General features: G+C 40.3%; 24 protein-coding genes, 1 long non-coding RNA gene and 1 other non-coding gene across 44 annotated transcripts; 8 read left to right on the top strand and 18 right to left on the bottom strand.

Moving 5' to 3' along the window:
• Positions 1-4,505: 4,505 nt before the first annotated feature.
• Positions 4,506-8,272, bottom strand: sf3b4 (splicing factor 3b, subunit 4). Of its 2 annotated transcripts, none has more exons than XM_029514505.1 (6): positions 8,193-8,272; positions 7,300-7,428; positions 6,666-7,208; positions 6,135-6,305; positions 5,745-5,906; positions 4,506-4,839 (listed from the first exon to the last, which is right to left on the bottom strand). In XM_029514505.1, the coding sequence occupies exons 1-6, from the start codon at positions 8,224-8,226 to the stop codon at positions 4,667-4,669; spliced, it is 1,212 nt and encodes a 403-aa protein (XP_029370365.1). In that variant the 5' UTR covers positions 8,227-8,272; the 3' UTR covers positions 4,506-4,666. The 2 variants fall into 2 exon arrangements, with proteins under 2 accessions (XP_029370365.1, XP_029370366.1); XM_029514506.1 differs by having other exon boundaries at positions 5,733-5,906.
• A 1,253-nt stretch (positions 8,273-9,525) lies between these two features.
• On the bottom strand, positions 9,526-17,455 carry lix1l (limb and CNS expressed 1 like). The gene is made up of 6 exons (XM_029513916.1): positions 16,918-17,455; positions 14,819-14,982; positions 14,394-14,534; positions 13,426-13,521; positions 12,964-13,041; positions 9,526-12,410 (listed from the first exon to the last, which is right to left on the bottom strand). Exons 1-6 carry the CDS (start codon positions 17,255-17,257, stop codon positions 12,159-12,161), a joined length of 1,071 nt encoding a protein of 356 aa, XP_029369776.1. The 5' UTR covers positions 17,258-17,455; the 3' UTR covers positions 9,526-12,158.
• Positions 17,456-22,379: 4,924 nt separating this feature from the next.
• LOC115051023 (type-4 ice-structuring protein-like) lies at positions 22,380-23,278 on the top strand. Its single transcript, XM_029514265.1, has 3 exons — positions 22,380-22,428; positions 22,542-22,662; positions 23,065-23,278. The coding sequence occupies exons 1-3, from the start codon at positions 22,380-22,382 to the stop codon at positions 23,276-23,278; spliced, it is 384 nt and encodes a 127-aa protein (XP_029370125.1).
• Positions 23,279-23,655: 377 nt separating this feature from the next.
• On the bottom strand, positions 23,656-30,002 carry LOC115051022 (polyadenylate-binding protein 1). Of its 3 annotated transcripts, XM_029514261.1 has the most exons (14): positions 29,201-30,002; positions 27,948-28,141; positions 27,427-27,542; positions 27,041-27,189; positions 26,835-26,929; positions 26,609-26,746; positions 26,154-26,249; positions 25,608-25,974; positions 25,382-25,492; positions 25,133-25,275; positions 24,935-25,019; positions 24,586-24,716; positions 24,294-24,393; positions 23,656-24,079 (listed from the first exon to the last, which is right to left on the bottom strand). In XM_029514261.1, the coding sequence occupies exons 1-13, from the start codon at positions 29,391-29,393 to the stop codon at positions 24,301-24,303; spliced, it is 1,911 nt and encodes a 636-aa protein (XP_029370121.1). In that variant the 5' UTR covers positions 29,394-30,002; the 3' UTR covers positions 23,656-24,079; positions 24,294-24,300. The 3 variants fall into 3 exon arrangements, with proteins under 3 accessions (XP_029370121.1, XP_029370122.1, XP_029370123.1); XM_029514262.1 differs by lacking the exon at positions 23,656-24,079 and having other exon boundaries at positions 24,301-24,393; positions 27,050-27,189; positions 29,201-29,393; XM_029514263.1 differs by lacking the exon at positions 23,656-24,079 and having other exon boundaries at positions 24,301-24,393; positions 26,835-26,944; positions 27,050-27,189; positions 29,201-29,393.
• LOC115051544 (small nucleolar RNA SNORA5) lies at positions 26,321-26,456 on the bottom strand. The gene has a single exon (XR_003841278.1). It is a non-coding gene; the product is annotated as a small nucleolar RNA SNORA5 (small nucleolar RNA).
• A 2,919-nt stretch (positions 30,003-32,921) lies between the features above and the next one.
• On the bottom strand, positions 32,922-40,274 carry LOC115050521 (14-3-3 protein beta/alpha-B-like). Its single transcript, XM_029513355.1, has 6 exons — positions 40,174-40,274; positions 37,658-37,965; positions 35,349-35,472; positions 33,872-34,035; positions 33,242-33,337; positions 32,922-33,070 (listed from the first exon to the last, which is right to left on the bottom strand). Exons 2-6 carry the CDS (start codon positions 37,949-37,951, stop codon positions 32,996-32,998), a joined length of 753 nt encoding a protein of 250 aa, XP_029369215.1. The 5' UTR covers positions 37,952-37,965; positions 40,174-40,274; the 3' UTR covers positions 32,922-32,995.
• A 2,159-nt stretch (positions 40,275-42,433) lies between these two features.
• LOC115051033 (zinc finger protein 706-like) lies at positions 42,434-45,259 on the bottom strand. 3 transcript variants are annotated; one of them, XM_029514284.1, is made up of 3 exons: positions 45,139-45,259; positions 43,451-43,598; positions 42,434-43,379 (listed from the first exon to the last, which is right to left on the bottom strand). In XM_029514284.1, the coding sequence occupies exons 2-3, from the start codon at positions 43,583-43,585 to the stop codon at positions 43,284-43,286; spliced, it is 231 nt and encodes a 76-aa protein (XP_029370144.1). In that variant the 5' UTR covers positions 43,586-43,598; positions 45,139-45,259; the 3' UTR covers positions 42,434-43,283. The 3 variants fall into 3 exon arrangements, with proteins under 3 accessions (XP_029370144.1, XP_029370145.1, XP_029370146.1); XM_029514285.1 differs by having other exon boundaries at positions 43,451-43,596; positions 45,136-45,259; XM_029514286.1 differs by having other exon boundaries at positions 43,451-43,596; positions 45,171-45,233.
• A 5,999-nt stretch (positions 45,260-51,258) lies between these two features.
• On the top strand, positions 51,259-65,372 carry grhl2b (grainyhead-like transcription factor 2b). 6 transcript variants are annotated; one of them, XM_029514891.1, is made up of 18 exons: positions 51,584-51,603; positions 53,141-53,143; positions 53,446-53,635; positions 54,018-54,085; positions 54,616-54,979; positions 55,417-55,425; positions 55,620-55,678; positions 55,840-55,996; positions 56,942-57,053; positions 59,893-59,987; positions 61,757-61,915; positions 62,622-62,715; positions 62,775-62,914; positions 63,168-63,205; positions 63,366-63,457; positions 64,091-64,176; positions 64,280-64,344; positions 64,450-64,564. In XM_029514891.1, the coding sequence occupies exons 1-18, from the start codon at positions 51,584-51,586 to the stop codon at positions 64,562-64,564; spliced, it is 1,866 nt and encodes a 621-aa protein (XP_029370751.1). The 6 variants fall into 6 exon arrangements, with proteins under 6 accessions (XP_029370748.1, XP_029370751.1, XP_029370750.1 ...); XM_029514890.1 differs by lacking the exon at positions 55,417-55,425 and having other exon boundaries at positions 55,617-55,678; positions 64,450-65,372; XM_029514888.1 differs by lacking the exons at positions 53,141-53,143; positions 55,417-55,425 and having other exon boundaries at positions 51,259-51,603; positions 55,617-55,678.
• A 650-nt stretch (positions 65,373-66,022) lies between these two features.
• Positions 66,023-79,436, bottom strand: ncaldb (neurocalcin delta b). Of its 2 annotated transcripts, none has more exons than XM_029514894.1 (4): positions 79,239-79,436; positions 69,657-70,087; positions 68,293-68,398; positions 66,023-68,128 (listed from the first exon to the last, which is right to left on the bottom strand). In XM_029514894.1, exons 2-4 carry the CDS (start codon positions 70,032-70,034, stop codon positions 68,034-68,036), a joined length of 579 nt encoding a protein of 192 aa, XP_029370754.1. In that variant the 5' UTR covers positions 70,035-70,087; positions 79,239-79,436; the 3' UTR covers positions 66,023-68,033. The 2 variants fall into 2 exon arrangements, with proteins under 2 accessions (XP_029370754.1, XP_029370753.1); XM_029514893.1 differs by having other exon boundaries at positions 69,657-70,090; positions 79,239-79,435.
• Positions 79,437-85,094: 5,658 nt separating this feature from the next.
• On the bottom strand, positions 85,095-88,311 carry LOC115050929 (uncharacterized). Of its 2 annotated transcripts, XR_003841246.1 has the most exons (3): positions 88,221-88,311; positions 86,842-86,972; positions 85,095-86,638 (listed from the first exon to the last, which is right to left on the bottom strand). It is a non-coding gene; the product is annotated as an uncharacterized LOC115050929 (long non-coding RNA). The 2 variants fall into 2 exon arrangements; XR_003841245.1 differs by having other exon boundaries at positions 85,095-86,972.
• LOC115050928 (probable 2-ketogluconate reductase) lies at positions 85,650-88,087 on the top strand. Its single transcript, XM_029514085.1, has 6 exons — positions 85,650-85,670; positions 86,236-86,614; positions 86,822-86,993; positions 87,181-87,359; positions 87,451-87,547; positions 87,691-88,087. The coding sequence occupies exons 2-6, from the start codon at positions 86,239-86,241 to the stop codon at positions 87,845-87,847; spliced, it is 981 nt and encodes a 326-aa protein (XP_029369945.1). The 5' UTR covers positions 85,650-85,670; positions 86,236-86,238; the 3' UTR covers positions 87,848-88,087.
• Positions 88,312-88,553: 242 nt separating the features above from the next.
• On the top strand, positions 88,554-91,497 carry psmg2 (proteasome (prosome, macropain) assembly chaperone 2). The gene is made up of 7 exons (XM_029514546.1): positions 88,554-88,721; positions 89,129-89,300; positions 89,555-89,613; positions 89,811-89,929; positions 90,025-90,204; positions 90,535-90,655; positions 90,841-91,497. The coding sequence occupies exons 1-7, from the start codon at positions 88,665-88,667 to the stop codon at positions 90,919-90,921; spliced, it is 789 nt and encodes a 262-aa protein (XP_029370406.1). The 5' UTR covers positions 88,554-88,664; the 3' UTR covers positions 90,922-91,497.
• Positions 91,498-92,202: 705 nt separating this feature from the next.
• On the bottom strand, positions 92,203-101,178 carry ptpn2b (protein tyrosine phosphatase non-receptor type 2b). Of its 2 annotated transcripts, none has more exons than XM_029513838.1 (10): positions 100,966-101,178; positions 100,361-100,451; positions 100,154-100,254; positions 98,821-98,919; positions 97,709-97,846; positions 97,014-97,223; positions 96,623-96,784; positions 95,892-96,100; positions 95,333-95,428; positions 92,203-93,095 (listed from the first exon to the last, which is right to left on the bottom strand). In XM_029513838.1, exons 1-10 carry the CDS (start codon positions 101,020-101,022, stop codon positions 93,074-93,076), a joined length of 1,185 nt encoding a protein of 394 aa, XP_029369698.1. In that variant the 5' UTR covers positions 101,023-101,178; the 3' UTR covers positions 92,203-93,073. The 2 variants fall into 2 exon arrangements, with proteins under 2 accessions (XP_029369698.1, XP_029369697.1); XM_029513837.1 differs by lacking the exon at positions 92,203-93,095 and adding an exon at positions 93,104-94,820.
• Positions 101,179-102,421: 1,243 nt separating this feature from the next.
• On the top strand, positions 102,422-121,958 carry LOC115051169 (E3 ubiquitin-protein ligase RNF19A-like). Of its 2 annotated transcripts, none has more exons than XM_029514498.1 (10): positions 102,422-102,567; positions 111,624-112,472; positions 115,475-115,683; positions 115,879-116,023; positions 116,407-116,569; positions 116,744-116,858; positions 117,104-117,262; positions 118,050-118,269; positions 118,437-118,580; positions 118,748-121,958. In XM_029514498.1, the coding sequence occupies exons 2-10, from the start codon at positions 111,865-111,867 to the stop codon at positions 119,559-119,561; spliced, it is 2,577 nt and encodes an 858-aa protein (XP_029370358.1). In that variant the 5' UTR covers positions 102,422-102,567; positions 111,624-111,864; the 3' UTR covers positions 119,562-121,958. The 2 variants fall into 2 exon arrangements, with proteins under 2 accessions (XP_029370358.1, XP_029370357.1); XM_029514497.1 differs by having other exon boundaries at positions 102,422-102,563.
• Positions 121,959-122,571: 613 nt separating this feature from the next.
• Positions 122,572-132,003, bottom strand: spag1a (sperm associated antigen 1a). The gene is made up of 8 exons (XM_029513690.1): positions 130,542-132,003; positions 128,938-129,037; positions 128,100-128,252; positions 127,630-127,787; positions 125,186-125,327; positions 124,375-124,501; positions 124,093-124,230; positions 122,572-123,899 (listed from the first exon to the last, which is right to left on the bottom strand). Exons 1-8 carry the CDS (start codon positions 130,897-130,899, stop codon positions 123,894-123,896), a joined length of 1,182 nt encoding a protein of 393 aa, XP_029369550.1. The 5' UTR covers positions 130,900-132,003; the 3' UTR covers positions 122,572-123,893.
• Positions 132,004-132,130: 127 nt separating this feature from the next.
• Positions 132,131-133,462, bottom strand: polr2k (RNA polymerase II, I and III subunit K). Its single transcript, XM_029513691.1, has 4 exons — positions 133,378-133,462; positions 133,079-133,145; positions 132,503-132,595; positions 132,131-132,358 (listed from the first exon to the last, which is right to left on the bottom strand). Exons 2-4 carry the CDS (start codon positions 133,137-133,139, stop codon positions 132,336-132,338), a joined length of 177 nt encoding a protein of 58 aa, XP_029369551.1. The 5' UTR covers positions 133,140-133,145; positions 133,378-133,462; the 3' UTR covers positions 132,131-132,335.
• Positions 133,463-133,505: 43 nt separating this feature from the next.
• On the top strand, positions 133,506-140,603 carry stk3 (serine/threonine kinase 3 (STE20 homolog, yeast)). Of its 2 annotated transcripts, none has more exons than XM_029513688.1 (11): positions 133,506-133,855; positions 134,792-134,872; positions 135,064-135,192; positions 135,401-135,515; positions 135,764-135,928; positions 136,067-136,234; positions 136,323-136,460; positions 136,688-136,813; positions 136,893-137,094; positions 137,774-137,967; positions 138,128-140,603. In XM_029513688.1, the coding sequence occupies exons 1-11, from the start codon at positions 133,833-133,835 to the stop codon at positions 138,284-138,286; spliced, it is 1,500 nt and encodes a 499-aa protein (XP_029369548.1). In that variant the 5' UTR covers positions 133,506-133,832; the 3' UTR covers positions 138,287-140,603. The 2 variants fall into 2 exon arrangements, with proteins under 2 accessions (XP_029369548.1, XP_029369549.1); XM_029513689.1 differs by having other exon boundaries at positions 136,896-137,094.
• A 548-nt stretch (positions 140,604-141,151) lies between these two features.
• On the top strand, positions 141,152-144,888 carry rida (reactive intermediate imine deaminase A). Of its 2 annotated transcripts, none has more exons than XM_029514076.1 (6): positions 141,152-141,322; positions 142,225-142,330; positions 142,602-142,656; positions 142,759-142,827; positions 144,098-144,153; positions 144,383-144,884. In XM_029514076.1, exons 1-6 carry the CDS (start codon positions 141,258-141,260, stop codon positions 144,437-144,439), a joined length of 408 nt encoding a protein of 135 aa, XP_029369936.1. In that variant the 5' UTR covers positions 141,152-141,257; the 3' UTR covers positions 144,440-144,884. The 2 variants fall into 2 exon arrangements, with proteins under 2 accessions (XP_029369936.1, XP_029369937.1); XM_029514077.1 differs by lacking the exon at positions 141,152-141,322 and adding an exon at positions 141,575-141,654 and having other exon boundaries at positions 144,383-144,888.
• Positions 144,745-150,235, bottom strand: LOC115050924 (cytochrome c1). The gene is made up of 4 exons (XM_029514078.1): positions 149,909-150,235; positions 147,610-147,858; positions 145,563-145,613; positions 144,745-145,482 (listed from the first exon to the last, which is right to left on the bottom strand). Exons 1-4 carry the CDS (start codon positions 149,997-149,999, stop codon positions 145,469-145,471), a joined length of 405 nt encoding a protein of 134 aa, XP_029369938.1. The 5' UTR covers positions 150,000-150,235; the 3' UTR covers positions 144,745-145,468.
• Positions 150,236-151,022: 787 nt separating this feature from the next.
• On the top strand, positions 151,023-153,337 carry rpl30 (ribosomal protein L30). The gene is made up of 5 exons (XM_029514301.1): positions 151,023-151,050; positions 151,166-151,214; positions 151,647-151,792; positions 152,436-152,566; positions 153,235-153,337. The coding sequence occupies exons 2-5, from the start codon at positions 151,194-151,196 to the stop codon at positions 153,285-153,287; spliced, it is 351 nt and encodes a 116-aa protein (XP_029370161.1). The 5' UTR covers positions 151,023-151,050; positions 151,166-151,193; the 3' UTR covers positions 153,288-153,337.
• Positions 153,338-156,806: 3,469 nt separating this feature from the next.
• Positions 156,807-167,274, bottom strand: laptm4b (lysosomal protein transmembrane 4 beta). Its single transcript, XM_029514417.1, has 7 exons — positions 166,991-167,274; positions 165,657-165,774; positions 164,217-164,290; positions 163,965-164,087; positions 163,501-163,599; positions 161,367-161,462; positions 156,807-157,742 (listed from the first exon to the last, which is right to left on the bottom strand). The coding sequence occupies exons 1-7, from the start codon at positions 167,081-167,083 to the stop codon at positions 157,668-157,670; spliced, it is 678 nt and encodes a 225-aa protein (XP_029370277.1). The 5' UTR covers positions 167,084-167,274; the 3' UTR covers positions 156,807-157,667.
• A 2,045-nt stretch (positions 167,275-169,319) lies between these two features.
• On the bottom strand, positions 169,320-176,827 carry mtdha (metadherin a). Of its 2 annotated transcripts, none has more exons than XM_029514007.1 (11): positions 176,419-176,827; positions 175,155-175,250; positions 174,319-174,433; positions 173,992-174,159; positions 173,626-173,799; positions 172,810-172,893; positions 172,657-172,725; positions 172,404-172,531; positions 172,134-172,247; positions 171,902-172,001; positions 169,320-171,729 (listed from the first exon to the last, which is right to left on the bottom strand). In XM_029514007.1, the coding sequence occupies exons 1-11, from the start codon at positions 176,761-176,763 to the stop codon at positions 171,662-171,664; spliced, it is 1,461 nt and encodes a 486-aa protein (XP_029369867.1). In that variant the 5' UTR covers positions 176,764-176,827; the 3' UTR covers positions 169,320-171,661. The 2 variants fall into 2 exon arrangements, with proteins under 2 accessions (XP_029369867.1, XP_029369866.1); XM_029514006.1 differs by having other exon boundaries at positions 175,155-175,253.
• Positions 176,828-177,081: 254 nt separating this feature from the next.
• Positions 177,082-181,380, bottom strand: rrm2b (ribonucleotide reductase M2 b). Its single transcript, XM_029514086.1, has 9 exons — positions 181,223-181,380; positions 180,448-180,612; positions 180,096-180,212; positions 179,647-179,780; positions 178,909-179,003; positions 178,650-178,783; positions 178,162-178,266; positions 177,861-177,974; positions 177,082-177,638 (listed from the first exon to the last, which is right to left on the bottom strand). The coding sequence occupies exons 1-9, from the start codon at positions 181,265-181,267 to the stop codon at positions 177,486-177,488; spliced, it is 1,062 nt and encodes a 353-aa protein (XP_029369946.1). The 5' UTR covers positions 181,268-181,380; the 3' UTR covers positions 177,082-177,485.
• A 198-nt stretch (positions 181,381-181,578) lies between these two features.
• LOC115051078 (nuclear transport factor 2-like) lies at positions 181,579-184,502 on the bottom strand. The gene is made up of 5 exons (XM_029514357.1): positions 184,387-184,502; positions 183,232-183,352; positions 182,986-183,057; positions 182,809-182,907; positions 181,579-181,842 (listed from the first exon to the last, which is right to left on the bottom strand). The coding sequence occupies exons 2-5, from the start codon at positions 183,334-183,336 to the stop codon at positions 181,726-181,728; spliced, it is 393 nt and encodes a 130-aa protein (XP_029370217.1). The 5' UTR covers positions 183,337-183,352; positions 184,387-184,502; the 3' UTR covers positions 181,579-181,725.
• A 314-nt stretch (positions 184,503-184,816) lies between these two features.
• bloc1s4 (biogenesis of lysosomal organelles complex-1, subunit 4, cappuccino) lies at positions 184,817-188,629 on the bottom strand. Its single transcript, XM_029514507.1, has 5 exons — positions 188,267-188,629; positions 187,019-187,090; positions 186,782-186,883; positions 186,085-186,213; positions 184,817-185,866 (listed from the first exon to the last, which is right to left on the bottom strand). The coding sequence occupies exons 1-5, from the start codon at positions 188,582-188,584 to the stop codon at positions 185,768-185,770; spliced, it is 720 nt and encodes a 239-aa protein (XP_029370367.1). The 5' UTR covers positions 188,585-188,629; the 3' UTR covers positions 184,817-185,767.
• Positions 188,630-190,520: 1,891 nt separating this feature from the next.
• pard6gb (par-6 family cell polarity regulator gamma b) lies at positions 190,521-219,488 on the bottom strand. Of its 2 annotated transcripts, XM_029514021.1 has the most exons (4): positions 219,312-219,488; positions 219,135-219,219; positions 214,803-215,025; positions 190,521-192,192 (listed from the first exon to the last, which is right to left on the bottom strand). In XM_029514021.1, exons 2-4 carry the CDS (start codon positions 219,204-219,206, stop codon positions 191,078-191,080), a joined length of 1,410 nt encoding a protein of 469 aa, XP_029369881.1. In that variant the 5' UTR covers positions 219,207-219,219; positions 219,312-219,488; the 3' UTR covers positions 190,521-191,077. The 2 variants fall into 2 exon arrangements, with proteins under 2 accessions (XP_029369881.1, XP_029369880.1); XM_029514020.1 differs by having other exon boundaries at positions 219,135-219,488.
• Between the last annotated feature and the right edge of the window lie 22,619 nt (positions 219,489-242,107).

Here is a 242,107-nt window from a genome sequence, read left to right on the forward strand (position 1 = left end):
CGTACCGGTGAGCCCATTACAGTCCAAACATCTTTTTCTCTGATCAGCCTGTTTCCTTACTATACTTGTTGCACATCGACATAGCCCAGCCTGTGATCCGTACTGAGTCACAGATCAACCCGACCAGTAACATCAAAGATGGCACAGTGAGGTTTGTGTTTTAATAGGTGTCTCTTAACCACACACATACCTTAAATGCCTCAGTTCTGAGTGAAACAACAGTATCATCATGGCTCTGATCTAATATGACTGAGATAATGATGCAGAGAATCATACACGGGTTTGGAAAAAAAAGAGCATCGCTGCAGGGTCTTTGCTGTTTATGTGTGATCGGCCATGTCAGCTTCTCTTCATTATGTTGCTCCCAAAATCCTCCATTAAAATCACTTCAATCTTCTGCGCCATGAAATGTCAATGTGAAAAAAAAATAAATAAAAAATAAAAAATACATGGACAACAAGGAAGAAATTCTAAATTTTACATATACAAATTGATGGATTAATCAAATAAAGCTGTTGTCAAACTTTAATTGGAAAACTGAATTGTGCAGCAAAACAAATGAGGCTTGAAATTAGGAGGCTAGAGATTGATGCTCATTTTACCTCTGAGCTGTGCATTTCTTTTTGAAAAATAATTATCCTAAGGAACATTTATAAGGACCTGACTCGTCTAGTTGATTGGTGGATACCCAGATCCATATGTCACTGCTGTAGGTCACTTGGCCTCAAGTCAACCATCTAATGAAACAACACGTCACTTTGAATTTGTGGAGCAGTGAAACAACAAATACAGTTTGAGAGACATCTCTGCATGACTCACTTTGACCACTGCTTCAAAAACAGTGTCTCAGTTAATGAAAGGTCTGACAACAGCTTTAAGTGTTGCCAGGGATACAGTATATCTTCATGAGGCCAAAGCCATTATTTGGGTTATAGCGAAACACATAGAAATATATAATATAAATATAAATTATAAATTATATATATATGTGTGTGTGTGTATGTATGTAGTGGCCACAAATATTATAATAAGGACCCACCATGCACAGTTACTGAAGAACAAAGCTGCTCTTTCAGTTTGAAAAATGCCTAAATTGAAACGAATGCTGAGCATATCAGAATATAAGCAGCATAAATTCTCAGGAGTTCTATTTATCTGCTCCTTATAGTAAAATAAGATATAAATTACTCAGATCTTTGTTCTGCACTGCATGCACTGGGACTTTTGTGTTCCGGGCAAAGAAAAGGGGGAATCATATCAAAGATATCCAACACCAACACTTTATAAGACACAGTGCTTAATGGAAGGAATAATAGCATCTGTTAAACACGGTCAATCAACCACAAGCTGCATTTGTGTTTGAATAATCAATACTACACATGATTTACTCAACTTATGCCAGAGTCATCTCATCTATAAAATATAAAATGCTCATGGAGTAATCACAGCATTAGGAGAATAATTGGCCTCTCTGTTGAAAAAAAGAAAAAGAAAAAAGAATGTTTAGTTGAGATAGTTTCTGTAAATCCACAAATTTCCACCACAGGATTGGAAGATGCTACCATCCATGTCCCGCCCGGTGCAAACATGTGATTCGTTTGTCTGGTAAATTTCACTTGAAATCATGCCTACACTGTAGTCATAAGGCCGCAGATCCACCAACAGATTCACTGGCACAGGTCTAAGGAGCCCCACCAGGCCTGGCTGACCAGGCTAAACTGTGGGATCTTAACCTGGTAATGTCTCAGACTGAAGCACTTACGCACCTGTAATCACGATGTCTTGAAAAACACAAACCTGCCTGAAATAAGATCAGCATATGGGGCCAAGTGCAAATAAGAAAACAGCTGAACTCTTGTATTTTCAATCCCTTGAACAAATGTGTCCTACCTACACAGGTGTTATTCTTGCCTGATGGTGAAATGGTAGGAGGTGTTACAAATATCATTAATAATCAGCAAGAACCAACAGTGTGGGCCAACATCAACAAGACTAGGAAAATGAAACCGACGCAGCTCACTGAAATTCAGCCATCATTGATTTTTTAGAATTGTGATCTTTCAGCTCTGACATGTCCTCGACCTCGACGTATGCCAAAGCCAGAGCCAGAATAACTGAAATAACATACGTGATTGTGCTTTCACAGAATAGCAAGAAAGTACATATTAACTTCAGAGGGTTAAAGTGAAATAATTGATCTTGAACTGATAATTCGATTTGTAATATCAACCACAGCAAGTCAATAAAGTATTTTTAGCCATCAATGCACGTAGATACCATATATAACATTTCAGATGGATTGATTGAGAAATAAACACCAGAAAATCACATTTTCTTGAAGAAGGGAACAGCTCTTTCAGCTGTGCAATACTAAACAATGCAACAATTACTGAGAATGTGTAGGCTGAAGCTACAGCTCTTTGCACCTCCTACTTCTTTTTTTTTTCCCAAAAACATCCCCTGACAGTGATTTTTGTCCTCGTCCATCCTGTGAAATGAAGCTACAGACAGACCAGCCTCAGACAAAAGCTTGAATCTCTCCCCCCTCCTTGTCAAGTTGATGGTACTTCCAGAGCTCCTGCAGCCCTGTGAGGAAGAGGAAGGCCTGAGGAGCTGGGAATGGAAATGATTGCTCTCTGGTCACAGCCACAAACCCCTTTGATTTATTTATATATATATTTTTTCCTCCACCCTCTTTAAAAAAAAAAAATAATGATTGAAAATCAATCAGCACGACTTCACCCACAGCACACGGTTATTCAAGCAACGGAGGATTTCTATCAATCAAGTGTGGAGATGAATAATCTGAATCTGGACACCTGAAGATAACATCACATCAAAAGACTGACACAGCCCCCCCCCCCCCCTTATTTAACACGGGTTTAATGGTTTAATATCCATGCTGTGTTGATTTTGCAGTTTCTCTTTTTGTAGGGTTGTTCTTTTCCAAAGCGATGGCTGTAAAATGAATGAGTCTGCTTAGAAATGAGCGGATTGAAGCCTCCAGTCCAGCCACTAACGATAATAATAAAAATTTCAATAATAATAATAATAAAATAAGCAAGTGATGCAATGCAATTTGCGTCGCCTTACATCTGCAGGCCAGATTAAAATGGAAATGTGACACTGGCACCAGCCGATCTTGTGCTCATTCTTAGAAAACCGGGCCAGCATCTTGTCACGACCCGGATTAAATTAATAGGCCCGAAACCTCATTCACAAAATCGATCTTAATTGCTTTGAAGCAAAAATCATCAGAACACGTCCATCGAGTCTCCTGGCTGATGTCTTAATCATACAGACACACAAACACGCACCTCTGTAAAACGCCATCATCTCCTAACAGATAATTGTTGAATTAAATCTCACCTTAATTCCAGCGATGAGTGAGATCTCCCCCTTCAGACCAGGAGATGGGGAGGATGACGATGAGGAGGAGGAGGATGAAGATGGTGATGCGTACGAGGCTGTCGCTGTGAACCGAGTGATGCTGTGCGGTTTGGAGAAGCCCACACACACACACACACACACACACACACACAGACACACACAGTGATGTGCAGGGGTCCCCTCCCCCCCCACATGAAACCCTCACGAGCACGTTTTTTTTTTTTTTTTTGGTGCATATTTGCACCGGATCTGCTGCAGCAGTAAATTTGAACATTTTTCACATTAAGGGACATTTTCTTTCCCCACATTGAGCATCAACTGGTGAAAATGCATCAATCATTTTTTGTTTAGTTAACCCATCACACGCATGCGCACAGACATAATTACCTTCCTGCACCTGATCGGTGATCCATACTGGAGGAACATCAGCGTGTGAACAGGCAGCAGACACGTGCATGCACACCTGACTCCGGTTGCCATGACAACCACTTGCCATTTTCTTGATCCATATTTGCATGAACTTTTCTTTGGGGGGGGGGAACTACAAAAAAAATCTTTCCTGACGGTGGCGTCAACACCCGCATCTTTCAAATAAAATTTCTGCATTTAGAAATCAAATGGAGTTGTCTCTTTGATATACACACAGAAACGTGTTGATGGCTCTTGATGAAGCATGGTAATAATAAAAAAAAAAAAACAGAAAATGCTAGTGTGTGATTACCATTCCACAAACTATAAAAACATTTTAAATGTATAGCAGGGAGCAACTCAACCACAACTCAATTTAACACAAGCTCACCAATAAACCAAAAATGAATAAATAATAAAAAGCTACTATCAATGTTTCTCACATTTACTTTTCCCTGTGCAATATGTCAGAGTATTTGATGTGGAGGCCGGGAACCTTATTTTTCCCACATATTACTGATATGTTTAAGGATTGGCTGAAGGAAATTCCATCTTTGCTCTAAGTGTCTGCTAAATAGCTGGTCCATCATCCCTTTTTCCCTGATTCAAATTCTTACATTTCTATTCAAAACCCTTTATGGCTGCTCTACTGAAATAAAAATTACTATAAAATTATTTTTAATGGGTGAGAAAAGTACATTCAAAACTTCTACTAAAAACTTTATTCATCAAAAGGTCCTTCAACTGTACAAACACCAAACAAAAACAGGTTAAATTATTCCCACGATTGCAAATTTGACTATAGCTAACAATGTCTAAAAGAAAAAAAAGAAAAGAATGAGAGCCTGTTTCTGTAATCTGAGATAGATTATGGTGGCATTGGTGCTCTCATTGGGACACGCGGTGGGGCACCAGGGGGGCGTGGAGGCATTGGAGGACCTCTCTGGAAGCCAAAAGGAGGTGGACGAGGAGGACCAGCACCATAGCCAGGTGGGGGCATGGGAGGAGGTGGCCCTCTCATACCAGGAGGCACAGGTGGACCTGGGGGAAAACAAAGAGGCCATGATGCAAGAAAACATTCACCTCTGAATAAGTGCCATCTCCACAGACAAACATGTGCACAACATACAGTCTCAGCATTCAGACATAAAAACACAATATACAAGACTGAAACCTTCAATTTTATGCAATTCACACTTTAGCATGGTTGATCATAACTATGAAATTCCAATATTTAAAACACATTATATCCAATAATTCTGTGCCCATCTCTTAAGCAGTATCCAATACAGATACTGTAGTCTCACTGCATGATAACATTCTTACAAATATGCCGAATGTTTAACTGTGAGAGCTCAAATAAACCAAACGCGAGGCATGCAATGATGTGAATTTCTCTTGGAGATCAATAAAGTATCTATCTTTCCAATCTGAGTGAATGGTGAAGTATAGCACTATGATATGAAAAAGATGAAAGCATAGAGATGATATGAAGTTGCATCTTTCATCTGGACCAAACTTTTTCAACCCTGCTAGCACCAAATGGGATATAGAGAGACTGGTTGTGCCAGCCAGGAAAGGACAACATTAGTTTTTGTCTTAAAACAGAAACATGGACAAACAGTCACAGTTTTCAACTGTTTACTCTTTCAAGCAGTTCTTGGTCATTTCTTAAACTAGGAAGGCCTAACAATGAAACTTGGTTTGATTCGGTGCAAGGCTCGCTCAGAGAAGCTGGTTTGTTATGGATAACATTGGAATGTGGGTATAAGTCAATAGCACAAATTGTTAAATCTATTTTGTGGCATAAAGCAGGTACGTAAAAAATAAATAAGTTGACAGTTTTAGTGTCAAACAAAGGTGCGGTCGGTTATAACATGTATATTTGATACATGTGTTTGTGAGCAGAGAAGATGTGTATGACAACAAAGAACCAAAATGCTCACCCATGGGAGGTCCATATGGTGCTCTGGGTGGCATGCCCATAGGTGGAGGTGGGGGCATGCCAGGAGGCGGCGGTGCCCGAGGTTGATTTGATCCCGGAGGAGCAGGAGGTGGAGGCACCATTCCAGGCGGAGCAGGAGGGGGCATGGGCATCTGAGGCATGCCTGTGTGCCGAAAACAATAATGTGTGTAGAAGTTACATTTTATTTGCCAAAAAAGTTGCAATGAAATTATAAGTATAAATAAAACAGAACACAACTAATTGATTGATTTCCAGTCTTAAATGCTTTAAAATCTTATAATTGTGCATTCATAATTTTTTTGGTAATTTCATACAGCTACGCTTTCACTCAGCTAGTGGAACAACATTTTAGGTATTAACAAGCCATTACCTGGATGCATGTTGGCAGGAGGGAAGGGTGGTGGTCCGGGTGGAGGTCCGCCACCAGCACCTTGGGGGCCTGGTGTCCCTGCTGTTGGAGGCATGGCCATTGAGGGGGGCATTGCTGGAGGCATCGATCCCGGAGGGGGAACAGGGGGGAAAGCCCCAGGAGGCGGCATACCTATCCAGAAACAAGTTTTATGTACAATTTAAGTTTCATTATAATATTTTTTTCTTTGCAGGAGTTATATGTGAGAGTTTTTCTCAGCAGATTGTTTGATAGTGCAGTTCTAAGTTATACATTTCATGTGAAAAAAAAAACAGACAAAATGGTAGCCCACCTACCTATAGATTTTAAGTATACAATAACATATATACGTATAATGTTAGCATACTGAAAATAATATATGCCATTAACCAAGGACTCAATACATGACTTGCTCATCAATGGGATCCAGTATTACATTAAAAAGTACAACTGAAAAGCCAAAGGGCATCTTAGACATCTGCCACATATCACCACTTTCTATCTCAGTCCTACCTGGCATGGGCATTCCAGCCCCCAATGTAGTCAGTACAGGTGTTGGAGCAGTTGGTGGGGGCGGAGCATCTGCAAACAACTGATGAGGTCTGTCTGCCTGGGAAAGAGGGTTTTGTGCTGCCAGTAGTCGCTCTGCAGCCGAGCCGTGTCGTTCCCCCTTAGAATCCTTCTTAAAGGCATACGACACTGTGATGGGCCTGTTGCAGAGGTATTGGCCATTCATGGCTTCAATTGCAGCATCTGATGCATCAAAGCTGGCAAAATTGATGAAGGCATAGCCCTTGGAGTTGCCAGTGTCAGGGTCTCGCATGATCTTTGGCGTTTGAAGGATCACGCCAAAGGCACTGAATGTGTCATAGAGCAATTTCTCATCAATCTCTGGGTCCAAGTTACCAATGAAGATATTTGCACCCACATCCAAATTTTTGTTGTGCGCAGAGGCCTTATTAACTCGAATCGGTTTGCCATACAGCTTTATCATATTCATAATTTTTATGGCATAGTCAGCATCCTCTTCACTAAGGAATTCCACAAAGCCATATCCTGCAAGAGAAGAGAAGAAAAGAAAATAGATCAGGAATGCCTTTCCTGCCCTGAGTGAGCACCGCTTTCTGGCATATGAAGTGATACTCACCCTGATGTTGCCCAGTGACTCTGTCTTTGGGCATATGTGTGTTGACCACAGGACCAGCCTGAAGGAAAAGTTCCCATAATAACGGCTCAGAAACCTTCTCGTCCAAGCCGCCAACATACACAGTGGCGTCTGAAAGAAAAATTAAATATAAAACCCTGTTAGATATATCTTAATGTCCAAAACAGCCTAGATTTTACATGGACTGGGGTTAAGTCAAAATTCAAAGCAACAGAGATTCTCAGGGTCTGATTGCTTCTAATTTTAATTACAGGCAAAAGACCACACGTCTGATTACTACAGCTTATAAAATGTTTCTGCAAAGTAAAATAGTAAAACATTGTTTAAATCTAGAGCTTCTGATTGTACACATCAAAAGGACAACACAGCATTCTTACTAATTTTAAAGTTGCTTATCAGCCATAATAATACTGATGAGACTGTATTTCTAGTTTTGACAAATCATATAAAACCAATGAAAAACAGTGTCATCGGAGTTGTTTGTCAACATTTTTCAACAGACACACAACTCGTATGAGCTCGTTCACTACGTCAGCCTGGCAAGCTAACTGCTAGCCATCATAGCATAACTTTGCCTCCAACATGTTAAAGCAACCCCTACATTCAGGACATCATCTACAGACCACTAACGAGTTTAACATATTCATGCTTTGATGAAAGTGGAGTATTTTAAATCAAAGAAAGAAAGTCGATTTGTTATTTTTCCGAAAGCTAATGTAACGACAACGGGACGCTTCCATGTGACTTAGCTAACAAGTTAGCTAGGGGCGACCAACCACCCAAAAAACAGCGTCAGATTTGGAAGTATAAATCACATGCACATATATACATTTGCATAAAAAAGACAGAAAATTCTACTTTAACAGGACACTTACCTTGGTTTCTTTCTGAAATTGGTCCCGCTGCCATGTTGAATGAACAACGAAAGGCGAGCGTCCTGAACCGAAGCCCCGCCTCTTCCGGTGGTCGGCGGAAGTGACTATTGTATTTACGTAATACATATCCAACATAGTTCCCCATTACTGGGCCTATTTTGTGTTTGTAAACCGACAAAAACGAGCTGTGTGTCTGTCATGTTGGAAAGTAAAGCACATTGCAGTGTAAAGCTGAAGCAGTGTGTCTTATTGTGTGAATGATGCATGTAAATGAATTTCCCTCAGGATAAATAAAGTGTATATCTATCATATTTACATCGAATATAATATAAAGAAGTTCGTGGTTTTGGTTCCCGGCCTGGGCGGTCGAACATGGACAGGGTAATTAGTGACTCAATGTAAATGTAGTGGTTGCCCCACCATACGAAGGTCTTGGGTTCGATTCCCGAACGGGCTGTCCGATGTTAATTGGTTAGTGAGTGGCCTACAGCACGGAGCGGAAAATCGGTAGATGGTATGCAAATGGGATATCAGTCAGGTTAGGACTAGACTGGACCCTCCCAGAGACCAAAGAGCAGAGGCTAGACCAGACCCCTCCAGACACCCGAGACTGGACCCCTCTCCAGACCGCAGAGATCAGACACTAGACCGGTCCCCTCCCCAGACCGCACTGAGCCACCAGACTGGACCCCGAAGCCCCAGGAGACCCAACAAGACTAGAACCAGAGACTCCAGTGACCAGAACTACCCTCCCCCTCCAAAGACTGGACTAGAGATTAGATTGTACAAGGTTCTTGTTGATATTATCAAAAAATACGACACATGTTTTGTGATATTTTGTCACATCACATTAACTTGAGAATATTTTTTCTTTCCTTTTTCCCTTAAAATCCATCCATCTTCATCTGCCTATCTGGGGTCGGGTCGCAGGGTACCTTAAAATCAGGAAATGTAATCAGTGCTTCATTTGTTAACTATATCAGATTTGTAATGCCCATAATTATCAGCCAATGTAACTTCACTTGGCTAATGTAATGTTAACAAACTGTAGAATCCTGCCTACTATATGTCATGCAAATCTTTGAATGCAAGAATGAATCCATGCAGTTTTACAAAGACTGAGTGACAGAAACCCAAGCAGCAGATCAGCTGCAAATGTATCTCATAAAATAAAATGTTTGTAAATCTAAAATGTAGGATAAAATAACCAACTATAATTACTGAGAATTTACTTAAAAAATTACCAGTCACGATCTACTTCATCTTAGTCTTCATGCTTTTTTCATGCTTCTTTTACCATGTAGTGTAACACGTGACATGACAAATTTTTGTATTGGCCAATTTATTAGGTCATATAAATCTACTAAATGTATAAACAAGGAATACAAAATGTTCTTAGAAAATACATACAATAACAGCCTTCAGAAACACTTCAAAACAATACTGTATAGAATACGAAAACTTTAAAAACAGAACTTAATCAACACATCATGCATCAAAGCCAAAAGATGAAGAGCCAGTTTTCTTTTCTATAAAATGGATAGCAAAAAATATACTGTTTTTAAAAAGCCTTAATTGATACTGATCACAAAGAAAGGTCAAAGGCATTTGTAACAAGAGCTTTCTGGCATTAATGGCCTGTGGTCAAAAATCACACAAATTATAAGCATCAAAAATTAGAAGAAAAATGCAAAAACATAATTCAAGGGCTCCAGCCTCATTCCTATCACCGGCTCATTTCAACACTTGTTGGAGGGTTCTTTTACTCCTTCATTACATCTCAGTTTTACAATGAGCGCTTCATACCAGTTCATGGGATGACACAGAATCTGTAAAAAAAAAAAGTGTCTTTTGATGAGGTTGTTGGAGCTATTTTGTTTAAAATGTAAAGAGAAAATATCAGGTTAGCGAGCCTGAATTGAAGCTGCGAGCTACTGTGAGGTCAAAGTGTGCATTACATCAGTTTAATAGTCTATTTTAACATTTCAGTATTCACTGAAGTCCGATGCAGAGCCTTCGCCAAGGGGACAAAATTCCTTGCTGCTGCACATAGAATTTATGAGCTGAGTACCAAACCAAAAGTATATAATGGCTATAAACGAATAACAAAGGTAGTAAGAGTTAATAAATCCTTCATAACAACATATTTAGGTATTGTAGCAGTAATATAGGATGTAATCTATAAAATCCCCTTTACGTGAAAGACAAAGGATTTAATAAAGCGTAGCACCACCTATTAAAGAGCCCGTTAAATGGAAGTTAAGGGGTCTAATCATTGCATGCTAACATTTTCATAAAGGCACAATGTTCCCAGAGAAAAGACAGATAGCGCAATAGAGTATTTAAATACGACAAGCTTTTATCATACTTGACTCCTGCTTGTTCATTTTTTACTAGATTTCTCCTTAAATTTTGTGTAACTACTTTCTTCTGTGGAGAATCCAATGCTCAGCAGTGGCAAAAGCTCTCCTGCTGTTTAACTTGAATAACTCACCGCTCACATTACCCGCTAAGCACACATTATCAATTTAACTCTCACTTCAATTCCATGGGGTCTTTAAAAGGCTACTCATTGAAACGCTTTCATTCTTATAATGTAATAAAATACATTTTAGATGCACAGGGGATTATAAGTATCACATTTACAGTTTAAAACAAATCAGGTCCTTCAGCATAAAATATCCGAAATGGTGATAAGAGGGAGTGTCAGAAACAGTTTTTAGCTCATGAAAGAACACCAGAGCTACAGACAACCAAATCCTGTTTCCAATATCTTAAACAGAAACCACAAGGGCTGGCTCTGTTTGGTACTGACAATTACTAACACATGACTCAGACATGATGAATAAGCCTGTTTAAAAGCCAAACTTAAAAGAAAAATGAAAAAAAGAAACTTCCTGTGGCTCATTAGGCCTTTACGGAGTGACTATTTGCTGTTTATGCTGAGACCCTCACCAACATTTTAGTCCACAAAGCACCGACTCTTTTGCTGCTCTCTAGATGAGGCACATGACACAAACACAACCTGTATGGAGAGTAATTCTAAAGTCCGAACAGCGTCGTTCTGCAGCTCCTTTAGCTAAAACATACTGAAAATATACATTCAGCTAGTGTCATACAAATAGCTGTTAAAATCCTTCACAAACAAAGATAAAACAGAGTAATGGTTCACTATTGGGCATTTTCAAAAACCTGAGCTGCTGTCAGAGCAATCAGTCCCCTGCTGACATTTCTGCAAAGTACCCTCAACTTTTTTACATCAGCCAATGAGGATTTTTTTCAATTCTTCCTGGAATTGTCACACATTGACGTGATATTCTCCTGATAAGTGTTTTATGTCTATTATGTAGAACCACGGTGATGTGCTGACCTTATATAGGGGCGTTTATCGCCTCCCTTGCTGCTTTTGCTGTTTATTTGTGAGCACAAGATACTTGATACCGTGAATTTCACTTTCTGTGTGTACTTTTAACTACTATGACTAGCCTGGGTCCACAATACCTTAAGTGCTGGAAATAACTACATCCACAATATTAAAGAAGCACACCGATAAAACATAAAAATGATCTTTACCTCACGTGTGTGGGGATTTTTTGGGGTCATATTGCTTAATGACCTTTACATTCACTGATGAAAGGCAGGTTTTGTTTGTTGAAATAATGAAAAAATCCAAAACATATGCACCTCAGTAAGCTGGTATACCAAGAAAGTTTACGGGTTGTTTTTTTAAAAGCACCGTTATCCTGTAATCTCTAGGCACAAAGAGGTAACGGCTATAGCGGCAAATGTTTTCTTTTTTAACTGATGTGCATACTGTAAAAAAATAAAGGCCTGGGGTCATTGGGTCATTGGTAAAACGCCCAAGATACAAAACCAAAAAAAAAAAAAAAAATCTGATTCCTCATCTTCTCAATGAAATGTTCGATACTGTTACCAGGAATGTGAAGGCTTGTTTCCGAGTTAGGTTTAGTGTGATGGCAGGGTGGCAGTGTTGGCCACACTGAGCTGACCCACAGCCAACATCAGGATATCTTTCTTCTCTTTGTAAAAACGTAGTTCTCTGCCCGCCAGCCTGGCGTCCTCCAGTTCTCGCTCTGTGGAGGCCAGCTCCTGCGCAATTGTGCCCGCTACACTCTGTTCACGGTTCACCCAGTCGGCGGCCATCTGAGTGCGCATGTCATCATCCAGAGCCCGGTGGGAGTAGTGAGCCAGCACCTCCTGCAAGGTTAACATTAATCAAGGGTTAGGGGTTAGGCGTTATCAGGCGAATACAGATTCGAACTGATGTATAACACACACTAAATTTCACATTGTATATATTAGGATTTTTGTTTTATGTTTATATTTTGTATTTGTTTACATTTGTATTGTACATATTTTATGTTACATGTGACATGACGTCATTTTTATTATAGCTGTGGTTTTTATTAAACACTGAAGAAAATTCTTTGAATGCGATAACATGCCTGATTCTGATCGAATATCTCTGAAGGAACTTGATGCAATATGAATTTGTTTTCATGTCTGGATGCCAGTGAGATTTAGTAAAAACATAAATCACTTAACTATCTGAACCACATCCTCCGAGTATGTTAAAAACTATAAAGCAATTGTTCTCAATTTTCACAGCACAAACCTTTCTCCCACTCATGGGGCAAAAGGAAAAATGTCAGATTTATTTATCCATCTGGAACAACACCGTTGCATAGAAAAATAAATATGACTTCAAAAGAAACTGCTGTGAAGTGTGAAAGCCCAAATCCATCAGTACCTGTCGGGAACACTGTCGCTCTCTCATGGCTTTAAGGCTTCCATTCCAGTGCAGCAGCTGAAACACAGTCATCAGCTCCTGAACACACCAACATAGACAAACCAGCAAGAAGATGAGACCAAATTTACTTCAGAACACACGATATTGAGGAACACAGTAGTGCAAACCATGCCTGCCCTCAGACGTCTAATTTCAAGCTTATTATACATTATAATTGGCTTGCAGCTCAAAACCACAGCACGTAACCACTATGGGCTCGTGAGCTGCATCCACACGAAATGTGGAGGCCAACAAGCAAGAAATGTCTTTGAAGCACTGCAGGATTCATTCTCTAGACATTCAAGATTTCCACGACACATGAAAAACATTTATAGATATATATCTTATTTATATTATATTCACATGTTCTGCTGTGTCAAATCCTATTTAAAGCAACACAGATATTCCTGTTTTTTTATGTACCTGAAACTCCAGCATGGATTTTCCTTTGTTGGACTCAAGCATGAAGCGAAATGCCCCAATTCCTGTGTTCGGATTGTCAGCTTCTTCTCTGTTTCCCTGTAGACATCAAGAGGCAGTTAATGAGTTGTATGCTGCATATAATGAGTTACAGCACACGGATTTTGAGGTGAGGAGGGTAATTAAAATATTGGATCCATGTTCTCTGTCACTTTGATATCTTTAAGGTATCCTGTGATGTTTTTTGACCACTAGTGGCACCAGAGAGCAGTTATTTATGGGTGTGGGCCCCTGTTTTATTTGTTCTGGTACGCACACATGCTGCCCTGATTCACACTCCTGACAGCAGTTTCACATTATCCCCTTAGATCAGCATGAGCTAAAGGTGATGGTAGAAAATGCAGCAGGATGGCGGCAAGTAACTTTTAAAAATATCAGCTTCCAAAATTTTTCAAAAAGTAGACATATGTGGAACATGGATAAAAATGTAAAATACATCCCAGGTTCATAAAGAAAACACTGAATGTGCACTAAAAAGTCTGTCTTGTTTTTTTCCCCCCTCAGTACTTTGGCTTCAGAAATTCTGTTTTCTGTAAATAAGTTTTCATCCTTTAGCAATTTATTGCATCTGTTTTCAATAAAATTTAACAGGCAAAAAATGAGTGAGTACGGGAGCCCATCCAAGTCACTAATATTTGACTTAATTTGGACTGCATTGTTCATACTTGCTAAGCAACTGCTGGTTTTCAGCAGTTCAGTTTTCTAGGCGCTTCAAACATAACAGGCTTATGGCGTACTGTGGAACCACATTTCTAACATTACGCTCATGTGTCATTTGCACCACTTTAAATATATTTACACGTTTCCCCTTACTGTGCTATCAGAGTGGAGATCCGGATACTTCACATTCTACTGGCTAGCAGCTGCACGCATACTTAACACACAATTTACAGCAATTTGTCACGACTTACGTTGAAGGAGGCGAGGGCCTCACTCACACTCTTCTCAATGAAGTCATCTGTGATGCGACGAGAGGGATGCTCGTTGAAAACAGAGTTCATGAGGGCAATCTTGGCAGCACTGCGCCTCGCCTCTGCTTTGGTGGGGCAGAACTGCCAAACAGTGAAGATTACGTGCATTAGCGGCAGTTAGATAAAAATCTGAGATGTACTGAGCACTCAAAAGACTGAGTGACTATACGGAGTTAAGTTAGCAACAGTTGTGCAAAGATCTTAAGTTGCGGTTTTCTGGTGTTGTGATTTAATCCATATTTGGTATGTTGTGGTTGCAAGTCTGTTGGAGTTTACTAAACTTGTGACATGGTGTTTAAGTGACCATTTACACACTATGAAAGAAATTCACATTAAAAAAAAAAAAAACAGAAGCGATTTTATACCTGGAAACTTCCGAAGCAGCTGCCTCCTGGAAGACTAACATAGCAAACATATGGTGGGCTGTTGGATGGGACCATTTCATAAACAACTAAAGCTCCATTGCGCAGATCGGCCCCTCTGCTCAGCTTCATCTGCCAAAACTCCTGTAAAGCTTCCACCACGTTCACTTGATAGAACAGATACAAGTAAACTGTCATGTTATGATATATGGACTTTGTGCTTTACCAATGACCCCATTTACATAAAAAATATATATCACAGTGCTGAGACATCCAATGTTTTCTTTTTTTTCTCCATTGGTTTGGATGTGAAACAGAATTAGTTCTTGGCTGTGTTCTGCAACATTCTCTCTAAACACAAAGATGGAAATGGTGGTGGTGGGGGGGGGGGGGGGGGGTGATTTCAAGGATGCCAAGGGGACTTTCCTGAAAAGATTTAGGTGGCTGCCCAGAGGAAATTCTACATCACCTCAGAAGAACAGCTCAGAGAAACACAACCCTCTTCTCTGTGTTTTCATGAGAGAAAGTTACATTCCTGTCGGCCAAGAAGAAGTAACATAAAAAAAAAAAAAAACTGCAGTCAAATTTGCAGCTCAATCATAAGTAATTATTTGCGTGTCGGCCCAGAAGGAGAAGTGCATGCAGCCAATATTATCCAGGTCTTTTTCACGTCTGTTGCCTCTCAGCTCGGTCTTGCTGAGCTCTCACAGTTTGATCCCAACTCAGACTGACTGCTTCTCCGTCTCACAGAGCGTGGAGTCTGATCAGTACGTTTTAGGTCTGCAGCTCTGCCTGACATTGACATCAAGGCCTCTGACAAAAGCATTTCCTGACATCAGATATATAAATCACTAAACTGCAATCCAACAAATTTTATTATTGCTCTTACAGCGTGAAGGACAACACTCACTATAAAAAAGTCCTCTTGTTGAAGCCAACTATAATAATAATAAAAAAGTTCAGTGATTTTATTTTCAAAACAGATGACTTCAATCCATAATGCTCTTTTTAGGAAATTAGCAAATATATTGTTTATAGTATTTAGGGTTAGGGCCACTAAAGTGAACCCAACAAGCGCAATTCTGACCTTGACAAAGAGCGATTTTTGAGCATCTTTAGAGGTCAAGACAGTGATAAGACAAGGCATTTCCTTAAATATAAAAGACAAAGAGACAGGAAATATTGGACAGCAGTTACATGGCACGTGACTTCGACCAGTGAGCCACCACTAACATCCTGCTTCTACACTTTTGAGAACAAGTCAAACACAAAAAGATGGTTTTGTAGCCAAGAGAGTTGGCTCGAATTGACTTTTTACCTACAAAAGTCACACTACGCAGCTTTTAGATGTAAACTGTGGAGGTCGTTCTCAAAATGTACTACATGTGGGTAAAAGGGACTGCCACATTAAAAAATGATAATGATCAAATAAGAGCCTTTTAACACATGGCCTTATCTTCCAAACACTAAATCCCTAAATGGGAGCAAGATTCAGACAAAACTAGTCTATAATCTTTATGGTGCTGTCAGTGTTGTTGGAGTTAAGTAGCCTAAATGGGATCGAGGAGCAAAGAAGCTGTTAGTCGGAGCACAGGGGGACAATCTTTGGGAAATAAATCCTCTTAGGACAGGACAGGAACATTTGCAGGAGTGCTGCAGTGACAATTAACAAAAGAAAAAGATGAACAAAATATGACCAGCATGAGATCGCCATCACACAAATGAGCACAGATCAAATAGTTTCAGAAACTTTATACTTCGTAGTTTTTCTGTTTCAGGATATTTAATACTTTAGTACTTTGTAGTGTAATGTCTGAGTTGGATTTTAAATAAAATATTCTGGACATAGCTGGAAAGACAGATAAACTGCTCCCTTTCCACAGTAAAGTACCAGCAGCTTTAAAACTAAGTGAATGTAGTTAATAATGATAATTAATGGTGAAATAGATGAATGTTCCTGTAATGACATGATTTCAGTCACGGACTTTATGTTTTTTGTTTCAAACAAATGGCGCAGCTGAGAGTGTGCTGCCCCCCCCACTAACCCAAACAATATGAAACATGGACATCATTATTTCCACATGTATCCGTCCGGACATTACCTCTTCCGTAGCCCTGCGTGTGTTTGGCGAAGCTGCGGACCACCGCCTCCACCGCCTCCTTCAGCACCGCCGGGTTCCCCGGGTTGCAGTGGCCGGCCGCCCCCGGCCCCAGCCCGGCTCCCACACCGCCGTACAGGCTGTGGAGCTGCAGCGGAGGCGGCGGCGGGGGAGGCCCGGAGGAGACGGCCAGAGAGGCCGGGGAAGGCAGCAGAGGCGCGATGGGCACCGTCACCCCGGGCCGGAGAGAGGAGCGGAGCGTCCCGGTCGGTCCGGATCCGAATCCGATCCCCGGCTGCAGCCGCTGAGGGCGGACTCCGTCCGGGATCACGTTAGATTCCATTGTCCCGACGTCACGTCTGCGGGGTCCGGATCTGGGGGGCTAATCCGCTCCGATCGGCCGGACGGGTTCGGGCTGGAGCTCAGAGCGGCCTCCGGGAGCTGGACAGACAAAGTGTTAGCACGGCTTTCCCAATCAGAGCCAGACTCCGGACTCAGCCGCGGTCCCCCCGACACACACTGCTGCTATGCATCCTCCGGCCCTGGATTAGGCTGCAGGGCTGTCAGTCACAGGAGGCCTTCACTGCCCCTGGGAATTTACAGCTCTGCTGTAAAGGACCGGCATCATCATCTGTCTGTCTGTCTGTCTGTCTGTCTGTCTGTCTGTCTGTTTGTCTGTCTGTCTGTCTGTCTGTCTGTTTGTCTGTCTGTCTGTCTGTCTGTTTGTCTGTCTGTCTGTCTGTCTGTCTGTCTGTCTGTCTGTCTGTCTGTCTGCCTGTCTGCCTGTCTGCCTGTCTGCCTGTCTGTTTGTCTGTCTGTCTGTCTGTCTGTTTGTCTGTCTGTCTGTCTGTCTGTCTGTCTGTCTGTCTGTCTGTCTGTTTGTCTGTCTGTCTGTTTGTCTGTCTGTCTGTCTGTCTGCCTGCCTGTCTGCCTGTCTGGCTGTCTGCCTGCCTGTCTGTCTGTCTGTCTGTCTGTCTGTCTGTCTGTCTGCCTGTCTGTTTGTCTGCCTGTCTGCCTGTCTGCCTGTCTGTCTGTCTGCCTGTCTGCCTGTCTGTCTGTTTGTTTGTCTGTCTGTCTGTCTGTCTGTCCTTTTGTCTGTCTATCTGTCTGTCTGTCTGCCTGTCTGTCTGTCTGTCTGTCTGTCTTTCTGCCTATCTATCTGTCTGTCTCTCTGCCTGCCTGCCTGTCTGTCTGTCTGTCTGCCTGTCTGTCTGTTTGCCTGTCTGCCTGTCTGTCTGTCTGTCTGCCTGTCTGTCTGTCCTTTTGTCTGTCTGTCTGTCTGTCTGTCTGTCTGTCTGTCTGTCTGTCTGCCGATCTATCTATCTGTCTGTCTGTCTGTCTATCTACCTAACTTGCACATCTACAGTTCCATGAACTGTAAATCTCTTTGAGGGAAACTTGACATATAAAGAAAACTTTTTTTGCAGCAGTAATCTTCATGCTTTGATATATCAGTCATTTTAAAGTTGTCTTTAAAATCTGATGTTCAGTTTTTTTGGTACATTTTTATTCAATTGTTTTTATGGACTGGAATAACCTGTAAAACATAATCCTGAAATGAGGATGACCACCAATCAGCAACTGGCCTGTTTGTGATGGAACATTATTCCTCTACAGGAAATAAAGAAGACAATGACTGCAGTCTGCAGCATTTACTTGTAAAGTAGTGAACTGACACAGAGGCCTGCCAGCCGCAAAAAAAATGAACAGTAGCCTATAATATAGTATATTATAGGAGTAGTGGAAGTATATAATAGTTTACTCAAGTAACAAAAAGAATCACATTTCACAGACCAAAAACTGTGACAGCCAAATTAAAGGGGCAAATGTTTTGTAACAACCACTTTTTAAATATAATAAATCCATAAAGTTCACATTTCTACAAATTCAGAAAGAAATAAACAGTGCAAATCTGTGATGTGTATAGTTTTAGGCATGTTTTCGTATTTCCGAGTTTTTCTGCAGGGCCTGAAGGCAGCAGTGGAAAGTCGGAGAAATATCAGGCCAAGAAATTTGACCCCTCTCTGTTCTCCTCTGGCAGCAGCAGGGAAAAACTACAGTGAAGGCTTACAGCTCCAGCTCTGCCTGAAGCATGTGATTTAAACCTGCAAGCAAAATAACCCTGTTTACTCAACAGAAGACAAAAAAATTATCTTTCCTTCTCTGAGAAATAGAGAAATAAGATGTGTCTTACTTTAACTGTGACTTAGTGGACCACCAAGTTTGTCCAAAAACAAATAGTTGGAAGAGGAAATGGGACCTCCTCTTGTGCTTCCTAAGTGTTCTTTATGACTGTAGGGGCTTTGTGTAGCTTTTCATTCTTTCTGTGGTCTGGGATGAGGCCAGTGTAACTCAAAGGAGGAACCATGAGGAGCATTTGATCAAAGTCCTTTTAAGCTGAATCTGTGTAATAATGAAGATTTAGCTGTTCTGGATCCACTAAAAAACGCATTTAAAATCAATTGCAGCAAAATATGCATGTCCCTGAAAATCTGGGAGGCCTTGGCCTGTTGATGTTTTCGACAAAGTGCAGAAAAAGGACAAAATCAGCACTCATATATCCCCATTGGAGTGAAAATTTGACTCAGTGGAGCGCACGCTCAAGTTACATTAAATCATGTCATGACCTCGACCGTGCAGCGTCACTGGCTTTCATTTCCTCTGTCCTGTGGACCATCATGCTGCACTTCTGTCTAATCATCGTTTCTATGAGCTGCAGTGAGTTTTCTGCTGCAAATTAGGGGATTATTTGATCCACCAATACGCAGAAATTTTCTTCTTGTCATGTTTGCTTGCCGTCATCATTGATAAAATTATTATTAGCTACTTTCCATAAAAAAAAAGACAAACAGTTTTTTGTTCAGATTGATTTTGCGTCTTTGAGGGTCTTCTTGTCTTTGTTGGGAACTCAACTACCCAATGGTACATCAGTAAAATCTTCCTTCCACATTTCTGCACATTTCTGAACACCTGTAACGAAGCAAACCTCCCCTCGGGATTAATAAAGTACTCTTATTCTGATTTCATAATTTAGTAAAAGTTTTGGTGAGATTGAGTCAGAAAATAGTGCAAACTAAGCACTTTTCGATGCTTTTAGTTTTAGTAAAGTTTAGTTTTTGTTAGTTGAACTTTTAGTTCAGTTAAAGTTATTTATATGAAGACCTTTAAATTATTTCAACATTGAACTAAGACGAATCAATCATATTTGAAGGTCAACGAAACATGTAGGACAAAACCTTTGGAGTCATACAGAGGTACGGTCCCTTCTCACAGTAAACTACACACATTGTTTACATTTCTCTGATTTCACACAGTTTATACTTAGACCTAATATTCACAGCTCTGTCACCCTCACTGTCTTGCATACCAGAGCTTTTTCTTTCTGCTTTAGTGGGTCAGTTTGAGGGATGTAAACAGCCTAAGCTGTTTCTACCGGGGTAGTGGCAAACAGACTCTGGAGTGAGAGAATAATCTCTGGTTGAAAACAGTCCCACATCTGGCTTTGATCAAAGTTTTACAGTCAAAATCTGTCTTTTGAAACTCCAATCCGGGAATTTCCTCCCATGAATAAAGACCCTCTGCACTTTCATTCACATTTTAATGAACAGTGTGTTGTTTATGTACTCTGCTCTGCTCATGTAGTCATATCCAAATGTCCAAATGCCCCCCCCCCCCATATCAAACTTCTGATTAGTTACCTGAAGCAAGTGGAGTTGACAATTAATGACTTTACAACAACCGTAAAGATAGCCATAGCAATTATATGTCATTGGAAGTGAACCAAAGGTGGAAGGTTTACATCCACATGGCTGAGTGTCAGTTCGTGAAACTACTGTTCAAAGGACAACTAAATGAAAATGTTTTTGGGTTTGTTTTTTAATTGATTTTTCAATTCAACTTATGATTGCATGTTGATTTAAAATGTCATTCTTTTTGTATTTATGTGTTACAACTAACGTGGATATTCATAGTCATACTGGAACGTTTTTGTAAAAATATAATCTTTTTTCATGTTTTCATGCTGTGAATATCTGATGATGATTAGTTAGGGCTGATCGTAGCATTTCATAACATAAAGAAACATACATTTTATATTCATGCCCTTTATCTGGGCAAAAAAATACCAAAAAGAGAAAAAAAAAAAAAATCTACAAAGTGAACTCAAAAAGGGGACCTGATGATTCATCCCTTCTTCAGGAGTTGAAAACAAGTAATCCATATGAAGATTCTGTGGTAATAGAAATGTCAAAGTTTATTTAAAGTTTATTCTATATAAAGTTTAATTATTTTCCTTTTAAACAAAAGTCTGCTTCATATTATAGATATATAAATAACATCAGATATACTGACAATAAAATGATAGGAGGCTCTCTTTAAAACCTCAATTTAATGAATACTTAATGATATGAACAGAAGTAAACAAAAATATGTTGCCCGCTTATCTGTTGTTGTATTTGTTGAGACTGATGTGGCAATGGCAAACATACCTGTCAGAACTGTGACGCTGTTACTTTGTGTAATCAATATGGCAAGATGCACACTATTGGATGTTGGACAGTCAGCAGAGGGACTGTTGGACTTTGGTTTAAGTTTGCCCAGCTGGCAGACCGAGCAGCAAGGGTCAGAGCTGTGATTCCCTGACTCGAGCAAACATCCGATAACTTGTCTTGCGTCTTCATCTTGTCCAATCAGATCCACGCTAGGGCAGAGCTGCATCACTGTGCTGCAGTATAAGAGGAGCGTGAGTCCAGCAGGAAGGCACCATCCTCCCGGTCCAAAGCCTCCTGCAGCACAGGTAAGTCTGCTTCCTTTCCTTATGGGCTCAAACTGCATGTGACACACTGAGACATAAAACACACACATTCAAAACGTCATATTGAAATGCAACAATTGTAAAGTGAAAACTCCCATTTGTCACTTTGACATTTAATGTGAAAACCAATTCTAAAGAAAAAAATAGATTATTGTGGGATTTTCTATTACACCTTCACATAAAGTTACTGCAGTCATCACACTTCCTGTCCTGTGCTTAATAAAGTGTAATTTCTTTACTGATGTTCAGGTAATGTGGCTAATGGCCTTGAAAGTGTATCAAAGTAAATTATTCACAACTCAAGCTGAATAAAGTTTACAAGATAGTGTGTGGGTTCAGGATACACAGGAACAAAATGTTTATCTTTCAACACGGGACCAAATAAATCGGCGGCGATTCCATGAAAGTGTGATAGCTTTTATCAGTGAGCCATCTGGTTGAGCAACAGGACGCCACAGAAGAACAAACAGCCATCTCTTTAAATGCAGGAGAAAGTGCGCTCAGTCAGAACACATATTGTGACACTGATGTAGATCACAGATTGAGACAGGGCATTAACATCAGCATATGAACGTCCAGTCTTGTCATCTCTGACTGTGCATTAACGGAAAAACATTTTTTTCTTCCTGTAGGTCTTCTCCAGTCAGCAGCCATGAAATTCGCCCTCATTGCCACCGTTGTCCTGCTTGCCCTGGCACAGGGTACGACCAAGTGTTTTCCTTTTTTTTTTTTCTAGGTTCTTCAAGTGTTTGTGGTGCTTTGCTTTATTAAAGTGCTCTCACTCTCCTTTTTCTTCTTCTTTGGAAACTTGCAGGAAGCTTCGCACAAAATGGTGGTGATTTCGAAAGGCTCAGTCAGTACTTCGAGGAGCTGAAGAGCAAAATGACTCAGCAGCTGACCGACATCATGAACCAGAACTTGCCTGGCCAGGCCCAGTGAGTACTGTGATATCATGGATATGACATGAAGTCAAAGTCGCATCGGATCGTGACTGAGGTTCAGGGTGATTCACATCTGCTTTCTGCTCTGTCTTGTAACTCAGCAGCTGTGGTTTTGATTTTTATCATGTAAGAAACATGGGTGGTGTGCAAAATACAATTCGTCGCTGTAGATCAAACTACCCCAAAAAATTATTCTTTAAAAATAATACAGTAACAGTGCTTTTTCCCCATGATGCACAGCTTTTGCTTACAAAGTAAGAGTTTCATACATCTTGTATTGCTACTTTTATTTTGGGGAATTATTAAGATAGTTTTTTGAGCCCCTGTTAAAGCCTCTTAAAAACTGCTGTTTGCCTGATTTTTGTATCTAGTGGTTAACCAATTTTCATCCCACAGGACCTTCCTGGAGGAGAGGAAATCCCAGCTGGAGCCTCTGGCCACTCAGTTCCAGGATCAGCTGAGGAGCGCTGCATCCAGCATGGAGGAGCACGTGAAGCCCATGGCTGAGAACGTGCAGGCCCAGATTCAGCCCATGGTTGACAACTTGAAGGCACAGATGGAGGCCTTCATCCAGAGCTTGACAGAAAACAACCAACCCATCAGCAACTAAACCAGCTGTCCTTCAAAAAGGAAAAAAAAAAAATAATAATGCAATAGTGCCACCATTTCCCCATCTGCTCTGTCAAGGACTGAGTTAATGGAGCAGCTTGCATTTTGGACTGGGCTGACGACGCAGGCACTAGTGCCACAGCCCAACATGTGCTTCAGTGCTTGTTAACAATTGGATTTTTTTTATCTCTGTCCCAAAGCACAAATAAAAATTTGGAACAATTTAATCATATTGATCTAATTTCATTTGCTTGTGTGTGTGTTTGACCTAATTTTAGCAGCACAAAGTTGAGGAATATTTCTGATGTTAAACTTCCCACATTGTAAGTGGTTTGACAAATACACCAGCAATTTCTCAAACAGCCAACCACAGTAATATACTGATTACTTTATAGTTTTTATTCAAGCAAGCAAAGGGCAACAGAAATTTCACAATAGCAGGCTTGTATAGCCCAAACATTCAAACATTTAAAAGGGATAAAATGGCAGAAAGGAATGCTTTCAATCTTATTTAATCACAGATTTCTCCTCTAAAAACCCTCATTGATCATTTTTTATTTTAAACGAACTTTTTCTCTTTTTTTTGTATATTTTCTCTTTTAACGCCGCAAACCAGACTTGATGCTTCTGTTCATTATAAGCCTGGCCGGAGACTCGTTTCTATTGTTTGTTTGTTGTTTTTTTTTATATGTTATTTGACTTCTTTTTACTTTGTTTTGCGTATTTTTTTACTTTTTCACTGTTAAATTCTTTTTTATTTTTTTCCCCTCATCGGTGAAGCTAGTCTCAAGGTTCCCCACTCCTGTGAAAACAACACAAAAATATGATATTAATTACCAACAAATCACTGCAATAGTTAACAAGTGATTGTAAAATGCACAGCTGTGGCAGGATTAACAGATTTCTGGCATTGTCATCATGAGGAGCTGTAATCTCTTGGCAACACTGTCCACGCCTTGTTAAAAAAAAAAAAAAAAAACAACAACAAAAAAAAAAACCAAAACAAAACAACATACCTTGGTTTCAGACACTTGGGACACCAGATGAATTTGTCACAGTCTTCTGAGCGGCCTCCTTGGCCTGGTGAGCCTGAAGCACAGCCACTGCCTCATCCACCTGGAAACATTAAATTATCTATAAGACACTTTCACCAAACTTCAGGTTTGCTATTCACAAGGTTTTCCCAGTGTTGCTGGTTGACATTTATATTGAGACCAAAAAGCACTCTCCAAACTCCCTTTTCTTTTATTCTGAAGTCTTGGCAAACTCTTTAGAGGATCAGCAAGGGAGGGTGTCAATAATAATGACCTTTGAACGGAGAGACTCAGGGGACTCCAACATGTGGAGCAGCTCTGAGTTATCAATCTCCAGCAGCATGCCAGTGATCTTCCCTGCCAAGCTGGGATGCATGTTCTGGATCAGGGGAAACAGACGCTCACCTAGGAATGACAGATAAAAAGAATTGACAATCAATTGATGTAATCAATACTTGCCAAGTGCTAAATACTACAATTCAGTCTTTGATGGATAAATCAGTTCCAGACATCCTAAATTACTGTGAGAATATCACAGATACACATACGTAAACACGATATGTAAGGTGCATTTCTTAGCTGGAGATAGATGTATGCTACATCAAGCTGTTGCTGAAGCTTACCCAGCATCTGTTTCTGTTCCTGTGGTGGAGCTGCAGCCAGCATAGAGGCAGTCAGAGGCTCCTGTCCCTGAACGTGGACTGCAGGCTGAGGACACAGAAATAAAAATCAGAGAATTTTGAAAGCACATCCAAACTCTTGTTTGCAGATATAAGAATAAATGTAAAGGTGTTTCATCACCAAGAAACATAAATTCATACCTGCTGCATGGTGACTTGTGGCTGAGCATTCATGTGCTGCTGAGGATTGCGGACTCCTGCGGCATACTTGTACTGAGGGACTCCACGCACCGGAGCGGCTGCTGCAGCAGCTGCAGTTGCAGGTCGAGGCCCCATGGTCTGTGCTGTTCCACGAACAGCCAATAGGATAAGAAACACAAAAGGCCCAGTTGATGTGTGTAATGTTTTGAGAGTGTAATTAGAGAGACTATATAAGTATATGTGACTGACCAACACGCTGGGTAGACATCATGCGAGGCACCTGGGAGGCAGGTCGCATGGTGCTGAAGGTCTGAGGGCGTGGTGCTGATGGACGCATGGCACCTGACATGTTCTGGAAGTCTATGGGCAACAGAAACATGAAAGCCTCATGTACAAGTAGGAGTACAGGACCAACTATGTCTTAAGCTGCTTTTCAAATGACAGCAAATGTACGCAGTGATAGGGGAATACTCACGTTGTGGCCGGACACCCTGCGTGGTCCAGCGTGGACTAGGGCGCAGCTGGGCCATCTGGCCAGCAGCTGGATAGTAAGCAGGACGGTTCTGGGCCTGAGGAATGGCTGCCATGAAGTAACCCGAGGGTGGAGCCTGCTGATAGGGATTGATGACTGGGTTTGGCACAGCACGCACACTAGCCATGCGCTGCATGTACTGATTGGTCAGGTGTGCTTGGCGTTCCTCTTTACGCTGGGCCAGGGCCACATACAATGGCTTGGTGGCAACAATTCGCCCATTCATTTCAGTCACAGCTTTAGTGGCCTCCTCTGGAGATGAAAAGCAGACAAAGCCAAAGCCTTTGCTGCGTCCGCCTTCCATCATCACCTGAGAGAAAAGTTCAAATAAATTAATGCTACAAGTTTGTTTGTTTGTTTTTTTTTTTTTTTTTTTTAAATGGTATGCACAATACTAAATAGTGTCTATACAGGTAAAAAGTTTCATTGTTGGTAACTGAAAGCTTTCTCTCTCAGTCGATAATTAAATAAGCAGAGCTCAGGTTTTACCTTGGCACTGGTTATGGTGCCAAATGGTGAGAACTCCTTTCGCAGGCGTTCATCGTCAATTCCATCATCGAGGTTCTTCACATACAAATTGACACCCTAAAACAAAAAAAACTGTTTATAAAAATACTACATATTGGGCAAGATTATGCCCCTTTAAATTATAATATTTTTGTCTGTAGTGCATATTTATCCCCAGAGTCTATGGTGAAGAATGCAGGGCCCATGAACTACAGAGTCACTGTAGCAGCCATTTTGGCCAGTGCAACCTACTAAAGAGGAAGCACTGAATTTGACATAGCTGCGGCCTTTTCAAGTGCTTGACAAGACAGTACGTAAATCTTAGAACTTGATAAGAGATTGAAAAAGATAACCAGCACAACGAACAAGATTGTATTGCATTTCACTTTTGTACCATTTGGTTTTGTTTTGATTTTGTAGCAGTAGTATAAATGTACCTGGTAGCGAGTCATCCGATCTTGTTTCATTTGTTCAAACTTGCGCTTGAGCTCTGTCTGTCGCTCCACCTTCTTCTGGGCACGGCCAACATAGATCAGCTTGCCATTCAACTCTTTCCCATTCATCTCATCCACTGCCTGGAGAAACAGAGAGGGCCAAGTCAATTTCGTGGCCAGAAATAGCAGACATTTGCAGGTTGTCAGAAAACTACTGATAATCTCTTACTTTCTGGGCATCCTCGTGCCTCTCAAAGCTGACGAACCCAAAGCCTCGAGACTTTCCGCTGTCGTCTGTCATGACGCGGATACTCATGGCATTTCCTAACCAACAGAGATATAACCTTTAGGACTATATTTTACTAGATATTGTTTTGCTGCCTGTACAGGAGCAGACCAAGTGATTTCAAAAATTAAGTTTGAAAGATGGACAACCTCGCTGACCATATTTACTAAACAGTTCCCTCAGCTTCTCATCATCCATGTCTTCACCAAAGTTTTTTATGTAGACGTTAGTAAACTCTTTGGCTCGGGCACCCAGTTCAGCCTCGCGTTCCTTGCGAGACTTGAAGCGACCCACAAATCTGTAATGAAGTGGAGATTAAGCTCAATGTAAATGCACAATATACACAAATTGTAGGACTAAAATGCTTTCTCATCACAATTTAAATGCGATTGTGTATCGATAGTGCTACAGAACCCAGAACAAATGGGTAATGCGGAAATCTATTTTTTCTATTTTACTTCAAACAGAAGACACAAATAAACACACACAAAATTTTGCATTAACCCATTTAAAAATTGTTAAAATGTTAACTTACACTTTTCGGTCATTGAGCAGCATGCCATTCATTTTCTCAATGGCTCGTTCGGCTGCCTCCTGAGTCTCAAAATGCACAAAGCCGTAGCCTTTAGAGCCATTCTCGTCACAAACAACCTTCAAGAAACAGGACACATGCTGCTATCAAGACACACACATGCAGTAATAGTGTATTAACTCTGAACGATTATAAATAACACCAATCAAGTATCTGTCAATTTTTTAAATTTGAAACTGGTTTCATGTGCTCTTTGTCAAAATCCCAGCTACAATTTCTCTACAGAAGCAAATCCAGATTCATTATTGACTTTATCATATGTGAGAACTGGGCATTCTGGTATCACCTGCTGACAGTTGGTGGGTAGGGCTTTTAAGTTTGGTGCTAACAACAGAAGGGCATTTACAAAGTAAACACATGCAAATTATGCACACAATCACAATGCTAAACCACTGCAATGACAAGTGACCATTCCCTGAACCAGGCTACACAGAGCAACCCACCGAGGGCCACTGGTCTTTTACCTTGCATGACAGGATGTTGCCAAAAGCAGAGAAGGTGTCATATAGAGCCTTGTTGTCAATAGATTTGTCAAGATTCTTGATGAAGATGTTGCCCACACCACTCTTTCTCAGTGACGGATCACGCTGTGACCACATGATGCGTACAGGCCGCCCCTTGATAACATCAAAGTTCATTGTGTCCAATGCACGCTCAGCTGTGAGGAAGAACATGAAGGAAGCGGTTAGGGTTGATTTCCTAAACACTGGCTATGACAGCATAAGTTTAAGGTTTATTTATGAATCCAGAACTGTAGGGAAACTGAATATCAGAAAACTGGATCCTCTTGTTTCTCCCACGGCCAATCCTAAATAAGAAAGTCTTCACACTCTCTCGTCATGGTGGTTACACGTATTTGCATCTTTCTAGTAGGTGTCACCGTGTCAGCTTCATTTCAGACCCTTGCTCCAGGGCAGCGTGACAGCTGGAGTTGCTGCATTAACCTAATTAACCTGTTTTGATCCCAAGTACATGAGTGAGACTGCTTTAGTTATCTGTAGTAGTTTACTAACTCTGACCAGTTGACTTTTTCTGAAAGTTTTGGAATAATAATGAGTGAGTAGCAAAACTATATTGTAGCTGTATGTCACACCCAGATTATTTACAAATGAAAAGGCTGCTAGTGCAAAAGCCTCAGGAGAATATATCTTGGTGACAACACAGAAACACACCCCAAAAAAAAAAACGCTGGTGAAGATCTATGCTTTTATCAATAGAGCAGCAGACAAAGTTTAGAGGGTGGAAGTTATCGGGGTATTAGTGCACACAGGACTGACTTGTGTTCAACATCTTATAAGATCTTATAAAGATACATTATTTATACCAAATGATAAATATAAACATTCACAACACAACAACAGTGACTGGCAATCATTGTAGCAGACATAATTAAAGTGTGTCAGCACTTTTAGCTGTCCAGTTAGGGTGTTGCCCTGACTCAGTGATAAAAAAAAAAAAAAAGGGGGGGGGGGGGGGGAGTATTGAGTTGGCAGCTAGCAGTCCTCTGCTACATTGCTGGGGTGGGCCGATGTGCAGCTTCGCTACTACGCCACTGCTGGGAGGTTCACACGAGGAGACCCTACCAACAACATGTCGGCCGCAGTCACGTGTAGTGAGGGAGGGAGAGAGAGGCTAGCTCTCACTTGTCACCGGCTGACATTTGAAGCACACATCCATTTTTACACTTTTAGACAGATATTTTCTGACAGCCACATACCGTCCGCCGGCTGTTGGAAGTTGACATAGGCGTATCCAAGGGAACGCCGGGTGATCATGTCCCTGCACACCCGGATCGACAGGATGGCTCCGGCGGGGCTGAATTTCTCGTACAGCATGGCCTCTGTCACATCTTGATGCAGATCCCCAACGTACAGGGAGGCCATGGGGTAACTGGGAGCACTGGGGTTCATGTTCGCTCGCTGTGGAGACCGGCAAAAGTACTCGGACGAAGCTGTTTTTTTTTTCTTTGTTTCTTTTCTTTCTTTTTTGCTAAACGGGAAAAAAAAGTTTTCAGCGACGGAACGAAGACTTAAGTTTCCAACGTTCAGTGACGTAACGTCAGTTCGGGGCAGAACGCTGATGGTGAACGTTAGCAACCGTTGGCTTGTCAGTTGCGATGTTATTTAAGGCAAAATCTCCAAGATGGCATGAAAATAAAACAACGTCGACTTCTAGTGGGGTTAAAACTGTCATTCAAATCTGGCACACAACGATTTAAAAGGCAAAATCTAGCGTTACTTGGCCTCTCTTCTGAAACACGTCGACTGGAAAAAAAAAATTGTCGTTCGAGTTAACGTTAAGCAGCCTCTTGTACGTTACCGTCCTGTCCACGAATGTCCCTAAGTCCAGCTTCACCGACTTGTTACAAAAAGAAAAAAAAAATAAAATTAAATGATTTTTTGGCTTTTTTATATATTTTGAAATTTTTTTGTATTTTTATTTTTTTTTTAAAGAATGTGTGCCGAGCGAGCTCAGGAGCACACGCGCACTCACACAGCACTAACAGCCGGGGTTAAGGGGGAAGACACCACGAGGAAGTTGTGGATATATACCAGTCTGCGCGTCATCAGAGGTGAGCCAATCATCTTCTAGTATGGTTGGAAAAAAAAAGTCAACAAAGGGGCGTAGACCTACGCTGGACGCATGATGATGAAATCATGTAAAAACGTATTGCTAAAGGCTGAAACTGACTAATTGCGACCACAACAAAGCCTGTTTAGTCATCGGGACTGTATGCGGATGACTTGAATTCGTTCAGCATCGCAGGGGCATTACACAAAGGCCACAATCTTAACATGTAGCACCTCAGTTGATAAACAATCTACAGTACTAGAGATGCCATGGACTGCTGGTGTGTTGTGACATTTTACAGGAACACCATTCCTGTTATTCAAGAAGGACTACATAACAAGCTTGCACCCTAGATTGATCTTTTTTTAATAGGTGTAATCAGCCTCATTTCCATTGTGAGAGTCTCACTGGCTGCTGTCATGTTGAGAATACAGGACAGTGGCCCTTAATTTGATCCACCAGATTTGTTTCTGTCTTGAAAGGTAGGTAAAATTGCTAAATTGCTCACATATGTCAGTGTAATGGGTGTACTGAAGACTGGTTCATCGATGTTGTATAATGTGATAGGCTTACTATCACAGCAGTGGGGTTGTGATCTACCTAGCTGTGAGGAAGAATAGAGTTTGACATTTATGAAAAAATTAAATCAAGAAACTAAGTGCTCTGTCATCTCTCGTGTGGTGTAGACTTGATTTTCAGTCTGATTTTCCCTCAGCGAGATTGGACAAATCGTGTCTATGCTTGCGTAGAGGTTTTTGTCTTCCCAGTTTTGGTGACAAATGTGAGGCACAGTGCAATCTACTTTGATCCAGTTAGGTACTGCAGCAAGTCATGTCATGTTCTTTCTTCATTTCACACAGCACAGTTAAGCCTGCAATGACTGATCATTGTTGAGATTCCTATCAAAAGGGTGTCATCACAGGTAAACGAAATGCCGTCTTAATCCCGGTGCAAAATTGCAGCAGAATGTCCACATGCAACGTGGTCCTTAAACCTTCAGCAGAGGGCAGTGTTGTTAAGAAAAGATTCCCATTTGAACGGTAACAGCAACTCTGCAGCACTTTTCAAGCTGCCATTCTACTCACAATCTAAATTATCCAGTAAGGAGATTTTTTTGTTTTTATATCATAAGGCTGCGCGTCATCAGGATAAATTTAAGATATAATCATACATATATACATCATAAAGACTTGTAGTTTTAAATAAATCAATGCTGTGGCATGTGAAGGTCATCTGTGTGGTTGAAGCCTTCAGAGTACCTAGTTACTGACTTACTATGGCAGTGTTGATTACTTGCTCAGGGTATTTCTTAATATGGGCAGCTGACACATTTCCCAGCTGGCATGGTTATTAGTGGCAGATTGAACTGATGAACTGACAATGACCCAGCACAGATTCTCATAAGCATCAACATAAAAAAAAAAAGTAATTCTACTTGTACATGAAACAGAGCATAGCACACTTGATTTTAATGTTTTAATTCCACTTACATGAAAGCACATAACCAAATAACGTACTCAAGAGTGTAACTTGCAAATTCTGATTCCTGCATCCAATCTTTTTAAAACCAATTTACTGTAATTGGAAGAAACTGGCACTACTTTGTGACAACTGGATGGTCATTATGGAGCTTTCTACCAAGTTAACTTTTATAATTGATTTCTATTTAGAATTGTTTTAGTTTTTTTTCCCCCCACAATGTAATTTCAGGGTAGATAGGTTACTGTAAACCACCTGATTCAAGCTAAATCCTAAGCAAAACTGCCAGCTTCAAAGCACGCCTAACCCTCACCCCATACTACTTGGAACCACATACATTCCAGGAGTCAAATCAAGAGTCAAAGGGAATAAAATACACAAAAAGAAAATACAAAACACCTGAATAGAAAAGAGTAGAAAGCCACATAAAAGCACATGGCAAAAGTATCTTCTGCACTGCTGAAAAGATAAAATATCAAAAGTTACAGTATTGAGCCATTTTATCAAGTTCACTTTATCTTAGGCTGTCTATACCTTGTTATGTGGTATGGAAAATAGTGGGAAATCAAAGTCAACGCACTTTCACTTAGAGTGAGAAGAGGTCAGTAAAATGGAATGCAATCCTCTCAACAAAACTATTAACCAAAGTTTAACTAGTTTTCACAAGTGGCCATTAATACAGAAAAACTTTTCCTACACCCAAATGTACATAGAACCCACTGAGCCATGTCACATGTACCATCCATAAAACCACTACCTGCTACAATGGACACTGACAGGGTGGGATGAATACACTCAAAATGGTAAAAGATCTTTACCTAGATAAATCCTGTCATCTATACAATCTCTGCTGAAATCCGATGAGACTGTAAGTTTAGTGAAATCAGACCCCTATGACCACTTTACTGTTGGCACGTTTGATAGGAGTTTTGAAGACCCAAGCGTCACAAAGATTGAAAATGTTCAGTTCAAGTAAAAACATACAATTTATCAAAATTACAGTTAGAGGTTTTTTGTTTGTGTTTTCCTGCAACAGCAGTAGTTTGCTACAGAGAATAAGGTTTAAGAGAATGGGGCTGATTTGGATCTAAAGGAAGGATTTCATCTGGACGAAACCACGGACAATTAGGAGAGAAAAAAAAAAGAAATAAAAATAAACATCCACTGGTTCACATGATGAGTAATGTCCCAAAAAAAAAACAAAAACAAAAAAAAAAACAAAATCAAACAAACAGGTCTATTCCATTCTTTTCTCTGTGGAGGTGCTCATACAATTAACACACACACTTCAATGTATCTGCACACACATACTGTACTTTACACATTGTGAGTGGAGTGTAAGCATACATATCTGTTCATGTATGTGCACACACAACCACACACACAACTTAGGCTGGTGAGAGGTAAAAAACGTGTGTTTTTGTTGTTTGTTTTTGTGTTTTTTTTTTTTTTCCTCTGAAGTTCAGTTCTTCTCAGCTGCCTGCTCCGTCTCCTCTCCCTCGCCCTCACCTTCACCCTGGGCATCTGACATCCAAAGCTGCAATAAAAGCACAGGATATTGGAATTGATGCATGCTCAGATAACCTTACACCTCAAATATTGAGTGCAGTTTGACAAGTAATGTACAAGACTTTAAGAAATATAGAGATGACAGAATAAATTGAGAGAGGACACTGCTGACGTGAAGAAATAAAGTCAAGACACTCACTGTCAGATTATCACGGAGCAGCTGCATGATCAAGGTGCTGTCTTTGTAAGAGTCACTGTTGAGGGAGTCCAGCATGGCAATGGCCTCATCAAAAGCCTGGAGAAGACAGACAGTCGTCAGTACTTCCAAAGACAATATGCAGTTTCCCAAAAGTATACGTAAATTCACCACATACTGTTTTAGGCAATGATGAAAAGATACTGAATTAAAAAACCAGCAAGTAAACAAAATAAGTCAAATGTGGCAGATGTACATTTTTTTAGTAACTGAAGGGAGAGAATGCGTTTTTCTTTTTTTTTGGTGAAATGTCAGGAATATTACATTGAAACATTAATGATAATGTTTTCAAATGCACCTGCCAATAACTGCAAATCGAAAGTCCTAGTGTTTAGCAAAAAAAACAATACATGTCCACCGTGTGGTGTCTCCAGGTGTAATTTTGACATATTGATTTTTTTCAGAAACTGTACTTTTAAGAACCATGAGTTAGATGAGAGCTAACAATAAAAAAATCCTAACCCTGAGGCAAGAAGTTGGTAAGTTAAATAAACAAACAAATAAATAAATAAATAAACAAACAAACAAACAAACAAACAAACAAACAAACCAACACTGGACAATAGTTCTTACCTTTTTGGCCAGTTGACAAGCCTTTTCAGGTGAGTTGACGATTTCGTAGTAAAAGACAGAGAAGTTAAGAGCGAGGCCTAGGCGGATGGGATGTGTCGGCTGCATTTCTTTGTAGCTGATATCCAAGGCCTTTTGGTAGGCTTCTTGTGAGTTATTGATGATGGCTACAAACAGAAAGAAAGAGCAGTGAGAAGGTAAATATTTACTGCTCAATGGAAAAAAAACTAAACTTTCTTGGGGTTTGTCAGATTACTTTGTAACTGCCCTAAATGGGTCTACACTTGACCATGCACCATCTGTCTGAGCATAAGAGTACATGTTATTGCTTTCCAGATTTATTTCTGGCAATGACAACGAACCTAGCAAATATTTACATAAAAAGATGCAAAAACCAAATTTCACACCCTCCTGTCTCTGCCCAGCTGTCTGGTAACACTATTTTGATCATCACTTAGTGGGCTGAATATTTTCTTGAATAATTGTTTAATGCCAGAATTAAAACCAGCTGCCATTACAATTTCTCTCAAGACCCAAGATTATCAACAAAATTTGCAGCCCAATGATATATTATTGTCACATTAGCCAAAGAAACTGGAACCTGTGGAAGTTCTAAATATTAACAAAAAAAATCCCTTCAAGTTGCTGACAACTTGTCTGTGGATAGCCAATGAATGTATTATTTTCTCTCTACTATCTAGTACAGTTAGTCTGAAGCAATTGTTTGCCTAGGCCCTTTTGGCCTGAGGCCAAAACTGCAAGGACCAAATAAATATCAAGCATTAGTTTAGATCATACACTGTACATGATATGGATGCCTTCATACAGATAACCTGGCTGATGATGTAGAACATTTTCCAGTCAAATGGCATAGGTGACACATGACCCAGAGCTGTTATTTCTTTTCTGTGAAGATCCATCAATCCTCTAAATTATATGAGTTACTCTTTGCAAATATGGTACTGAAGAAAACAATATGACTCACAGAATAACCCAAAATTAAGGAGGAAAACACTGGCACTCCAACTTGCCACAGCCATCAAAGAAACCCTGAAAAAGCCTCTGGGCAAGCAGCAGCAGCCAACACCCTGAAACTGCTGTGCTGCCATGGTAACGCAGCAGTACCTCCTTACCCGTATTTTACATGACAGTTATGGGTCAAGGACAGAGAGGGCGTCAGTGATCCGGTCACATCTTAAGGGGCAAGTTTTAAGGACCATTAGTCAGCATCCCACCTCCAACATTTGTAACAGACCATTACCATGAGAAACAACAGCCTAATCACACAGCGACATGTGTTTTTAGCAGTAGGCGGCACCATTTAATTTTTTTGTTGCCTTGCACACTGCTCATGAGCCTAAAGCATAATGATCTCCTTGATACTGCTGTCTGTTTCCTAGAGTGATGGCATGAGAATCAGAGGAAGAGGCTATTAACGACTGCAGCTGTTGCAGGAGACCAGGAAATCTGCTTTACTCACCCTCCTTATCCTCTCCGGTCGCCACTTCGGCCAGGTAGCGGTAGTAGTCTCCCTTCATCTTCAGGTAGAAGACCTTGCTGTCAGGAGGTGTAGCATTGGGGATCAGATGTTGGTCAAGCAAGTCCTACAAGTTAAAGTGAAACATTAGCATTTAAATGTGCTGAAGAGTTTATCAGCTCATGAGCTGACAACAGTATTTGGATAGGTGTGGTAAATGTACACCTACACTTTAGATTAAATGGTCTGTATACCTCTTTTAAAAGCACACATTCTTTTCTTACTTTGTGTACCCCTGTTTTACATTAACATAACCACAGTTCACTGCATTAAAAAAAAAATAAAATAAATAAAAATAAACAACAGTTTTAAGAATGATGACTTAGGACATATAAACAGTCACAGGCAACGCATTAAAAGCAGTCTATAAAATAAATAAATAAATAGAAAAAAACAACCCAACCAATAGCATCAATATCTTGTCTAGTGAGAATATAGCTTTGTTTCTCTATTTCTGCTTAACAAACACAGCCTCTGTTTGAAAATGCAAGTTGTCCTGGAAGAATCATGTCTATGAAATAAAGTGGGGCTGAATGAGTGGGACCTATTTATAAAGAATGGAAATTTTAAAAAGCACCAGCAAACACTTAAGAGTTCTCCTTTTAAATTCACTGGTCTGTATCCTCCTGTGGCAGCAAAGTAAATTCAAAATGCCTAAATTATCCATGTCTATCTGTAGGATATTCAAACGTCTGGTGGATGAGAGAGCCTTCATTTGCTTAAAGGCTGATTCCTCTACATGGTAATATGAAGCATGAAGCTTTAGCTTCCCTGAGACATTGCGAATTAACTATCACTACCACACTATCAAACTGTATCTGTGTGGGCAACACTTCTTCTTGCAACATTGTCCTTCAAAATAGAGTTGTCCTGTACCTCATATACAACATTTTTTGCATTTGCTAAAGGTTTATATTGCCTCATCCACATTAACACAAAACCAGTATGATGGAAGCCATCGTCCCTCACTGGCTTCCCATTACCAATTGATTTTTAAAGGGCATTATTCAGCCAGCGGCAGCACAACAGGACACAAGTTTGCGGTTTTAGTCCCTAGCCTGGGGCCTATCTGTGCCGAGTTTGCATGTTTTCCCCATGCTTGCATGGGTTTCCTCCGGGTACTCTGGTTTCCTCCCACCAAGACATGCATGTTTAGGTGAATTGGTGACTCTAAATTGCCCATATATCTGAGTGAAGATGAATAAATGCTCAGCCAGCACATTGTAAAGTATTTTCCACATTGGGATGGTGCCATACAAATTGAGTCTCTGGGAAAGTTTAGCAAAGCAGTCATTGATTAAAATGTGCAGTTTCTGTTTCAGTCATTCTACCCACTTGAAAAAAAAGGCCACTGGGTCAAACTGGCAGCAAAGTTATCTGGTAACAACAAATCCAAGTCACTCAAGTCCAACTACAATCACTGTAGTGGTGTTAGCACACAGAGAACAAACCTGACCTGCTGCTTGTATATCATGAGCCGGCAGACTTCTGGTAGTTGTAACTGAAGTCAAAAGGACCACACCAGTATCAACACAGAATGATGTTTTCATGAAGTTTATGAGCAGTCATTTACCTATCAAACATGCTTCTGTTACAATGGTCACATCTTGCTTTACACACCCATATGATATTCTGCCAAACTAATGAGCCCAAAAACCAATGAGTACCATCGAGAAAACAAAACATTCCAAAGGTATATTTTTCTATATGGATCCAAATTTAAAATGAGTGCAAATACAAGGCAAGCTCACAGAGCAGATATGCATAACTTAGCAAATAAAAATACTTTTGATTTCCGTTGAACTGTAATAAGAGTAGTCATTATACCTCCAGTGGAGTGCTTATTGTTGGGGATCCTAATAAATAAATACGTTCATGTTCAGGGAATTAACTGCAAATGCTGCAATTGTAATTTTTTCTTGTTAAGCAGTGAAACACCAAGGGCACAAAGGTACTGGAGGTTGTTTGAAACTTCTTGTTTCTACAATATCACTATAAATAGCTGGCTCTATAACCAACATATCTGCGTGGCTTTCCAAAGAAACATTTGATAATTTATTAACTAAGTGGAGAACTTCTTTTCCATTGCCTTCTGTTCCTCCCACATATAGACATGAATTCAGGTTTGAATCGTGCAGTTCTCACTTGCCAAATGCTATGTCATCTACACTGCTCTCAGTCTTCCCATCCACCTCAACTTAAGCATTTAGTCAGTTCACTATCCTCCCCCATCTCTTTCATCTGCTTCTTACCAGGACTTCCTTGCAGATGTCATTCAGCTCCTTCTCAATCTTCTCTCTGTACCCCTTGGCCAGTGCAGTCTTTCCGCTGTCATCAGACTTCTGCTCTATACTGGACACCACCCTCCAAGAGGACCTCCTAGCGCCCACCACATTCTTGTAGGCAACAGAAAGCAAGTTGCGCTCCTCATTGCTGAGCTCCGATCCCTCCTCCGTTACAGCCTTCATAGCTGCCGCCATGTCGTCATAACGCTCAGCCTGCTCAGCCAATTTGGCTTTCTGTACCTGCTCCTCCTTGTCTGCCATGGCTCCTGTGTGCGCTGAGGAAGGAAAGGCAGAGGAGGGGAATCGGGAAGGACAAAACAAAGGGGACAGGAGACGGATTAGGAAGAAAGGAGAGTATTGGGGGAGGGCAGGAATGAGAACAGAAAGAGGGGAGCAGCATGAATGGGAGGGGGGGAGATATTTGACCACTTGACTTGAATGAAGGACTGCAATGCATGTGAATGCATTAGACCTGTGTGTTATGATTTCTCAGGTATAGTTTCAAATATATGTGCAAGACGATATGTTTGGCCACTCTTTAATAGAGTAGCAGAATATGTACAAAACTCTTGAGGTCATTTAAAACATTTGGCACATTGGTCAGAATCACTAGCATTAATCTGTCCTCAGTCCTCACAGTGCTTGGGAAAATTTTGGAAGGCGTCTCTTGGGTGTGTGCACAGCAGTGTTTTTCTGGATTTCAACCAGCTTGGCTCATCTGCACTTGGTCTGGCATTGACCTGATTTTTACTGGTAACTGCAATCAACTGGCATCTTTGCAATTAAAAGATAAAATTTAAAAGATAGCAGTTATTAATGTTTTTACATCCAATTGCCTCTCTAGTGCATTTATTTTATACATTAAGAAAGTATTGTGATTGTTTTTGCCCCATGACAGTCACAGCCTTGAAAGTAGCAGGTTGCATTAGAAATGCAACTATAGAGCTTTTCCATTATCGATCCCATTTTTTTTAACTGGCTGATATTTTTTTAGTCTTCATTTGGGCAAAACAATGTGACATGTAATTTTAAATGCTGTGAAATACTGAACATGCAGATCTCAGTTTTCCAGAGGTCGAAGTGACCTGTTTGACCTCAACTAAAAATTCATGTTATATTCCTCTGCAGAACACTACAACTCCATGAGGCATTACTAAATAGTGAAAAAGAACCCCCCCCCCCCCCCCCCCCCCCCCAAAAAAAAACAAAAAACAAATTACCAAAACACAAATAGCTGGAGATAAAACAAGGGAATATTTTCCCCCATATAAAGTGCAAATGATTAATCACTTAAAGAAAGGTAATTACTTAAATTAATCACCCCATATTACTGTGTTAATAGTTTTTTTTAATGCACGACTGGCATATCGGATAAATGCAGGAAGGTTGGCACATAAAACAAAACAAATTAAAGAAAACACCCACACACTTTGATACAATACGGATGAAGCGAAACAACATTTAAATCCATCTGGCCTTTACTGACTGGCTTCCTCTCAGCTGAATTTCTTTGCTTGTTCTCAGTTTCACTGCAGGACGGCGGCAGTGCATAAACAATAATATGACATACTATGCCTGATTTACATATAGTTTATTTTCACAAACCTATGATGGATTTTTGAAAAAAAAACAAACAAAAAAAAACCACACACACACAAAAAATAAATAAATTAATTAAAAAAAAAAAATAAAAAAAAAAAACCACACACACACAAAAAAAATATATATATATAAAAAAAAAAATAAAAAAAAAAAAAATCACACGGTGTGTGAGTCAGATTTGCCAACAACCAGACACCTGCACCCTTCTGAGGAATGTTGGCCACCCAGTTTCAAGTCTCCCTCTCTCGACCTGTCTGTCTGTCGCGCGCGCGCGCGCGCGCGCACACACACACACACACACACACACACACACACACACACACACCTGCCCAACGAGCTCAGGCTTTGGGCGACAAGAACACAAGCCTACACAAAGATATTCTTCCTATAAGGTGTCCGGTGTGTCCTGCGGGAGAAGCCCCGGTCAGTGTCACCGACTGTGGGAGGCCGGAATGAAAGGAGCCCGCTTTGGTTCAGTCCACAGTGAACGCCCTTTTTCGCTTCCCGGAAAACACACCGCGGCTATCGGTTTGGGGAGCATGAAGCACTGTGTTTTTGGGGTTGCTTCATTCCCCAAATCTAACCTTGTGCAACGAGAAAGCTGCACTAAAAAAAAACGTCGAGTAAATAAAAAGAACAACAAAAACTAAAAAAGCCAAACAGACACACACAAAAACAACAACAATAGATGGGTTAAAGTGCAGCGGCGCTTCTCATTCAGCAAGAGCCAAACAATGACTGAGCGGCGGAGCATCAGTGGCGTCCACTTACAGTCAAGCAGCAGCGATTCGTGCTGGACTTAAAAGCGCCCAGCCAAAGCACACGGGACAAATTTAACGATTTTCCGTCGAACATAGCACCGATAAATGAGAAGAACCAACCTGAGAGTGAGGTTAAAGGATGCTGTTCCTGATTCCCGACCGCACAGCTGATGATCTCTCCCGCTCATCCACGGGGTTTCCCTCCAATCAAAGACTCAGCGGCAGGGTCGCACCGGGACGGATGACGTCAGAATCGTGTTGCTGGGGCAACGGAATTTGGGGGCAGATTTTTTTTTTTTAAAGGCCATTTTACCGGAGATTTTTCCGCATATGTTTAAGAGGCAAACAAATATTATAGGCGTTTTTATTTCACAACGATAAATACGTATGTTGTGCCTGGAATGTGCACATTTTACTCTTTCTTTCTTTACGACAGACAAAAAGCAAAAAAAACCCCAAAAAAAAAAACACATACATCTCATCTCCTTAGCGTTTGCCCAGCAACACCCGCAAAGGATCTTGGAAGATGTAGTTGGTGAATTCCATCTCTCGCTCTCTCTGTATACATACTGTATATGTATATATATATATACACATATATATATATTGTGTTGACTCTAATAAAACCTGGAGATAAATAAACTAATAATATCAGTTATTGCCAGATAACATTTTAATTAATGCCAACTAATATATTTGTAATTAAATAAAAGAAAAAATATGATGATAACAATTATAACAAAAATGCTTTGGTTTACTAAATGCAAATTTGGAAATTAAGAAATTTCTAGAACTGCGCACACTAATCTATAAATGTACCTAATTCAAGATGAAAACTATCAGTCTTGAGTCTTGACTGCTTTACAAGGCTTTACATTAAATCAACAAATATCTGTTTGAGCTGAAGTAGACCCCAAAATCTACAGTGGTAAATTCTCCATATTCCGTGGCCTGTTTATTTTGTTCCACTACTTCATAGTCATTTATTGTGCCCCCAGTATGTCATATACTATATATAGGCATGTTTTTACAAGAGGCATTAATATCAGCAATTATGCCTGACATCTTCACCAGGGTGAGCCTTAGTCCCTTCCCTTTGAATGGGCTTTTGAATTATTTTTGAGTGGCCCAGTAGATGTTCATAGGGCTTTGTGCTGATGTTGAAACACAAGTTTGTTTTGGGTCAGGCAGTGATACTACTGATATGTTGCCAAGGTGGTGACCAGCATTAGACTGTCTAAATGATATAAAGCCAACAGCCTGCATGTCAAAATTATCACCCGTACAATGAGAGCAGATCATGGTTTGCAGCTGTTTTTATCCCTTCAAACTGCTATATGTGCCTGGAAATAGATTATCTACAGCCAATGGGAATATAATTAATTCCTTCACCTAATTAAGACAACTAATTTCCTTGGACACAAGTGTTCCTCTTTCTCCTGTCAATCCTAGGCCTGGATTTTGAACAAACAGGCCAAATCACAAAGGATATTTCACAGGTGTATGTGAATGTGTGTGACCATTGGTATGAATAAATATGACTTGTTTATATGACACGTTTTTTCATTCACAGTTACAGATGGGAAGGAAGGAGGTGAATTAAATGTGTGAGCAAAAGGGAACAATGTGCACTATGATTCATTCAATTGCATCATTAAAGCATTCAAAAAACACACAACCAATTTGTTTCTTTCTGAATACACTGAATTAGGGACACTGAGCTTAATTTTTTTCCTCAAATGATTTTAACGTCATAAAGAAGCTAAAATTTGTGACTGTTAAAAGATTGGGTGACCATAAGGCTATCTACTACTAGAACTAAGAAATACAAAAAATAATCATGCAAATTGTTATTTGGTGTCTGTATGTTTACACATCTCATCAGTTACTGATGCATCTCTAGACTGGAGGAAAGATAACACTGGGGATTGATGAGAACACTCCTGTCCTGCTGGTCAAGTGACCAATTGGTTCAGCAAAGACTAATTTTTACTGAGAGACACTGCTGAGGTTTTAACTCATTACCTGATGTCTGTTAGGAGTTCAGGCCATGTGTGGTACACGGTACATGGGTGTGGTGACAGTTGGTATCAGATGACTGTTTCAATTTGAGTACCGGTTGTCTTATTTTCTCACATTTTCCACACAAAGCTTTCATTCTATTCAGTTTCTCATAGCTTTGCTATGCAAAACTCTCAAACTAAAAGCGTACATTTCCAATTCAGAACTTGTTACTGGTAGTATATTCAAGGTCTGCCTTGAATTGTTCATTTTCTTTATTAATTATTCCACATGCATGGGTGACAGCTAAGGCTCTGTAAATAATTAGTTATCACATTATGTGATTGCAAAAGGGGCACATGAAAGAAAAACACAGAAATACAACAAAGTAAAATTTAATAAAATGCTATAATACATCATTGGAGCATAAATTCATTTTCCAAGCATACAAATGTTGGCAAGCTCCTGTAAAATTTTATTAATTTGCAATTCATGTAGCAGCTTGGAAATAGCTGGCAAATATTCAGATTTTTATGACCCCACATAAAATCATGATAAACTAGATGAAAGACTGCAGTACAATAGGGCAGACAGCGCTCAAGAGGAACTGATATTAGGGGAAAAAAAAAAAAACTCACTGTCTCTGTTTTATTTATTACTACACATTCAAAGCCAAATTAAACTGACTTGCTAATAAAACAAGATCATATTTGTGACAAACTTTGAATTAATACATTTGTCTAGTTCCCATCCAATCCAGTCTGTGCTTTAACAGGAAACTGCATGTGCTTACCTCATGTGGCATGCTGGCTGTGAAGGTTGAAATCAGACACTCAATCCAGTAAAGTGTCAGATGAAGAGGTACAATAGCTAGCAGCAAGAAATACCCATATGTGCACAACAAGTTGTGGGCAGTGAGGAGTTTGTTCTGAAAACTGTGAGAGTGAAGAAAGACATTTTCATTCACCACCTGGATCATAAAAGTGATCAGTGACCCTGAAACTAAAACCACCATTTGGGTTTAGTCCTTTGTGTATTTGTTAAAAAAAGCAAAAACCGGACTGGATGGGAGGAAAGACTGCATCAAAGGCAACCTGGCCTGTTAAAGTCTAAATGAAGAGGACCGCTTCATGATGTTTACATCAAATCATCCATTGCTGTCAGACTGAGACAAGTGCAGAGTAGGTGCAGGGCCTTGAAGAGCTCAGTTTGGTGTCCAGAGTGGCTGCTTATGCTTCCACTCCCTCTAGCTCAGGGGGCAGAGGAGATTTCGGGTGCTTGCTCTCAAAGTGCTGCTTGAATGTTTTAGGGTCTGGCATCTGAGACTACGGAAGAGAATGAAAGTTGACCATTTGATCAAACTTCTGGGTTGTGAGACCTGAGGTTACATACTCACCCTGCATACAGAGCAGGTGAACACTAGTGCTGCCTTGGCTGCTGTCTTTTGATCATGGCCCTTGGCCTTCTTCATTTCTGCCTGTTTCTTGGCATTTTTCTGCTGCGACTGAATCTTCTGATGCCCACGTGCCATGCTGGCAGAGTCTACAGAGCAGACAAGAAAAAACCTATTAACTGATATGTTTAAGTGTTGTAAACATTCTGAACTTTAGAATTGTTAATATAGATCTACTATAAACAATTATGTTAGCAAAAGCCTACCAGTAGCTATTGCCAAGTCTTTCTCTACAGGCTAATGCGAGGCCTCTCATAGAGAGCTAACAGTTTAATGGTTATCAGATTTTCACAGAGCCAAGAACTGCCAGTCAGCCAGGGTCATGCAAATTAAACAAGATAAGGTTTCTGAAAGCATTTCTCAGCTGAAATGCAGGTGTTTCTGGTGGAAAAAAAGTCAGCAAGCACACTAATAATGCTGAACATAGTGGCAGGACATTGGCTTGTCCTACTGCAAGAAAATACTTGGGTTATCTGCATAATTTTGTTGAATAAACCTGAAAACAAAGTAAATCTCACACATGGAATTTGTTTAAATAAAAATAGGTTAGAGGTTTTAATCAACATAGATAACCAACCCCTTTCTTGGAGTAGGTCCAGGTTTGGCAGGTTGTGCACCGGTTTTATGGGCAATTTGCACTTTTGGGAGGGTGCTGTTAGGAAATCAAGTTCCTTTGATCCTTAACAGGAATTTAAATTCAGATTTCCATTGCAATACTGGTTTCTCCCATGGAGAAACGATTGAAACTCAATGCAGTCCTCCTTTGATAAAAGGCTCAGGTAGATACAGGTGAAGGTTTGAGCGTGTAACTAGAACTTGAGGCGCCATCTACAACTTTAGTGGAAACACATAAATTGAGTAGCAATATTAAACAGTAATTCAGCCTCCATTATTAAGTGCCTTAGCATTGCATTTGAAGTGTGGCAGTTGAATTGGTGCAGTCACCAACAAAAGTTCAGTTCATCATGATCAGACACTCTGGCCCCTCTGGGTGCCCCCTCAGGCCCTTGTCGGGCCTGGGACATGTTGAAGCCATGTTAGCAATCCAGCCTCTCTTACTAGCTACTTCTATAAATAATCATCTGTCAGTCAGCAATAGGCTTTGTGTTAACTAGTGTCTGTTATATTCTGAGGGTTGATGTAACCGCTTCATATGCAATCTGTATGTTAAACACTACACTATGTCAGACACTACAGAGTGTCTGATTAAAAACAGGACGTATTAGCCGTCGGTCGATTTAATGTGGTAACTTGGATCACACAAACCTTCAGATGCAGAACAGAAAACAGACGAGCTAGCACGTTAGCATTCATCGTTTTGATCTTAAATGTTGCCTCTTCTTGAACTGTTGACTTCCTGCTCGGACAGGTTTATCTTTAGTCGATTTCTGGCCAAACCATCACAGATCTGCCTCACTATCATCGAGGTGACACCCGTTTGATGAGCCCCTCACTGATCCAGCTGTTAGCCTGGGCTGAACCTCGGTGTCTATCAGCTGTAACGTGGGTTAGCTCGCATGCTAACCTCGGCTCCCTCTAGATATCTCGTTACTTTGCCCGCAAACTAACTCGATAATTATTTCCTTAAACTTATCCTTAACCGACAATATGTCGAGTATACATTTTACCTTTTTTTTTTAATCCAAAGGACAGCAAATCGTACCGCTTAAAGTAGGAGTAAGTGTTGTTAGCTTGGTGCCCACACACAAGTGTGACAGCTGCCCAGTTCACAGATAACCGAGGGCTAATGCTGCGTTCAAAAACACTAGCAAGATTAGCCTTTCACGTGCATTGTATCGTTTGGTGTTAAAACAACAACCGGACCTTCATATTTTTTTCTTCCCCATACATCGTATCCGTAAATAAAAGCTACGTTGGCGATAGTTAATTTTAGGTCACTTGGGCTTTCTCGAATGGTAAAATAAAACGGATTTTCTACTAGTGCGACTGATTTTTTCCTTTTTCCCGGTATTTGGGGAAGTCATTGAATACACCGGAAAAGGCAGGTTGATTACAGCCGCCAGGCTTCAGATACATGATATTGACAATGTTGCCCCCAAGCGGTATAGTTTGGTTAGTACCTGCCCGTTTAAAATAAAATACACCTTTTAACCATAAAATAAATTATAATAAACGCATCAAATCTGCTCAAGCCAACAATATGGTTAAAACCACCAATTTTTTCAGATGTACACTACCAGTCAGAAGTTTGGACACACTTTCTCATTCAAATGAATAGGAAACTGCGTCCAAACTTTTGACTGGTAGTGTATGATAGCTGCAAACACAAGTCTGCTGGTGTCGTTATACATCACTTTGAATGGTGACATGTAATTTTGTGTTGGCTTAGTTTTGTTCTGACGAGCTGCACGTGAAATTTTTTTACCAACATAAAAATTCACAGGTCTCACTTTTTCCTCTTACAGTCACGGATGCTTTAATGCCAAATGCAGTGCCGCATATCATCAAATCAATATGATTTGCAGGGAAATAAAATGAGGGCAAAAACTTAATTGTTACTTTGAAAACTGTAAATTTCTCATGGTATATCCTGACTGAGAATTTTCAGATTGTCAAACCTTTTCCCACCTCACCAGGTATGGTATGCAGTGCACAGGAACAAAACTATAGTAAATTATAAAAGACATCCTCAGAGTTAACACTGGGTGGCAGGTGGCGGAAGAATACCGGACGATTCCCAGTTAAATCCTGCTGTGAGTGTCTCCGTGCTGCCAGCATCCACAGTTTTTCCACTGTCAGGTTTCACAGTGTGAATATGAAACTTGTAAGACACAGACACAAACTAGTGCTATCAACAGTAATGTATGTGAATAATGCTCTTCAACACTCACTCAGTTATTTTTAATCCAAGCTATAGAAACACTGCAGCAACATGACCTGAGCAGACCATAATGTGGACCATGTTCGATATTCATCTTTACTGTGACAGTGGCTTAGCCGAAGGGTAGGAACAGTGGAACTGTCCACCTCCGCGACAGGATTTGACTAAATTCAAGCTAATATGTAAATAAACTGCAGCTCCATTTCTCACATGATGGAACCAAAGGCCCATATCCTATCAGGAAGGAGTCTAAAATAATAATCAGCATATATGGGGAAATCAAAGTTTTTCTTCAGTCGTGAGATACCCTAGTTTGGTGTCATGAGTTTATTTGAGAGAAATCTTATCATTGTGAGAAAAGTCTCTAGTGAGCTATTGTAGAAACCCCTCCTTCTCCCCCCTTTTTCTCTCTCCAGCTGTTTTTTTTTTTTCTCTCATCATAAGAAAAGAGAGGCAATCCTTTCGGTCTTTTGTTAAAGGGGGAAATATCTCTCAAGAGAGAAGGATGTGATTATGCTTTCAGAAAAGGGGGCAAAAAGTAAAAGAAAGACGGGGGGAGAAAGAAAATGACAAAAGCCACACATTGCTCAAGTTCCTCAACCCTGGAGGTTGTTGTGCAGAGACTTGCTGGCTTAGGTTTGGGGTGGGGTTGTCCAGCCTTAGGGCCCGTGTGAAAGCAAATCTTCCAAGTGTCAGCTTTTCAATAGGAGAGGAGAATATTATCTGGTTGTTCATTGTATGTATGAATAAGCTGGGGTTTGCCACAGACAGCCTGAGATTTCTTCCCATTTGGGTCTTTTCCTCACACTGCAAGGACTTTCAGGTCTCCTTTCAGCTAAGCCAAGTTTTTAAATATATATTAACTCTAACTCCACAGTTTCTGGTTTGTTTCCCACCACATCGCAACAAAAGTGATCTGGTTGACTTTTAAATATGTTAATCTAGTTTCAAGGGTAAAGTCAGTTACTTGTCTGTTGAAAACTTGTAAGACAATAAACCTTCACGTACAGAGAGAGAAATTGTGTCTTTCAGGGGTCAGTGTGACCTCACACTTTGTCTGGAGGCTGTTGAAGGAAGAGGAAGCTTGATTTCATCTTCCCCATTTGCCACTTCCTCCCTCAGTTATCCCTCCTCATGCTTTCCCTTTTTTTTCAAACCAACAGGTTTAGCCACAGTCCAGTGTTGCTACTCCACCATCGTGACATGCCACAATGTTGCCAGACCAGTTGAGCTGTACACAAGCCACAACGCAGTCACAACACATCCACATGCTGGTGAAAACTTTCACTGGGGCCATGTGACTTGATTAACATAGGTACCACACACAGGGATTGCTGAAACATTTCACAGTAGGGATCTTGGGGAAATATAAATTAAACAAAATTAAAAATTAAACCATTAAAGCCACACACATCTCAGTGCTTGAGCTCTCATCCAAGGGCCAAAAAGTTAAACACAAACCTACCGGTACTGAATGAATGTTTTTTGCTGGTGTGCAATGATGCAAATATATTTGTTCATTGTTTCGATTAAAGTGACCCTTGGAAGCCCAGAGAACACACGTTAAGAGGGCAATCATCCCCTTAGGCACGTACATTTCTTACCTCTACACACACACACTGGGGTTGGGCAGAAATAAGCTGGTCACACAGAGGCTGATTGTGAAGGTGGTGACAGCATCAACTAACCTCAGTAACAAAAATGGCTCTCTGATAGTTCAGGTAACCGAGTCACCAACATTGGACACAACTGTCAAAGAATTAATAAATTAACATTTACGTTATCATTCAATTGAGTTTAAATTGTGCAGCCATTGTTATGCAGGTTAGAGCATTAAAAGTTGTAAAGCATGAGAAAAAACATAAATTCATTACTTTTGCAACATGAAAAAAGTTACTTTTAACTGTACTAACTTGGATGTGTATCTAGATAAAATACACCCAAGATGAAATAAAGTTCACTAGCTTTTACGGTAACTTACTTTTTTTTAGCCATGGAGCTATTTCCATGACAACTAGACTGATGAAGACCACAAATTGTGGTTGAAAGCTCAAGAAAAAAAAGAAAGTATCAACACAGAAACACATACATTAATGTTAATTTTTAAACCAAAGCAAAATGCATTTTTTATTTGCACTGGTTTTGAAGAAAACCCTATTCTCTGCCATTTTTTACTGATCCCAATAATAATGCAAGTATAGATCTGCATTGGTCCTTTAACCGTGACGTCTACAGTGTTGCTCTTATCAGCCGTTACAATGGAATAATATCTATCTTTGGCTCATCATCTTGTGTTGCTAAAGAACCAGCCAAAGGGGAGCGCGACAGTTTGGGAGGAAATTCTTTATTCTATCATTTAATTTAAACGCACACAGAGATGACAAGTTTGAAGAAAATGAACGGGCCTTTCCTCAAATCGGTAGACTCAGATACCTAATCCTGGCCAAGTCCAGACAAGCTGCTTCTCCCTGCTAAAAAACTCCAGGTATGTAGGATACACCTTTCACCTCTCTCACACAGTGGGACACATACACCTACTCTCTCCCACTCACAAACAAACAGATGAAGGTATTCTGTGGCTCTGGCTCCCTGAATTTCCAGTCTTGTCCATGCCTGCTTGCAGCAGCCTGTGCAGTAGCCCTCCCATCATTTCAGCTGTCGCAGCGGCACATGGTCGACATTCCAGCGGGCAGAAGTCATGCAGATAAGAAAATAGCTTATGCTTAAGCCATACTTCCATTGAGGGAAACAAACATACGTCTCATTGCTGTTTGAACAGAGTAAATTATGCATGAGCCAGGACAGATTGTGACACAGCAGGGCCCTGGACACATACAGCAGTATTTTGTCTCTTTGCCTTAGTTTGAATATCTTTGAGGTTGTCTTGCATTTCTGTGATATTTTTGCACCTCTTGAGTTATTTTAAGTGTTTGCTATAGTTTACTTTGTTTATGACAGTTGACACTCAACTCACCTTTAAGCAATAAATGTTTGCAATTAATTCAAAGGTTCTTGGAAGAAATAAAGCTCCATTCAGAAATCCAGCCGTACTCATTTAAAAAGGGGCTATAAAGTTGATCAGAAATATAGCAGGTATTTACCTTTCATTAAGTGCTCAATATTTTTTTCTCTCCAACTTAAATTAAGTTTCCTTCTGTACTCCCTGTCCTTTGTCTCTCCTACTCATCTCTGTGCTTTGTTAGAAGAAAAGGACCCCACCTGTATTTATCTAGCAGTTCCATTTAAACACAGTCAGACATGGAACAAGCGCAGCAAAGGCCCAGGTGCTCTGTAAAACAAATTAGACAAGGGAGGATGATAGTGATCATCCACAGGGCAGGCAAACACTCACTTGCTTCTCATAAACACACACATGCACACACTCACACACACACACTGACGGTTAAACCGAATCTGAAACATCACTTTTAGATTTCAATAAAGGGGCGCCTGAAGGCATTCTTAGGCAAAAGGCCCGCATTTTGCCATGCAAACAGCTTCATGACACATCAAACCAGTTTGGAGACAAACCGTTTCTCTAAATCCAGATAAAATCCTGTTGATAGGAAGTTTACCTTGTTTAAAAGTACACAGAAAATCGATGGTGATATGTTTGTCATGTACTACATTTGTATATTATTAATGATGTAACAAAATGTAACATGATTTTGCTGTAATTTAATCTCGTGGGCCAAAAGGGGTTAAAACAATAACACTTTCTGAGTTTGTATAAACAAATTCACTTTCTCTTCTGCACTTTTTTTTTGGAAAAAAAATTGGATAAGTTATCTCTGGAGGCCTCAAACACTTCATTCATTCATCTTCTACCAATGATGCATTTCTGGGTCCCAGGGGTTGCTGGAGCCAATCCCCACTCACACTGGGGGGGAGGGCGGGGTACACTCTGAAAGGTCACCAGTCCATCACAGGGCCAACAACACTCAGAGGTCACATTCAGACCCACAGACAATCAATTAATGCATGCATGCATTTAGATGGAGGGAGGAAACCCACACAGGCACGGGGAGAACATGCGAACTCCACACAGAAAGGCCCCAGGCCGGGAACCGAACCTGCGACCTTCTTGTGGTGGGGCAACAGCACTATCCACTATGCCGCTGTGTTGCTCGCCTCAAACTTATTTAAATGAAACCATACAAGAGTGGAAATCACGCTTTGGGCCCAAGACAACTAAAACCAGACACATTTTTTTAGAGGGTACACGTGCCTAAAATGTGGAGCAGGATGGTTTCATCTCTTACAGTCTCTGTGATAAAAATTAAAACAGACAGAAAATGAGGAGCCTTCAAGGTGCAAATTGTTACACACAGTGCCCCAACCACTATACACACACACACACACACACACACACACACACACACACATTGTTTACTCTGGCAAGGTAATCCCAAACACTGGGATCCCCACTTACAATGGCTTCATTAAATGGACAATAGCTTGTGTCAACTAATGACAAGGCCCCTCCCTTCCTTCTGTCTGCTCTGAGATTACATGAACGCGGGCGCGCACACACACACACACAGTCATTGTTAGGGATGAGCTTGAGGATGTTTGCCAGACTGAGAAAATCTATGAGGTTGTACAGTCATGCCTCATTGATGGCCTTCCTGTGAGCCAATAACATTTTACTCCTCGCTGTGGTTTTGACAAAATATCTTATTTAAATCACTTAACACCCAAACCAAGAGCTCAGAAGTACAATTACTGTAATACAACCCCAACATGTAGTGTTTTCCCGTCTCCAGTGTTTTCATTACCGTCCTTCAGTTCGCTAACAGGTGAGGTGGGCCTCTACCTGCATCGCTGACTCAACAGCCAATCAGAGCCCAGCTACGCTCCGCCACAGCCAATCAGCGCCGGGCTCGCCTTCACCTCCGCAATTCTTCCAGAGTGAAAGAATTTCAGCGCAAATTTGAGCCGCTGCCATTAAAAGCTGAGATAATAAGGCCCATAATTTAATGCACCGCGGCGGGACATGTTTATATCTGTGGCCCTATTTTGGCTTAAAGTGACCGAAGGCGAAGCGGAGGCAGCACAGCGGGCTCACCTGCCAGGTGGAGCCGGGGGAGAGGCACCGAGGGGCCGGGAAAAAAGAAGCGGGGCAAGAAAAGTCGACTTACCTGTAGACCAACTTCTGGCAGCTCATTCACTCTATTACCTGCTCCGACTTGAAAGTCCAGTTTCACAAGGAAGAATCGTAGAGGAAGAGAAATATGTCACAGGAGACAGACAAGTAAGTGATCGTGCCGGCAGAGAGGATCTCTGATCATGAAGGGGGCCAAAAAAAAAAAAAAAAAAGCAACTTTCAACTATTTTAATTTTGGGTTTAATCATAAGACGGAAAAAAAGCTTCTTTAAAGTCGGACTGACTTCGTTCTGTGGATCAATAAGGGCCTCACTTTGTCTTTGACGTTGCTTTTGGACAATTCAGGACAAATATGTGACCATCACAGACAGGCCTGGAGGAAAAAGTTGTCAGGCAGAACTTGGCGCCGTGTTTTGTGGATTTCGTTAGAGCTCAATTCGCCATTTTTGACTGATTGGGGGGGGGGGGGGGGGGGGAGTGAAAGCTTCAAAGTGCAAAGAGTGGATTAAAAAAGCACTTTCAGTCATTTTAATTCAAACCCTCTCCGTTCTGCTGTTTTCATTGCATTGCATTTCATCTCCACTGAGGCCTTTGCATTGAGCGATGGATGTGTTTGTGCAGCCTGTTGTCTTATATAATTGTGCTGTTTTGTAACGTTAGAAACGGCTTTATTTACCAACTTTACTCAAAGTGACAAGAACAATAACGGTCGTTATTTAATAGCAATCAATACGTTTTATCATAGTATCAAATATCAGAAATAGCGGATTTTTGAAGTTATGTTACTTTTTTTTGTAATAATCTCACTTTTTAAAATTTACTTTCATTTTTCTTTTACAAAATAATTGTAAAAAATAATGACAGAAATAATAACTGCAGTTAGCTGGATTAGTCTTGAAATCGGCCAGCGGTTTCTACTCTTATATTTTTATTGCTATTACTAGTAATAGTAAACAACTGAATAGCCTTACTAAGTGTGTAAGTACATGCTGCTCATTTCTCACTGTTGCTGAAGTGGAAATAACAGGTTTCTGCCACTATTATGACACACAGCTGTAAAATTTTGTCAGATTAGAGTCGAGTTAGTTACATAAGCATCATCGCCTCTATGTCTTTTTTTTTTTTTTTTTGGCTGTGGCCTTTTTATACCTGCTGTTCGACTGCCAGGGAGAAGGTGACAGCTATCTGCAACAAATGCAAGATCAATATAAAAGAAAAGCAGCTTGATTTACAGCTAGTGGAAGGCATGACGGATAGAAAACCAACCGTGGACTTAAATGTGTGATGGGACTTTGAATGAGTAAAGTAAAGTATACAAAGTTGTTTCATGCTCGGTGTTGTTTGTTCCATGTTTTTCCATAAAGGTTTGTATCAGTATGACATCAGAGATGGGGGACGGGACACATGGGTTTTGTTTGGCAGATATAGCTGGTGAGAAACAATCAATGTCACTTAAAGAAAGCACACTTTTCACGTCAGGTATTTTCAGGTCTTTATCATTTTAATGTAATTTCCAAGCTGGAAATTTCTCCTGATAAATAAATAACCTTTTTTTTTTCTGTCAGCGTTCAACAATACTGAAGAAGTTGAACTTTTAACACATTTAAGTAATCACTGACTACTTTTACTGATTATTTGTTCTTAGAAAGGTGTGATATCTATAGTCGTATCGTTTATTGTACAGCAAGTTGACACATTCGGAGCCTCAGCTCTGATAGGCTCAGTTCCAGGAGATGTTGTGGCAACACTGTGTGTTTAACTGGTCTGTGATCTTGACTTAAGTGGGCCTACAGACTAAAGAGAACAGCTCATGCACATGCACCACACAGCCATGGTGCATGCTCCAGCTGCAACTTTTTATCATGAGTCTTTCATTTCATTGCTTATTTAATAAAAACTGCATGTTTTCATAAGCAGAAAACAGGGAAGCGATCACGTTTTCTTTTCAGTTAAATAATCTGTTGACACCTTTTGAATTGTGTCTGTCAGTAAACGTCTGGTGGTGGTGGTCCCCAATGAGAGCTCCTTCCCCTCAGTGCGGCGTGCCTACACCAGTGAGGACGAGGCATGGAGGTCGTACCTGGAGAACCCGCTGACAGCTGCCACCAAAGCCATGATGAGCATCAACGGAGACGAGGACAGTGCCAATGCCCTGGGCCTCCTCTACGACTACTACAAGGTTCACATGGCCAAATCTTTTTTGTTGATGCACGAAAAGGAAACAGATTTGCACATCAAACGTTCAGGGTTTAACTTTGTAGAAGATGAAGTGAAGTGTGTTCAGAGATTTTCTTGGTGTAAAAGTAACAGCTGTAGTAGTTTAATTGATCACCACAGAGATATTTGCATTTACAGGTATAATTGCATGGCCAAGAATTTCCAGAGGGAACAGACAAAAATGCGAAATTAAGAAATTCTAAATGTTTCCTCAAACATTATATGTGATGAACATATAAATGACGAATCAAATGCATTCTGTCTTTATGAAACATTGTCACAAACATTGTTGTTTGAAAATTTTAGCTTTCAATGGACACGTGGCACCTTTTTTCTTATTTCAGGTGCCTAAAGAAAAAAGGCTCCTGCCGGTTTCCAAAGTCGTTGAAATTACAGAGGAACAGGAGAAGAGGTCTGGATCTGTCAATTCATGGGATTGAAAACAAATGCATTTATTATGAAACGCTTTCAGTTTTTCTGAATTGTCACTATGCACAAGCGAGTAATTATAGCAACAAGTCATGTCATGTCAGGATCATGTTAGCAAGTGCACACAAATGACTCACTTGTGTGTTTTTAATTGTTTTTTTTGTTTTGTTTTTTTTTTGACAGCAATAGATATCCCTGACTCACATTCATCATACCGGCCGTGCAACTAATTTCTGCTTTTTGTTTAGTTTTTTCATGGAATTTATAGAAAATAAGGAAATTGCAAAGTGAATCCTCTAAGTGTTAAAATAGGATTTTAGAAGGTTGGTACAACACATCCAAAGTGAAATACTGTAAAATAGTTAAACATTACTGCTTTGAATCCTGTTTTGCGGTGAAGTATTTCTGATCAGAATTTCTTCCTCTAGGTTTTTCACTGCTTACTTGCTAAGTTGAACTGCAGCAAATGCATTTAGTAAAAGAAATTAAAAACACATTGATTTGCATGTTCAGGTCGATGTTGCCCAGCAACCACAACAGCCAAAGCGAGGTAGAGACTGTGGACAATCGGGTTCAAGTCCTCAAATCTGTCCCCGTCAACCTGTCTCTGAACCCGGAGCACCAGGAGACCAAACGGGAGCAGTTCAGCAGCTCAACGGGAACTGTGGCAGGGTCCGGGGCCGTGGTGAAGGCCGAGGTGTACACGTCCGTTTTCACAACGGGACCAGGACTTCACTACAGGGTGGACGGAGAAGAGACAGCGAGGGTGATCCACGAACAGAATCCTTTTGAGGTCACAGCCGTCAGCCACAGCTCATATGTTAAAGAAGACCAGCAGAGCCCACCTGACAGCCCGTATGAGGAGGAGAGAGATGGGGTGAGGAGAGATGCAGAGATACTGACTAGTACACCAACTCAAATAGTTTCTTTGTTTAGGAGGGAAGCAAGCCATAAAGCCGTCAAGAGATCTAATCAGTGGTGCTATTTGTATTTTTAAGTGCTTGTTGTTTTATTGTTGCAGAAACTGTCACGCTATTTATACTATATCTCACTGACAAATAGCTTCAAAATTTATCCACTAATTATCTTTTCCTTCTACGTGTCCAGACACCAATGAATGTATCAGTCAGTGTTAAAAAACACCGTGGGAAAATCTAGGATGCCAGAGCAAAGAAGGCAGATTAATGACCAAACAAAGGCGTTATTTCACTGTGAGACTGGATGTCTGATGATCTAACAGTACAGTATATGCTGGGTGGAGTTGTTATTTCATGGTACCCTGAAGAAAGATAGATGTTTAAATATGATTCACAGAGTCCAGAGGTTCATTACCTGAGCAAGAATCTACAAGTGCTTTTTGATTTTGTTTTCCTTTAGCTTGAGAACGGGAATACCACTGTTGTTTTTCTTTTTTTGTCATTCACAACATTGTTTAACCGGTTCCCCTAAACCAACTCCGAAATAATTTCCCCTTTGTGTGTTGTTGTTTTGTTTTGTTTTTTTGGCCATCTTAGCAGAAGTACCACACATCTTCCTCTCTGCCTACAGATGACTTCATATATCATCAGGAGAGAGTGTAAGCCTTTTGTTATTACTGCACAATTATCAATATAAGTCACAATATCAATACTCAGATGTGTGCCATTTTGAAGCGATCCGTAAAGGAAAGCAAAATTGCGTGTTGTGCCCCCATCCTTCCATGTTATTTCTAATCACACTACATCTCTGTGTCAACAGCGACAGCTTCCAGTACACACTTGATGCTACTCGCTCGTTGCGTCAGAAGCAAGGTGAGGGACCGATGACCTACCTAAACAAAGGCCAGTTCTACGCTGTGACACTTAATGAGCTCAGTGCCAACAATCGTCTACGTCACCCTATCAGCAAAGTCCGGGTGAGCGAGTCATTCAGGGCTCACTTATTTTCCTTATATCATGGATTTATTTACTTTATTTATTTATTTTTTATTTTATATGTAATATATAGCTACCTATAAGCAAATCCCATATGTATGTGAAAAAGGTTCACTGATAGAAATTCTGCCACCCATATTCGTTCTATGAAGCGATTTAGCATTTTTGCTCAGAGTTTAACTTTACAATGCACATATTTACTTTGAAGGGTTTTATTGTCATAGTTCCCAGAGGTAACAGGCGAATTTACTCAGAAATAAGATGTGGTTGACCTACTTTATCCACTTTAACCTGTTCAACACCAAACAGGAGACAAAGTTAGTGACCAGCTGGGTTAGTAGAACTAACATACAGGTTTTAGTAGCTGAAGGGTAAATGAGAATGATTATTGAACTTATATTAGGAAGAGACGAATCCAGCTGCAATGAAATGATCTCTTTATCTTCTTAATAAAATCTGTAAGTTGCAATATTATTATCATTATTTATTATTACTAGGATAATTCATACTATTAAGTGGGTCCTATTTCCTTTTTATTCCTGGAACTTTATTCCACCATTCACAGACATGCATGTTTGGGTTCATTGGTGACTAAACTGTCAGTAGGTCTGAGTGTGAGTGTGAGTGGTTGTTGGTCTCTGTCTGTCTCTGTGTGTTGGCCCTGTGATGGACTGGCGACCTGTCCAGGTTGTACCCTGGGACTGGCTCCAGCACCCCCCGCGACCTGGAAATGGATAAGCGGTAGAAGATAAATGAATGAATGAGGTGGTGATGATTCAAAATGTGACTTGACGCCTAATCAGGCTTTTATTTATGAATATCACTGTATTTCCAGAGTGAAGTTATTTAATGTTATTATTATTACTCACAGGAAACCTGAGTTGAGATGGATTTTAACTTTCTTCTTGTATTGTGTATGTTTTCAGAGTGTGATCATGGTGGTGTTCAGTGAGGACAAGAACCGGGACGAGCAGCTTAAATACTGGAAGTACTGGCATTCACGGCAGCACACAGCCAAACAGAGAGTGCTTGACATTGGTAAGCCTTTTTTGTCTTTGCTCCACTCCTTTTTTTTTTTTTTTTTTTTTTCAAAACATCCAAGTTAACAACAGGAACAACACATTAGTCAAAAGACAGTTATAGATTTCTGTGATTGCAACAGCTGGAGTGCACTGAGCTAATAAACAAGGCATGACCGAGCTGAGAGCAAATAAGCCCCCACCCAACTGTCTGCCTCGGGCTGCTCAGATGCCCACCAGCCTCCGCTGTCAGACAGCACATACAGTTACACACACCCGAATGTCTTAATGTCTAGGTGTTGCTGAAACACACAACATAAATCCTCTAATCTGCTCTACATCTCCTGGACGATTGTGCAAAACACTGATTTGTGAAAAACGTGATATCCAAACCGATGTGGCGAACTTTCTCACTCGGAGCATTTCCCACGGGTGCTCGCTGCAGCCTCATAACTGTATCTGAACACTTTTGACCTTTCGTCTTGTGGGTGTTTTTTCGGTCGCTGGATTTGAATGTGAACTGATGTCTTTACCGGCTTGTGAAATAAATGTGTGTGAGAAGCTTGTAGGCGGTTTGTGTTTGACAAGCTTGGGCCTGCTAACTGAGGCCAGGATGGCAGAGGTATGTGGGAGACTTGCACACACACACACACACACACACACACACAGCTTGTTGGGACAAGGAGAAGAATGCTAGACACACTGCTACCTTGGCTGGTCGTGGTCTGCTTAAAGTAATTCTTGCTCAATTTAGATTCCCATCTTTCTTTTTTAGATCTTATGAAATCCCTATTGGCCTCCAATTCCCACACATCTTCATATTTGCAGCATGCAACAGTTGTTACCAACTCAAAAGTTTCATTTAAGATTGTGAGATAGTTACTGAGGTAGGAAAACAGAAAAGGGGTTTTAAAGGGTTTACAAATCAAAAGATGTTGGCAAACAAGTCAAAAGCCTCTCCTATAGATTCATAATATAAAAAAAATGCTTGGGAACTTTTCATATAACTGGACAGTCCATCTTGTACAGTATGGTTACTTTCCCTATTTGGCATTTGCTAGTGTAATGAGTCTGTGTTTGCAAATGTGTGTGTCTGTTGTGTGTGCCGTAAACAAGTTGCAGCAGTGTGCATCTACAGACCGAACTCTGAGATATTTCCCCCTCATGCACGTCTAAACATAAATATCCATCTGAGTTTGCATTTTTTGCATGTACATACATGGCCAAGGTGAAAGGTGGGATGGAAGAGGCAAATATTCTCCTTAATGGCTGTGTTTCAGTGTTTTGTGTTCATAATAGGGGCTGCAACATCTCATCATTAATCATGTCCTCCAACGATTCAATAATTGAATTGAAAAACATCTACTAATGTTTCCTCAGAGCCCAAGCTGATTTATTTAGTGTATTTTTTCTTTAAAAATGACTTCAGTGATCGATTGAGTACAGCTGATGTGTGTGCACCTATAAGATGGGGGATGTCCATTTAAACAGCTCTGTAGTTCAAATGACGGCCCGCCCTCCACCCTGCTCCTCAGAGCCAGATTGGCCTGTAACCTGACACTGTGCGCTGGGCTGATTTGAATAGCGGTGGAGGGTTTATCAGGTGGGGATGGATGGAGAGGAGGGTTTTGGGGAGGGTCATGAATGGATCATTTGAATGGGGTTATTCATTGGAGGATAGGCATGTCGCTGCTTGTCTCGCTGCTTTGTGCACCTGCCAAAGATCCAGGAAGCATCCGTGCTGCAGCAGTGAGGATGATGGAGGAGGTCGGAGATGTCAGTGTCAGCGACGAGCAGACCTCTTACTGCCACATCGTCCTCCCAGCCGCTTGAAGTTTTTACTTTCAATGAAAACTATAAGCTACTACAGATTTCATGTATCACTTCACCTGCAGTCATCAGTCAGAGAATGGACACGGCTGGTTTAAAATTGTACTTTTCTTATTGTCAAACACCACTAAAGAGCAGAGTAGGGCTTTCCTGTGTGTCTGCCCTGTTCGGGTCATCTGCTCCCTTTCTATGGATCACAGTTTCGTTTTTTAAAAAGACTGAGGTGGTTCCCAAAATTGCTCTCCGCTGTAGTTTTCTCCTCAGCCAGGAATAAAACATGCATTTTGTGGGGCCTATTTCTATCTGCGGATGAATATACGTTTGGAGCTCTAGTAAATGTGGAACACAAAATATCACCTTCACCACATCGCCGCCTTTTCTTTACATCAGCTTAAAAACTTTTAGAGCCTTTGACGTTATTATTCAGAGACCGCTGATGTAAATCACCTCTGCAAGGCTTCTTTGAATTAACAAATATTACTGTTGCTTTAAAAAGACAAATTCAAGAGTTTGCAAATAAATGCTCTTCACTTTTTCCCAAAATGCAGATTATATAGGAAAGCCTATTTCCTCAGAACCCTTTTACTTTGGTGTTGGGTGTTTTGTTTTGTTTTCTTTTATTTTCCTCCGAGCCAATCGACTTTAGACTGCACGTTGGGCACGCTTTTTCCACACAGAGACCAGTTTACTTGAACCATAATTTTAACAATTAACAATACCCAACCAGTGCACTCATCTGATTGGCTTTTAATGCGGCCCTCTGAGCCGTAATGCCTCCCGTGCTTCCTGTCTTTGCCTTTGAAGCCCCAGAGTTCGTTTGCTGAAGCAGATAAGGTTTTATCTTATAAAACTGAAGCGTGCCATCTGATTGCTTATCTCAACAAACAATAGCTACCTAATCTTTCATTAACCACAATAGGCTGTAGATAATAAATGCATTTTCAGATGTTTTTGAGAATCTTCTATGAAAAAAAAAAAGGTTTATTTGTGATTGCAGAAATAAAACATGTTTCTGTTTGTGTTCACAGCTGATTACAAGGAGAGCTTCAACACAATTGGCAACATTGAGGAGATCGCCTACAACGCCATCTCCTTCACCTGGGATGTGAATGAAGAGGCCAAGGTACAAAAACACTCAAAACACATTATTCACATATGAAATAAATAAATGAATGTCATTGTAATCTCGCCACAAACCGGTTAAGTCTTTTTGAAGGTGTGTGTGGGAGAAATGAAAAAAAGCAGCGGGACAGGTTTTGTGCTGATTCAGATGTTGGCAATAGATAGACAGATACGTTTATTAATTCAGATGGAAATCGAGGAATTAACTTTTAATTGCTGACACTTTAGAGCTCACTCAGTAATATATATCAGACTAACAATAGAAGAACTGAAAGCCAAACGCACTCCCTTTGCTTTGAATCTTGTGTTTTCGACTGCCCATCATATAACTAATTGGGAGTGTTGTGTACTCGCTCTGTTTGCCTTCTTTGTCTTTGTGTAGCCCACTCCTTTGTGGCCACTCCTTAAATGGAGCCCCGTCACTGTTTGAACTCCAGAGGCCCCCAAGGGCCAACACACACCAAGCCCAGTCCCCACCCTCTGCTGTTTGTTTTGCCCTCATTTCTGTGTGAATGCGAGTGACTGTGTGTGTGTGTGTGTGTGTGTGGCTCTTTCATTGTAATAGCAGCCCAGGGACAAAGACGTTGCTGGAGGAAATCCAAGCACACTTCTCTCGGCCAATATTGACTCTTTCTCTCTAATTCTTTCCCTCTCTTTCTCTTAATCCGTGTAACTATTGAGCTTGAATATAGCTGAAGCAGGAACAGGTGTAACAGCCTGGTAGTTCAGTCTTCACACTGCTGTTGGAAGAAAGGGTGGAGGAATTATTTCAAATGCAAAAAAAGAAAAGAAGGAAAATGAAAATATAGGTAAAGCGTCAAAATCAAAAAGACATCTGAGTTTGACTTTGTGTTGGGAGGATAATGAACAGGAGAGGGACATGAAGGTCAGGATTTCAGCACAGGTTGTGTATTTAGTGTTTGTATCTATTTTGAGGTATTAGTTGAGAGGTTTGGGATTTTACCTTTATTTCACAATGGACAGTTAAAGAGGTCACACATTTATTTTGGGGGGCATTTAATATCTCTGACAGGAAATGTGTGGACAGATTTTATGATTGTTACATCAGTGCCACGTCAGGTAATGGATGAGCTTTGGTTGAGGTTTCAAGTTTCAAGATGGCGAAAAGTCATGTTTTCCGTCACTGGCCCTTCATCTGTGTTGATCTTTGCAGAAAGGTGATCCTGGAGATCAGGGTCATCAAATGCACCACACCTGTGCTTGATAAAGAGCAAATACTTCCAGATTATCAAAGAGCTTCACACAAATCACACCAAATCATATTTTCTTTTCCCCTGGAGCTGTGTGTCCATGCAGTTTCATCTAATTTTCCTTTCTACATACAAATGATTTTGAGGTATCCAAAAAGAAAGGACTAATGGAGCAAAGTAAAAAACTTTTTATGTGCCGTATAAATAAAATTTTTCTCAATGGACTCTGGCCTATGTGATAGTATACATTAAATATTAAGGTGCTTCAACTTTTAAAAATGAAAATGCAACCTCAAATAAACCGAGAAACATCCAAACAGATCCAGCATTTATATTTAGTCAGAGCCACTTTGTTCAAGGACCAGCCTCTGTTCCCAGCTGGCATTGAGTTTTTATGGAATAAATCTGGAGCTGTAGCATGAAAATATTTTCCTAAATCAATTTTATTTCATTCGGGCCATGTTAGAACCCTTTACCCCACCCACATTAAATGTATTTTTGCAGTTTGAACTGAGCTGTGTAAGCCTCCTCCAACCTCCCGTCTCTGTGTTTCTGGCAGATTTTCATCACAGTCAACTGTCTGAGCACAGACTTCTCCTCTCAGAAGGGGGTGAAGGGTCTTCCTCTGATGATCCAGATTGACACGTACAGCTACAACAACCGCAGCAACAAGCCGCTGCACAGGGCGTACTCACAGATCAAGGTCTTCTGTGACAAGGTGAGGAATTGCTTACATGAGTTATAATTATCATGTATCTTCATTTGAAAATGAAGATAAGAGATAAGATGTTCATCTTAAGTGTGATGGGATTCATTTTACTCAGTTAATCCATGAATATTATTATATGATTCATTGATGGGTGGATAAAAATGTCCATTATACTTAATGCTAGAACCAAATGTGATGCTTGTTTGCTGTATTTTTTTTTTACCTCCCTGTCCACTCTGATGTAAAAATGTAATTTAGATGCAAAAAAGAAGCTGGGGACAGCTGGAGTCATTGTGTGTTGTGTTTTTTTTTCGTGGGGGAGGGGCTAGGTGAGATTTTGTTGAAAGTGGCAATTGTGTGTAGTTTCGCAAAACTCTCCTGTGTGTCAGTGAAACATTTAGGTTCTGCTTCAGTACAAGTGTTTGTTGTATTATCTGTGAGGAGCTTTTGAGCTCCTCGCTGTGAAATGGCATATTCACGTTTGCAGAGTTTACAGAGCGGTGGGAGGAGTGAGGGCGCTGATTAACGACATCAGTCCTCCCTCTAGTGGTCTCACCTGCACAGTGACCCTGAAGGCTCACATGAAAATATGCTATATGAACCGGTCGTTTTCCGTCGCCCACTTATTTTTTTAAGGGGAGCTGCGTGTGTAAAGGAAGCTCAGACAATTTGCAGACACCATTGACTTCAGTATTTTCTCTGGTATTTTTCTCAGGGAGCTGAGAGGAAAATAAGGGATGAAGAGAGAAAACTGTTTCGCAAGAAGTCAAAAGGTTTGAGTTGCATGAATTTTCAAAATCAGAGGTCTGGTGAGGGAGAAAAATCTATGTATGCATCCTTTTGAATCATCTTTTACCCTCAACACCAGGGAAGGATGGAAGTGTGGGTGTCATTACAGCTCCCAAAAAGTCTGATACCACATATTTCAAGACCTTGAGCGACCTGGAGGCCCAGCCTGTCCTGTTCATCCCTGACGTTCACTTCGGCAACCTGCAGAGGGCGGGACAGGTGCGTCACCGCCTCGCTCTCTGAAACTGGCGATGCCGTAAAATCAGAGTGGGCTGATAGCTGCATTTCAGCACCACATCAAAACAACAAACACGTTTTTCTGCTTTTGGATTCTTCTATAGAGTCGATTCTTGTTTTTCCTCTTGACTTGAGCTAAACCACGAACCAGTGTCATTAATTAGATAACATTGAAATAATACTAATAATTTGCAGGTAAAATGAAGTATTTTCTGTTGTTTTGATCACTTTCCAGGTGTTTACATTCAATACAGAAGATATTGAGAGAGAAGGGTGAGTGCCGCAGGAAATACACATTTTCATTTACACCAGGTCATAAAATATAATGTATGTAAATAAGCATAGGTACAGATACCAAGCTCATACGAAGGAACCACATATGCAAAGAAAGCACCCAGCTTTCGTTTGTTTTGTGTTTGTTATGTGTTTTCAGGGGTGTGCTGGTGAAGAGGATGTTCAGGCCATCAGACGATGATCTCTGCCCATCCCCTCACAAACAGATCAAAGAGGAGACGCACAAGAGAGGTACAAGATGGCCACTTCCTCTATATTTATGTTTTTCATGAAGCCTTCAGTCCATGAAAAGCTAAACTGAGAGCTGAGAAATGTTCGCCAATATCTGAAATTAGAGAAGGCAAAAGAAATATCTCCCATTTTGACAGATTTGAAATGAAATGATTTCCAACACTTATGTAGAACGAATCAAGCTTGCAAAATGGTGATTATTATTCTGGTGAAGAGTAAACACAGTCTGGTTAAAGATGGGAGGGTTAGTCTCTATTTAAGATTTAATATTATTATTAATGTATTATTATAGAGTAGGGCTAAAAAACATTTTTTTATCCAATAATCAACTGTCTCTTACTGGGCAGAGTTAGTAGCTGCAGCCTCTGTGACTCATGCAGTCCGAAATTAATCAATATTTTAGTTTTATTTGTGTTTTTTCAGCGCAAAACTACAAATCACCAAATTTGAGAAGCAAGAAATGGGAGATTTTTGACAGTTCTTAACATTTATTATTCAGTGATTGACTGATTCTTATTAGTAACATCAGTCTAATATTCATGTTTGTCTTCAAAAATACACAATGTATGCTCCACATATAAACTGACATTATAGTTACAGTTAAAGGCTTATTCATATGGCCTTTCTCTGCAGTGCTGCTGTATGTGAGAAAGGAGACTGACGAGGTGTTTGACGCCCTGATGCTTAAGTCTCCCACGCTCAGAGGCCTAATGGACGCCGTAAGTGATGCCTTTCCATTTACATGAGAGTGAGCACCATTTTGATTGCAGCTGAGCAACCAAATAGTGCTCTTGACAGACTGTTTTCCTTTTTCATTCATAGATAACTGAGAAGTACGGCGTGCCCACAGAGAGAATAGCCAAAGTGTACAAGAAAAGTAAAAAAGGGTGAGTGCTTTGAAAAGTAAATGCAGAACTTTTATTCCCCCGTTTGATGCAGCAGATTTCTTTCAGCTGAACGTTCAGCTTAAAGTCTTTTGTGTGTTACCTCAGGATCTTGGTGAACATGGACGACAACATCATCGAGCATTACTCCAACGAAGACACCTTCATCCTCAGCATCGAGACCCACGCAGACGCTTACAAGGTCACGCTGACGGAGATCTGATAAGACTGCAGGATGGGACCGAAGGAGATGCTGTGACTGCTGGTTGGCTGAAATCTACGAGGCTGCTATTTACTGGCTGATAAGCTGACTGATGTTAGAGACAGTCCACTGCTGGTGTTGCTCTGAGACACACCTGATCTCTCACACTGTTACACAATGAAGCAAGTTGTATTTTCCATTCAGGAGGACGGAGGCATTAATCAGAAGAGGACATTATAGATTTTCTCACAAACTGGTCACATTTACATCCTCATTATACTCACCCTCCGAAATGATGGCGCACAAATCCTTGCCATCAAATTTTTCAGATTTTTTTTTGTATAAAAGAATTTGTATGTTTATCTTCATTCTGTACAGTCTGTGTTTTTTCTTTTTGCCAGATAGGAGTAGCCAATGAATGCCTTGTATGTAGTTACAGCTTTAGTTAGTTGGTCCTCGTAAACCTAGCAGCTTTGCATGCCAGCCTTTTCTTTTGTTAAATGTATTGTTATTTATTAATGACTTTTTTTTTTTTTGTATTTCTAAAAAGTACTTTACATTTCAGTGATTTTGTTAGTTATCCTCTTTAAGATTGCTTAAGGAGTTTTTAAATGGCTTATCTCTGTTTTTCAGACCCATTTTAATCCCTCCGTGGCAGCAAATAGTGAACATTTTTATTGTACCAGTTTAAATTACATTATGACTAAAAAACAACAAAAAAAAGAAAACTGTAAACAACTTCTGAGAGGTGACGAATGGCACTTGGTTGTTCTCTACTTCTTTTGCTTGACTGGTGTAAAACGAATAAACATGACTAAGTAAAACAGGAGTACGAGTCTGCTGCGAAGAGCTGCATGAGTTGGTAGCGAGGGTCAGATTTATGGGAACTAAATGCTAATGCCACAATTCTGAGCAGGTGTTCTGCCACAAAGCAAAAAATAAACAAATATATAACTGAATTACAACATTTTTGGGCAAGCTAATTAACTAGAAATGATTAAGTTTGTAATACCTTCATTAATTACCCAAACTGGTTCAGGTGTCTGTGTTTTTCCTCCTAGATTTTTAGACCGATAGAAATTTTGCTATGGGTCATCAAACTAAAGCACCAACATGCCTATATTGATTGATTCACTCGCAATTTGCAGTATTTTTTGCATATAGTTAAATATTCTATTCTAATATTGTACTTTTAATTTACAGGAAAAACTGCTTCAGTTAGTCCACTTTGCATTACATTTGATTTTTGGAGACAACATCTGAAAGAAATCAAGTCTTGGACAAATTAAAAGTTATATATATATATATATATATATATAAAAAGTGCAAAAGCTGCATTCGTTATGCCATTTATTTTTTGGAGAAAGTGAACGTGTGTAGCCAATTTGATGCCATTTTCATCAAACCGTGGTCATGACGGCATAAGAGTTGCCACATCAGCTGTCAGTTAGACACTATATAATAATAATAAAATAACTATTTCCCCATTTTGCCTTTATTTGAATGACAAAATGAACATCCTACACAGAACATAGAATGCAAGTTAACAATACAAAATCTACAAAATGATACAAGTTTTTTGTTCGACAGGTAACAACTGTACAGTATAAATGGACACAATACTGTGTTTTTCTCTTTTATTTATTCACCTATATTTGGCACTTGACCACAAATTGCTATTGAAGTTAAATGTGGGGCTGAAGTACCATCGCCTATTTGAAATGTGCAGAAGCCCGGAGAACTTACCAAAACACTTTGTCTTAACCTTGAAATCCTCGTTGAGTACTGGACCTCATGTTTGCTTAGGACCAGGGATGGGCAGGTGTAAATCAAACAGGAAGTGAAGTGCTAGGAGTACATCCTCAGAACAGACAGTGAGGTTTGGTAAAGGTGGCTCTAAGTTTATCTTATCTGCATCAGTGCTTTGTTCTGCCAGTAAAGTGGCTGTTACTGTGTGTAATAGTTGTAAAAACTATTATCTCCATTGTCACAGAATCGGCAAATTGGTTACACACTTACAATTGTGTGTTATTTGAAATTTGCTGCGGGTGAGGAAACAGAGTGCACAACCAGAACAGGAGATGTCAAATTTGCACAAAAACCATGTTTTCAGCCATTATTGTTTATCTTGTGAGTATTTAAACACATAATATGAAAAACTTAATGACTGCCAACATTTACTGGCTTCCTGGAAGATATGAAACCAGCAGTGGGAAATGGGGGCGGGGTTTCTGTATCAAACTGTGAAATCTGAAGCTATTCTCTCTGTCAAAAGGGGAAAATAAGCTACATAAACTAAATGTAGGAGTTAATGTTCAAAGCTGTATGCAAAGCAATATGTGGTCCTCTCCTTTTTTTTTGGAACATCTCTAGCATAAATATGAGTGAATATACTGTACAACTTTCTTTCATATCATAATTGTCAAGTAAAAGAAAAATAAAATGTCAATCATCACATTCCAATAATTTATACGTCAAAGTTTTTAAAGTGAATCTCTTCCATCGTGGCAAATCGCCATAATGTTATCACAGAGTAAAGGAATATATAAGTACATACTATATATTCATACAACTAACTTTTTGTCTCCTTTTTGCTTCTATACTTTTTGAGTCGTAGTTTAAGAAAGAGAATCACAGCTCAGTTTCATATGCATCTCTCAAGTTCGTGTGTTTTTCAGTGAATGTGTGACGATGTGTTTATATTATTTGTGGACACAAAACTTGGCATAAAAAGTCACTTTTCAAAGAACAGATGATGTGCTCTGTAGTCAGAATATTCCCCTTCATCATAATCTGAGTCAGTTTTGGTTTGATGTAACATTCCTCCAAAATATACATTAAAAACATATCTTTTCATCCCTTCTGAACTTCTTCTATGATTAAAAACATTTCCCAGATCTCCTGTCTACGGAGCCACACTTAAAGTTGCCAACACTTGTAGTCCCAGACTCGTACTTCATTTCGTCCAGTGTCACCATGGAGACAGATTGTAATACTTCAAGATCTGTCCATTGTCACAACCCAAATCGGTTAGTGAGAACAACATGAGCACGATTCCTTCAAATCAGGAATAATGCTTTCGAAAATAACAAACAAAAATAAAAAGAAACAGCAAACTTGGATTCAGTTCAACGTACCTCATGCATCTGTTGGATTATCCTCACTGGCTGTCCTCTCAGAGATAGCACAGCTTTGATTCAGTGTTTAACAAGTCCTTGAGGGGGTTTTAGTCCCTGGGGTTCTATTTGTACCATATAAGAGACCCATGCTGTCTGCAGCTTTTGACCAGCCATAGAGGCACATGTAATGCATGTACATGTGAGTGTGTCAAATATTATATATTGGTATTTGTAGTATGTACAGCTGTGTTATGAGTGTGTGTGCACATGTGCCCCTATAGCTTATATGTCGATAATCTCAGGAGGGTCAACTGGGAGAGACTTTGAAAATGAAAATAATAATTAAAATGTGAAGGGAAAAGTCCAGTTTTCTACTGCCCAGCACTGCTGGGATCACATTGAAGCAGTCGGACAATGGACGGGTCGTTCTTAGCTCCCTCAACAAACTCCTCAAGAGACAGTTTACCTGGGAGAGAGGGAGAGTAGAGTTCATGCACTGAAACAAATCTAAAGCAGCAGAGCATCATGTGACAGCTTTTCTCTCAAAAAAAAAAAAAAAATCCCTGATCTTCAAATTACATTCAGTTGCAGGCTTTACAGACAGAATTAAAGACAGTGAGGAAGTCTTACCATCTCGATTTGTGTCCATCTGCCTGAAGATCTTGTCTGTGCGTTTCTCAGGTGTAGACTCGTCCTCAGGCATCTTCATCACAGAGGAAACCATCTTGTAAATGGCCTGAACACAGAGAAATCAGAAAAAAGGGACTCTTACAAGAAGCAAAAAACACAATTCTGGACTATTTCCATTAAGTGTTTTTTTCCCCCCATTGTGTGTGTTTTCATATTTTATAGCAGTGATTCTCAGCAGAGGCATAACTGTTGATTTGATGTGAGATGTTGCACAGTGCAAGGAGAAAAAAAAAATGTCAAAGTGAAATTTGTATGTACAACCCATGAATCCATTTGTGTCTTCTGGCAGGAAGCGAGATAAACGATCACTTTCGTTTATGATGGGCTCGGTTGCCTGATTTGACTGCAGATGAGCAGACAGTAGCAAGGCTTAAATGGCTTAAAAAGAAGTAATAACATTTTGCTATGCCTCGTTGTTTAGGATTTCTGACATCACATTTAAAGCAGCAGCATCTTTGTTTGTTAATATTCGTGGTCTAATGAACGGGCCACACCAACACCAAACTCGTTATTAATTTTCAACGCTTTCGCTTCTACATTATCAATCCTCATCGTCTTCACTGTTTAACCACAGAACTGATGCAGTTTTCACACTTCCAATGCAGGAAACATGCACCAGATGGATGGAACCAACAGATGGATACAGCTGCATCCATCACACAGATAAAAACCCAACCAACAACAGTGATCAAGGCTGCAGGCATTAACCACTTTCATCATTAGCCAATTGGTTAGTCGGCTGTATTGATCTTTAACACTAATATCAATGGAATTATGTACAGCACTCCTGTAACACACTTAAACACACTTACTAACTTTAGACATGCACATTCTTTTGTTCCACGATGTGTGATGCAACAACATTGTGAGGCTTTGCAGAATGGTGTGTGTGCGTATGTGAATCTGACAGTCGGACAGAAGCCGGCAGCTCAGAGGAACACCGTTCCCTTCTAGAAATATACCACAGCCAAGTCTTATTTTGGTTCGTCTCAGGAACTGAGGGAACTGCTGGTTTCTAAAATTACACAGCTGCTGGTTTCCCTGCAGTGGGCAGTCAAATGGTGCACAACACAGAAGCAGATGGATATATGATGTAGCAGCTGGCCTGAATGGCTGAGCAAAATGTTGCTTCAGAACAGGAGAAGTTTAAATACCAGACAGTATGGTGTTACCGTGATGGCATGCAATGACCACTGAAAGTCTGACGGCTATAAAAAGCTGAAGAGGCACACAGTATGAATGGAATGAGGGAATAGAGGATAAAGACAGAGGAATGCAAGACTAAAGCACCCCAGCACACCCACCGTTACAATCTCCAGCATCTCTGCCTTGCTTATGTATCCATTCCCATCCAGGTCGTACATGCTGAATGCCCACTTCAGCTTCTGGTCCAGTCGACCACGTGAGGTCACACTCAGGGCGATGATGAACTCCCTGAAGTCTATGGTCCCGTCTCCGTTGGCGTCAAACGTGCGGAAGACATGTTCGGCGAACTTGGAGGCGTCTCCATATGGGAAGAAGTTGGCGTAGATCTTCTTGAACTCCTCCATGGAGAGCGCACCACTGGGACAATCCCGCAAGAAGCCCTTGTACCACTCAGTTATCTCGTGCTCAGTGAAGTCTGTGTTCTCCACCAAGTCCTGCATGACATCAGGACGGAGCTTGCTGTTCTGTTTACCCATGGTGGTTGCTTCTGCTGAGGCTGTGGTTGGTGTGAGGGCGGCGGCGCTTTAGACTGCTGAGGAAGAAAGCAAGAGACAGAGAGAGGATGTTAGAAGTCATCCAAAAACAGGCTTGAGCCTTTTTGATACAGAGTGGGAAGGGGGGGTGGAGAGGAAGGACGGTAATCTAATTATACAGTTCAGTCCCTGTCGGAAATAAGCAGAAGAGTCCCCTCAAGGAATGTAACCAAACATTTTAAATCATAAAACACATATCAAGGAAAAACGGGTGCCATCTCATACAGTAAATGCCATATTTCATGAGCAGGGTTGTTGCTGTTTACCATCTAAAAAAAATGAGACAAAATATTCAGGCTGTACTTACCACAGCACTCCTGCCTAAAAATGACCAGTGAGAAAACCTATCAGAGGATGTCAGAATCTTCATATGACACTGTTTATTTCATCCTGACTTATAAAATAATAAAAACAAAAACCTGACAGCCGGTTGATTACCCCTAATCAGGGAGGTGAAAGTTTGACATATGCTCTTGTGCAGACACAGCGACAAACTGATGCATGTGTAGTGCGACACCACCAAATGCTCTCAAGGTACAAAACTACCACAGATGCACAACCGTACTTGTACTTTAACCAGTGTGCACAAGCACATTTGATAACACAAACCAATGTCAGTTGGGCTGTGCATGCTCTTCTGCAGATGCAGCTTCCATTTCCTGCAGGAGCTTTGATATACACATCCTCTATATTAATAGTCAAGTTTGTTTATTGACCTCATAGGCTTTTGTTGATGTATTTCAAAGATAATCTGCAGAAACAGAGAGGCTGGATTGTAGTGCATCTGTCTTCCAATTTGACCTAACTGAAGCTGACGAGCTGTGACAAGAAATCACATTTCTCTGTAACCAAAGTATACAGAGAGCCTTAGCACTTAACAGAGGATGCTCTTCATCATCTACCCCTGCGGCTACTGTGCTTTGCATTTCTCCCCTGTCAGACTGCTTGTTGCTGCTGAGCTGTCCAGGCTGAAGACAAGAGGGAAGCTGTTCCAAGCTTAGCCGAGGATAATGACAGATAAAAATCACCAGTCAGGTCGGGCCAAAGCAAATTACAGTAGAGGTAGCTTGTTCCAGGAAAGGATGTAATGATCTTTCGCCTCTATTTCCAGCCAAGTCAAGCTATAAAAATGTAAATGAGTAGTAGATAAGATGTAAAAAAAAAAAAAGCAAACAGCACATCAAATTATTGACTAAACTTTGCCCTTCAGTAAAATATTTTAGAACCAACTGTGGGTTTTTCTGACCCTTATTAAGTCATGCAAGTAAACATTTACATGTTTCTTTTAAAACTACACTGTATCCACCTGTAGACAGTGATTCATCTGATTCATTCATTAACCTGATCCAAGGCCAATTATGAAAAGAACCAGTGTGTTCTTCCCTGTTAACTGGGAGATTCAGTGGTGATATAGTAAATCAAAATGTAATTGGTACTAATTAAAAGAGTAGCTACAGCAGCAAACACAATAAAATGCCTGTGCACAAGGTGTTAGAAACAAGACAGTTACACACCAATCTATCTGGTAATTTTGACAGTTTTTGCAAAATTACCAGATACATTGTTAAGAAAAATCTTGTTTGGTTGTGCCTGTGTTATAATGTGGCAGCCACCTCCCTGCTGTTAGCTGCAGGTCACTTTAGTGCCAGTGTGAAAGCAAGGGAAAGGATGGAAGGGAGATTAACACCTGTTTAAATATCCTGAAACAAAACACATCCAGTGCCGAATCATTATTACCCTTTTCCAATTCCATTCCATCTTTTTTCCTTTGTTTCTTTCAATTATCTTAATTGTTTTCTTCTGTTTTGTTTTGTTCTAAAGTGTATTATTTCCTGTGCACTTCTGAAGCATGCTTTGACTCTTGGAAGTTACAGGAGATTCAATGGATTTTCGCAGCTTTCCTTGTCATTTGGAAACTATCTAGACATTTTCAGCTTTCCGCCTTCAGGGAGGTGTATGCTTTTTTTATACAGTCCATTGATTAGCCATGTGACTTCACCAGTATGCGCCAACACACTCAGGCTAATCAACATCATCCTGGTTGTCTCCACTCTAATTCATAACCTCAGCTCTGGTCTCGTGTGGTGACTGGTTTGTCACATACTCTTCAGTCTTCCCCTGAAGTTCCTAATGGATTGTGGAGCATTTCCGTAATTACTGAGGTCACGTTCTCATGACAACTGACCATACTTGCTCTTGTTTTTGGCATGTAGTACTCAAGTAAACACAGCACTTCACGTTGCATTTCGGAGCCCAACAGAATTTAAAAACACTTTCTGCATAGACGGTCTGCTTGTTAAAGTATTTGCTCTTAGCTACGGGCCTAATCACAGACTCTTTTCATCCAGACTGTTTACACAGGAACACAGCCAACTAAAACGTGTCTCTCTATCCATTACTCTAAAGAGGGGGGAAATTAATTTGGGTTGCTCTCAACAACACGGCATGAGCTACACAATGTATTGAGCCAGCTGTTAGACATTTGAAAGGTGTTTTGTTTTTTTTTGTTTTTTTTAAACCAGAGCTGAAAGGAAATGTTTCATGTGGATCAGATCATTATTTGCTCCCAGTTAAATAAAATAAAATGTCAAAATAGGGTGGGGAGGGGGGGAAGAAAAAAAAAAAAAAAATCGCCATTATGATTTTCAAGAGTGGAAAATCTAATCTACTCACTGCTTCTTCTTTATTGTTAAAGAAGAACTGTGTTACTGTTGTAGATGTGTGTGTATATATATATATATAATTTTTTTTAATTGAGGAAAGTAGTCATTGTTTACCATCTTTGTCGCTAATTGTACAAAACCCCCATACTGAGCATTTATAAGCAAAAAAAAAAGTCCTCATGGGAGAAGTTATAACCACATAACCCTGCGTAAAGGCAAATTACAGTGTGTTCATCGATTTTTTTTTTTTTTTTTTTTAACAAACCATTGCAGCTGTTTTTACTATACGGAGGTGGTTATATTAAAGTTTTAGCTCAGGTTATTTATTTATTTATACATAGTCTAAGGATGTTTGGTCTTTTTCCCCAGTTAAAATGCTTTCCTGATGAGCCGGTTCAGAGAAGTGCCTCACACAGTTCAGTGACAGTACTACAAACTAACTGAGACGGCACTGATCTGAATCCACAGCAGGTCCGTCCACTGCAACTATAATGACTTCAGACAAACTCAAGCAAAATTAGTAGAATTGTACCTTTAAAGTTTAGTTAATTACTTTTTTTTCTATATGTATGTGTTTTAATTATTTGCACCCAACTAAATCACATTTAAATTCACCTGTAGGCTAAAGTTCACTTCAAATAGGAATCTTGTATCACAGTATCTGCGAAAGTAATGTGAACTTTAATGAACAGCCAAAATGGGACCCGCTCTCACTCCTGACTGGAGTTCTGTGTGGATTTTAAGACGCGACGTCCACTGAACATCCCTTCAAACAAGTGATCCTAAGCACTTGACTATTTCTGGCTCTCCTTAGATCACCGCCTACAATTAACCACTAATACTCTTACCTGCAGCTGCTAGCAGACCTGTGATGGCCTCATTACATAACCGACAGGTCACATGGTGGAGACAAATTACTACCTTGACCATCTTATAAGGTCCTGGCAAGCAAGCGAGTGCTGGTTTAACCTGCTGAGTGTGTCTCAGATGGAGACAGTGACCTCGGCTTGGTTGGGTTTTAACCAGCAGAACAAAAGGCAGTTTGAGACCTTTCAAAGAGCACAGGATCAACCTTCTAGGCTCTCAAACAGATTTAACTCTTGAAACCCTGAACCAACAACAACAAGACCTCCTGCACTGCACAGAAAAAAATAAAACAAATAAATAATCATATCATCATCATCAAACTCAAAGATAGAAGCTTTAAGTTTGTGTAAAAGCATGTTTCAACAAAATATCCCAAATAATTAAGTATTATTATTTAGCATTTTCCCCTAAATATATATCAGACTGAAACATTCCCAAACATACAGAGACTATTAGTCAATATATAAATTGGCACAAAATTACTTACTATGCGAGTATGTATTTATTTATTTATTTCATATTCTATAATAGTAAAAATGAAAGTCTTTGGTTCCTGAGCACTGGAATGGATCTATTTTGCCAATTATTAATGGACAATATAGCACTATAGATTAACAGTTTGTCCTATTTAAATAAGGCTTACCATTAGTTAAAAATAAATAAATAAATCTTACAGAAGCATAAATACCAGTACTCATGGAGTATATATACTTTTTTTGTTTGGAGAAGATAAAATATGCATTTAAGCATTTTGTATCACTGAGGAACACAAAATGAAATAAAATTCTTGCATTTCAACTTCAGGTGACCCATCCTCGCTGCTTGAAGCAGAGGCCGTCCACATGACACAGAACATCTTGTTGCTTGCTTACATAACAGGCAGAAGTCTCCATTTATATCCTGAAGGTAAATCTTAACCTAAGAGTCCCACAGCTAATCCAAGAACAGTGACCAGGAGATGCCTGGAGGCCGGCAGAGTCACAATGCCTGAAAAGAAACTTCATCAGAGACAGTTAACTTATCAATGATATTCATAATGCTCCATCTGTGACCACGCTGCAAAGTCAAGGACACTTATTCTCAACATAACAGGCTAAAGCTTACCAGACCTGGAGGATCTTAAATCTGATATTCACTTGGTGGTGAACATCACCTGGAGATATTTAAAATGACCACTTTAACTGGCTCAGACTTGACAGGTTCAGAAAAGGACTAATCTGAAGTTCAAACATGAATGTGATCTTGATTTCAGGCTGCACCACAAGGAGACAAATGGTGCTGAGGATTCAAACAGCTCCTATAAATGTTACCTGGCAGGTCAAGGATGTCGTCAATCTGCTGGAGCCATTAAAAGACAACAATTTCGTATGGTTACGTCAAAGGCCCGATTCTTGACAACTTTTTCCTGTAACTCAAACATCTTTTCAAGTAGCGCTCATCACAGACGTACAAAATGTCAGATTTCAGCTATAAACGACACTGAGTAACGAGTGGTATATTTTGAATGGAAACCTATTTTAGGTTTTGTGACGCACTTTCTGACCACATCTTGTGAATGTCAGAAGGATGGAACAGTTATACTCCAAAAACAGAAGGAAACGCTGGACCAGGCTCAAGCAGCTGGGACACCAGCAATGCTGATGCAAACTCATTTCCTGTCTTTTATCCACTCACATTATTTGGTTGTAGATGACAAATTGGACGGACATGAAAATGCATAACCACACCAAAGCAGTGTAGCGTTGTAAGATAACTTTAAACATTTTAATCAACAGACCAACATCAGTGTCATTCAAGTGCATTGAAGTTCAGACGCTGTTGAAAATAAACGGGCTGGCAAACCTTCAACAAACACCAGTGAGCTCTTACAGCTTTCTGAAGACTCTCAGCTCTTGACAGCTGTTTTTACCTCAGACTTTAGATTTCATTTAGCGCTGCATGTGTGCAACTGAAAACAGCACCTACACTGATGACGAACAAAAACACATCAAAGACACAACAGAGAAACTACACTTTAGATTTGTTAGGAGCACAGAAAGCTCAAAAAATATGTTCCACAAGACACAACTGTTAAAGCACGTTAAAACAGAAGCAGAAACAGTCATACAAAAATTGCAATAACCTATACACAGTAATTCTGACAGATATGTAAAGGGACATTTTCTGGTTTCTCACTTGAATTTTGACTCATATGGCTACAGCTTCTTTGCAATCACATGTCTGATTGGCAGACATGTGATCGCCACCATCGAACTGCTGTTGCAGCATGGCATAGCTTCAGGAACACCCATGCTCACATTACAAGTACCGTGACCAGAGCTGTTCAGCATGTTTAAGTACCTCTTTGAATATCTGGCTGCAACTTTATCTCCTGTGTTATTTGGTCTAAGGTCAGAACTGGTCCACTGCTGGTCCAACCTGTACCAGAATCGAAGGAAACATCTCCAGCAGAAGAATTTAGGCTGTTGCTGTCAGGCTAACACTCTTACAGTGCCATCAGTAAAGGGTTAAACCAAGTTACAAGTAAGCCAATGAAAATCTCTTGGTGAAAAAGCTTTCCAAACTGAGATTAAAAATAAGAATAATGCTGATAGTCTCAGGACACAAATATAATCCAGTTTAGCCCCACAAAAATAAATACCCTCATAATTAACGACAATCTACAACTGGTTGATAATTTTAGAGCAATTTTAGAGCAATTTTAGAGTTTCTATTATTGGTTGGAGAAAATAAGCAAACAATTCCATTCCCCTAATTGTTTAACATTTCATAAGCAAATTAATTAATTGAAAGATTTATTTGCAGGCTAAACTATGCTGTAATGGAGTTGTGCAGCTGCCTTAATTATGAATACTTCAGATCAAACCAAAGCTGAAAGAAGTGACTAACAAAATGTCCATTGCAACGGTGCTAAAAATAGTCTTCAACTTCCTCCAACACTCCTAAATTTAGTTTTTATTGCAATACTATCTTTATTACTCTGCCTGTCATTTAAGTGAAACATAAATATTGGTGAATGTTCCGACTGAACTGATATTCAATTTAGATACTGGCACAAGTGACAGGATTGCTTTTCTGAATGTTGAACTGTTTAGTTAGATTGGGGTTTTTTGGGGGTCATTTTCCAGCAATGGAAAATAAAGTGTGGGCTTCAAACAATTTTTGAAAATTATTTCAGAGCTTGATGATGTCTGAGATCATGTCTTCCTTTTTCTAAATGTTACTACAAATTCCGTCTTTAGGAGACCTGAAGCAGCAAGTTCATCATAATTCAGCACAGACGAGCTTCCATTGTCAGCCAGAGAGCCTTGTGCGTCAAGGGGCTGTAGATACCGCAATCATGACAGAGAGGCCATTATGAGGGAATGAATGGGAACAAGATAAAAAAAAGTGTCACTGACAACAACTGCAAGAAGGCAGCCAGAGCTGCAAACCAGTCAGGATTGGACACACACACACGCACTCTCGCAGCAAATTGTCACTGATTGCATGAAGGGAGTGCTGTTTGCTTTGCAGTGACCATCTAAAAGTGCCTCTCACTGAAACAGTCTAGTGTAAAGACAAAGCCTGCAGAGATGGAAATGTCAATCTGTCTGATGACTAAACAACTCCCACCCGTCTCTGTGTGTAATACATATCTGCTACGCAGCATGTAAAAAAAAAACAAACAAACAAAAAAACAATGCCTTCTGTTGAAAATATTATCTACACAACAGTCAGTTTTTTCTTGTCTTTTAAACTCCCTCTTTTGCTTTCCTTCCTTGGTGGAGTCTTCATCTCATCTTTGCTTTCTCCAAATCACTTTTCTCGTCTGCTTCCTCTAAGAGAGATCTAATTCTATTCAAAAGAGCACTAACTGCTGCCCAGACAAGCTTAACTATAGAGGATGCTGCCATTGTGGTTAGTCTGGCCCAGAACAAACCCACAAGACACCCACATCAACAAAAATAGATCATCTGTTCAAATTTAGAGAACATTTGTAAGCATTCAGCATCTTGAAATGTTTGGTGGGATGGTTCTAACACCAAAGGGGCTATTATCTCAACTCCACCCTTTCGTCAGGTCTACATAGGTCTTCAGATTTCTCTTGCTCTGTTGATTTGGCTCCTTGATGTGAGAGGAGGAGCTGGACAGCCTACTTCACCTCAGAAGATTCAAAGGCAGCAAAACATTATTTTGTGTGTCTTTGTGTCATTAACAGTTTTCTGTTCCCTCTCCTTTCCTGCATCTAAACTTTTCACTTGGGCTTGTGAAGTAAAGCTTCACCTGTCACTGTAGTATTTCTTTTTCTGCCTCTGTGTCCACTCATATCATCCTCTCACATCACCTCCTCAAACTTCAGTACAACTGCCCAAGAAAATTCACAATGAAGGGTTCCTGTTTACTTCTCACATCAAACCACAACAGGAATATTCAACAATAGGCCACTGGCCAAAAAAAAGTACATTTGCAAAGGGACAAGCAAACTCTTAAAGCAACTTTAAGAAGCAGCGATCATGACTTGTGTGTTTTTAATCCCCAGTCCTACTTGAGCACCTTGTTTGGTGGAAACCTGAAACCAAAATGGTCAACTGACAAAGCTATTTGCTGAAGGGTTGCAAAGTGACTATATTCCATGCAGTTTGTCTGGTTAATTATTTGGCCTGCTGTATATACCACAATATACATACAGGTGAGTTGGATTAATTAGTGTTATCTTTTCATTTTTGATAAAATGGAACATCTTCAGAGCCAAGAAACGTTAAACTCTCACCTCTGGATCAGAGAAACTACAGTAGATCTTTGATTTAAACAACCACTGTATAAAGAACAGAGTGAAGTGTACAGTTATATAAACAGATATATATAAGCAGAGTTGTGTTATTTTAAGTTGCTGCAACACGACAATCAAGTAGAGGCTGCAATTTTGATTATTGCTTGACAGATAACTAATGATGACTGGTAAATTGTTCCAGCACTGATCTGATCTGATGACTCTAATCAAGTTCTGATGCTTCTACTTCTTTTAAATTGCAATCATAGCTGTGTACTGCCAGCGTGCACAATGGAGACGGAACATGGACCGAAGACATCCATTTCCAGAAAAACAAACATTTCCTTTCACTTGTCACACAGTCCGTCTTCCTCCTCTCTCCGGCTCTAATCCTCTGACTGACTGATGTGTATTTGCTGAAATGAGATATCCTACCTCAGGACTCCTCTTTCGCTTCCCGTTCTCATTCATGCTACTTTTAAAAATGTGCAGAGTGAAGACAACAAGCTCGTCAGAGGGTTCATTCAGGACGAGAAGAAGAAGAAGAAGAAGAAGAAGAAGAAGAAGAAGGAGGAGGAGAAGAAGAAGAAGAAGCAGCTTGATCCGAATTAGGAATGTGGGTAAAGCTTTATCCGCTGCTAGCATCTTATCATGCTACTGCACGGAAAACTTATGGAGAATATGGTGTAAGCACAACTGGTTCAGTTATCTAACTGAGTGTCGGTGATTGTTTGCACACCTTTAGTGTGTAAACTCGACTCACCTGAACTGCGAGACAATAAAAAAGAAAAGAAAGGAAAAAAAAGAGTAACAGGAAGCGGACAAACTGCGAAGGAGGGAAGAGGCTCGTTAACGACAACTTACCTCGCTTTTAACTCGCTGTAGAAGGGCCTGTTGAAAGTCTCTTTAATAGTCCATCACCTTGCGTCCCCCGGGGAGCGAATGAGAAGAAGTTGGAGAGACGGGGCAACAGGTTGTCAGGAGCGGGACTTCCTCCGGCTGCTCTCAGCTCCAACTCCGGCAGCTTCTCGCCGAACTGCAGCCCACACTCCGCTTAGCCCCGCAGGCTGCCGGCGTGACGTCAGGCCCGCGCGTCACGTGGTCGGCCGGCGACCAATGAGGAGCGCCGTTGTCCTGGCAACAAGAACTCGGTGTCTGAATGGCGATTAAGTGTGTAAAAATGAAGACAGGAGTTTGTTTTCCAGCAAATAAAGTCACCAAAAAACACGGACGGTAACACGAACCTGAGCACTGAGCTTTATCCACCTGATAATTAATATTCAGATGTTGCCAAAGCACAGTGAATATTTATATTAATTTACAATTGTAATTGCCATGCTATTAATACAACCACCATTACTACAACAACATGAATTATAATAATAATGATGCAGTACATTTTATGCAGCTATATTGTTTCTTTCTCTTTGTTTCCTCTATCCACTATACTTGTCTATCTTCCTATGGTTTTAATAGTCTGCACCTGATTTCTCTTTTTTCTTTGCTCCTTCGTATCCTTTTGTGTCAGGGCAGGTTAAATAAAATGGTATTTGCATCATATTTTACATTTTGAAAAGGATAAACTAAGGTTATTTTCCAGCATCTCAGTGTTTCTCAGAAGATGGATTTTATTTCTGTGGCCTATTAAGAATTTATCAGCTAGAAGTTGAAATGTGTTGCTGATAAGAACAATAAAGCAAAAACAAACAAAAGCCTTTGAAAAAAGCATTTCATATCTTTCATTAGACATTATTCATTATTTGTTTGTGCAGCCCTGCACTGCGTGTGATCTGACCTTACTCTCTCACATCTTAAATAATGTGAATTATGCAAATGTTTTTTCATGCGAATGCATTTTCCAGCCCTAGTTTTCTATCCATTCTGTATGCTTTATCTGCTTTGCTGTTTTGTCCTTAATAAGGTGCATCAGAAAAGCCCTCTGATGCACTTAAAAAAAATGTATTTGCTTTGTTCTCATTTCCATTGTCAACAATTGATATATTGCTGGAGTGACACTGTAAGAAGCTTAGTAAATTCTGAGTATTGTATGAATACAATGAGAAAGATTATGATTATGATAACCAGCATGTCTTTGCTGTGGCCCAGTACAGGTGTTCCAGTGCAGGCACATTGGGAGCCATGCTTTACCTAAGATGATTAGTGGAAGTCAAAGCCATGGGGCTTATTCAGACAGTGTTCCAAGGAGCATTTTCTTAATGGCCTTATAAAGTACACCGAGAAGCCCTCCATCCTGGTGAGTCAGCAAAATCCTGACCACGCCGATGGATCATGAAACTCAGTGATTCATCACATCCAAGAAGCAAATGTAAAAGATTTTTATTTTTTCAGATAAAATTTCATGTTGCACTTCTTTTCCCAGTGGTGCAAATGTGAAATCAATTGGTTCCCCATGTTGGAATAGTTAAAGAATTTATATTAAGGCTGGATCTGGATAAATTGGATGGATAAATTGTCTGCATGATGAACATAATGTGTAAATAGAAGAATGTACCAAAAACATTTCATAACATTTAAATTGATTTTTGTTAGGCTTATGTAAAATAAACACATTGGCAATGAGCAAACACCAAACAAAGGCAAACAGTGCAGTGTGATGGTGAGTAAATCATTGGCATGTTGTGAGAACATGTAAAGCTATGTCACTGACCTTGAACCCACAGACAACTTTATTATTCACTCTTAACAGATGTGAGAGCTCATCAGTGAATTTGACCCTAAGGGAAAGTCCCCAAGCACTGTGTGGAGCTAACACTCCAAAGTAACCTCTGACTAATAGGTTTGCATAACATTGATCTGACTGGCGGTCCACTGAAGAGCCATCGCTAATTCCACACCCATCCATCTATGCACACACTCCAGTGAGGCCTGGCCTGCCACAGCTCAAATGCCAAGAGGCTTTGAATTGAAGAGCCACCTTCTAAATCAGCCAGCCCATGGCGCTACACGGGCTCTGTCATTAGGTAACAGCGGCTTTAGGGCCACAGAGCTGCACCACACTGGACCGACAGCCTCTTCTCTCTGATTATCTATTACCTAATCAGGCAGGGCTAACCTTCTGCTGCCCTGAACCTGCTGCAGAGTGTGGCCAAAAATTCTGAGGTGACTTAAACTCACTGGCACCCACTCCCAGGCTGAAGGTTGGGATTTAGTTGAGGAAAAGCTCCTAAAGGTTACAGCGATATTACTCACAATGTACGATATGAACCTGTGAGAATGCATTATAGCATAGTTCACTGCTCAACAACTTCTTTATTTTACTCATTTAAGTTTTCTCATGATTTTGGCCAGTCCACTCATCAATATGTCAAGGCAGATGTTAGTGGACACCATTGAGGAGCAGGTGATCCTGTCACAGTCACAGAAAATGTCCAGCTCCACTGAGTCGACCTGTGACCTAACTGTACAGAGCTGTGCGTCATTAGCAACCGACTAATGCTCTGATTGGATTACCGAGCAGGTGAATTTATTCTCAACCAGAACATGCTGAGAGTTGCGTGTTGACCCTCTTCAGAACCATTCGACTGAAGCAGGTGTCAACTGTGTGCATGTGCAAGACATCAGCACCTGCAGGAGGGGAAATCCTCTGAACCTGCCTGGGACCAACACAGGAGCAAAAGCACTTAGGGGAAGCTGAGTCACTGAGGACATATGTCATACTTATTACAGAATCTATGATATGATAAATAAAACATAGTTCAACTTCACATAATAAATAAAACATAAATAATGTACGTTATTTATTCTTTCTGTGCGGCCCGGAGGTTGGAGACAGCTGTTCTGCAGTATTGCAGTGTTGTGATAACTATGAATAAGAAAAATTCAGTAGAACAGGAAATGAAAATAAGACCAAACGGTCACTCAATTTCAATATCAAGCACATCTAATTGTGTGCTCTACTTCAGTACAATTTTGTGGTACTTTTTAATTTCAATGTACTTTATACTTTTGCTCCATTACATTTCAGCACCACCGCCCATTATTTTTCTTGACATTGCAGTTACAATCGTTTTCACACATTAAGATTTTGCATTCAAAGTAAATAAAGATCAATTCTTAAACTATTAACTGAAATTTCCAAGATTATACTATAGAACAACAAACAGAACAATTAACCACTATATTTGAGTGAATTTTAATATTGACCCAATAATACAAAAACACAAAGAATGATAAACCTTTCCACTTGTTCATAGATGTAGCAGCTGTGGCGCTTACCTGCATTATTCAGATTCTCTACACATTATATTATATTATTTGCATTGGTCTATCTCTTAAACTAAAAGACTTAATTTCTTTTTTTTTTTTTTACGAGAGTAGACAGGAGACGGCACAAACACCATTTATAAATGGTTGGGCCAACTCATCAGCACTGTTTTGGAATTTTATTTTTAGAGGAGGCAACATTAAAAGCCTATATGCCTCGACTTCAGAGAGCTCTGTGGTGCTGATAAGCTGAGTCAGGACGGGTCCGTGGACTCACGTCACTAATGAATTAGAGTCGGAGCCAGAGTTTACTTAAGTACTTTTCAGACAGTGTCTCCTCTCTGCTGTTGTGACACCGAGGGTCAGGTATAAGTCCTCACCTGTTTGCAATCATGGGACTGTGACATGCAACACAACAGCGCCTGTCATATTGAGGAACTATGTAAAGTGATAATATCAGGGATGCTGTCAAAAATTGGCCTAATGATCATTTTATATACCAGAAGAGTAACAAAAACAAGGATACAAAATGCTGTGTAATGAAGCACAGATATAATCACTGTGTCTAGCAAGAGCGTCAGCAGTTTGTTAAAAGGCCACCTGCTGTGGCAGTAGATGGAACTGGAGCTTGGCTGGAAATCTGAACTGGCTTAATGGAAACTTGAAAGACTCCTGGCCAGCACAGAGAGAGTGAGAGAGACATACAGTGAACAAGAGAGTTGAAGCCTCACAGCAGGAGGATGTATATTCGGATGGGAGGAGCTGAAGCTTTGCGAGGAATAGAGGATGAAGGCTAAGAGATTTGAAGGAGCATGCAGTTGAGAGAGGGATGGGAGGAGGAGAGAGAGATGGCAGATGCAGGTGGAGAGGAGGAGTCATGTTGGAGGGAGGGAGAATGACAGGAGCAGGTACCTGAGATGGAAGTGGAGAGATTGTGCAACAGTGAAAAGCAGGTAAGCTGCAGATCTGCAGCAGCCTCTGCACACATGGCAGACCCTGATGCTTCGGGCTTGCTGCAGACACACATACATGCACAAACACAAACACACAACTACCCATATCAAACATTATTTTTGCCAAAGTGCACCAAGCTGTTGCATTGCATAGGTTAAAGAGGTGGCCTTTTAGTTTCAGAGTCACACAATGCTTGTATTTATCGATTATTTAAGAGCAAAAGTCACACAGAATGAATGAAAAATTGCATTCATTTAAAATATAAACAGTTTGCAACATCAACTAAGTCGCAAACAAATATGAGACTCTTTCTGCAATTCATACAACATGAACATAAAAATTAGAATCCATTTTAACCCCTACATTGTAAATGTAAGATCAGTTTTTAGAATGACCATCAAAGCAATTGTGATAACTTTGACTGATTAATGAGTGAGTGAGTTAACGAGGTGGTCAGTGAAGGTAGTCAGTGAGGATTATTTAATCCTGTAATGGCTTCACTTTTGTATTAATTTCAATGTGTCTTGTCAGTTTGTTACTGACACCTAGTGGTTCTATATTCACATGACATCGTGTCTCAATGCAGACTAATCCCACAGAAGCCTGCTGGTAATCAGTTTGAGGCCTGTTCTGAAGTCCCCACTGCCCAGAGACCAGACCAGAGCCCCCCCAAGACTAGAGGCTAGACCATACTAGACCAAAGATTAGGACAGACCCCTCCACAGAAACAAGACCCCCCTCCCCACCCATAGACTGGAGCCCTCCACAGACTAGAGATGAGACCAGACCCCCTCCACAAACCGGACTAGAGACAGCAATTGCCATGCTACTGCTGTGAATAATGAATGAAGACCTGCAGTTAAGAGTTGTGAACAAATCAGCCATTCCTTAAGATGAGATGAGATGGGACCTCTAGAAACAGAGACCGGACCCTTCCAGAGGGTAGACCAGACCCTGCCACATAGACCAGACCCCAGGCACCCCCAGACACATCATTAGAAGGAACACTAACACACTCATTGCCTTCAATCAGGTGATATTTCCAGGCATTAACAGGTGGCTTTTAGAAGAGCTTAAGTGCTATACCTGCACATTCATACGTTTCCATAAGTTACTATCATCCATTATTTCTTCAACACCAAATGTTTTTCCTGTTTTACGAGTCACATACATATATTTATAAAACCAAGTGTAACTTGACACAGACAGAGAGACATTGCCTGTAAAATGCAGTAATTGTTTCTAACCCTTGATCCCAGGCCTAGATAGCCTAACTGGGTCACTGCAATTCTCTTACAGATTATAAACTACTCTCTTTTTTATCTTGGTTTACTTTGTTTAATCTTCAACTAAGTCCAATGTTGTTTTCCTCTGTCCTAACCATCATTTTTCTATCCCAGGGTGAAGGAGCACAAGAGTGACAAGGTGAGGATTTCATTCTGATAGACTGATTTAAAAAAAAAAAAGAAATATTAATATCAATCAAATATATTTTGGTCATTTGACAGATTTTTCTTAGTGACTACATATTTTATCATTTGACCAATGTTTTAACACGGTGATTTGGCCTTTAGGCTCCCTGCATCTAATTTTTTTTTTTTTTTTTTTACAATTATTAAATATATGTATAATCTGTCTTTTTTCATTTTTGCTGTGTTATGTTCAGTCTGGTCTTGATTTTTTGTACATCAGATCAGCAGTTGGTGTTTCAGAAATCTTAAATAACAATGACACCAATAAGGAGACTCTGGTTTGGCACAGGCATCTCGGCTTCTTAAAGTGACAAAACTGCACAGATCTGATTGTCACCTGCACCATGAAAAGGTATTGTGCATTTTTCAAGTCACACACTACAAACTGGATTCCTTTGAAGGTACAAGCTCTTTCTTTATTTATTTATTTTTTAATCTTTCATTAACTTAATATAATGTGCAGTTTTCTCCATTGCAGCACAGTTGAACACATTTGAAGCTATTTAGTAGATTGGCTATTTTTAGCATGATTATAAGATTATCTGTAGTAATATTACTATACCAGTTTTAAGAGAACTCTTATTTTGAAATCCTCCAAAGTAGTTCTTCCTGAGTCAAGGTCAGAAGGAAATCACAAGGAGCATTCGTGAGTATTTGGTCCTTAAATTATTTCTGTGAGTCTTCATGCTCCAGCTGACGTCTTATGACTTGTACCTGACCTTTACATATATCACTTATAGTATAGTTTGTTAGTTTCTTCATGTCTGTGTGTAATTAATAAAAAATTATTTGAGAAACTGTAGATATGGAATTTAATCTTGGAAACTCATATGACAGGTCTTGATGGTGACTGTTGTGTTAATCATCAAGGATATTTTTTAATTTTAAGCACTTACAAGAGCCTCTCCACATCCACAGCCAGAATGACCCACTAGAGAAAATTTAAATAGAGTCCCATGTCATCCTGCCCTTTACTATTAATAATAATAATAATAATTAATACTAAAATAATTGAGGCCACAGAAACAGATTTTAACTCAATCCCATTTCAGATAGATTTCTACATAATAATACACGTTGCCAGTTATTTGAATATTTGTTTTGGTTATGAAGTCAATTGTCTGTGTTTTCTTTGCCTGTAAAGCACATTCTAATTTCTGTTTTAAAAAAAGTGCTCAGTAAAGAAAAGTTGATTTGCTTGCTTGTTACAGGTTATGGAGGGGGAAAAACCATGGGCTTTGATATCAGTGGTGGGAGAGCAGGGTTACCCTGAAAAAGTCACTGATATAATAAAAGAACACTTCCAAATCATCAGCTACAAAGACTTTTGTAAAAACCCTGCGCTGCATGGTCCTAAAATCCAGGCCATGATGGTGTGGTACAACATTCCTGAAGCTAAGCCCTCACTGCTCAGTTTACTCCCATCGCTGAAGGTGGTTGCCAATGGGGGAGTGGGCATCGACCACCTTGATGTGCCATACATCACCAGTCTTGGGGTGAAAGTGAGCAACACACCAGGTGTGGTGAGCGATGCCACTGCAGATATGGGAATGGCTCTTCTCCTGGCATCAGCAAGGATGATTGTTGAAGGTGAAGTTGAAAGTCGACTTGATCCTGAACACATGTGAAACTGTTACAGTGCAATAACAAAATCAAAATAAGTGTGTCACAAAACTGGGACAAAATACATCACTGAATATTTTTTAGGAGAAAGACCAAGAAGAGGCTGTTTGTTTAAGGGCAGCACAACCTATATATGATTTAATGATTAAAGTGTTTTGTTTCTTCCCTTCATAGGTCAACAAGCAGCCACTGACCCGAACACCACTGAGAATCCTCACTGGATAATGGGAGTTGAAGTCACAGGATCGACTCTAGGGATCATTGGAATGGGACACATTGGATACAAAATCGCTCAGAGAGGCAAAGGATTTGACATGAAGATCCTCTATCACAACAGGAACAGAAGGTGAAAGCGTGTCATATATACAGTAGTTCATTTGGTTAAGTCATAATAATAATAAATCTTGTGTAACACAAATAGTCCCAGACATTTCTGAATTGATTCTAGAAATGCTAAAAAAAAGTCAAAGACACTTAAATAGTAACAGAGGTCATTTTAACCACAAGCTAAATATGCTGTCTGTGTTTTTCAGAAAAGTTGAGGACGAACAGGCAGTGGGAGCAAGTTTCTGCCAGAATATGGATGACCTGCTGAAAGCGTCCGACTTTGTGATGTTGGCAGTCAGCCTGACCTCTGAAACCAATGGTCTCATTAGCCGCAGAGAGCTGTCTCTCATGAAACCCACAGCAACGTTAGTCAACATCAGCAGAGGTGGGGATAATGTAAACAAACGATAGCAGTAGTTCAGGTTACTCTAAAAACAGCTGCCCTTTATTCAGTTTTCGTTCTTTTTGTGTGTCAGGTCTGGTCATAGACCAGGATGCTCTAGTCGAAGCTCTGCGGAGTGGAACAATTCGAGCAGCTGCATTAGATGTGACTCACCCTGAACCTTTACCAAGGTACCAATAACAAGATGAACTCCTACTACAGTGCCTGTATAGGAAAATTATAATTTTTGCTACTGCATTTGATATTTCAGCTAACAAACAACTAAACAAAAACAATTCTTTTGCTGACTTCCCATAACCCTTCTTCTGTGCAGGGATCATCCTTTACTTGGGCTTTCTAATGTGCTGATCACTCCCCACATTGGCACAAACACCTTCCCAACAACCAGAAAGATGGTACAGATGATGGTGGACAATGCTGTGGCTGCAGTGAAGGGCCAACCTGTTCCCAATGAGGTCAAGCCAAATTGACTGAAGCTGAAAGTACACAATCTGTTTTCCACTGATTGGTGGTTTTTTGAATATGTGGCTCCCTCTGATACTTGCCTCTGATACTGCTTTGTGCATAATTTGAATAACTGTATAATCAACCAGAACTTGTAATTTCTGCTAGCTAACTGATGTGTGGAAGTATGAAGGCACAGTACATCGTATTTGACTTTATTCATTATTGCAAGTGATTTGGATGTTTTGGAATTATTCTGTCTAATAAACCGGGACGATCACTGTGACAACTGATGTCCGATTTGAAATCTCTGTACCGTGGAAACAAGATAACAATTATTATTATTGTTGTTTCCTTTCCCTTTTCTTGTTATTTTGTTTGGCGTTTAGCTTTACTTACCATTATTTCGTTATCTCTGCTTGTGGACGGGGAAAACACAAAGAAACGTGTGAGCTGAAAATCTCTACAACACAAAAAATCTTTGCAAACCTGCGCATTGACCGCAGATATCCCTGATTAAAATCTCTCTTAAAACACAATTTAGAATACACAACACAGCTAAAACATACATAAAAAATATATCTAGTAGTTACCAGTATATATCTATACTATTCCCACTTTTTTTTTGTCTTTTTAAAGTAGTATTATTATATTTACTTCAGGCGTTTATAAGGGCTACTAAACCTGGTGTATCATCAGTAATCGACGGCGTGTGTGTCCAAAAGGTCCTCAGCATCGGGCATGATAATAGAAGTGAAACGCACCTGGAGAATAAAGTTTTAGTTCGTATAAAAGTTTTGAAGTCTTTCTTTGGCTACGTGTGCCAGCTACCTGAACAGCACCATGTTTATCCCCTCGGATAACTCGCCGCCATCTTTCAAAGATTTCACCCTCGTCATGGTGAGAGACGCGTCAGGAAGTAAATACTGTGCAACCTTTAGTGTTTTAGTTTGTATCAGTATTAGTAAGCCTGACAAATGTTGTATCAGTGCCGGCTTGTTAAACCCTAAACCCAGTAGTTGGATGGCTGAGGGGCATGTTTTGACATTTGGTACCAAAAACATTTTGTGGGGTTGCTGAAAATGACATCATGTTGTAACTGCATTGTCCCTCCTGCAGTGGTTTGTCAGGAGCAGTTTTATGATCTTTGATTTTATTTTAATTGAGGCTAAAACTATTTGATCAGTTACAGTAATTATTTGGTTTGTATGAATAAAATAATAGCAAGCAAGTCTTCAGTTAACTTGTTGTGTTGCCAATGGTCCAAAAGTAAATAACATGCTGCTGTGTTTGTTCTCTTCCTCCAGCCAGCTGTGGCTGTCGGTAATGTGGGCCAGCTGGCGGTGGACCTCATCGTTTCAACTTTAAACATGAAACGAGTGGGCTACATACACACAGACTGTCTGATCCCGATGGCTGGCAACAACCCCTACGCCACCTGCAAAGAAGATGCTAAGGCGCTGCACACCCCTGCAGAAGGTACTGTCTTTATATCTTCACTATTTAGCTGCTGTACATTCATCTCTCTCTCTCTCTCTCTCTCTCTCTCTCTCTCTCTCTCTGTCTCTCTCTCTCTCTCTCTCTCTCTATATATATATATATATATATATATATATATATAGAGTATAACTTTTGATTCTTGTCATTTGCCTTGTAGCCACTGTTAGGTGAAATGGAATCCAGCATATTTCCAGAATCTGATTCTTGTTTTCTTTAATGTCTCTCACCCACAGTTTATACAGCGCCAGAATTGAAGTTGGCAGTTTTTCAGATCAGAGCACCGATTATTCAGGTGAAACTACTGTTGCATCAACATGAGCTTGTTCTGTGACGCTTTCTTTTTCACTTTTTCACATTTTTGCTGTGGTCCAAAGAGTGTTGAGATGAAAGAAAGAATTGCCATTTTAATTTTACAATCTTGAACTATAGTTGTTAAGTAAATCTTTGTCCTCTGTTATGTTTAAATTTATAACCTTTTTTTAATTGCAGGCTAAATCAAAAAAGTTTCGTCAGATGGTTGTGTCTTGGATCAAAGCCAGCAAATTCTCCAGGACAATAATTCTGTCCAGCAGTCATGCCTACCAGAGAGATGACCGACAGCTTGAAGGGTAATAACAAAATACTTCAGATCATCTGTGCATTTTATTGCCCTTGGCAGAATACAGGCCAATGCCAATATCAAAAGTGTGTCTTTGCACTGCAGCACTACTTTACGTTTCCTGGTCACTCCGTCCCTGCTGAAGACGAGTGCAGATGCTTTGAAGGAATTGGGCTGGAAGGAGATGGAGCGAGTGTCAGCTTTCCCAGGGCTGACAGATGCCAACACAGAGCCACGTCTCTGCATCCCTGGAGGAGGCATCACCAAAGGACTCTACCAAGACAGGTAGGAACACATAGCTCCATCAGACTGCCGGTAGCTTCATCCACAACTCAAATTGTGACCTTTTTGGATGTAATGTAAATGATGATGCTGCTTTTAATTTTTTTTTTTTTTATGGACTTGTAACTTGATGATGCATTACCACGCAATATCAATTACAAGATCAGGAGAATCGCTTGCCTTTTATATCCTGTTGACAAAACAAAAACAACCTGCTAAAATGTGTTTTCAATTCAGCACACAGAAATACCACTGCAACAAAACAAAAATACATTTTGATGGCAGGTTGTTATGTTGGTGTATCTGACAATGTGTGTTTGATGTTGTGTTTAGTTGTTTGGAGGGTCTTTCTCTGGCTGTGCTGCTGCTCTTCTGTTCAGAAGGCGACAACATCCCAGACGCCTTCACTCTGGTCAACCACCTCAATGACTGGCTCCATCTGTTGGACAACCCTGTAAGTTAGCAGAGCAAACAGAATGCACAACACAGTTCTTCTTCCAATAGTTCTCAGTACAAAATGAAAAGTACCTCTAGTGACTTAAGATTTAATTTGAGGAACGCTGTTTCTAAACTTTCTGTCTACTGTTTACAATTTAAGATTCCAAGTATCTAATCAGTAGTGTCTTAATACCATTTCAGGGCCAAGAGTCAAGCAAATGGAAGATCCCGACCTCTTGGAGTCTTCTTTTTGGCAGTGGTATCCCTCCAGCACTATTCTGAAAAATATTTAGTTTTTGTTATATTTAGCTTTTAATAAACAAATGGCAAGGACACAAGTTCACATTTTCACATTTCTTAACTTACTGAGCTTTTGGCTGGAGTCCCTTCTATTGAATGAACTACAATGATGCTTTTGTTGTTTGATAATACTGGGTGGGACTCAGCCTTGTCTGGATCCCTAAAAAACCTTCCTATTAACAGCACATAACCCAAACTTGTGCTTCAATGCTGTTTCACTCTGCAGAATTTCAGTGTTGTTTTTTTCCCCCCAATAAAAGCTTGTTCCAGTGTTAATATATCTCTTAATAAGTTTTGTTTGTGTTACACTGGACTTTGCCACCACCCACTTAACTGAAAGTGGATGGCCCAGTGCCATATTGTATTCCTGGTAGCCCCACCTCTTTGTACAGTAATCTGATTCTTCTCTACAACTTGTTATAACAACTTCCCTATTGACACTGAGACCACAATCATCTTTCGACCTTGCTAGAATGTGGTGTTTCCTTGCAACCAAATGATTGTTTTTCAAATAAATGTGGTGACTTTTTATAAATGAAATAAAAACTTGAAACTGAAAATCAGATCAATGATGAGCAATATCAATACCTCGAGTTCCATTCTTCCATTGATTCTGTATTGCAGTGTAACAGCAGCATTACACATAGGGAATAAAATATATAACATGAATGCATCTGGGTGTTCAGTCAGTAGTTTGGCAGCGGTGGAGCTGATGACTTCACAGGCTACCGCTGCATCAGCTGACAGGGGGATGTAAACAGTGATAACAATGGTGTACGTGAACTTCCTTGGTAAACAACACGGGCGCATTCCTACAGCCAGCAGGTCGATGTCTGGGTTATAGAGACATTCCTTCATGACATTTGGAAAAGTCTCTGTCTCCCCGTACCTAAACTGTAACCTGGGACCTCAACGCTGCTGTCTGGGATGTGCGAGTGCAGCCATGTTTCACTGAAGCAAAATATGCTACAGTCACGGTATTTCCTTTCGGTCTTCACAAGCGCTGCTTGTGAACCAATACAACTGATAAGACCCCAAAAAAAATTGTGTAATGAAAAGTAACTTCCCCTGTGCTGTCTTTGTGCTTGTTGCAGACTGTACCCTTGTTTCTTTGGTCTAATACACTCTTCTCAGTCAGCTCTAAAACAGTATGCTCCCACAAATCTAAAATTATTACATTTTCCTGTGTTCCTGTGACTTGCTGCATATGCGAGTTGCAGATTTGAGGTAAAGTAAATAGTAAGGGACACACACAGGTTTTTATGTAAACTAGATAACACCAGTTTTATTTGTTGATTACACTCAGAGAGAAAAACTTAAGACAAATTATTCCAAAAGAACTCATCAAATCAGCTCTCCACTGTATTCAAATCTGTAACATTTTTTTACTTACAAGCAAAAAATACGTCTTTTTACACACCTTTTAAAAAGAACACTATATACATCATGAAAACATCACATGCCACTGAATTTCTCCTGGGCAATGGCAGAGTTTTTCATTAAGCCAGCGCCCTATCACTGTGAAAAACTTCAAGTATTCTTTTATAAAAAATAGAACATTTTCATTTTTGTCTCTGGAAAAAGGTTTTCTAAAAATACACATATGAACACCATTACAAAATGGCAATGCATAGCCTCTACTGTCAGTCCTACTTTCATAAATGGAAAGGAGCATAACAGCAAGACAAAGCTGTAAGTAATATTAGCGCAAAAATAACAACTAATGTTCTGACTCCAGAAGCAGCGCAGGTGGTGGTTGGGCTATGACCACGGGGGGGAGGGGTGAAGTGCTGGTGTTGCCTTTTTTTAATGTGCACGCTTCAAAGAATGTCAAAGTGTCTCCTGTTAAGGGTTTAAAGAGGAAGATGAGATACAAAAAAGCTGTGAGAGAGGAGGACAGAAGAGAATGAGGGACTGAGTTAAAGGAGGATGGTGCGCAGAGGCTGAATAATGCTTTTGGGTTGCAACACACACAAAAATAAAACATATTAAAAGAAAAGAATAGCTGGCTATTGAGGTGGAAGTGATGAAGACTGCTTTGGAGTTAAGAAGGTGAGGAGGAGAGAGCTGGAGTTCCCTGCCGATGTAGGCTTCGCTGCCAGGGCTGTACTCATGTGGCCTTGGCTGGAGCTGGTTAGCTGTCATTCGGTTTCATCCTGTCATTAAACAAACAAAAGCAAACAAAAAATTATTTCAAGAGAGTAAACTACAGACTTTTATCTAGCAGAGTGTCAGTGAAGCTTAAAAGTGATCAAAGGAACTTGTACCACTAAAACAAATGAATGTCAAATAACAGGTTGCTCACCTGTTAGCAAGGTGCTGTGGCACAATTCATTGTCTCGGATCACTTTGATCAACTCAAAATCTGATTAATTATTAATGAAGCCAAAACAGCAATCATGTTTAATAAGCAAGATTTCACACTGTGTTCAGATGGTCTCAGTAGTAAATGTGAAATTTCCGTTTAGTTAGTGCAAAGAATTAGATTGGGTTAAGTCTAATTAACTGAAATTTAGGATGACATGGAAAGGTTTTAAAGATTACAGTTAGTCAGCTAATGGTCAATATGTTTAGGTGAAATAGCAAACAAAAATGTTGTCTATCCTGTGTCTGTCACTGAATGAGGGCTAACTGTAGATCTGAATTGTGGGTAAACCAGCTCTTTGGCTTTATTTTATCTTTATATTTATATTGTCTGCTAAAACCTGCTCACATCAACACAAATGTATGTAAAATGATGATGGGATGATTATCAGAATAAAGTGTCCAGCACTTCTTTAGTTTACAGATATTCCCTTATTTCAGCCAATAAATAAGGGAGTACTCTTAAACTAAATTGACTCTGGCAAAAAAACAAACAAACAAACAAAAAGAAAACCTGCATGCAAGCCCACCATGATAATAATAATTGCAGCTTTAAATGTCTAGGTCGATAGACTAAAGGTAGCGACAAAATGCTTCAGCCTAGTTAAATTAAAAAAATAATGAATAATGAAACACTCAAGCATTTCATTCAAACTTAGAGAAGGGCAAAACACAATTGATGCAGTTCATTCCCCACAAGACAGCTGGAAACATCACCATGCTAAAGTTTTCAAGAAAAATAAGGACTGAAAAATACAATTCTGCAAGAAGCATAAGGAAAAACAGTGACATGCCACAAAAAGTAATGTAGTCCAATTTATTTGGTGTGATGTAATCACATCTTCAACCAGGACAAGAGTTTACTCCTAACTGCTGAAGTAATTCAGGAATTACTTTGTGTGTTCTGTCAAAGGTCCATCGTGGATTCTATATTTCTATTGTGGCCAACTTCACTAGCCGACAAAATAATTCTACCTCTGCAGTGGTTGTGCAGTGCATGTAACTGTGTTTTTTTCAAGCTTACTCAATGACATTTGGCAGGATTGAGCAGACAAGTTACAAAACTGCGACCAAATTTGAATATATGATAATAAATTAGCACTTTGCAATATTCCAAGTCAACCTGACATTTCAGAGTTTCAACAGCCATTACCACAACTATAAACACACACGCACCACAAACACACATCATGCTCAAGTGCAGCCAAGAAGAACACACCTCCAAACCACAGGAGCCAAGCGAATTATCAAGAGAAAAACAAAAATCCAAAAAGAAACAAGACACAACAGACAGCAAGTACACTCTGACTGGCACACTGACTGACTGACACACACACACACACACACACACACCTCAATATACAAGAGAGGATGTTCTTTTTTTAAAAACTGTGGAAAAACTTCCTCCTCTAAATGAGCTCTTCACGGTTGTTGTTGCTGTCTCAGGAGGGGGTAAAGATACACTGCCCCCCACTGGACAGGCCAGCTCGTGTCATGTGCAGCAAATGCAGCCCAAACTGTCCGAGAAGAACCACAACAGCAGAGTAAGATCTTGTCAGAGTTGAGGCACTTTTCACCTTATAACTAGAACAACATTGATATGTCACAGAACGCAGTGAAGGCTTCTCTGAAATGATTTAGTGTGCCAATTTTGAAAGGGCACAGTTATCAGAAATAAATGCTTCCTCAGGCCAAACAATTCAGCCTTTATAAAAAGATGCAGTAAATGTCAGCTCTCTAGAAGAGTGTTTAATCACGAAGTGAATACGAATGTTGAAAGAGAAAATAAGAAACAGAAAGAAAATGAAGTGAAAATGAAGGAGGTTTGTGTCATACTCTGGTAAAGCCTGTATTTCCTGAAAATGGTCCCATTTAATCATTAACCAAAATCTCTTTTACATAAAGAGTTGTAGAAGGCACCTATGACAATAGATTACAGCAATTACCAAATGCTTAAAAAATAAAAATAAAACAAAAAAGAGTGATGATGCATTTTATGTAGGCTATTTCAGCAAAGCTGTATGATCACCTTTTTCTCTTCTTCTCTGGGTCATTTGTCCTGGGCTTGCTTTGGGGTGTCTTGACTGTGCTTGATTTGGAGATGCTGTCTTCTCTGCGTCGCTTGCTGCAAAAACACAGAGAAAATGAGTATCAGCTCTGTCTATCAAGACTATGCCACTGGTAGATGTTAAAAGCTCAAATGGCATTATGAGTTATTGTATTAAGTAATTTATTTTTCCACCCATTCCAGAAACATTAACACAAGTCACAAAAAAACCCTCTGGAAAATGAACATGCAACTTTTCACTACATTTTCTGTAAATGTTTTTGAGTGAAAACTGTAAAAATGAAAGTATTAACATTTTTGAAAATGTGAATTGTGTTGAAGCCTGTAAAAATTCACCATGATTACATCTTTCATATAAATATAACTTGTAGATCAATCTAGTAACAAATTACGTTCTTTTATTGTACAACCTCAGACTCTGCTGTGTGTCTAATTTATGATCAGAGGAAAAATTTAACTGAGATTCTACCAAAGATTGCTTTTGGTTGATTATAAGTAGTGCGTCAGACAATATACTGACTGTGTTGTGCTGCTGTCTAGCTCCTGATCCTTGCAGGGGGACTGTGCAGGTACTTTGCCGTCTTGTCTGTAGTCACCCCCTTCCTCCAGCTGACCTTCCCGTTGGCTGCCATTGTAACGCTCTGTCGGAAATCTGGCTGGCTGCTGGGTTGAGGGGCGAGACTCTGATGACGGCTCCTGATCTTCCCTGGACAACTCCCGCCACCGGTTCTAAAGGGATGTAAACAGGAAACAGAGAGGAAAGTTGTGAAAAGATAGATGTTTTCCTACCGATGCAATGAATTAATAGAATAGAAATTTTAAAGGCAAATGTTTAAAATGTGAGTCACGCTTTGACTGTAAAAGTTTCCACCTTACTGGTGAGAACATTGGCTGTGGTGAGATCAAAAAGAAGAACCTCAGAATATATGAAAGAAAATTCTTATAAAGACACAAGGGTGATACAGAGAGGGGGTAGAATAATTTTGTTGTTTTATACGCAGTATCTGGTGTCCACACTGTGTTTTAAGCACATAGAAACGTACAAATTTGAAGGGAAATTATTCTTTTCTTGATTCCGTTATAGTTGAACATTTAAGAAGTTGCTTTTGGCACTGACAAAATTTTTGTGCTATGAATCCAAAACCTGTTTCTAGTGTCTTCAATTATTACAAACAAGAAATACAGAAATAAAACAGACAGTAAAAAGTACAGATTTGTGGTGTGGTCTGGTGTTGTGTCTGGTGTAGGTACCTGTACAGAGGAGTCTCCCATAATATACTTGGCTCCTTCGTGGACAACCATGTAAGAGAAGCGTAGCTGGTCAGGGGTCTGAATCAGGCCCATGCGGTACTTCCTCATGTCTAACAGGATGCTTTTTATGTCCACTGATGATGGGTTTTTCCTCTTGTCCATCTGTAGAGGACAGTAATAAAATAATCTTGGCTAATCAGGATGAACACTCCGAATATCTGGTGACGACTTTGTTTCATCGATAACATTATGAGTAAGACAACAGTTAGTTGCAAAGTATACTATATTCTATATTCTTTCCAATTGAAAGTTTAAATTAACTTTAAACTTTTAAATTAAAACTTTAAATCAGACATATGAGAGACATATGGAGCCAACAGATAGCGCTTACCAGGACCAGACATGTGTCAACTAATGAAAACGTTCCTGAGCGTCCAATTCCTGCACTGCAGTGGACCACAGCTGGCCCATGGTCAACACTCAATGCTCTCGATTCCCGCACTTTGAAGAGGAAGTTTAGGAATGACGCTGGGGATTCTGGGACACCAAAATCAGGCCATGTGGTATAATGAAAGTGATAGATCTCCCTCTTCTCTCCTGTCTATAAAAACAAACAGAGGCCTGAATAGCAAATATAAAAGCTGTGTTTCTTAGCAGTGTGCCATTCTGAGCTTTCTTGTTTTCAGATATCTTTAACATTTTAACTGAATAATCTTAAATAATCCTTCCTAACAGTTTCAATTCATGCAATCAACCTTTTCAGCAAAGACACTGAATATTAAGCATCTTTATTTGAAGTACTTAAACTGTTCTGCAGCATAATCTGCACCTCGTTTGCTTTTTTTTGGCACCCCCACAGTTGTGGCTGTGTAGGATGGTGACACTTTAGCGAAAATGTGATTAATCTGGATAAAAGTCTGAGCAAAACAAGCTAAAATAGTCTTAAGTGTTAGGTTTTCAGCCTCAAGAAGCTTTGATCAACATGTTTACATTCTAGGTCTTGGTGTTATATCGTGAAACCATTTTAGTTCTCCTTTACAGGCTTTCATTGAAAAGCCCCTTGGACTAAATAATGTTATGCCTTACATTAATATTTTGCAGCTCCAGCACTCTGGTGGTGTAGTAAGACTTGGTGTCTTCTGATACAAGTGTGACCAAAAAACGAGTATCTCTAAAGGCCATTTCCCTGTCCTCAGCTGTGGGCCAGTACTGGGCGCACTTTTCCTGGGAAAGGAAAAACGAAAATGAAATGTATGACAAAAAATGCAAATGATGAAGAGATGATGCAATCTGAAAGGTAGGTTGGCTGTGAGGTAAAGCAGCTAACAGCTAAGGATAGTGATAGTTTTTCCCTCATAACTAACACATTTCCCTGAAACATGTACTGGGTACAGACAAAGGACTTCAATATGTTCCTCTCCTGTAATACACAACTTCACGATTATGATGCCAAAGATATTGTATCACAGCCTTGTTGTTTGTATAGTTAAGTTAGATTATGCCAACAAAATTATAAAGTCCAAAAAAGAGTATTAATCACTATTTTATTTCTTTACCTGCCATTTGTTACATAGCTACATTTTGAAAAAAATGTGGCAGATTCAATAAATAAATATTGGTTTTACTTTTTCCACTTCCTTCCACCTTCTTATTTTAATATTTCCTTTTTTGCCATTTCTGCTTTGTAAGTTCTAATATGTGGACTAGGTGCTCTTTAACTTCTATTTCCAAGAAAACAGTAGATCAACTCCGGCTGCTTTGCTGAGAAAGACAGTGAGAGATCACAGGGAGCTCTACTTGATATCACTGTTAAGTGTGTCTATGAACATGTTGTACAATCACTGGAGTGACAGGAATTAGGGGGGTGGGCTGCAGCCCAGTTTCTTACATCTGCAGTGAAAACACTGAATTCCATCTAAAGTGCTGGCAGGACAGGGGGACTGTGCAATAGACTATTCAGAGGAAAATAAATAAATAAATCAAGTCACCCAGGGTTAACAAAACTATATTAATTATTTAACATTGTCAACAGTCTGCAAACTTTGACAAAGTGTGTGTTTGTTACTGAAGAAAAGTGTTCTGTGTAGGACTTATCTGTGGTTTATTTAGTATGCCTGCAACCTCTGTATGTGGGTGTGTACACATGGCAAATGGCAAATGCCAGTCAATAAGATATCTGGGTTACATTTTGTACTTACAGAGCCTTTCTCTATCACCCTGTTGAGCATGATGACTGCCTTGGTCTTCTGCTCCCAGATCATCAGCCAAAAATGGCCACAAGTATTTCTGAGGGGGCCCTGAGGATGATAAATGCACACGTGCAATCATCATTTTGATCAATTATTTGACACTAGGAAATAAACCCACAGAGAGTGAAAGGTAATTTACAAAGCAATATGTGTAGTCTTTGAATTCCAATCTCAATTGGTTGCGCAACAAGCATAGAATGGTGTTTATTAATGTACAACAAAGACTTACAAATAAGAATACCTAAACATCAAGGCCAGTGCTTAAGGTTATGATGTGGTTAAGATAAGAAAATACTTTGTAGGTGTTAAATGTCAAACATCACCCTGGTGAATAATAACATACACACACAGGCTATGTCAAGATAATGTTAACAGGTCCTTGCTTTCTCTAATTTACATAATATAACATTTACCATGCGACATTTCCATATAAATATATCATCTCTAGTCATGCTGAATTGGGCAAACTTTCTTCCTATTCTATGTGTGATAAGCAACATAATTTGGTGAACAAGGATCTGCCTATTGAGATTAGTGTCAGGTATCTATGATCATGCATCAAGAAAGGTTTCTATTCACAGACTGGTGTTGATGACTTTGGCATTATAAATTATTATATACTATTGTGAAATAATGGCTTTGGCTCTTGATTGATAATACTAGTATTTTGGTCTGATATGTCTGATAAGCCATGAAAATATCTAGAAGGAAAAGAGTTAAAGAGCTGAGAAAGTTACAATATGTAGAATATTTAGTGTATGAATCAATAACTTATGTCTCAGTCAAATTGTGTTTCACACTTTTAATAAAACAACCCCACACGCCCGATTAGTGCTTCAACTTCAAGATTACTATTGGCTATTTCATTATGCACTATTGGCGTCTTCATTTACTATTTATATTGTGATCCTTATAGTTCAGGTTGTTTGTATGTCTATGTAATTATCACTAAGTAAAAGGACAAGTACTGATGATATGGATGATTTCAACAGTAAAAACTGAAAAAAGAAACTCAATCATCCCACTAACCTTCATGACCGTTATAATAAGGAAATGTTTTCAGTCCAAACTGATCTGCTTTTCAATCAGCCAGCAGTTTTCTGTTAACTTGTATTGGGTAAAGTGAACTGTTGGCAGAATTCATGGTGTGTGGTTGAAGTATGATACTAGAGTATATAGTATGGTAGCCTTTGATTTATCTGCACTTGTTTTTATACCAGCTGCCATATAATCTACCTCCATTCCTAATTGTGATTACTGGAACCAAAAGCCTCAGATTTACCTGAGTCAATATGTAACTTCTCTGGGCTTCCTCCATCACTACCAGACTTGCATTGATGTAGTCATTTTCTGTGCTCTCCAGTTTGACCCGACTGTGATCGACTGTCGGAAAGGGCAGGAGAAAAGTATGATGGGATTTGCTGTACATTCAAAGACTGGCGACTTGCACACCTCTTGCAGTTCCAACTTGCGGCAAATATTTACTCACATGGACTGACATCTCTGTATCTGTTTCGGGTGCGATTCTCTGGGTACTTTGCCACCTTGTAGGAGCACTCGTGGGACTGATTTCTGATTTCCTGCAGAAAATAGAGAGGTTGATCATAACCAAGAATGAGTCGATTGTATGTTTCACGCCGACAGGGACTCAATCGTGTAGGGAACCAGTAACGTCCTCACTAAAATGTGCGAGTCCACAATCACTATTTATGAGCACAGTTGCCTGAGCTATTAGCATTGCACAGGTTATCGCGTGTTAATCCTATTAATAAACATACACAACTGAGTATAAAAGCAAAACAACTGAACAGCTAGACAAGGCAGCTAATTACAGAAAGCTTCAACCACATGTACAAGCTTGTGACACTGACTAAGCTTACGGGAACATATACGATATCACTTCCCAAAGTGTCTAATCAGAAACTTAAAAAAACTGCAACTAGCATAAAACAAAAATGAAAGACAAACAAAGATGACTAACAGCCTAGATATCTTTCATTTAATGAGCTAGTCGAGCTATTAGCTCGCTAAATTAGATACGCGGTTCAAGTAATATATGGGTTAGCTTCATGTTAGCCATGCTAACATACTTACTAAGTACAGTTTCTGCCACCGGCTCTCTGAATCTATGTCTTCAAACTCCTTGTCCATTTTCACTGTGGCAATCCCAGTCTGTTTTAAACCAGGTTAGTTTAACTAGTTGTCTGGCTATCTACCTCATTACTTTATTCGGTCTAAAGAGGCTTTTGGTCAGAGAGTTTAACACTTCCCTGCGTTAGCGACCTCTGGCTAATTGTTTGTTCGTTATCGCTCACAGCAGTTTACGATCCCGGGAGGTGACGTGTGCGCATGCGCCAAACAGAGGTCCGCTCAGGAGCTGTCAAACCACAACAAAGATTTTCAGCGAGCAGCCGAGATCAGCCCACCAATGCACCCAGTCTGCAGTGTCACCACCTACTGACTCGACGAATGCTTCTCGCCGTGTTATAAATGTACCCGTTTCAAACAATTGCACTGCTTAGGGCGAGATCAGTGTTTCGGTTGTTGTTTGGGCCTAATGTTTCAGATTTGAGAAATTTGTTATTTAAACCAAGTACATTATTTCTTCACTAAATTCATGACATTTTCTGTTCGTCACAGTATCAGACAACTTGCCCCTCCTCATTTATGTATGAGCCTTTGATACCACAGCTATTGGTTAAATTGACTGAACATTTAAAGGTCTTCGATTAACTTCTCAAATTGAGCCAAGTTACTAAGAAACAAAGACGAGAAAAGGTCTCGAGAAAGTGTTTGTTTGGTTAAATTGTGAACAGATCTGAACATGTCTGAGGCATAAAGACACCTACAGTGATGCGATCATCCCCTTGACTGATTATGAACACACACTTCGTACAGATTGGATAGCCTGAGCCCATTGAACATTATTTTAAATTGGGTTTAAGTTAAGGAAGAAATACACTTGAGAAATATCAACTCTTTCCAGTTGTGTGTGATCATAAAAATGCCAAGTTATAGTATGACACAGTGCGGACTAAGTTGAGCTTGATGTAGTTTCAGCTTGTGGAGGAGCCACACGATGGCAGCCTTTCCTGCATGAGCCGAACAGTCGACTGCCGACGTGTCAAGTCACAGCTGCTATTGGGAAGAGAACTTCCGGTTGAACGATTTGTCTAACACACAAAAGCACAGGAAGTGATGGAGGGACAGCAGACGAATTATACATATCATGTAATTTAATTTAAAATAGATGATCCTGAAATGGCATTTGAATGCAACAAGAGCAAATATGGCAGATTTGCCTCCACTTTTTATGTTTCACAAGCTTCAGCGGGATTAATGAAGTAGTCCCATCTGTATCAAAATTGTTGACTTTTACAAACATCAGGGCTCACTTTGTTCATGCATTGCTTACATTATTAAAGAAGTGGCCACGATGCTGATCGAGCTATTGAAACTGGACGGATGTATGTTTTATTTTGAAAAGCAAGTCTCTGCGAGCGGGGACCGGATGTTTTGGTCTTTTTGTTCTCTGACTTGACGACTACAGTCAGGCTCGGTCGGGGAATGTACCCTGACTGTCCTGCGAAGTTTCCTGCAATACATTACCTACGATTTACTGGGAAATGGAAACAGCGGTGTACACGGCTGTAATGGCGTAAAAGAAGAAAAACAACACTGGAAATCTAACAGTGAGTGAGTAGAAGAAGGATTTTTGTAAGCAGAAGTAGTCCGCGTTTGCCCAATATCACAGAGATCAGAAGTTCCTCCTGTACGGAGGCTAGCAGTTTTTTTTTTTAGCTTTGTTAGCATGTAAATTCTTCTCGTTGAAGTTCGGTACTAAAGAAATTCCCCTTATGAAACACCAAAATGAAATTTTATGACCGTTAGGGTCAAATAAGATAAAGAGTGGTTTCGATTTCACTGTCCAACAAGCGAGTGAACGCCATAGTTGAGCTAGTCAGTAACTCTCTGGGCGATTAAAGTTGGTCACTAGCTTCCTGTTAGCCAAATCTAATCTCGTTAGCTAACAGGCTAACCCTGGATAGCCAGGTAAGAAGTGTAAACAAAGTCGGGGTTATGCTGTCCCGATCCTCAGGTGAATCATTGTGTGCCCTAACGCCCCAATTCTTGAGGATTTTAACATTATCGTTACAAGTCATTTCTTATAAACATCTGTGGGTTGGAGGGGGTTTTTGTATTGATGCAGTGTTCTCATTTGGTTAGTTAGTTTGTCTTAAAAGCCCAAAGAAGATAATGCTCAGTGGCTCATAGAATAAATATAAGCAATTACACATTTCTCTCCATGAATGAGTAATCCTTATTTACTTTACCTTCATTTTGCTGTAAGCCATCCAATTTATCATTTGTGATTTCGATTTTAAATTCAATGTGCTTCATAAAAACACACTGCAAGGTAGTTATCAGCAATTATAAGTGGTCATCAACTGGAGAATTATAGCTCATCCTGTGGGAAAACATTACCTGGATACCTGTGAAATGACAACATGGTAAAACAGCTGTAAATGTGATATAAACTCGTAAAAGTGTTAAATAGTATGAATCAACTCTTGGTCCACTGTTGGTCCTGGTTAACAAGGTAAGAATTTCAATAGTGCATTTCTTAAATGTAAGAATACACTGAATAGCCTCCCTACACTATCATGTGATGTCCTAGTTTTGATATCCAATAATTACTGGTTAACATTTTTAAAGTAAGTGATCTTCATGTAATATGAAGTTTGTTTTATGTCTGAGAGTGAATGTATCATGTCCTGTTGCTGAATGTAGTTCAGTAAATGAAATTGTTCACCTGCCATGTTTTCTTTTGTTACTTTATAGCATAGACAACATAAAAATACGTGTGAATAGATAAGATATAAATTGAGAGGCACAGTCCCTCTGTGATAACTATTGATTTGACCACTTTTACAGCATGCATGTTTAGTAAATATGAATCACTTGTAGGGCATTCTGTCAATGAGTCACAGTGCATTTCTTCCTCTTCATGATCTGTTGCTCTCACTCCCTACCTATCTCATTCTCACACTTGCTGAGTGGAACAATGAAACATGTAACTTTGCCGATGCATTTTTCACTTGCAATTTGCTGGTGTTATAATGGAATCACCCCTCCTGGCAGTCACCTAATTATCTTTCAATTTCAACTGGGTTAGAAATGCTAAACTAGTGTAAGGTTACTTGACCTACATTTGGTCAGTTGCCCTGAGCCCCCGTTTAAGGAAGTATCAAAAAACTTGCTCTTTGATGTCTGCTTTTTGGATAAAAAACTTCTTTGCTTTATAACAAATCTAATAATTTTATTTTAAACTGTATTTAGATAGTCCAGCATCCATCGCCCCTCTATTATTGATGTGACTGCATCATTGACTGACAGCTATCTCTGACGCAGACACACAAGACCTATGAGCTTTGAATCAAATAAAATTGAAAAAAAGAAAATTTCCTATCCGAGAAGGTGGACACTTATCCAAACTTTCATTAATTTTAGTCAATTCGTCAGCATTTTGGCACAAGAGAAATGGGTTTTGAAAGTTTACAAATTTTTCTCTTGTATGTGACTAAGAAGACAATCTTACATCGTTGTTGGCAACAAAGTTTTCTGACCACAACCATTTTTATTTCTAGGGTTAAGATTATAATCAGTACATATGAACACGTGGGCTCCAAAGGCAATGTAGTTGCTAGGCTTTTTATGTGGTGTTTATATGGAGCTTATAAACAAGGCACAGCATTCAATTGTATTCACAAGTTTCTCTCTGTCTCATCAAATATCCAAACAATTGGCAGTCAATCAATGCATGCTTGGCTGTGATTGAACTGCGAGTCCCAGCAATGCTGGTGAATTATGAATAGCTGTTGGTGTCTCCTTCCTCCTTCAGTGAAGCACAGAATAAAACAGGGCTTCCATCTGCTTCCTGCTACCCCACTGTTTTGCAGTGAAAAGCTTTTAGCAGCAAAGATAGACAGGGAGGAGGTTCACATGGTATGTAATGATTGGGGCATGCACCATAAAAAGAGCTGATGGAGTGGATTGGCTAATTACCTGTCACATCGTCCTTCAGTAAAACAGAATTTTATTGAACATTTGGTTTGAAACATTGGAGGGGCTGAATGATGATAAAGAACTAGATGTCATTGTATTTTTTTTTCTATTGGAGTTTGGCTTGGTATGTTTGTACCAAGCAGAGATTCCCCATGGCTTAACTATTAACCTTAGGCACAGAGAGTTAGCTCAACTGTGATGGGTGGATGGACCACTTGAATGCCTGAGTGTGGGTCCTCAACATCTTGAGGACCCACACTCAGGACAGCTTAAAACCTCTTTGGTCAGGTCATTCAGCAAAATCCAATATTGAGAAATAGTTGGAGCCTGAAATGCTCCAGTTGTCATGGAGGGGGCTCTGTTTTGGCCTGGAAAATTTTCATGTCATTAAAGCTACTCTCTTGAAAAAACATTAGCTCAGGGTTGGTAATGGCCCATAGCTGAACACACAGCTCCTTTTGCAGCTCATACCCACCGTGCGGAATATATGACAAAATTGGTGTAGTGGCCACTGCCAAGACTGGTGTTTACATGACCTGGAAATGCTTTGCTATACATGGCTATTGTAAAAGAAACTGCAAATTTCCCCGACATATTAAACATCCAAAAATAAATATTTGAACCATCCAATATAAATAACATATTTATTTTAAGTTTATTACTGTATGCAAATAAATTGCTGGTTGCTGCTGGTGTCCTGGCTTGGTGGAAAAAGGAAGTGCATAGAGGGGTCGAGTAAACGCTTTAAGATGAATAAGCAGCAACATTTAAACTCAGAATAAATCCATTATATAGTTCTTCTCCTTTATTATTCCTTATCTGCACTTAATTGTTCAATATAAACATACCTTGATGTAGCAGGCAATGTGTCTCTTGGTACGTCAAGTATCTCTGTTCAAACACAAGTCAGAAAGTGTGTGTGTATCTGTGGTGAAAATACAAATGTATTGACTCTCATATTCAAATTGCTTTTTGGCATGATATACTATGTTATTAATAGATAATTAGCTACAAGCATTGCATCCCCAGTTGCATCCTTAGTCTTGATGATCCTTACATTTGAATAAAACTGTTGCCTCATCAAAATGCACGAGGCACAATGGAAAAATACCTTCCCCTGTTGGCTGTAAATCTGACTGTTTAGTAAATAGGACTGAAAAGCATTCACTCCAGCATCAATCTCATCAGACATTATTATAAAGCTTTGGCTGGAAGATAATGGACTAAATAGAGATTCACTAAGGTACTGGGTTATTACATTGCCTAACTGGCAGAAAGTTGGCCTACACCTGATACGTAGACTAACTAACTTTTTCCAAAATGGATTAGCTTCAGAGTGATCATGCTGGAAACAACAAGAGCTTAAAAAAGAACTATACACTCAGTGTGCTAAACAAAGTTATAAAAAAAAGGGCTTTCTGTAATTTGTTGTTCATTCTCTGGGCTGTTCCTTTGTCCAAAGTCATAATAACTGAATGCATTGTCATGATCAGGAAGTTTGGCCTTGGGCTGGAATGTCACCGGAAATTAGTGTACGTGATGAACACTTTGAGCTACTCATTTCCAGACACGAAAGTTGTTCGTATGTGTGATTTCTTAGCAGGTAGGCATTTCTATTAATCCTCGCCTCTTTACTTAGATTCAAGTTCCACTTTGAGAAATCGTGAGGCAGGAGAATACTTTTGATTACATAAATCCGACCCGGATAGACTGACAGTGGCATGGGGATTGGGGTCAGATATTGTGTATTTTTCCAAAGTGTAGCATCTTCATTGAGATTGAGACATCAGGTGGTTCAAAGTTGCCCAAACTAGTAGCTGTATATTCCAAAAAAAAGTCCAAGTCAACATACAGGAAATGCCAAAGTCAGAGTGATAGTTGTCTCAGTTTAAATTATAGGACTGTGACCTTTGCTTGAATGCCACAAAGGTGTGATATGAATCAGTTTTCGTTTACTTAGTAGTTATTAAGTAGTTATTATACAGTGTGATAGGTATAACACCTAGTTGGGAGGTCACATGGTTCAATCCTACATTCCTGTACACTGTCAAATGAAGCCATCAGATACCATTGATTGGTGTCTTTGCATACTGTACTTATTATTTGGGAAACGTCAACTAAAGCATCACAGTGGATGTTGAATCCAATACATAGCTGTAATTCCTTTTGCGGTTGAGCCTCGTATGATTGTGGGGTTTTGGGGGGAGGGAGGTGCTTTAAAGACACTGATATAATTCTGTCACTTTATCTGGAAGCATCTCACGAGAAGATGTTACATATTTCGGTCAACATAAATTCATGCATTTACTACTGACATGTTTCTAGTAAAAAATTTGCATTGGCAGAGGGAACACATTTATCGCTGCATAGTTTTATCTTGGCTACAGCCCATCTGTTTACTTAGGAAAATTACAATTAGAAATGTTGCCAATTTGTTGCCCACTCTGGGTGGGATGCTTCTTTTGGACAAATGCATTTTCTATTTATAACATGTTATTAGTCAAGAAAAATTACATATGGTAGTTTTGAGTCTGGGTTTAAAATGCATGTGTGAAGTCACAGACCTGTAACATAAATTGTTCCATTTCAATTTGGCACCTAATTGTCCCTTTGCAAGATTATAGGCAATAGACCTGGACTCATTTTGTTTATTTCAGTGTAGCAGCCAACGTGTTATTGCTCTGTGGTCTGCAGGGCTATGCTTGTTAAAACCCTTACAGCCTAAGTCACATGTTTTATTACTATATTTTCCGCTGTCTATCTTGTTAATTAGAGTGTCGCTTACCAAAAAAAAACCAAAACAGATTTGGCATTGACCTGTCTCTTGAGGAGAAAATCGCCTCTTTGAATCACAATCCAAATTTCAAAGGTAATCTAAAATACTGTACAATCAGCTGATGCAACCTCTTTCACTTGAGAGTTGATGGAACGTCAGAGCCATTTATTCAGCAGCAGTAGGCTTCCTGCCCCCAGGTCATCTCAGGAACTGGGACACCATCCCAGTGTGTGAGCTGTGGTTGCATGTGATTGCCCCTGAGCCATAGAATTTGAATATATGCATGTGTCTACGCACACACACACACAAACACTCAAACAAACACTCATGCACACACTGACCACAGTCACATGGAAAGTCCCACTCACTCTCTGTATAGTGCAGAGACAGGCTTTTCCAGTTTAATTATGCCTTGGGAGTGTAATTTCATGTTGACTTATGGGTTGCTGGAAATTTCTTCTCTGTCTTGACATCGTTTCCTCTTCACATGATCGATGTGTTGACCTGGTACATTATTGAGCATTGATGTGGAAAAGACACAAGTTAATGTCCACCGCCCCCCCCCCAAAGATCCAGAAACTCTAATTTCCCAAAAGCTGATATCCAGGGATTTTTTTTCCTGTGGTAAAACTTCCTGTAGCATAAGGTGACTTGTTTCCTCAGGAGGGGCAAAACTCTGCAAACATTAAGCTGATTAAGTGGTTAATGTAACAGTTGCCGTCAACATCACTTTGGTGCAAGCCAGTACAGAAAAACAAAGCCTGGACTTCATCAGTCCACTGATCTTGCTCTGTCATGGTTATTGATGGCTGCAAATCACACAAAAAAAGCCACGTTTGGGCAGTTTCGGGTTTTGAAATTGTTGGGTGTATGTAGAGAGAAAACTCCAGTGAAAGTCACTAATCACCTGTCATTCAGTCCAGTCGTACCACAAGGGCCACAGAACATGCCGAAAGTAGAACTCTCTGCGCGGGGACTTTTTTGCGGGTAGAACCTTTTTTCGGGGGCCTCGTTTAAACCTTAGTACCTCAAGTGAAAGTGCAAGTTGGGGAACTGACAAAAATCTTCCCAGTCCCAACGGAAAGTCCCTTGCAGCGGAAACTCACCTATTGTGGCCATGAGCTCCTGGTGATACTTGATATGTGTCATGGAGTAATTACTCTCAAGTATCACTGAAATGTCTGAGTCATCGCAAATCATGTTGTTTCACTTTAACCACGGCTGGTCTTTCAGATGTCCCTACTTGATTTACAAGTAATTAAATGTGGCTTTTAAACGTTCTGAACCAACTTTTAAAAGACATTATCTACAACTTGGGACCAGTACGTAAGTGTGATAAAAACATGTGAATATGGTTTTCAGAGATTTAATTTAACTTCAGTTCATGGTTAAATAGAATAATTAACATTACATGAACTAAATTTGTATATTCAGCTTTATGGGACTGCTTTGTAGCATGTAGCCCCCTATATCCAATGCTTTATTGTATCTTGTTTATTTTATTAACTTTTTCTCAATTTTGAGTGACATTTCCATCATGTGTTCTGTTTCGTGATTGATATTTTACCTAACGAGTACTTTTATTTATACCAAAGGTTGGCCAGCTTTTGGTAATGTCCACTTTTGCTAAAAGGAGAACTTAAATTAAAGAAATGCTCTATAAATAATGAGTTCATAAAGGAAAATGACTGAAAGACAAGTTACACTGTAGCAGATGAGAAAGTTTCTTGGCTGTGTTTAATTTAAGTATGTTGCAGCGTCTAAACTCTTTCCTCTAAAGTGACACCATTTGTTTGTGTAAAAGCAGCATCTTTTCTGATGACGACATTTACTGACGCAGATTTTCAACGTCAGTTTATTCATTGCCAGTTTTGCCTCAGTGTGGCAAATTAGGGTTTCTGGTTATGGCAATATTTGCTTTGAGCTAATGTTTATTGCTATAATTTGAGTGTTCTAACTATATTGTGTCTTTGAGTAACTGCTACTTCTGACCTCATTGGGTCTCAAAAGTCGTCTTGAGATTAAATCACCTGTCAATTGGCCATATTTGTCCTGTAATGCTACAGCTTGAAATAAAAAAATGAAGAATTTAAATGTTTAACACAACTGTACATAGTTGTACATAGTAAAATCTGACCTTCTTAGAGGTATTAGCACTAGACTTTTACAGATCCTGCATTTTATGTTGCTCTTGTTATTATCAAGATCATGGTAATAAACCATGATAAAGTCAGAGCCCAAAATTAACTCACAATTCAGGAGCACTGATTGAAATTTAAAGGGTCTTTGTTTTTTTTCCGTACCTCAAAGAAAACAATCGTCACAAACATAAACATAAACAAGACACAAGACACGACATAAACAAAGGCAAAAATCATCAACCAGAGTCCCCTCAAACACCAAAGCAGTGGAAGCAAAGTTAACTGCTGCCTGCATGTTCTGAGGAGAGAAAAACTGCAGCTGGTCAGACTCAGGTTTGTAGGCTATTAGACTAAACATTTGCACTTTTCAGGATAGCCGCCCCGGTTGAGAATTGTAATGAGCTTGTTTATTAGTTACCTCCTGGCTTCCACTGCACTATTCCTGAAATTTGTCCCTAATGGAAAACAAACAAAATCTCACACACAGTTCTTGGGAAAATCTTGCTTTTCCCACCATGATGCTTATTTGGTGTTATGCTGAAGGTTTTGATAAGATGCATCAGGAACCACAGCTCCGAGCACAGTTTAAACATAGCATGAAGTTAAACTGAAGAACATGCTTTCTTAATCCTCTTAATCTGGGATTCAGTGCATCCTGCTGACCATTCTGTTTCCAAATTAAAGATGATTTTAACATTGTTAAGACAAATGAACATTGCGTTTCACCATGTGAGATGAGAACTTATCACATAATTACGCATAAAATTATAACTTGATATGGCTGTCTGGTTTTAGAGATGCAATGTACTTTCTACTGACCCACAAAAAATCAGTTCTAGTCTTTATCTTCAGTCCACAGGCTTTGAATTGAAGCTTCATGATTAGTTCAAGTTGTCATTGGCCAGCATGTTTGATTTTGTTTTCAAATCTGGCTGCTGTTAAAAGGATGATGCAGTTTTTTCCACCATCTGTTAGGATTTAAAAATTTCAAGACCTTTCCACTGTGCAGTGGATGTATTGGCTATTGAGAGTAGTCATTTGTTCTGCTGACAAGTTCACCTAATATACACGCTGACACAGAGCTTGCAGACATGATACAGAGTGTAAGCTGTCATTTTATTCAGCTCCTGCCACCAGTCAGTCTCAGAACTGAGTTGTTTACCCAAAACATGTAAATTAATCAGCTGGGTTGGCATCTGTGAACTCCATTGACGCCTACGCAGAACCATGCCCAGGAGCAGAAAATTTCCTTCTTGTTACCTAAAGGTCTTTGGCGTGGATCTACATCTGCAGGACAGAATTGTGACAATCTGTATATGCACTCACGAACTGGCCTCACAGATGATTAGTTGCCACAAACTTGTTCACATTCAATTGTGAACATGTGGAAGCACTTTAGGGAAGGTGCAGCGGCTCTTGACTCACATTGACACAGCTGTGGCCACATCTGAGTTCTAGGGTGGGAAAACACATTGTTTTGCCTTCACTTGACTAATACACTCTCTAGGGAATGACTGCAGTCATTTATGTGAGTACACTAACTTGTATACACACGTTGCAGAAGAAATCTGCAGTTAGCCAAAAATGATCACGCAGAGACTCACACCTTAGTGGGATGATTTTGTCCAGTCTTCACTGTCATCCCAGCAGTTGATCATGAGGGACAGACCATTCCATATTTCTCCCAAATGTGTCTGTTTTTTGAGCAGTACATTAAAAATTTATCCATTCAGCTGTGTTTCAGTACCTTATTTTCATGTCTTTCTCAGGTCAGTGTCCTCCATCTGCACCTCAACCTCAACAGAAGCACTGTGATTTAAACCTGGGACAGACCCAGCCACTGACTCCAAGACCTCCTATACCAGCTTTAAACCACTATGTCCTAGCGAACAGCAGCCCAGGTCCCCTCCCTGACCACCCTGTCCTTCAGCCTGGCCCCCTCTCTACCCCTCCACTGTCATCTGATGTGGTGATTTCTGACGCTAACCCCAGCAGTGCCCCTCCGGCGTGATGAGCAGCTTGCACCAGCAACATCATGGCAGCACAGGCTCAGAGCGAGATCTTCACTCTGCTGCCTCCTCAGTCAGCCTCCCTTCAGTTAGGAAGACCCCCAAGAAGCGGCGCCTGTCCCTCCACTCCCTTTTTGTGCGACGGCAACGGCCTGACCGTGACCCCAAGCGAAAATCAAGGACCCTCCAAGCTGGAGCAGGAGTGGACGGCATTGTCAGCACTGAGATTGTGCAGTCAGAGGCCTTCAATGATAAAACCTCTTCCCACTCTGCACCGGGTGTAACATCAACTTCATCAGTGCTAGGGTCTTCATCCGAGCTGCTTGAGTGCCCTCTGTGCCTACTTCGCCATTCACGCGATCACTTCCCAGAAATCATGACCTGTCACCACCGCTCATGTGCCGACTGCCTGCGACAGTATCTGCGTATCGAGATATCAGAGTCTCGTGTCAACATCAGCTGCCCTGAGTGTTCAGAGCGATTCAATCCCCATGACATTCGGATGATCCTGGGAGATGTGAACCTGATGGAGAAGTATGAGGAGTTCATGCTGAGGAGGTGGTTGGTGGCCGAACCTGACTGCCGCTGGTGTCCTGCCCCAGACTGCGGGTAAGAAGCATGGTGGTGGGATTATGCAGGCTCTCTATAAAAATCCCAAACCCCAATCAAAGTGGAAGCTTTGACCTTTTCAGCATCAGGAGATAAGGGCAACTTGATGCTTTAAAGCGCTTTTAGCCTACTTGAGATGTAGCACAAACCCTTTGCAGTAAGTTTACAAAAATTTTGTGAGTATATTTAAGGTAGTTTGCCATAAAAAGCTCAGGCCGGTGAGATTATTTCCGCGTAGACTGCGACCAAAGTGTCTTTGACATTTTTCAAGATGTGCTTGATGTTCTCTTCATCTGAGGTAACCAATACACAAGTCCCAAAATAACATGAAGCAACGACATCAAGGAAACTCAGAGGCTGTAATCTGGCCTTTTGAAGTTCAGCCTAGCTTCAGCATTGATGCCCAGGATATAAATAGCTCATAGCGGTAAAGGACCTGTTTATTCTATCAGCCTAATGAGTCAGCTGAAAAAAGACGTGACCAGCAAATGAAGGATGAGGCCTGTTGTCATCGGAGCATGTCTGTCATTCTGCAAGGCACATACTGGTCACAGGATAAAACACTTACATCGTTAAATACAGGAGCATAAATAGCATAAAGAAAAAAGGATTTATGTTATTGCTCTGTGAGAGAGTTAAATAAATTAATATTTTTGCTGTGTATAATTTTAAATCACTTCTGTTAATTGCCATTCATCTCTTAATTAAAAATAATCAATGAATAATCAAAAACAACAACAAATATAATTCAGATAGGAAGCATTTTGAGAAAAGTTACAAGTGATTTGTCTGAATCAACATCAACATCAACGTATTGTATCTACAGTCAAGCACTTTGAAACTTGACATTTCAACAAAGTAAACAAAAGTTAATCAAAGCAAATAAAAGCTATTGAATAGGGGATTGTGGCCTAGTAGAACATTATCTTGAGGTCTGACATGGTTTCCCTAAATAGGCTGTTGTGTGCCTGATGCTTCAGCGAGATATAGGTTTTGTGGTTTCCTTCTTTGGAGTTGACGGTCTAGGTGAGAGTCAGATCAGGGTCTTCATCACATCAGCATCATTCAGTTATCGCCTCTCGTCCAGTTTTGAGTAATGGCTGAACTGGGCACTGGTTTTACTCTTTACTCTCTCATGGCTTTGTTTCATCAACACTGCTGACCCTGTCTGTGAGAATAATGGCTCTTTCATGAGCTTGTTTCAGCTCTTCTTGCTCCATTCCTTCAAACAGCTCTGGCTCACTGCCACCGTCTCTGCTGGTTAATGCTCTAGCTGTTGATTGTTGTGTGACTGCATTTGCACGTGACTGTGCTTTGTTGTTCATCACAGCAGTTTAAGTTGTTACCTCCAAGAATCCTCTGCATGAAGGGAGAAGTCTATGACATCTATAGATTTTATATTTTTGAGTTGGTCTACTGGACTGTCATATATAGTCAGTTAGTGTGGGCAGTGTCAAATTCAGATCTTTATAGCAGCATTTCTTCATTATGCAGTGATTCATTTTTGCTTCCTCCATTGGACACCAGAAACATGAAAATCACCCAAAAATATAATTGGATGTTGTGCAATTGAGACCTTATAGTTACTTCAACCTCACTTTTGTATTTGAATTGAACGTTTTTCATGAAATTAACCTCCTCCTGACAAAGATCCCTTCTGTTTAAAACCAGTCAAAGTTGTAACATAATTGTGCAAAATTTCTGGTTTAGATTTGTGTGCGACTGAGCAGCTTTGGTGGATTTTACATGAATTGGCATTTTTGGCATTTGATGTTCTTTTAAAAGTGCTTTTAGTTTAATGTTATTTGATTGATGAATTTATGATGCATTTAATAATGCCTGGGCCAAGCCATGCAGGTATACTCTAATTTTATATTATTCTGTGATTTGACCCAAGGAAAGTAATTACTGGTTCATGTTTTTTAACATACTCAGCACGGCCACTGCTGACATTGAGTTGAGGAGATCTTTTTGACATAACTACCAGTTTTGTCTGTTGGTTGCCTGGTATCAGCTGATGTTAGTGTGTCTGTCTGAATAAATTCTTATCTCATTTCAACTAAAATCCTTACCCAGTTAACTGCTATATGTGTGTGTGTCTGTTTGGATGAGCCAACAGCTGTGGTGTCTAAAGCAGCTGATGCCATCATTTTTGCTTACTTGGCGTAAATAATTTTTGGGGAATTTGTGCTGAGCTGAATAAGCAGCTCTGTCTTGCTGTAGACTTTGCTCTTCAGAATTACACTTGTGAATGTAGATTTATTGTATTTTACAGCGTGTGAGCGGATGATTTGGACTCTCACACTGGGCTTTCATGCTTTTGCACACAAAGATCTCCCTCGACAGTGCCAGCACTGATTGTCAGTTGTTCTGTGAGTCAGTCAGTGTTTGTTTTTCCTGATTGCTGCGTCTAATGTTACCATGATAACCCTGCTATGGTTATCAAAATGAATTAATAATTGCATCATCATTCATGTTAAGGGGATACAAGCAGGTTTGTGAGTCAGCAAGTCAGCTAGGATTGAAATGATTACTCCAACAGTTTGTCTAGTTGTATTAGATCTAAGTGCTTAAAATCAAACCATTGTTGGAGATGCCCCCTGTTCTGCTGGATTATTTTTAAAAATAGCTTTTAAACTGGTTGTAATAATTGATGAGGTGCGCCATGGTCACATGTAGTCGTGTGGAACTGATTGTCCCTTCATTGATTTTACCGTAACAGAGCTCATTGGTGGAGTTGTCATGGAAAGTCAGCTCATCTGCTGTGTTTATGTAACAAACACATGCTGCTAAAGATGTAAATAGTATCAGTGGACACTGTGAAATCTTTTATTTAAGCACAATAGATTTCCCCAGAAATTTCCCCCAGGGTTTTCCATTCCTGTTCCTTTACTTTCTATTTTAGCCGTGCTGACCTCTAGTGTTCTGCTGAGCTACTGCATCCGTGATCTCTTACTAGCAACTATAGCACCATCTTATTGGCTGTATTTCTGCTCTCGTAGTTACGCGGTCATTGCATTTGGCTGTGCCAGCTGCCCAAAGATCACCTGTGGCCGTGAGGGCTGTGGGACAGAGTTCTGCTACCACTGCAAACAGCTGTGGCATCCCAACCAGACATGTGACAATGCACGGCAACAAAGGGCCCAGAACCTTCAGCTGAGGAGTTTCAGGTCTTCATCCCTCAGCTACAGCCAGGAGAGTGGAGCTGCAGGTAACAGGAAAATGCACAGAGTAACCTGACTAGTTTTCTGGTATTTAAATACACACACAGAAAAAGGAATGACACACATCTGTACCTTCAGCCATCAGCTATTTTCTCATAGTTCTGTGCAGGTGATTTCACATTACATAACATACACTGCAAAGATACTGCATGTTCAAAATGTCCTAACCTAACCCCCTCTAGGTGACGACATCAAGCCATGTCCTCGTTGTGCTGCCTACATCATCAAAATGAATGATGGGAGCTGTAACCACATGACCTGCGCTGTTTGTGGCTGCGAGTTTTGCTGGTTGTGCATGAAGGAGATCTCTGACCTGCACTATTTAAGGTGAGAGAAAATGCCCAGTGTATTCAAAACTGCGTTTCTGCACTTGGTAGTCAGTACAGTTGTTCTTTATCAATTCAAATTTCTTAAAGTATTGATGAGTGTGGAAGTGTACGATTGACTGATTCCTTTCTAAAGCTTTCAACTGTAAAATGTGTAGTTATAATTCTAAATAAATACTTTGATCTTGGGTGTCATTTTGCTTCAACAGCACAATAAGAACCCCGTGTGTGCTTATTTTGTGCGTTAGTTGTTGAAATGGGACACATCTACCATTTAACAAGTTAACTAGTAATGTTTTTTTCTCAGACGATTATTGAAACCATATTTGCTTATCTGAGTTTAACCTGACAAATCTTCTCTTTCCCTCTCTCGTTCCCGCCCAGTCCGTCAGGCTGCACTTTCTGGGGAAAGAAGCCCTGGAGCAGAAAGAAGAAGATTCTCTGGCAGCTTGGCACTTTGGTGGGAGCACCTGTGGGTATCGCCCTTATCGCTGGCATCGCCGTTCCCGCAATGATCATTGGCATTCCAGTCTATGTGGGCAGAAAGGTGAGAGCTGTTGATATGAAGTGCGCCAGCATCAAAAAAATGTGTCTGTGTCATTGATAAATATGCCATAATCCTGCATTGCTTGTTTGTAAACTGAACGTCCGCCAGGATTAAATAACAGCAGCAGAACACAAAAAAGCTTTTCAAGTAATAAAAATCAGTTTCCCCCCTCAGATCCATAATCGCTATGAGGGCAAGGACATCTCCAAGCACAAGAGGAACTTGGTGATAGCTGGTGGTGTCACACTGTCTGTGATCGTATCGCCTGTGGTTGCTGCAGTCACCGTGGGTAAGAAATAAGTGTTTTTCTCGCCATTCAATCTTGGCTTTCTGCTCCCACCATCTGTGTTTCATCTACACTTTAATAATTTATAAATATTTTCTCTGTGGGCCAGTAGCAGAAACTGATTACTGTATGAAAACATCATCTTCATCTTTACAGCATTTGAAAAGAAATATGTTACTTACTAATTTTATAGTTTACAACTAAACTAAAATGTGAAACAAAATGTGTGCTTACATTGTGTTGTGTAGGCATCGGTGTTCCCATCATGCTGGCGTATGTCTATGGCGTTGTCCCGATCTCACTGTGTCGGAGCGGTGGCTGTGGAGTGTCAGCCGGCAATGGCAAGGGGGTGCGAATCGAGTTTGATGATGAAAATGACAACATAGGCAGCGGGGCTGCAGCCACAGGTGAGTGACTGATCAGATGAAGCATAAAAATGACAAGAGGCAAAAGAATGGGGCAAATAAATTTGATACATATCAGGCGAATAAGAACACATTCAAAGAGATGTCATGAAATGTAATTATGGAAAGTTTTATTATTGTTTATTATTATATACGACATCCCATCCATCCTCATGTATGTATGTGTTCACTCTCATACATTTTCCAAGTCTGTTTTTGCAAGTAGAAGTTACACCTGTGTCTGTCAGCAGCCTTTGTTTGTACACACCGATTATTCATAGCCTGAGAAATGCCAAAATACTTGATGGCAGAAAAGGATTGGAGCCGTGTGTCTTTGGTTTCTCCTGTCGGTCTGCATTTGTCACTGTCAGTCATTGACGGCTTGGTGAGGTTGCACTCGTATTTTTTCTAGGAGGGGCTGAAAGAAAGGGATTGTATTTCTCACAGCTTCTGACACTACTGAGTGATAATTATGAAGCCAGGAGACAGCGGCTTTGACCTTCCCAGGATGATAAGGTGTAAGATTGGAATTCACACCATAGAATTTATCAACCTGTTGTTTCATTCAACATCTCAAAGGTTGCAAAAGTCAGTGAAGTTATAGATAAAAGATTTTAAGAATAAATTCAATTCTCCACTGCCTCCTTTCTGCTCAAACAAGCAGTTACTTTTTGTGACTACATTACACTGCCTCTTAGCTTGAGGATATCTGTTCCACTGACAGTCCAATCCTCTATAAACTTGATAAATAGACAAAATGACACATTTTTCCTGCAAATCTTTTCTTCAGACACAACCTCAGTGGCAGAGACACGGCTCAACAATCCCAGCATCGGCGACGGAGCAAGTGTCGGCGGTCTGACAGGCCTGAGCCTCAGCGTCAGTGGCAGTCACATGGAGCGCTGTGGCATGAGCTCCACTCAGCGGGACAACATGAGCGATAACGCCAGCACCACAGCCCTCGCTGGGACGAGCATCAGTGGAAGTCTGTCTGGCAGCTGCTACAACAGGTGGGCCTGTGCCACTTAATCACCAAAACTATTCTGACTGAATAACCATCAGAGATACTGCACAAACATAGTTAATTCATTTCAAAAAGATGGTAGGGCTTTTTTTTTTTATGAATTATCACAACAAGCATGCAACAACTCATTTTGTCATCAATTGTTTATCACAGGATGGAAGTGCAAGCTGATGTCCAGAAGGAGCGCTGCAGTTTGAGCGGCGAGTCAGCCACTGTCAGTCTTGGAACAATCAGTGACAACGCAAGCACAAAGGCCATGGCAGGATCCATCCTCAATGCGTATATGCCTCTGGAAAGGTCAGAAACCAACACATTTTCACCCTACTTGGTTGGTTGAAACAGAAATATTTGTCTCATGCGTACATTGTTGTTGTTGCTCTGTGTGTGTGTGTATATTTTATGATTTGTGATTTGCATATAAATACATCTGGATGCACAACATAATTTTTTTTTCTTTTTTGCAGAGACAATAGTCTGGAAGTTCAGGCAGATGTGGAGTCCAAACAGGAGAAGGTGAGACACTGCAGCGCCAGTAGCAGCCTAGATGAAGTGAGCTGTAGCAGTAGCATTGCTGGCCTCAAGGGAGCTACTGGAGGCACATGCACGTGCTCGTGCCCCTCCACCTGCTGCTGTACTCAACACGACAACCAGTGCTGCCCTTCGTCTCCCTGGTCAAAGGAGCCATCTACTTCAGGGGGCAAAAAAAGCAGAGGAAAGCTCTGGAAAAGAGCACGTGGCAGCAAGGGAGGAACAAAAATTAGTGCAGCACAAGGAGATATGGATGCTCAGCTCCTGGAGCAGCACAGCACTAATTCCTCGGAGTCCGACTCTCCATCCCTGAGCGGCAGCCTGCCCTCTGTGGCCGACTCACATTGCAGCCACTTCTCATCAGAGCTCAGTTGTTCAGACCCTGAAACCTCAAGACCAGCTCACGGCGCCTGCTCTGCCCCAATGGATGCCCACGCTCACTATCCCGCGGCTGCCTTCAATGACATCACCATAACACCCATGCCTGAGGTAGAGAACGACCGTCTGGAGCATTATCCATCTCAGAGTTCCCACGCAGCCTTCACCCACCACCTGCTGCATTCTGCATCTCCACCTGCTTCGCCAAAAGAGGGGAGCAGCGAGGCATTCCTGTATATCAGTGAGGATGCTGTTGCCGAAGTTGTCAATGTGGAGCCAGAGGAGGGTGAGAGCATGAAAGAGACCACCAACAACACTGCTGTACAGCCTGTTAGCCCGACAAGGAAACGCTGTATACAAACAGACATCTAGAGCCACCACTCTTCACTCCTTCTGCGTTTGGCTTTGTCACCACAGCTAGCTCAATTAGCCTTATCATCTAATTTCTCTCTTGAGCAAAGCAGCCAATTCATCTTTCAAAGCTTGTGGTCAAGTTCAAGGTGTTTGGTCCTCTGTGGAGGGGGGAAAATTTTGTAAAGTCAGTCTCTTTAGGTCAGAGAGCGTTGAGGTCTAAGCTGGAGAGGGATTTGAGTGTAAGCTGGAGCACGGTACAGTCAATGGCGACAGTTTGGTTCTGTCATTCAGTGGCAGGACAAGAAGGTGAGTGAAGCTGGAACAACAAGAAGGTAGAGCTGAATGTTTGTGAACACGTGAAAAGCAGGATGTTGGAGTGCTGAGAGATTAATCTGGCCTTCTTTTAGATCACCTGGAGAGTCTGACATGTTAAATCTGCACCCCTAAATGGGTCTTTTTTTTTTTTTAAGCTCCAAACCTTTTCCTGATGCTCAGAAAAAGCAGAACTGATAAAGCTGGACGCAAGCGAGTAAAATGTCTTTTCTATTCTAAATCGAGCTGCTATTATCAAGCATCACCATGTTTCCTTCATCGCAACTGCAAAAATCTGGTTTTCTTCAGGGTTTGCATGTATCAGGGAGGAGGATGTCATCACTGTGGTCCACCATTGTGCCACCACTTCATTCTGTGACATCCTACTGGTGAGATACACCTCAGCTTAAGGATTGTCGAACCTTTTGTTGAGCATCTAAACATAAGTGGGACCAGTTCACAAAGTAACAGATTTTATTTTTCCATAATCAAATATATAAAAAGTGATTATAATTGCTTTTGTTTAAAATGTGACCCTTCGTTTTTGTGCTATGTGTTTACTTATTTTTATTTTCCATTTTGGGAAAGTTAGTTTTAATGTTGAAGCCCTGTGTTGGGTCCAAAGCTTTTAGTATAATTGGGTGAGAATTGTGTTGACAAACACGGAAACTCTAGCCCTTCTTCCTGTTCAGTTATTGTACGTTAAAATTGCCATTTTGCTTAAAATAAGTCTTCACTAGCCCACATCTACAGTACTAGTATTTGTTTGTGCTTGCACCAGTGCAAAAAAATGTTTTAAATATATCATGGAATTGTGATTGCCATTTTGAGAAAAGGGAATTTTGTGTTTTTCCCTGTAAGAGGAGAGGTTAAATTTGTAGCATTTATGAAAATCTATAGGGCTTGTTTTAGTAATCAGCCACTAAAACTGGAAAGCCATACAAAAAAAATTTGCAATAAGAAAATTTAAGTTACGTAAATATACTACAGTAGCAAATGTCAAGGAGACACAAAAACTTTATCTAAAAAATAAGTTTCTTGTGCGATGAGAGCACACACATCTTTCATTGGTTTAATATTCAGTAGTGAAAATACAATATGTTTCATGGTTGATTCTTAAATCCTTTTAAATGATTGATGCAAATAATTTTATATTTGTTGGACCCACGGTGCCTTCTGGGGAAAAATCCTTTGTATTATTGGTATTTTTAATTTCATTTTAATGTTCCTCATTCTGTACGTCTTCAAGTGATAAACATAAAAGTCATAAGAGAATGCATAATTTTGGCCTCTTGAAATGCTTGGGATGCACGAAAGCTGATGCTCAATACTCGGCCTCCTTGTAGCTTCTTTAGCCAACCAAAGACTGCACTCAGGCCACTGCGTTTTGCCTACGACACTCAGTACTTTTCATGGAGTTCGATGGTTCCTTGAAATCTACTTTGAAATGCATCGAGAGTTCAGTCCATTAAGTTGAAAAATTCCTTCTGCAGATAAGTCCTGGCAATGCAACTTTGGATTCAACCTAATTATGGGGAACTAATTTAGACCAAAATGGCAGAATTTGGAAAAGATTTCCCTGAAGTGGCCAAAGTCTCGAAGTTGGTAAAGTTTATGCACAGTTGGTAGGCTTGTCAGCCACTGTTGGCAATAAAACCCTTCTTATCCAGAGCAATCAGCATCGTGAGTGTCTGAGTGCAGTTATAGTGTGCCTTGTGTTCAGCATCTGCAGTGAATTTTCAGCCTGACCACAGTTTGCTCTGTTATCTCAGTCAGCCGAGCTCAGCAACAGCTGTCTGACAGGGAGAAGGCGGTCATTGCCAGAGCAGCAGTGTTTCTGATTAATGAGAAGGTTTTAATGCCACAAAAAGGCCTCCAGCTACAGGATATTCCCAAATTGTTTATGGTCCCAGTGTTGAATTCCTTTGAGTTTTATATTATTATTTGAAGACTAGTGCCAGGTCTATTTTTTTTTCCAACTTGGCCAGAAATAATGTATGCTATTTGGAAAAAGTATATATTTCCTAATTATTTGCTTTATAATGTGCATGTACATGCATATCTTTAAACAATAAAATTCTCAATCAAGATTTGCCATCTCCATATTTTGACATACATATTTTTTTGTTGTTTTGTTGTTGTCTTTATTTCAATTCAAGCCAGCAAGAACCCTCATATTGAGTCAAATCTCTGTAGTAAAGTGCTGTGAAGGTGCAGAAGGGGCACACTGAAGCATTCATATTTCACTTTATTTCCACTTGCATTTTAACTATTTACATACAGTACATGCTCTTACATTCCAAAAAGCACAAAAAACATTGTCTGGAACAATTAAGCCTCACATCAAGTGTTTTCATTTCGATGAGATTTTATGCTTTTTTATTTTGACAACACAAAAAAAGCAAGAAAAGGAGATTAACCAACTGTATAAGAAACAAGGCCTGTGGCACATTGTGCTATACAAAGATTCACACGTTTGTTTGTGTTGCAGAGCTGATGGGACATTTAAAAAAAAAAAGAGGACGTTTTAACAATGTGCTCATCCACACTTGTTTTTCATTCTAGTCAATTAGCTGCTACGCTAACAAGCTGCAATCAGATAAAATTAGTGACATCTGACTGAAACAGAACTGTGAACTTGGGTTTATGGTAAAATCATGGTTGTATGTTCAACAATTTGATTATTGTTCATTTTGACCTGTCTAATGCATTGTGGTTTTATTTTAATTTAATTTAATTTAATTTTTTTTTTTTTGGGGGGGGGGGTTAGGGTTAGGGTTGTTAACACAGAACAGACTAAATAGAGAGGAATCCATAGGTGGGAGGTGAAGAAAAAAGCTAATTGACCTTCAGGACATAATTCCTCTTAACGTTTTTTTTGTGGTTCCTGTCCTATCAGTTCATTTATTCATGGGAATTTATTTTTACTTGGTCTGTGAGAATTTCTGCAAACATATCGAATGTCTTTTAATTGTTGCAGCACAGATGGTGTAGAGTATATTAATTGAATGAGATGCAGAAGTTTTGCCAAACTTAAATTCTGCAAATCATCAAGCAAACACAAAGACACATTCAGACTGAACCTGAGTACCGCAGTGAATCTTACTGTACGTCAGTAAGTGACCTTTAACTCTAAATTCAATACCTGAATATTCATCTAAATCCAGTAAACTGACAACTTTATGATTGACAAGGACTTCAGAGCTGATATCATAATTTAATAATTATTTCTTAAATTCCAATGATATTACGGCATCTTACTTCAGCCTGGAGGTCTAAAGAACAGATCTGGTGGAGTTCGTCAAACTAAAACAGCAGCATCACAGTTTAGCTGTGGAAAGTGTTTTTCTCCCACACTATATAATAATGATAATGATGGTTTATAAGAAGTTGTTGGCAGCAGATGTACTAACAAGTTAAAACATTGACATTTGTCTTTTATATTAGCTGCAATAGGTAGAAACCCTGGAAACATGAAGAATGTATCAGATAATGACCTATTGATCTTTTGGGCCTTTTTTTTTTTTAGCTCATCTTATAATAAAGCTCAGTGCATCACTTTGGAACAGAACACTACATTTTTAAAATAAAGTAAGATTTTTTAATTGGCATATTTCATCCTATCCAGTAGAAATCTCAATAAGGCACACATTACACAATCTTTTCCTTCCCAGTTTTACTTCAACAAGTAACAGTGCTCGGCAGCCCCGTACATGGATCTGCACGTACAGTATATTACATCAGAATGTGAATGATTTATAGTGCAAGCAGGTCAAGTACCTTGACATTAGCCTTTTTAAACAAAGCTGCCCATTATGTAAGGTTGTGCGCTCAGGACTTATGTGTAGTTTGCACACGTTGCAGATGGTGCAGAGCTCAAAAGCTGGTCGTCCAAGGAGCCCGTCCTCGGGAGTTAATGCCAGTCTTACTTACTCAAGCTGATGGCTTTATAAATCTTCTTTCCTCCAGAACTGCTGAGGTAAAGTATGAATCCATACCTGTTTCCTTCCTCCATGATTATCAAGCCACAAAGAGCCATCAAACCTGTAAAAAAATCAGCATGTAGTTTCAGTTTATGTTTAGTGAATGTGAAATAAAATGTCCGCAGTGAGTTACAATTACATAAACCTGAGAATTCCCCAACCAGCAACATTAAAACCCGCCAGCAGCAAAGTCATGCAAATTATAGCTATAGTTAGTGTGAAAATGTGTGTGAGTGTGTACAGATAAATCTTACCCTTGGTGTGTGTGCGCTGTTGTCCATTAGGCTCTGTCGAAGCAAGCTTGTCACCACCTCAAGTTCCTGCTCAGCCTCACGAACATTTGGGTCCAGCTGGAGGACTTCCTGGAGGTCACTGCTGGCTGACAGATAGTCCTGGATTTCAGGTCATATGGAGACACAAACAGACACACACATATAGAAAATGCAAATAAAGGGATAATTAGACACACAAATCCTTCTTATTCAACATCTTAAGAGAAAAAAAAAAAGAAGAAGAAGAACTGGCAGTGTGTTTACCTTTAAGCCCTTATAAGCCAGGGCTCGTCTGTAGAAGGCTTTCTTGTTGGCCGGCTCCAGCTGCAGAGCAGCATCACAGTCCTGTTTGGACTCTTTAAAGCGACTCAGTTTCAGGAGGCAAATGGCCCTGGAACAAAGTAAGGCAGAGTGAAAAAGTCAAAGACGACAGAATTATGCTACTGCTAATAACATCAGGGACCAAACTATTAATTTTTTATATTATTTTTGAAATCATTTTACATATTTTTCAGACCAGACCAAATCTTCTTGTTCATTGTTTTGTTAGATATCTGATAACACTTGATCTGGTAGAAGCCAGTTCAAAGATGAATTCTGGTATGAAGACACCTTCTAATTGTCAGCATCTCATACATTTTTGTTTCATTCATAGGCTCCTCCATTATGAAGGAAGATCAAGGATGACCAGATTCCTGTTTGTAAGCCAATTATAGTCTATGTTATAAAACGATAAGATCATTTTTATTTCACACTACGCTTTGATAAAATATGATCTGGAAACTCCTGAACTTTTGCTTCAGTTTTACAGCTGCTTTTTTGCTTCAAGACAGAGCTGCTCTCCCCTGTAGCTGCTGTACAACTTAGTATCATTAAGCTTGGTAGCATCTGACATATGAAGTGCCCTCATATGGTTTTCTGGTTTTTCTGGTTCTGTCTATGTGCCTCTAAAGCACACTGTGTTTATTTTAAAGTTTGATTCAGGGATGATTCAACACACAGAAATCAAACAGACCTACTTTGTGTGTGAGCATGTGTGGCGTCATGTTGCACACTAGGTTTGTTTCATGCATACCTGTTTGTGTAGATAGCACATTCATCTGGTTTTAAGATGAGACATTCGCTGTACTTCTCCAGGGCCTCCTGGAAGCGGCCCTCCTTGACCAGATCATTGCCTTTCTGTTTCAGCAGAGTAAACTGGGCCTCTTTCCTTCTGGCTGTTGATAAAAAAATCAATACTGAAGCAGGTAAAGATTAATATAACATATAATGTTACCATTGTTAAGAAAATAGTCAACATCATTTTGATTTATCAAAACAAGCGGCAGTATGACCAAATTGGACTTGATGAAGAATTAACTTTGTTCGTTACAGTTTATGGATATGTTACATATGTCAGGGTAAACTGTATTGAAAGTATTTCTGTTCAGCACAAAAGATTTTCAGGAGTGATGAACGGATCCATCAGTCTATCAGCAGCAGTCTGAAGTGGCCAGAGGGGAATGGTGAACTCCTGCTTACTGAGCTCTCTGCTGTGCTGAGAAAGCTGCTATGTCTAACACACACACGCACACACACACACACACACACACACACACACACACACACACACACACACACACACACACACACACACACACATACACATATAATCCTGATGTGGCATTTAGCAGGGGACCCAAGTGCTGATATACAGTCTGTATTATTTAACCTGTGAGACAAGGCAGCTGAGTGAACATCCTCTCTCACTCATCTGTCTGTTGGTAATGCATTCCTCTGTGATATAAACCTGACCAAAGATATGTATCTTTAAGACAATAACTTGTTCACTAAGGCACAAGTTTCAGTTCACTGTCTACAGCACACGCTGAAAGTGGTAACAACTAAAAAGCCACACCCAAAAAGGAAAAAATGTGCCTATCACGGCCAGTCTTTGCATAGTTTGCCTGTTTATAGACAATAAAACCATACACAGAACACAAGTGGGATGGAAGAGCAGAAAGCGCTCGGCTGCTTTAGCAATAAGAAGTGAGAGGGGTTGCAAGCATCGAGAGAGCCATAAGATTTTCAATTTCAATATCAGCAGCAGCTCTACCACAGTGGACTTCTTAATTATCTCCATCTCTTGAAAGCACCACCCTCTGTGGTAAATGAACCCAGATCCAGCTCTCATGTAATTCCACAAACAACAAGAAACATTTAGAATTTTAGTATGAGTTCATTTTTTATTTTTCTTAACTTAAATGTCTCTTTTTAACAGGTCATGCTTTTTTACTAAGCGTGGATTGAGATGTGAGCACTGTACATAACATATGATGTGATGTAATGTGAACAATGAAATTATGCTTTAGGCATTCAAAGTCACTTAAATTATCATTTCATAATTTTACTCTGTTTTTTTTTTTCATCTCTCTCATCTCTCGTTCATTTTTGTGATTAATTTACTTGTTTTCTAAAAACTTGAGTTCAGCATCCCTCCTTCAAAAGACATGACCCTGCTTCACTTGGACTAATGAATGTACAGAGGGGAAAGCTGGTAAAGTGACACTGTGGGAGTGAGAGTGGCCATTTGAGGAAGTGCATCATCTGTGCTTCTTACTGAAAACACTGAATCTCAACGTCTTCAAGAAGAATGAGCGCTTCAACTTGTTGTAGGTGTTTAACACTTTATAGGACGTGAACATCTATGATCTCACTCTAAAGACAACATTTAATATAAGATAACTGCAATTCTGACTGTCTCCCCAGCAACAGCAGTGTGCTATTCTGAGATAAGCTCTGTTCTGTTTATCTGCTACAGTCATTAGGTGTTGATGTATATGTGTGCCTATACACTCTGTGACCTGCGTTTTATCGGTGTACAACGGAAATCCTGTGTTTGTAAATACAAAATCAAGCCGTTTATTTTGCAGCTCTATGCTACACTGCATAGATAGATTGAAATGGATTTGAAAGTATGATACAGGTGGAGTCTTCTGGTTTGTGTGAGCAGGAGCAGCCTCCAGGAAATCTGACCTGGATTGTTCCATTACAGCAGAACTACACTGTGTAGATCTCATTCCCCTCTGCATTATTGATTAATAGTCCATCCAGACACACACACACATCTCTCAGCAGGAGTACCTTTACCAAGCTCCTGACTGCCTTCTGCACTGCTACCTTATGTTTACACTGAGAACTCATACATCGAGGGTATAACTTCAAATGTTTGGCAACCACAGTTACATAAGAAGACTTGTTTAGAAACAATCTGAATTACTGAATTCAATTATGCAGTCCAGGTATGAAGAAACAGTCATGCACATGTCAAAACAACAGAATGCATCACTTAGATTAATATCTCCTTTTCAAACCATTTAATCAGTTATATGTGCGATTGCTGTATCTGTGTATGGTGTGTGATGTATGTGAGCTTGTGAATAATTTAGGCAGAAACTAGGAGGCAGTGCAACCTTAACACTGTTTATATTTAAAATGCATGCTTCTGCTGTTCACACAGGAAGAAGTGATGTCACTCACCTTCCTCCTGTGCAGCTCTGGCAGCTCGGGCCTGAGCCTGCTCGATGCTGATTGGTTTTTGTCTGTGTTGCTCCTGGACGGACAGAGGGACAACAGGGATCTCTGGAAGCCTGTCCCGCCACTCGGGTCCGTCCTGCTCGATCAACATCTTGGTGATCCTGACAGATGACATAGATTCATTGGACACACAATGAGTTACTTGAACAAACAGAGTCAGTCAAGATAATAAGGTTTTCACGGATAAACTGTGGCGTCAAAATGATCCACACGGCATATGACATCTTATGTTTAAATATTTCACTCAATATAAATATTATATCACTTAGCAAATGAAATTGCAGAACACATACAGAATGTGACAATCTCATATGATTCTAGTAAACACTGAAACTGCAATTCCTTGACAACTTCCGTTGTTTCTAAAAGTTACAGCAGCTGCAGTCTCTTATGTTGAGCTAAGCTGAGCTGACCTGTGGACACTGTCATGAGCCGCCTGCACTCCAGTGTCAATCTGCAGGACGGTTTTATAATCCACGTAGGCCTTTCTGTAGCGCTCTAGTGACTCATAGGCCATAGCTCTGCGCAGCAGGGGCTTCAAGGAATAGGGTTGCAGCTCCAAAGCCCTAATAGGATCAGAGAGACGTAGAGACAGAGGATCAAACTCTACACTTGCACATGGTGTCACAGGAGTAAGTGGGCTGATCAGAAGCCCTCAATTCAAAAACACATGAAGGAGTATTTGCTTCAGACAGAGATTCTGAACCAACTATTAAAAACAAACCCCATGTATCCATAACTTCTGTTCCACAGACAATTTCTATTTATAAGTCCATAAAAGACTTTGTGGAAAAGCTGAGTAGTGGCCAAAGACCTTATGGTCTAATTACAACGTGTATATGCCCTTTCTGCAGGCAGAATGACTCCCTTCTGTCTGCTTTGGGTGCAGTCGAGGAGAGTTCAACAGTTATAAAATAACACAAGTCACAGCAGTAACAGTACATTCACTTGGAGACTAAAGGAATTCAAGCAAACACAACCTTACTGACCAATAAAGAAACTATCTGGTGATCTCACTTTGGTCATTGTGATTTGGGATTGAGGACCACAACCTCTCAGACCACCTCTTCAAAGCTATTAACACAACACAACCAAATCTCTGACCTAACATTGTGGGTAACATAGGTCTAAAAAAACAACAACACTGTAAATCAGTACACATCTGTGGAGTCTTTTAAATCTGACAAAATCTACACATAGACTGTAAATGGACAGATGTTTGTGCTCACATATCTGACGCTGATTACGTACGTGGTGCAGTCCTGTATGCAGTCTGTGCTGTTTCCATCCTTCAGGTAACAGGCAGCTCTGTTGGAGTAGAGAATACACAGGTCTTCTGGGTTGTCAATGCCTGCAGGGGAACAACCATAACTCATCTGAAAGAGCGATCAGCTATGAGATTGGTCTAAAACACAATCAATAGAATATGTTTGATCTTGTGAAAATAAGACGAGATGCTCAGCACTTTGGACTGAGTGCTATGGACCAAAGAGAAGGCAAGACAACAGTCATCACACTGTGCAGAGATGCTGAAGGGCGCCAGTGGCAGACAGACAAATGGATGTGTTGAGTCCCCGGTAGAGAAATATTCTCCTCAGTGCAGTCTCTCCTTAGCCTCCAGTGCAGTTTTACAACCTTTTAGCAGAGCATCAGTGCTCACCACTTCACTGTTCCTGAACTACTGTCAGCCTCTTCCTGCCCCTCTACACCTGTGATTTCTGTACAACATTATATAAAGACGTGATGATTCAATGCTTCCTTTTGGTAAGTCTAATCTTTTTAAGTCTATCTCCACTGCAGCAGAAAAAGCGATGACTGTTGCCAGCGTTGTAAGTAAAAGTTGGCTGAGTGCTCCTAAAGATGGAGCATGACATTCAATCTTACCTAAAAGGCCCATTCACCACACCATGACTTCAGCCTATGGTCAGTTGTACTGCCTTTTACCAACACTGCCCTTACGAATCAACACTGATGCCTCACATGACACTGAATGTTTGGGTAAAAAGAAAAATTACCAGCTCTTCACAGGTCACATATGTGAAAAGTAGCGTGAATTCATGATGGATTTCATTTATAATGCAGGATAAAACGCATGGGCATGAAGATTGGGTGGAGTAAATTATGCAGCAGAGCAAACACCTAATGCATTCATAACTGATGTGTGAGACTTTGGATTATGGAGCCAAATGACACTCAACATTTATCTGATTCTGTCACAAGAGCCAATTCACAGAAGTTAGAAGCAGCTTTTTGTTTGTCACTGTGCCGCCCATTTGTTGTTTTTTCTACTTCTCTAGCTTGCTTCTCAAGATTTGCCTTCATCAAAAATCTAGCTAAATTAAGTATTTTAACAATAACAGGTATGAATAAAGTATGACATTAGGATAACATAAAATATGTACCAGGAAAGTTTAAATTAAATTACTCAAGAAATGAACTGTTTTGGTAACTGAGTGATCATTTTTTTAAGCAAAAGAAATGTGCCACAATATGGTTGTAAATTCAGTATTTTAGTTGTGGCCTTAATCCAACTAAACAAAAATTATAAATGTGTCAATTCAGGCTTTCAGAATGATTTCACTGTTTTGTTAACCAATTGATTATGAAAATAAAAAAGTTCAATTGAGAAAACTTACGCTGACATAAACATTATTTAAGCTTTTTGGTGGCGGTGCATGCAGTTTTAATTCAGGTTTTACAACAGTATTTCTATCACCATTCCTGATGGAAAATTTATAATTCGTTGCATAAATCTGCAATCAACAGACTTGTATTTATTTCAATGAAATTCTGTTTCTGACGTGAAAATAAACAACAAATAACAACAAATAAATAACAGTTCATGTTTTCCCCACCTGCTTCAGCACATCCATCAATGGCCTGGGTATACTTCTCCAAGGCGTCTCCAAACTGGCCGTGCTTGAAAAGATGGTTTCCCTCATTCTTGAGCCTTGCCAGGTGAGGAGGAAGGGCCCCAGCAGGGGCATCCAGGTAACTTGTGTCCGGTTTAGGGCTGCCTTGCATCTCTTGACCACCTGCAGGGATGTTTTCTCTTTGTGTGCCATTGGCCACCTCCTTCTTTGAATCTCCCTGAGTATGTGATTTTTTTATGCTGCCTCCACTCCGGCTTCTCATCCTGCTTCCTGCTGTGGCCTGATCTGGTCTGGTTCCCCCTCCTCCACTGCCTGAGGGTTTCTCCTGTGCGTTCCCCATAGCTGCACTCCCTCTGCAGTGTGTCCAAACTCTCTCTGCCTCCCTGCTTCTCCCTCTCTCTGAGCTGAAGCTACATCTGTGCTTGGCTGGGGATCTCTGATAAACACACCCCCTGCATGAGGTGTCATTCGTGATGTCACAGAGGGGGGAAGTGCCTCGGCAATGCAGTGCTGCAGTGGGACAGGTCTGATGGGAGAGCCTCAGCACGCACTTCACAGCAAATTATTAAAGAGAGTGAGAGAGAGAGAGAGAGAGAGAGAGAGAGAGCAAGTCTTAGTGTCCTTTTTTCTTTCATTAAACATATCAAACACTTTTGTTTTTCAACAAGACATTTGAACAGTGAACCATTTGACTAAGGGTGCTCTTCCTGTTATAACTGTTATATTATTCACAGCTAGTGTCTCTACTGGTTACTTGGCAACTGCTGCCAAAAACTTCTCTGACACCTATACTGCCTTGTCCTCTTCCAAATGAAAGATAATTCCAATTCAACCGAAGATACTTTAATGCGTATTGAGGGAGAAGATAAAATATAGTGTTAGAGAGCTGTTTACTGATGAGTCATATATAGGGAGTTGTTTGTTTAGCTTTAGGACAAAGTGAACGGAGCAGTTTCAACCCAGTTTGAGCCCTCATGCTAAGCTGTCTACTGGTTGAAGCGTTATATTTACATAATGGGCGCCAGAGTGGAAGCAAACATAGCACCTAATTGGTTAATCACTGTAGACAGATTACACCGATATAGCTTACTATCCGGTGACCTGCGTCAGCCATGTGACCCTTTCAACATAACAACACTAACTTCACATGAAATCTTTCAGAGATGTTTTTCTTATTTAGTCTTGGCCCAAATTACCACAAGTAGAATGAAAAACTCTCTTAAACATTTTCAACACAAACTGAATATTTAATTGATGCTCATTAAAAGCTCAGGTTCAAATTAAGAAATATTCTAGTTAAACATTACTTCCAATTGACGCACAATCAACATAATGTATTTTTCTTGTTATTTGTAATGCTTTGTATTCTTATTTTCACATGAAATGTGGATGAAAAGTCATCTGTTTTATTAGGTCATGTAGCAAAGAAATGTTTAAAATAATAATAATAATAAAGAACACAAAGTAAAGAGAAATGTACCACTGAGAGGTTAGTCCTTAAAAAGAAAAATGTCCTCCACTTATATTCATAATTGAGATACTATAATGATTAATTCAATGAGAACAGTGAGGTCAGTACAAATTGTGTTTTTAATAAACCAAGACTGTCAACACTCGCAATTTGAACAAGAAAACTAAATAACAGCACTGTTTCTGTGGACATGAAAAAGGAGGGCTTTAGCCAGAAAGCATCTGATCTGAAAGTCTATTTATTTACATGCTCATATACTTTAAAAATAGCACACAGGACAATCAAAACAGCTGCACTCCTCTTCTTCATCTAGCATCAAAAACAACCACTGAAATCAAATGGTCAAGGAAAAGTAAAAAGTAAAACAGTATTCACTCCAAATCTGCTCATTGAAAACTTTACATAATTGTTCTGTTTAAAGAAATCTCATTTATTGTAGTCATCTGCTTAGGGAACAGATAGTGAAGGATACATCTCTTTGTTCTCTTCTTGTACATGATCCTGTAGCCGCACTCTCTGCATCTGATTGGATCACGAGCCTTAATTTCATTTTCAGTGTGGCACTCTGCAAGTAAAAGACAAATCACTAAATAAAAGTGCTCTTGAATAAAAACAGACATTATTGTTGTTATTTGTGTTGAGTTATTTGACAGTCAATTAAAAATGCTTCTGCGAGTAGCTGTAAATCATTCTTTTTTTTTTCCCCAAGTAAAAATGTCGAACAATGATTTCAGCTTCTAAATTGTGATGGCTTTCGGTGAAGTAACTAATAAATTGTTTTATAAAATGAATAATTATCTAGTAAAATAACAGGCAGGTACAGCCTTGTATATAATAAATAAGGGAATTTAGGATCAATAAAGATTATTATAATAATTTATGCTTCAACTCTAGTTAATAATTTTATAATATAAAGGTAACATAAACGTTTAAACTAAAGCAATAGTCATAGCAATAATAGTAATAACAGATTCGCTGAATTAGGTAGCATTGTTAGCCTAAGGCCCAAGTGGCTGTAACATGAACACAAATGAAAGTAGAAAAGCACCTCCACATATATAGATCATGGGCTGCTGCTTGGGTGGTTGTAGATCTTTCTGTGTGTCCATTTCAATCTTTAAGGAGAAAGAGAGAGAGAGAGAGAGAGGTCTAAACATCATCCGCATCTGCATCATGATAGCATGCTAACATTAGAAACAGCATGGTGTTTCCAGCACGATAAGCCAAAAGCGTCATCACTGGAGGACACAATGAACCGCAAATGGTCTTTGAATAGCCGTAAATGTAACATGTGTATACCAAGCGTGAATTTCACAGAAGAGATTGTGACGAAAAAAGAAAGCTTACCGTTTTAATACACAAAATGTTAGCTGTTTACCTCTCCTTTCATCTCACACGGATACGACTCCGCACATGCGCACTACCGTCCGGTATGACCTCAGAGCAAACAAGACTCTGATTGGTCAGAAGACATTTTGAGCTATTTGCCTTACTTTTTCTTTTATGCCTCGCGAAGTCATAAAAAATATATAAATTGGCGTATTTCGGGTTACTTTACGGATTTCGGGCTTGTAGAGACGGAAGCCGTGTGTCTTTTTCCTCGCACTCCGGCCCTCCACGGGGCGCTGTGGTAAAGCCGAAGCCGCAGACGGGCCGTCATCTGACGGACACTCAGCTGGCCCTCCACTAGTTTTTGACAACAACGACTCCGCCGACAATGTTCACATCGTGACTGCTGGCCCCCAAAACTGACACAACTTCCTATTAGTCCGCTGCCTTTTTATTATTTGGAGCTGTACATTATGGAGCCGTCTGCGCCCAAAAGGTTGGTTGACCACCCGGCTGGTTTTCAACGGTGATCCCCGCCGAGCTAAAGGCTAACGCAGTTTAGCGAGTTAGCTCATGCTAATTTCGTTAGCTTTGCCGATTTTTCTCTCAAACTTTCCATCCAGTCGGGACGAGTTAAGGAAAGAAAAGATCGTCTTTGATTAAAATCACAGGCACTGTGTTGAAACCAGCTGCCTTAATTTCAAGCCTTTCTCATCACTGGGTCATCGTTGAGTTCCCAGAAGGAGCACTTTGCCATGTGATATCATTTGGTCATGAAATGCAAATTAATTGTGTGTGAAATGAAATAATCTTACACCTCCCTCCCTAGCGATTATTTGATTAGTCTTAGTGCCGTGTTTTCTCTGGTGATCTAAACTGAAGACCATTGGAGCTGATTTCACTAAAGAGGAAATAAGAGCTGGCTGATTTAGCATCAGTATCATGATATTTCTCTTTCATTGAGGTCTTGTGTGTAACGTCACAGATAAGACTGCAGACCACCATCAGCAGGAGCAAATCTATCAATGGATTTTTGGATCATTGGGAAACCCTTATGTGGTCAAGTCTCCAGGCTTATACTTTTTATGGAGGGGGGGTTTCACCACTAGTAATACACCTAGATGCAATATGTCAGTCTTAATTCAATAGAAATCAAGCAATTATTCAATCAGTTAATCTGCAATTTTCTTTGAGTGTAATTGAAGACTTTTTGAAGAAGTTTCCCTTAATAAAATTCATAATTCTTTAGTATTTTCCAAGTTTGTAAACTGAATATACTCTGGTTTTTATTTGTTAAACAACGTCCTTAACTCTGTCAAATTCATGAATTCTTGAATTCTTTCAATTTAAATACTTATGTTAGAGATTATTTTTCTTTAGCTTGAGTTACACATTCATACTGATTTTACAAATGGTTTGTTTAATTTTGCAGCAAGCTGAAAAAGCTGAGTGAGGACAGTCTAACCAAACAACCAGAAGAAGTGTTTGATGTTCTTGAGAAACTTGGTGAAGGGTAAGAAGTTTTTGTTTTTTTGTTTTATAATGACTAAATGTAATTTCTGAAACTGCTCCTTTGACTGAAAATATTTTAAGTCAACAGTCAAGACAACAGTCTACTCTTTTGGAGATGGGCCTCTCTTCCTATGATACATTATGCGGTTAACATATAAAAAAATGAACTCCCAATGTATTGTCTGTGTTTAGTTCCTATGGCAGTGTGTTCAAAGCCATCCATAAGGAGTCGGGCCAGGTGGTGGCCATAAAGCAGGTACCTGTGGAGTCTGATCTGCAGGAGATCATCAAGGAGATTTCCATCATGCAGCAATGTGACAGGTGGGATGAAAATACAATTTCTCCAATTTCCAATCTGTATAAAAACATGAAAACTCCTAATCCTCTACTCCTAACTCCAACTCTCTATTAGTTGATACAGTTCACTGTAGCCTAAGTCAAGAAAGGTTTTCTCACTTCTGCTCTTTTTCTTTGAAGCGAAACTACTACTTCTCCTTTGATAACAACGATGTTTGGCTTTTCCTTGTAGCCCTTATGTAGTGAAGTACTATGGTAGCTACTTCAAGAACACAGACCTATGGATTGTCATGGAGTACTGTGGAGCCGGGTCTGTCTCCGACATCATCAGGCTTCGCAACAAGACGGTGGGTATTTACAGATGGTTTCAACTCTGTGCTATACATTTTGGTGGTTCCCCACAGGTAAATTTTCTTTAAATTTTTTGACAGAGCAGGTAAAAAAATTTGACATATCAAAGACTGGTGCACTTCATTAACAAATAGCATTAATGCCCATATAAAAAAAAAAATCATACTTTGCTCTTGGTTATGTTCTTTTATCTTTATTCAGTCTTGGATCTCACCCCAACATTTTTTTTTCTTTCCCACCTCAGCTGACAGAGGATGAGATTGCCACCATCCTTAAGTCCACATTGAAAGGTCTTGAATACCTTCACTTCATGAGAAAGATCCATCGGGACATCAAGGCAGGAAACATCCTCCTCAACACAGAGGGGCATGCCAAACTGGCAGATTTCGGCGTGGCTGGACAACTAACGGTAACATTGCATTTCATGTTTGAGTACTGGGGACAACGAATTGAATGCCTTTAGCGGTTCTCCTCTTGGAATATTCAACCTTTTGCTGATTTTGTGAATCCATATGAATGCATTTAAAACAGTATTTTCTCTCTGAAGGACACCATGGCAAAGAGAAACACTGTGATCGGTACTCCATTCTGGATGGCTCCAGAGGTAATCCAGGAGATTGGTTACAACTGTGTGGCTGACATCTGGTCACTTGGCATCACTTCTATAGAGATGGCTGAAGGAAAACCTCCCTACGCTGACATCCATCCCATGAGAGTGAGTGGAAACATGGAGGATTTCAAACCCTGCTACTGTGCTCTAGACAAGGTCTCTGACTGTATTGTATTCTTCCTGTGTTCTTCAGGCTATCTTCATGATCCCCACCAACCCCCCTCCAACATTCAGAAAGCCTGAGCTTTGGTCAGATGAATTCACAGACTTTGTTAAGAAGTGTTTGGTCAAGAATCCAGAGCAAAGAGCAACTGCTACCCAACTCCTACAGGTTGGAAGAAGGAGAGCTACAGACACACTTACATCTTAGATATAAATGTATAAGCACAAAACATACATGTGTAGGAGTATATACTAACAGACTTATTGCTATAGAAATAAACAAATAAATAAAATATAGAAAAGACACTTCAATATAATGATCTGTTGATTTGATTTGCCTCACAGTGGTGAAATAAAGTGCACACAACAGTCTTTGTTTTGTTGTTACACATCCAGCACCCATTCATCAGCCAAGCCAAGCCGGTCACTATTTTGAGAGACCTGATAACTGAAGCAATGGAGATGAAGGCCAAAAGGCAGCAGGAGCAGCAGAGAGAGCTGGAGGAAGAAGATGACAACTCTGTACGTATAATGAGAGGTTCCTGTTAAAGTATACAGCTGTATTTTAGGGCTAAGTATCTCATCGTCTTTTGTCTGCCAGGAGGAGGAGACTGAGGTGGACTCTCACACTATGGTGAAGTCTGGCTCAGAGGGCGCCGGAACCATGCGAGCCACCAGCACCATGAGTGATGGAGCACAGACCATGATTGAACACAGCAGCACCATGTTGGAATCAGACCTCGGAACTATGGTCATCAACAGTGATGATGAGGAGGAGGAAGAAGATCAGGGATCCATGAGGAGTGAGCACATGTGTTGTTAAGCAAATTATAGAGAGTAAAGTGATTGTAGCACATGATAGACTAGAAGAGAGAAATATTTTTTGTTATGGTAGTCACACAAACACTGGTTTATTCATGGAGACGCACAGACCCTGTAGCAGTCACTGCGCTCAAAAAAATCTTGTGACTGAAAGGAAAATAGAGAGGAGCATGAGCCAACAGAAGACTCAGTATTCATGTGATGTTCATACCATATCAGAAAGACGTTAGAGTTGGAAAGATTCCCATGTTTACGTCTTTCAAGTGTTCATATCATCACAAGCTGTGTATGATCATGTTTTGTAGTGCAAGGAATGGAAAAAAACAATTGACAACCAAATCTGTAGCTATTTAATAAGTGACTGACTGATTTGAGGTATCTACCGTTTTTCGTTGCCAAGCTCAAGAGCTTTCAGAAAAAATGTATTCCCAGGTGGCATAGTTAAGAGATGTTGACATGAATGCTGTGAAAGGTTGGAGCTACTAATCATGTCTGTTATTTAATGGGTGGTAATATTATCCCAACTATGAGGAATGTCCCTTTAAATCATGTAAAGAAATCATATACATGTAACTTCTTCCATGTCTGATAAATGAATGAAATTAGAATAAGTATGCGTGTTCTAACAAGTTGGAACATAACCTTCTTCCCCCTCCACAGGACACGCAACCCCCCAGCAGCCAATACGTCCATCCTTTATGGACTATTTTGACAAGCAGGACTCTAACAAGGCAGCCCAGCAGCAGGAAAACTACAACCACAATCAGCCGCAGGAGCAGCCCGGATACCACATCCAGTCCAAAAATGTCTTCCCCGACAACTGGAAGGTGCCTCAGGACGGAGACTTTGACTTTGTAAGTAACAAAGTCAATCGGAATGAATTGGTTACTCATGGTGGAAATAATTATACTTTAGTCCGGCAGTGGTTAAAAATATCAAAGCAGAAGATACTAAACATTACTCATCTTTCCCATCACTGTGTGTCTGTGTTCATCTTTGTGTGCTGTTACTCAGTTGAAGAACTTGGACTTTGAGGAGCTACAGATGCGCCTGAGTGCCTTGGATCCTATGATGGAGAGAGAGATTGAGGAGCTCCGACAGCGCTACACTGCCAAGAGGCAGCCCATCCTGGATGCAATGGATGCGAAGAAAAGAAGACAACAGAACTTCTAAGTAATCCTCCCTGTAGCTTTCAAGCCCTCGCCTGGGTTTCAAAGCCACCATTACCACAAAACCTATTTCCTAATGACTCAGAGGAACTAAAACAAGCTTATTGTGACACCCAACTGCTGTTCTGGCTGACTGCAAACTGGCCTTTGACTGACGAGAGATGCCTCTTCTCCTCGGTGAACTCCATTTTGGCTCTTGCTATCCCAAATTTCACACCTTGTTTATTAACGTCTTAAATTGTAAATTTGTTTTCACCAATACCTGTAAAGTTTCTTTTTCAGAAAAATTGCTCAAGACTGTGGCCAAAGAGAGAACCGAGCTCTGATTATAAATCACAAAGTCGCAAAATTTACGTCCTCTTCCAAATGAAATTCCTCTCACATAATCAAAACCCCTTGGAATCACCATCAAAACATAAGGAAGGATCTACCATGGCATCCAGGCCAGCGTGTCATCATTTCTGACAGCAGCAGTGTGGTCAGTGACAAGTTGTCTCTTTTTCCTTGGACATTTTAGTTTCATTGTAAATAGAATATAGAGCCTAGTTTGGAAATACCTGCAACAAAAAGCTGTGGAGGTTCGTCCATGACCAAAGACAATCAAGGGGATGTAGGTTTAGTTGAGAATGCCTTAAAAATATTTGAAACCTGGTTTTCAAAATAAGCAATGTAATAGAGCATCCAAGTCATTGGAGGGTTAAATCCCTCCACTTGGTGCTGAGATGGACTGAGGGAAGCTGAAAGGATTTGTCAGTGGACAGAAGCGACATAAATCACTTGGGTGGTGAAGAGTGGATTCCTGCACGTTTTCAGTTGTTTGTGGACCAGAAAAATCTCTGCTCATTTCACTTGTCTTTCTTGTCATTTATTTGACCCATTGTTTCCGAATATGTTCAGGGTTTCTTTATCCTTCCAACGTACTGTCCAGCTGTGACTCAATGCATCTTAGTGCCTCATAACACACTCACCCACTCCTGAGCCACTTTTTCTTTTAATGCCAGTGCTGTCACAGAAATTCATTCCCAGATGGAAAGAAATCAGTTATTTCCACACAAGTGAAACATTCCTAAAAACCTTATGCCTATTATTTTAATTTGTCTGCGGTCTTAAAAGAAAACCCAGTTTGACTTCCTAAAAAATTTAAACTGGGAATTGAGCTGTAAAAATTCAGAGCTCAGTGAAGACCGTTGCCAGAGGTGACTTTCCATCTTAACTCTGACAGCAGGCATAAGTGACAGACTGACAAAGTAAAGCTTCTGCTGCAGCCACACAGTCTGTTTCAGATTCTAGATTATTATTTTGTACTGTATTAATATCGATACACTTTATTTTCCTCCAGTTTATTCACACACGCAAACATCTATAATGGGTGTTGTTGCTTTTCATTCCCTGTGCCCTGTGACAAAGTTAATTTATGACAGTGCCAGTGTATGAAATGGTCATTAGGTCTCAAAAAACTGTAGCACAGAAATGGAAGTGATATTGTTCCAGTGGGGTTAGAAACTTAATATGGAGCACTGACTGGTTTATGTTTTTAACTGTAAAAAATCTGACCATGTTATATCTGTCAATCTTAAAAAAAAAAAAAAAAATCACTCATCAAAATGCTTATTTATCCTCCCTTTTTTCCTTCCCTGCTCCAATATTTACATCAGTCTCAGAGATAAGAATCTAGTTTGGGCTTTACTTCATGGTTTTGAATGTTGAATTGGTGACCCCTAAGAATAAGCCAATGAAATGCAGCATGTTGTCGTCTTAGTGAAGGGAAACAAAACTGCTCATGTTTTGGCTGTAAATTTATTTTTGTGTTGATCTGCCACACACTACTGTGACCCTTTGAATGACTCCATTCTGCTCTTATACTGAATACAAATGCAGTATGCCTGCAGTTTGCTGTTACACAATGAATGTTATCTTGACAGTGTGGTTCAGCCCATAGTCGTGGCATTTTATGAATACATAGACCTGTTACACTATTTTACTATGTGTCTCATATGATGGACAATGTGGCCAAAATGAACTGACATTTTAAACAGGAATCAAAATTTCAATCAGCATTATGTAAACGTTGGAATGATCATGTTTGTTTCATTTTTCTAGGTGAAGATGAACCTGAAAAGTCATTAACATATATGCCATGAATTGTTCTCATAAATTAAGTATACACAAAAGCATTCTCACACTATTTATTTAATGTTTCAACTTTTTTTTTTATATAGAAGCTGATCTGGCTGTTAATATTTTTTCCCCTAATCAAATATGTTTGCCTTGATTTTTGTGTGCGTGGGACTAAGCATGTTTATAAATCTGTTTGCTCTGTAGTGGGTTGCTCTTTCATTAACTGCACAGGTAAGAGTATTGTGAATAAGGAGGGGTGATTGTCTCCAGCTTTTAATAAAAACTGTTTGCTCTGTACAATTTTTAAAACCCCCAGCTTGAAATACGATGCTGTCCAGAATCTGCCATATTATGTACAGCAATCTGAAATCACATTTTGATATTATAGCTATATGCTTTTGTCTTCATTTTATTTCTGACATATGACTCTGGGATTTTGGGTGGAATGTGAGCATTCGTGTTTGAACCACTTAATTTATTATCTTTGTAATACTTTATTACTTATTAAAAACGTGCAAGGAATAATAAAAGTTACTTATAGTTAACCTCAACAGCAAGTGGGAAGCCTTTGGCCTTTTCTGATTCCCAACATGCGGACTTGAACTTTATCACCGTAAAAAGAAATCATGCGCGATAACACCTGTTGTACCGTAACTCTCCTACTACGAGCGCCACTATTCCACTCCGCAAAGCCAGAGGACCGCCTCCAAACAAGCAGTGTGCTCTTGTTGGGAAAAAGTTACGGTAGACTTTGGGGCAGCAACTGGTCCTCTCATTTCCTGAAGTTGTTGCACAATCGTCGGACGGCCAGTCTGAGCTGGAGAGAAGTCTGAGGAAGTTGAATAAAGTCAGAAAACATGGCTGCGCTGCACAGAAAGATCATCGACACCTCGTCGGCCCCGGCTGCCATCGGCCCATACAGGTGAGACGCGTTTACGGACCAAACCAGGCGTCGGAATCAATTCATAGCGACACGTGGTTCCCAAAAGTTAGCGCAGAAAACGAATGAATTACAAACAAACACACACACACACACACACACACACACACACACACACACAGGGGGCGGGTCTTTGTGTTCAATGAACTCACCTGCTTCACTGGACCCCATAAAAAGTTCAACACTGAGCAGAGCAGAAGAAGAAAGATCAACCTCTGATCTGTAAAACTCAGAAAGGCCGGAGAAGAAATGTCAGAGATCCGCCGTCAGTGTCCTTACACACCCAAAGCCCCGGTCAGACAGGGGATCTACAGGTGAGCATCTCAGCAGCGTCAACCTTCAGCCAACATTTCATTACATCCCGTTTCTTTGGTCAACAATCATGAAAAAAAATCCTAATTTAGTGTTTTCTTGGTCTTTGAATGAAGCAGATTTATGGGGTGTTCCTGCGCGGACCAATCAGCTGTCAGGGGGTGGAGTTAGTGTAGCCGTAATGGACTCTGCTCATGGTCTCATTCATCTTCAAGGACAAAAACAGCCAAACTGATAAAAAAGCAAAAGGCATTCATTGAACTTTCACATTTATTATCGGTGTCTGTTTGGTTCTTCTCTTCATAAGCAAATACACGTAGCTGGGATTTTAGTTTAAGGTTAAGATTGCTAACAGATTGAGGTGCAGATGAAGGATAGTTTTGTTGAAGGAACATGATCTCAAAAGAATTAACAAATAAATTAAAAGGCCATTAACATATCGAAGATGGTCTAACAATAATAACACGGATAATAAAGCAGTAAGAGGCTAAATGGGTAAAGCACATTCAACGTAATCACTGAAAATCTCATCATGTGGTTACATCACATTAACTGTGTGCGTCTTTCCTCAGTCAGTCAGTGGTCGTGGACAGAACCATGTACATCTCGGGTCAGCTGGGACTGGATGTGGCCTCTGGGCAGCTGGTCGAAGGAGGAGTCCAGGCCCAGACCAAACAGGTGAAGCTCACAGAAGCTGCTGATGCTGGAGATGAGGATGATGGTTGACTATGTTTTGGGTGGCAGAACATTTACTCTCCAGTAATATCTACTAGATGAGATGGCTGTCAGAATAAGCCAGACCAGCTGTGCTTTTGTCAACCCTGTTACACTAAATAGTCAAATTTAAAATGTACAACTCTCTTAAGTTGCTATTGAAGTAGAATCAAAGTGAGCATCATGTAATGACACATTTTTGTTTTGTCATCTCCACTGATCTATCCTCTTACAGGCTCTCGTCAATATGGGCGAGATTCTAAAAGCTGCTGGCTGTGACTATACCAATGGTGAGATCTGACTAGTTCACTGCCTCACTTGGTGCTCATATGTCGTGTGTGCATGAGTGAGGGAGAGAGAACAACTAATGAGAATAAGCTCTTGTGTTTCAGTGGTGAAGACAACTGTGCTGCTCGCTGATATTAATGACTTTAACAGCGTCAATGAAGTCTACAAGACATGTAAGTGAACATGTAAATACTTCACTGCTTCCATATTGATGCACACAGTGAGTGTCAATGAACAAAAGCAGAATCTAATGATAAAGAATCGCAGTGCAATAATTTGTTGTTCTAATGGGGTTGGTGAAAAAGTGCTGTATGTCCCTCATGCCACAATCTATGAAATGTCTAAAAGTGGCCACAAGGGGGCGGCTGTTAAACAGGAAGCTTTCATGAATGGCTTTTGTTTGTTGTTGCTTTGTATGTTCTTTTTTCCTTTACATTCCTCTTTATTCAGTGTTTTGTTTTGGAAGTTGGGCTTTGACATAGTGGTGGCTCTTTCAGAAGAGGAACTGAAATGTAGGAAGTAGTCAGGCTGTCCATCAGTGTTGATGAAGAGTTGACAGTCCTCCCATCACTTGGGTTATCTGAGAAATCACACAAATGTTTAATTCGCTTGTTGTTATTGCATATTATGTTTACAATATCTCAGCCATTCATGTGCTTTTAATGTCATTATTTCATTATTTCATTTACGAAACAACGAATCATAAAACTAAAAGCAACAAAAAGGCACTCAGTCTGACAACTTTCTCCTTGTTTTGCCTTCAACTGATGATTTTTTTTTTTTTTTTTTTTTTTTTAAATTGTATTTATACCAACTGCTACACGTACCCATATCATATTCCATCTGACACTACATTTGATCCCTGGTTTAAAATTTAAAGTTTCCATTTCATGATTGTTTTAAATTACAGGCCGCCAGTTTTAATCTCAAGATCTGTAAGTATCTTGATTGTGCGGCCTCAAAATGGAACGAAACTCGGTTAACAATTTAACAACATCTTCCACTTGTGTAAAAGTCTCTAATCCGTTCAGGGACTCGCTCCAGCCTCCGATGTTTTGCCGTTGTGAGGAGACACAGAGGCTTATCTTTCACAGACATCTCTCAGAAACAGTCTGGTGGCAGGTTTGGCTGCTGCCAAGCTGACAGACAAGCACGCTTTGCTCGTACTTTGCTGTATGAGAGCAGCTTCCTCAGTCTGGGCATTTCCTCCAGGATCACAACAGACAGGTGTAATGGAAGCTGCGGTGCCCACTGAGCTGTAAATGGACACTTGCTGTGCAGGCACACAGGTGTAACCAAACCTCACACCATTGCCTCTGGTGCAGAGGATTAAAAGATTAATCTTATGCAATGGTTTTTGTTTTTTGTCTGATATAAAACTGAACAATAATAATAGGCCACTAATATAATAATTTTCCCAAAATATACTTTTGTTTTTTCTAGTTTTCAGCTGTAACTTTCCTGCCAGAGCTGCCTACCAAGTTGCTGCTCTCCCCAGAGTAAGTACAGACAGAAAGAAAAACAGCACCATATTGAAACTGCAGCAGCTGATGCTTAGCTAACATGTGATTCATCCATACACATGGGCTGGAGCATGGTGGCGAGGTGCATGCTCAGTCATGCATGTCATATTTTCCATCGTCCACGTTCACCTTCAAATTCACTTTCACTTGTTTGTCTTTCTCCATGTCCTCAGTGCTTCTCTGTTTCCTCCGTTTTTCCCTTCAGGGTGGACTGGTGGAAATCGAGGCGGTTGCCGTCCTCGGCCCTCTCTCAGACTCCTGACTAGCCAGCCACATCACAAACAAGTTATAGTCTCACCAACAAGCAGCTGTTCAGTTGTAATGTGGAGTGCTTAGTGTTATTCCAGATGGCACTTGGAAGACCAAACTTGTGTCCGTCTTTTTTCCGTGTTGTTTAAGCATAAATCCTCTGTTCACTGTAGCTGGTTGACTGCACTGCTGAACTATTTTGTATTATAACACTGGAACAACCATCGACCTGAACAGTAACTCCTTCTCCAAACTAGGACATTTGATAAACACTTTAAAAATCCAGATCACGGAGTCATTACTCATCATCAAACTTACTTTAAGACATTAAATAAACTTGACGTCACATGTCATTTTTAAGGTGGCCCTTTTTAATTTTTCTAATAGCTTATTACAGATTTCAGATTTTTCTTCCAGGGAGAAATCCTGACACATCAGAAAAAAACACACTCACACATTTACTCATTGGTACTTATAAGGAAGTCATTGTTTTTTTTTTTTTTTTATTAGTCCTCAGTAAACTTGAAATGGACCAGCTCGTCGTTATCATTACAAACATGGTTGTATAATCAAAGCCGTGGATCCAAACACAATATAATCATATATCAAATATGCTTTGGCTTTGGTTTCCTTAGAACTATGGTTTTGTAGAAACAACAGAATGAATTTGGTTTCAAATTTAGAAATTGAGATGAAATACATTTGCTATTTTAAATTTCTCTCCATGTAATAAATAGATGTGTGATTAGTAATTTAAGATATTTTGAAATGATTGCTTCCTCTAAAATGAAAAACACCCACTAAGTGCTGTAGAAGTTGATGGCCATGCAGGCGTGCACGGCCATGAGGGAAAGAAGGCACAGTGATGACTGAGGATCCCTGACTGAAAGTGGTTATCACAGAGTCTGCATCTTGGCAACAACGTAGTGTTTGTTTCACACACACAGACAGACAAACACATGCACGCACACATACTTTCACTCATGTATACAAACAAGATCAGACGCTTCCAGTTAATCTGTGCGGTCATTCATGTTCCACATCACTCGCTGGGAGCTGGAGGCAAAGAGGGAACCGTATTAGTATTTCACTGATACTGTTGAGTGTGACGATGTGGAAACTCCAGCTGTGCTCACCTGGTGGCTCCTCTTCTTTGGGCTCTTCAGCTGCTGCGGTGTCTGCTTTTTCTGTTTCGGAAGAAAGGTAAAAAGATTTGTACATGTGGACAATGAACATGGTCAGGTTTAAAAGTTGGGTTCACCACATCTCCAGCTGGCTTCTGCCTGAAGCCAAACTTGTCCATTTCTTGCCATCTTGGTCCTGTCTGCGATCAGTAATGCCATAAATGCTTTAACAAATGACAAAAATAATTACATTTTGAATATTAAAACAATGTGAATTAAGTTATTTTAATAAATTTGTCCCCATAGAACAGAACAGAACTGAACTTTTAGTTCTTAGTGGGTGACGTTGCAGATCAAGTAAAAACTTGTAAATTTAACTTCCGGTTCTCCTTACAAGGCTCGTGACTGCAGATGACGCTGAAAAGGCCACACCATTCCCTGACCACTAACAGGTCCGAGACTGCTTGAACTCTCATGTCCGCTCTGTTAATGCGACACTCGATCCTCTGTTCTCATTGGCTGTGAAATGGAGGCAGGGAGACTCAGCGGCCATGACATCATTCATCACCAGTGGCAGCCCCTGCATGTGTTGGCATGCTCTAGTTTCTCTGTGGACTCCAATTACAAATTAATGAGACCACGGTGACAAGTGCTCACAACACTGCACAGACAATCCAAGCAGGTCTGTGGTCAGGCTTGATCTGAGCATAGATCATGTTGGACGCCAAAAAGAGGTCAAGAGCAAGGATTATTTTGGGACTAGATTTGTGTAATTTTACCCTCACAAGCATCCTTCCCTGAATAATAAATTAGGTCAACTGTTAAACAATTGTTATTTCATTCTGACAAAAAATGTAAAAAGATTTTGAACTATCAACAAATTTATTTATTTTTTTTTAAGCTTTTTGCTGGTAACTCAACCAAACTTGGAATGTGATTCTTTGCACACTGGTAAGGAATCAGAAACTAGCTGGGATGCTGAAAACTAAAACTACAATGCCGATTAATAGGACAGCCGGGAGAGTGACAGGAAATTGAGGTGGAGGGGGGATGACGTAGCGAATGACAACAGGATCACTAATAAGAAAGAAAGACCTTGTAGTCTCCATACGCTCTACCCACGACGCCACTCAAGCCCCATTTTAGACAATGCTCAATGAAGGTACAAAAAAACAACAATATTTAGAATCTGATGAAATTTTATAAATTAATTGTAGCCTACATGATTTTTTGACTTCGGTCCTCTAATATTATCTAATAATTAGACCAATTAAAACTAATAACTTATAAACACATTCCTGTGGCCACCCCGGTGTGTTCATTAAAAGTCACGCCTGTGTGTTGTTGGATACTGCCTGGTTACCACCATTGCAGTGGGACTGGCCAGGGTCTAGGGAAAGACGGAGGGAACATTATGAACCTGGACGCCGAGGCAGTCCGTGTTCGTTGGGTCACTGTGTGGGAGGCGGAGCAGTGCTCATGTTACTGCTGTTAAATGGAGACAATATGTGTTCGTTTTGCCCCTCATTTTTGTCATGTGACAACAACTGTTCAGGGACAGTTTAATTGAAGGTCATTGAAATTTTCAAGAGAAAAATATCCAAACCTTACAAGCATTGGAAGAATCCACAGTGAAGCTGGCTCGCACAGTTCAATAACAGCGCAGTAACAGCAGTGTTTAACAGGGCACATAGGCCTGCACGCAGTGTTCAGTCAGTCCAACACATGTCAGAGTGTTGGGGAGATAAGTCATGATGTAAAAGACAAGAGTCATTTGCATTGAAAATCAGACTAAATGAAAAGGTGCTTGGACCCTTGCAAAATTTGGAGCAGTTTATTCACCAACGACACAATGAGGTTCAGTGACTTTCACAAAACTTAAGATGATTTTCTGTAGCTGCCAATCCATTAAAATATTCGGTAATCCTTTCAATTTCACATTGAAGTGGCTCTTTATGGGATTAAAAAGAAATTTGGGATTGAAACCTTCCCTTCCAGGCTTGATTTTGGGATTAACCATGTGGGATGGAGATTGTTTTGTCTCTTTACTCCAACCCACCTTGCTCTGGAGCTTCAGCTGCAGGCTCCGAGGAGGTTTCTGCTCCCTCAGCTGGGCTGTCTGTCCCCGCTGCCTCTTCTTCTGCAGGCTGAGGCTCCTCCCCTGCTGGAGGAGCTGCAGCGGTGCTGGCTGCACATGCGGCAGCTGCAACGGGTTCATCTGCAGGTTTAGCATCGCCAGCGTCCGCAGGTGTTTGGTCTGGAAGAGTTTCGCTGTCCTCAGCTGCTTTGTCAGACTCATTGGCCACCCCTGTCAGTGAGACAGTTTAAGCATCATCGCAGCAGATGATCTGAACTTCTAAAAAGACAAAACTAACATTTAGTATCAAACTAGTTTGAATGTATTGCTCTTCAAAAGGCTTCAGGGAAATCAACACAATCTGCAGCAAATCTGTTTTCGGATGTTTCAGTACATGTAAATAAAGTGTATCGGTTACTCTTTAAGGTTGAGGAGGCAAAAGTTTTATGTACAGCAAAATAAAGGTGATAAATAAAACCACTTTTATAGGACCCACAGAAGGAAATTCATTTCATAAGATTGTGGTAAGTTCTCATGTTAGACACTGGCCCTTCATAGTCTGACAGCAGGTCACAATAATGGGGACTATGTACCTCAACAACATTGGTCTGTATGCATTTGGTAAAAACTTTGCTCACATAAATTTCGTAGCTGATGTTACAAGAAAATGTAAAACGAAAAACATCCTACTTTACATTATTGTAATGCTTGACATCAACAAGTAGACTTTCTTCATTTAATCTGACAAAGTTTAGCTTTAGCTAGCCAGCAAAGAGTAAATGATTATTGAGATTGTTAATGACCATGAACAAGCATCATAGCTCTTCAAGCAAGTCGATGTGTGTTTAGTGACCATATATAACTTCCTTGTAGAACTTTTTTTTTCTTCAGGGATTTGAATTGCAAATACATTCCATGGATCATCAGTCTTGACCATCAACTTTCTGTGTTTTTAAAGTTGCTTTAAGCACAGTGGTTAAACAAAGTGCTGCTCGAAATAAAGATGGTGGCATTGAGGAACTGAGACCTCAGCAGTTTCCACTGTTTATCAGAGCTGTCAGTAGTTTTAAGTGATTATAACAAATACTTTTTGTGCTGTAGTTGTGACAAACAATCAAGAGAAGACGTCTTCAAATGCATAAAACATTTTTCAGGGAATGACAAGTAGCATCAAGGAAAGGAAATGAGCCACATGCAAAAATAAGAAAAGGTCCTGACAAATTTCCATTTGACCTCTAAGATGATGTTCAGCGTCACTGGGCTGATGAAGCTCTAACATGATACTTCTACTTGATACAAACTTGAACACAGTTAAACTGTCACAGTATTTGAGCCTGCTAAACTCGATAGGCGTGCATTATTGTGCCTCTGTGTGTTTTAAGGCAACAGGAAGCCTGCATATCTCTTCATGGAGTGAACAACGAGCATTGGACCAAGTGACATTGGCTCAGAGGTGGTCCCTCTCTGTGAATCTTTAACCCCTGTTACTTTGCTTATTGCTTGAAGTGTGCAGTAATGTTTGTGCTGGCAAACTGCAAATTTGCAAAGTCAAGCTTTCTGCAGTCAGTCAGACAGACAGACAGACATTTGTCCTGCACACGTTGTTTCAGTTCCCAATCTTCTTAAGACTGCTAAATGCAAACACAGCATTCTGTGCAGGTGATTTACCTTAAAGGTTGTGCGAGTTTGCACAACAGCCTGGGCTGTCTCTGACCCACTACAACACAGTAGTGTCCAAAGTGGCTTCTCCATTTCCTATTGAAACTGTAGACTGACACCAAATCTGTTTTGATGCCACTGTCTCTGTCTCTCGGGGAGGGCAGAGCCAGAAGCCACTGTTAAATAATGACAGTAAACTTTCCCATCCTGTCACAGTGAAGTGCTTGTAAAAATATAGAAACCAGATACTGTATCCAGAGAAATACATGGGCGTTCATTTGCATGCAGATTGTGGTTACCTAATCTAAACAGTGCTCTTTATAACTAAATGGATAATGCAACTCTATATGGAGACAACTCCACCCTAACTCTAATCTTTTCCACCAACATATCAAAAGGCAATTCATAGTATATACTAAAATAAAAAAAAAATAAATAAAACACCAAAACAGGCCATTAACATCTCTCCATGAAGCCAAATACAAGACCATCTCACACTTAAGATATACAGAATTTTATATGAAAACTGAAAAAAAAAAATAAATAAAATAACTAGAGTGGATAGAAAATGTAGGTGCAGGTAAGGCACATGCATCATTTTCTCTTTCTATCTCTGCTTCACCTGTAGTGCTGGCTCCGTTGCTGTCCTCGGTTTTAGCACTTGGCCGAATCGTGTCTACCGCTGAAGTTTGGGAACTGGTGGAGCATCCCATCCTGTCCGGAGCTCATAGAGGACTGGATGGTCAGGTTCAGGGTGGAGAGGTGAGGCTGCTTCTGCACCGATGACGTCGTGCATAGATATCGTCTCAGCAGGTGGAGGAAAGCAAGAGGCTGAAAAGTTTGCAGAGAGAAACCCCTGGAGGAGAAATGAACAGATTCCTCTGCTGCCGTGCGTAATTGCGCACTTCCTCTGGTTTACGCGCTGCTTGTGCAGCTGCAAGTTGCTGGATAGACCCGGACACGAAATGTGGGCTTCTGTTGTGTACAGTAACTTAGGCTGTTTCCAGGAGGATGACGCTGCGACAGAAATACATTATTCAGTCAGTGTGCAGGGGCCACCTCTCGGGGCGGGGAGAGCCGGACTACAGACGAGGCTGGAGGGCCAATATGCCATTGAGGAAACACCTCGATCCAGAATGAATCTACTCGGGTGGTGCAGAGCTGCCATCCAAAAAAATACATATTTACAAGGAAGAATCTTGCATTTATAATTTCTCCTAAGCAGAAAAATATACCAAAACATCCTCAAATGGGTCCAATTAAAAGGGAGCCGTAATAATAATAAAATAATATCTATAGAATTAAAGGTAGTCTTTCAGATGCTAACAAAAAAGAACTGTCTAATCAATTAGTATATGGGCTATTATGCATCAAACTATCCAACAGTGACAGTGATAAAATAAGAAGCAGCCTTCTCTGTAATTGAATAAAGTTTTGAATTGACTTTTTCTTGTAGGCTCATGGAGTACTTTTTACATTCATGTTATATGGCTGAAGAACCTCCACACCTTTGTTTCACTTGCATCAAACTGCAAGAATATGTGGTTTATGAATATATGAATACCAGAATATGTGTCCTGTCCTTGAAATAGGTGGACTGTAAATAGATTCATTTGTGTATTGATTATTTAAAAAGAGATCTTCAGCCCATCTACAGTGAGTGTTCTGCGCAGTACTCTTCTGCGCATGGCTTCAGAAAAGACAGCCGCGCAATGCACCATGGGTCTTCCTTTCTCTCCGAGGCCATATTGGAGACATCTCACAGTAAGAACAGCTCCGAGTTTTCATCAATAAAACCCTCCGTTTTCACGACATTTTCACATTTTGTTTCCGTCCAGGCCTTAACGAAACCCTTCTCCCCCCCTCCTGTCGCTCGCAGGTTGGCCTGTCTGGACTAAACCGCAAACATGGTGGCAGCAAAGAAGACGGTGAGTGCGGCGGGGTCGGGCCGGGGCGCACGCCGCTTCACGTGGACGAGTGTGTCTGTCAGGGCCTGCTAACTGCTACCGCTGCTGCCCTGACCAGCTTCCCATCAGCCCGTAACATGTCGAAGGAAGCCTTGAATGAATTTGGCCGTAAAGGTTTTGAGACGCGTGTCCACCGTTTCTCTCGTTATTGCTGTTTATTCGCCTGTTGATCTGACGACGGCTAACTGGCTAATGCTAAGTGGCTCAGCTAAACCCATTAAAGCAGCAACTTGGGACAAAACGTCACCAGCACGCTGCTTACCACGTTACGGTCCTAGTTTATCAAATGTCTTGCTGTGCTGCCTTTGGGGTTTACTGGGGTTTATGTCAGCAGGATCACTGTGAAGTGGGGATAGTTAGCTTGACAGGAGAAATGTGCGTCTGTGTGTGCAGAAAAAGTCCATGGAGTCCATTAACTCCCGTCTCCAGCTGGTGATGAAGAGTGGAAAATACGTCCTGGGATACAAACAGTCCCAGAAGATGATCCGTCAGGGAAAAGCCAAGCTGGTCATCCTGGCCAACAACTGCCCTGCCCTCAGGTAGGATGAGAGACTTTCTGATTCTGACGGTGAAAAGTTTGTGCACATCTTTTTACCAAATCAAGGCCTCCATACTCTACAAAGTCAGAAGTAGACGAATGTGTTCATTGTTTTATGTTCGCTAAGGGGAAAATTCACAAAACAAATATGAAACATCAATTCAAAGTCCAAGAGAATCCTGATGTGACAACACATGCCTCTGCCTTTGTTTCTGTAGTGGTCAAATGTAAAAACAGGATGTTATTCAAGATTTATTCAAGTTATTCAAGTTCTCAATCGTGATGTGTAAATCCTGTTTAACTTACCTGCTGGTGTGTTTTCAGTTGAATATCACACAAATGCAAGGAAAGTTTTGAGTCATCTGAGACTGTGGCTTTGTAAAGATTTCAGATATTTATCAGGTGTTTTGATTAAACATTTTAAAATAATCTGTAAATTGGTGGCACCCAGATTATTGAAATGATTATGTTGATACAAATTAACTGGGATGATTCCAAGTTTGTGGTCATCAGTTCTTAGTAGTGTGGTTTGTCTGCACCTATTTGAAGCATTTATGTTGTACTGACCCCCCCCCCCCTCCCCCGATTAACATTGACTAATATTTCATCTGTTTTATATTTCAATTTCTTGTTGCTTTTTATAGGAAATCTGAGATTGAGTACTATGCCATGCTGGCCAAGACTGGTGTCCACCACTACAGTGGAAACAACATTGAGCTTGGCACAGCCTGTGGTAAATACTACAGGGTGTGCACACTGGCAATCATTGACCCTGGTGAGTATCTGCATTGGAAAGCATCTGCTGCAACATCAGACGCACAAATAGGATTCTGATACAAGTTTCTGTCTGGTGGCAAAATGAATGAATGGGAATTGGATTGGGGTCTGGTCTCAGTGAGCCTGTTTGACACCAGTAAATAATACAGTAACAAAGTGTTTTCAGGCACACTGCCGTGTCGCAATAGTTCATCTACGTATCTATCAATGCATTTGTAGAATAATATTCATGCATTAATGTTAATAGTTAAACGCAACTAACCTTAAAATCGTCCTATTACAGTCAACCTCAGTAAGTTAGACCAAAAATTATTTGATTTGACCATGATCTTTTCCTTTTTCTACATGGTTGGGATCATTGCTTAAATTTAGGTCTATTAAAACTTTTGATATTGCATGTTATTTCCTCTGCGAATTTTTGCGCCTGTTGGACCTGCTGACATAAGTGGTCCACATCAGGACTAGTGGTTCGCTAGATGAAAGCCAGATGGAGTGCTCAGCTGAGCTGACTATGCTTTCTGGCCAGTTCATGAATGCTCCGTTGGTAACATTTATCCTTGCAATGTCAACATTTAACATTTTAGGGGGTGTCAAACAGTTTGTCTGTGAACTGGGTGTGATGAGTTTTTGTCATTTCACTGACTTTGTTTGTCTTTCCCTCTTCAGGCGATTCTGACATCATCAGGAGCATGCCAGACCAGCAGCAGCAGGCTCAGTAGAGCTGTTCCCCCACCCCGTTGTTATAAATAAAGATGGAGTTAACAGATCATGCTGCTGCTGTTCATTTCTGATCAATATAAAGTGCCTCTCCATACGTGGTGATAGTGCTGTCAGTGTCCACCAGGGAGCAGCAGTATTCTCTATCTCAGATGTTATCCCCTGACCTCCTGTGTTCTGTGGTTTATGAGGGATTTCCTCACAACTCTGCAGTTGTTTAGATCATAAAGCTGTCCGAAGAGAACACAATGATAGAAACCAAATTTAAATAGCCGTGCTTTGCTTTCTTCACAGACTTGTGTAACAGCATCATGGCAGGATTATCAGTTTCTGTGTAAACCATCATGATCCTCCCAACTTGCTGATTATCCCATCGATGCCAAAATGACGTAAGATGACGCAGATATTTGAGAATTATTTTTTTTTCTCCCTTACATAAACCTTGGGAATGACTGCTGTATTAGCCGCAGCTTGTTGGCTGTAATTGAATAGGAACGCGCCTTTGAGACGTGTGAAAGCTTTTACAAGGTGATGGCAGCTTCTGATGTCCTCACTCATCCAGTTTTTAATAAATTGTAAAAGAAATCATTTGTCCTGAAATATTTCCAAAAGAATAAGGAGCCAGTTCTTGACCATTAACTGGCTAAGAAAAATGAAGACTAATTTATTAGGGCCCGGAATAATGTGATGAGCACATGTAAGAAGCTTTAGAGTTCTACCTGCCATGTTTGATCTGACTGAATTCTGAGGTCCTCTCAGCTCAGTTTGCAAACAGTTTTTGACATGAAGCTTCTCCACACTGGAGGTGTGGCGTTTAAGAATGTTGGTATAATCGGAAAGGGCGATGCTAAAGCACCAATTGACTGGCTTGGCCCAGTTTCCACTTGCTACTTCCTCAATGTACGATTCAGATGAAGCACCTTATCAAGTTCCATGATGGGTAATGCAGCAATATTTTTTTTTGTCAGGGTCACACGAAGGATCAAAAATCCCACAGATGTCCCAATCTCATTCACTCTTTCAGTCATAGGTTTGCTGCTCCACAGGGCGCATGGATCTACCCAGTGACAGACATATAAGCCGTCCATCATCCACCGAGTGGTTTGGCCCAGTTTTTCCACTCACTGCTTCCCTAAGCCTTTTTCTTAATTCCCAATTAAATCGAATGAAATCATCCCAGATGATCTGTTTCACGTGCAGCAGATGCCCCGCTCCGAATGAGGACGATATCTAAAGATGTGACAGAATAAGATCTGAATCAAGACTGTAAGTATGAACCGTCAATGACACAGCAGACGTAAAGCCAGAGAGAATAATTCCATCCACAGCTTTTTCCATTTCTGGGTGACATTTTTTAATGTTGAACATTTTTCACCACAGAGTGATATTGATATTAGTTATACCTCAGGGGACATTGACCATTTGCTACACAAATCAATTCTGACCCTGAAAACTGCACATACAAAGCAGTTGCTCATATTTATAGTGTACATAATTCCATTAAGGATTGTTAGAATTATTTTTGACAGGCTGCTTTAAGATAAAATGTCCATGAAGAAGTTGAATGTGAATATTTGAAATCACATTAATTCAGCTGTCATGCTTTCACAAATATTTCCTGTTTTTGAAGCTGATGTCATCGTTCATCCCTGTCTGTTCCCAGTAAAACATTTCCTCCTCTGCCCTGTCCCAGTGGCAGAAAGTAGGTGAGCACGTCTGTCAAACCCAAGGTAATGCCAGCCTCCATTTTGAGACAGGCGGGTAAATCCTTGCTGATCTGCCAACTTGTTCATCCAGACTGGGCTGAAGGGGGGGGGTGTGCAATGAATCACTGAGGACAGCAGGATGCACGCATGTCGCCATGACGTGTAGAAATAGCAGCCATACTGCTAAAACTTCACCGTCTGATTGAAGGATAAAAATCTGATAAACTGGTTTCATAACGATTTAGGATGAATTTCTACTTTAAGACTGAAAAAGAAAAGAAAGAACTTTATAGTTTGGTCGTATCATTTACATTACATTTACTGAATGCTTTTCAGCTAAATAAGTGAATTATAGACATGTAAATCATGCTCATGTCTAAAAAAGTGAGCTTTAAGAATTTTTTTATATTGGGTCGTGCATATTTTGTTTTGATCAATCTTAATTTTTGTTTTATTATTGTTATATCCTCGAGCTTCCCTAGTTATTAGCATTCATTTTGATTTGTCTTGACAAAAAATTTGAATCGTTGAATCATCAAAACACTACTATTGATCCAACATTCAAAAATATTTGTGGTGAAGCAAAATGAAAAGGTTAAGGAGATTTAACTTTAACTAGTAACTCGTGTTTATCCTGATGAGTTTTTGCTTTTAATGTGTCATGCCGTATCAAGATGACAATGAAAGCTCAAAAACAAAAATAAAAAAAATCCAGCAGGGTTCATTTAGCTTTTTATTATTCAGAATTGAAGACAGGAGCTCATGCAGATCCAACAAGACATGTGTGAATGGAAAATTCATGGAGATGAAGTTTTGAGTGATCCTAGTACAGATAGGAGCTTTTTCCCCTAAAGTCCGCTGCAGCTTTTCAGTCACATCACATGATGGAAATGCTGATTTGTTGATGTTATGCTTTTGTAAGCTTGTAACATCCAGACATGGCAGCTGATCACGGTGGAATCAGTTGGCTGCAGCACAGCTTGGTAAAGACGAAAAAACACAGACATCTTTTTGCAGCGAGCTCACTTCGACTTTAAAGTGCAGTTTCAGCTTTGTTGGATTTGCAGAAGCAGTGGTCATAATTCACACAAGGACAATGATGACAAGGTCAACAAAGGGCTACGTTATCAATGACAGCATTAGTGTCAAATGGAATAATACTACATGGTGCACATGTATTTCCAGGTCTAACAAATTGTTGACTGCACTATTGCATAGTCTGTAACAGATTTATTTATTTATTTGTTGTCGATAACAAAGACTACTTGGGAATTACTGGAAAGATTAGCATTATTATTTGTTCCATTATTATGTCTACGAATGCTCAACTCATTGCCTAAGTAGTTATAGGCAAAACAGAAGAATTTGCACTGTATAACTAGCATCATATACGGTTGGATTTTGTGTTACTATGCAATGCTAAATCAATGCTTCAAAATCCCCTTCCATCATAAATGTCAGAAATGTCACCAGCACAGGAAATATCTTGACATGATATCACTGCATGTGCAAAAAAAGAACGTCACTACATATATAGGACCTAGAGGTTACATCATGTCACACATAGTGCGCAGGCAAGCACTCAAACTCAGACATACACACACATACTGTCCCTGCATGTACAGCAACACGTCACGCTGTCTTTATAGGAAAATGCCCTCAGTCCAGCTAAGTTAGCTCAACTCAAAAGATCAGATTATGCACTATAATCCATGTAAAAAAAAAAAACCCAAAAACAATAAAGACACAGTCAATGCTGTTGCATGTGCAACTCGACAGGGAAACAAGACAGACGTCTCAACTGAAACATTTTCACTCATCAATGTTTACATGTTGGATTTTTTTTTTTTTTTTGTATTGCCTTTTTGGATGTTGATCTGTAGTGTGTGCATGTGTAAAGCATTTCCATGTGTAGTAAGTGCTTCAGCACATCACATTAATGTGAGTCTTTCATGATCAGCTCAAGAAAAAGGGAAGGCAGGTGAACTGGAATAGACGCTTATGGGTTTACACACAGAATGTTAAATTGATACAAAAGGAAGATGTCACTGCTTTTTGGTCAGGGAGCCTTCTTTGATACAATTTCTTGCAGGACGGGCTAGTACACGGATGATGATTTATCACAAGAAGACAGCCTTTCACTACTCACTTCTTTTTCTCTCAGTTTTTACTGTTATACAAAAAAGTCATACAAAAATACCCCAACATTACATTCAATGAAGGAAATTTGTCAAATTCTGGAAAAGGTGCTCTTGCATAAATGATCATGTTTGTCGCTTTCTTTTTTCTCTCTCACTCTATCCTTCTTCAGGTAGTCTGTTTCTAGACAAAGACCATGAGGGAGATTCACAGTACTGGGGGTTAACAGTTGGTGGCCAAACTGGTGGATGCACGTTTCATTAAAAGAAAAAGTGCAAATTAAGTTGGGACAGAGTGTTCAGGGTGTGCAAGAGTTCGGATGCTGCCAGGGGACAGCAGCTGCCAAGAGGGAGAAGTCTTAAAGTTGCTGTGATATTGTCCTGCGAGGAGGACAGTGGAGACGAAAGGGGAGGAGCCTACATGGCAGGAATCCAAGCTTTGTTTTTCCAGCCAGCGTCATGGTTGTGCTGTAGGAGAGGGATATGGTAGGGGGCTGGAGGGGGTTTGGGATACAGGGTCAGGCAGTGAGGATGTCTCTCATGCCTCCATGTACTGAGGAGGCGGCTCCTTGGGTGGGATGGCGATGGCTTCCTCGTACGGTGGCAGCAGAACCTGAACGGAAAAAACCAACAGGAGGCTCAGTCCAAACACAAAGCTCAAACACACCTTTTTAAAAGACTTGGTTTCAAAATTTTCCTGAATTACTAATATCAGCAAATTGTTAAAAAATAGTAGCTTTCCCCCCCAAAAGTTCTTAATATAATAATCGATTTTCTGTTCTGTAAGGTACTGCAAGATTTTCCCTCGACTCTACCCAAATTATTCTAGAAGTAAAGTAAGGAACCAGAAAGCGTAATATGTTGCTGCATATATTTTTGAAAGAATCAGCTCACAGATCCACTTGGAGGCTTTTCTGAGACTTAAATGACATGATAGCACCTTCTTCAGATGTGTGGAGCTTTCAGTGCTTAACTTCAGTTACATTTTTTCTCGTATAAACTGGCTTTTTTTGTATCATTCTAGCAAACGTCAGGCAGAAATGGCTGTGTTTGTGAAATTAGTCTTACTAACGTGCCTATCCTGCCTATGCTGCTGTTACATGACATCTGAATTACGTTTCAGGAGTTATTTCTTGGGGTCAAAGAGGTTGCTGTTAAGCAAAAGTTACGTAGCCTAATGTTAAGCTGAGTCCAAAATAAGAGCTGTGTTTCCCCTAATCCCTCTGTAAGAAACACAGGAGTTCATCTACAGGGAGAGTGGTGTACATGCTCAACATGGGCACAACTTTTTTCACTCTACTGTGGGAATTTAAAAGGAAACCATGTTGTGCGGACATTTCGGGACAGGAAGTCATTTAAGTTACAAACCTTAGTCGATCTTGCATGTTTCCCCCTGATTACTCACTCCACTTTATCTCGATATAAAACATCCAACATGCACACGCAAACATATATCCCTCTGCTGTAAGGCTGGACCGCCATCTCTTTACCAGAAGTCTTTCTTTGTAAATGGTGTTATAAAACCAGCTTTCCAGCTAATTCAGTGAGAGCAAAAGCGAGAGAGAGAATATTCTCGGAGGGGATGGAATTGTGAAACAGCCAGAGCAACACATCACAGGGAGGATTGGAAATGAAGCGGACAAGCAGACTATTATGTAACATGTCCAGAAGAGGACAGGGGGGACGGACAAAGATATATGGGGGGGGGGGGTTGGAAAGAGAGCGAGAGAAGACCCTTGTGCATTTTAATGGCATTTATATAAAAGCGGGGCAGATAAGCAGCTGGGTACTTGATGTTTGAGCCTGTAAAAAGCCATTTAGACACACAGCTGGCTTTCTAATAGTAAAAATAGATGGAGCACTCTATTCACTCTGCACTGTGGTGGGGAGAGGAAAGGCAATGATAAAACCATATTGCCTCTACTACGGCCAATATGAAAGCTGTTTAACCATTTTGAGGCATATGCCACAGATATTTGTGGCATTTGGATATTACTCGCCTGATACTTTCATTATATAATCATTAATATTCACCCAGCCTGTTCTGTGGCCTTCACTCTGACCCTGTTGCTGGAGTTTTTTATTTCATTTTGTTTTATCTTTAAATGGGTCTACATTTTCTCCTGATTAATCAGAAACCACTGTATACATTTATAAATATCACTCTGGTTTTTCTGACTTCTAACAAGGTAGTTTTTTTTATTTTCCTTAATTTGTTTCACTCTGTAATTTAATGGATATAGATCCTATTATGCAAGTTAAAACACAGTTTTAGTGCTAAATTTTATTTCATAAATAATTCATCAATCTTCAGTTGAAATTCATACAAAAGCCAATTCTGACTCATTACGGGGCAAAAAAACTCATAGGAAGCAGTAGAAGGTTATCACATTGGTAAGAACAATAAAACTAAAAAAAAAATAAAAAAAAAATAATAATACAAATTGATCTTTACACTTTTCATTTTATTTCCTATCAAACTCAATGTCTTAGCTTTATTATTAATCCCCTCAAATATTTCTATATTCCTCCATTTAATTTTAAAGATCCAATATTGTCTTGCTCACAGCAGACACAGAGGGGACTGTTACAGTGACTGGTGAACACTAAATGATTTTTAAGATATATATTTAGTCCTGCAGTACTGATGGCCACACAGCTGACATTCACATCATTTATATTAGTGACAAAATCTGACTACTTATCAATAAGACCTGGCGTTTTACTCTCCCTGTATCACAGGACTGAAGCCGGGTTTCTAATCTACATTTAGATTATTTTGGTTGTTTCTTGTTTTGAACAGTAGCCAGGCTGGTTGCAGTGTGTTGACCTGATCTTTGTGGCAATGGTAGCAACAACTTTTAAAATGTTCTGCCTTACTGCTTTAATTGCTAATCTTCATAAATTTGTTTGGCTTTGTTATCTCCAATCTTCTTCTGTCTTTATAATATTTTTCTAAACATTTTCCCTTCTTTCTCACACACACACATTGAACATTGAATATTTTACAATGGCCGTCCGACACACAATAAGACATGAGACTCTGCTGAATAAGCTCATTTCTGTAGACTGTGTTTCATAAGGTGGAAAACGTCACGACAGCACAAGGACAAAGCGACGGACAGATGAAGTGCTATGTACCAAGACGACAACAGGTGTGAAACAGATTAATGTCTTATGTATCAGTGTGGAGGATTACAGACTGACAAATGGAAACCATGACTATGCTAAAGCCTCTCAGAAGCTTCCAGAGTCAGTACTGAGGGATGGACGACGCCGGCGCTAACCTGCTGACCAATCACACATCAGGATAACCTACACGTCCTATTGCACTGCGAACACCTTCACCGACTCTCACACAACTAATACACACTGTACGGTGACAACGCTGGAATATTTAAGTGGCCCAGCAGAGGAACCTGAATCCTAGACATTTTTACTGAACTATATCCACTGCAGTTTATCTATTCTAACAATGTCTATGACACACTAAGTAGAAATGAAGCTGTATTTGTATCTACATCTACTTCAGCGATTTGTGTAGGATTTTAATGTTTCGACAGTTGATTGGTATGAATTTAATAGCATCTGCTTTAGCATGATTGATTAAAATACTACATATTACATCTTCACCTCATCATGTGTGTCGAGACTGAGATGATATTTATTTTAGTGACTCAGTAGCACAACCACACTAACCTGAACCTTGGTTGAAAAGTTATTTGTTTACTGATAATTTTGAGAAACGACATTATAAGATATTTCTTACTGGAGAAATTATTTTCCACATTGAATAAAAAATCTTCATGCTTTCATGTAGGTTTAGGTTAATGAGGAGTGTTTAGAAATTACTTGTTTAATTTTTATCCTAAATTGCTGCACTAAAACAGTTCGAGACATAAAAATTATTATGTGCATTACAATACCTACAATGCTTACCTTGGACATTAAGAGGTATCAATTCATTGAACTGCAAATAACATGAAAGAGTAAATATAGTCTATATTATAGCATAGCTCAGAAAAACCCTCAGATTTGAGCTTAACATTTGATACAAGTGCTACATATGCAGATGACAATGACTCTTGAAAACCTTTACCTCTAATAAACTGAGAGCTCATCATCTAAAACCATAAAAAACCATGTTGGTTGAATGTAATTATATTATGATATGAGGGGGGGGGGGGTTTCAGGATGTCCTTGAGGTAAAGAACGTGGAGGGGGTATGAGGACTCACCGTGGTGTCATTGGTGGTGACATAAACCAGGACCTCTGTGGTGCCTCTGCCACTCACATATCTGTAGCAATTCCACACACAGCCGATCAGGTAGGCCTGTCATTGTGAAAACAGAGAGCACACAGCGACCTTTAGCAATGTTGCCTCCACTTTTCATTATTACTGATGCTGCTGGATATGATCTCATCCATTTATCAAGGTTAGGGAACAATGCGTCATATAAATACTTCATAAAGACTGTGATATGACAGCGGTATCAGCAGCAAGACAGGTAAGGACACAATTCAAATATAGTTGTGAAAATTCAAGACAATAAAAACAACATCAACATCTTATCAAATGCAACTTAACAGGCATCTCTTGCGCCCTCCGGGCAATGCCTGATGTTTAGCTTTGTCTGACCTGGCAGAAGAACAGGAGGCTCATTGTGCGCATGTGTGAGTAGCCTGCTGAGTCGGTACCTTTGCCAGTAAGAGCAACCAACCATCCGGATTGCCAGACAGACTGCTGGCCAGTCACTTTACCATCTGCTGAGTGGACCTCACTGTGATACCAACTGTGAGTGAGGTCAGCTTAGACCCTGTGCATTGTACACACAAATGTGTCTTTAAATTATAACCCATTATGTTTATGTTATTACATTTAACAATAAAAGAGAGCCAATTCAACTTTTTAATTTGATGAAATAAAGCAGAGTAAAATACCATTTTGGTTGCACTACAAAGTCTGAATTTGACTATTCTATCTTTACATTCTTAAATATGTCAAGCTGTCTCTTTTTAGTATCTGAGCCTCTCTCTACTGACCCATTTGTATCAGTCTGTAGCTATAGCTGTCATTAATGCCAAATGCAGTCAACTGGAGGATGCTGGCTTCTGCAGGAACTTTAGCAGGTGCTTCCTCTGTGCTGAAAGCTGGATGGGTCCTTGAGGTTTCAGATGTGGCTCTTTTCCAGTGGACTGACTCAACTATCATCACTATAAAGAACAGTTGCCAATATAATTCATCTACAGCCCATCAATGAAACGGGGGTCTACAAATCCTAAGATTACATTCTTTGAGCAGGGTCACATTTGTAGTAGATATTTAACTCGAGTTATAAGAAGCTAAAGAACCTCACATACTCAGTAAAGCGATAAAGCTCTTCATCTGAGTTGTGTCATGCCTAACTCCAGTGTGTCTTCCAGTGGCTGCTTCCTATCATAAAACCCTAGCTCTGGCATTGGATATCTGCTGAGAGCATTTCCAATCTGAGTTTAAAGGAGAAACTGCTTGATGTGATTGTACACATGACTGCAACTTCATATTCCATCTCATTCCAGAGCCCCAGAGCATAGATGTGCCTGGAGAATCATCCATGCATTAAGGGGGAATGAACTGGACAGGAGTTGGCTTCCTGTTGTCCCTGATCCGCTGTTTTCTAACTGCTTGATAATCTTGTGAAGAACACTGATTATGGAAAAATTCACAGTGACAGATTCACTAAACATGTCATGTGGTATGCCATACTGCTGTACTGAAATGCAATGTGCATACTGCGAAACTTAATTGCTTTAATCAATTTGTAATATGATGAGTACATTGATGAAGAGGACTAGATCAACGCTGTCAGCCATTTATATTAAACTTCTAGCTGAATGATAAATCAGAACGTTAGAAGCTCATTTATGTCTCTGCCTGTTTCCATTTGGATGAGAGCAATAGAGCAGGGAGCCTATGGTGGAAAAGCCTCATCTCACACTCAGATGGTAATTCTGATGGAATATAGCTAAGGTTTGTCCAGACAGCTGCATATGTACTGTAGAAAAAGGTTATTAATTGTGCCTGACAGGTTGGTTAATCTAGCAACAAAGAGCTGCAGTGAAGCACTGCTGCTTTTCCGAAAATAATTTTGAAAGAGCGACATCCAATGATGTAACTTCATCAGTTCATCGGTCAGTGGCATTGAGAATTATACGGCTGATCCCTCAGTTATGGCCCAGCCAAAAAGCCAGTTTTACAGGGAGCAAAACAGTGAATGTTATGTGATCTCTAAACATGTCTTTTCCATGCATGTGTGCAGTTGTAGATATTGTTCTGATGGATATTGAGAACTTGGAGAATCTGCAGTGATTCAAAGTCTCTATAGACTTACCTTGAAAGACAGGATGCAGCCAATGAAGAGGAGGACTGCAAAAACTAGGCACACATTGTTGGTGGACATGATGTCCTCTTTGTAAGGGAATGTCCCCGGCTGAAGGAAGGAAGAGAGGTAGCGGCAAGAATTGAGGAGACATGTTAAGACAGAAAATAACAAAGTGACCTGTTTCAAATTAGTCTGATAAAACGTTAACTCCAAGTCCTAAACTAGCAGAGTTTAAAATGGACATAGCATCTAAAGAACTCCAATCTCTTGTCATGTCTTCACCTTTTTCATCGCTTCTTTTTCAGCAAACTACAAAAGCTAAAACATTAACTTGTCATTCTGCTTTATTGTTAAAAATGATCAACATGTGAGTTCATATTTAGGACTATGCTTGAAAATATTTCATTTTTTCCATTAAGAAGAGATGACACCTCAACTCGTATTATGTCATACAAGTACATAATAGTCCTCACCAGCTGCTGGAGGTAGTCCTGCACTGTGTTAGGATAAACCACCACACTGATGGCTACCAGTGTGTTAAGGGCAAAATCAAAGATTTGGTAACAGAAGAATGGAATGATCCACGCAGCATGTTGCTTCAGAGGAGAGATTGAAAAAAGATTACAAACACGGGGAAATACTTCACCAAGTTCATAATACTTGTACTGATTAGGCCATCAATCTTATTTTTTAATAAACATTTATCTTTTATATGGTTTATTTACCTTGTAAGCACCATATGTCGCCATGCCACATATAAGAATCATGAGTAGGGATATTGCGGTGGCTATGCAGATATCTACAGAGAGAAAACACAGGCATGTGAAAACAAATAACCTAATTTAGCAGTTAAATAGCAACAAAAAACATGCAATTTCCCTGGAATCCTCAATGCACTGACGTAATCCAAAAGTCTTGATGGGAACTCAGATTTATAAACAAAGCACCTTGAGTAACCTTGCTATTTAAAGCACCCAATCTGCCTTGGACAAGACATGCTAAATTTGACTACATTTTCCCACCCATCTCACATTCACATTGCAGCTGTGAAAACTGAGTGATGAGCCAATTGTAGTACTCATAGCAATAAGCAAAGACATGAAATTAGTACATGCAGCATTGGGTAAAAACAATCAGGCTTACTAAGTATTAAACATTCAGAATTTTAGATTAGACACAGTGCTTGCTCAAATATCTGAGTTTTCTTTTTAGGATATCTCTGCGTATGATCACAGTGATGTTGGTACTACAGACAACTGCCTTTTACAAAAACAATCTTTGACTGGTACAAGCAAAAGCGCTATCTGAGGGGGAGTCAGTCAAGATGGCCGTTTTAATCCGGCAGAGAATTAGAGCAGTCGTTTTTAATCAGAGTAGCCAGTGACAGGGTCTGTGACGTTCCAGAGGTGACTGTGATGTTGATAGCTGCTGGAGGGGAAGCACTGAAAATACACATGCACTCTGATTTGGTCTCAATGGGGCTGAGTGTACTCAGCCATGTCTGTGCTGAGAGCAGTATTCTGAGTGCTGGGCAGAAAGGAGAGGTAATTTCATAGATGCAGAAACATATGGGGCTTTGTGGACATGCTGCTTTTAATGAGCTCTCTCTATAAGAGATTGGAAGTAAATCCAAAGAAGAGATTTTAAACATGACAATAATAATATTTTAGATTCCAGTTGATGTAACATCTTAATACAGCCTCAGTGTTAAACATTCAAAAGCCATCTTTCATTTCAAGCTTTTTTTTTTCTCTCTTTATAAATTTCTCTGTAGATGTTTTAACTTGTTGGAGCATTTAACTGAAATCAAAATAAATATTAAATAAATGTAAAATGAGTAGTTGTCCTCTATGAATATAGGGCATTGAGATTAAAGCATTGTACTATTTGCAAATACTGGTCACCTTTGTCAGCCATATTTTGTCCTGGAAACAAATGAATGCGCTAAAGGCAACATTGACGCAGTAGTGTTAGCCCCCCCAACAACACATAATGTAGATGTTTCTGCCATTTCTAACAATATAATCTGCATTTATGTACCATACAAAGAAAGAATTTTAGAAACAATGATCAACTATTCAATTACATTTTAGAAATGCATGAACAGGAGCACTGACGGGGCAGTTTATATCGGGCATAATGCTGACGGGACCAGCTTTACTCACTTGCATCGTCCATGACATCAATGTCAGTTCCAAGCTCAGAGCTGGTAAGGTGGTAACGGTACTGAATTGGGTCATTGAGAGCGGACAATAAGATGAGTAGGACCACTGCATTGATGAGCTGTGGAGAAATTAAACATGAGATTTATATTATGTTTCACAATAGGATTACCTACTTTTACATCCTCTTCCCCTCGGTTCAATCATTATTCTTCCTATCCAAAAAACTGAATTTGTATCTGTGACAACGGTCGAATGGCTACATCAACAACAAATGGCTTTACTATTAAACGACAGAACACAAACAACTCAAAGGCCCATAGGACAAGAAAGGAGGCACACCTGTCATATAAGTGCAGGTTAGGTAATCATGTCTGGGTATTTTTCTTATGTGGCACAGACGCTCGCACTAAAAAGTAACTAGAGGGGAGATGACGACAAAGAAACCTTACTGGACGTAGTTACTATTTGCAGTATGCCACAGGGAAACTGTTGACATAGATCTACTGGAAAAAACAGTCATCTACCGTCATTATATGGTGATTCAGGACACAGCTAGTGATTACTTCTATACACCTGTCATTCAGTCTGTTTGTCTGCTTTAAAGAGCTACAGAGTTTAATCTGTGCAATGAAAATAAGTACATTCAAATGACTTACATTTGAAGTGAAATTATATTAAAAAGAGAAAATCGCTGTAATATTGTGAGATGTAACATTGAAGAGGAGAAGTGATCAGTGCATGTACCCAACCAGCATCATTATAAATAGATGAATCAGCCCTGTATATGGCTGACCTCAGGTCAAAATATTTTATTTATAGGTATTTGCTGCTCTATTTCACAACACACTCTTGATCAGTAGTAGGGTCAAAAAGAAACAGGGGACCAACACTTACTAAAGGTCAGGGATTTACCAGGCTTACCGCACTATGTTTAAAACTTAAGGTTATCCCGTGGGTAAAAACAACCCCTATATTTAACCCCAAATGTAGGACAGCTAAGGTTTTCATTTTCACACGACCAAAAAGTGCGGCTGACAGGGGAAGTAAACACCGTGATGAGGTTTAATGAAACCTTTAGATCTGCTGAGGAAATAACCGAGGAGCCTTCAGAGGCATCGACCTGGTGAGCGATCAGCACAAAATGTAGTTTCTGTGTTCATTTCGATGTGTGACCAAGAACCCCCTCAGAACGGAAGAGCAAAAATTAAGGCTAAAAACAAACAGCAGCTAGCTATTTTTTTTTTTCTTTTTTTTTAAACCGTCAGTCTCACAGACACTTGTTTATCAGTAGCAGATTTAATGGCATCCTCCACATCCCCAGCCCAGGCACTCACCATGTACCATATGCCCAGGATAATGGTGCCCGTCCGGACGTGGCAGCAGAGGCAGCAGCTCGTCGAGTACCACCGGTCCCACGGCGAAATCATCGTTTCTCTCCTTCGCTGAAACTCACGCTATTTCATGAAAACCAGCGAAAATTAGACAAATAGATAAATGAATATGATCATTCGAGTCTGCGAGGTGCGAAAAAGAAGAGCACAGGAGACGGGAGAAACAGACGCCGCATCCAGCGTGTGTTTGAGCCGATGCTCGCCCGCCTCGGCAGAGCGCCCCGCCGGCGGCCAGAGGACCGTTAATCCGGCTGATCCCGGAGTCACGTGACCGCCGGAGGCTCTGGACCGGGTGGTGCTGCATGTTAAAGGCCTCACCGCAGCTCCAAAACAACGTGTGGCTTTTTAAAGTTAAACTCCTGAGGCACTGTGTCTTTCTTTCGTTATTTCTCTTCACAACATTCTTGTGCAACTAACCTGAAAACTGTAATCACTTATTCATACACTCATTCAATATCACCTATTGTATGAGATCTTTTTTTTTTTTACTGTGCCTTTTTCTTCCCCACATATAAATTGATACCATTTTGCCCTATTTATCTTTTAAATGTGTGTTCTTTGTGCATTTACGTCTTGTGTTTGCTTATGTCATTGTTTCCTTGTGTGAATGATATGTCCCACTTTAATGATCCCCTTGGATCATTAAAGTATCTGTTATACATTGCATGCAGAAAGAGTAATTACTGTTTACTTGGCAGCAAAAGTAATGTCTTATGCCATTACTTATCTGCCTTTGAACAGCTCTAGCATCCAGACACCATTATGTATTTAACACATGAAGATGGTGCAAAAAAGAAAAAACCAAACAAACAAATGAACAAAAAACAAGACCCAGAAGAGTCAGTAATGAGGATGCTAACAGTCACATGTCACCCCATTTGTGCTCCAATGTAAAATTTTCTACATTCATTTGTACAAATGTACGGACAGAAAACATGTGGTGATGCTACATTCAAGCATAGCAATAATATACAGAGGTGAGGGTACAAGGAGTTGTTGAGGGCCTCGGCCCCCCCACCCCAGACTAATCAGGCTGTACTCCGATGCAGCTGTTTGAAGAAAAAAAAAAAAAAGTAGCAAAACTAAATCAAATGACTGAAGACTGATTTGTTTTATTGGAATCTTAGAAGAGACTTTCTCTGTGTCTAAACACACATCCTAGACAAAGACTGACAGATGGGGCTGCGACAACATCTCTAAGCTCTGCTGCGAAGACCACGCCACCATCACATTAGGGGATTTTCCTCCTCTGCCATGACTTAATAGTGACCAGACTTCTACCTCTTGAAAAACAGGAATGCAATTTGAACAGAAGAGCTCCAACTGATTTTTCTAGCATTAAATATTTTCCATACACGCACCAAAGTGAGTATTTAATTGTTAACACGTCGATGTAATTGTGTAAATATAAATAGGGCTCTGACATAATACCAGAAGTACAAGGCTTTATAATCTCAGCCTACAGGCCTGTTGAACAACTCATCCCATGGCCAGGGTTTGGGCTCACAGATATATCAGTTTAGCTGTATAATGTTGTGAGAGTCTACTGATTTGTTTCAGGGTGTGGGATTATTTGAATTTCAGACACAGTGACTTTAAATAGACATAAATAAATAAATAAATAAAAACCCACAGCATTAGCAAGTGATTTTCATAGCAGACTTTCAGCAACCAGAGTGCCATCCATTAAATGGTGACCTTGTTAATGTGCCTGCCTTTCATACACACAAACAAATGGATAACCACAACAATCCACCAGCTGGTGAAAGAAAAAAGTGATCCCTATGAAATGAAGGTGAATGGGTGGTTAGCCAGAGTTTGTAAAAGATTAAGATGGTAAATCCAAAACAAACAGAGAAAGGATGGAGAGAGGGGAAGCGGAGGAGGTCAGGCTCTAAACCGTGCCACGCGACTGCCTCACCACATTGACTGGGGCAGTGGTTTGCCCTCAGGAAGGTCAGTGCCCCTACAATCTATCACAGCCCTGCAAACATAGACTGCGCCACAGTAGCATAGAGTGAATTCAGTTGTATTAATCAGTGATTTAGGATTAGTTTGAAAGAAAATGTTTCAAGCCATTGTCCAGGGAGAAAATACCTTTTACAGTATAATCACATCATACCTGGTGGTTATGGGGAAATCTTCTGAGAGCATATACCTATGATTAATACTCGAAGGTTAGACATGAAAAAACAATTCAACAAAACAAAGTATGACAATCATACTTTAAAAAGTTTCTCACTGAGCCAAAATTGCAACCCTTATAACCATGTAATATCAAGCACTTATTTATTTTTCATCTTTAACAGACAGATTTGGAAATATAATTTGTATTTCCTCAATAAACAAAATCATTCACAAAAACAATTTCCTAGAGACACATATAAATACATTGATTGAATCATCTTAATCATCAGTAAAAATTAAACATAAGAATGGTGCCTGAAGCCACAGCAAAATATTTAGTTCTATCAAGTCTACCAACAATTATGTACCATCATCAGCTGATCCACACATTTATGCACTAAGGCGCTATGCCTACCAGCAAGACTCCTGTTAATGTCCACTAAATTGGATGACCACAAAAGCTGCAATTTTCTCCTTAAAAAAACAAAACAAAACAAAGCCCCCCCCCCAAAAAAAAAAAAAAAACAAAACAAACAAACAACGAAAAAAAAAAAAACAAAAACATTACCATATATACATTGAGTGGTACTTCAGGACCAAGTACTAACAGTTAAAGCAAGAAATCATTCATTTAATTTCATGTACAAGTACTATTATCAAAGTCATGCAAGATGAAAGATGAAATCAAAACTTGCAATTAGATGGAAACTATAAAAAAGGTGGCAATGCTATGCATCTACAAGTTAAGGCAATGGAATTTAATTCCTTTTAAATACATGTCATTTTGTATGTATGTGTGTGTGTGTGTGTGTGTTGAAAACAAGTTTTATGTGGAATTAAAGCTGCTCCATATCATCTCTCTGTAGGTTTTCATTCTCACTTCGAATCAAAAAACATTGACTCCCTTCATACTGTGGATCTGGGAGGTTGGGTACAAAACCCCAAAAAAATTACATATTTCACATTCTGCAAAAAAGGTAGTAAAAAAAAAAAAAACCCAAAACAATTGATTGACATAAAAAATCAAAACAGCCTTTTGCACAGTGCAATCACAGAACTGGAAAAAGCCCTTAGAGTCTGTACATATGGCATGGCTTTTTCTAGCACAAAAACCAGAAGACAACATCTTTAAAAGTTCATCAAGAGTGCAGATGGATACATTAAATCTCTAGCGCTTACGTCAGATAAAGACAGACAAAATCAGAATTATTAAATGTAAAAGGACAATAATTAATATGCCACTGAATCCCACCCCATCTTTCTGATTACAGTGCCTCCTGGTGGTTTAGTTAGTCTCTTCTCCACATTACAGTCCAAGGTTCAATTGCTAGTCTAAAATATCCAAACCTCAAATTCAATGGTTTCGCAACAAAATACAGATAAAAATGCAGAAACACTGCTGTGCAATGTTTCTCCATTTTTACTAATGTGGAATTCATCCTGTCCACAGCTTCCAATCCTCAGAAAGGAGCATTTACAGACTATGTCGTATGAAGTCAGAAAGCTGTGTCAAAGGATAGACTTTAGGGATTATTACTTTAAAGGTAAAGTCTTTCTATGGTATATCTAAACTGGAAGTGTTAGAGTGACTCTTGATCATATCGGTTATTTAGAAATACCTTTGTAGGGGGCCAACACTCTAAATAAAATGGTTATGACACAGTGTATATGCTGTATATTGCAATGCACTCTGAAGTCTAAAACACTAGCAGAATGAGAATCACCAAACCTTTTCCTGGCAGTCACATGCAAGTTTATAATCTCTGTTCTGGTAACAAATTTATATGCCACCACCATGACGTTCCCTGCTGTCACAACTCATCTCAGCTGGAAAAATCAAGCATGATGGCCATCAGTTACTTAGCTTTTGTTGTAGTTTAGAAAGTATTGGTGCACAAACCGAGAGGTCTCCTGTCTCTTAGCTGCTCTATGATGTTGAATGAGTAGGAGAGATGAAATTATAAGAATCCAAATCATTTTTTTGAAATGGACTTTTGAAACTGGTGTGAAGCTTGCTCCAACACAGTTCACTGATATATGGGCAGCCGTGTGACAAACAAAACAAAGTGCATTATGGAGTAAAAATGCATGAAAATATTAACTAAATTAAACTAAAGTAACTAAATTTCTTCCTGAAAAATACAATTAAAGAAAAAATAATGTGTGCTTTTGATTAAAAATAATAAGGAACACTCTTGATGGCACTGAAAAATAATTACATAAGCATGTACCTCCAATACAAGTCTACCTGTCCTGAAACTCCACTCTGGTTGCAGTGTAGCAAATAGTGCAAATTAGTTAAGATTTCAGTCCACAGGACCACAATTCATCACTATATTTAGTCAAGCAGGTGATATTCACCGCTTGCTTTACTTTTGTTTCGGCAACTGATTCATGTATTTCAGAAAAAACTGTACCTAGTAATTATTGCATGTGACACATTTGACAATCATTTGCATATTCTGTACTTTAACCTGCGGGATGTCTTCATGTTTCTCTTCGGACTTTTTTCTTCTGGGAGGTTTTTGGAGGGTCCACAGTCGGCTCAGATTTCTCTGAAAACAGATTAAAATGTTTGTAATCAGCTCTAAGTACAAACATTTTCACTAAATAAATTTGTGGAAACGTAGAAAATTTGAAAAAGAAGTTATGAGTAGTTATTATTCTACAGTTGGAGCATTACTTTTTGAAATCAACAGTTTTGGAAGCAGAACTGCTGAGACCTACTCTGAGAGGAGGATATGCTGAGATTCTGCTTTTTGGAGGCCATCACTGGAGGCTCTGGGGCTTTGGATGCTGCATTGACCAGAGGTGCTGTGCTCACCACCTATAACCAAGCGGGTGCAGTGATTTTTCAACAAAACAGGGAAAATGCAGACAGTACAACAATTTTACAGTTTTGTGAACGTGCAAGACATGTTTGCTATTTTTCTGAAAGTTTAATATTTTGCCTCCTTACCTGAGCTTCAGATGCAGCTTCCTCATCTGTTTTTTTCTTCTTTTTCCTCTTCTTCTTGGATTTGGCTGCTCCCCCAGAGGGATCTTCAGCAGTGTCCTTCTCATCCTCTGAAACCTGCCATAAAAACAGAATATTCAAACGATTATATTTGAAAACTATTGTCACCATATTCGATGAGCGATAAAAGGAAAAAAAGATAGCATATAATCACTTAAGCCAATTTTACATGTCATAATAAACAATATGCAGGTCCTGAAGATTGAACAGCACCTTATTGACTACTGGCTGTTCTTTCAATGGTAGGACTGGCGGCACCAACACAGGTGGCTCTTCATAGTTTCCCCAGTGCTCTACTGGGGCATTCCAGTCAGAGCTGGGATCAGCTGCAGCCATCCCATCTGAAATATTTACATGGAGGTTAAGATACAGATAGACCCTGACTGCTGTTCATTTGTTTTTGAACAAATGAACAGCATTAGCTTAGGAGGTTATGGCATTTGGGATGGTTTACTCCAACACTTACTGAATCCAGACCATTCACTGTCATCTGTGCGGTTCTTCCACTGTTGGTCAACTGAACTTGAAATTGGTTCTATGAGATGAAAAGGGACAAAATCTGTAGCTGCTAATAACTGATACACACAAAAAAACTCAGTCAGTTAAACACAAAACAAACCTGAGGTGTTCAGTCTCCGTATGGAAAATGACTGATGGTTGATATCAGTCTTTACCCGACCATCAATGCCACTCCATGCTGCAACTGGAAGTACAAACAAACTCAGATTTAATGGGAATACATTTCTGGGAGCATTTTACAATTGAAAACATCAAAACTAAATGAATCATAATCCACATAAAATCCTAATTTGATTAAAACAACCATTCTTCAACTTAAAATTGTTAAGCATTTACATTTTGTGTGTCTTTGTAGGTATTATCTATCAATGGCTTCACTCTATGCTAATGGAACCACTTAGGAAAACGTTAGCTCAGATTTTAACAATGTATCCTAACTTCCACTTCTTATCAGGCTTCCTTTTTCCTGCAACACCAGCTCAACCCAGCAGATGGCTCAAATGGATCAGTCTTCTATATTATCTCAGGAAAATTAAAATAAAGAATCTTATCACGATCCCCACTCCCCCTACCCAATTTATGCAGTCCAGATGTTCATGTTTCATTGTGGCCAAGTAGCATGTTTTGACTTAGTAACTGAATTGTGAACTAGCTCCTCAGATACAATAGATCATTTATACTAAAAGCTTTAATCTCACTGCCAAACTTCCAATACAGAGAGAACTAGCACTATTCAGCCACCAGAGAATAGAAAGGACAATGACCACCACCTGAGGTGGTTATAACTACTCCCAAACATCTTTAAAGCTTTACTTCAACACATCATGAAGTCACTATCCCATTTCAAAACTTCTTGTGTTAGACTGTGATCTTAAGCTTGTTGCTTTCTTTACTCTTGGAAAAAGGTCAGTACTACCTTGTGTCTCTTGTGTCCAGCACTGAGGCTCAGCTGGGACCCTGTAATGTGGAGCTGTGGGCATGTTGCTCCACTTACGTCCCTCCATGGCACCCATTTGACCTGGGACTTTCGTGGAAATATCAGTCCATCCTACACCATTGACTGAAGGCTCCTCTCTCCAGCTAGAGGACGCTTAAGTAGCAGACAGGGAAAATCACAAAGCCAGCTATCAAAAGCCTTATGTCCAGCAGTTTCTAGTTCAACCAAATTTAGATCAAAGTTTAGGGTTAATGATAGGCCCATGTTTTTGGTTACTATTCTGGTCTTGTGTATGACACAAAATCCCTATATTCTAACATCAGTGAGTCCTTGCTTGATCAATACCATTGCTTCCCCTGTTCTTCTTGGTGTTGGTAGGTGCTGTGGGTACAGGTGCTTTCAGATGGGTTTTGGGGGCCTCCAACCCTCCAGAGCTACCCGAGTCCTCAGGGCCCTTGTCCTTCCTGCGCTGCTGCCTCTTCTCTCGGTTACTGACTTTGGTCTCCCATGCACCTGGTGGGCATACAGTTGGAAAAAACAATAACAATTGATTATGTGTTTTGGTGTGTGCAAGTTAATGATAAATATGTACATATATTATAGATCAGATGATGCAATGCTCTTTGGTTGATTATTTCCCCAACAGCCTTTTCCTCAACAGTTAAGTCTCACCGTCATCATATTCCTTTGCATCATTTGAAACCACATGCTGGACTGGTTTCACAGAGTCTGTCTTGGGTTTCTTCTTGTTCTTTTTTACCTGCACTGGGGCCTGTACCCCAGGAGTCTGTGGACAGAGAGAAATAAAAGTTACATTTCAGTGAGGTCACTGAGCTCTAGGTATTGATGCCACAGCTACCGTACTAAGATTTGAGTTTTCTTTATAATTTCTTATGCACTTGTGTACATAAAAAACTAAATATTGTTCGCCCCAGCTCATACAGTATCACAGAGACACTTCAAAGACAATTTAAAAACCACATACACACACAAACGCACAAAAACCTAAAAATGTAAACAAGCGCACTAAAAATTATACTGACATTTTTGTCCATCAGCTGCACAGTGTGTTTAAAGTGCTATGAGAGTGCAGTCTTCATGGGATCTCTAATTATCTCTTGAGTATATGACACTATCCTCTGGTGCTTCTACTTCAGATTTGAGGTGACGTTGCACATGAACACCGTGTTGATGAATTCTCCTTTCTCCTTAATGTTTTACACTTGAATAAATGTCCTCAGCCTAAAACATCCTGGACTCCATCACTCTTTCTTCACATCCATTGATAAGAAATTCCCTAACAATGCGAATAATATAATTATTAACACAGTGAAGCCTTATCACACTGGAAAATAGGCGAAGGTGTGACATCAGGACTTCATTACTATTTCCCGGATGATGAAACTGCATCATAAATCTTAAATCAATCTTTTATAGATATCTTGTTGACCACCGACCGCCAACACTTCATGGAACCCTTTATTTTGGTAACAGAAACTCAATCATACCTTCTCACTTTGGATTGGTTGGGACACCTTGGAAACTACTGGTGCTGCTTTAACTTCCTCCTGAGCTACAGCAACTGGTTGTCCATTGGACTGAGTCTTCTAGGAGAGAAAGACAGAAGACAAACAGTACAATGATGATGCAACCAATGGTAAAAAACCCTACAAAAGGTGAGATGCTGGGGTTAACATCTGGTTTTTTTTTTTTTTTTAAATACTGGGTGGTTTTGCCCAGCATGACAAGCAACTTTATTTAAAACTTTAAAATATGTTTAACGCATTTGTTTCCTCACATGCTATTGGAATTGAACAGGAAAATAAAGTTGTCTTGTTTAGTGAGACAACCCTGCAGTAGTTAGTCTTAAAATAAAAGCTATTTTTTTTTTAGAAAAATAATTAATCAACTGTACAAAATCTAATTAAAATACAATATAATAATTTAAAATAAACCAAACTTTCTTTAAGTGTATAAATAACACAAAATGCAAGGAATTTTAAAACGCCATTTGTCCAGTGACTGTGCAGATTTAACATCTCATTATTATAGTATAGTATTATCTTTGTATACATTTAAAAGTGCCCAGCAGCTTATCCCCAGTGTCTGCAACATAAACGTGTTGATTTAACATTTCTACACATACATGCTGATAGACAAACACCTTGACCCCTGACAGTTTGGCTAAAATTTAAAGCCTTCAGCATGACATTAAAATCAACTGTCTACCTGATAACCGTGTAATTAAAGGGGAAGACTGAGATCATTTTAAAAGATCCATTTGCTGATGATGGATGAATCCCATTTTGTTGGCCGATGAGTAGAAACGTGGCAGGTCTACTTTATCAACTGCTTATTTATCCGAGCTTCCTAATACTCCATTTTGTTTGGACAAGTTTACCTCAATTAGCATGAAGTGGCTCGTCAGTTTGCATCTCTGTCTAAAAACAAGTCACGGTGATCCATTCACGTCTTAGTTTGTGACATTTTCAGATGGATATTTTAGTTTAGCGTGTTTAAATTCAGATAACTGTGGCGCCAATGACAACTCAGCGTGTTTTAGTCAACCAAGTTAGCAAGCTAACTAGCATAAATGTTGAATTTGGCGTCCCTTTGTGCGGAAACGAATAAAAAACTAAATAAATCAGTGCAGCGGGGACAAATGATGAAACTGATCTAATGACTGGTCGCTTCTGTTGGGCTTTAGTTGTTTGTGGGCACCGCTGAACTCGTTTTGTGCCGGAGCCGTCGGGACTCGGCCGCCTGCGGTACCTTTTCCGCCGCTTTCTTCTTGTTTCTCCTCTTCGGCTCCTCCGGCTTGGTGGGTTTCGCCGAGCCGGCCTTGGCAGGCTCACCGCCGCCGTGGCTGACCGGGGAACCCCGCTTCTTCCCGGCCAGCAGACCTCCACAGACCGCGGCCCAGGAGAGCCCGAGCAGCAGCAGACCCAACGCGGCCGTGGAGAGGACGACCCAGGACGGGTACAGCTCGGGCTTCAGCCCCAAATCCAGGCCGAACCGAGCCCGGGCATATTCCTGCCCCGAAGACAGGAGCTCCTTCAAAGCGCCGGAGAGCAGCTCGGCTTTGTCCGACGCGAAAGCTTTCAAGTCCCCGGCCATCTTTCCAAATTGCGAAAACACCAGCTAGCTGTTAGCTACCATTGCCTGCGTCCGTATGCTAACGGAGGAGTGGCTAATGTAATCCGGTCTGTGTCGGTAAATCTCAGTAACATTACTATCAGCAGGAAATGCACTTCTACACTGTCTCATTCTGCTTGTTTGGGGTTTCACAATATGACACAGGATCAGGATCAGGGGAATACCTAAATAATATATTTCAACTATATTTCTAATTAAATCAGCAACATCAGAAAACAAAGATGATGAGCGGGCAGATTATTCCTCCCAAAAATAATGACAACAAAGAAATGACTTTTCCTTTTATAAAACATTTAATTGTAACTTTAAAATGACAAAACTTTGAAACAGTATCACCATAGAAGACATCATCCAGCCCTGCAATTCTTAATGCTGATCAGGTGACAAGATGAAGTTGTCTTAAAGTGTCAACTAGTGTAAGAAATCCTTATTGTTATTGAACTAAAACGTGTCTTTTGTATGCCTGTCGTACCTAGAAAGCAAAAGTCCATTTGCTTGTTAATGTTCAGCTTATGTCAAGTTGCAAAATGTACTGGCTGCTAGTCAACCCTAAGTTTACTTTTCACTCTAGAGCCAAATGTAGCTTTCATCCATGAAATCGTAGTTCTTTTTCTACTTAATACAAACAAATAAAAAATAAATAAATAGGCAAGATGTAAGAAGCATGTAACAGAGTCTCCCATTCAGAAGTCTGCATCTAGTGTGAATGCACCATCCATTGTGTTTGTCATAACTCCAAATCTCTGATACTCGGACACTCGTTTCTCAAAGAAGTTGGTTTTCCCCTCAAGTGAAATGGACTCCATGAAGTCGAAAGGATTCTCCACGTGGTAAACCTTGAATAAATAAATAAATAAAAAATAAAAAAAATAACATTTTTACAAACAGCTAACCAAAAATCATCAAATAAAATGTGAATTTTATGGAATACAATCTATACAAGGAACATGGCTTCAACAGCAAGCTTCAGGGAATATCTATCTATCAGAATATAAAGGAAAAAAAAGAAATTTGACCACTTGGCGTACATTTGATTAAAATTTTTTAAACTGAATTACCTTAGCTTGCCCAAGGTCAGTGAGAAGACGGTCAGCCACAAACTCGATGTACTGTTTCATCAGAGGACAGTTGATTCCAATGAGATCGATTCGGAGGGCCTCTGTCAAAAACTCCTGCAATGCCAAACAGATTGTAACTTAAAAAAATGTTATCTGAGAAATCTAAGATTTTGGTCTTGTCCTAATCCTAATGTAAAGTCAAAAGAGGACAAACTGCCAAAAAAGACTGGATATACTATATCCTTAAAAATCTGTAATGTGAGAGTTTAGATTCAGCATAAATCCTCCAACAGCAACTGACCTGCTCAATGCTAACAGCTTTGGTGATGATGTCCTTCACTCTGTCCTCTGACGGCTTTTTCACCAGGTAGCTGTACAACAGGCAGGCGAAGTTACAGTGCAGGCCCTAGGAGACACATCAATATACATAGTTTCTACTGAAATGGGAAAGAGCAATTGTCTTAAGAGCACTATGGTAACCCTGGCAATTTTTTAAAGTAAAAAATGTTGTGGAAAAGCTGAAAAAGGCAGGAGTAGTACAGTTACAGTAACCTCTGCAAGTAGTGGGGTGACTTTATATAACCGTAAAAATCTGCCAAACCTCAATACAGCTGTGTCACATAAAATCATTAGAGAAGCAAGGTAAAATTTCCATGTTTTATTGCATGGGCTGGGAGATGCCACGTTCATACATTATTGTAGTTTTTTTATTATTTTTTTAAAATATATTTTTACAGCTTTTTTCAGCTTTGAACACTATTTGTCTTGTAGCTTGTAAATTCCTCTCACCTCGTCCCGGCTGATCAGCTCGTTGGAATAGGTAAGCCCAGGCATAAGACCTCTCTTCTTCAGCCAATAAATGGCAGCGAATGAGCCAGAGAAGAAGATTCCCTCAACAGCTGCAAAAGCCACAAGTCGCTCCCCTGAGGCCAAAAGTAAACGCCAAAACTACAGTTAAACAACAATACACAGGGAGCTCTTCTTCACAAGAGTTGTTAATTATATGCATTCAACGATAAAATTTATCCTAATGTTGCATCTTCCTTACCAAATTTGGCTTTGCTATCATTTATCCACTCTAGGGCCCAGTCTGCTTTTCGTTTCACACAAGGCATGGTCTGAATAGCGTTGAACAAAAAATCCCTGGAACACATACAACTGAGTCAAAAAAACATTGCCTTTGTTCACACTACTAATAAAAAAAAGAATAACAAAATAAATTCCAGAGGAAACTATGCACACCTTGCTTTTTTATGTTAACAAAATTAAAGGATAAATAAAATGGAGGATAAAATGTGCAGATTGTAGAATGCTAAAACATTAATTCTGATGTTAATGCCTGAAAAAGAAGTTTGAAGCCTGAAGTATAGTTTAACTGTCTTCATTGTTTGTAGGTACATCAAAGCTGCTGCAGCTGGGAATCCAACAGAAGTCACCACAAGGAGTTGCATACCATTCCTGTGATAAACAGTTGCAGGTGCAGTTTGTTTGCAATATTCAGAAAAAATTGTTGTCTTTGGTTAATTTGTCTGTTTCTGGTTATGCAACTTGCTCGAAAGGGAACCAAGCCATATTTTTACCATCTAGCTTTTACAATAGGCAACAATTATTGATTCTGACCTGGTGGAGTGTTAGATCACAAGACATCAGACAATGGTGCTTTGCACTGCATTGGAACCAGAATGCATTTTATACATCCCAGAAAAATACAATAAATATTTCTTAATTCAAAACCTTTGACTTGAAACTTGCTTGGACACCACCACTAAACTAATAAGCAACTGACCTTTCCTTTAGGTCTCTAATGTAGGTGTTGACAAGCATGCTATACATCTCTGAGTGAACAGTCTCTATGAGGATCTGGAAGCTGTAGAAAGCACGTGCTTCTGGAAGCTGCACCTCCTGGCTGAACCTCTGCACCTGTTAGATGAAACACATACAAATGTCACCATTGGACTACATGGCAAGCAAAAATATTATTTCTGTTCCAAAATGTACACAAGATCTGACTTCATTTATCCTTTATGATGACATTTCCAAGTGATCATGGAAGAAAACCACACTGATCTCATTGGGTTTTTATCTTTACTTGGCTGCCAATACATTTGTCAACTGTCATACTCTGAACCCATGCGCACCTGTGGTGGATACATGAAGAAATGTTGCATCTTCTGCCCTATTTAGTGCTATACAAACCACACACCAGCTGAAAGACATCCAACTGACAACTCTTACCAGGTTTTCATTGACAATACCATCACTAGCAGCAAAGAAGGCAAGGACATGGGAGATGAAGTGTTTCTCCTCATGTTTCAAACCATCCCAGTGCACCAGATCTTTGGACAGATCAACCTGAAGGACACAAAATAAAAAAATAAAAAATAAAAATAAACTGTCTGTTATACATTGTTTTATTTGTGCCAATGATGAAAAGTGGTGGTAGATATTGCATGTATCTTTGTACATTGTGGGAGGTGGAAAATCTACCTGAAAAGATAATTACTCAATAATGGAAAGGGATTTTTTTTTTTTGTGTGTGTGTGTTCAACCTATGAGTCAGTCACAAGTAACAAGTACCAAAACTCACCTCCTCTACAGTCCAGAAGGAGGCCTGTGCCTGTTTGTACATCTTCCAGATGTCAGGATACTGGATGGGAAATATGACAAACCGCTTGGGGTTTTCTCGGAGCAGAGGCTCATCCTCTGTGTCTGAATCCTTATGGCATCCCGGATCTTTATCTTTGAAGCCATTCTACAAAGAGTCGGAGCCAAGTAAGTAAACAGCGTGATGGACAGCACACTGCCACAGGTACATTTTCGCCCCGTTTAGTTTGGTACTGCTGTCTTTTAACTGTGCTGCAATAAACACGACCCAGAATTGACAGCAAACCTGTCAATACTGGGTCGGATGCTTTTATTACAAAACATGCTACCGCGCTTGCGCATTATTACCTGGCAAATACTTCCTACAAAAACCATGGCAGTTTCATGTAAATTATTACATTTCTGGAGTTTTTTTTTTTTAGACATAAATCTTAACTTAGCAAGCAATTATCTTGTCGCCTTAGACCGGTTTAAAGGTTTAAACGCCAGCAGGGTCAACGGTCGTCTTTCCTGGTGGACGCCGCCTGGCGCTGAGCTAGCATCGCCAGTGACGGCGAAATGTTTCATTGTATGAAACATACACCTGACAGACGATGAGCTAAACCACAACAGCAGCGATCACACCGAAGAGATGGCGTGATTTGTGATAGTTGATTAAATTACATCCCCTGAATCGGACTTTGAAATGCTCGTTGCCTTTTTACTTCGGTCCCCCTCGTGTGACCAAAGCGCCGCGGCCGCCCGTTGAAACTGCTTACCGACTGTCGGTGATCCGGCTGACGACTTAATTCAACTAGATCCATCCCCCAATGCTCCAGAGGACATTTGTCTCCTCCTGGTCCTGCTCGCTGCCCCGACCAGCCGTGAAAGTCACCGTGGCTTTGCCGCCTCGACAATTTCAGGCAGCCATGGACAGGGATACTGCGCATGCTCAGGAAAGGCTGCTTACAAAACTCTTCTTGACTTAAAAAAAAAAAAAAAACAACAACCAAAAAAAAAAAAAACATCATCCGACAGAGGTCCTGCTCCTCTGCTGTGAACCACTAACTGCACTGTTGATGCATGTTATGGAGAAAAACAGGTTTGTCAGGATAATCAAAACAAACGCAACAACTTCAGATTAATAATTTCTTTAATTGGATAGGAATGTAAATTGACAGTTTGCTTACAGATGTATTGTAAACACTGAGTTTTGCATAGAATGCCTTGTATTTTTAATGATTCTCAATGTGTGCAATGTGTTTTGTTTTTTTTGTTTTTTTCACACTGGGATGTTGTGTATTCCCAACCGGAACACATCGTTTGTGCAGGCCCATGCACAGTTTACGTTCTTCAGCATAAACACTTGATGGAAGGCCATTGGTGGATCATCATCGACCTGTTGCAGAAAATGTTTAATGTGGCAACAATGTTGAGTAGGACACAAATGTAAGTAAGCATTACATTTTCCCCTTTCACACACTGTTTATAAAATGGAGACAACACAGGGTGATTTATGAATGGTGGTTGACCCAGGTAGAAGTTCTAATTACAGTTTACCGAAAGCTTGTGCCACTTTTACTGACTCAATTACTGACACAATTCTCAGGAGTCAAAAGTTCAGTCATGTGACTGTGCTTTTTGAACTGCTTGGAAGATTTCAGATAGCAGTGTCATAGCTTTAAAGGCTTATCTATCTTATGATTTCAGTTTATTTGTATTTCAAGTCCTCCAAATACAGGTCACTGTTAAAATAATGGGCAAAATCTTAACAAATAAGCCAGGATGTCAATAAAAAACAAACAAACATATGTATAATTTCCCTGAGATCAATTTCAAAATATCTGAACATGCCACGTTCATCTGTTAGTATGCAAGCATAAACCCCATGGGAATCTGGAGGTATGTTCTGCCTTCTTAATATGAACTTTGGTGTGAAGGGTTAGGTTAGAAGGGTGCAAAAATCACAAAAATTTGTGCACCTGTTTCACGACAAAGCCCTGACTTAAAAATCCAAGTGAGAAGGTGTCTCCAAACAAGGAAAACTGACCAATTGGCACCAAAACTGCCAGCAGAAATTAAACAATATTCCAGCAATGTATTGTGAGAAGCTACCCAAAATACAGTATTTGACCCATATTAAACTATTTCAAAGCAAAGCTCCCAAATACTAAAAAAGTACATGCAAACTTCTGATACATTGGGAATATGTGAACATTTCAGAAAAGAAAAACAAAACAAGTAGTCCTAACCTTCTGAAGACAGGCAATTTTTTTATTAAGCTGTATGTATTCTTATGACTTCAACTGTGTGGCTCTGATTGTGGTGCAGACCCAGGCTGATAAACCAAAATTGAATAGCTTACCTGTAACTGTCCAAAGACCATGATGAGGACACAACTATCTATTGTGGGTTGGAAATCTTGTTCTGTTATAATGTGCTTAATGCGCTTGAATGGCAGGTTCTGTGGATTGGAAAAAATATTGTTTAACAATACTGTGATTAATTTAATTTAGAAAGCCACCAAGAGAGCGACACTTACTGCTAGTTTGCCTGTAATGGCTTCTCTTCCCTGAAAAGGTGATCCTTCCCATGTCAAACAAGCATCAGTGGACTGCGGAAAAAAGCTACACATAAGATACCCGTACATGTATTTTTAAACATTGAATCATAGCATTTAAAGGGTTGGATTTAGTTAGATGCAATCTGGTTTGTGGCAAATGACACTTATGCTGGGGGGATAATTTAACTGAAAAAGAGAGAATAATTGAATGGCGAGCAAACGTACATAGAGGTTACCCAAGGCCACTCTGTTGGTGTTGTCAAATTGGTTGTAATATTCTTGGACAAAACCCTCTCCAATCTTTTGCCATATTTCTTTCTCACAGGCCATGTGTAAACCTTTGGATCTGAAAGAGAGAAGAGTCTTGTCACGAGCTGTCAGTCAGGGACTTCATGTTGATGAACATATTGTAACGGTTTGTATAGCTGGGGCCGGTAAGTACTGCCACTGAGTCAGAACAATCAAATGCAGCTACACACAACAAACCCCAACCCCCCAAACCACCAGCACAAATGCCAATCAATACCAATATTTATATGAAACAACAGCCAGGATGGTTACAGCAAGAGGTAAGTGCCACGTCCCATCAGGACGCTGAAAAGCTGCACAGTTCAGGCCACGGAACTCAGGGCTCCCATTTTAAGACTCACCCGTGAACGCAGCACGACTTCATCCTCTAGTGGTGGCGCTTACATCTCCACCCACAGTCCACACCACCAAGAGCCGAAAACTACTTTTTTGTCCTACACAAGATCTGAGATGGTGGCCAGTTTCTCCATCACCGTTACTCACATGTACCAAATCGATAACCAAAATTTAAGAGTCACTTCATTTCAAAAATGACAAATCACTTGTAGATTTTGTTTTCCTCCCACGGAGGAAAAAATAAATCCTATTTGACTTTTCTGATTTTGTGACCACAAACTGATTAAAAAGACTAACACAGCCAGACTGACTATGTCATGTTTGTCTTTGGAAAACGACACAGAGGAGCTTTAAGTTTCCTGATAGTGAATCACGAAAACAATCGGCAGTTGGATTAATCATGAAAAGTGCGAATATCGAAATGAGCTTTCGTTTTTACTTTCAGTACTTCACTGTGACCCAAATCTCGCCAACGTATTTGACTGAAAATATGAGCTCGGTACCGATTAGACAGACTGACTCAGATTCTTCCGGGCCGTGCTGAGTCTTCATCTCCATTCAACACCGGTGGCCATAAATTAACCACAAACCTAACTTCAGGCTAACTTTGCTGCTAGCAACGATTGGCTTCGTCTCGGCACCGTTTTCTGAATGTTTCACTTTTACCCGGCCGATGGACAGATTAACATCTTTGGAAAACATTCCCTTAAAAAAAAAAAAGAAAGTTCATGTTACCGTGCTGAAAGTTTTATCTTTCTTTATCAAGCAGCAGAGCAGCCAGCGTGGAGACACATTCACTCATACAGAGGTTGGTGGGGTTCCCGCTTCCTCACAGTTGACTACATTTTGACGTCACTCGTAAACTAGCCAATGAGGACCCACGGTTTACCCTCACTTGTTTGCCCCGATTTTGGGCTGCCAGGAACTTTCGTACCACATCCACGATAAATGTCCCGTGAGAGACAGGTTGGATCAGGCGACTAAAACATACACGCAGAGGTATTAGGTTGCCCGTATAACCAGACTCTTTCTAACTCTCTATATTTTTTGAAGGTTGATAAACTAGTGGCAGCCTTTGTATATAGTTTATGTGATTAGATGAAAAGATTATGATAAGACTGTGAGAGATTATCAATAAAGATACACTGAACAACTTGTCTCAAATACATCGTTAGTGTTTATTTTAAAAATGGTACCCAAAATGAACCTCTAAGTGAAAGATCCTTATTCCTAACTATTTTGACAAATAATGAATCAACATCAAATCAAAGCTCCAATTGGTACTTAGCAAACCTTGGTGGAAAGGTAAGCAGCACATAATTTCTCCAACTACTCAATCGATCACAGCTTCATCACTGGCTCAAACTTTGATTCATCTGCTAGGTGGACTTAAAATTAAATGAACAAAACCTGTCAATAATGTGCTTTTTATTTTATTATGTTTTTAATATAAAAAAGGTGCCATTAAAGATGTAGCCCCACATCAATTGGGCAGCTGTTACCCAAAAGCCAGTAATGCCAGTGTAGCAATGAAGATAATATTTTGAAATGGAAGACATTAAATGCTTCAATGGATGAGATCAACACTGATCCGGGAGAGTGACAACATATTAGAAACACAGAATAATTCATAACAGCGTGCAGGTTTTTAGAAATGCCAGTTATAGGAATGTAATATCTATATATATATATATAAAATCGCTGGGTTAATTCTTTGTGTAATACATCTTAAGATCTTTACAACTCCTCATTTTGTACCTTCTTAACATTGGGATGACTTAGTCCTCCTGACTTGTCACATTCAACAACTTATATTGTTCCTCATTATTATTGAAAACAAGACTGACAGCAATACAACCCCCTTTAGGCACTTTTAAAATCATTTTGCTACAGTTCAGTGCTTGATGCTGCCAGGAGAATGACACTCAAAAATGTGAATGTCTTCAAAAACTTGGCTTCCAGTGACTTGTTCAGAAAGGCTACTATTGCTTTGTTGAGGCTGCTGTACCAATAGATCCTCCTGCAATGGATGGCAGTAAAAGTTGTCTCTATAGTTTCACCCAAACAGGCCTCTGAGGTTAGAACCAAGTTATGTAAAGATAAATGTTCTAGCGAGTCACTGTTCTGCCTGTGATGTGAAATAGTCATCTGTCCGAAACACACTGGGGATCTCTTGACGCTGATGTGGTGTTGGTCTTCTTGGGCTGGCCGGTTTCTGTTGAAGAACAGATACAGATTCATCTTAATTGACTACATCCTGGCGCAAACTGGGAACAATCTTGTATATGTTAGCTAATAAATTGTTTCAGATATGTTCAGGTCACTGGTAGAAAAAATCATTTCAAGATGAAGGCACATAAAATGAATAGGTATTATCAATGAAAAGTGACAATGTATGACTATGAATTCACAAGCACATAAAGGAACTCTTACATTTAAGAAGCTAGGGACACTTCGAAGGATCTTCTTGAAAGCACCTGGTAATGTTCCTGACTCTCCCTCTGCCTGCGTGACTTGCTCCTCCATGGCACTGACATTGGCTCCAACCATCTTTACAAAGGCCTGTGGACACACCACACATAACATGGCAACAAGCTGATAAGATGGAAAAATAATTTTTACATTTTATAAATATAACACTTCCACAACAACAATCAAGTGTTTGTTATTGCAACTAAAAAGGCACAAGGAATGGAAATGGAGCAAATAACTAATTTTATACCTCTATTAAAATGCAGGTTTATGATGGATACATTTATATCTTGGTTTGTTCACTTCTGTTTAAATTAGCTAGTCACTGTGTGTGAAACAGTATTAGAACTGGCATAACACACCGCCCTCCAAGAACACTGTATACTTTCCATTTTGATAGTAGAAAATAGGAAGTTTCCCAACCAGTAGAAACTAGTTCAAGGTAGCTCTTACACTTTCTCATCTTAGACGAGGACACATGTACACTGACAAACCCTTCTTTCTATGTCAGATTACAGTATATGTTTAATGTTTAATTTATCTAACAATGCTCATTAGAGTAGTTTGCAGTTGGCTTTGGTAAAGGATCCAATTCATTGGTTTAAGGGCATATTACAAATGTGCTGTATTTTGATTTAAAATGAATGACTGAATTTACCTCTAACTTGTCAATTCTTCTGTATATCTGTCTCATTTCACCAGACTTCTGCTGGATCTGAGGTAGGTTTTCATTCACTATCTGGGAAGTATCATTACGGATCTGGAGACAAAACATGAAAGAATGTGAGAGACAAATATAATGCAATTCAACCCCCCAAAAAAGAGACACAGTGCCCTCAATAAATTTCATAATAACACACGATCTTTCACTGTTTCATAGCCTTAACTGACTTACCATATCCAGCATTCCAACAAACTCATCCACTCTGGTCAGCATTTCTTCCAAGCTCTTTTCCAAACATAAGATCTAGAAGACGAATCATTGAAAGAGAGCAATGCAAAGTATTACATGCCTGAAAAAAAATGTGAAAATTGAAACTGCTAATTACACTTTAAATTAAATGAGTTTAAGCTGGACTCAGTAAAATGCCTGTAAATTCTGACAGCAAGGATCACGTGGGCAAAACACTGGGGCCTTTGTCTTTCTACAAAGCCATCATGCTTAGCCAGTTAATGCCAACTCAGGAGGGAGCAGGTTGGTCAGTTGACCATAATACCGTCACGACCAACAAATATAAACAAAATATCTGCATAGGCTTAAACAAGGGCTATTTTCTGGAGTTGATCAAGTCTGCAGACTGTTTATTTGTGCTATGTAGCAAAGTTATTTTCTTTTATATATACTATAATCAGAAAAAGAAGTGTAGTGGCAACTGATTTCAAATGTGCTGGGAGAGAAATCTGACAACATATGCACTTGTTGACTTCAACAAGTATTTAACTAACTTGGAATGACTTTATATAGAGATGATGAGGAAGGACTTTATAACAGTCAGTTTGCAGTTCATTTTATTGCATTACTATACAATACTATCAACAAAATCTTATATAGGCTTGGTCCTTGGTAAATGAAAGGAAACATGCATGTTTGTCTTAACAAATAAAGACTCGTTATCCTGTTGACAGGACACACAAGCCATTTTCTTTTAACTACTACAAAGTTTATTTTAGAGTAATAAATACAGCGATTTATTTTTGTCACTCTTAAGCAGACAGGGAACTCACAATCACACTTTCAACGGACCGATGAGAAATATTGAAGTACAAACTCCTGCATGTTGTTCCCTATTTGTATCAAATGTTTGGTTGATAATATGGTTGTGCTTTCGATTTCCGTAATAATTAATTGTAAATGTTGGTAGATTAGAAGTTCGGAGGGGTTAATTAGCCATCTGCAAATAAAACTCATCATGTCTGCAGTTGTACATTTATATAAGCACTTTCTGTTTCCAAATGTCCTGCAGCTTTTCCGGAAGATGCACAGCATTATGGGATCAACCGTTAACCGTTAACCGTTTAACGTTTCCGTTCCCGGCAGCTCACAGAAGCGTTGGTCGTCTTCACAGAAACTAACAGCTCGTTCGGCTGACGCTAACGCGGCTAGTTACGGTGACAGTAAAACAAACTCAGCAGCGGCACCGACCTCTTCTCCGGCTGTGGCCCTGATGTAGTTGGAGTAGCTGAGGGCGGTGTGTCTCAGGAGCTCGTCGTCCTGCTCCGGGTCGTGCTGGTCGGTCGTCCTGGGCTCCGCCGCCTCGTTGAGGCTCGGGCTTTGGGGGATAACGTTAGCTGCCGCGCCGAAGCTGGGGCTCTGCGACACGGTGCCGCTGCTGAGGAGCTCGCTGACCATGGACAGGCTGCTGGCGCTCTGCGACACGATGCCGCTGTCTCTGCTGATCTCCGCGCTGGACTCCTCCAGCGGGGACAGCAGGCCCACCCGGTCCATATGCTGATGGTCCATGTCCCCCTCCGTCTCTCTGATCTCCTGCAGTGTTTTGCCTTGTCAACTGACTGGCAGGTCACGTGTGCAGTGCGGACGACGGTGCCCGCGAAGGGCCAAACTACGGCGGAGCGAGCCAAACCGATCGAAGCCGAACATGAATTCAAAACACAACACAGACGAGCTCCAGAAATATCAATTTTCCAGCCGAATCACCAGCAACTGTAACCTTTTAGAGAGAAAGAAGCCTCAGGTTACATTCGCTGTAGTTTGTCTCAAATGCATTTCCTTCCAGACACTGCTGAAGAATGCTACCTGAAAATGTCTAGATAAAATGAGAAAACAATGAAATATAAACTATAAGAGCTGAAGAGATGATGAGAATCTCTCATGGACATGACTTTAGTGTCAAAGGTGGTTGAAAAGCTCTGGAATGAGGAGTTGAACATTTTCTTTAATCGCAGTGTAGACTAAGTTGTTATTTTCTGATACACATGCAAAGAAAAAAAAAAAATAGACATGATTATAAACCATTAAATAAACCAAAGAAAGGTAATCATACACATTGCAATAGCATGTCGTTATTAAAAGTAATGAACACAAAGCAATCTCGTGAAGGAAATTTCACACAAACCCTTTATTACCACTTATGATTGTGCGTCAAAAGACATTGATAACTAATAATCTGTAAACATTTTCTTCTGAAACAGGAAAGACAAAATGATGGCGATGTGTCTGATAGTAAAGTTAAAAAGGCATGTTTAACTCTCACGCCTCAAAACTATTTATGACACTTTCAGAATTAATGGGTGAAATATTAATTACGAACGGCAAATCGGAAAATGGAGTGACACCGCCGTTCGTAGCTTGTATTACACACATCAGGACATGCTGTCATTGTAATCTTGGCCAGCAGATGGCAGCCAGAATCACTGCAGAGCAATGGACTTTGTGGTCTGAGATAGAAGCAAACATAGCCAGGAAAACGAAAAAAACTATAAAAATCTACCACAACTTTGTCAGCAGTCTATACTTGAATCCCAGAAATTACCATATGGGTAGCACTTGCCAAGTTTCCTAGTTCACTCGCAGGTTGCCATATGATTGAGAGTTAATGTTATGGTCACTGGTCATGATTTTGTGACTTTCAGGATTTGGGGTCTCCAAGTGAAGCCGGTTTTGCATACTACAATTAAAACAGAGCAGCTGGGTGTCAGTGATCTCTCAGTTGTATGAGGTGTTCGGCATGCTGAATAAACAAAGCAGACACACTTTCATTAGCGTAGAGGTGAAAGGGGTTTGTTTCTGCTGGTGGGCCTCTGATCCAGGACAAAGCTGCATTCGTTCTGCATGTCCAGGTCAGATATACTGGCTGCATCCAACAATCAGATGATGAGCAAGAATTCAGGGATGAAATATTTGTTTTTGCCCTGTGATGTCTAGCACAAATCATTTCGTGTTTAAATTTGACTTTTGTGTCTTACCCACTTTCATTTAACCTGATTGCTGCAGACATGGGTCTGCATTAAGCGGCCGATTTGCATGTTCGCAACTGAAGTTGCAATAAAACAAACAACTTTCTTAGTGCTTTTACGTAGTGTTAATCATTTTTGCTTGTAGAATAATCAGACTGTAATCAGTAAGTGTGGTTATTTCTAGTTCGCTTTGGGCACTGAGATGAAAATGTCTCTAGAGTTTTGTTTTAGCTGCTGAGGGGTAGTAGCAGTCGCGCAATTCCCAAAAACCAAAGTCACACCCCTTATGAAATATTTCATGGTTATAAATTCCTGGTCTCCAGATGCTGCTGCTGGTGGAGGCATGGGATGTCAGTCTCTGCTTTAGTTAGTTGTTCTGTTTGACTGTTTGCAGTGAGTCTCCAGAAGAGCTTCTGACTTATATCCTGGAATCTATGGCATTTAAATTGCATAACACAATCCAATATAAGCTGAACCAAAACATTGCTAAATTGTGAGAGAATAATTTATTGGTACAGATACACGGATTTGATCACAATCATCAATGCATAAAAGAACTAAAAAAAAAAAAAAAAAAATCATACTCTACACAGCATTTATCAGAATATAAGAAATATAGATTTACTCTTTAAAAACATCCAAAAGCAACCCCAAGTTGGCCCCAGTAATAAGATGAGAGGATCTTAATAAAAGTGGTCACTAACCAAAGATATCAGCTGTAGGCACATTCAGAACTCTAGGATACAGTGGACTCACCTAAAAACAGTTATTGTTCTGATGTTTATTACATACATACGTACAAATCCTTTTGTGTAAGACAAAGACAACTTTAAAAATACAAGATATATTTACAATGCATTTTCCTTGTTTCTTGGCTAGCAACTTCCTGTTATCAATTACGTAGTTAAAAACAAATGGAAGTTACAAAATTAGTATCTGCCAAAGATCACTTGCGCTCATATGCATCCAGCCTGCTGTTCCAGTTAAAATCTCCGAGCAGTTCGGGATGTTTATGTCTCTGAGTGTGTGTTTATAAGTATTATAGGGTAATGACGGTGCCATCCTCCTCCACCCCTCCCCTGGGCAGTGCAAGGCTGTGTCGTGGGTCCGTTTTCAGGGAGCTGAGGATTTTGTGGAGGCTGCCATTGCTGTGGCGGAGGGCTGGGTTGCTACTGTGATGTGGAGGCTGTACATGGTGGTGACTATGCTGGGACTGTTGGTGCAGGTTGTGCTGAAGGTTCAGGTCTCTGTGGAGCTGGTAGCTGAGGCTGCTGTGTTGTTGCTGGTGGTGGTGGTGCTGATTTTGGTGGTGGTGGTGGTGGTGATGGTGGGACCCTCCATTTAGGCTTGGCTGGGTGTGGAAGGAGGCAGTGGAGACTACAGATGAAGGACGTGTGGGGGGGCTGGGGGGTGCTGCTGGGCCTGAAACTGTTGATGGTGTCTGCTGGTGTGTGCGAGACACACTGGATGCCAGGGAAGCATTCGATCTTTGAGATGGCCGCTTGAGGCTGCTTTCAATGACAATATCCGTCTCTTCGTCACTCTCCAGCTCGTCTTGGTACCCATGTGCTCCAGAGGACGCCACCCCCACTGAGGCCACCGACAAAGTTGGGTAACCAGTCGATCCACTGCTATCAGATGATTGGCCTGAGCTCCCTGAGATCCTGCTGCTGCGGACCACGTTATTGCGCTGGTTCACTGGCTTGACTGTCACAATCAAGTTGTGGCTGTTGGCGATCATCATGTCTGTTACCTGATCCAATGACTTTCCAGTCACTTCAATGCCGTTCACCTCCAGGACCTCATCATTAACTGCAAGCAATCCAGTGCTTTCCGCCAACCCTCCAGGCACCAGCCGGGATATGAAGATACCGGGAACCTTTTCCAGCCCATGTGGTGTCACCCGCACACTTGTTCCATCTCGGATGTAAAAACCCAAGGGTTTATCTGAGCCGTGACGATACAGTCGGACACGACGGTGAGACTCAGGTAGGATGTCCACATCAATGATTGAGGAGACAGGACGGAAGTCCTGGGGCATGCCAATGCGGATGTGTGGCCTCTTGCGGTTGACATCGTTGTTGCGCAGGGCAACCACAGCCTTCTTCTTGCGTGTTATTGTGTTGATGCCAAAGTTAGCATAGTCTGCCTCTTCTGCAAATAAATAAAAGGAGACAGAAACAGAAAGCAATGAGTGTCCAAGTTTCCACGCTAGAACTTCAAAACATGCACATATGAACACACCTTTAAAATCAAACCACCTGCTCACAGGCTCATGAACCTCTCTTTTTAAAACTATACACAGATGTGCTTTAAAATATTTTTCAAGCTGAAGACCTGCTAAAAATTTATATTGATTTCATTCCACATGAAACATTAACATAGCTTTTATTGCTAAAACCATAAACAAGACCTGAGTGCTTGCTGTTTCAATAACTGTGTCCCCTTTAGAATGATGAGTCCAGCTATGTATGAAAAATGACATCTGAGCATGTCAACTCTTTTCACACGCTGCTCCTACTGAGACACCCTGTGTGTGCACGTTTGGGTAAAATGCTGAGTGTGCAGAGCATTCCTGTCTGTGCTGACGGAGGTGACCCGCCCCTCTGCTACCAGACAGCAGCTGGAGGGATACAAAGGCACGTATACGTCAAACAGAATACTGATTGTACTTTCAACAAAAAGCGCCGCTGTAGCTCAACCTGAAATTGAACTCAAAGGAGGACAAGACAATTAAGGAATGAGCTGCGAACGAAGATGTGTGTGGTAATCTCAGTTAAAGCTTGGTGTTTCCAACCAGAGATTTAGAGCATTCAGTCAAACAATGAAAAACTTAATGGAGGACTCTCCATCACCCTCTCAGGAGAGCAACATATCTGCTGACAAACAGGCTCATCTTCTTGTTTAGGTAAAATAAAAAGAGGGAAAATTAAGGCTTTTCAAGAAGGGAGTGAAATAAGGTGTCACACAAACACTGACTGAAGTGTTTATTGAGTTGTGGTTTGGGAAAAGTACCAGTGACGTGTGTGCTCCTGAATGGGGGGGGGGCAACAAAAACACTTGATAGCTCACTAATCTTCCATTCTCAGGCAGACAGGAAATCTGGACACAGCAAAGCCTGATGTGACAGGAAGTGTGGGTCCCCTGGTGGGAGCATCAGCCCCCGTGCTTCCATTGCAACAGTACTGAGTCATATTTGCCCTGTGTGGGACACCTGCTTCATAAAATCTTTATACATCAAGGGAAGTGAGCGTCTATGGGCGAGTACATTTTGATTTCTGGTCCCATCTTCAACTTCCACTGTGGAGAGAGAGAGAAAGACGAAACAAATATGGAGTCAGCCAGCTGGCCAGTTGTCCCTCTGCCCTCAGAGGAGTGAGAATGTAGTGCTGACTCATTCATATATGTTGTCTCTCCCATCACCTCCCTATTGCTCATCCTGTGCAGAATGTTGACTGAGCAGGAGCATGCTTTCTTACAGCTTTAGATGGAATTAACCTGGGGAGATCTTGTGTGCAACTTGGTGTGTGCGCCACCACAGTGCGCTAGCAATGACTAAGTTAAGTGAAATGAGGTAAATTGCAAAAATAAGAATGATTAATGAATGTTAGTGAAGTAGGAGATTGATTGAGGTCTCTGGCACAGCAAAAATTATACTGTCAAGTGCTCACTGACTCAAGCCAAACTGATGTCCCAACAACATGTAATTCTGATAAAGAAATAGCTTAGAAAACTCCTCTCATCAGCTTTCGCTGTTTTAAAACAAATATGCTTTTGGCAAAAGAGTCTGCTTATCAACGAACACATTGTAAAGTGCATGGTATCCTTGGTTTTCTAAGCATGTTGTGGCAGAAGCTGATTTGATTGAATCCAGACAAAACTTTTGCTGCAGCACTGGAATTCCAGCCACAAGTGCAAGCCTCCCTGATGTGAACCATATTGGAGGAGAGAGTCTCATTACAGGTCTATGGTGCAACATCCTCTTCCTTGCATACCCACGCCTCAGTCTGAAGCCATCGGCAGCACACATCCCACCACATTACTTGCATCTTCAGTAGAACAGATGATCTTTTAGTCAGAAATCCTATGGATACGACTATAATTAGAATATGCTTTCTGTGTGTAATCTCCCTGAGCTGTTTTGCAAAATCGCATAAAAAGCCCATTCTGCTGTAACTTTGTTTGAAGAAAGTGAAATACACAAAGACATGAAGTGCTGCATTGGATACACCGTAGAGCAAAAGTTGAACAGGCAAGAACTTCGGTTAAATATGGATTAAACAGATACCTTTGTTCGAATCCACCAGGAAATTAGATTTGAAGTCTACATGCAAATTCTTCCTTAGTGATATTCAGAATTGTCATATATACACACTTTGCGAAACAGTTAATTAAAGTCCATTGATTTTTTGATATTATAGATTAGATTATAGATTATAGCTCGTGGAAGAATGTGAGTGTGAGCCACATAAGAAACAACAACAGCCTGAGGTGGAGCAGGATGTCTACGATCGCCTTCAGAAAACTGACACGCTACACATGTGACCTTTAAGGACTATAGAGTTAAACAACTGATGAATTCAACAGTCAAAAGACAAAAAAAACGAATTAGCAATTTAATAATCAATTGCTCATGTAAACTAGTCAACAAAACCAACTATGATTAAAGGCTGCTGATGTCATTGCAATTTTTAGTAAGACCTAACTCACCGTATATATTGCCTTGGTCAGTAAAACCACCAGACTATCATTGGATTACAGTACTTGATTATGCCAAATAAATGAAAATGTTGAATCATTAAACCAGGCTGTGGCAAACTTTCTGTATATCTGGAGGGCTGGGTTTTATATTCTAGACCAATACATCCATCAACATGGAAAGGGTTTTGGGAAGTTACACATTATGATCACTCATGCACATCTTGTTTTATTCCATAATGCAAGAAAATTACTCTTTTACAAATGAAACCAAATTTCATCTCATGAGGGTCAATAATTATACAAAGATGCACGCAAACAGACACACACACACACACACACACACACAGGCTGTGGTGCAGTGGTGGACTAAGTGAGCTTGTTCTAGTCAATCACACAAAGGTTATCGTAACATCTACTGACAACTCTAATCCCTGCTACACTGAAGCATTATGGGTAAGCCAACGTGAACCCGTTGATCAAAGCCTGCCGGGTCACTGGCAGGCATCTGCAGGCTCAACAGCACCTCAGAACAAAAGCCTATTAGAAAATCCTGGTGTTTCAATTAGCCGTTTCTCATTTTTTCCACCATGTTATCTTCTATCAAATGCAATTTTCTGATTTGTGTGTAGAATAGAAAACATAATTTTATGTGATAGAAAATCCACGAGCAGAGAATACATCACACCAGCTGTTTGCATTTACATGAAACCTCAGTTTGTTCGAAACTTAAGGTCAGAGAATTCCACTAAAAATCCAGCTAACAGCGAGGCTAAATGCTGACAGGGGCGGAAAAATGTTCATTCACTTAAATAACATTTAACATCTGTGGTAAAGAGTATCAGTGAGGGTAATGTGAGAGCTCTGACACAGCTCAGTGGATAAAGAGAGAATGTCAGAAATTGACAGTGGGATTTCAACATTACCATGTTTTCCAAACTAAAGACTAAACCCCATGACACCAGAAAGCACCACCGAACGTGGCTCCACCCCATAACCTGTGTCAGGTCAGCGGGAAAGAGGTCGGAGGTGAAAAGACGGCTTCTGGGTGACGTCTACATTCTAGCCCCATCTGAAGTCTGCAGTTACACATATCTGTTATGTATGTGTGTGTGTGTGTGTGTGTGCATGGCACTCAAGGAATGCGGGGGTTAACGTAGTTGGAGATCTCTCCCAACAGGTTTAAGACTTCCTTATATTCAAAGTACAGGAAAGGTCTGCAGTGAACTGAAGTAACTGGCCGATTAAAGTTTAATTAAAACTGTTGTGTGATATGATACACAGTTGGCATATTGCACTGCTTTGCCCAAGCTTTTACTTAAGACAGAATTTAGTATGGCTGTGATCTGCTGGACAATATTTTAACTAGCTCGGAAGCATAATAAGACACAGACACAGTTTTGTGCATTTAGAGAAAAGTGGCCTCTTTGTGATTCTTGGTTGCTGTTGAATACCCCATGCTGTTACAAAGCAAAGAAAAAACTGAAAAATAGTCTTTGTTCCACTGAAGCCCACCTCTAGTTAACCAAAAGCCCTTTAAAGTCCTACTGCTTTCCACCTTTTCCCATAAAAAGGCAAGAACCTACAGAGTTTTATGATAAGCCATTAAGGCCACTGCACACTTGTTCCTGGCACGTCTTCTTACATTCACTTCTGCCTCGATCCAACAGTAAACACACACTGAAAAGATGATGGAAATGAACCACAACAGAAATATACTTCCATCTTTACAATGCACTTCCAATCAATTTTTTTAATCCTTGGTTTAATGTGTGATGTAATGTGTGTAATGCACCAACAGTAGCAGAACATTTATCAATGAGGCATTTGAATAGCGTGCATGTGTTTGTATTCCGTCGGCTTAATGGCTTAACATAAGTGAATGTGCCACATCACAGCCACAAAACGACTGGTAGGACTAATAAGCGGCGCCATAATTACACAGACGTTCAGACTAATGGTGTTTGAAGAGCTGTTAGGGGCCAGCTTCATGTGTGATATTTCACACATGGCTTTGTGAAAGTTTGAACAAGATGTTAAATATTTTTGGTATACCTGTACCGGCAGTGGGGTCAACACAAGGAGAGGCACAAAATGGCAAACCAGAATTTATGTTAAATTGTCAGGACTGTCTCTGTAGCAAAAATTGTAATTAATATAGAAAATTGAAAAAGGAACAAACAATGAAACATAATTATCTATTAAAAGTGGCCTGAGTTTATTTGGCATCTAAGGAAACAACATCAAGATGGACTAACAGCCTTAGCAGTGGACCTTCAGGGGTGTGGGCCCTCTGGTAATGATATTTTTACCCCGTGATTTGACCCAGACATTAGCAGTCCAGCTGAGCAACTCCACAAACACACAATCCTTTCAAACTGCTTCACAGAAACAGCTACTACTGTTCCAACATCAGGCCACGCAAAGAGCTCCACAGTTGAGCATTGAGATATAGGAAGCATGCATGAAATTCAGAATTTCATGCTATACACTAGATTTAGCATCTTGAGCGCAGAACAGCATTCTGCGCTATGCACTTCCAAATTTGTGACATATTACTACATCATACATATTTTGCTACGTCCTTCCTAAGACTTCGGTAAACTTGAGATGCTGTAATCCATTTATTAAACTGAATATGTGGTGGTTCTATCACCTTCTTCATCTATCCAAAAAGGACATAAAAAAAAAAAAAAAAAAAAAAAAAAAAAAAAGGACAATTTGTAATTTTATTCATCAGTTTGCTCAAACTGCAGCCTGCAACCTCTGGCCTGGTGCTATGTCTACACCATGTCCAGCTACGGCCCATCTATGCAAGTGACATTCCTGCTCCCCAGCAACACCCCCCCCTCACCCCCGCAGCCCCCATCATGGTCTTCGGCCAAGCGTGACAAAGTGCTTAGTGGCAGGAGAGACCATAATGATGGGAGAGAGGCAGAAACAAGGTACGAGAGAGAGAGAGAGAGAGAGAGAGAGAGAGAGAGAGAGAGAGAGAGAGAGAGAGAGAGAGAGAGAGAGAGAGAGAGAGAGAGAGAGAGAGAGAGAGAGAGAGAGAGAGGTGAAGAATGCTGGACCCTGCTGCCTTTTGCATTAGGTCACAAGCAGTAGGCTTCATTGCTGGGTCCCACAGATAGACACACAGACACAGACACACATACACACCGCTGGTAAGTCCTCACTTTCAAATCCATCAGGAATATAGCAAAAAGTAGAATGGGAATGAAAAGCACATGACAGAGCAGAGCCATGCAAGACAAGGCCGGGCAGCCCAGGACAGAGATGTACAGTTGGCAAAAGTGTCCGCAGAATTTTTTATTTTTTTTTTCCTTCACTGACATTTGCATTTCTTTTGCTCCTGTTTGCATTATAAAAGACATAATCTAATGAAATGCAGAGGGCTTTGTGCTGCTTTCGCCTCATAGCGTGGGGCTCAGAGCTGGTCGGTTTTCATGACTCTGCAGTGGTTTCATCCAAGAAATCCAAATACAGAAAAATGAGCTGAACAGCATTTTTCTACAACTCTTTCCCATGTAACAGAACTGCAATAAAAAAGGCATTTTCTTCTAATACTGCTCAGTTTGCAGTTGCCAGGTCGAGTTTTCGCTTTTGTGAAAATAAAACGCATGTCGAGTCCGTTCCAATGAGACGGACACACAAACGTATTGAATGAACCAAAACAATCAGTATTCTTGGACGTCTCCTCTCCTTCCCCGTTGGAGACAGTCGGGAAGTCTATCTGTGTGTTTAGAGGCTGACTGCTGCCAAGACGTTCAGCTTACATTAACATGGAAAAAGAATCCAGACAGAATAAAGAAGAACTTTTTTTTTTCTCTTTAAACATGCAAACATATTTTGCATTCTTGGAGGGGTGGTTGAGGCAGGACTTGGGTGGAAATTTGGAGAAGCTTGATAAATGTACAAGGTTATAATGGACAGCTGTTCTGAAGGTCTGTTAAGGATCATTTTGGACGTTTTGATGATCTTGTGCATTTTTTGAGATGTTAGGCGCATAGAAAAGAAAAGATTGTGGCAGTGGGGGTGAAAAATAACTGACTACATTCAGTCATGTGCTGCACTTAAGCAAAACCTAAAATGCTATTTGCAGCTTATTTGAGCATTTATGCCAATATAGACTTGTATATCATAATATATTGTACATTCATGGTCCCTTCATTTGGGTGACAGCTTGAGAAGAAAGAGGCTATTCGAGGTCATTTAAATTTTGATTTACATTCTCTTGTAATACCTGATTACCTTTAATGAAATGCAATTTTCAACGCAGGATGTTCTATAACCCTGTTCACAGGAGTGAACAGAAGCACAACAGCCTTGACTTTTAATCGTAGGAAAGTAGGAAAAAGAGTTTAGAGTCGTTATTAGCATTGAGACTCTTAACAGGTTCCGCAGATCAACAATTATCTAGTCTCAATTGGTTTTCGCTTCAGGTACCCCAAAAAAAAAAAAAAACACAGAGGAAAACCTTGGGATTATCAGAAAATGGATAAGGTGATAGTGAACTATATGCAAAAGAATCAGTCAAATCTCTAGTGCACAAACCGTATATATGTGCCCGGGGATCAATTTGCATGTGCTCCCTCCATTTTTTCACTCCCAGTGCTCTTTTCAGTTACTGCGGCACACGGGCCGAGCTGCACATCTGGGACAAGTTAAATGGAGCTGCCTTGTCTGCTCCATTCTGGCCTGGTCTGCGTAGTGGGAAGAGTCACAGGTTTAAGGTTCGCTACAGGTATCAACTGCACCCCCATGACACACGCAGGCACACACGCAGGCACACACGCACACACACAGAGGACCTCACACAGCACCAGCAACTTTATTCACACATGCAGATGTTGGGTCATATCACATGGGGAACAGAGGTTAAGACCAAGAGAAGAGTGTTTAAAGAAGAAGGGAGTAGGAGAGTGCATGTGTGTACTTAAGGAGATTAACCTGTGTGTGTGTGTGTGTGTGTGTGTGTGTGTGTGTGTGTGTGTGTGTGTGTGTGTGTGTGTGTGTGTGTGTGTGTGTGTGTGTGTGTGTCGGGGAGGGGGGTTGACATACAACAGAGGAGATCAGGGTGAAACATCAAAGAGGGAGGAAGAGGAGAGCGATGGAGAAGACAGGTCTTGCATTCCTCCAAGGGAACAATCTAGACTCCATCAAGTGCCCCCCCTGCCTTTAAGAAAAAAAAAAAAAAAAAAAAAAAAAAAAAAAAAGTGGGTTGGGGTTCAAACCTTCCGGCCCCCACCTCCCTCTCCTCCCTCCTACCAGTGCTGCTTCTAGTTTTAATCCAGCTGCCTCTCTACTGATGTTTCCAACCAAGAAAACACATGATGTTGATTTAAGTTCCACAAAGTCTCCACCACCATCTGGCCCACAGGTACCCAGGCTGCCTTGCTTACTACCTCTGCACAGATATAAATGCACGTCTCTGCAGAATACAGAAGTGAATGGAAATCTCTGAAAAAACAAAGAAAATTTCTGAGCCATATACCGATATAAACAGATTTTTCATTTCAAAGAGTACAAAGAGGACAGAGACTCAAGTGTAAGCGTTAAAAAAAAAAACACACAGTCCGACCATATGACAAAAAAATACAGGCATTCTGGCAAAGACATGAGAGGGGAAATAGATTCTGGCAACCTAGTGATGACAGCAGTCACAGCAGCAGACTTGGACTAAAGTCATTGCCACCTGTCTGTCCCTCTGTTTGTGTGCGAGTCCAAGTGAGTGATTTAAGTGGGTGCATGTGAGAGAAGACAGACAATAACAGACAGAAGAACTCTAAATGCCCTTAAAACTAGGAAAATGCATACAATCCCTGCTCTGTATGACCATGAAATGGACATTCAGAAAATAGCATAGCATAAGATCAATTGTTCTATGAACTCTAAGCTCCTCTCCAACACTCACAAAGGCACAGGAGCCCTCAGCCTCTTAAACCACTGTGTTTAATGAGCCCTGAGCTATAAAGACTTGCCCTCAGTTGTATTTGCTTCACAATGTTTAATGAAGAGAGCAAAATTTATGAGTCCGGTGTGAATATTATTCACGTGGGTCCACTTCAGGAGCGAAAGAAACGGAGCATGGTTCGTTTGAGATTGCTTGTTGAGATAGGTTTATAAGAAAAATGAATAAAGCCATTTAAGGTTTGGAGTTGTGCTGAAATGATTCATGTTATATGAGCAGCTGCAAAAACGCTAAGAGTAATAAACCCACATGCAAAGAGGATGCAGCGATTGTGTGATGGATCTAAATACAGCAGTTTTACAATTGTGTTCATTACTATTCATGTTCAAAGTATAAATTCTTTGACTTTATGGGCTTTCTGGTTTTCTTGTGTCATTCAGCCACCCAACTCTTCTGCTACCTAGAGGGCTTCACCTGCCTGCTCACAAATGAATGAGTGGATCAACACCTGCAGCAGCATCATGCTCAATCTAATAACTAACAGAAAATAATGATTATATGCAAGTAAAGTGATATTCCAAATTTTATTTCTATAATTAAAAAACAAATGTACAAAAATTATGAAATGTGAAGGTGAAAACAAATTAAGGCATGACCTCCTGGATGTATGAGTTAATTTAATATCAATAAAAAAAAAAGTAGTAAGATAAATAGTAAGATAGTAAGAAAAATAGTAAGATAGTAAGATTAATCTTTTGTACTGCTAATTTCTAAAAATATTTCTCCAGTGGTGATCTTCACATATCATTGAAGCTTATGTCCGAATGCACTCAGGCGGACACAGAAGTGCAACTTGAGACATTAAATAATGACCCCACTTGATCTCACCAGCTATAGTGAAGTCCAGGGTTGGGATTCATTTCCTTTTCTACTGCCCTCGTTTGCTGCCTTTTTCGGCCTGATCCTCTGTGTCAAGGATCTGAGCTGAGTCACTTTCTAACCCGTTATCAGCTGCAGGTGAAAGACAACAAGCAGACTAGGAAGATTATAGTGTAGTGTCTCTCGCACACAAACAACCACACTGCAGAAACCAAGATTGGCTGCAGGATGTAACATTCAAGCCGGCAGGTAAGGAAATGAGACAATCAATAAAGAGGACAGATTCAGAAAATGCCCAATTTCCTTCTGTAAACAGGTGAAAAGAGAAACAAATCATCATGCTGCCTGTGAGCCAATTTTAGTTTTGTTTGTGCTAAACTGTTGGTTTAAGGGGGAACTAAGAGAGCGAGCGAGACTGAGAAAGGGGCTAGCCCGTCTTCACAGAAGAGGTCGTGCTGAGAAGGCCTTACATCAGCCCACAGGAAAAGTGATCCTTTGTTATGAAGCTGCCTCTGGAGACATTCAGCTCATTCACACCATGGGGAAGAAAAATAACCCTCACGATACAACTTGACTTTAGAGTGGCCAGAGAAAATATTCTCTCTGAATGCAAGTGAGATCATTTTATAATCTTATCCAAGCAGACAAAGAGAAATAAAGTCACATACACATGTTGTCTAATGAGAAACTGTGGCACTCAAACGTACATTATTATGCAACAAATCATTGTGATAGTCCTTGCTGAATAAGGGCTTCTTGCCCAATTTGGTTGCTCAGCCAGTTTAACGTTACCATTCTTCATCGCTTGAAGGGCTGCGCTGGTATGTGATGGGCTCACTCACTGCCCTCTATTCAGTCATAACCAAGGGTCAACGAAAAGCCCCTTTCCGGCCTTCAGGTGAGGGCCCCCCATTCGCTGACTGTGATTGGGCAAACCCTTTGCAAGCTCGGGCAGGCTACAGCCCCAACCCCCCGCCCCGCACCTGAAAGCACCAACACCCTCTCTTACACAACCACACAGCATAACAGAAGACTTCCTGTGTATGGTGACACAGATCCTTGGTTCTTCCTGCCGCTGCCTTTCTGCACTGACTCCATTTGTGGTTTACTTCATCTCATCCCTACAGCCATATCACCCCTCTCCAACACATACACACATATCAAAACCATCGGTGGGAGAATTTCCACATGAGCTGTCAGTATCCATTGTTTCAACAAGTCTCTGGGACACAATTCATATCAGCACAAGAGTCAAGGCTCATTCCTCCCCTCCTCCATTCCTTTCCTTCCTCTCTCATCCTGAACTGCTGAGTTGGCCTGATTCAACCACCAATGTGAGTGGGGGGTGGGTGGGAGAAGGGAGAGCGTCTTCTCATGTTGTGTTTGTCTACTTCTGCCAGACATTTTTCAGTCAGTTCAGGAGTTTGTAGGACAAATATTTCACCGAATATGAAGGTTTTAAGTAAAAACATTATTTATGACAGTTCATTAATGAATATACCAGTGCAGCATCCATTTAAAACAGGCAGACAAGTCCACCTTTATGAGACTATGCCTAAAGGTTATGCAGCAGGAGGCATTTTTGCAATAATAAAAAAAAAAAAAAAAAAAATCTGTGTTACTCACTTTAAGGCCTCTCCTCACATCAATTACTGGAGTCGAGGACACAGTGAAAAAAATTCCTTGCCCAATTTCCTTTGGTATAAGCACATGGAGCTGATCATGAGTCACAGACATCTTAATAAAGAGTCAGATAAAAGTCAGATAAAAGGAGCAAAGTGAACTTCTGAATCATTCACTCGATTACTTAAGACCGACTGGCTCTCCAGTAAAACAGTATCAAATATCCAGAGATCAAATGTTTACTGCAGTGCTATAGACAAATCACAAATGAGAAACATACTTTATATCCATTCAGTGATTTACTTTGAAGTTAAATGAAATGGCTCATTGCCAGGTCTGGTGATTTGTAATAGCCAATCATAAACGCTTTAGGCTTTAGTGTAGCCAATCAAAGCTGTCCAATGCATGTTATGGCTGGTGAGGGGCATGACAGCTTGGCTCTTTGTTTTAGCCTCATGACCTATATATGGCTATACTTTTAGCTGGCTGTAATTGTTCTTTTAATTCACCGACCCCCCTGCTCCACGCACAAACACCCACACACACCCACACAAACACTGTCATCCAATTGCATTACTTCCCCATAAATCAAGTGGGCCATAAAGCTCTTAGCTACCATTAAGTGGAGATTAGAAAAAGAAGCAATGGTTATCAATTTCAGAAAATGTAATAAATAACTCTACAGTGCAACCCACTTTTTTGAAAAAAAAAAAAAAAAAAAAAAGAAAAAAAAAAGAAAGAAAAACAAAATGGTCTCAGATTTCAACAGTATAGCTTGGCCACATGGGAATACCAGAGGAGTAAACAACCCCAAAGAAACAGTTAACTCCCTCTCAGCAGAAACGATCAGACCCTTTCAACAAAAATAACAGCCAACATTTACTGAATGGGTTTTGAGACTTGATTATTCCCTTTTTATGCTAAAGGCATATTCCATCAGTTCAATGGAAAAATTGCATGCTAGGACTTTAGTAAATGCTGGGAGATGCACATAAAAAACATGCAGACTGAAAGGCACAATCAGGAGTTCATACAATACTCTTGTACACAGTAACAGCCATGTTTACACATCTTCATCAAATTTAATGCTCAATGGTTGTCCCTCATGGACTGTGAACTTCTGACCAGGGTCATTATATAGAGAAAATAAGTTACTTTACATGCTACAAGGCTGAGCACAAGGCTGGTTTCAGGGGACCAAGAAGTATGTGTGTGTTCTTTCAATGTACAGTATTTATGGCATATGAGCCCGCCATGTGCAGCAGCAGAGGGAAGCACAACAGACTCTACTCATTTCAAAGCAAAGTGGGACGTTCGGTGCTTTACTTTAATTATAAACTACGAGGAATGACAGATTTACTTATAAACTAAATCTTAGGGGCGATACCTGCAGTTAGTACGAGTTTGTTTTTGCAGCCAAGACACAGCTAATCTACGATGAGCTGGGTGGCTTTAATCCTCGCCAGTGGTGAGTGTGTTTGCTGCAGATGAGCTGCCGAGAAGCAGAGTCAGTCCCTCCTTTGTAATTATGGACTCCCAAAATAACCCTTTGCAGAGGCAGTGCCAGGTGGATGTTGTGCTAGCTAGCTCAGGGCTCAACTTGCTGGTGCAAGAACGTTATATGTTGTGAATGAGGCCAGAAAAGAAATGGTTGGTGTGCTATTGTTTGGAAGATACAAATTCATTCAAATATGTGGTTTGTAAATAATCCAAAGCTTTTAAAATGTGACTTCCAAAGAAAAACCAGGAGGAACACAGATCTTAAATCCCCCATGAATTTCAAACTGCAGCCTAACACAGGAGGAGATGGCACGGAGGCTCTTCTCAAGCTTATATTTCCTCAAAGGACACAAATCCCTCATTCAAACTATTCATAACACGATGATATGTGAATTAGTGAGTTTTCAGACGCAGGATCAGAGCGTGCCTGGCCTTGTCCTTCAGTAGAGCTGTAATTAAACAGGAACTGCAGTGAGCAGTCCCACAGCGAGCCGTCTCTGCAGAAACCAGCGACTCCTCCCTCAAAAACCCACTAACACCCACCCAGCGTCCATATTCCTCGCTCCCGCTAACCCCAAATCTTCACCCTCTTCCCTCACTTAGCTCGTGGCTCGGTTCTAAACTTGGCCTGGGAATTTTCCACTGCATTCTCCTGTTCAACCGGGCTCAGTATTGTCTCAGTTCTGCCTGAAGGAAAAACCAATCCTTCATTGTTCAAGACGATAAACCTGTGATGTTTATTGCATTATATCAGGTATCGTCTGTGTTTGTTGACTGCTCTATGACTTCCTCTATTTCAATTCCGTTCACTTGCAACAGAACTGAATCAGACTAACACGGAGATGGAAAGATTAAGTAGCAATGAGGTCTGCTGGTTTCTATTCTGTTACAATAACTGCATCACTATATAATAAAACTGATGAGTGGCCTTCAAAAAGGCAAAAACCTAAAAGAAAACATGCCGATGTACTTTGACAACATGGGGTGACAACAAAAACCATTTTAAAAGCAACTGTTGAACATTTTGTGTGACGCATTTAGTCGCTTTGTAGTTTACAGAAATGGAAAGATTGAATGAGACTGAAATCAATTTGAAGTTTTAGCCAACAATCAGATGCTTTAGATTAGCTTTAAAACTGGATACAGCTATTGTTTGAAGGTAACAGAACCCACATTGCAGAACCTCTAATTTGTTTAATGTACACATGCTAGTTGTTCATGCTATCTGGCCAGTATTGCTCTCCTCTCAAAAGAAAGATGTTGGAAGATTTTCCTAGCATTACATTAACACAGCTTTACTGTTGAACACGAAAATAATATACGAACATGCATTTTCGGCTGTATAGAATCTACACTGCAGCTCCATAAAGTCCAAAAGAGGCCCTGCACATCAGTCTCATGACGACATTCACTAAAAAACATAAACAAAGTCCTAAATCCATACACAGTTGGAAATTCTAGGTCACACATTTCATAGTTCATTCCACATTCAAGCCAGGAAAGAAATAAGATAATAAGGCAGTGAAATATTTCAGGCTTAACTTCTCTTTGAAGGTTCATGTAGCTGAGGAGTGGCTGTAGTGGTGGTGGCAGCTTAGGAAGTTGCTTGTTTGTCCCTGAAGGACTGGCTATATTCATCCAGCATACAATTTACAGAGGCTGTGTCTCTGCAGGATGAGGTCAATTTCAACCCAGCCACCCAATTTCTGAGAGTCATAATAGAAAGTGCATGAAGATATTGAAGCATTTTTTGAATTGAGAGCAGCTGTGTGTATTGTTCATTTATACCAATATGGAGCCCTGCAAATCAGCTACATCCTTCAGGAAATTTGCACGTCAAACACTGGAGAAAACATTTAAGCAGCCCTGTCTTCTCCTACACTGTCTGGAAACTTCTTTGTGGGGGGGCGGGGGAGTGAGTTCAAAGCTAGGGTCATAAACCAAAATGAAAGCAGGGGCTTAGGAAACACAAACACCAATATAGTTTTGCCAAACACAGCATCCTTCACAAGTTTAATTAAAACACAGGAGCTCCCCTGCCAGGCCTCTGGGACAGAGAAAAGGACTCGACATGTGTGTCAGTTTGTGGCACACATGAACAAGCAGTTATGTGTGTTTGTGAACTGAATCACATTCTGGTAAATGCACCACAGCAGTAATTTACTCTCACTGTAACAAAGCATATCTGTGTTGAGGATGCACACATAAGCACAAAGGAGATGTAATGGAACTCCGTGTGTGCATTTGTGTGTGTGTGTGTGTGTGTGTTTGTGTGTGTTCACTCATGCACATGTTTATCCCCCCTTTTTTTTTTTTTCGTGCCAGCGCTCGTGATTTACAGCATCATCCAAGCTGGTTCGCAGTGTCTTCACAGTCAGAGGCACAAAAGGGAGGAAGCTCCCCATCAGATGGGGCTGCCGCGGCTCGCTCCCGTTCCTGGCATCTCCATCGCACTTCAACTGTGGCTGGCATTGTCTGAAGACGTGCAGGCCACACACAGGTTTTATGGAAGAGCCCACACACTACCTAAAAGGCTTTGTAGCACAGAAACCTTTCCCCCCGTTGAGACAGAGATAAATTTCCTAAACTGACTAGGCCATGAGCACCTTACTTGCCTGACTTGAGGCATTTTCAAAGGTTCTGTAGTTTCCCGTGCTGCTGCCCACTGACTATAACACAGATGTGTCATCAAAGTGTCTGTATAACTTTTACAAAAAGTTCTAATAAAAGGCTTTTTGTCTGTGACATTCGCTTGTGGCACCTCTGCTCATTCGGGCTTCCCCTCTTCCCCAGAAAATTCCTGATTTCCGTTGGCTCAGATTGCAACAGGAGGATAAGAGCCAGACCACTGGATAGAGGTGGACTGAACCTGCCCACTCCTCCCTCCTTCCTCCTGTCTCTGAGCCCGTCTGTCTTTCTTACTGTCAGGCTGACTCCCCACTGTCTGCCGTGGTTTTCTCTCCCTTGCCCTTGACAACTGAGTCATGCACGGACTCTAATGTGAAAAGAATGAAGATCAGTCTAAGCAGATACCTATAACATTCCTGAATCCAGACCAAGATGTTCAGATGGATGGGTTGCAGGGTTTTGTTGGGAGTCTCTCTGAGAGGAAATATAGTCTGTCCTCAGGAAAAGGGAAAGCACAGAGGGGTGGCGATGTAACAAAGAAAACAAAAGCATGCAAAATAAAAAAAAGAAAAAAAGAAATGGGGTTTGAAAAAAACAGCTGCTGTCTCTTACAAGGAGGAGTAGGTAGTGTATAGGCTTGTTGCATCATGGCCATGCCTTTAATTAAAACCAGCTTCATGGTCGCACAGCTCCAGGCCACTCTCTTGTACCAGGCACAATGGTAGTGGAAGCCTCAGAATAAAAGACCAAACTCAAACTCACTCTTAATGTCTGAGTAAAGAGTCACAAAAGCGCATGAAAGCAATGGAATGAGGCAGTACCTTCACAGGACCAAAATAGATCTGCTGGAATGAGGAAGAAGATGCTTTCTGCTCATCGTGGTATTTTGTTGTGAGGCTAGAATGCAAATTATTAAGCCAAACAGCATCCACAAAGCAAGTGGGCAAAGAAGACAAGAGAAAAAGCAGCAGACTGGAATGAATAAAGTCCGATACTTATACCAAATAAAGAGATCTTTTAATCCACTGTCTGAGGACTAAATCAGCTTTGTGAGATCTGCTTGGGGTAAAGAACCAATGCTAATCACAGAAGTGGCTCCTTTTCTTGCTTACATGGATCAAATAGTGTGTGTGTGAGAGTTACCATTAGTGAGCACTGGCATGTTGACACATCTGCTGCACAATCCATCCAGTGAACAGGGCCAGGTGGACAAAAACAAACAAACAAACACACATGCACACACACAAGCACAAATACACACCTCCACGTGGATTCCTGCAGTTGGCCAGTAAACTATGACACAGGCCGAGAGAGAAAAAGGGATTGTAGGTCTAAAATACACAATGGCTGCTCTTCGCTTTTCTATCTTCTAACCCTTAAATTCCTTTTACATGTAGACTGAAAGAATAAAGAAAAAAGACTTGGGTTGATAATTAACCATCGCAACACAGGTGTAGATGGGAAAAATAGAGATTTTGTGAAACCCGCCCAATGCACCAAAGTCTCAACAGATACAACTGTAGAAAAAAGAAGTTCAGCACGAAAAAACAAATTCCACTTTCAAAAAGCTGGAATAGCATGAAAACTAAAAGAGAAAAAAAAAAAGATGTCTGCTTAAAACCTTCTTCTTTTATGGGAGGAAATTGGGTTTTAGAAAAAACAAAAACAAACAACCCCAAAGTAAATGGAGTCCAGAAAAAAAAAATAAAAATAAAAAATCAGACATCCGGATCAAAAAAAAAAAAGAAGAAAAAAAAGAAACAAACTCAAATTTCTTCTCCATTTCAACATTTGGACTGTGGCTGTTTCATGCAATATCTTTTTCATGCACTTTGCCCTATTTCATCTGTTTTAAGTGTCTGACTATTTCCAATTTTAACAATATATGACAGTATAAAAATTAAAAACCAAATTCTCAGCAAACTGCAGCCAAATTCTTAGTGGGTTGATGGTCTCACACAGCTCCAAGCCAAAATGACTCCAAATGACTCCATACCCAAAAAAAGGTTATGCCAGGTCAAGCTTTTGTCCAACATACATATCTTCTCACACCTCAACAGCCCAAAATAAGTTAAGCCCACAACAACCCTTACTGTAAAAAGGTAGTTTTTCCATTTGCTGATGAATTTTAAGCCCCTTCTTCATTGATTTATTCATGTGATTTTCTTAGTTAGGAATTAAGAGTAAAATCTGGAACAATGTCAACAATTTCCAGTGAACACAAAAACCTTCCTAATGCGAAAACAAATACTCTGAAACCATTTAGGAACTTTACAGCTCATGCATTCATATTCCTCTTGTGCTCCTTTAATAGTTTTGAGAGTAAATGACACCTTTCTATTCACAGCCTGTCAGGCATTGCTTTGTTACAGCAATGCCTGACAGGCTAAACAACACATTTAAGGTTTAACTGTGCAAAAAAAGAAAAAGAAAAAAGAAAAAGCAGCAGAGCCGAGCTTGGAAAGTGTAGACAGTCAAGGCAGCCATAATAACGTTCGCATTTCTTTGATCTCCAAGCAACTGTGCTGTCCAAGTTGTTGAGAAACAAGCAGTGGCCTGGATGTCTGCACTTTTTTTAGCTGCTGTTGCTTTCTGGTTTTTTGTTGTTTTTTTTTTTTTTTTTTTTGCTCTGGTGCCACTTCTCTCCTTCGTCTGGCTGCTGTTGATATCCAGCCCTGCAGTTTTCACAGGTGTGGACAGCACACCAGTAAACCTCTGCACTCAGCGTGTTAGATATGAAGCCACCCAAGGCTCAGCCTTGGCCCACATCGCCTAGCTCTATTTATTTAAACTTTTAGCCCTTTGCCAGACAAGGGTCTCTTCGTTTTGTTCAAAGTTTAGTCTGTGTGCAGGCCACTGGCACTGTCTACAAAAACAACTCCATTTTCCCCCTAAAACTGAACTGCAAAAGCAGGCCAGTATTTTGCTTGGATGAGGACCATTTCTGTTAAACCATTAGTGTAATTACACATAAAACCTGAATTAAATCTAAGACACATAGCCTATTTGAAGTCTAATTGTTCTCAACTGCACACAGACTATCATTAAGATGACTGTGGTTATGTTGTTGCAGTGTGAGAAGGTTTCCTAAGTGTCTACATTGTGTGAAAGTTTTCAAGTTATAAAAGCCCTCAAAGCAAAAAATCATTACAAGGCTTAGTTCAAAGCTCTAAAAACTGATTCATGGGAGCACATGACAGACATTCTGTCCACTGTTTTTACTACTTACTGGGATCATTCAACATAATTGTTTTATTTTATAAGGAGAAATGTGGAAATCCATGAGCCCAGTTCCTGTCTGCATCAACTTGGCTTGAAATAAGAATGTAGACAGCGTTCCCTCTGCTGCTTATTGCTATCTTAATTTGCATATTTCTGCACAAAAGCCACAACACGAATGAACAGTTGGTACTCACAGTAGTTTCCCCTGATAAACTTACTATAAACTCGTCACAACGCCAGACAACTCAGATAACACATTCAACACGGCTGTGAACAGAACAGGACCAACTGCCAGATGCAACTTTGGAAAGGCATTTAGCAGGAAGCAGGAGACTAATAGTTTGATGAAGAATCATTTTCTCTGCACGACAAACTCTCAGAAATGTGACAAACTGAAACGGCCACATGACCGCCAATGCAACATCTATCATCAGCTGTCCGCACATGACTAAACTACTACAATCACACCCACAGATGTGACCAGACAGAGTCCACCTCCACATACAGAGCCGGTTCATTCACTCCCCTTTCACCACAAACCTTTTGACGCACCCCATTTCTTCCCATCACTTGTCCAACCCTCCCCCCATCCAAGTGGTGTTAAGCATGAGAAATGTTCAAGTGTCCCACTAGGAAACTTCCCTGTGTGACGGTGGCTACCCTCCCCCTCTTGCTACAAAATGAGATGTCTCACCACCGCAGGTTTTCACATAATAATACAGTAGAGCTGAGCTTACAGGAGGATGATATGGAGTGTTGCTCCAAAGTGCAGGGGTTTAGAGTTTATTTGTTTGCAACAGGTGGAAGGCTTAAGGCAAAGTAATGTGACAAAACCTATCCCTCAATGGAGATTTCACTCCAGGAGGAAAAAAAAAAAAAAAAAGCAACACAAACTGAGGTTGTGACGTGCATGGTCCACCCGAAGATGTACAATGCAAAAACCGTCTGAGTGAGAAAAAAAAACATCTAAGTTGTTTATTAAGCTGCCATTCGATGGCCATTATATAAAAACTTTCAAACATTCCTTCACGATTGGGAAGCCCAAAGTCAGTTTTCTCTCAAACTAATCTCTCTATCATTATGTTCCAAACAGATGCCTGTGGCTCAAAAAAATTGCACATATTAGTTTTGCACTGCCGACAGTAACGATTGCCATGTAGCTGCAAAATGGTAGACTTCTCTCATTGACACAGTGAAGCAACTTTAAAAACCATAGAAAACCAGGCTACACCTTTATGTACGCTGTTATCAGGTAGCTTTAAAGTGTGTGGAATCAATTTCTGTTCTTTTAACAAGCGCAAAACAGCTTTTTGTAAAAGTCGGAAAATTATCCCCATTATCGCCGAACATGTCCGTGTAAAGGCAACCAGAAAAAAAATAAAAAAAATAACTATAAAACACAAAAGGAGACAGAAGCAATTCAGTCAGGTTGAAAGTTCAACAATGCTGCTTTGGAACAACTCTGCTCCTATGCATTTTAAATATAAATGCAACTTGAATTAGTGCCAGGCTGTCGTATTGCTCGGCGAAGGAAACACAGTCTCCCTTCCTGACTTACAGGAATAATGGCCTCGTGTTTTGCAGCATGTAATGATGTCACGGAGAGGTTGACTCTTGATCATCTGGATATAGAACATTTCTTACATTTTTGTTAAATTAGCAGGTTATGGCCGAAAACGTTACCTTGACCCACCAAAATCTAGTCTGTTCATCCGTGTGCTGAAGTAAATGTACCAGATGTGATTGATTTCCCTCAAATGGGTCTTGAGGTATCACGTTCAAGATCTTTTGTGAGGTTTGACATCTGATATCTACTCAACTTTATCCTCAAATCCAAGTGGACTTTCGTGGAAATCTTGAAGACATTCCCTTAATGGGTTACTAAGACATTGCATTCATAAGAATGGTAGAGAAGGACAAAACCTTTTGTCATCCTTACTTGCAGACTAACCAAAGAAAAACAACAACACAAAAGATGAGTTTAGTGTATACATCTGTGCTCTGAAGCCGTTTCTAGGAATAAACCACAGAAGCCAAAACATCTATTCTGCAGGAGAAGGTCATCATGAGATAAGCTGTTGTTCTTGCCCTCGGGGAGAAGCATCAGTTGTCATCAACAGGATTATCATTGTGTTGCCACACAACTGCTGCATGTGCTCAAGTGATCTAACCAACAATGGCAATGTAAACCTGGAAGGGCATTTGTCAGGTAGATAAAAGACACACACACAAACATACTTTGACAGCTATTGGGTGAAAGTACAGAAACCTGTAGTGTGCAGGTGAACCACAGCTTTGATACAACTTCTCACTTGTATTCAAACGTGGAGACCCCTCCCCTCCAAAGTTCTCCCTTCCCGTTTCTTCTTTAGTCTTTAAAACTGTTCAATCCAGTAGCGTGAGGGATTTTGTTCTATTTGGCTGCCAAAGTTTAAACAGAGGCACATTTTATACATTATAATAAATTCTTGGTCCCACTGAGGTGTTTTCATTTATTTCTTTTAAATGGAGGACAAAAGACATGAAAGCAGCTTTTTGAGCTTTCTGGTGTCTTTTTTTTTTTCTTTTCCTTTTCTACTTGTACTCTTGTACAGTGAAGTTAAAGTTACACAGAAGAATGAAGGGTGCGTCACTGTGTTTCTAAGTATGTGAAACCTTTTCTTTCATCCGGGTGGTCTGGCGAGGCCTGACGTGGTGACAGCAACGGCTCACTCACTGATGACCTGCGTTAGCAGGCTGGTACTGACTGCTACCATCATTATCACACAGAAAGACACTTTCTCGTGCATGTACCACACCGGCTTTGTGGACAGCTCATCTGAGACATGAGGTACTCACAGACACATACCTCTTTGTCTAGCAGCAAACAATAGACTGCAGTGAGGCCTTAAAGATGCTCATACGCCGCAGCATCAGTCACAACAGAAGACATTCCCCTAAACCACATCACCATGTCAGCGTTGTGTTTACACCACAACAACATTAAATAAGTTCCTTCTTAAGAGCAGCCAGATCTGTCCGACAATAATCCCTCAGTTGTGTTGAGTTTTATGGCATTTCTCCTGTCTAAGGTATTCTGGAGCACAGCAGAAAGTGAAAATGTGAAGAGAATGTGGCAAAGGTCATGGGAAAAATATGTTTGTTACCAATCCCATGCCATCACCCAGAGACATACTAATATATCAACAGCTGGTGTTTTGAGACACCATCTACAAGTTTTAGGAATAAATCATAATGCTAATTGTGCTATAATATGGCAGGTAGGACGACTCTCTTCTTTTGTTTCTAAATTTGATTGATAGAAATGTTACTATCCCGAAAATGTGGCTGATACAAGTCGTTGCCAGATGTCTTATCAGCAACGCACAATCGCTCAAGACAGTGAATTGCACAATAGAGAAGTCTGGTGGGCCCTGTTTAATACTAAAACTCTATTTCACACTAGGTTTTGCAATTTCCAACAGGATAATTCACTGCAGCGTGGTTTGGCTTTTATAGCTGCACAACCATTTAAACAGCACTCTGGAGTGTACATGTTCAGCACACCGCGGAGCGACGGGCATTCCACGACGGACCGAGGATAGGAATAGTTGTGAATAGTGATAGATTCATTTGTATGCTCAATGGCTGGCTGACTGGCAATGAAGACCCACTCCACAGTTGGGATCAATGAGACAGAGGGGTAGACGAGGACCATTCAGTGTACTGTGGTGTTGTCTTTGAACAAATACACACTCACGCACACACAAACGGAGAGCGCTCAGTAAGGAGTCTCTCTTTTCATACAGGTCTTTTGTCTCTCTGTAATGTCTGGTATGTCGGGATACAGACTGCTCAATGACCTGATTTCTATGGGGCTGCCGAGGCACCGGCTTGTGTGTGTGTGTGTGTGTGTGTGTGTTCGTCTGCCTTCAAGCCCTTCCTCTGGTTAAACTCAGGACTTAGCCAGGCAGACGGACACAGGCTGAGACTGATTCAGCCAATGAGAGTGCAGGAAACAGAGATACACACAGAAAGCCTTGCATGAAGTAAACAAAAAGGCCTCGAGTTCCCATAGCGGGAAGAAAAACATAATTGGATGAGGAAATATTCGAATTGGCACAATAATTGCAGGCCAAGACACAGTTAATGCAATAGATGATTGTTTTGGTACTATCCACCAGCTGCAGGATATTTAAAAATCCAGATCCATCCAATGTTTGACTTTGCACTGAACATTTTTATACTGATTCCCTTTATGTAATAAAAAAAAAAAAAAAAGAGACACCATTTTGTTGTAAAATGTTTTCAGGCAACCTACCTTGTCTCTGAATGAAGATTCTGAGCAGAGGGTGAGCTGTTGACACCGCCTTGCAAAAGTTGTCGTCGTTGTTGATCGGCAGCAGGTCTCCGTGGACATCGGCGTAGCCAATCATCACCTCCATGTTGGCGATGCGGTGAATGTGCAGGATAAGTTTGTAGAACTCCTCAAACTTGCCAGGCTTGACCCGGTCCACTGAGAACCGGCGGAACTCGGCCCCATACTGAAGAGATAAGGAGATGAAAAGACAAGGGGGGGGGGGGGCATTAGTGGGTATGACAGTCAAACAGGAAGAGGAAACTTGAAAGTCCAACCTCGTACCATTTGACAGGCACGCACAAAACAAAAACGGAGGAAGTTTGCCAGGTTGTTTCACAGCTGTGGTCGTGACCTTTTGTAAGAATATGATGCAGGGCAAACTGCTTCTGCCAACATTCACCTTAAACAGCAGAAAAATATACTGACAGCACAGCAAAAGCTTATTCAACAACATGAACCTAAATAAAGCCTCTAGTTTACGAAAGACGTCTAAATCAGGGCATTTTATAGCTATGATGAACATCTCATCTAAAAAGCCTCTGCTAACATCATCAAAACACCTTTCATCATCAAATGGAACATAATCTTTTTGCCAAGAGTTAGATGAGAAGATCAGTCCTACTTTCATGTGTGCAATGCAACTGAGCGAAGCAGCAGCTGCTCCGTTTACATTAGCACAAATACTGGACACAGAGGGGTAAGAGCCTGTCCGACTTTGTCCCAACTAAGGGGACAAAATCCTCAATTAACATTAAAATATCTTATCAAAAGGTGAACTACATCTCCCAAATAGTCACATAACTGAGTGGGACTTTTAAGACGGAAGATTAGATGCATCGGGAATCTTGGTGGCTCTTCCACCACAGCTACATCATTTCCTGGGAGAAAGCCTGCTGCCGTGTGCTACACAGCAAGAGGACACTATTGTTAAAAAAAGAAATTACACATCATTTGTACATTTAACCACAATAGGTCCAGGAAAGAGGGAGTGGGCATTGTATAATGGAACAATACAGGTAGATGGCTAAGCTTTCTTAGCATAAATAAATAACATTGACAGGCAGCTCTGCCTCCCACCCAACATTTAGACACAAGAGTGCACGCTTGAACAATTGTGCCACAGGTTTCCCTGCTAGGATCACCAAACCACCAATGAGGGTCACGGTGGGGTCATGGGGTAAGTCAAAGACGAGCGCGGATGTGAAAGGGGAGAGATACAAGCGTGGAACGACAGCAGAAAAAACAGGTAGTTCAATAAACCACACAAATGCACCGCTGCTGCAGGTAATTTGTAAACTAAAGATGCTGCTTGCTACTGTAATCATCAGCTCACAGAGGGGGGAAGCTGACAGCAGAGGAGAGTGGAGGAACGATCTTGGGGGGAGCAGAAAAGTGCTGACAGAACAGCTGAAGAGAGAAGCAGTGTAACTGACTTGGAGGAGAGAAGAGGAGTGGAGGATACATTAAGCAGCTCTGTAATTAGAAGATGACATATGAATTCAAAAGGGGGCATGTTGGGGAATGGGGGGGGGGGGGGGGGGGGGGGGTGCAGGCGGGTGTGTAGTTACTGTAGGCAATGGAGTCACATACTGGACTTCATGTAAACCTGGGCTGGCTTCATTTTAAATATGTGGCAGACAACTTGAATCACACCTTATTAAACTCAACCTACATTACAGGAGAACACAAGAAGACAAACAGGTTTGTCAGACTTCAGCCTGTGTACTTAACTTTTCAGAAAGTGAAAGCTACCAGTGAATGAAGTGCCACCAACAAAGTAAGATTTCACCGTGCTATGCCCGATCAAATAATTCTACATCTGCATAATCAAAAAACTCAAGTCATCAGAATCTGAACGCTTTCTTCCCACTTCGCATAGCAAACAGTCTGAGCAGTCTGTTTTCATCAAGCAGAACTTGGCCCGAAGGTACAAACAAGTCTGAACACGGGGAAATTAATCATGAGCGTCAAAACTAAATCCAAATCTAAGAATACATCACTACAAACGTGACATCACCTGTCCTGCTGGCCTATCAGAGGAAAGTGATGCCAACAGGTTGAAACATGTTAGGAGGCTCTAAACTCTGCGGAGAAAATGGAAGACAACTGACATCTGTCTTTCAGAGGCCTTTGCTTGGCCCTTGCGTAATGCACTGTGTCAGTGACATCTGCAGAAGGAGGGGGGCAAAAAAAAAAAAAAAAAAAAAAATCACTCGCACAGCTCATCTTTTTAGAGGAAAAACTACAGTAGGCACACTGTCTGTGCTAAAAGCTTGAACAAGTGAGTGAAAACAGCTCTTGGCCGAGGCTCCAGGTCAGACAGCCAGACACCTCCAGTGTTATCTCTGATAAGATTAATCATGGAACAGTTTCCCCTCAGAAAACAAAATGTCAACCAGCGAGAACCAGTCTTACAACAGGCGGACGACAGATCTGAATATTTAGCATAACTTCTGTTTAGTTCTTCCTTTAAGTTTTCTTGAAAGCTGATATGTGACAAACTTTGAGCTTTAGAGAATACAGCCGTCACACACGTCATCATTTAACTTACCTATGGATTAACTGATAAACCTATAGAAAGTAATAAATAAAAAAGGTCACAAAGTTTCTCCAGCTTCTTAAAATATTCTGTTGATGAAATAAGTAAAAAGATATACAGGTTTGAATTATATCTTACTAGTAAAATAGTAAATATTAACTTTGAAGAAGCCCGAACTGCTTATCAAATAATTCCAGACGAATTGTCTGGCAAACAACAAATCCACCAGCTAATTGTGCTCTAATGTGAATCTGGTGTTAGTATGTTTTCACAGCCATCAGCTAATCGCCTGAAAGAATCAGAAAATGTAAGAAGAACTGAGATCAAAGCGGGAGCTACATTTGTCTGCTCTTATTTAAAAATGTCAAATATTTATAAAAAAAAAAAAAAAGACATGATTACACATGATAAATGTGGGAAAAACTATTTACTCAAACCAAATCCCTCACTGTGGATGAACCTGCCTCGTCTTCAACGTGCAACCTGCTTGTAATAAAACGAGAGGAAACAGAAGGAAATAATGAATAAGGAGTGAGAAATGAGTTAATGTGATATATTGTGCGATGGTGAGTCAGCCCTTCAGTGGGTGATGTGATGAGGCTGTTCAACCTGCCCTTCCTCAATGAAGACCTTCAGGGCTTGTGAGTCCCAGTTGATGCAAACAGCCTCCAGCTCCCGGGTGACCACTCCTGTCTCTGAGGCGCAAACACTGAAACTGACCCTGATGACTGATCATCAGTGCGTCATCTTCCACAACTTAGAAAAAGTGATGTTTTCTTTAGGATGCGTCCTGAACGGGGCCCGGCTGCCTACCATCACCAACCGCCTGTGTAATCCGTTATCCCTCTCACAGCACTGCCACCCCGCAGAAACCACACAGCCAAAACTAAGACTGACCCTTGCAACACTGGCTCATCTCATGTCATGTGCGACTCAGGAGCTCACCCATCCAAAAATATGCACATTTATGTGTAAATGAATACAGATACCAACACAAGTTGTCATCACACACACACACACAGGGATCAAGAGACAACTTTCAGAGGCTGTGGTAAAATATTTAAACCATTGTTATTCCATAGCAAGGATTGGATACACTTGTCTGCTGTGATTGACACTTTTAGTTTGAACTGCAGATCAACTAAACCTCCACATCCTTAATGTGATCCAAGTTGTCTGCTCAAATTGTGTATAAAGCGGTGGTCTCGATTACATAAACCTGATTTACTTGCTGGTTAACTTGATTTGTGCAGCCGTTTCACTGTCAGTGTCTCACAAACTACCCCAAACAACGTGTAGGCTGAAACTATGCAGAGCAAAACCCGCAACTGAATGCAACTATTGTTACAAACGCGTCGCATTTATCAGATAAAACCTTGTTATTCTAACAAGCAGCGGGAGCTGAGGTTTTGCTTTCTAACGATGTCAGACCAGTTCCCCCCCCCCCCATTCCTCTCTCCCCAGCAGCTTCGTGACACAGAGAGAGAGCTCAGATCAGCAAAATCTGGACTCTGTCGGAAGTAAGGAGGAAAATAATCACCGCAAATTACACAAACATCCACAAAGCGCTGCGTTCACGTCCCGTTTCGACGCACAGGGACGAGCTGCGGGGGGATAAAACGTGTCGTTAGTGGCGGACGAGTTTGTCGGAGGAGCTCCAGCTCCGGGACGGGACGGGACGACCATGTGAGCTCAGTATTTTCTGTCCCAGATCCCCGTTTGGAGCCTGAAGCACCTCCACCCTCCACACTCACCTTGCTTTTTACCTCCACGGCGTTACAGTCCACGTTTCGGAGAGGCTGCGACTTATTAAAGCTCCGATTCATTTTTTTTGGGAAACTGCAATAATAATAATAATAAAAAAAGACTAATAAAAATAAATAAATAAATAAATCTGAAAACTTTAAGATATATATATATATATGACGCGCCTTTGCCCGCAGAAAGGGGCTCTGGTCCCGGTTTCTGCTTTAAAATCCTTCTGCTCCGGCTTGTTGTGGAGGAGTTTGTTGTCTCGGTTGGTTTCAGCTCCTGAACTTCATCAGTGTGCTCGACTGAAGACTTTCTGAGGAATAAGAGCTGAGCGACTGGCTGCGCTGACTTTAGAGAGTGAGTTAAGTTTTGAAATGACATCAGCCCTCCTGAAAAAAAAAAAAAAAAAAAAAAAAAAGAGGCTCCTCTGGTGCATTCACGTGCTGCTCGTAATGCCTGGCTCCCTTCTTCCCTCCTATGAGATGACTAATGTGCGTATTGAAGATACAACACAGGAGGGAAAACAACAACAACAACAAGCATTGTTCAGCATTTATACAGCTGTGACCTTTAAAAAAGCTGGAAAGTTGTGTTTCTCATGAGTAAACAGAAGAAATGAAACAAACCCTTCATAAATCAGCCATGTTTCTTTAATCGACTTTTGGTGGATCTGGACCACAGACAGTAAAGTGACTCACAATTTTATTAGTCAGTAATACCTAAGACATACATTTTACACACTTGTTTGTTGTTGTTACTTGTGCAACTTTAATGATTAAATTTACAATGTCCCACGGTACGTAAAGGTAACACCACGCACTTTAGTCCTCCGGGGCACCAGAGGACGCATTTCTACACGTACAGTGAGCAGCCAGCAGGCACTGACAGGTGAAGTGAAACAAGTTGATTATCTTTTCTCAGCAGGCAGCAAATGAGCAGTCTGTTCCTGAGAAATTATATAAAAAACATTAAATATATATAGGCAGGAAACCTAAAACCCACAATTTCCCATTCAGCTCGAAATCAATCTCAGTATAACAATCTAACAATACATCATTGTGATGCGATGAAAGCAGCTATTCATGTTACTATAATCATTACCAACTATTACAGACACTAAGTGCATATTTGGATTCATATGTGGATATGTGGATTTATGCAATTTGCTATTGTTGAGTCTTTGCCAAATGTGACTTTACTGTGCTGCATTTGTTTTCTTCATGACTACATCTGATCCAGATGTCGCAGAAATATTACTTGTTGATGTCAGAACACAGATTCCCACTGATGCCTACTGACATTTCTCACCATCTCAGCCTCTGTAGCCGACCCACGGTGTAAAGCTCTGTGATGATGATAATCTGACTGCTGTCCTGCTTTTCTACATTCCTGGGCCCCTGAAACTGCAGTCACACAGCAGCTGCAGATTTCATTACCCCCCACGAACTGCAACTAATGCTTGTTTACGCTCTGCAGGAATGTCTTGACTGGTTACAAACACACTCGGTGCAGTGTTGGAGGTTTAATTGTGGTTATACCAGTGTTTCTGGTTTCATTTAATGTAATGGTAGTTAACATACCTTTGTTGTGGGTCCAGTAATAGCATTTTAGTATCTTTATTAGGTTTGCATCTCATCTTGCTGAACAGAAATGAGGTTCAAATATGCTGTTGTTTCTCATTTTTCTGATAGTTCAGAAATACTGGTGTGATTCTTCTAGTGTCTCCTGTGGTGAACATCAGTTTTTCAGCCTTCTAATGAATAGACCGGAGATGAACTGATAAATAATTCATTAACAAAGTTTGTCTTCATTTGTTAAAGTTATTATTGCTCTCCAGTATGAAGGCCTTATCAGTTGCTAATTGCTTTGATATAAGGTCATCATTTAGGATACGTGGTGGTGTCAGTGATTTGGGATAGCCGGGAATGAAAAATTAATATTTCATAAAGTGTGAAGCATAGTAACTGTAATGGTAGTTCATAAAAATGAGGTAAAAAAGATTATAGCGCCAACTTTAGGTCTGTATGTAGCATTGCATGGATCTTCCAAGAGTCAAATATACATTACATTTTAGTTCTATTCATATATTCATATTGATTTCTCTGAGTGTTTTTACACAATTCAGTGTGTAATCAGTAATACTCTGCTTGGTTTAACTCGGTCAGCCTCCTAACTACAGGAGGCCCCAGTGTGCAGTGTGGAGCAGAACGGACACTTTTAAAAAGGAGCAAAGCTCGATGATTACCGAGGAACACTTGTCCTCACCCAGGTAGTAGTCACTTGTCTGAATGCCATTTAAATCTGAGGTAGCTACTTTTTTGAGAAAAGAAAGTAAAACATCTCAAGTAATCCATTAAAAAACAAAAACAACCAAAAAAAGAAGACAGAAATTAAATTTAGCTTTTTGGCTTGGACAGCCTTACTTCAACTGATTAGACTCAACTGAGCAGCTTCCTATTTTCCCAGAATTTGTAGGGCAAATAATCTGGACATGACTACGGTTCCTATGATCTTCAGCTTTGATTCTTCTCCCCGGGCCGGCAAGGAGAACATGCAAAAGGTTTTCCCCTGCTCTGTATTTACCCAGGAAACACCAGTGACATCATTGCGGGGAAAACATATATAGATTTAATTTAGTTGTCATACCATCAGATAAAATCCAACATTCATGAACAAAAATCACATCAGAGCTGACTGTATCTTCAAAACTCCAGCCAGTAGTGCACAGTCAGAATCGGCTAGTAGCCATACCTAATTAGATCTGGATGAACAAAGCCCAGACAGGCGTTCATTCAGTGTGACTGTAAATCTTTTGTAATTGTTTTAAAGCATGAAACAAGAGACTACAGCTGTGGCTCCAGTGTTCTGTATCGCTCTGCAGCGATAACGGGACTGTTGGCAACATACAGTACATGGGGTGGATAGGGAGAAGCAACCATAAGGTCACAAAACAATAAAAGATCTGTCCTTCCCCTCCTTAAACACACAAGAGGCATGCAAATACATGTAAGGAGACTCATGCCAGAATTAAACCTAACAAAGTCCTGAAAGTGCGACCAGCAGAGGTCAGCATCTGCCCACACAAAGCTTACACTGGCTTCGCTTTGTCAGACCCAGAGAGCGCTGACACAACAATTGCATCCCATTTGTCTTAATTTTGTCTAAATTACATGTGGAGTGAAACATACAGAGGTATTTGTACAAGATTAATACACTGTATATTATCTCCCTATAGAACAACCTGGAATATGGACACAAATTCAGTAGAAAAAAAAAAAAAAAGATCCTTGAAAAATTAGCAAAACAACGTACGCGATTAAGTGCATACAAGTTCACAACTTCTGTCAGAAAAGGCAGGAAAAAGGTGAGGAAGAAGCTAAGAAGGGAGAAAAGAAATAAAGAATTGAAGGAAAATGTCGAAACAAAGGTTGTCATCAAATAAATCAAAAAGAGAAGTGAAAAATAGAATAAAAGTAGAAAAGGGAGATAAATAAGAGAGCCTAAGTGAGTCATGGCATTGAGACAGGTTCCCATACCCCGGAGCACTGCAGTCATTTTATACTCAGATCTCACAGCACTGTGCCGTTTTAATCCAGCTCCATATGTCTGAATTCAGGTGGTCCCGTGGTAGAAATGTGAGAGGAGAAGATTACAGAGAGATGAAGAGATACTTGTGGTAATCCATCCTCTGTGCAGACGCACAGAAACATCAGGAGCTGGTTATAGGCGGTATTCAGACGGCAACAATGCCAGCCTAAAGTTGGCCAGACCGACAGAGAGGCCCCGATTCAACCCTCCGCTCTGTTCTGCTCCACTCACTCTCTGATTAAAGACAAAGGAGGGCGCACACACACACACACTAATACTGCCTTCACATGCATCTTCTGGTGATCTCAGCATTCAGACCATATTGAACAGACACTGTGGTTGTGTTTTAACATAAACACACTGAGTCATGACACACCATTGGAGTCTCTAACTGTGCCCCCCGACTCATCTACACAGAGGACAAAATGAAATGCAGGCACATCGCAAGTTACAAAATGGAAAAGTGATTTTTTCTTTTTCTCTTTTTCCATGGCTCTGGCTTTCTCTCCTGCTGCGTAACAAGTATATATGTCTCACTGTTAGACGGAGAGAGGGAGTAGGAAGAAAAAAGAGAGGCAGCAGAGGATGGTGAGAGTCTGTGTGGAGGAGGCAGAAAGAGAGGCAGTGAAATGAACACATGCAGCATTGTTGGCAGAAGCTTTCTGCAAGACTGTCACCTCTGTTACGGAGCAACTTGAGTAAGTATAGTGCCGGCCATATACATCTTAGATTCAAAGGAATCTCTCTATATATTTGCATTTAATAGTGCTGATTATTCCTTTCTAGCACAGCCGGACCTTAGTACAGAAACAGAAGCATTGGCTCACACTGCAGTTGTCCGTTTCCAGTTTCTTTAAACTCTTCCCACAACCAGATTTAGTCAGCAGAATCTATTTGTGTTTTCAAAAGGTGCTTGAAGAGCTACCTCCTCGTTCATTCAACATTCATTCGATCTGTCCCACAAAAGAGAGATTTCAATACACTTTTGACTTTTCATGCACCTGCAACCTTGTGGCACTTGAATTTGAGAGATGTGACACCATCGTAGCTTCTCCTTGATCTGCACTGGCTTGGCTCATATCAATTGGTTCCGTGTTTAGCACACATACAAAAAAAAAAAAAAAACAGATCTCCAAAATGAAAAGAAAAGTGTGGCTCAACACATGTGATGCCGTGATACAGTGCTTTAAATCTTATTGTAATGTGGAGGATTCTTTTTTGACCTTTACAGAAAAACTTTCTTGCCCCACTACTCAAAAGTGGTAGGCAGTGGGGCATCACATTGCCACCAGCTTAGTTTCGATTCCATAGACCTCTTGTTCACAATGTGTGATTTGCGGCGCCTTTTGATGTGTAAAGTGGCAAAGACCTGCAGCTTGGTGTGGACTTTGACATAGCTTCTGGAGTCAGTAAAGCCTACAGGCCAATGAAAAGAATTACCCTTTGGACGAGGTAGTGAGAAAATCTACCTTACCATTGTTAGCAAGTTTTTTTCCTGGGACCTCATTTTCTGTAGAAAGGATATAAATTATAGTAGTCTGCCTAATCAGCAACCGCTCCATCTGATTCCCTGTTGATGCACAAACACTGTCCTCCGTCGCCTCCCGTGACACTGTGCAATGTGGTTCATTTCTTCTCCCTCCAGTATGAAAACATCAGCCATCTGGTCTGGGGGTGATAGGTCAAATCTCAGGCTGGTAATGAGGATGGCGTCGCTAGGGGGATGTAGGAGGGGTGGGAGAATGTGTGTGTATGTGTGTTTGTGTCTGCCTGGCTGAGCATGTCTGCTTCCTGAGTGAGCATTAAACATTAACGAGTGTGCTCTGTGAGTCTGGAGAGAGGACAGGGGAAGTGAGTGGAGGAAAAGAGACAGTGCATGGACAAAGTCACTTCCGAGAGACAAGAACGAGGAGAGAAAAATGTGCAAGTTGATACATCAATGTGCCCACGTAACGCACACGACGGAAAGATTATATTCATTACAAATCATATTCATTATATTGCACTGTTTGTGGAGTTGTGGGTAGAAGCTGTTTTTAAGTCTGTTTGTCCTGCTTTTGGGGCTCCTGTATATCTTTCCAGAGGGCAGCAGGCTGAGCAGGTGGTCGCTGGTGATCCTTTCTGCTATGGAGATGTCTTCCAGGGAGGGTAGAGAGCAGCCGATTGCATTTTCAGCTGACCTGATTACTCTCTGCAGTTTCCTCCTCTCAGCTGCTGTGCAGCCAGCATACAGAGACAGTGATGTAATATGCCAGCACACTCTCGATGGTGGAGCGATAGAAGGTCACCAGCAGCTTCTCCTCCAGTTCGTTCCTTCTGAGTATTCTCGGGGACGGGGGAGTCTCTGCTGGGCCTTCTTCATCACTGCTGACGTGGGTTCCTAAGAATTTGAAGGTGGTGACTCTGCACACAGTCTCCATCGATGAAGAGGCGATCAGGTTCAGCTTTCTGTCTCCTGAAATCCAGGACCACCTCCTTTGTTTTTTTGGTGTTAAGAGACAGGTTGTTTTTTGTACACCACTCTGCCACCCGCTGCGCCTCGTCCCGATAGGCCCATTCGTCGCCTCTAGTGAATAAAGATGGACCGCTTGTGGATACACTCTTCTTTTTCAGTCACTCTCTGCTCGAAAAGCTCTCCCTCTTGTTTATTGACTCAGCCTTCCAACATTCAGTACATCAATAGTTCTGGTCGATGAGGAAGAGAAAAGGCAAAGAGGCTGCTGCTGTCACAGACGTGTGTGTGTGTGTGTGCGTATATGAATGTGACTGCAACTTTTCCCTCCACCCAAGCCATTTTATGCAACACAGCCAGTAATTTGTTTCAGTTATTTTCCATCATGAGCATATCATTTCCTCTGGATTTTTACTGGTGGTAACTTCAACATGCAGGTCTATAAAGGATAGGGTGTTAGATAATAGTAACGGGTCTCATTTGGCACCATCGCTGTCTAATTGGGTGGAGATCACAATGGTCCAGCAGTGAGACTCACCGGTGGAGTCAAGTACGGTGAGCTCACAAACAAATAAACTCCCTTTTATGATCTTTAGAGACTATTCCTGGATGTGTGTGTGTGTGTGTGTGTTGGTGTGTTAGTGTAGTTGCCATGGAGATGCAAAAATAATGAAATACCCACCTACTATCGCAGCAATCTTTTAGTTTCTGTCCCAGACCAAAAAGAAATCTAATCATATAGCTCTAATACACGCAAAAGCCCCTACATACATTATATTACATGCGTTAGCACAAATGGTGACGTACAATGTACAAGGATGTACAAGTAAAGTGAAGAAAGTGAAGCCACTAGTTGTGTTGTAGTTATGGAAAACTAACTCATACAAAATAGAAAAAAAGGCTGAACAATGTGCAGTCACTGGAAATGTATACCGTACAATGCAGTAAATTATAGCCTTTATATAGAGGTGCTACAGGTCAACGACCATACGACCATCTTCGGCTGCTCTGGGAACAGAAGTCTAAAGTTCAGAGGTCACATCAAGTGCTTTCTGCAAAATCGTCATCATTCAAAGATACTTAAATTGATTTTCAAAAGGCTAATTCTGTAAAATAATAAACTAATAGTGGAACAACATCCACTTAGCCAAGTCATCCAATCTAAATCTGGATCATAGGAAGTGATCATGCCCCCAAAACTCCTGTTGTCTTGACATAATCTGAATCAAACAGCAGTTTCATGATTGCCGTGAAGTGGCATACCAAGAAAATTCACTGAATGCATTAAATGTACATTTCTTTTCATTATTTCAGCACAGGTTCTAGCATCAAAAGTTACTTAAATGACACTCACAATTTCAAATGTGGAGTAATTAATCTGACTGTATGCTCTGACTCAAGCTCTGCTGAATGATAACGACGCAGTGTGGATGTCTATAGCCACAGCTTTATCGTCTTCACATAGATCCGATTCACAAATACAGCTACAGAAATTTAGATGTTAGCTGTAGACATTTCTCTGACACAGAAGAGCAGCAGTGGGTCAGAGACACATTAGTTTAATGTTTGGCCTTCAATGTCCCTTTGGTATGTTTAGGTTCAACGTATCAGAGCGGACAGGGGCTGGAGTGAAACATTAGTTTGCATGATGTGTGTACTGTATTGATTATTTATCTCTTAAAAGTGCGAGCATGAACCTTTTACTCGTGGGAAAACTGGGCAGAGTTTTTTACCTCCGTGCCTTCGAGGCTGGATATGTACAATTTGTCTTTCTGGATACTTGGGACAGCCAGGGGAAATTAAAGATATAATTCACAACATATTCACACATGATGTGGTTGGACTTTCAGCCTGGAGGACACAGTCTAGTCTGGTAAATGATTTCTGCCTTTTAGACATACTTCTCATTTTCTATGACTGTGTGTGTTTGCGTGTATGTGTGTGAGAGAGCGAGAAAGAGAAAGAGAGAGCGGGCGAGAGAGCTCGCACATTAATATCCAGAAAACAATCATGCCTCTAACTCAGCTGGTTGTTTCAGCTACGACTTGTGCAATTATCAACATCATCAGCTGCTGTTATGTAATGCAGTGGATTCAGACTCTGGTACAGGCTACGGGGCATTACGGTGGTGAATTTCGAAAAGGGATGATGCTCTTGCAGGATCTGCAGGCCACTGACTCCACAGCACGTAGACCAATCCTGCCTTGCAGACTCAAGGGGGCGCTGAATGTCATGAGTAGGCTAGAATGATAGTAGGATGGGAACATGCGTTGCACCAGTGATAAAGGCCTCAGTGGAGTGTTGCTCATGTTCTCCGGCCTCAGGAAAAACTGCTGCGTGCCTCGATCCACCATGTCCCTGACTGCAGCTGGCTGGCTCGATCCATCCTTTTCTCTTTGGCTCAGATCTGTTGTAAGCATTTGGGTTATTTGCAAGTCATCATCTAACTACTTTGGCCTGATTTAACCTTATTTCCAGAATGATAAAACTCTACCTCTACCTATTTTTGTTTGAGTTTCCTATTAATTAGCTCTTTTCTTTTCTGCAAATTAACATGTCAAAGCAGCCATTTAAAAAACCGCCCCCACCACCCAAAAAAAAGGTTTATATGCATAGCTTTCTCAAAACTGTTATAAAGCGCCTCACGAAAAGATGAGAGTAAAAATTTCGCGACAAGAATAAACAACGCAGAATATCTGTATACAAAAGAAAATGAGTTCCCTGACAGAGAAATATAAATGTGTGTGCTACAGTGTGGAAATTCATCATGCATAGGTGCTTTTTAATTGAAAACACGCCAAAAGAGTGGGGTTTGTCTGCAGTTTGAAACAGCGTGAAACAGGTTTGCAGTATTTCTGCTTGGCGGAACGATCCCAACATGTGGACAGAGACAGTCTGATGCAGACACTGTGTCTCGCTCTGTCCTCCTCCCCACACCAGCAGTAAAGAGTGTTTATGTGAGCAGCCTGCAGCGTGACTGTGTCCCACACGGCTCCTTGATTGAAAGAAAACAACATCAATCTAGCGCAGGCCCCAAGGCCTTTAAATAACTGGCAGGCTATTTAGATCAGAGATCCCTTTTCCTCCCTGCTGCTGCTGCTGCTGCTGCTGAGTTTGGACGCACACATACTGTGACAAACACGAGCACACACATTTCGTTTGCTCACACGTACATGAATCTATGTGTGAATATAGAGACAAACAGATCTGTCTTTCTCCGCTACTCCTTCTGCATTTATACCTCTATCAGCCCTCATCATCTTCTCCTCCAGTCCCTCCTCCACACAGTTCCCCCATTCCCAAGTGTATTGTGGTCATTTTCATTCATCGGCCTCATGATGGTAAAGTGTCAAGGTTAGAGTGTGCCATTTCTCACATACACACACACACACACATACATGCATGAATACAAGAATTAGTCAAGCGTGCATATTCCTTCTTCTCCTTTTCTTTGCCTCTCTCACTCCTCTGCAGACCCCTCTCTTTGTTGGCAGGGGCCGATGGTGTGTGTGTGTGTGTGTGTGTGGTGAGGAGTTGCAGAGAGGTTATCAGAGGTGTGGGCTTGGCTTTAACTGGGTTTGTTTTGCTTATATGCATATATTTAATCTCAAAATATCTTCATCTTCATATATTTTTTAGACAAGCTGACCCCCTCTCCGACAAAATACTTTCCCTCAACAAATTGATGAAAGCTAATTTTTTAGTTCACGGTAAAGGTTTTTGTTTTGCACATAAGGATGAATGCACCAATTTGGAAATGATCAATTCACATAAAAAAAAACAAAACACTGTAAGCATGAACACTATGTTAGCTGTGTGGCAGTTAATGCTTGACTATTTCCTTATCTTTCAATGACCCCTTAATAAAATAAAGGAGATGTGGGGAGACAACGGGGGGACAACACTTCCCCCTAAAAATTGAATTTTTTCCTCCTCTTCCCCATCCAATAAATCCCCCCTACAGCTCCCCCAACCCTCTTAGAAAGACCCACCCCTCTAACCCCAGTGAGGCCACTCTCTCCGACCCTAAAGCAGTGGCCCCTGAGAACAGAGGTAATGTACCCCCCCTCATTCCCTTCACCTCATTCCTCCTCCTCTCTTTCTCTGCTGGTTTGCCAGCGGGCTGCTTTCAGGACGTTTTGCTTGGCAATATGAAACATCAAACTCAGGGCACACTTTGAAGATTGTGTGAAAAAAAAAAAAAAAAAGGCAAAGCGATGATGAAGATCAATTTGTAACTTTAGGGGAACGGCTGCACATGCTCTGGCTAATGGTTTACACTTTGCCCAGCAACCAAAGTGCAGATCCAACTCTCTTTTCAGGCTCAAAACAGAGGAAATAATCACAGAAACATGAACACAAAACAGTGAATTTGAATTATGCCGGTTTGTCTAAACAAACTAAAGAAGAAGAAGAACAACAACAACAAAATAAATAAATAGCAGCTGAAAGCCAAATGAATCAATTTAACACAAATCAGCGTCACAATTGGTGTCCTTCACAAAATTAGCTTCATTTAAATCTACATTTTCTCCAGTTATTGAGTTTTACCTGAGAATTTCAAGTCTGGTCCTTTTTGTTTCAGACAGCTGACATATTTACTGTATGCTCATAGATTGTTGGAGTAGAGACTGTGTAGGAGGGAAAAGAGAGCGTGGGAGAGACGAGTGAAGAAGGAAGGAGAACTGCTGTTGGGGTTGTGTTTGTGTGTAAGTGTGCCTGTTGTTTTCTTCATTGTTGTGCAATTGATAGTCATACCAAAAAGAGAAAAAAGGGGATTGGCCTAAATATTACAACACAAGTTATTACAACACAAAAAGAAAACAAAACATGACAACGAAGTCCAAGTAATTGTTGGTTTCATTAAAAGATGTTTTAACAAGTTCAGCAAAGTGCCAAATGGAAGAAGAGTAAAGTAGTTTGGAGCTGAAGACAGAAGATTATGCCAGCTTAATGTGTTTCTAACCATTTTGCAACTTATCAATCTGCAACGCCCCCCCCCCCCCACACACACCACACACACACACACACACTCCCAACCCCTCCCCCCTCCCACCTCCCCCACCCACTCACTGCAGATGTAGAGATGGATGAGGCTTCGCTGTGCATCTCTGTCACCCAGTGAGGCCGTCTACTGGGTCACCTGGTAAAACAGCCCATATGGTAAGAGGTTTTGATAACCCCCACACACCCACCCACTGACACACACACACACACACACACACACACACATGCATACATGCATGTGCATGCATATACGTGGCTAGTGAAGGGGAGAGGCTGCAGACTCTGCAGAAAATGCCTCCTCCTTTTCCTCTCTCTTTTTAAATGAAACATGATGCAGACCAGTCCCCACCTTCTCCTCCTCCTACACACGTACAACACACACTTGTGAGGTGTCGGCGGTTGAAGACCGACAAGGCTGGTCTGGTTAGGATTAGTGAACATGGCCTTACCTTCCTTGTCTGACTATCTTTCTTCCACACCTGTTCTAGCACTGATTTGTACACAGCAGCACTCTTAATACTCAGCTATTGTATTTCCTTTGAACCCCCATTTTATTTCACATGTGGATATTTTGTGGCAGCAGATACACAACAGGGATTCAGAGCGTTAGAATTTAACACTTATCTACTGCTGAGAAGTTACAGGAGCTCGGTGAGAAGAATATGTGCCCTTCAAAAGTCCCCACAGGCTGAATTTCTTTGCTTTAGAGCCTGCAGGAAACAATCTCCATTGTTATAAAGGTTTCCCTCCTGAAAGGCTGTGGGGGTATGCTACCTCATAAAAGAGACTGTTAATGTTCTCTGACCTGGGGTGGGATTATTATTTTGACAATATCTTGGCACACAAGGAGGATTCGGCAGAGTGTATGACCCGCCTGGCTGGATCATTCAGTACAGGTTGGACAAGGTGCAATCGAAACACAGATGTGCAATCAGCTATCAAAAGAAAGCTAACTAGGTGTTTTGGCTGAGCTTGTGACAGACCACATGAGTGATGGAACGATGGAAATGAAACAAAGGAAATATGTACAAAGGAGGTCTGACGGTTTTGCACTTGCACACATATAAATAACTACAGAACGCGTACATGCTTAGAATCCCGCAGACAACGGTTTTCTCAAGTTACTCGTATCTAAGTCCACGTTTGTTATGAAGGTGTTTACTGAAAGTTCTTCTGAGGTTCAGAACTGACACAGGTGGCTTTTAACTCTTATGTGAACACAGGCCTGTCTTGAAAAAAGGCATCATGTGAAAAAACTAAATGCATTAGTTATGAAATTATGAAAATAAAATCCAGATAGATTCCTGAAGAAAGGAATCTTTGTGGAGCTCAACTTGCAGAGAATTATCACCCAAATCACGGGCAGGTCATTGTTTGGCTGCACAGCCTGCAGCTTAACTGATAGCTCACAGTGTCGATTGGCTGCTGCAGAAATCTGTTTTCAGAGAAAACTCACTGTACTGTACCTGCTTGGCACCACTTACTAACTAGTAACTAATTACTCTTTTAAAGTAACATGCCCAACGCTGCTTGTCGGTGAACATACTGGGGCATTCAGCAGCTAAAGGCTGAGTGTATGTGGGAGTCATCAGCTGGCCAGATACTTGGCTCCAAATGAAAAGCAACACTGTTCTGTAACTACAAAATCAGCACATGTGCTTTCTTGTTGTTGTTTTTTTTTTCTTGACAAAAAAATCTTTGCAATTAATTTTGCAGTGACATTTCATGGTACACTTTTAAAGCAGTGCCAAAGATGAAATAGTATGAGTGATCCATTAAGCTTGACGCAGTTCATTTGTAACCTTGATGCTGTCTCTTTTCCAGAGTCTTGCACTGGTAAACAAACAATTTCAGCTGTAATTAAAGAAGAAAAAAAATGTAAGATTAATCTGATAGCTCCACATTTGAAGAAAGTTATGCATATCTTTTTTGTTTTTGGACATTCTTATAATGGGGACAAAACCTGGCTAAAAACCAAGAGAAGAAAGTGCATAACTTGTGTTAGATGTCCTGTTTTTAATCATTTAGCGGTTCAGAATGAACTTTAGGCTTATACTCATTGGTAGCTAAATAGTTACTTAAGTCCTAAAACTGAATTACGTAAAAGGCCCATCAAGCAAATTTAGCAAAGGCTCTCAAATTACAATTTTCATCCATTTATTTTTAATCTTATTTCTTCCTTTATTCTGGTGTATTTTGTAGCGTTCCTTTTGTTACATTTTCTGAATCTAATACATTCATAAACATTAAACCATGAGATTGAAAAGATTTCTATCTACACACAACAGGAAAGAGAATTATATAATCAGCCAGTAAGACATAATTTCAGACTTAGAAAGTTGCACATTTCTGTCCATTTTGCACCAGTGTATATCTGTATTTATACATTTGCATGTTTGTGTGCGTCTGCACCTTAAGTCAGTATCTACTCACATGCACCTTTGTGTAGCTTCTGGTGCATCTCACCCCATATACGCATTTTCACACATACTCTCGAGGTGGCCCTGAGGAAGTGGTTTAAGGCTTTCTGGTTTCACGTCTTATTCAGTGTGTGTTTGTGTGTGTGTGTGTGTGTGTGTGTGTGTGTGTGTGTATGTGTGTGTGTGTGTATGTGTGTGTATGGCATATGTGTGTGACACAAACGCGGTCACTTCTTCCTTTGTCTCTCTTCTCCTCTCTTTCTCACTCGACTTCTCAGTCTTTCCCTCCCGTCCCATCTCCTTTATCCATCTCTCTCCCCCAGTGGCACAGTGATGGATGGCAGACTGCAGGGGTGAAGGTGGAAGAGTGTGTGATCAACAGCCAGGCTTCTGCGTGCCTCCGCGTGTGTGTGAGTGCTCTGCAGGAACGGCTGTGTGCGCAGGTAAGCAGTGTGTGGTATGAAACCTGTAATGATGAAATGAGTCACTAATCACAGTGATTAGAGTGTTGATTAGGGGGAGGCAGCAACTGGTCTGGGATGGAGCCATTTCCAGACGCAAGCACATACATGAACAAAAGCACCAAGACAAAAACACACAAGAAGGTCTACCCACTGCAGTGCACACACCCTGGTTAAATATGAACACAAGTGTAGTTCCTCCAAAGATTTAACAATTTAGACACACACGCACACACTCTCACACACACTTGCATAAAATTAATTCATTGAGCTCATTTAATGGTCTGTGGGCTTTATGCTCTCATGTGTCACCATCACTTACAATGGAAATAAAACCTGAGCACATTACACTTCAATTAGCCGTTTAATACGTCCCATGAAACGACTCCTATTTCAACTGGTGTATGATAACAGTTTGAAAAGTGATATAGGATTTTATGGGCTATCCTCAGTAAATCTATATGTTAACGGGGGCTAAGGTGGCCGGTCTAAATGTGATGAAATTGAGCAGCAATGATATGGCTTTAAGGGGAAGTCACTCCAACGAAGAATCACTGGTTATCTCAAACAGATTAAATGTTGGTGAACTTGAGTAACTCATCATCAGCCCAAGGTTACGAAGGAACTACTCTTGGAGTCAAACACAAGAGAGGATACTTCGTCTGCATTCATATAAAAGCCTTTATTTTTTATTGAGGAACCATGAAAAATTTAGGCCCTGACATATATATATTAGAGAGTCCCAGAAACTGCGTAACTAAAACTAAATGATAAAAAAATCTGTCGGATTAATAGCCGTGAAAGTAATCTTTATAATTAAATGTACTCAGTAAATAAATAGTATTATGGTTATTACGATTTATTGTAAGATGTAAGAATTGTGAGTTTTATAAGGTAGAATAAAAAAATTCTATCAAATTCTTTAAAGAGATACCAGAGTATTGTGAATGACACTTGTAAAGTAGATTTCAACTTGCAATCTACGAAGTAATTGTGTTATGTATGTGGATGCTAAATATAGAGTGTGTTGTTGTGAGATTCTCTTTTGTGTACTTACATATTACGTTCTTGCACACATCTCTCTTGAAAATAACACTCCCCGTTTAAATGAAGGATAAAATGAATTAATGCAAACATTTGTGCTGCCTCTATTAGCCACAACATAAAGAATCGCTTGCATTTGGGTAAGCAGCAAAGCAGGACTGCCTCGAGGACGTTTGCAGATGACGCCTCTAAAGCTCACGAGTCTTATCGTCTTCTATCCTTCTCATAAGACTTCCCGGCAGTTCTTCATTTCCATATGTCACAAATGTATATTGGTTCATGAACTCTTTTGGGATCCCTATGCCACCTTTTCCACTGTTAGACATGTTTTTAAGGCAGCTTGTAAAATACTTTTTAACACCTTCATCTTCCACATCCTGTGTGTTTGTGTGCATGCCTGTATGTGTGTGTGTGTGTGATCACACAGGAGAATATATGTCAAACCGCTGCGGTGTCTTACCCACACCTTGAACACACATGTTTCTTTGCAGATGCACAAACACACACACACACACACACACACACACGTTTGTGCACTAGATGCACAGTGATTGTGCAGCCATGTAAGCGGCATGCAAAACAGACCGGGCCGCCAGCAACACAACCATGAGGCCTCACTGCTCAACAAGACACAAGCACTCCTTTCAAATGCCAAGCAGCTATGAAGATGCATGCCTCTGCCAAAACACTGACTCTGGTTCGCTCGCTGCTTGTTGCACCGATGTCTGGATCTTAGAAGCCAAACAAATGAGAACCAAAAAAAAAAAAAAAAAAACAAAGAAAAAAAAAAAAACAAGTGTGATTTGCTCAACAATAATAACTGTAATTTTTCATCTGTTGGAAAACCAGCATCCAGCACAATTTATCATCACTGTGTGTGTATATGCGGGTTTGTGTGGTAAGAGTTGATTTTACGTTTGTGCATGTCTCTGCTTGTGATTTGTCACACACCTACAGTACAAACCTTTATGTATATCTGTATGAACTCCCTGCGGCGCGTATGCTGCACTAAACAAACAGCTGTGCAAAAACTGTGATCAATCGATGATTGACCGCAGGCTATATTTATTAACATCTCCATCTTGGTGTAAGGTTCTAGCTCACATTCTCATTCTCAAGCACACACACACACACACACAACTAGAAGCAAGAGCAGGACTAAAAGAGTGAGTGTGAAAGTGAGAGAAAATGGCCTGATTATCTGACCATCTCACTCTATAATCAGCCAACCCTCTGTAAATCAGCTCCGTGGTTTCTGTTTCCGATACCAATTTAACTTGAATTAGAGCATTTTGCACACATTTTGTTTCTGCCACAAGGAAATTCACACAGTAGCCAATAATCAATACGTTGTGTCACTCCAGTGACTCCCACACAATTATCTTGTTATCAGTACGTCTGCAAATTAATTAGTTTTAGACAGTAAAGTTAGATTGTAGTCCTTAATCTCATTTTAATTTGACACGTGGAAGAAATGAGTCAGTGTTGCAAATCAAAACAAAGACCACACTGACAGTTTGCAAAGACAGAAAAACTGAAAACATACTTCTTTTTTTTTTTTTTTTTGTGATGAGCCATGTTTTGAAGTGAAGTGGGACAGATGGGCTTAATCTGAGGATCTTGGTTTTCCGTACTATATTTTACCCACACAGACAAAGAAACTGTTGCACACAGACATAAATACCACACACACACACAAAGGCAGAGACATTCACATATACGGGCACAGAAGGGATCCAACACCAGAGGCAAACCTGCCATGCTGTCCCACGCCTGAATGGCATCAGATGGATTATGAGCGTACCTCAGATATACCTGCAGGTAGCAAAAGAATCCATTTTGGGACAGACTGTCAAGCGTAAAGTTTTATTTTACTCATTAATGAAAACACGCTGCTAATGCATCCATCTTGTATCCCGTGCAGTGCTGCAAGCAAGTAGCATCAGAGATGATAGCTATCTGCAAAGGCTGAGCAAAACAATTCAGCACTCATACTTCCCGTGGAAAACAAAGATAAGAATGAGGCGTTGTGCAGGCTGATACAGCAAGCACTGCAGTGTTGGCCCTGGACTCTGTTTGATGTAATGTGGTAAGTGGATACTTGTAGATATATTTAAACATAAGAAAGCTGCCGGGACGGAAGATTCCTAACATGTGCATACATGCTTCCATGCTTTTGGAGGTGAATGAATTGTGAGTCAGTGAAACCGCCGGCAGTAACAGGCGTTACGTTTTCTAACGTAGCAGTGGACCCTGTTGAGGAACTCCTACAGGACCGATTCCACTGCTTTTGCATGCTGTTTGCTTGAATAAATACATATCCAATGATTCTCATCACGCCTCTTAGCGTCTGCTGCCTTGAGCAACGCTTGTTGAAATGTTCACTCCACAAATTGTCAAGCAGTCAAACTCACGGAAACAATGACGTGGAAATTAGCTTTACTTTCTCTTTAAAATGTATGTCAGTATCTTAAATGTTTACTCACTGGCACCTTTGTTGGTCACACCTTCCTCCCGTTGGCCTCCTGTCTTTTTGTTCTCAGCAACATGCTGGATAGCTCAGCGAGATCAGACATTCAGCATACAATGCAGACTGGATAAAGTCACCTCAGTACAACCGTTCCAACACACAAGCATGGTTTTATCCACCACAGTGTCGCTGGCATGAAGCCAACAAGCAACAAATTCATAATATTGTAAGAGAAATGTTGCTACATCATCTGATCTGGTTGATGAAAACAGGAATGTCGGCCAGACATTATGTATCTTTCGCATGATTTACACCATGAGGAGAAGAAAGTCAAGCTGAAGCCTGTTTAGGGATCTCTGCCCCTAAAATCTACACCCGTATTGGCTATGGTCCCTGTTTGGACTGGAAAAGAAATTCAGCTTTGGATCTCTCCGCAGGGACCAGACCATATGAACGACAGACACAGAGAGAGGGCCCATAAAGAACCCAATGGAGTGGTAAAACCTTCATGGATGGTATTCTGGCAGATAGTCCCCACGGCCGGTGGGCCCATGCTGTTGCCTTTTTCTCTCAGAAGCTTTTTTTTTTTTGCCCTTTTCATTGAAGGAAATTCTAGAAAGTCACCTTCACCCGTGACATCTCATGTATGTGCCTACTGTCTTTATCAATGCGAGGCGAGCCGATGGTTTAACAGGGAAGGGGTCACATGAACTGACGCACATGTGCTGCACATGTGGCCAGCTAGATACCAAAAGGACAGCGAAGCTGAGGAGGTGGTCTAATATCTTTACAGAGCAGATTGTTTTTCGCTTCAATACCTTTCACATAAACGCTGCCGCCTTAACTTTACCGTTAGTAAAATTAGCAAGCTTCCTAACTGAGAATAACGTGCTGAACTGGCCATTTTGAACTCCAGAGGGTGAGGGAGCAGACGTTTGCCGCAGCTGCTCACTGTACTCGTCCTTCAGAGTCCTGCAGACATTTACCAGCTCACTGCCATCCCTCCAACACTGACTATTTTCCTCAGGATTTATGTCCCGTTGTTGCCAGACATAAAAAGTTTAAAGTGATGGATATGGAAGTGTATTACCTATGCTGCACTTGTCAAATGTGATCTTGCCGCCCTGTATTTGTTGATGAAAGACTGTTGCTGGCGCGGGGAAGTAAATCTAATTCCTGCACAAATTGAGGAGACTGTCAGAGCAAAGCGGAGCTGACACAGTCACAGGAAAAGCCCATCAGATCCACTTCATGGCAGAGAGAGCCAGATATGTTTGCCCATTTAACAAATATGACAGCCCCAAATGTAAATATCAGGATATATATGGCTATTACTTTGTATGTTTTGGTAAATGCACAAACACACAGTTTTTCAATTTGCAAGATTACCTAAAAAGAAAATCCTAGAATGAATGTGAGAATAAAGAGTGCTTGAACTTTTAGATAAGTATTTCCAAGTTTGAAGGACTGAAATCTAATGCTGCACACACAGACAGACAGACGGGCAATTACAGCTAACCTTCTCTGATAGCACATGCTCTGTGCAATTATTCAATTTGCTTGGGCTGCAGATTACAAAAGATTTGAAGGGTGCAGCCGAATCTGCCACTCTGCCCTTCAGAGAAAGACGGAGATGGGCTCTTATTCTTCTGCTGTAAAATTAACAAACCTTTATAAATACCATGAACCGAATGCAACATAAATCTTTTCTACTGGGATGTTACGACAACAGACCTGCGTAAACATTTTAATGAGCAGCTGGAGAAACTGTGGCGACTGAGAAGAAGAAAAGACAGCATGTAAAAGGACCAGCTTCCTGCTGATTGTTGTGAAATACGTGTCTATGTACTACATACAACAAACACACATGTGCAACCACATGCAAGAAAATTTTGAATGTCATACAGACTGTACGTGTGAATATGGAGGGGCCTGTGACAGATGTGTTTGGGTTTGCAGTATAATCAGCAACAGGAAGACGAGACAAAAAAAATCCAGTCTGACATGTTTTTACAATTTCAGACTTCTGTTGGTTTCCTCAGACCATACAACTCTCTCTCCCCAGGCTTGAAAACATTCATACGTTTTCCCTGTTTTGGTTTCAGTGGTCAGGTTTGAACTTGATATCCCGTTGCTGTTGAACTCCTTTTTGTTTTGGCTTGGTTTAACGTTGCCAGTCAGCCAGTAAAACTTATTTCATTTGTAAAAACATGTGGTTGTATAAATAAGCTTTGCGCTGCATTAGTCTAATATATCATAGTCATAAATGTCCTGATCAAAATTCTTCTGAAACCACAGAAAACAATCCAAAATTGTCAAGGTCTCTTTTTCCAGGTAAGGTTTCTGGTGTTTATTTAGCGTTCTCCAAAATTTCCAAGCAAAAGAAGGAATACAAGAGCTCTGATCCACCCTAAAGAGTCTCAAAAATGTGTCTGTAATCCTGCAGCTCTTATCTGTGCTGCGTCAACCTTCCACATCAAATGCTACGTGTTATCTGATCTTCCATGCGTCACGTGTGCTATGCGTCTTTTCTACACGTCATCTTGTGCTAACAGTTTCTTTCTCTTTCTTTCTTTCTTCCTTTCTTTTTTTTTTTTTTTTTTTTTTTACAAACTGTCCTTAATTAATATCTGTTCACAAGTTTGGTTGTTTCAAAAATTTAAAACCAGAGCTGCTTGTCTTGTAAGCCACTTCTACTTTCTGCTTAACCTTAGCGTCGACCACAGTGCCACATGCACAAGACGGAAAATCTAATTACACAAACACAGCATATTTTAATATCAGCATGCCAGTTTTGATAGTATGTTTCCTCATTTTGCTTCCTACTAACAGCGTCACCTGTGACTGCCTTGCAGATCACATTTGTGCCACCTGTGCTTTGCAGTGTCATTTCTCTAACACAATGTCACCTTTGTCACCAAGGTTACAATCTGCATCGTCCCACTGTCAACCCCAAACGCTCCCTTGAAGACACCTTTGTGTCACCTGTTAGTCTGACACGTCTGTGGCACAGCTTGGCGTCTCATGTTACCGTGGAAAGAAGGAGACAAGATGGAAAAGTCCTTCCTTCTTCCTTTTGTTTCTCCGTGCCTCGCTAGACTCTGTCCTCGGCACCCCCCACTGTGTCCATCTGTTCATCTCTCAGTGGAACAGGGTGAGGAGGAGGTGAGACATGCACACGCAAGCACACAAATACTTACATGGGCTGTAAACACGTACTCTCTGCTGGCATGCACGCACACAAACTGTGCGTACACGCACTGACATAGAGGCGGCAGCAAACATCAGTGTTACCTTGTTATTAGAAAATCAAGGGAAAGTTTCAGTGCTTGTAAAAACTAATGGTCTGGTTTATTGTCATTTTACAATCAATTTGGAATCTACTGTTTTATTTTATCACTGTGTGATTTAAAGTTTTTGTACATCCACAGAAAAACAAGTTCTTTTGTCTGACTGATGACACCAGACAATACATGGTCTAACACTTTCCCCCCAGTTGTTAATGTAAACAAAAATTTTACATTTGTATTCACAATGAAAACTCATTTTGAGAAGCTCACTTTTTCATTTAAGATTCTTAAGTCATTTATGCAAGTTGTTACTTAAATGTTACTTTCCTGGCAGGTTATGAATTAACAAGACTGACATACTTGAACAGTAACATGAAGCTAGTGACATATCTATCGCAAAACTGCTACACTCTGGGCCTTTCACAGTAAACTAAATGTGCTTTATGTACATTTTTGTTTCCCGTTTGTTCAGCTGTTTCCGTTCCGTTTACTTTTGAATAAACTTCATTACCTCACTCACAGTGTCTAGTGATAGAAAGCAATGCTAATATTAATTTGCTTCTGTTCGGCGTCTTTTTGAAGTTAGCATGCTAACCAGCTAGCTCCTGTATGGTGTTGTAACTTATTGTGTGGTAAATGCAACAATGGCTGAGGCTCTGCACAGCCACGCAGCCGTGTGGCTGCAGGAGAACTTGCTGTACATGTGACTGAAATGTAACTTTACAAGTGTTGATGTACCATTGGATGGATTTAGTAACATCACGTTGGTGGGAATTTTACCCCTGAGAATCATGTTGCCACGGTGATAAGGCCACACCCTTTGCACTCTGGCCCCTGCCCTTTGCTACCCCTGAGGGGGGCATGTGCTGCCAGCGCAGCAGAAAAGGACCCCCTGCTCTAAGTGTCAAGAGAGACCCCCCGATGAACATGGATGGTGCTGAGAGTGTGTGTACTATCCTGCATTAATTTTACATTGTGTGTGTGTGTGTGCGTGTGCATGTTTGTGTGTGTGTGTGTATGTGTGTAGTGTCTTCTTTCCTATTAATATGTGTGTGTATGTGTGCTTGAACACACGACTGCAAATGCACACAATAAGAAAGGGAAGGAAAATGCAAATATTTGATCAATTGACAGCTGCTTTAATCTGTGAGCCAGCAGCCAGGCAGCAGAGGAACACTTCCTTTGTACAATGAGATTCTCATTTCCTTTGCACACAATTGTTTTTCCTCTGTCAGGCAGGGCCAGGCGTCACAGAGACTCTACTGCTCCACTTACAGCAGATATTGTGGCTAATTTGAGCATAAATCACAGAAAATACACCAGTAACATTATTCTTTAAGGCAGAGACCGAGATATTTTATATTACACTCATGAATACCATCATGGTTGATAAGGACACTGTCACTCTGAGAAACTTCAGTCATATCAAAGACAAATTCTGTCCTTCCAGTCTCCATCATTGTTAAATAACATAATACTAAAAGTAGACAATATATGTAATTTAACTAGACTGATTTGTTCTCGTATTAGGCAATTTTTCACTAACAATAAAACTTGGTATCCTCTTATTGTTGAGACTTCACAGACGTTCCCACAGCCATATTATTGTGAGCCAAACAGACCACAGTCTGGGATCATTTAGATTTACTGTTATTTGCCATTTAAAATGGTGCAATTTCCTAATGGAAGCTCTTTTAGTAAAACCAAAGCATGACTTTATGTTTTTTCTGTTCAAACAGCCTTCACTTTCCCATTTCATTTGTGCTTCCTTCGATTTGCAGCACATGCATATTTCAACAAGCTCCAATTTACTTCATTTGTAACTTTTCAACAAAATTTTACAACAAAGACATTAAAAGGAAAGACAAACAAAAGGAGAAAAAACAACAATCCACAGTGCGTATGGAATAAAAATGATAAAATAAACTGGAAAACAAAGGAAAACATAAAAGAAGTCTGTTTAAACTTCTAGCATGAGTTACACTGTTGGATTTCTTGGATGGATGCCGAAACATTCTTTTTTAATTTAACCACATAATCACTGAATTTCATGTTTTGAAGATGATTGTGTTAGCCAGCCAAATATAAATTGTAGTTGGGATTAAAGGATTTTTTTAAACAAAAAGAAGAAATTAAAAAATCAAATACAAATAATTCCTTTTATGCTTTCCATTCTTTTTCCCAGTTATCTTCATCTGCTTTTATACTTCCAATCTGTTTGTTTCTTAACATATTTGAAGTGC

Source organism: Echeneis naucrates, chromosome 11 (genome assembly GCF_900963305.1).
Source record: "Echeneis naucrates chromosome 11, fEcheNa1.1, whole genome shotgun sequence".
NCBI classification, from domain to species: Eukaryota; Metazoa; Chordata; class Actinopteri; order Carangiformes; family Echeneidae; genus Echeneis; species Echeneis naucrates.

Coding starts and splice junctions, on each gene's coding strand:
- sf3b4 (XM_029514506.1), bottom strand. CDS start 8,226: ATGGCAGCGGGACCAATTTCAGAAAGAAACCAAG. Junction 7,429..8,192: donor AATTTCAGAAAGAAACCAAG/GTAAGTGTCCTG, acceptor TTTTTCTTTCAG/ACGCCACTGTGTATGTTGGC. Junction 6,306..6,665: donor GGCTGGAATGCCCATGCCAG/GTAGGACTGAGA, acceptor GTTTCTGGATAG/GTATGCCGCCTCCTGGGGCT.
- lix1l (XM_029513916.1), bottom strand. CDS start 17,257: ATGGAATCTAACGTGATCCCGGACGGAGTCCGCCCTCAGCGGCTGCAG. Junction 14,983..16,917: donor CACGCAGGGCTACGGAAGAG/GTAATGTCCGGA, acceptor TGTTCTATCAAG/TGAACGTGGTGGAAGCTTTA. Junction 13,522..14,393: donor AGGCCCTCGCCTCCTTCAAC/GTAAGTCGTGAC, acceptor TGATGTCTACAG/GGAAACAGAGAAGAAGCTGA.
- LOC115051023 (XM_029514265.1), top strand. CDS start 22,380: ATGAAATTCGCCCTCATTGCCACCGTTGTCCTGCTTGCCCTGGCACAG. Junction 22,429..22,541: donor CCTGCTTGCCCTGGCACAGG/GTACGACCAAGT, acceptor GGAAACTTGCAG/GAAGCTTCGCACAAAATGGT. Junction 22,663..23,064: donor AACTTGCCTGGCCAGGCCCA/GTGAGTACTGTG, acceptor TTCATCCCACAG/GACCTTCCTGGAGGAGAGGA.
- LOC115051022 (XM_029514263.1), bottom strand. CDS start 29,393: ATGAACCCCAGTGCTCCCAGTTACCCCATGGCCTCCCTGTACGTTGGG. Junction 25,975..26,153: donor GCACCATAACCAGTGCCAAG/GTAAAACCTGAG, acceptor CTTTTCTCTCAG/GTGATGATGGAAGGCGGACG. Junction 25,493..25,607: donor GCAGGGTGTCCGGCCACAAC/GTGAGTATTCCC, acceptor TGTTGCCCATAG/ACTTCCAGAACATGTCAGGT.
- LOC115050521 (XM_029513355.1), bottom strand. CDS start 37,951: ATGGCAGACAAGGAGGAGCAGGTACAGAAAGCCAAATTGGCTGAGCAG. Junction 34,036..35,348: donor GACCGGAGAGGATAAGGAGG/GTGAGTAAAGCA, acceptor TTCTGTTTGTAG/CCATCATCAATAACTCACAA. Junction 33,071..33,241: donor TGCTCCGTGATAATCTGACA/GTGAGTGTCTTG, acceptor CTTTTATTGCAG/CTTTGGATGTCAGATGCCCA.
- LOC115051033 (XM_029514284.1), bottom strand. CDS start 43,585: ATGGCACGTGGGCATCAGAAGATTCAGTCGCAGCAGAAAAATGCCAAG. Junction 43,380..43,450: donor TCACCTGCTCTGTATGCAGG/GTGAGTATGTAA, acceptor TCTCTTCCGTAG/TCTCAGATGCCAGACCCTAA.
- grhl2b (XM_029514886.1), top strand. CDS start 52,784: ATGCTCGGTGTTGTTTGTTCCATGTTTTTCCATAAAGGTTTGTATCAG. Junction 54,980..55,616: donor ATGAGGAGGAGAGAGATGGG/GTGAGGAGAGAT, acceptor TGGCCATCTTAG/CAGAAGTACCACACATCTTC. Junction 55,679..55,839: donor ATATATCATCAGGAGAGAGT/GTAAGCCTTTTG, acceptor CTGTGTCAACAG/CGACAGCTTCCAGTACACAC.
- ncaldb (XM_029514894.1), bottom strand. CDS start 70,034: ATGGGTAAACAGAACAGCAAGCTCCGTCCTGATGTCATGCAGGACTTG. Junction 68,399..69,656: donor AGATGCTGGAGATTGTAACG/GTGGGTGTGCTG, acceptor CTCTGTGTTCAG/GCCATTTACAAGATGGTTTC. Junction 68,129..68,292: donor GATGGACACAAATCGAGATG/GTAAGACTTCCT, acceptor CCTCTCTCCCAG/GTAAACTGTCTCTTGAGGAG.
- LOC115050928 (XM_029514085.1), top strand. CDS start 86,239: ATGGAGGGGGAAAAACCATGGGCTTTGATATCAGTGGTGGGAGAGCAG. Junction 86,615..86,821: donor AGCAAGGATGATTGTTGAAG/GTGAAGTTGAAA, acceptor TTCCCTTCATAG/GTCAACAAGCAGCCACTGAC. Junction 86,994..87,180: donor TATCACAACAGGAACAGAAG/GTGAAAGCGTGT, acceptor TGTGTTTTTCAG/AAAAGTTGAGGACGAACAGG.
- psmg2 (XM_029514546.1), top strand. CDS start 88,665: ATGTTTATCCCCTCGGATAACTCGCCGCCATCTTTCAAAGATTTCACC. Junction 88,722..89,128: donor AAGATTTCACCCTCGTCATG/GTGAGAGACGCG, acceptor CTCTTCCTCCAG/CCAGCTGTGGCTGTCGGTAA. Junction 89,614..89,810: donor TCAGAGCACCGATTATTCAG/GTGAAACTACTG, acceptor TTTTAATTGCAG/GCTAAATCAAAAAAGTTTCG.
- ptpn2b (XM_029513837.1), bottom strand. CDS start 101,022: ATGGACAAGGAGTTTGAAGACATAGATTCAGAGAGCCGGTGGCAGAAA. Junction 97,224..97,708: donor TGGAGCTGCAAAATATTAAT/GTAAGGCATAAC, acceptor TTGTTTTTATAG/ACAGGAGAGAAGAGGGAGAT. Junction 96,785..97,013: donor TTGACACATGTCTGGTCCTG/GTAAGCGCTATC, acceptor TGTCCTCTACAG/ATGGACAAGAGGAAAAACCC.
- LOC115051169 (XM_029514498.1), top strand. CDS start 111,865: ATGAGCAGCTTGCACCAGCAACATCATGGCAGCACAGGCTCAGAGCGA. Junction 117,263..118,049: donor CAGCGGGGCTGCAGCCACAG/GTGAGTGACTGA, acceptor TCTTTTCTTCAG/ACACAACCTCAGTGGCAGAG. Junction 118,270..118,436: donor TCTGGCAGCTGCTACAACAG/GTGGGCCTGTGC, acceptor TGTTTATCACAG/GATGGAAGTGCAAGCTGATG.
- spag1a (XM_029513690.1), bottom strand. CDS start 130,899: ATGGGGAACGCACAGGAGAAACCCTCAGGCAGTGGAGGAGGGGGAACC. Junction 124,502..125,185: donor TGTGCTATCTACACAAACAG/GTATGCATGAAA, acceptor ACTTTGTTCCAG/GGCCATTTGCCTCCTGAAAC. Junction 124,231..124,374: donor TGGCTTATAAGGGCTTAAAG/GTAAACACACTG, acceptor CCTGAAATCCAG/GACTATCTGTCAGCCAGCAG.
- polr2k (XM_029513691.1), bottom strand. CDS start 133,139: ATGGACACACAGAAAGATCTACAACCACCCAAGCAGCAGCCCATGATC. Junction 132,596..133,078: donor CATGATCTATATATGTGGAG/GTGCTTTTCTAC, acceptor TTTTACTTGCAG/AGTGCCACACTGAAAATGAA. Junction 132,359..132,502: donor CAAGAAGAGAACAAAGAGAT/GTATCCTTCACT, acceptor ATTTGATTTCAG/TGGTTGTTTTTGATGCTAGA.
- stk3 (XM_029513688.1), top strand. CDS start 133,833: ATGGAGCCGTCTGCGCCCAAAAG. Junction 136,235..136,322: donor CTGACATCCATCCCATGAGA/GTGAGTGGAAAC, acceptor TGTGTTCTTCAG/GCTATCTTCATGATCCCCAC. Junction 136,461..136,687: donor CTGCTACCCAACTCCTACAG/GTTGGAAGAAGG, acceptor TTACACATCCAG/CACCCATTCATCAGCCAAGC.
- rida (XM_029514076.1), top strand. CDS start 141,258: ATGGCTGCGCTGCACAGAAAGATCATCGACACCTCGTCGGCCCCGGCT. Junction 141,323..142,224: donor GCTGCCATCGGCCCATACAG/GTGAGACGCGTT, acceptor GTCTTTCCTCAG/TCAGTCAGTGGTCGTGGACA. Junction 142,828..144,097: donor CAATGAAGTCTACAAGACAT/GTAAGTGAACAT, acceptor TGTTTTTTCTAG/TTTTCAGCTGTAACTTTCCT.
- LOC115050924 (XM_029514078.1), bottom strand. CDS start 149,999: ATGGGATGCTCCACCAGTTCCCAAACTTCAGCGGTAGACACGATTCGG. Junction 147,859..149,908: donor CAACGGAGCCAGCACTACAG/GTGAAGCAGAGA, acceptor TCTCACTGACAG/GGGTGGCCAATGAGTCTGAC. Junction 145,614..147,609: donor AGCTGAAGCTCCAGAGCAAG/GTGGGTTGGAGT, acceptor CTTCCGAAACAG/AAAAAGCAGACACCGCAGCA.
- rpl30 (XM_029514301.1), top strand. CDS start 151,194: ATGGTGGCAGCAAAGAAGACG. Junction 151,793..152,435: donor AACAACTGCCCTGCCCTCAG/GTAGGATGAGAG, acceptor TGCTTTTTATAG/GAAATCTGAGATTGAGTACT. Junction 152,567..153,234: donor ACTGGCAATCATTGACCCTG/GTGAGTATCTGC, acceptor TTCCCTCTTCAG/GCGATTCTGACATCATCAGG.
- laptm4b (XM_029514417.1), bottom strand. CDS start 167,083: ATGATTTCGCCGTGGGACCGGTGGTACTCGACGAGCTGCTGCCTCTGC. Junction 164,291..165,656: donor TGATGTCATGGACGATGCAA/GTGAGTAAAGCT, acceptor TTCTCTCTGTAG/ATATCTGCATAGCCACCGCA. Junction 157,743..161,366: donor TCACCACCAATGACACCACG/GTGAGTCCTCAT, acceptor TTTTCCGTTCAG/GTTCTGCTGCCACCGTACGA.
- mtdha (XM_029514006.1), bottom strand. CDS start 176,763: ATGGCCGGGGACTTGAAAGCTTTCGCGTCGGACAAAGCCGAGCTGCTC. Junction 174,434..175,154: donor AACCAATCCAAAGTGAGAAG/GTATGATTGAGT, acceptor CTCTGTCCACAG/ACTCCTGGGGTACAGGCCCC. Junction 174,160..174,318: donor TGCAAAGGAATATGATGACG/GTGAGACTTAAC, acceptor TATGCCCACCAG/GTGCATGGGAGACCAAAGTC.
- rrm2b (XM_029514086.1), bottom strand. CDS start 181,267: ATGGATCTAGTTGAATTAAGTCGTCAGCCGGATCACCGACAGTCG. Junction 180,613..181,222: donor AGCCGGATCACCGACAGTCG/GTAAGCAGTTTC, acceptor GACTCTTTGTAG/AATGGCTTCAAAGATAAAGA. Junction 177,975..178,161: donor AAGCTGTTAGCATTGAGCAG/GTCAGTTGCTGT, acceptor TTGGCATTGCAG/GAGTTTTTGACAGAGGCCCT.
- LOC115051078 (XM_029514357.1), bottom strand. CDS start 183,336: ATGGCCTGTGAGAAAGAAATATGGCAAAAGATTGGAGAGGGTTTTGTC. Junction 183,058..183,231: donor TGGCCTTGGGTAACCTCTAT/GTACGTTTGCTC, acceptor TTTTTTCCGCAG/TCCACTGATGCTTGTTTGAC. Junction 181,843..182,808: donor TGGTCTTTGGACAGTTACAG/GTAAGCTATTCA, acceptor TTTCTGCAACAG/GTCGATGATGATCCACCAAT.
- bloc1s4 (XM_029514507.1), bottom strand. CDS start 188,584: ATGGACCATCAGCATATGGACCGGGTGGGCCTGCTGTCCCCGCTGGAG. Junction 187,091..188,266: donor GGGCCACAGCCGGAGAAGAG/GTCGGTGCCGCT, acceptor TTCGTCTTCTAG/ATCTTATGTTTGGAAAAGAG. Junction 186,214..186,781: donor GAAGAATTGACAAGTTAGAG/GTAAATTCAGTC, acceptor GTGTGTCCACAG/GCCTTTGTAAAGATGGTTGG.
- pard6gb (XM_029514021.1), bottom strand. CDS start 219,206: ATGAATCGGAGCTTTAATAAGTCGCAGCCTCTCCGAAACGTGGACTGT. Junction 215,026..219,134: donor CCGTGGAGGTAAAAAGCAAG/GTGAGTGTGGAG, acceptor TTATCTCTTCAG/TATGGGGCCGAGTTCCGCCG. Junction 192,193..214,802: donor AATCTTCATTCAGAGACAAG/GTAGGTTGCCTG, acceptor ATTTATTTGCAG/AAGAGGCAGACTATGCTAAC.